Source organism: Mustela putorius, unplaced genomic scaffold (genome assembly GCF_011764305.1).
Source record: "Mustela putorius furo isolate JIRA1106 unplaced genomic scaffold, ASM1176430v1.1 tig00003859_pilon_pilon_pilon, whole genome shotgun sequence".
NCBI classification, from domain to species: Eukaryota; Metazoa; Chordata; class Mammalia; order Carnivora; family Mustelidae; genus Mustela; species Mustela putorius.
The window spans coordinates 34,783,376-35,071,733 of NW_025422011.1; the positions used below are offsets into that span (position 1 = coordinate 34,783,376).

The following is a 288,358-nucleotide window of genomic DNA, read 5'->3' on the forward strand; positions in this document are numbered from 1 at the left end:
TAAGGTTTCCTTGCACAGGAAATGAGCAAGAAAGGATACTTTTTACCACTTATCGGTACCAATGCTATCATTATGTCTACCATTCTAAGATGTATAAAATCTTTTTTTTTTTTTTTCCTGAAAGAGAGAGGGAGGGAGAGCGCAACTGGGGAGGGGCAAAAAAAGGAGAGAGAGAAACTCCATGACTGAGCCACCCAGGCATCCCACAAAAAATCTGATTTAAAAAACTGGGACTTCCATAAGCACGTTCTAGTGAAATGAAACCATATTAACAACTTATTAGATAGCCTTAAATGACCAGATTCTGCTATTTCACTTATATACCAGTTATTTAATCTCTCTGAGCCTCAGTTTCTCTACCTATAAAATGGAAGTAATATAGTACGCAACCTACAAAGTTGTTTTAAGTATTAAATGAAGCACTGAAAAAGCACTTTGCACATGACCTGTCTCCTAGGAAGCACTAAATACTTTAACCATGTGTTACAGGAGAGCTGCATTTCATACCCCCCAGGAATAAAGGTGAGTGCACCTCCTTTATTGTTTCGATTGCACACTTTGGCTCTTCCATTCATTCAACAAACATTTACTGAATGACTACTGTGGACTGGGCTTTGTTCTAGGAGCTCAGGATCCATATAAAACTCTTGCTCCCATAACACTTGCAGCCAAAGCCTAGAAGAGATATGTAAAGATAAATAAAGGAATAAATTCATAGCTGGCCACTCATTCAATTATTTATTCATCTGTTACCTCTCCTTCTCCAGTCCCCAAACTAGATCCTAAACTAATAGCTCACTTGGGTTAGAGAGATGACAGATAAACAGGTAGATAAAAATAACTCAGAAAATGTTAGGTGTTGGGAAAGGCTAACTTGAAAATATCCAAGTGATGGGAGTGGGGGGCTACCCTAACTTGGGTGTCCAAGCAAGGCCCCTCTGATGCTGTGGCATGGAAGCTAAGGAGTCAGAAGTACAATGCAGGCAAAGGTAATGGCTGGGGCCCGGGGCCCTGAGGTGGGAATAAACATCCCATTCCAGGAACAGAAAGTCCTGTGGCTGGGGTGCAGTGGGCAGAGGAAGAACAGTGAGGGATGAGGCTAGGGAGAGGATCAGGCCTTGGAGGGACCTGTGGGTCATTGTAGGGATATCTGCTTTTATTATGAGCAGGAATGGAAGCCCCTGGAGTGTTTTAGCAGGAGAAGGGCAAGATCGATTTATACTTTGAAAAGTTTGCTCTGGGGGCGCCTGGGTGGCTCAGTGGGTTAAGCCGCTGCCTCTGGCTCAGGTCATGAACTCCGAGTCCTCAGATCGAGCCCTGCCTCGCCTCGGGTTCTCTGCTCAGCAGGGAACCTGCTTCCTCCTCTCTCTCTGCCTGCCTCTCTGCCTGCTTGTGATCTCTCTCAATAAATCTCTCTCAAATAAATAAATAAAATCTTTAAAAAAAAAAAAGTTTGCTCTGTGCAGTGTGGGAATTCTACAGGGGCAGATGCGGAAACAGAGCTTAGAAGGCTAGTAAACCAGGAAAGCAATTGCCAGAGGCCCAAGCTAGTAGCACAGAAACATGGATTCATTTTGATTTGGGAGGTAGAATCATGAAGGATTACCGATGGATTAGAAACAGGGAAAGGAAAAACAGAATCTAAGATTTCTGGCAACGTTGAGAAAGGTGGTCTCCCCCTTGAAGCTGTCACCACGCCCAAATATGCAAGAGCACTAGAGGCTTGCTCATTTGAAGGAATCCACCTTGTTTCCAAAAATATATGAAGCAGGAACACCAGAAAGCACGTTCATCCCCTACCTCCCTAGCACCGGCTGCTGCCTCCCAGGACAGGAGCGCGGGTTTCATCACATCAGAGGACTGGTCTACAGCTGCAGCAACAGTCTCTACAAACAGAGCCTTCGCTGCCATAGCATGGCCTCGGCCTGGGATTCCAAGCCTGTAGCTTAGCACAAAAATACACGCCTAGCCTCTCCCCTCACAGTTCCACTGGGGTGGCCAAGCCTGCAGCCTTTGCCAACCTGGACCACATTTTGAAGCAAAGTTCCCAATGCCACTCAAGGCCTGAAGTGTTGCATGCTTGGCCGCAGCCTAGCCTCCCCCAGGCACTGCTCCTGGTCGGGGTCCTCTGCATCCTTTCCAGGCTGGGCCTCGTATTTACTATGTAGATGGACTCTAAGAGTGCTCCTATCATCAAATTCCTTATGCAACTTATCTCCTGAGCTCAGCATTTGCTTAGCTACATAAAGAGGGAAAATGCCCTTTTAAACCTAGTCCCATGGCAATGGGGGCCTAAATAAAGAACCCATCACATGTTTTGCTCACAATGAGGCAAATCTTCCCAATTGCTAGCTCCATCTGTAAAAAGAGAACTGCCATAAAGCCAAATTTTCTACCTCAGAAGTTACCTACTAATATAAATAATATTGAACTTATCTATCTCCCCTAAAAAATGTGACTGTGTATAAATGTATTCTGAAAAATAAAAGTGGGAGATGAGCCAGAGCAAATATAGAGACCAACAGTCCGGCAGGAACACAATTTCTCTTGGTGGCAGGCGGGGAGCATGCCATTTCAAGGTGAGACGAACAGACTCTCAAATTAATTGGAGCAGGCAATATCCATTCTGCATAGCAAGGAAGGGCCTTTTAGAGCTAGTGTGGTTCCTTCTACAAAAGCAAGCCAAGCTCAGAGATTGCCAAATGCTCTTTAGCACAATAATGATGAGGTTTATTGTTTCAAGGCCCAGAGTCATACAGATAACAAATTATTTCTCTCTTGGCATATATTAAACTGTGGTGAATGTAACAAAAATAATACTCACTTAAGATGTGTTTGTATGTTAGGCTAAGTAGTAAAAAAGCAGACAGATGAACAAATAAAAAACCCAACTGGTTTTCAGTTTTCTCTTTAGGAAAGGAAAGTTAAGCCTCACCTCACCTTGCCCAACCTAGCAGTGAATTGAGAAGGAAGCTGCAAGGAGCACAGTAGAGAAACTTGAGACATGCCTGCATCTGCAAAATGCAAAGGAAAAGTCTTCATCCTCAGTGTGGAGGGAGTATCTGAAAAATAAAAGTGGGAGATGTGTGCAGATGTGTGCAGCAGGAGGGCGAAGGAATGGTCCTGAAGGACTCAGCAAGAGAAGGGCAGGGGGACAGCAGGGAGCTGACACAGGCACAGAGAAGGAAGAGTCAATGGAAGAGAGTGCCCACTGGGGCACATCTATGCAGAGGATGAAGTTCGTCTTCCGGGATGCAAACTAGACTGATTTCTGAGTTTGTTCCTATGCTGAGATGGCCTTCTTCTTCCCTTCTGTTACGATAGCTCTGCCTGTTTTTCTGATGAAGAAGAGCCAGGCTCTGGTAGAGTGGCCAGAGGAAGACTTCCTTGTCCCTAGTCCCATCACAGGGTTCTGGCTGAGACATTCTTGAAGGGTGTTAGTCATGTGGATTATTCAGCCACAACTGGTTTTTAGCGGTGACCATCTCAACAAAGATCACCCCTCCAAATACGGGAGACTCAAAAGAAAGGACCCTGCCACACGCAGATGACAGTGTGGGGCCAAGGGCTCCACTCATGTGTGACCATGTGGAAGACAGGCAAATCTCTTTGCTCTCCATTCTTGGTTTATTGAACACAACATACGTTCTAGTAATATCAGTTGCACAGTTAATTTATATAAACTGGAGAAAAACTTCCCTTTTATTTCTTTTTTTATTCTTATTATGTTCAGGTAGCCAACATATACTACCTCATTAGTTTCTGATGCAGTGTTCAATGACTCATTAGTTGCATATAACACCCAGTGCTCATCACCACATGTGCCCTCCTTAATACCCATCACTCGGTTACCCCATCTCCCCCATACCTCTCTCTTCTGTAACCCTAAGTTTTGCTTCCAGAGTCCAGAGTCTCTCATGTTGACATTATAGGTCCAAAGGAAGAAGTTTTGAAAGAAGATTTTAGCAGACGAGTATAAAAGTTTTCTGTGTATCAAAAACTAATCCAACACCGAAAGACAAATGATAAACCAGAGGAAATGTTTGCAATATCCTAACAGATCAAGAACTAATTATTTAGAATAAACATTCAAATGAGAACGATGATGTGAATTTTTCACCTATCCCACTGAATATTTTAAAATGACAATGCTCAGTGTTGGCAAGGGTGTAGTATAATGATTTCTGGATAGCAATTTGGTAATAGGTTTCAAGACATTTAAATGTGTCATATACTCTGATCTATGAATTCTACTTCTAGAATAGATGCTAAGGAAACAATATAAAATGGGATCAAATATTTAAGCACACAGCTGTCCTTGGAAGCATTATTTATAAGAATAAGCCAGTTGTCCAATATTAGGGGAATGATTAGGCAAGTTAGGGTAAATCCATAGACTGACACATGGTACTAATACTAAAATTAAATGTGAAAGTTTTTTTAATTAATACAGGAATATTGTCATGAATGATTTTTTAAAATAAAAATGCAAGATATTAATTTATATACACAACGTGATTTCAACTATGTAGAATTTCATTGCCAAAGATCTGGGAAGGAGTAGATTAAAATGCTATCAGTAGCTCCTTTAAAATGGTAAGATTGTTTTTTCTGCCTCTTTACACTATTCCACTACTTCTCCCCTTTCTGCGATGAGAATATGCTTTTTTAAAGCATAAAGCATATAAAGGTTACTAAATATAAAACATGGATGCACCTTAAAAGGAACCAAGATTCTGGAGAAATGGCTGATTTCAAATGTGAGGTATGAGATGTATAAGATGAGCCCGGAGGATGTTGTTGATGCTCCTAAAACAAGGGAGCTCTTGAAGACTGCTGAAATGCATCCTGTCAAAAGTATATGAAGCCAACGTGAAGAGACTCCCTATAAGCCAAACATGAGACAACCTGAGCTCCAAGAAGAAAATAAATATCTGCCCATAATCAAGACACATTAAATACAGAAATCAGAAATCACACCTGAATTCATAATAGTATGAAAATAAAAATCACTGGTCCTTTGGAAGCTCCGAGGGAACCAAATTATTATTTAGAAAACTGGAAGATGAAGAGAAACAAGGAAGCACTTATTCTGTTGTTGTTGCTGTTGTGGTTTTCTACACAAACTATATCTTAAGGAAGTGCTTCTCAAAGTGTGGTCTCTGGGCCAACATCACCTGAAAACTTGTTCTCAGTGTCACACCCCAAGCCCCAGTTGAGACTGAATCATAGTTCTGGGATTGAGCCTAAAAGGGTTAAGAGTAGGCTCTCTGAGCATCACATCAAACTCTGATTCTTCTGTTTTTGTTCTATTCTTTTCTCACCAACGGCAAGGCTGTGCTGTGGCCTTTCCTTCTCAAAGAGACATAAAATCTCAGATTCTTGGGCTGGCTCTAGCAGACTAGGTGGGCCTTTCAGCCTGCTTTCTGTGAGGACATACAGATCAACCTGGCTGAGGTGAGAATTCTGGATCCATGTGCTACAGCCCCTCAGATGGGGATCATACTGGAGTGTGGGGCCAAAGGCCTGGCTCTATTTACACTTCTCTCAGTCTTTGTCTCAGTGCATATAATGTTCCCCCAACTAGTACTAAGACTATACAAGTCACAGATCAGTTCTTTCAAACCAATAGCAAATAATTCCAATCTCTTGTAAATTGTTCCACAGCTTAGAGAAGGGTTATGAAGCTGAATAATACTGATATCAAAAGTGGACAATGATGCCCTGAATAGGATCCTACCAACTAGTACTGTGTATGAATAATGATTCAAAAATCCTACATGGAGTGGGGTGTCTGGCTGCTCAGTCAGTAGAGCCTGCAGTCTTGAACTTGAGGTTTTAACTTCAAGACCCATGCTGGGTATACAGATTACTTAAAAATAAAATCTTAAGGGGTGCCTGGGTGGTTCAGTTGGTTAAGTGACTGCCTTCAGTTCAAGTCATGATCCTGGAGTCCTGGGATCAAGTCCCACATTGGGCTTCCTTCTCAGTGGGGAGTCTGCTTCTCCCCCTGACCCTCCTCCGCTCTCGTGCTCTCTCTCTCTCATTCTCTGTCTCTCAAATAAAATAAAATAAAATCTTAAAAAATTAAACAAAAACAAACAAACAAAACACCATTACATGAGGAAAATCAGGTAAAGTGCAAATGAAGAGTAGAGTTTAATTAATAGCAATTTACCAATTTTAGCTCCTCCATTGTGACAAGTGTGGCATAGTAATGTAAGATACTAATTATAGGGGAAAATGGGTAAGGAGTATATGGGAACTTACCGTAGTATCTTGGCAACATTCCTGTAAATTGAATATTCTTATAAAATTTAAAGTTTATTTAAAAATGTTTAAAACCTAATTAAAAGTCAATCATGCCATTTTTGCCTAGGGAGGGCCCAAGTTCATACTCAGATGCATGGGCAAGTGAAACATATTAAAAGGATCTTATGATAGTGGCTCTCACCATAGCCATCAGACCTATTCAGCTTCCTGCTGGACCACGGCTGAAACTGAGGGATATATACCCCTGCCTGACATTTCCTTCCTGGATTTCTAACTACCATTAGTGCCTTCTCATCCTCAAATTTTAAAATAAGTGCCAAAACCCAGTGTGGGTGATAACTGGTGACAGCATGTCACTTGGAGGGATGGAGCCACTTCCTCAAAGGACCACAAACCTCCTGACAGCAAGTTCTGACTACCTGGTCTCAGAACAACAGAGGCATATCAGAAAGCTTCCCCAAAGAGGTTCAAATTCTATCTTCCAGATAGTCAGACCTACCAAACAGAAGCCAGGTCCCACAAGCCCAAAAGCTGGAACAACAGATGTCATCCTACCTGATTTTCCCACCTAAGAAAAATTTCCCTGGCCTCATTTGGACTGAGGAGAAGATCAGGCAGGCACAAAAAACATGAGTCGGTCCTCTGTGGTGGGGTTGGGGAATGGGAAGGGTGGGCTCCTGCTCCAAGTGGCAGGTATGCCTTCCACATAGACACAGGGACTCTGCTACATCATCACTCCATGGACCACTTTAGATAATATAAGGATGTACTGTGGCTATAAATCTGGCCTGGTACCCTATAATTCAATTCTACTTAAGACATATATGCTTGAGTCAAAAAATAGACCTGAAAAACTGAGGGTTGCCTGGGGGAAGGGAGTAGGGAGAGGGTGGTGGGGTTATGGACATTGTAGAGGGTATGTGCTATGGGAAGTGCTGTGAAGTGTGTAAACCTGGCAATTCACAGACCTGTATGCCTGGGGCTAATAATACATTATATGTTAATTAAAAAAATTTTTTTAAGTAATTTAAAAGAAAAAGACCTGAAAGACACCAGAAAGTTCCTGAGACAAACACAGCCATTACATAATGGTCCTCACTACCAATCATAGGGTTGGGGAGGAGGGTATGGTTTCAACAGTTTCCTCTTCATTGATTACAGACATTAAAATCAATGTCTGAATTCTCTTTCACCATGGAATCTTCAGTGCTAGGTAAATTTCTTGATATATAATATGTGTTTAATAAATATTGTTAAAAGTATTTATTTAATTTCTGGACATAAAATGCATTGAGACCAATATTACAATAAACCTTGTTTCCTTTGGACCATACAACTTGTCTTGGGAAATGAATACTTTAACATACGGCTATTATCAGAGTTGAATAAGTTGGTCTTCCCCAAGACTTGACCTCCTTAAGTCTGATCACAGGGCTTAAAGTCCTTTCCAGCCAAGGGCTCCTCTTACAGACAGTTCTCAGGGATCTTGGCCTGAAGTTAATGAAATTCCAATCTGTCTCATCTTTTGTTTAAAATAAATGAGAACAAGTATAAACATCCCCACTCCCCTAATTCTTCAGATGATTAGTGACCCTGGGAAAATGTTGCTATGCAGGAACACTCAGAAAAAGATGAAACAAATTTTGGAGAGAGAAGTCTACGAATCATGAGATCCCTGAGACATCAAAGGAGTATGAAGTGGTTTAATTGGTTCCTCGAGAAGACAGCAGTTGGATCAGACATTGGTCCCCTAAACCACCCGCCATTGTGTTGGCTCACAGAGGCACCAATGATCAAAACAGGGGAACTTCCTTCAATCAGCCTCTGCAGTCAGTGTGAGAACCAGTCACCCCCATTGTTCTATCAGGCGCAGGCCACATTTATTCTGGGTTTGCTCTTTTAATCCTCTGTGAGCCATTCACATGGGTAAGGCCTCTGGTCTATTATCGGAGTGTAATCTTTTCACTTTTCAAAATAGATTCTCTCTGGAGCCAGAAAGCTTAAATAGGGCACCGGAGTGCTAAGCAGCTCCTGCTCGTGTGTGGGAATGGCAAGCCATCTGTGTAACAGCCAAAACAGAGCAGCAAAGCTGGATTCTCTTGGTCTGACCCAGGGACACAGTAATGCCACCCTCAGTTCCTGTGCCAAAGACACTTGTTTGGGTTCCAATCAGTATCCAAGGGGAGAAAGCAGTGGTAGGGCAGAGGAGATGCACTTCAACTGTAGACAAATAAACACGGTTTCTCTGTTGCCATTAGACTCCTGCTAGAATCAGAAGTTTCTGGGCTAAATTCATTACCATAACACGAAGGAAAAGCTTTCTTCTGAATCATCTTTTGACTTGATACAGAAACACAAGTCTACTTTCCTAGGATGTTTTCCTCCTTTAGTCAGAATTTATATGCCCATTTTCACTTTATGATCACCTAAACATTGATTCTTTAATTAAGAAAAAAAAGTTTAATTTTCATATATAGTTAATCCTGTTTTCATTAGATTGATAAACATTCCAAGCCACACCAGAAGCCACTTAATTCATTTTTTTTTTTGTTTTCATTTTTCAATTCAAGGGAAGAAAACACCTGTTTAATCCTCCTTCAGGAGTTGGGGCAAGTCTGGTAGGAGCACTTGGCTGGGGAGAGAGGATAGGGCCACAGTTGGGTGCTGGCATTCTCAATGAGGGTAGACAAGAGTTGGCCACCAAAGGGCCTAGAAGTGGGTAACAACAGAAGGTGGGAATGAGTCATATCTTAGAGACTAATAATGACCAGGGGTGCCTGGGTGGCTGAGTCAGTTACGTGTCTGCCTTTGGCTCAGGTCATGATCCCAGAGTCCCGGGATAGTCCTAGTTTGAGTCCTGTGTCTCTGCTCAGTGGGGGAGACTTCTTCTCCCTCTGACCACTTCCCTCTAGTGCTCACTCTCTCTCTCAAATAAATAAATAAAATCTTTTTAAAAATTTTAAAAAATAATGACCAAAGCCAGAAGTGTTCCATCTCCAATATTCCACATACCCAACATCCAATCCAACAGCAAACTCTTTTGGTTATATACTCAAAATATGTTGAGAATTCCATTACTTCTTCTTGTCTCTACCACTGCAACCTTGTCCAGGCCACCATCACTCTCTCCCACATAATTCTGATAGACCCCTAACTGCTCTCCCTTCTTCTGATTTTACCTCCCTCACCTGAGCCTATTCTCCATATGACAGTCCAAGTGACCCTTTCAAACCATGTCAGATGACGGCACTTCACTGCTTAAAATGTTCCAAGAGTAATTGTTTTAGGTTAAAGCCAAAGCTTGACCATAGCTTGAAAGGCCCAGCATTCTATGCTCCCTTTGTCCTCACTATTGCTATGACCTCACCTCTTATCAGTCTTCTTCCACCACTCTGTTCCAGCCTTTACACTAGGATTCCCCTCTACTCGGATGTTCTTCCCACTAGACAAAGCATGAGACTCACTCTAAATTCCTTCCAATTTCTGTTCAAGTATCATCTTATTTGAGAAGCCTTCCCTGATCACACTACATAATATAGTAAGTCCTAGTACTCATTGTCTCTCTCATGCTGATATATTTTATTTTTCTTCATAGATAGATAAGATAGCCATATATAACTATATAGATATTTTTAGATATACAGATATATATTTGTTTACATTTGTCTCCAGTCCCACAACCAGTATCAAAAGTTAAGTTCCATTAGGTCAGGGACTTTGTTTTAGTCACAGATGTATCCCTACCCCCTAGAACAGAGTCTGGCATATGATAGACATTCAATCAATATTTGTTAAATAGATAAACAAATGAATAAATGCCACTTTTGGCATTTTATTCAGCAAGAAAGGACAGAATTATAATCAAGAGACAAAGCTAAGGACCAGAAGCCAGGGGGGACATAGCAACAGAAGGACTAAGAGCCAGAGCAAAATCGAAGTGAGAAGGATCCATGTTTCGGAAACCTGAAAGTCACTTTTAATGCCAGATGCTTGATAATGGAGTATATCAACCTGATCTGAAGCCTGTGTCAGATGACTGGGAAACTGCTAGTTTGAGGATTTCATTTCATAATCTCATTGCGGAAATCAGAACATTTCCTTGATCTCTGGAAACTTTTCCATTCTCTGGAATTCCTCAGGCTCCAAGGAGACTGACTACTCTGCATTGTCTACATCTCTGTATTTTGAGTGTCTGGCCTACTGCCAGGCACAGGATGTCGGCTTCATAACGAATGTTGAATGACTGAACTGAGAGTATGTCAGGAATCCCCTTTGCAAACTCATGGAAGGTGGGATGAGTCCTGGATCTGGAGACAGGCTGGGCTCTCTGGTGTCCACCCCACTGTGTACTGTCCCCTCTCTCCAGAGTCCCTGTAACCCTTCTCATCCCAATATGATATTCTGGGAGACAAGATAGAACTAAATAAGGACCGAGACTCCTGCTTTTGAGTTTGGTCTTCAAGCAGGGTCTATTCCTTCTTAGAACAGCATCTGTTCTCTTCTGGACTATGGCAAAACATAAAGCCACCCTCCCTTTCTTTGCCCCATAGCATTTTTTACAATCCTAGCAAACTTGAATGTAATTTTTCAGGACACAATTCTCTCTGTCCTTCATTTCAATCTTATTCATATTAAGTTCCTCCTCTGTGAATAGTGCACACAAGGCAGTCTTCACTCCTCTTGGAAGCATACTTTCGTATCTGAGCTGATGAGACAGCTCCCTCTACAGTCTCCTTGGCTTGTGGACCTCTCCCTTCATCTTTGCTACTGCATTTTACATTTGTTTTAAGACAGAATTGTCCAATTCTCTTAAAGCCAACATTCCATTTAAATTCTTCCACACACAAAAAATAAAATTAAAAAAAAAATACAAAATCTCCCACTGCCGAACTACAATCTTCTTTTCTTCTTATCTTTGGAATAATCTACCACTTTCAAATCTAATACTACCCTTTCTCTTTTTCTCAATTTTTCCATCACCGACAAAGTTCTCCTTATTGGTTAGAATTGGGCCCTGTATTAGGATTCTCCAGAGAAACAGAATATAAATATCCTAATTATTTACTATTCTCTCTCTCTCTTTCTCTCTCTCTCTCTATATATATATATATACACACAGACATAAATATGTTTCTTTAAAAAAAAAAGAATATAATATTGCCCTCTAAGTTATATATACGATTATATAAATAATAAGTATTTTTGTTTCCTGAAATATATATATATATATATATATATATATATATATATATATATATATTTGATAGACAGGAAGAGATTGATTTATTATAAGAAATTGACTCACATGGTTATGGATACTGAGACGTTCCAAGATCAGCAGTCAGCAAGCTGGAGATCCAGGACAACTGATGGTGTAGCTCTAGCCCAAAAGCCAAGAAGAGCTGATGGTTCAGTTTGAGCCTAAAGAGAAAGAACATATATTCTAGCTCAAACAGTCAGCAGAAGGAATTCCTTTTTACTCAGGGGAAGGTCAGGGTTTTGGGTCTATTCAGGCCATCAACTGACTGGATGAGGCTCACCCACTTTAAGGAGGCCACCTGCTTTATTCAGTCTGGTGATTCGTGACTAAAATGTTAATCCCATCCAAAACAGCCTCACAGACACACCCAGAAAAATGCTGGATCAAATATCCTACAGAGCACGTCCTCTGGCCCAGAGAAGTTGATACATAAAATTAACCATCCCAGGCCCTTTGTTGCCAGGTTGGCTAGTTCTTTCTCTACTTTCAGAAAATTTAAATTTCAGAGAGGAATCAAGGTCTTTTCAGATTCTTTCAGCCAGAGCTTTCCTCCAGATAACTAGTGGATTCTTATTCCCTTTCATGACAATGTCCTGTCTCTGCCAGGTTCATGCTTTGCGGAAAGTATGTATCATTCAGTCACTTAACAAAAACATTTTGTCCTGATCACTCATTAGGCATCGAGTATTGTGCCAGGAATCACGTGCTCACTTCATCTTGCCCAGTGGCCTAGGGCTGTCCATGATAATTTGACTCTAGGTCCCCTTTCTCACTGGCGTGGTCTATGGAGAGGGTCCATGTTCAGTCTCCATGTTTTCTGTGGGCACATACCTTCTTCATATATAATTCACTTCATGTCAGATTATTTATCTATTTATTTATTTATTTATTACTTTGCACCTCTGTTATGTTTTACAATTCATAGACGAAGTTAGTGGCTGACTCACAGTAAGATAAATGGAGGGAAGAAACAAAGTCATAACCCGGCCATAGATTCATCCACCTGGAAAGGGACTAAGAGACCGTCCCGGCTCATAGCAGTTGTCAAGCCATGTCCACAATTAATGGTATCTGAGCAATACTGAACTCTGGGCAAGAAGACAGAATTGAAAGAGCAGCCAGGCCAGTGGAAGGTGGAGTGCAATGACGGAGAGTCTACAGTCTGCTGAAAGATGGCAGAGAGGCTGCCGGCAGCCAAGACAGTCATTCACTGCTGCACTGAAGTTCAGAGACAAAACTAAAGTGTATGGAAAGAGAGTTGGCAAGAACAAGGCCTGAACTTGGTGGTTTACAGCACAAACTTCAAAGCCAGAATATCTCATTTTATACCTACTTTGCAGTTGAGAAATCTTGGATAAGTTAATTAATCTCTTTACTTTGGTCCCTTCAGCTAGTAAGTAGAAAAGCTAACAGGACTACAGTGAACTTTATGTGAGTATATGTAAATGAGAATATGTAAACTGAGCATAAAGTAAGCATTTAGTTGTTATTTTATACATTGTCTAAACAGGAGCTAAGGCAGAAGCCAAATTACAGCAAGTAAATGTGGGTAAGAATTGAAAGTGCATTCAGGTTCGAAGATTTAGTAAAGAACGTTCAAATCAGAATAGGAGATTGCCATGGTTATAAATGTGGGAGTGAAAAAGCCGCCTTGCTACACTTGGCGCAGGCCTGGAAGGCCTTGTTGAGCTACCAGCTTGGCCTTCTAAATAAGCCCAACTTCATGAGCAAATGTCTCAGCATCTCTAGGCAGAGGGAATAGCCCCATCTTGGGGACTCACACAGGACAATCCTGAAATGTATTCAATCTTTTCTCTATCAATGATTTGGTTATTTTCATATATCATATACTAAAGAATATGTAGCATATATATATAAAATACTAAATAATAATAAATAATAATTATTATTATACTAAATAATAATACTAAATAATAATAATAAAAATAAATAATAATAATAATAATAAAACATGCACCTAGGCTACCAACCAGCATAAGATACAGAGCACTAAGAATCTTCAAACCCCTCTATGTAATCTTCCTTAATATTAACCCTGTCCCTTCCTCCATCTGTACCATGTATGTCTCAACATGTATGTCTCTGTCTTTCAGGGTTCTGAAGCGTATGCACATGGAAACAATTGCATGCCAGTACTCCTCTGTAATTTGCATGTTTTTCTTAGCATTGTCTTTGACATTGACCCATGTGGATGCATGTAACTAGAGATCTTTCACTTTCGTTGTGACTTACCACAATTTATTAATAAAATTTACAATGCACTGGGAAGACATAAAAAATTTAAATTGTAGGTACTTAATGACATAACTTTAAAACATATGAAGCAGAAGTAAACTACAAGGAAAAAAAACAAGTTCACAATCACAAGGGAGATTTTAATCCAACCCTATTAAGATAATAGATTAAGCAGGGGGAAAAATCAATAATTATAGAAGAGGCAGAAACAAGCATAAGTTTCATAAGTAATAAGGAGAAACAGGTGCACAGTTGAGTAAAGTATTATTAGAATAATGACATGGTTTAGGATATTCATCGGAATATCCTTTGTATCCATGCCTCTTGCTAGACTGGGAGTAGAACCCTAAAGACAATTATAAAATTTTCAAAAACTTTTCTCATGCTACTCCTGCTTTAAACTTAAGTGTTCCCTTTTTTAAATTAAATTTATTTATTTTCAGCATAACAGTATTCATTATTTTTTCACCACACCCAGTGCTCCATGCAATCCGTGCCCTCTATAATACCCACCACCTGGTACCCCAACCTCCCAGCCCCCACCACTTCAAACCTCTCAGATTGTTTTTCAGAGTCCATAGTCTCTCATGATTCACCTCCCCTTCCAATTTCTCCCAACTCCCTTCTCCTCTCTAACTCCCCATGTCCTCCATGCTATTTGTTATGCTCCACAAATAAGTGAAACCATATGATAATTGACTCTCTCTGCTTGACCTATTTCACTCAGCATGATCTCTTCCAGTCCCGTCCATGTTGCTACAAAAGGTGAGTATTCATCATTTCTGATGGAAGCATAATACTCCATAGTGTATATGGACCACATCTTCCTTATCCATTCGTCCGTTGAAGGGCATCTTGGTTCTTTCCATAGTTTGGCGACTGTGGCCATTGCTGCTATAAACATTGGGGTACAGATGGCCCTTCTTTTCACGACATCTGTATCTTTGAGGTAAATACCCAGGAGTGCTTAAGGAAGAACATGATTTTCATTAGTTGGGGCCACATTTAATAGTGATAAAGGGACACTATATGTTTAGAGAGTGCCCATATATTGGTTTTCTCTCTTCTCTTTTCTGCTACTTCAGCAGAACAGTAAGTGGCCTTAGGGCCACTCTGTTCTGGTACAGGGACAATTCTGAGGTTGAGACTTTGGGCTTTTAAGAAGGAGCATGAAACAGACACCCCTTAAACTGTGTCCTCCAGTGCTGTTTACAAAAACTCCCAATAGTAGGGCTTAGGGCACAAGCCTAGGAAGCAAGTCTATTCTGCTTCCTATTTTTTCATTCTTCCTGTAAGCAGATATTTCACAAGGATATGAAGTAATTGTCTGGTGCACAATTCAATGATTCCAAGGTCCCTTGAAAACAGTAATACTTATAGTTCACCAGATGTTACCATTTTTTTTTCTGACAAGGATACATTACTTATTCTGAGTTTTCTCCCCCAGAATCTGTCTTTCTTTTCATGGGGATCATCCTAATTGTGTATCTTCAGTTGTACATAGTTTGTCCTGCATCATTACCACCTTTAGGCCCCTATGTCCACTCTCTTAACTCATGATCAGGCTTTAATTCTTCCTCAGGTCATTAGAATCCTCTACTTTCAGATTTATTATTTGCGGTATCCATTCTCTCTAAGAACTCTTCCTCCTCCCCATAAATAAGAGAGTAGAGGTGCTTTTCTTAAAACCCCTTTGCTTCCATGAAACAGGGACCATTTTGATACTGATACATAAAAACTGGCCCTTACCTGAGGGAAAAACTCACCTGTTACCATTTGTGGGTAACCCAGTTGTAAGGAGAGTGTGTCTGCCACTTGCATGATCATGAAAGTGTTAATTAAACTTTGCAGCCTCCAATATAAATCCATGGGTCTGTAGACAGGGAGCTGGGTCAGAATCTCACCTGAAGTCATTCCTGGTGTCAATCATATGAGGAAGAAGTCCATTTTTTGAGGAAGTGGTGATGCAACATGGGGGCTTAAGTGGGTAGGAGAAGAATAAATAAATGAAACAGACTGAAAATCAGAATTGAAAAAGTAGACAACAGAGCCGCAAAGTCTCTCTTTTAGACTGCACTGAAAAGCGACAATATTTTTATGGGGTTCACCAGTGATGGGTGGGAAGAAGGTAGTCAAAATTAAAACTGATACAGAAAGGAAGGGACACAGATTTCATTGAAGTAGGGCCAAATAGAGAAATCTTAATGAAGAGATACAATGGGATTAGATCCCTGGGTTTTATTGAAGTGTTTTGACATTCTATCCTCTGCTGGTTATTTCCTGTGCTTTTCCTTCATATCTAACAAAGACTTTGGGATTTTCCATCTGTCTTAGAACTGCTAAAAGCAAAGCCCTGGTGATCCCCAGGCCCACTGTGGTAGGAAGTTGGATAAGAGTGCCTCCAAATAGTGGATGACACTCGGGGCACAGGGTCAATACTATCTTTAAGCAGCTCCTACATTCCTAGTAATTCTTCTTCCAGAGATAAGCCCTACTAAGTCTGGATTTTGTTCCATTTAATGAGGTTGAATTCTTTGAAATTTAGTTCAAACAGGAAGAAAAGAAAAGCATTACATGGATTTTGACATTTTCCCAGGTCTCTGGTGAAACTGAAGTCCTTCAGTTCCTGAGTTCCTGACCTGTGACCTGCCTCATCCTCCATTTCTTTTCTGGAACTGAGGCTCTGTCACAGTCTTGATAAGCTCAATACTGGGCTTACTTCCTTAAATGAATCCCTAGGCTGGGAACCTACCTCTGTGACTGGACCTTCCAATGTTGAAAACACATGCCAAGATTCCTCCAAATAGCATTTGCATTGTATTCTTCCCACTATACTTTGTCAGCATGTTAAGATGCACCACTTTCTTGGATTTGTCCCTGACTGCTCACATGAAATACACATTTTTGGGCTCAATATTGTAATAACTAAAACTTCAGACTTTAATTAACGGATTGAAACTTTTAAGCTATGACTGTTATTTATCAATATTCTACATGTGAAAAAGAGGCAGAAGCAGGAGTTTTTTTTATTCCAAGAACTGTGCTGTCTTTTTCTATACTCCAGGGTTTCTTATGATATAATCATCTATGGGAAGGAGTACCCTGTGGCCCAGGAAGATTGTGGACAGTTGCAGCATAAGAAATGTGAATGGAGCCTTCGTCTCTCGTCATACTCACTCTTTCTCTGCTAACCTTGGCAGAGACTGTTCTCTCCAGCCCCATTTGGTACAGCTTACTAGAGTTCTGTGTCACCAGATCGTTCCTAATCAGGACTTTCCTAGAGGTCTGTATGACACCAGACAAGAGAGGATCATTTGTTTGTAAGACTGGGATTCATAAAATAGCTGTAGTTGTTGGGAATTGGGGTGGAGGGTGAGGGGAAATGTTGGAGAGAACAGAGATAACCTGAAAACAGTGACCTCACTGGCAGGACTAGACAAAGAGTAAATGAAGGGGGTACAATGGTTTCAGAGACCTCTCAGGAAATAAGAGATAATAATAAGAGATCTTTGCAAAGTGTAGTGTTGTATAATGAATGAATGGAATAGAAGATTCCACACAGAGGACTTCTGGTACAAGATGGCAGACTGAGCATACTTTGCCTTTCCCAATTCCTAAATCCCACTAAAATAATAACAAAAACACTTTTCAAAAACACTTGTTTAAAAAACAGCAAAGACAAGAACAGAAGGTAGAGAGGTGTGAGGATGCAGTCCCAGCAAACAAAATATTTCAAAATATTTCTAGAAGCAGATTGAAGAAATGCTGACAAATGCAATAACCCAGAAGTAGTCATAGCCTAAAAAGAGTTGTAAGGTACTGTGAGGTAGAGGAAATCATACACCTGGAAAAACTCTATAATCAGAAGGTGAAGGGGTTTCTACTGAAGACAGCAGAGTAAGAAGATCCTAAACTCACCTTGTCCCACAGATAGAACTAGATAACACCCATATCAGTGTAAATAATCCAAAAAATGACCTGAGACTGTCAGAACAGACTCTCCAAAGCTAAATATAGAGAAAAGGGCACATCAAATAGGGTAGGAAGGGCAGAGACATGGTTGGGAGCTAAGCAGACATGTGGGATTGTCACAGGAGGGAAGGATGTCACAGGCACAGAGAGGGGAGAGGATCAGACCCCTACACCAGGCATCCAGACACAGTGAACCTGCATGGGGAAGACAAATCCCCATAACCTTTGGCTTTGAAAACCAGAGGGGCTGAATTTTGTGAGTTCTTAAAACCAGCAGTACTTAATTTTAAAAATTTAAAATTTAAAATCAGCAAGGTCATCTCCGAGAGAGCTGGGAAGGTGACAGGAAACTGAGTTGCCACCTTAGAGACTTTATATCAAACAATCCCACAGAAATACAGCATAGAAGCAGTACTTTGAAAAATGATTCAAGTATATGGGAAGATTTATCTTCTAATCTCAGAGTGTTTACTGGAGGAGTAGGGCTCTTCAGGGGACTTGTCCAGGGACAACTGAGATGGCAGGTACGATTTCCCTCTCCCGCCCCCCAATAGACACACAGCTCCCTGCAGGAACCAGCCCCCACTACACACATAATTTCCTGCAGGAACCAGTGCAGCAGCTAACATTCTCCTCTTAACTTCCAAACACCATGCCCCACCCCACTGTTCTCCTGTGGAGATACCCCTTCCAGCCAGGCTTTGGCCCCAGGTCCCCTCCCACAGAAGATCCAGGTAAACCTTTTTAATACCACATGCCTCAACCCCCTCATCCCTTCCTACACTCCTCTGCGCACCTGCCCCCTCCAATAAGCCCTTGAGTAGAGTCCATCCAAAGTCATGCCATAGCCTGACAGGGTGCAAGCAGCCCTGACAAGGGCCAGCACCACCCAAAATGACTCCCACCCTGGGAAAAGGAAAAGATAACCACATGTGCCAGTCCAACTGTAGCCCCAGTAGTGTGCTGGGGTCAGACATCTGGTTTACCTGCAGGCCCTGTCCATCAGCAAAACTTCTCTGGGGACAACACAGGGAAAGGACCTGCAGTTTGGTGATGAATCTCTGGCAAATGTCTGTTCTGACTCACATTAAACCCAAAGCAGTCCCAGACTGGCACTAATAACACAGGGACCAACCCCTGCCCACAACAGGCAAAGAGAGCTACTGCAGACACCTGGATTAAAGGCAAAAACAGCTCAGCTACAAGAGCAGGATATACATAACTCACATAGGAGACACTCTGGAAGTGCCAGGTTCTGGTGAATAGGGGACACCGCAATGCAGGGCAATACAGGACTTCTTCTGGTTTTGTTCTTGTTTTAGAAAGAGAGAGGGAGAGTGTGTGCATGCACACATGTAAAAGTTGGGAGAGGAGGCCAGAGAGAGAGAGACAAAAAGAGAAAGAGAATCTTAAGCAGGCTCCAGCATGGAGCCTAAAACAATAACTGAAATATACATTCAAAACATTTTTCACTAATATGAAAAATATATTAGATGGCATACCTAGTAGACTAGAGGAAGCAGAATAATGGATCAGCAACTTAGAAGACAAAATAATGGAGAACAATCAAGGTGAACAGGAGAGAGAAAAAAATAATAATGAGTGAAAATAGACTTAAGGAATTCAACAAGCATAACATTCACATCCTAGGGATCCCAGAAGGAGAAGAGAGTAAAGGGGGGCAGAAATTTTATTTGAATAAATAATAACTTAAAACATACCAAATCTGGGAAGGAAACAAATCCAGATCCAGGAGGCACAGGGAGCACCAATAAAATCAACCCGAGAAAGTCCATAAGAGGACATATAATAATTAAAATGGCAAAGAGAAGGAATGAAGAGAACATTTTAAAAGCAGCAAGAAAAAAAGAAAACAGTTACAAGGGAAACCCAATAAGGTTATACATTGATTTTTCAGCAAAAACTTTGTAGGCCAGAAGACAGGGGAATGATTTATTTAAAGTATGAAAAAAAAAAAAAACCCACCAAAACCTGCACCCAAGATTACTAGGTACTCTATCCAGCAAGGCTCTCGTTCAGAATATACCACAAAAAAAATCTCAACAAATTCAAAAACACTGAAGATATACCGTGCATCTTTTCTTTTTTTTTAATTAATTTATTTATTTTCAGTATAACAGTATTCATTATTTTTTCACCACACCCAGTGCTCCATGCAATCCGTGCCCTCTATAATACCCACCACTCGGTACCCCAACCTCGCACCCCCCTGCCACTTCAAATCCCTCAGATTGTTTTTCAGAGTCCATAGTCTCTCATGATTCACCTCCCCTTCCAATTTCTCCCAACTCCCTTCTCCTCTCTAACTCCCCATGTCCTCCATGCTATTTGTTATGCTCCACAAATAAGTGAAACCATATGATAATTGACTCTCTCTGCTTGACCTATTTCACTCAGCATGATCTCTTCCAGTCCCGTCCATGTTGCTACAAAAGGTGAGTATTCATCATTTCTGATGGAGGCATAATACTCCATAGTGTATATGGACCACATCTTCCTTATCCATTTGTCCATTGAAGGGCATCTTGGTTCTTTCCACAGTTTGGCGACTGTGGCCATTGCTGCTATAAACATTGGGGTACAGATGGCCCTTCTTTTCACGACATCTGTATCTTTGGGGTAAATACCCTGGAGTGCAATTGCAGGGTCATAGGGAAGTTCTATTTTTAATTTCTTGAGGAATCTCCACACTGTTCTCCAAAGAGGCTGCACCAACCTGCATTTCCACCAACAGTGTAAGAGGGTTCCCCTTTCTCCACATCCCCTCCAACACAAAACAGACACATAGACCAGTGGAACAGAGTAGAGAGCCCAGATATGGACCCTCAAATCTATAGTCAATTAATCTTCGACAAAACAGGAAAAAATATACAGTGGAAAAAAGACAGTCTCTTCAATAAATGGTGCTGGGAAAACTGGACAGCTATATGTAGAAGAATGAAACTCAACCATTCTCCTACACTGTACACAAAGATAAACTCAAAATGGATAAAAGACCTCAACGTGAGACAAGAATCCATCAGAATCCTAGAGGAGAACATAGGCAGTAATCTCTTCGATATCAGCCACAGCAACTTCTTTCAATATATGTCTCCAAAGGCAAAGGAAACAAAATCCAAAATAAACTTTTGGAACTTCATCAAAATCAAAAGCTTCTGCACAGCAAAGGAAACAAGTCAAAAAAAAAAAAAAAAACACAGAGGCAACCCATGGAATGGGAGAAAATATTTGCAAATGACAGTACAGACAAAAGGTTGATATCCAGGATCTATAATGAACTCCTCAAACTCAACACACACAAAACAGGCAATCATATAAAAAAATGGGCAAAAGATATGAACAGACACTTCTCCAATGAAGACATACAAATGGCTATCAGACACATGAAAAAATGTTCATCATCACTAGCCCTCAGGGAGATTCAAATTAAAACCACATTGAGATATCACCTTACACCAGTTAGAATGGCCAAAATTAACAAGACCGTGCATCTTTTCTGATCACAACACTATGAAACTAAAAATTAACTGCAAAAAAGCTCTGGGAAGAACAGTACACGGAGGTTAAATAACATATTACTAAACAATCAATGGGTCAACTAGGAAATTAAAGAAGAAATTTAAAAATATATGGGTAGAAAATAAAATGAAAACACAAAGGTCTAAAATCTTTGGGATGTAGCAAAAGCTGTTCTAAAAAGGAAGTTTACAGCAATACAGGCCTACCTCAAGAAGCAAGAAACCTGTCAAATAAACCAACTAATCTTATATTTTAAGGAGTCAGAAAAAGAACAAACAAAACCCAAACCCAGTAGAAGAAAGGATATAAAAAGATTAGAACAGAAATAAAATACAAACTAAAGAAACAATAAAACAGATCAATGAAATCAGGAACTGGTTTTTTTTTTTTTTAAGATCAATAATATTAATAAACCTAGGCAGACTCATCAGAGAAAGAGAGAGGAAAAGCACTCAAATAAATGAAATCAGAAATGAAAGAGGAGAGATAAGCAACCAATACAACAGAAATACAAAGGATTATGAAAGCATAATATGAAAAATTATATGCCAACAAACTGGAAAACCTAGAAGAAATGGATAAATTCCTAGGAGCATATAACCTACAAAAACTAAATTAGGAATAAATAGAAAATTCGAACAGATTGATTACCAGCAATGAAATTGAAAAAGTAATAGAAAAAAACTCCCAACAACATCGATAAAAACAAAATTCCCAACAAAAAAAAGGGTGGGAACAGATGACTTCATAGGTTTATTCTATCAGACATTTAAAGAAGAGTTATTACCTATTCTTTTCAAATTATCTCAAAAAACAGAAGAGGAAGGAAAGCTTCCAATTCATTCTATGAAGCCTGAATTACCCATTACCAAAATCAGATAAGGACATTACCGAAAAAGAGAACTGCAGGCCAATCTCTCTAATGAACATAGAGGCAAAAATCTTTAACAAAATATTAGCAAACTGAATCCAACAATACATTAAAAAATCGTTCACCACAATCAAGTATGATTTATTCCTGGGATGCATGGACAATTCAACATTTGCAAATCGATTAATATCCCATCAACAAGAGAAAAGATAAAAACACTATGATCATTTCAATAGATGCAGAAAAAGCTATTATTTATTCAGAATAAAATCTTCAATAAAGTAGGTTTAGAGAGAGCACACTTCAACATAATAAAGACCATTTATGAAAAACACACAGTGACCATCATACTCAACGGTGAAGAACTGACAACTTTTCTCTTAAGATCAGGAACAAGACAAGGATGTCCACTTTCATCCCTTTTATTCAACATATCACTGGAAGTCCTAACCACAGCAATGAGACAAGAAAAAGAAATAAAAGTCATCCAAATCAGAAAGGAAGAAATTAAACTCTATCTTCAGATGACATGATACTTTATACAGAAAAGTCCTAAAGACCCCACCAAAAAACTACTAGAACTGATAAATGAATTTAGTAAGGCTGCAGGATACATAATCAATATATAGAAAACCATTGTATTTCTATACACTAATAATGAAGTAGAAGAAAGGGAAATTAGGAAAACAATCCTATTTACAATTCTAGCAGAAGAAATAAAATACCTAGCAAAAGACTTAGCCAAAGAGGTGAAAAGACCTATACTCTGAAAACTATAAGACCCTGATGAAAGAATTTGAAGACAACACAAACAAATGGAAAAAGATTCCATGCTCATGGGTTGGAGGACAAATACTGTTTAACAGAATTGGAAGAACAATTACTGTTAAAATGTCCATACTACCCAAAGCAAACTATAGATTTAATGCAATTTCTATCAAAATACCAACAGCATTTTTCACAGAACTAGCACAAATAGTCCTAAAGTTTCTATGCAACCATAAAAGACCATGAAGAGTCAAAGCAATTTGGAAAAGAACAAAACTATGGGTGTCAAAATCCCAGATTTCAAGTTATATTAAAATTGTGGTAATCAAAACAATACAGACACATAGATTAATGTGACAGAATAGAGACCCTGGAAATAAACCTAAAAGTAATATGGTCAATTAATCTTCAACAAAGGAGGCAAGAATATACAATGGAAAAAAGACAGTCTCTTCAACAAGTGGTGTTGGGAAAACCGGATAGCTACACACAAAAGAATGAAACTGGACCACTTTCTTATACCATACACGAAAATAAAACACAAATGGATTAAGGACTTAAAATGTGAGAACTGAAACCATAAAAATTCTTAAAGACAGCACAGGCAGTAATTTCCCTAATATCATCATTTTTCTAGGTATGTTTTGTGAGGCAAAAAAATAAAGGTAAAAATAAAACTAATAGGACTACATTAAAATAAAGAGCCTTTGCACAGCAAAGAAAACAACCAACAAGAGTAAAAGACAACATACTGAATGGGAGAAGATATTTGCAAATGACCTATCTGGTAAAGGATTTGTATCCAAAATATATAAAGATCTAACATAACTCAACACCAAAAAACCATACCATTCTATTAAAATATGGGCAGAAGACATGAACAGACATTTCTCTAAAGAAGACATATAGTTGGCCCACAGACATATGAAAAGAGGCTCACCATCACTCATCATCAGGGAAAGCAGTGAAGCATTGTTGGTAAGCATTTGAAGAAAAAAGGAACCCTCATGTACTATTGAGGGGAATGCAAGCTGGTGCAGCCATGGGAAAAACACAATGGAGGTTCCTAAATAATTAAAAAGAGAATTACCATGGGTTCCCGTAATTCCACTACTGGGTATTTACTCGAAGAATACAAAAACACTAATTCAAAAAAATATATGTACCTCTATGTTTATTGCAACATTAATTACAATGGGCAAATTATGTAAAAAGCCCCAGTGTCCATCAACAGATGAATAGACAAAGAGTTGGTACATATATATAAAATGAAATATTATTCAGCCTTAATAAAGAATGGAAAGTGCCTGGGTGACTCAGCTGGTTAAGCATCTGACTCTTGATTTTGGCTCAGGTCATGATCTCAGGGTCATGAGATAGAGCCCTGTGTCAGGCTTCATACTCATGGGGAATCTGCTTGAGATTCTCTTTCCCTCTCCTGCTCCTCCCCCCACATTCTCTTTCTTTCTCTCTCTCAATTAAATAAATAATTTTTTTTAAATAAGAATGCAACAAATTAGTTGGATCTAGAGGGTATAATGCTAAGTGAAATAACCCAGCCAGAGAAAGACAAATACCAGATGATCTCACTTATATGTGGAATTTGCAAATAGAAACAACAAAAAAGAAGAGACAAACCAAAAAACAGACTCTTAACTATACAGAACAAATAGCTGGTTACCAAAGGGGCAGTGGGTGGGGGACGGGAAATAGGTAAAGAGAATTAAGAGTAGACTTAGCATGGTGAGCACGGAGTAATGTATAGAATTGTTTAATCACTATATTGTATACCTGAAACTAATATAACACTGTATGTTAACTATACTGGAATTAAAAATAAAAATAAATTAATTAATTAATTTAAAGAATAAGGTGAAGGTTAGAAGTGAGGTGGGAAACAAAAAGATCAGTCGAAGATCTATGTACAGGGCAGACTATTCCAGCCTTGGGAAGAGCTTAAGCAGCCCAGCATTTGTTACTGGAAAACACTCTACAAAGTTAATTGGAAAAAAAAAAAGAAGTTAATTGAACTACTAAGGGAGAGGTGGGGTGCCTAATGAGACTGCTGCCACACAGCAGATAGGCCTTATTTCTCACAAAGTTTTCTAAGAATTCATTTTAAGGAAAATAAGCCAACCCACATGAAGAGAACTCCTACTTGAGTCCTTCTACTCCTTCAGTTCTTAAACATCAATAGTTTTTATCTACTGCTGTGTTACAAGTTATTCCAGTACTTAGTACCTTAAAATAACTAATATTTTGCTTCACTTAGTTTCTGAGTGTCAGGAATTCATATGTGGCTTTGCTGGGTCATTCTGGCTCAGGGTCTCTCATGAGATTGCAGTCCAGATTTTGGCTGGGGCTATAGTTATCTGAAGGCTTGATGGAGACTCCAGGACCCACTCCCAAGCTCGCTGGTACAGCTGTTGTCAAGAGGCCTTGGTTTCTTGTTATGTGGACCTCTCCTTGTGTTATTGTAGTTAGCCTCCTCCAGAGGAAGTAATCCAAGAGAAAGGGCAAAACAGGATGTAGGAAGTCACAGCATTTTCCAAGCCCCAAACAGTGAGATTGTATACAACCATGTCAGCCATATTTTATGGGTCACACAGACCAATCTTGATGCAGGGGGAGAGGGAACAAGGACAAGAATATCAGAAGGTGACACCACAGGAGACTGTCTTGGAGGCTGGCTGCCCATGTAGGCAAAAAAGGATTATTGGAACGTAGTGATCCGAAGGGGCATATGCACCCAAATGTTTATAGCAGCAATGTCTACAATAGCCAAACTATGGAAAGAACCTAGATGTCCATCAACAGATGAATGGATAAAGAAGATGTGGTATATACACACAATGGAATACTATGCAGCCATCAAAAGAAATGAAATCTTGCCATTTGCGACGACGTGAATGGAACTAGAGCATATCATGCTTAGCAAAATAAGTCAATCGGAGAAAGGCAACTATCATATGATCTCCCTGATATGAGGAAGTGGAGATGCAACATGGGGGGTTAAGGGGGTAGGAGAAGAATAAATGAAACAAGATGGGATTGGGAGGGAGACAAACGATAAGTGACTCTTAATCTCACAAAACAAACTGAGGGTTGCTGGGGAGATTGGGATTGGGAGAAAGGGGGTGGGGTTATGGACATTGGGGAAGGTATGTGCTATGGTGAGTGCTGTGAAGTGTGTAAACCTGGCGATTCACAGACCTGTACCCCTGGGGATAAATATATTATATGTTTATAAAAAGTTTTTTAAAAAGGATTATTGGACATGTAGAAAAACCCTGTGGCATGAAAGAAAAGGTCCAGGGTAATCCAATGTAAAATATGACTCCAGATAAGCTCATGAGCTCTTAAAAACAGAGCAAAAGAAACAGGTTGTCAGATGGGCGCCTGGGTGGCTCAGTCGGTAAGCGTCTGCCTTTGGCTCAGGTCAAGATCCCGGGGTCCTGGGATTGAGCCCCGCATCAGGCTCCCTGCTCAGCAGGAGGCCTGCCTCTCCCTCTCCCACTCCCCCTGCTTGTGTTCCCTCTCTCACTGTGCCTCTGTCAAATAAATAAGAAAACTCTTAAAAAAAAAAGAAAAGAGGTCAAGATGGCGGAGAAGTAGCAAGCTGAGACTGCTTCAGCTAGCCGGAGATCAGCTAGATAGCTTATCTAAAGATTGCAAATACCTGAAAATCCATCGGCAGATCGAAGAGAAGAAGAACAGCAATTCTGGAAACAGAAAAACAACCACTTTCTGAAAGGTAGGACCGGCGGAGAAGTGAATCCAAAGCGACGGGAAGATAGACCCCGGGGGGAGGGGCCGGCTCCCGGCAAGCGGCGGAGCAACCGCGCACAAAATCAGGACTTTTAAAAGTCTGTTCCGCCGAGGGACATCGCGCCAGAGGCTAAACCGGGGCGAAGCCCACGCGGGGTCAGCGTGGCCTCAGGTCCCGCAGGGTCACAGAAGGATCGGGGGTGTCTGAGTGTCGCAGAGCTTGCGGGTATTGAAACGGGAAAGCCGGCTACAGAGACAGAGCCGACAGTAAGCTCGCAGCTCCGTGTTACCTTGAACCGGTCGCAGGCTCGGTGAGCTCGGAGCGCGGCCGGAGGTCAGGCAGACGGGAGTAACTGGGCGCTGTTCTCTGAGGGCGCACTGAGGAGTGGGGCCCTGGGCTCTCGGCTCCTCCGGGCCGGAGACCAGGAGGCCGCCATTTGTATTCCCGTCCTCTGGAACTCTACAGAAAGCGCTCAGGGAACAAAAGCTCCTGAAAGCAAACCCGAGCGGATTACTCACCCCGGCCCCGGGTAAGGGCGGTGTAATTCCGCCTGGGGCAAAGACACTTGAGAATCAATACAACAGGCCCCTCCCCCAGAAGATCAACAAGAAATCCAGCCGAGACCAAGTTCACCTACCAAGGAGTGCGGTTTCAATACCAAGGAGAGCAGCAGAATTCCAGAGGAGGAGAAAGCCAAGCACGGAACTCATGGCTTTTTTCCTGTGATTTTTTTTTAGTCTTGCAGTTAATTTAATTTTTTCTTTTTCATTTTTTTTTTTTCTCACCTTCGGGTAAAATTTTTTTTTTTAACTGTTACCTTTTTCTTTTTTAACGATTTTTTACTAGTTTATCTAATATATATATATATATTTTTTACATTTTTCTTAGGTGTTTTCTTTTTTTAAAAATTCTTTTCTTTTCTTTTCTTTTTTTTTTTTTTTTTTTTTCTTTTCTTTTTGTTTTTTTCTTTCTTTCTTCCTTTTTGAACCTCTTTTTATCCCCTTTCTCCCCACTCACGATTTTGGATCTCTTCTAATTTGGTTAAAGCATATTTTCCTGGGGTTGTTGCCACCCTTTTAGTATTTTACTTGCCCCTTCATTTACTCTTATCTGGACAAAATGACAAGACGTAAAAATTCAACAAAAAAAAAAGAACAAGAGGCAGTACCGAAGGCTAGGGACCTAATCAATACAGACATCGGTAATATGTCAGATCTAGAGTTCAGAATGACAATTCTCAAGGTTCTAGCCGGGCTCGAAAAAGGCATGGAAGATATTAGAGAAACCCTCTCGAGAGATATAAAAGCCCTTTCTGGAGAAAAAAAAGAACTAAAATCTAACCAAGGTGAAATCAAAAAAGCTATTAATGAGGGTGCAATCAAAAATGGAGGCTCTAACTGCTAGGATAAATGAGGCAGAAGAAAGAATTAGTGATATAGAAGACCAAATGACAGAGAATAAAGAAGCTGAGCAAAAGAGGGACAAACAGCTACTGGACCATGAGGGGAGAATTCGAGAGATAAGTGACACCATAAGACGAAACAACATTAGAATAATTGGGATTCCAGAAGAAGAAGAAAGTGAGAGGGGAGCAGAAGGTATACTAGAGAGAATTATTGGGGAGAATTTCCCCAATATGGCAAAGGGAACGAGTATCAAAATTCAGGAGGTTCAGAGAATGCCCCTCAAAATCAATAAGAATAGGCCCACACCCCGTCACCTAATAGTAAAATTTACAAGTCTCAATGACAAAGAGAAAATCCTGAAAGCAGCCCGGGAAAAGAAGTCTGTAACATACAATGGTAAAAATATTAGATTGGCAGCTGACTTATCCACAGAGACCTGGCAGGCCAGAAAGAGCTGGCATGATATTTTCAGAGCACTAAACGAGAAAAAACATGCAGCCAAGAATACTATATCCAGCTAGGCTATCATTGAAAATAGAAGGAGAGATTAAAAGCTTCCAGGACAAACAACAACTGAAAGAATTTGCAAATACCAAACCAGCTCTACAGGAAATATTGAAAGGGGTCCTCTAAGCTAAGAGAGAGCCTACAAGTGGTAGATCAGAAAGGAACAGAGACCATATACAGTAACAGTCACCTTACAGGCAATACAATGGCACTAAATTCATATCTCTCAATAGTTACCCTGAATGTGAATGGGCTAAATGCCCCTGTCAAAAGACACAGGGTATCAGAATGGATAAAAAAAAAAAACAAAACCCATCTATATGTTGCCTCCAAGAAACACATTTTAAGCCCGAAGACACCTCCAGATTTAAAGTGAGGGGGTGGAAAAAAGAATTTACCATGCTAATGGACATCAGAAGAAAGCAGGAGTGGCAATCCTTATATCAGATCAATTAGATTTTAAGCCAAAGACTATAATAAGAGATGAGGAAGGACACTATATCATACTCAAAGGGTCTGTCCAACAAGAAGATTTAACAATTTTAAAAATATCTATGCCCCCAATGTGGGAGCAGCCAACTATATAAACCAATTAATAACAAAATCAAAGAAACACATCAACAATAATACAATGATAGTAGGGGACTTTAACACTCCCCTCACTGAAATGGACAGGTCATCCAAGCAAAAGATCAGCAAGGAAATAAAGGCCTTAAATGACACACTGGACCAGATGGACATCACAGATATATTCAGAATATTTCATCCCAAAGCAACAGAATACACATTCTTCTCTAGTGCACATGGAACATTCTCCAGAATAGATCACATCCTCGGTCCTAAATCAGGACTCAACCGGTATCAAAAGATTGGGATCATTCCCTGCATATTTTCAGACCACAATGCTCTAAAGCTAGAACTCAACCACAAAAGGAAGTTTGGAAAGAACCCAAATACATGGAGACTAAACAGTATCCTTCTAAAGAATGAATGGGTCAACCGGGGGAAATTAAAGAAGAATTGAAAAAAATCATGGAAACAAATGATAATGAAAATACAACGGTTCAAAATCTGTGGGACACAACAAAGGCAGTCCTGAGGGGAAAATATATAGCGGTACAAGCCTTTCTCAAGAAACAAGAAAGGTCTCAGGTACACAACCTAACCCTACACCTAAAGGAGCTGGAGAAAGAACAAGAAAGAAACCCTAAGCCCAGCAGGAGAAGAGAAATCATAAAGATCAGAGCAGAAATCAATGAAATAGAAACCAAAAAAACAATAGAACAAATCAACGAAACTAGGAGCTGGTTCTTTGAAAGAATTAATAAAATTGATAAACCCCTGGCCCGACTTATCAAAAAGAAAAGAGAAAGGACCCAAATAAATAAAATCATGAATGAAAGAGGAGAGATCACAACTAACACCAAAGAAATACAAACTATTATAAGAACATACTATGAGCAACTCTACGGCAATAAATTTGACAATCTGGAAGAAATGGATGCATTCCTAGAAACATATAAACTACCACAACTGAACCAGGAAGAAATAGAAAGCCTGAACAGACCCATAACCAGTAAGGAGATTGAAACAGTCATTAAAAATCTCCAAACAAACAAAAGCCCAGGGCCAGACGGCTTCCCGGGGGAATTCTACCAAACATTTAAAGAAGAACTAATTCCTATTCTCCTGAAACTGTTCCAAAAAAATAGAAATGGAAGGAAAACTTCCCAACTCATTTTATGAGGCCAGCATCACCTTGATCCCAAAACCAGACAAGGATCCCACCAAAAAAGAGAGCTATAGACCGATATCCTTGATGAACACAGATGCGAAAATACTCAACAAAATACTAGCCAATAGGATTCAACAGTACATTAAAAAGATTATTCACCACGACCAAGTGGGATTTATTCCAGGGCTGCAAGGTTGGTTCAACATCCGCAAATCAGTCAATGTGATACAACACATCAATAAAAGAAAGAACAAGAACCATATGATACTCTCAATAGATGCTGAAAAAGCATTTGACAAAGTACAACATCCCTTCCTGATCAAAACTCTTCAAAGTGTAGGGATAGAGGGCACATACCTCAATATCATCAAAGCTATCTATGAAAAACCCACCGCAAATATCATTCTCAATGGAGAAAAACTGAAAGCTTTTCCGCTAAGGTCAGGAACACGGCAGGGATGTCCATTATCACCACTGCTATTCAACATCGTACTAGAGGTCCTAGCGTCAGCAATCAGACAACAAAAGGAAATTAAAGGCATCCAAATCGGCAAAGAAGAAGTCAAATTATCACTCTTTCGCAGATGATATGATACTATATGTGGAAAACCCAAAAGACTCCACTCCAAAACTGCTAGAACTTATACAGGAATTCAGTAAAGTGTCAGGATATAAAATCAATGCACAGAAATCAGTTGCATTTCTCTACACCAACAGCAAGACAGAAGAAAGAGATATTAAGGAGTCAATCCCATTTACAATTGCATCCAAAACCATAAGATACCTAGGAATAAACCTAACCAAAGAGACACAGAATCTATACTCAGAAAACTATAAAGTACTCATGAAAGAAATTGAGGAAGACACAAAGAAATGGAAAAATGTTCCATGCTCCTGGATTGGAAGAATAAATATTGTGAAAATGTCTATGCTACCTAAAGCAATCTACACATTTAATGCAATTCCTATCAAAGTACCATCCATCTTTTTCAAAGAAATGGAACAAATAATTCTAAAATTTATATGGAACCAGAAAAGACCTCGAATAGCCAAAGGGATATTGAAAAAGAAAAGCCAACGTTGGTGGCATCACAATTCCGGACTTCAAGCTCTATTACAAAGCTGTCATCATCAAGACAACATGGTACTGGCACAAAAACAGACACATAGATCAATGGAACAGAATAGAGAGCCCAGAAATAGACCCTCAAATCTATGGTCAACTAATCTTCGACAAAGCAGGAAAGAATGTCCAATGGAAAAAAGACAGCCTTTTCAATAAATGGTGCTGGGAAAATTGGACAGCCACATGCAGAAAAATGAAATTGGACCATTTCCCTTACACCACACACAAAAATAGACTCAAAATGGATGAAGGACCTCAATGTACGAAAGGAATCCATCAAAATCCTTGAGGAGAACACGGGCAGCAACCTCTTCGACCTCTGCCGCAGCAATATCTTCCTAGGAACAACGCAAAAGGCAAGGGAAGCAAGGGAAAAAAATGAACTACTGGGATTTCATCAAGATCAAAAGCTTTTGCACAGCAAAGGAAACAGTTAACAAAATCAAAAGACAACTGACAGAATGGGAGAAGATATTTGCAAACGACATATCAGATAAAGGACTAGTGTCCAGAATCTATAAAGAACTTAGCAAACTCAACACCCAAAGAACAAATAATCCAATCAAGAAATGGGCAGAAGACATGAACAGACATTTCTGCAAAGAAGACATCCAGATGGCGAACAGACACATGAAAAAGTGCTCCATATCACTCGGCATCAGGGAAATACAAATCAAAACCACAATGAGATATCACCTCACACCAGTCAGAATGGCTAAAATCAACAAGTCAGGAAATGACAGATGCTGGCGAGGATGCGGAGAAAGGGGAACCCTCCTACACTGTTGGTGGGAATGCAAGCTGGTGCAGCCACTCTGGAAAACAGCATGGAGGTTCCTCAAAATGTTGAAAATAGAACTGCCCTATGACCCAGCAATTGCACTATTGGGTATTTACCCTAAAGATACAAATGTAGTGATCCAAAAAGGGACACATGCACCCGAATGTTTATAGCAGCAATGTCCACAATAGCCAAACTATGGAAAGAACCTAGATGTCCATCAACAGATGAATGGATCAAGAAGATGTGGTATATATACACAATGGAATACTATGCAGCCATCAAAAGAAATGAAATCTTGCCATTTGCAACAACATGGATGGAACTAGAACGTATCATGCTTAGCGAAATAAGTCAAGCAGAGAAAGACAACTATCATATGATCTCCCTGATATGAGGAAGTGGTGATGCAACATGGAGGCTTAAGTGGGTAGAAGAAGAATAAATGAAACAAGATGGGATTGGGAGGGAGACAAACCATAAGTGACTCTTAATCTCACAAAACAAACTGAGGGTTGCCGGGGGGAGGGGGTTTGGGAGAAGGGGGTGGGATTATGGTCATTGGGGAGGGTATGTGCTTTGGTGAGTGCTGTGAAGTGTGTAAACCTGGTGATTCACAGACCTGTACCCCTGGGGATAAAAATATATGTTTATAAAAAATAAAAAATTAAAAAAAAAATAAATAAATAAAAGACAGGCAAGTCTAGTATTAAAAAAAAAAAAAAAAAAAAAAAAGAAAAGAAAAGAAAGAAACAAGTTTTTCAAAACATGGATCAGTATCCTTATATATGTTTCACAAGCAGTAAGAAGGGGTGATGGGCCAAAAGAAGACAGAGGATGGCACGAAAGAAAAGGATTTCAAAGATAGCATTGCATTAGATGAAGGTACATACAGGTGCTCTTTCTATTTCAAGGTGGCCTGGAGAGTGGGACACCACTGACCGAGCTCAAAAAATGGACTAGAGCTCTGAGCTTAACTGCTGGATGACAGTGTAAGAGAGGCTGGCTTTTTGTGTCTTAGAATTAGTGTTTATGTCTGAAGGTGATTGTTCTAAGCCTCTTCCTGGAGGTCCTAAAAAACTGCAATTAAAACAGGTTGTTCGTTTTGCTTTCATTGGATGTGGGTATTATCGGAGTACAAAACCATGTTTGCTTCCTTTCTGAACTTCTAAATATATATTACACAACCAAGAGTTAAACATTGAAGATATCTTACTGCTTTTCAGATTGAAGCTGCTATTCCTTTTTCTGAAAACCTATTAACATTTGAACTCCACTTCAAAGTCTCTCTATTTCTACTCTTTCTTTGTACAAATTCCAAAAGCTAATATGTACTAGGCGTGACACTAGGTGCTGCGGATAGAATCACAAGCAAAGACATGGAGCTTACAACATACAGAATAAGTACGCAATTTTCACTATTTTATTAAAAAGCCTTGTAGGTGGAAAGTACAAGAAGCTATAAATATATACAGGAAGAGCTCTTAGCCCAGACCTTGGGAATATGCAGTCAAGAAGGGTTTCCTAACTCCCACATTCCCCTCTATTTGACTTTGTTTCCTAAGTATCTCTAAGATCTATCCCAGCTTCATTCCTACCACACTGTGTGGCTATGCCAGACTACTATCATTGAAGGGTCCCAGGGAAACTGGCCCCAAAATGTTCCACGTGGCATACTGATCATTTTGAATTCAAGTTACTTGGGAAACAGCCAGTACAAGAACACTCAAACCCTCCTCTGTTTCCCTGAAAGTGAGAAACAAATCTCCCTGTACAAGAAGTATAAAGACATCCTTATCACCAAAGACAGGGGCTTTAAAGTGAATAAAGTTGTAGAAAGAAATCTTGTTATTTTTTTTTTTCTAATCTACTACCTCAGCCTAAATTCTGCTTAGAACTCCTCACTAACTAAAGCTCCCAAACACCTGTTTTCATTATCCTGTCAATTCCTTACAAATTTATTTTCTCTTCCTCTAAAATGTATAAAAACTGCCTGCTTGGGTAATATCTTTGGGTCTCAATTTCATTATTGGATCTTCTTGCAACAAATTGTTGTTTGTTTCTCCTATTAATCTGTCTCATACTAATTTAATTCTTAAGCCAGCTAGAAGAGCTCAGGGAAAGAAGTAAATTTTTCCCACCTCCCAACATCATCAATTATTTAAACTATTCAAGTAGTCTGATAAATATTGATAAAAAAAAAATGATCTTCCTGAATCTACCTTTGTCCCTTTGCCATCTGTTTCCCACACAGCAGCCAGGGTGTTATGGTGAAAACACACATTCTATCAGGCCACTTTACTATTTAAAATATGTCAGTGCTTTCCCATTGCTCTTTTCTTTAAACTTTAATTCTAATATAGTTAGCATACAGTGTTATATAAGTTTCAGGTGTACAATATAGTGATTTAACAATTCTATACATTTCTCAGTGTTACACATGGTAAGTGTCCTCTTGATCCCCTTCACTTACTTACCCCATCTTCCCACCCACCTCTCCTCTGGTGACCATCGGTTTGTTCTCTATAGTTAAGAGTCTGTTTGGAGAATAGTGTGGAGATTCCTCAAGAAATCAAAAATAGAGCTTCCCTATGACCCTGCCATTGCACTACTAGGTATTTACCCCAAAGATACAGATGTAGTGAAAAGAAGGGCCATCTGTACCCCAATGTTTATAGCAGCAATGGCCAAGGTCGCCAAACTGTGGAAAGAACCAAGATGCCCTTCAACAGACGAATGGATAAGGAAGATGTGGTCCATATACACTATGGAGTATTATGCCTCCATCAGAAAGGATGCTGAACTTTTGTAGCAACATGGACGGGACTGGAAGAGATTATGCTGAGTGAAAAGAGTCAAGCAGAGAGACAGTCAATTATCATATGGCTTCACTATTTGTGGAACATAACAAATAGCCTGGAGGACATGGGGAGTTAGAGAGAAGAAGGGAGTTGGGGGAAATTAGAAGGGGAGGTGAACCATGAGAGAATATGGACTCTGAAAAACAATCTGAGGGGTTTTAAGTGGCTGGGGGGTGGGAGGTTGGGGTAACCAGGTGGTGGGTATTAGGGCACGGATTGCATGGAGCACTGGGTGTGGTACAAAAATAATGAATACTGTTATGCTGAAAATAAATTTAAAAAAAGAATATATTTATCGTGATGAGCACTGAGTAATACATGGAAGGGCTGAATGATTATATTGTACCCCTAAAGTTAGCACATTAATTATACTTGAATACTGTATATTAATTATACTTGAGTAAAAATTGAATAAAAATTAATTTAAGTTTTAAAAACTCAAAAAAAAAAGAGTCTGTTTTGGGTTTGTCTTTCTTTTTCCCCTTTTGTTCATTCGTTTTGTTTCTTAAATCCCACACATAAGTGAGATTGTATGGTATTTGTCTTTCTCTGATTGACTTATTTCACTTAGCATAATACTCTCTAGCTCCATCCACGTCATTGTGAATGGCAAAATTTCATTCTTTTTATGAAATAAAAAGTAATATTCCATTGCATGACTGTGTATATACATATATATACATATATATATAGATTTTATTTACTTATTAAAGATAAATTCCTTAATATGACTCATCCCATACCTATCTTTCTAGTAACATCTGAACTGAAAATGCTCCTCCATCACTCACTCAACCCAAGCTGCACTGGTCTTTTGCCGACTACAGTCTGCATCCCAGCTGGCTACAGGTTTTTGAACATATCATTTCCTCCTGACTTCAATATTTTCCCTTCCCCTTTTTGCTTTTTTAACCCCACCTCTCTCCAAATCCCAACTCCATCATCATTTCCTCAGAGAAATCCTTCCTGACCTGCCTATGTCCTTGATAACATTAAAAAAAAAAAAAAATCTTACGTTTTATGTTCCTATAATAGCATTCTCTTCTCCCTTTTAACACTTGCTCCAGTTGTGGTATTTCTTCTATTTGAGTGATTGTTTGAATAATGTCTGTCATCTGCACTAAACACATGCTCCATAAGGTCAAGAACTCTATGAAGAGCAGAGGGAATTGGAAGAAATGAGGCTTGGAAGTTAAGCAAGGGCTATATCATAAGGACTTGTATATTAGGCTAGGGAATCTTAATTTGATCCCATGAGCACTCTCCTGTGAACAATGGAGTAACATATTTGATGTAATTTTAAAATTTTACTCAGTATTGCTTTTTTACAATAGAAACTGACTTATAGTTAACAGATTAATCACCAGCTCAACAAGTCATCATTCAACTTGTTATTGAACAACTGAACAAGTTATTATTAAACAGTAGAGAATTTGAATTTTCTCCCTAAACATGAACAAATTCAATTCTCTCATTAAATGGCTCCTAAATTGGAGCTAAGTTATGAGATAATAAGAAATCAATTTGCTGTATTCTAAATAAGCATGTTAACTATCTGACCAGAGAAACCAATTCACCCTGCACACACTAAAGGAAAACTTTCAGGTCTGGAAAAGGCAGTCCACCATTCTTCAAAGACAGCAGCTGCAGGTGAATGTCTGTATGGGGGCCAAGGTCATACCTCACAGCCTACCATTGTGTCCTCCACAGTTTTCTTCCAAAATCCCCCAAATTAGGCATACAGCACGGAACCAAACTTGCTCTGTACTACCTTCTGAGATCTCTGGTCTCTCTTTCTATTTCCTAAAGTTGACATACAGAGGAGACATACTCTTGCCAGCTCTTACTCCTTTAAGATAAAGCTTTTTTTGTGAAAAGAAAACTTGCACTTAGTCTTAGTCTTCATTGTCAAATTATGTTTCCAATGTTAGTAGGATTCACAAGGACACCAATAAGATTCCTTCAAGAGTCTAAAAAGAAGCTTCAGCTGGGGTTTTAAACAATGTTTTGAATGATGGTTTTCATTAGAGATAATGTAAAATAAACTAGAGATAATGTACTCAGAGACAGAATAAGTTGGCCAAGACTTGAACAAAACTATGTTAAATGTACTAACACAAATAATATGACAGTCTCTAAGAGATTTAGTCATCAAAGGAAGTTTAGAAAAAGGAAAGCCAAACATTGATATTATTTTATTTCTTAGAAGACAATGTTCAGTCCACTAGGATGACCAACTGGAGGTGTGGCAGGTTTGACCCTATGTGAGAAGTACACCTGGCAATTTTCAGGACTTCATGACACAGGCATTAAAATCTCCAACTGACTGCTCTTCTTCTAGTTGCAGCTTCACTAAGCAGCCTTCTAATAATAAAGCTTCCTGTTTTCATTTGTCCTCAGAGAAAACATTGATTTTTAAGCCTATATAATGGCAAAACTTCTTATTTTAAATTAATTGGTACTGTAGGATTTAGTCATTGGCCTCCATGAGTTTGTTTAATTTGTGTCCACTCTGAGAAACAGAACAACTTCTCATCATGTTGACAATCACATTCTCAAGTGGATGGCTTGAGAGCCATGCTCAGGCCTGTCATGAATTTGCCAAGGAAATGCCAAACTGAAGGATCTGTCTGGATGACCAGCCAAGTTCCAAAGAGGATGCCAGACTTCTCTCTAAGTGACTTTGCATAAAACTGCAATAATTTACATGGGGAGACTGGAACTCTACCCCCACTTGACTAAAATGATGCTTCTCTCCCTCCCTGCTGGAGAAGAGAGAGGAAAGAATTAGTAAACATGAAGAAAGAGCTACAGTAATTACCTAATTGTAACTACAAAGAAAAAAATAGATTAAAACAAAACAAAATCTAGAGTCCCAGGAAGAGAAAAGAAAGAGGGACTGAAAAAGAACTCAAAAAATAATGGATACGATCTTCCCAAATTTAGCAAAAGATATTAATCTAAAGGTTTAAGAGGCTGAGCAAATTTCAAATAGGATTAACTCAAAGAAATGCACCCAAACTTAAGTTAACTATGCTTCTGAAGTCTAAAGATAAAGGAAAATTCTTGAAAGCAGCCACTAAGGGAAAAATTACTTTAAATGACATATTTCTCTTCAGAAACCATTGAGGCCTATATATATATATATATATATATATATATATATATATATATATATATAAAATTGTTCAAGTGCTAAAAAAAACTGCCAACCCAGAATCCTAGGCCCAGTGAAAATACCCTTCAGGAATAAAGAGGAAATCAAGACATTCTCAAATGAAGGAAAATGAAGAATTTGTTGCCAACAAATCTACCCTAAAACAATGTCTAAAAGAAGATCTCTAAAAAGAAAGCAAATGATAAAAAAGGAACATTAGGAAAGAAGAAAGCAGATTATAAGCAAAAATGTGGATAAATATATTTATAAATATATTCCTTAATAGTTTATACACTAGAAAACAGGTAAAGTCTCAAATCAATAATCTAAGCTACCTTCTCAAAAACTTAAGAAAAGCAAAATAAAACCAAAGCAAGAAGAAATAATAAAAGAGAAATTAGTGAAAATGAAAACAGAAAAAGAATTAAAAAATGAAGGAAAAATGGAAAAATCAATAAAATCAACAAAAATTTAGCAATACTGAGAAATTAAAAAAAAGAAGACACAAATTAGTAATATCAAGAATAAGCAAGGGATATCAATCAGACCCTGCAGACATCAAAAGGTTAGTAGAGGAATACTATGATTAACTCTGTACCCATAAATTTATCAACTTAGATGAAATAAGTCATTCCTCAAAAAATATATAAACTACTATAACTCACCCAATATAAAAGATAATTTTAATAACTCTGTGACTATTAAGGAAATTGAATTCATAATTCTTAAAACTCACCCCAAAAAAGAAAATCTCCAGACTCAGATGGTTTAACCAGAGAATTCTACCAGATATTTAAAGAATAATTAGGATCAATTATACATAATCTCTTCCAGAAAACAGAAGATGAAGGAATCACTTCCCAATTTATTTTACGAAGCAATATTACCCCCATACCAAAACAAAATAGAGTATATTTTAATTATAAAACTAAAGATCTATATCCTTCAGGAATACAAATGAAAAAAATCCTTAATGAAATATTTACAAATACAATTAACAATCTATAAAAAGAATTATATATACTATGACCAAGTTAGGATTATTCCAGAGATGGAAGGCTGATTCAATATTCAAAAATCATCAATATGGGGCACCAGGATGGCTCAGTTGGTTAAGCCTCTGACTCTTAGTTTTGGCTCAGGTCATGATCTCAGAGTCATGAGACCAAGCCTTGCATTAGGCTCCATGCTCAATGCAGAGTCTGCTCAAGATTCTCTCTCCCTCTTATCCCCCCTCTCTCAAATAAATAAGTTAATTAATAAAATCTTTAAAAATCAATAGAATCACCATTTTAACAGATTAAAGGGAAAAAATCAAATGAACATAATAATCAATAAAGAAAGGGAATTGGCCAAAATTCATAATCAATTTATGGTAAAAATTTCAGAAAAACAGGAATAGAGGGGAGCTTCCTCAACTTGATAGAGCATCTACAAAGAACCCTACAACAACCTTACAGTTAATGGAAAAAAACCTAAACACTTTCCCCCAAACTGGGACAAAACATTCACCACTCGCATTGAATATAGTGCTGGAAGTTCCAGCCAGTGCAGTAAGGCAAGACAAAGAAATAAAAGACATATACACAGAAAAGGCAAATTTAAGACCCTATATGCAGATGACTTGATTGTCTAGGTAGAAAATACCACGGAATCTACAAAATTCTCCTAGAACTAGTAAATAGGTTCAGTGAGGTAACTGGCTACAGGATAAACACACAAATATTATTACACTAGCAATGATGACATGGAATTAAATTTAAAATATGACACCATATATGATCACTAGAAAAACGACACAGTAAAGTATAAATCTAACAAAACATATACAGGACTTAAATGCTAAAAATTATAGAATGCTGATGAAAGAAATCAGAGATCAAAATAAATTGAGAGACATATTGGTTGGGTTCGTGAATTCTAAGACTCAACACAGTGAAGATATCAGTTCTTCCCCACATTGATGTGTAGGTTTAATACAGCTTCTACGAAAGTCCCAGAAAGACTTCTGTAGATCCAGAGGAGACAAGACTATTTTACAATTTATATGGAAAGGCAAAGGAGCTAGAATAATTTTGAAAAACAAGAATGAGGAGCAAATAGTCTACTCAATTTTTTTTTACACTTTTTTTAAAATTAATTAATTTTTTATTTTTTATAAACATATATTTTTATCCCCAGGGGTACAGGTCTGTGAATCACCAGGTTTACACACTTCACAGCACTCACCAAAGCACATACCCTCCCCAATGTCCATAATCCCACTAGTCTACTCAATTTTAAGAACTATTACATGGCTATAGTAATCAAGACTGTGTAGTATTGGCAAATAGAGCAATGGAAAACAAGAGAGAACCCAGAAATGCCTGGGTTCCAAGGAACTGGAACCCAAAAATGTATGCCTCATAGATTGTGGACAAAAGTTCAAAGGTAATATAGGTAATTCAATAGAGGAAAGATAAACTTTTCAACAAATGATGCTGAAACAATTGGCCCATAATTAACTTAAATGGGTCATGGATTTAAATGTAAAATGTAGGGCGCCTGGGTGGCTCGGTGGGTTGGGGCTTCTGCCTTTGGCTAGGGTCATGGTCCCACGGTCCTGGGATGGAGCCCCTTGTCAGGCTCTCTGCTCGGTGGGGAGCCTACTTCCCTTCCTCTCTCTCTGCCTGTCTCTCTGCCTACTTGTGGTTTCTGTCTGTTAGGTAAATAGATAAAATTTTTTTAAAAAATGTAAAATGTAAAGTGAAGTATTTTATTAAAAACCCAGAAGAAAATCTTAGGGAATCATGGCAAGGCAAGAATTACTTAGACCTGTCACCATGATCCATAAAAGGAAAAACTGATGTTAGACCTTCATCAAAGTCAAATTCTTTTTCTCTATACAAGCTGTTAAGAGAATGAAAGTGTATGTTAGAGAAGAAGAAAATATTTGCAAACCACCTATTTGACAAAGTACTCATATCTAGAATATATAAAGAATTTTCAAAACTCACCAGTAATAAAACCAACAACCCAAATTTTTTAAAAATGGAAAAAGGGCATAAAAAGACATTTTACCAAAGAGGATAAGCAGATGGCAAATAAACACATGGAAAGATGTTCAACATCATTAGCCATTTTGGAAATGCAAATGAAAATAAAAGAGATGTCATCACACACCTATTAGAATGGCTAAAATTAAAAATAGACAACAAAGTTGCAAAGAAACCAAATCACTCATACATTGCTGTGAAAATGTAAAACAGTACAGCCCCTGTGGAAAACAATTTGGCAGTATTTTTAAAAACTAACATACAACTACCATATGATCTAGCAACTGCACTCCTGGGCATTTATCCCAGATTAACACAAAAGCCTGTGAGCAAATGTGTACAGGGCTTTATTCATAACAGCCAAAACAACCCTGAAATTCTTCAATGGGTGAACAGTTACTAACTGGGGTACACCCATATCTTGAAGTACTACTCAGAAACTACTAAGCAAAGTATTCAGTACCACTGAAGGAACGAAATATTGATACAAAAAAAAAAAATCTAGATGAATATCCACAAAATTACGATGTGTAAAAAAAAAAAAAAACCAATACCAAATTGTTGTAAACCGTATGATTCCATTTATATAACATTCCTAAAATTACCAAATCATAGTAGTGGAGAACTGTCTAGTGGTTACCAGAGGTCAAGGAAAGTGTACTCTAAATTGAGTAAACTGAGTCAAGATACTGTAAACTGGGATCTCGCTGTATTATTTCTTACAATGTCATATGAGTCTATACTTAGCTCAAAATAAGAAGTTAAAAAAATTAAAACAAGATTAGTTTCATCTTCAAAGACGAGTAGAAATTTTTCTTCCAAATTTTGTCTTGCTTTATGCTTCCTATCAGAATAGGAGCAATATTTACTGAACCTGTTTGTGACAAGCATTCTAATAGTACTTCATTTAATGCTCACATAACACTGTGAAGCAAGTAATATTATCTCCATTTTCTATTTGCAGAATCTCAGGCTTAGAGAAGTTAAATAACTTGCAAAGATCCCAGTGTTAGGTTATTATAGAGTCAGGATTCACCTGCAGACTTGTCTGGCTTTGACACTGGTGCTCTTCGCCACCGTGATACCCTTCAAAGACAATCTATGTTGAGTAGCACTCGGGCAGGACCTTATTTCGGACTGAGGGTTAGGAGCATGAGGTTTTAATTGTTTTTCCCTCATCCAGTCGTTTTTCTTTATTATCTCCTCTCCTACACTGCTCCTCTAAGCTTCAGTGCAGATACATTTCTTGTATTCCAGAAGCATCACAAGCAAGCTGAGCTTTTTCTGCCTCACTGACTGACCTGATAAAATCCAATATTTCTTAAAATAAGTTTCTAAATAGCTCATGGAAGCATTCTCAGGATTGCCTGCAGCACTGAGTTTGTTCTGTTCTTCTGACTCTCTCACTAAAAGTAGCTGCCTCATCCTTCTCTCCATCCTCCCTATTCTGTGATGATTCTGGACAGTGGTAGCAGTCCACTCCTAAGTTATATTAACAACAACAACAACAAAAAAAACACCCCACTCATGATAATCTCACAAGGGGGTGATTCCTCAGCCTGTGATACCAAAACAGATTGCATTTTCATGGCTTGAAGACATTGAATTATTTCATTATTGGGTGGATAGCACTATCAGTCACACAAGGGCTCTCTATGGACCCAGTAAACAAATGCCACACAAACCAGTTATGCTTCAACAGGAATCTCTCTCAACAAGTCCTTTGGGAAAAACGGAGTATACATTAATTTAGCTATTTACCACATGCTGTGCACTGTGCTAACTGTTTTAAATGTACCCATAAATCAATTTCTCTCTAAACCATCATGAAGCAAGCATTATTATCGTTCTCATTCTACTGATGAGAAAAGAGACATGGAGGGGTTAAGGGGCTCGTCTCAAAATTACACAGGGATGAGATTTGAACTCATGCAGTCTGATGAAGTGCCCAGAAGCTTAACCATCATGTTTAACTACTTCTTCACCTAACGAATTTACTTCTATAGTTTACTAATCTGTTTCCATGTGCACTGGGGCATTAGAAGGAAGCTGTGGTAAGGAAATAAAATGAAGTAAAGAAAGTGTCAGAGAAATAGTGATTTTTTTCCCAAAACTTTTTTTTAACTTTTCAGTAATTACCAAAGCTACAGAAAGTCTGCAAGAATAGCAAACAACAACAAAAACTCCTGTCAGCCTTCCCCCAAGTTTCCCGATTGTTAATATTTGACACCTTTTCTGCATCACTCCTTCCCTCTCTCTCTCACTTCCCACCCCGGCCACCACACATTCTTTTCCAAATTAGTGAAGTACAGATTGCAGGCATGATGACCCATTACTGCTGTTTCCTAGAGAAAAGGGAACTCTTTTACACAACTACAAAATTGAGAAAATTAATAGAGACCATATAATCCACAAACCCCATTCAAGTATCACAAATTGCCCCAATAATGTATTTCAGAGCAAAGAAAATTACAAGGAGCTTCTTCTTGTTCAAGATCCATTTGGGGATCAAGTGTGACATTTCACTGTTGTGTCTTTTTATTTTATTTTTTTCAGTCTGGAACAGCTACTCAGTCTTTCTTGGTTCCTGATCTTGACATTTTTGAACAGTAAAAAGTAGTTATTTTGTAGAGTTCCCCTCAATTTGATTTTACTCCTGTCTCTCCAATATTAGATTCGGGTTTTGTATTTTTGGCAGGGATGTCACAGAAGTGATGCTGTGTTCTTCTCAGGGCATCTTATCAAGGACACAATGTTGATTTGTAACACTCCCAGTGAGGGTAATTTTCATCATTGCATTAAGGTGGTACCTATCAAAATTCTTCTCTATAAAGCTACAGTTTTCCCTTTGTAATTAAGAAGCACTTTGAAATTACATTGTTATCTTATTTATCATCAAACTTTTATCCAACAGTTTTTTATACTTTACTGATGATCCTTGACTAAATAATTACTGTGATATTTGCTAATAATGACTTTGTAACTCTATCATTTATTTGTTAATACTGTAACATAAGAAAGAACCTTCCCTTTTCATATAATCATTTATTCATTCATTCATTTATAGACTCATTAATCCTTATATTAATCCATAGGTTGTAATCTGTTTCAGTCATTACTTATTTTGATTTATTATATATAAATATAAATATATTTATTAAATTGTCCCAGTTGTTCTTCATGTTGGCTAATGTGTCTTTTTGACAAGTCCTCTAAATTTTTATCAAATCTTTGCTAAAATCAAGATATTTTGGGCTCATCTTGTACTTTTCCTGCCCCAACCTCAGGCACACAGGAATGAGTTCATGTGGGTGACATTCACTGAGAATAAAGTATTTTTTTTTTAATTTAAAAAAAATTTGTTTTAAAAAGATGAATTCAGGGGGCCCCTAAGTGGCTCAGTCATTAAGCATCTGCCTTCAACTCAGGTCATGATCTCAGGGTCCTGGGATGGAGCCCCGCATCAGGCTCCTTGCTCAGCAAGACGTCTTCTTCTCCCTCCCCAACTCATCCTGCTTGTGTTCCCTCTCTCGCTGTGTCTCTATCAAATAAATAAAGTCTTTTTAAAAAAATTTTAAAAAGATGAATTCAAGTTGTGATCTGTTGCGTCTGTGTTGCCTACTGAAAATTCAGTAAAATACTGAGCAGTAGTCCTAGGGCTCTGAAGACTGAGCAAGACTGAAGATAAATCTGAGACACGATTTGTTGGTGGGAGTGGAATTCATAATAATAAATGATACAACCTATATCAGTTTGTTCTGTGAAGAAAGAGAAGAGATAGTCAATGACACAACCTGGAAATAAAAACATCCAAGAGATGCTCCTTTGCAAAAGCCCTTTGAAGGAATGGTTTGAGAATGAGGCTGTGTTTGGAGACAAAAATGTTTGGAAGCCAAGTGATGGGAATGACTGCCTGCCTAAAATCACCTCTGCATAACTCCCCATAATACAGCCCCCTTCCCCAACTAAATAACTCAACAAAAAGAGAACAAAAATGTACATTTAGCACCAAATGCTGAAAATTAAAACCAATACTTAATAATATCAGAATATTTTAGGAATCTCCAGCAATTTTAATCCTTAAAAACGTCCAGACTTTTCTCATATACTGATGCTCTGATAGAGTGGAGACTAAAATATAAATCACAGTCAGCTTAACCACTCACTTCTGTAAGATTTTTAGATCCTTATATGCATCTTCATCTCATCCATTAGGCTGCTCCCTTCAACTATACACCTGTGTGTTTCTCTTCTCACAGTGAGAAGGGGGGCTTGTGTCTTTGATGCTCCCTTCTCAAAGTCTAATGTGCATTCAAATCACTTGGGGATCTTGCTAAAGTGCCGATTCTATTTGTGGGTGGATCTGAGATGTTGCATTTCTAACAAGCTCTCAGGTGACATGCTGAAACTGATCTACTGATCAGAGGACCACATGTGAGTAGCAAGGGTGTAGAGTACTCTATGTCTTCTCCCCTATCTCCATCTGTATGTAAAACAACTCCCTATATACTTTCCTTAATCTCTATCCCTTTTGCTTCCCTATTGCCGCCTCTTTCAACCTCACTATGTTCTCTCTTCCTTTCATCTGAGCCACTATCCATTGTAACTTTTATGTTGGCATTCTATAATAATATTGTCTTCCTCACTTTATTCTTATCCCAACAAAATTTCTATTTTTTCCTTCATCTGGGCTCAACTTTCCATGAGGAAAGCAAGCTCATTAAATCAAACCATACAAGGATGTTAGTTTCTGCGAGACAATCTATGTCTCTCTGGGGTGTCTGTTCATCCAAACTCTCAAGAAAGAAGTTGAATGCAGTGAGGTTTTCCTTAAATCACACCAAATAGCATCACTGTGCAAGACCAGGCCTGTGGGCTGAAAGAAAGATACAAGACTATGGTCTTCCAACACCCCAGAACTTTCTCTGAAATACAGGGGTATTGGGGCACCTGGGTGGCTCAGTTGATTAACTGTCTGACTCTCAGGTCTTGAACTTAGGGCCATTAGTTCAAGCCCCACACTGGGCTCCATGCTGGGTGTAGAGTCTATTAAAAAAAAAAAAAAAAAAGGTAGGGGGATACCCAGTTGGTTCAGTTGTTAAACGTCTGCCTTCAGCTCAGGTCATGATCCCAGCGTCCTGATATCAAGCCCCACATTGGGCCCCCTGCTCTGCAGAAAGCCTGCTTCTCCCTCTCCTGCTTCCCTTGGTTGCATTTTCTCTCTCACTGTATCTCTCTCTGTCAAATAAATAAATAAAATCTTAAAAAAAATTAAAAAGGAAGGTGTTGCCCCTTTTTTTCAAACTTCCCCTTCTCTAAACACTTTCTGGGGATTGAGACTTAAAAATCCCAGTCATTCATAAAGAGGCAGTGAGGATTATGGGAAATATAGTTAACAGACTATACTCTGGGACACAGCCCCCCAAGTCTTTACAAATGGTACTTCATTAAATCTTCACACAGTCTATGTGGTACTACTTCTTACTACAACTTTATAGTTGAGAAAACAGAGGTACAGAAAGGTTTAGGAATTTATCCAAGGTCACACAGCTATTAAATTGTGGATCTGTTTTGAATTCAGGCAGTCTGACTCCAGAGCCTGCAGTTTTAAACCACTAGATTATTCTATTTCTGGCAAAGGATAATATGACATCCTTTTTGGACCTAATGCAAATGACCAGAGATTTTCAGCATAGTGAACATGACTATCTTGAGGGCAGAGCTTACATCTGATTTATCTCCCCCCATAACACCCCAGCTTTATGTTTTGGTAGTTGCTCAGTATAAGAAAAAGAGAACAAGAACTCTATAGTTAGTAAGTGGCAAGTACCTTTGAATGAAGAAAGGTGGACTTCAGTCACTAACAGAATCATTAAAAGGCAGAGAATTTTATTTAAGGGATAAATGGTAAAGACATTCAAATAAGTTCTTCTGTTCAACTCTTCCACTAAAAATTCATGATTCACCAATCTTAAAGTACAAATTCATGGTAAAACTGGAATTCAAACTAAGGAAGTCTATGATTTGCTCTAATTATTCCTTAAAAGCATATAGCCTATTATACTAAAATATTTGCTCTTGGCCTTATTCTGTCTTATAGAAAAAGATAGAAGATATGAAGGAATTGACACTTTCTTCTTACGTAGTTCTAAAAATATCCCAAGATAACATAATGTAAAAGCCACAAAGAAAGTCCTGTCATCAAATCCTGTCCTAGGCCTGCAGAGCCTGATGCATCTCAAAAACGATGCTGCATGGCACTGACATGGCAGTGTTTCTCACACGAATTAAATTTGTCATCATTCTGTCAGCAACCTGAGCACTCTGCGGTAGTGTGATGACATTTCTCTCATTCTGCAAATAGTGTGGAGAAAGAGTCAGAGGTGACCAATCTAACAACACAGTAGGATTTTGCAATGTGGATTACATTCTAGAATAGATATCGAATTCCCCATAAGCACAAACCAACAAGGATGCTAATTTCTGACCCTCTAGGACTTATGGCTTAAAAATAGTTATTCAACTTGTGGAGGAGATTAATATGTGTGATGTAGTTAAGTTTGTCTTCTGTTTTCAGAATTATCTCTGTTTTCCAAGGGATCGGTTTTCAGTATGTCCACCTCGGTTGTGTTCTAGGCATCCCTTAAATATGTGGTGATTCATAGTTGTCCATTTATATTGAATAATAAGGGAATAAGACTGACTGGAAGCTCTATACATTGGGTGGAAATTAGCAACTGGTAGGCTCCACATCTGTTCAGATGTATTAAATCATTGGTCTGTGAGCCAAATAAGGACTCACAAAATAATTCTGACTTTATAAATTAAATTGTAAATAATTAAAATTGGGAGATTTCACTTAAAAGTTGTATTTCTGCCTTCTTTTGAAAAATAGAGATAATCTAGCAACACTAGGCTCACATTCACAAATGCCAGTTGGCCAAGAGTCAGTGGCTATTCTTTTAAAGATATTGATCCCTTGCCCATTAGGGTCTACTATATTATTATTTACATGTTAGCCTTAATTTATCTGATCTTAAATCTATACATGTTTATGACGTAAGGCAATGATCTCATTCTATTTTCCTCAATAGAATGAGCCCATATCCAGCTAACATCTCCTGAACAGTCCTTCTTTTGCTCACTGCTACCCTTATTATATATGGAGTCATACATACACAAATCTATAACTAATTCTGGCCTTCCTATTCTGTTCCATTGTTCTTTGCCATTCTCACCTTACTTGACTACATAATGTCTTTAAATTCTGGTACGGTGAGTCTCCTCTTTTGTTCTTTTTCAAAAATTTCTTAGCTAATTGTGAATCTTTATTATCTCATTTATTTTATCATAAATTTTATACATATTCTATTTTCTAATAGAAAATATGTAGGAAAATATCTTATAACTTGGAACAGGAAAAATAATTATTTATTTATTTGAAGATTTTATTTATTTATTTGACAGAGATCACAAGTAGGCAGAGAGGCAGGCAGAGAGAGAGGAGGAAGCAGGCTCCCTGCTGAGCTGAGAGCCCAATGCGGGACTCCATCCCAGGACCCTGAGATCATGACCTGAGCCGAAGGCAGCGGCTTAACCCACTGAGCCACCCAGGTGCCCAGGAAAAATAATTTTTTAGATAAAAAAGGCATTTGATGGCTTTGTCAACATCAAAAATAACGAATTTTTTTTGGTGAAGATTGCCACAAGCAAAGACAATAGATGAACTATCATCTGGAAGAAGATATTTATATCTAAAATTTAGAAAATATTAATATATGTTATATAGGCATTATGTGTTGAGTTCCTCAAAAAAATCTATTAGAATATTTGTTCAAATCTTATTTTATTTATATATTAACATGTAAAGAATTTTAACCTCCACAGTGTTAAGTCAATTTGCCTTAAAGCATGGCATGTCAAGTTTTCTTTAGGTTCTTATATATCTTTTAATATTTTTCTACTTAAAGGGCTTGTGAGGACTTTGTTAGGCTTGTTTCCAGAAAATTTGTACTTCTTGCCATTATTCTAATGTTATCTCATTTTCTGTTTTCTAGAAATGGTAACTGTCCATGTAGAGGAATGGTACTTATTTTTGTAAGTTGATACCCAGTAATCTTGCTTACTTGCTTAATTGTTCTAATAATATATCTACTGAGTCTTTCCATTCTCTGTATGGAAATCATCATATTATCTGGAAGTAATACACAGACTTAGAGTAAAATAGTAGAATTCCATCAGGTCAACCTAACCCTAATATCTAAACTTTAAGAAAATAAAAACAAACATAAACACAGACTACAGACTAGACTCCATTATGAGTATAGTTAAAAAAATTATAAATCAATATTAGAAAATTGAATCCATCAGGGGATTAAAAAATGTGACATCATGTTATGTAGGGTTTATCCAAAGCTATTTCTACACTATCAGTTCAAAGAAAAACATATAACCTGATTGACAGATATCACATAAGAAGTTGTTAATGTTACACAACTATTCTTATTCTAAAACAAACAAACCAAAACCTCATTACTTGTAGCAAACTAGGAAAAAGAAAAAGTCCTTTAACAAAATCCACAGCAAATACCAGGCCTCACTTAAATACTAGAAGGAATACCACAAAATACAGTTAATGAGGATTCTCATTATCCCTGCTACTAATAAAAACTTCATTGAGAGTTGTACCCATTTCAGTAAGACAAGAAAAACACAGAGATATGAATATAAGAAAAAAGAGACAGAAAATGCCATTTCGCAAATTGCATCCTTAGACTATACAATAAAATCAACTACATAACTATCCACAGTTACAAGTATTAAGTTGGCACTGTATGAGAGAGTTCTATGAAGATCAACAGCCCCCTACAATAACCAGCAGTAATAATTAGAGCAGAGAAGGAAAAGCATTCGTTGTACAAAGAAAAATTGTTAAATACATTGCAATAAACCTAATGAAGTCTATATAACAAAGATGACAACTTTATCTAAGGTTCTGGAAAAATTCTATTAAATAGAAAAGCAAACTGTATTCTTAAATAAGGAAACTCAGTATTTTAGAAATACTAATTTATACAAAATTTATCTATAATTTATATGTATTCCCATTAAAATATAAAATAAAACTTTAAAGAGCTAAATAGTTTGATTTCCAATGTTCTCATTCAGGGAAGAACCCCTCAAGTCTGAGGATAAGGAAACAGAGAGACATGGCTGCGAAGGAAAGGAGAGTCATACGCTAACATCTAGAAAGGGTTCGGTGATCAAGAGAGTTTTTGAGAGGCTTGAGCACATTTAAAAGCCAGTAGAGAGGAAGAACCTGAAATTGAAAAAAAAAAAAAATGTTAGGGGCGCCTGGGTGGCTCAGTGGGTTAAGCCGCTGCCTTTGGCTCGGGTCATGATCCCAGAGTCCTGGGATCGAGCCCCACATCGGGCTCTCTGCTCAGCAGGGAACCTGCTTCCTCCTCTCTCTCTCTCTCTCTCTGCCTGCCTCTCTGCCTACTTGTGATTTCTCTCTCTGTCAAATAAATGAATAAAATCTTTAAAAAAAATGTTAACATAAGTTTCCTAAATAGCTGAGGGGTACAGTATATTCCCAAAAGTCATAACAAAATGAACATTTACACACTGAGTAGCACCATTTCAGAATGCACAAAACAGAATTCTTGCTCTGGGTGGCATCATGAACATATTAGCTAAAGTCCTACCTCCAATCCTTTCCAAATTTCACTGAAAGGACTAAAGGATATAATGAAAGGAAAAAAAAATCAATCAATGAAGGGGCTATGGAATGTTGAATTTTATGTCAGTTATGTTGAAAATATATTTAAAGATATAACAGATATAAGATAGGAAAAAGGAATACTAAAATATATTTTCCTGCAAGAGACTGAAAAGCTTGTCTGGGAATAAGTGGAAAGTAATGACAAATCAACTCCTAATTAATCAGAGTTAGTCTACCAGTCACCTTCCCTGAACCTTCACTTGGTGCTAAAAGAAGGGCGAACTTGAGCCCTTACAAGAGAGGAGCCTGATTTAATTCCTACTGGCACCTAAGTGAAAATGACATTGTCCAAAGAAAGAATCCAGCCCCATAGCACAGATTATCAGCTAATAAAGGTGAAGGCCCTGCTATGGTGATCTCTAAAACAGGCAATCATGTCAATTATTAAAGAAAAAGAGTATATAGACTGAAGGCTATGTAAACCAACCTGATCTTCTCTGGGGAGATAAAAAAAAAAAAAAAAAAAAACTTAAGAACTAAACTTTTGGACAAGGTATATAGAACAAAAATAAATCCTGAATGCATCAAAGATCTGCCTAAAGTAAAAAAAAAAAAAAAAAAAAAAAAAAAAAATTTATCAGTCCAAAATGTAAATGAAGAACCTTTTGCTAGGAGAACATTTGCCAAGTCCTTGGAACTTTAACAATAGTTTCCAAGGCTTGCTTTGGACTGGGAGACAAAAGGCCAAATCCAGGGTACATCGAGGAGAGGATTCCAGAAGGAGAGCCTCCCTCCCAAGAGCTGTACCCTAAAGATAAGGGCAAGACAAACATCAAGCCGATTCCCCTACCCTATATACCCAGAGGATTGTTTTCGTACTGAGCTGAGCTCCCATCACATGGACTGGTAAATGAATGTGTGTTGACATTATGAGCTGGAAAGAAGTAGGACAACAGGTATTCACAAAGATGACTAGATGAACTATATGTTGAGACCATGACACTGGAAAAACAACTTAACACTATTTAGTATATATTCTAGACACAGAGAGACACAAGGATGTTGGAGAGGCATTGTTCAAAATGGTCCCAAACTGGAAAAGATGCTGATATTTACAAACAAAAAATGGGCAAATAATTACGGTATACTCATACCATTTAATGAAATTCAACACAGCAATGAACATTAACAACTACTACTTCATTCAAGAACATGGATGCATCTCACAAATAAAATATTGAGTGAAAGAGGAAAGTCAAAAAGAAATAATACAGCATAATTAACTTTATAATTTTCCTCTAAACTATATGTGGAAATTCCCATTCTCTTCTGCACATATATTTTGCAATTAACATTAAAAAGGAAACCAGGACCAAAACAAACAAAACAAAGAGGAGGAGGATGGTAACAGATGTTCAGGAAGAAGAGGAGGAAAACCTGAAGGCACAGAACTCTCTAACTTGGGATTGTCACAACAAACATGAAACCTATCTTTTGAGAACGAAGACAATGCCTCTGGCTTTGGCCATGCCTAGCTCTACAGTTTTAATTTTCCTTATAGGTCTTTGCAACTTTACAATGGCAAAGTAAAACTTGTAAAATCTAGAATGCCTCCTTATATGTGCTGGTGCTTTAAGTATCTGAAAAGGACCAACAGGGTCTCTAAGGCTACCTTGCTTCCCCTCTGCTAAAAGACAGACACCCCTTAGCAGATAAAATGAAAAAGAACAAAGATAATTTGACTATGGAAACAGTCAGCAGTGTAAAAGAAGAACAAAGCTGACAAATCTAAGCATGTCCCAATCCCTGGCCACCCCAAGTAAACTGATTTCTTGCCCTAAAAAGAAAAAGCATTAGAAAATCTACAATTCACCCACTTAACAGGATTTGAGAGTACATTGTGATTTATGAAACTAGAATACAAAATTACAAGAAAAGCACAGTATGAGATTAGGAGATATTTTTCAGGGTTTGAAAAAGCATGATGGGTAAACTTTTTTTTTTTTTTAAGATTTTATTTATATTTTTTGTCAGAGAGAGAGGGAGGGAGAGAGAGAGCGTGCAGGCAGAGGCAGACAGAGAAGCAGGCTCCCCGCCGAGCAAGGAGCCCAATGTGAGACACTGGGATCATGACCTGAGCCGAAGGCAGCCACTTAACCAAATGAGCCACCCAGGTGTCTCAGATGGGTAAACTTTTTAAATGGAGATTTGCCATGAGAAAAAAAAAATGAGATAACAAAGTAAATACTCAAATGCTCAAGAAAAACTCTCTCTCTCTTTTTTAAAGGATTTTACTTATTTATTTGACAGAGAGATCACAAGTAGGCAGAGAGGCAGGCAGAGAGAGAGAGAGGAAGGGAAGCAGGCTCCCTGATGAGCAGAGAGCCCGATGGGGGGCTTGATCCCAGGACCCTGAGATCATGACCTGAGCTGAAGGCAGAGGCTTTAACCCACTGAGCCACCCAGGTGCCCCTCAAGAAAAACTCTTAAACCTCAAAACAAATGACCCTATATGGACAGAACTGACAGAAGAAAATACTAGAGACATGGAAGACAAAGCAAGCACATGAAATAAGTATAGAAGAAACATTCTTAAAAGTAAAATAGAAACGTGATCTATTTCTGGTTTACTAAGAGCTTGTATCAAAAGGATATTGAATTTTCATTAAGTAAATTGGGATCTATGGGTATGATCATGTAATCTTTTTTCTCCTGGTCTACTGATATAAAAGACTATATTAATAGATTTTAAAAACCACATTCCTATTTGTTCATGGCATATTATTCTTTAAATATGTTGTGTGGTTCAAAATCAGTTAAGTAAAAGAAGAACATGCCTTGAACTAAAGAACTGGCTGGATTTTTAGGTAGAAATGTCTCACTTCATTCACAGCGAATGTTATGGGGGTGGGGGTAAAACATCATAAAACCTATAATTCTAACGATGAAAAAACAAATTCAACCCAGCATTCAAGCAAAAAGAAAAGACAAACCACAAAGGAAAAATAGAGTCCTGTTGGCCCTAGATGTCTGCTCTATAATAGTAAATGCCAGAAAAGAGTTTAGCATTAACTACAGAACTTTGGAAACAACAGATACACCAACATTTTCTATGTGGTCTTGCAAGCATCCATTTGACCTATGGGGAAAACATTCCCAACCATAGAAAAGCTTAAAATCTAACAACCACAGTTCTTCCCTTAAAAGCTATTCCAGATTCTAATTTGCTGATTATAATATAAATTTTTTTAAAGATTTTATTTATTTATTTAACAGAGAGAGAGAGATCACAAGTAGGCAGAGAGAGAAGGGAAAGTAGACTCCCTGCTGAGCAGAGAGTCTTGATGTGTGGCTCGATCCCAGGACCCTGAGATCATGACCCAAGCCAAAGGCAGCCGCATAACCCACTGAGCCACCCAGGCACCCCTGTAATATAAATTTTTTAACTTAACAAAAAGGAAGATGGTATTAAAAAACTGGCAGTAAGTATTAAAAATAAACAAAACTTATACTACATAATTTAAAAATAAACTAAAGGAATTAAATACTTGTCATTAATTTTTTCCTTTTTAATTGAAATATAATTAACAGTTTCAGGTCACTAATTATTTTTGCCAGAGAAACTACATGAAATAATTAATATCTAAAATCCCAGTGATTCTAAACTCTGAAGGGCGATGGGAAGAAATTAGAGTGTAGAAACATTCTTCTCTTTTTGAAAAATTAACGGGGGTGGTGAAAAATATGGTTTCATTCTTGACATTGAAAACATAGCTCCTTCCTCACCTATAAGCAATTAAAGCAAATAATCATGTTATCAGCACATAATTGTATTTCACCTCCTCATTTAACTCCTTTTGCCTTTTTTTCATATGCTGACACTACAGAGCAATACTAAATAATTCTGATGGCAGTATCTCTGTCTTATTTCTTACTTCAATCAGATTCCTTCTGCTTTTAGGATTAAGAATGGTATCAGTTGAGGGACGTCTGGGTGGCTCAGTTGGTTAAGACTCCGACTCTTGATTTGGCTCTGGTCAGGATCTCAGGGGCTTGGATGGAGCCCTGAGTTTTAAACTAATTCATCAGCAAGGAGTCTGTTTCTCTTTCTCCCTCTACCCCTCCCTGTAAGCACTCATGCTCTAAAATAGATAAATCTTTAAATTAAAAAAATAATAATTTTGCGGTGCCTGGGTGGGTTAAGCCTCTGCCTTCGGCTCAGGTCACGATCTCAGGGTCCTGGGATCAAGTCCCACATCCGGCTCTCTGCTCAGCCAGGAGCCTGCTTTCTCTTCTCTCTCTGCCTGCCTCTCTGCCTACTTGTGATCTCTTTCAAATAAATAATAAAAAAATAAAATCTTTTAAAAAATTGTCAGTTGATACCTTAAAATTGATACATTTTATCATGTTATACTTTTGGTTTCCTGAGAGTCTGTATCAAAAATGGATATTGAATTTTTATTAATGCTTCATTGGGAACTACAGAGACAGTGGTGACTTTTTTTTTCTTTTGGTCTACTGTATAAAATATATTCGATTTTATAAAGCTACATTCCTATTTATTCATGGTATGTTATTCTAGAATTTCAATGTTATGTGACTCATTACTATTATATTATTGAGAATACGTTTTTATATTTACAGGTGAAAGGTGCCTATAAATTTCTTATTTTTATATTTTTGTCAGGTTTTTGTAGCAAGTTTATACTGGTTTGTAAAATGAACTTAGACACTAGCTTTTAAAATGTTCTTCAATAATTTATATAACATGGGAATTCTTTCTTTAAAATCTGAACAAGTGTGGTTTTAGAGAATTCTTTCACATTTTAGATTACTTCCATGATCATTACCCTATTTATATATTCCATGTATTCTTGGATCTATTTCTATAATTCGTATTTTCCTCTTAAATGCCCACTTTTACTGAGAGCAGGGAGGGAACCCCTGGCCTGAGTAAGAAGGCCTTAGTTGAAGAGCCAGGGACAGGAGCCCAGAGGGGAGCAAGGACTTCACCACACACAGACCCAAGGACCAGAGAGCCATGCGGCACAGAGACAGAACTCCAGACATTTGCAGAGGAGCCACTTGGGGCGTTAGCCGCTTCCTGATGGGTGCCTGTGTCTGAGGAAACAGTCTGAGGCTGAGAAAGCACCATCCAAAAGGATTAGGAAGGAACAGTACCCGGCACACACACCAGGCCAGGAATCGCGTCCCCCCCACCCCCAGGAGTGGATTAGCCCCAGCCTGAGTGCTATTCCACAGCTACCCCTAATTATGTAGTTGTCCCGGTCAGCCAGCAGTTACACCCTGAAGGAGCTAAGGCCTAGGTAATTTCGTCGCTCCTGGGCACCATTTGAGGCCTGTGAACATGGGGGTTTAGAAACGTGTATAAAATCAGATGAGGGGTTCAACAAAGTACATCCCTCCCCCATGGTTCATAAAGCTAGAGTTGTTGCTAATCCTTCCCAGAAAAAACGAAGCACAGAGGAGTTAATCCAAATATATTAGTTACATGTGGAGTCTTTACTCCACTGGAAATAATGAAAATAAATGAAGCAGTGTTATTATTGAGGTCATAAAATCCATTTGGTAAAAGCTAATCTTCTTATTTTGCTATTTTAGTATATCAAAATGTTCATAGTATTTATGGCTCCCTTATATCAGAGTAATGATGCATCCTCAAAGCTTCTAGAAAGCAATTTTTCAATTCACTTTGTTATGTAGTATTTTTGGAGTTTTATGTCAAAAATATTTCACTGGATATAAAAGAGGAAGCACACAATAGCTTTATCCAGACCCTGCTTCACTTCGGCCTTTTTTTTTTAAAGATTTTATTCATTTACTTGACAGACAGAGATCAGAAGTAGGCAGAGACACAGGCAGAGAGGAGGAAGCAGGCCCCCCGCCGAGCAGAGAGCCCGATGTGGGGCTCGATCCCAGGACCCTGAGATCATGACCTGAGCCGAAGGCAGAGGATTAACCCACTGAGCCACCCAGGCCCCCACTTCGGCCTTTTATTTAGCTTCATTTCTGGTCTTCAATTTTCCTTCTGTTCTAAAGCAAAAGTCTGTTTTCTGCTCCTGAGGTAAAATATTTTCATTTCTACTCTTACTATAGGAGTTGGGTTACAACTGCTAGTTTGCGTTTTTCTCCCCTCCAGAGATTGTCACTGGTGTCACTGTCTACACATCCACTTTTCAGAATCGTGCTCGGCCAGTCTTAAGTGTTGAATTAATCTTTACCAAATGAATGAATAGAAGGCTTAGGACAACTGCAAGCATGAAGAGGTTCCTCCCCCCCCCCCAAAGAGTTTATTTATTTGTCAGAGAGAGTGAGAGAGCACAGGCAGGGGGAACAGTAGGGTGAAAGAGAGGTAGAAGCAGACTCCCCACCAAGCAGGGAGCCCGATGTGTGGCCAATCCCAGGATCCTGGGATCATGACCTGAGTTGAACGCAGATAGGCCTAACCATCTGAGCCACCCAGGCACCCCAAGGAGACTCCTTTTCACATGCTCCATGCCCCTTTGTTCCTAACTTGCAGGCTGGACATTATCTTGGAAATCACTGAGCATCTGGAAAGTGGAACTACATGTCCAACCTGTCTAAATGCCCAGACTGATTACTACCCCAGGAACAGTTCCCCCATAATTAAATATACAAATGGTTCACCTTTCCTCTAATTTTGGTAGAAACACCCATCATAATATCAACTTTAGAAGGTTTAGAATCTCACCCAAAACCAGAATGGGGTCTGCAGGAAAAAGCTTGTAATAATTAAATCTCCAGGCTCTAAAGGAAGGCTAAACCCATACACTGCTACATGTGGACTCAATAATGAAATAAGAATGAAATAAGAATGTTGTAGTGATTGAGTTCTCTGGCACAAATTCAAGTCTGGAGACTGAATCTTATTATGTATCTTGATGTTATTGGAAAAATAAAAGGAAATGGCATCATAATATAATGGCAAAAGTAGGACATCTATGAGTTTGCAGTCTCAAACCAGACAAGAGTCAATGCTGCCTGTGAAGGATTCAGGTGAGGACACGATTGAACTTAGACAGGACAGGGAATCAAACACTGATAAGAAGTGATTTCAATTTACATCCAGACAACTGCCACAAAAGAGCAGTCGATTTGAAGGGAGCGGATGCCCCAAGATTCTGACAAAGCTGAGCTACTCTGGATGTGATACCAAAAATCACTATAGGATCTTTAAAAAACATACATTATCAATTATGATTCAAGATTCACTGTGAGATTTCTTAGCTCAAGACACGATGGAGGGATAAGATGCTAACTGTAAAAAAATTAATGATTAAAATAATTAAGACTAAGCAGTAGCCAGCAGAATGCCGCTGCAGCCACCCAAGGAGTCCTCCTGCTCTATTCTTATTAGCTTGTCCTTGGAGGAAGTGTGAAGTGTGAGTTATAAAAAGATACTAATAGGGGTGCCTGGGTGGCTCAGTGGATTAAGCCTCTGCCTTCAGCTCAGGTCATGATTTTAGGGTCCTGGGATCAAGTCCTGCTTCAGGCTCTCTGCTCAGCAGGGAGCCTTCTTCCTCCTCTCTTGCTCCCTCCTTTCTTGCTGCCTGCCTCTCTGCCTGCTTATGATCTCATTCTGTCAAATAAATAAATAAAATGTTTTTAAATTTTTCGGTAAAACTAGGAGTCAGTGGAGCTTTCTCTCTGTCAAGTAATCTATATGCTCATTTTTAATATATTTCTTCTCCTTAAATATTTTCTATAATTTTGAAAAATGAAGGCTTTTTAGGTAGGAAAAGAACATTCCCGGTGGACAAGATGGCAGGGAAGTAGAAGGAGGCGCCTTTTCAGCCTGTGCCCCAAAGTGAGCTGATTACCTACAAAAGAACTCCATTTGCCCATGAAATCAGCCTGAGATCAGAATTATACACGTCTGGATCTCTACCAGAGCAGAAGACGCCAGTGGGCAGGTAAAGCAGAGTGGGAACAGCGACTGATATCAGAAGGTAAACAAAAGGGGGAGGGAGCCACCAGAGGCGACCGGTTGGAAAGTAATACCCCAATACGAGTGAGAGTGCCCTGCGTCTGGGGACCAGCATTAACTTGGAGACTGGTTGAAAGCACTCCAAAAGAGCAAAGGATCGCGGAGGGAAATTGTGGGAATAGAGACGGCTAGGGACAGGGGCTTAAGTCCCCAGTCCCAGGACAGCCTCCCCTGGCGCTGAGGCAGAGAGAGTGCGGCAGAGAAACCAGCTCTTGGTCCCTAAGCCGCCAGCACGCCCGAGCCCGAGAACGAGTGGGGTCCATTTCCTGTGAGGGGTTGGGAGCCACGCCGCATGGCAGAACACCGAGCAGTGCTATAGAGCCTGAGATACTCCCCTGAGAGAGGTATAAAGGCCCAGCCGGTGCCCTTTGATACGCACCATTGTTTCAGAGCCTGCACCAACCCCCCCCCCCCAGAGGTGCACGAAGGCCCAGCCTGGTGCTCTCCGACCTGTGCCCCGTTCTCAGAGCCTGAGACCCGCGCGTGAACCTCAGCTTCCCCTGAAATTGGTGTGCACAAGCCAGGCGCTCTTAGACCCAAAAAGACCAGGCACTCCCAGCCCGGGCCAACAGGAAAATCTCAGTGTGCAATCCCTGCTTGGAACCTCTCTGGTGGTCTGGAGCTGCCTAGATAGCCACCACTGCCTTGGCTTTGGGTACAAGCAAAAGATCCTGTATCTCCAGGGACCACGACTTGGAACCTGCTCTGCCAGCGGCCAAGGGGGAATTTATTTAGGCTCTGCAGCCAGAATGAGGCTTCTCTCTGAGAGGGAGATCAGGGTGCGGTTTGTTTTCCTCTAAAACTACAAAAACCATCGAAAGCGGTCAAAGTGAGAAAAAAAAAAGTGAACAAACATAAAAACCGCCAGAGAACAAAAGCCTGAAAAAAAAAAAAAAAACCAGTTTCCTCAGAGCCCACCCCCTTAAGGCAGGCAGGAGGACTTAAGTCAGGGAGCATCACTGACTGAAAACCCATGTGGCAGGCCCCTCACCCAGAAAACAAACCAAGAAAGAAGAAAAAAAAAAAAAAGAGGAAAAAAAAAGGACTACAAGAGAACAACCACTACTTCATAAGAAAACTTATTTTTCATTCATTCCCATTATTCTGGTTCATTTTTTTTATATATAGGTAATTTTTTTAACCTAATAACCATCACAGCGAGCTGTCCAGTACATCAAATTCCATAATAACCTTCTAACCTGAACTTTTTGATACATAAACCTATGTTTTTCTTTTGCATTTCCATTTTTTGAATTCCTTCTTTTTTTTTTAATTTTAGTTTATTTTAGTCTAGTTTATTCCTTTTAATTTTTATCTTCTAATATTCATATAGAGTTAAACTTCAAAGTAATCCCCTTCCCCCAATCAATACTACCTCTATAGGTAAACTAATTTATAATCCCCCTTTATCTTAGGAAAGTTGAGTCCTTTAACAAAGATATCAAGATACATCCAGGAAGAATCAAAACAACCTTCCTCGCACACAATGAGAATTTATAACAACTCTCCCATCTTTTTCTTCCACAAGTGTTTCTGTGTTTTTGTGTTTGTCCTGATAGTATATAAATCTTACACTTGGGGTTCTTTTTGATGAGGTTCTGCCTTTATTTGCATATATATATATTTTTCTCTTGTCATATACTTTTATCAGTCTTTTTGTTTGTCTGTTTTTGTTTGTCTACTTCATAAATCTTACCTTGGGGCCCATTTGGGCTGAACCTTCTCTTTCATCTTCCCTTTCTTTCCTGTCTCTCTATCTCTTTTTTTTTTTTCTTTTTCTTTTTCTTTTCTTTTGTCTCTCATTTGGGTGGGGAATCCTGATTGCTCAGAAGTGTTCCAGGGTGCACCTTGACTGCACCACGGTTAATACATCCAGCTACATCTGTTCAGTCATCTCCCACCAAAGGAGGAGGAATGCCCAACAGAAGAAAAATACAGAGGATGGACCTGCTGCAACAGAGCTAACGGATATCAACATACACAATATGTTGGAAAGAGAATTGAGGCTAACAATTATCCAGGCAATAGCTGGTTGGAGAAAGCCATGGATGACCAAACAGAATTGATAAGGGCCTAGCTGAAAGCGACCAGACAGGATGCTCACAATGTTAGGGCGGAGCTTAAAGCTACCAGGGAGGAGGTTCACAATGCTCTCAATGAGTTCCAATCTAATCTAAACTCTCTCAAAGCTAGGGTAACTGAGACAGAAGATAGAATTAGTGATCTGGAGGACAAACAGATAGAGAGAAAGGATCAGGAGGAAGCCTGGAACAAACAGCTTAGAAACCACGAAAACAGAATCAGGGAAATAAATGATGCCATGAAACGTTCCAACATCAGAATTATTGGAATCCCTGAAGGGGAGGAGAAAGAAAGAAGTCTAGAAGATATAGTGGAACAAGTCCTTCATGAAAATTTTCCCAATCTCATGAATGGAACCAGCGTTCATGTACTAGAGGCTGAACGGTCTCCACCCAAGATTATACATTCCAAAAAAACATCACGACACCTGATAGTCAAATTGAGGAATTATAATTGTAGGTATAATCTCTTGAAAGCCGCTAGGGCAAAGAGGCTCCTTACTTACAGAGGAAAGCCCATCAGAATAACATCAGACCTGTCCACAGAGACCTGGCAAGCCAGAAAAGGCTGGCAAGATATATTCAGGGCACTAAATGAGAAGAACATGCAGCCAAGAATACTTTATCCAGCAAGACTGAGATTCAAAAGGGATGGATATATAAAGAGTTTCCAAGACCAGCAAGGCTTAAAAGACTATGCAACCACCAAGCCGACACTGCAGGAAATATTAAGGGGGGTTCTATAAAAGAGGAAAAATCTTAAGAATAGCAGTGAACAGAAATATAGAGACAATCTACAGAAAGAAAGACTTCAAAGGCAACTCAATGTCAATAAAAACGTATCTATCAATAATCACCCTCAATGTGAATGGCCTAAATGCACCCATAAAATGGCACAGGGTTGTGGATTGGATAAAACGACAGGACCCATCCATACGTTGTCTACAAGAGACCCATTTTGAACCTAAAGATACACCCAGACTGAAAGTGAAGGGATGGAGAAGCATTTTTCATGCCAATGTCCTCAAAAGAAGGCTGGGGTAGAGATTCTCATATCAGATAAATTTGATTTTAAACTAAAGACTGTTGTCAGAGATACACAAGGACACTACATAATCCTTAAAGGGACTATCCACCAAGATGATCTAACAATTTTAAATATCTATGCCCCCAATATGGGAGCAGCCAATTACATAAGAAAACTGTTAATCAAGATAAAGAGTCATATTGATATGAATACACTAATTATAGGAGATCTTAACATGCCTCTCTCAGAAATGGACATATCATCGAAGCAGAAAATCAATAAAGAAACAAGAGCATTGAATGCCACATTGGAACAGATGGACCTCATAGATATATACAGAACATTCCACCCGAAAACAACAGAATACTCATTCTTCTCAAGTGCACAGGGAACCTTCTCAAGAATAGACCACATACTGGGTCACAAATAAGGACTCAACCGATACCAAAAGACTGAGATTATTCCCTGCATATTCTCAGATCACAATGCTTTGAAACTGGAGCTCAATCACAAGGCAAAGTTCAGAAGGAACTCACACCTGGAAGCTAAAGGCCACCTTGCTTAAGAATGCTTGGATCAACCAGGAGATCAAAGAAGAACTGAAACAATTCATGGAAACCAATGAGAATGAAGACACTTCGGTCCAAAACCTATGGGATACAGCAAAGGCAGTCCTAAGGGGGAAATACATAGCCATCCAAGCCTCCCTCAAAAAAACAAAAACAAAAACAAAAAAAAAAAACGAAAAACCCAGAACACAGCAGCTTTCTCTACACCTTAAAGAACTGGAGAATCAACAACAAATTCCAACTCCACATATAAGAAGGGAAATCATCAAGATTAGAGCTGAGAGCTGAGATCAATGAGGTAGAAACCAAAGATACAGTAGAACGTATCAATGAAACTAGAAGTTGGTTTTTTGAAAGAATCAATAAGATCGATAAGCCACTGGCCACACTAATCCAAAAGAAAAGAGAGAAAGCCCAAATTCATAAAATTATGAATGAAAAGGGAGAGATCACAACTAACACCAAGGAAGTAGAAACAATCATCAGAAGTTATTATCAACAGTTATATGCCAATAAGCTTAGCAACCTTGATGAAATGGATGCATTCCTGGAAAACTATAAACTCCCAAAATTGAACCAGGAAGAAATCGACAACCTGAATAGACCAATATCTAGTAACGAGATTGAAGCAGTGATCAAAAACCTCCCCCAAAACAAGAGCCCAGGACCTGACGGATTCCCTGGGGAATTCTACCAAACTTTCAAAGAAGAAATAACACCTATTCTCCTGAAGCTCTTTCAAAAAATTGAAGCAGAAGGAAAACTTCCAGACTCTTTCTATGAAGCCAGAATTACCCTGATCCCCAAACCAAGCAAAGACCCTACCAAAAAGAAGAATTTCTGACCAATATCACTGATGAATATGGATGCTAAGATTCTCAACAAGATCTTAACCAACAGGATCCAACAGCACATTAAAAAGATTATCCACCATGACCAGGTGGGATTCATCACTGGGCTACAAGGATGGTTCAACAATCGTAAATCAATCAATGTGATACAACACATTAATATGAGAAGAGAGAAGAACCACATGGTCCTCTCAATTGATACAGAAAAAGCATTTGACAAAATCCAGCATCCGTTCCTGATTAAAATGCTTCAAAATATAGGGATAGAGGGAACATTCCTGAACTTCATCAAATCTATCTATGAAAGACCCACAGCAAATATCATCCTCAATGGGAAAAAGCTTGCAGCCTTCCCGTTGAGATCAGGAACAAGACAAGGATGCTCACTTTCACCACTCTTGTACAACATAGTATTAGAAGTCCTCGCAACAGCAATCAGACAACAAAGAGAAATAAAATGTATCCAAATTGGCAATGAAGACATCAAACTCTCTCTCTTCGCAGATGACATGATTTTTTTTTTTTTAGATTTTGTTTATTTAACAGAGAGAGATGACAAGTAGGCACAGAGAGACAGAAAGAGAGAGGAGAGAGAGAGAGAGAGAGAGAGAAGCAGGCTCCCTGCTGAGCAGAGAGCCCCATGCGGGACTTGATCCCAGAACTCTGAGATCATGACCTGAGCCGAAGGCAGAGGCTTAACCCACTGAGCCACCCAGGCGCCCAGATGACATGATTTTTGTATGGAAAACCCAAAAGACTCCACCCCCAAACTACTAGAACTCATACAGCAATTCAGCAACGTGGCAGGATACAAAGTCAATGTGCAGAAATCAGTGGCTTTCTTATACACTAACAATGAAAATACAGAAAGGGAAATTAGAGAATCGATTCCATTTACTATAGCACCAAGAACCATAAGATACCTGGGAATAAACCTAACCAAACAGGTAAAGGATCTGTACTCAAGGAACTGCAGAACTCTCATGAAAGAAATTGAAGAAGACACAAAAAGATGGAAGACCATTCCATGCTCTTGGATTGGAAGAATAAACATTGTTAAAATGTCTATACTGCCTAGAGCAATCTATACTTTTAATGCTATGCCGATCAAAATTCCACCGGTATTCTTCACCGAGCTGGAGCAAATAATCCAGAAATTTGTATGGAATCAGAAGAGACCCCGATTCACTAAGGAAATGTTGAAAAACGAAAATAAAACTGAGGGCATCACGTTACCTGATTTGAAGCTTTACTACAAAGCTGTGATCACCAAGACAGTATGGTACTGGCATCAAAACAGACACATAGACCAGTGGAACAGAGTAGAGAGCCCAGATATGGACCCTCAACTCTATGGTCAATTAATCTTCGATAAAACAGGAAAAAATATACAGTGGAAAAAAAGACAGTCTCTTCAATAAATGGTGCTGGGAAAACTGGACAGCTATATGTAGAAGAATGAAATTCAACTATTCTCTTATACCGTACACAAAGATAAACTCAAAATGGATAAAAGACCTCAACGTGAGACAGAAATCCATCAGACTCCTAGAGGAGATCATAGGCAGTAATCTCTTCGATATCAGCCACAGCAACTTCTTTCAAGATATGTCTCCAAAGGCAAAGGAAACAAAAGCAAAAATAAACTTTTGGGACTTCATCAAAATCAAAAGCTTCTGCACAGCAAAGGAAACAGTCCAGAAAACAAAGAGGCAACCCACAGAATGGGAGAAGATATTTGCAAATGACAGTACAGACAAAAGGTTGATATCCAGGATCTATAATGAACTCCTCACACTCAACACACACAAAACAGGCAATCATATAAAAAAATGGGCAGAAGATATGAACAGACACTTCTCCAATCAAGACATACAAATGGCTATCAGACACATGAAAAAATGTTCATCATCACTAGCCATCAGGGAGATTCAAATTAAAGCCACATTGAGATATCACCTTACACCAGTTAGAATGGCCAAAATTAGCAAGACAGGAAACATGTGTTGGAGGGGATGTGGAGAAAGGGGAACCCTCTTACACTGTTGGTGGGAATGCAGGTTGGTGCAGCCTATTTGGAGACCAGTGTGGAGATTCCTCAAGAAATTAAAAATAGAACTTCCCTATGAACCTGCCATTGCACTCCTGGGTATTTACCCCAAAGATACAGATGTAGTGAAAAGAAGGACCACCTGTACCCCAAAGTTTATAGCAGCAATGGCCACGGTCGCCAAACTGTGGGAAGAACCAAGATGCCCTTCAACGGATGAATGGATAAGGAAGATGTGGTCCATATACACTATGGAGTATTATGCCTCCATCAGAAAGAATGAATATCCAACTTTTGTAGCAAGATAGACGGGACTGGAAGAGATTATGCTGAGTGAAATAAGTCAAGCAGAGAGAGTCAATTATCATATGGTTTCACTTATTTGTGGAGCATAACAACATGGAGGACATGGGGAGTTAGAGAGGAGAAGGGAGTTGGGGGAAATTGGAAGAGGAGGTGAACCATGAGAGACTATGGACTCTGAAAAACAATCTGAGGGTTTTGAAGTTGGGGGGGGTGGGAGGTCGGGGTACCAGGTGGTGGGTATTATAGAGGGCACGGATTGCATGGAGCACTGGGTGTGGTGCAAAAATAATGAACACTGTTATGCTGAAAATAAATAAATTTAATTAAAAAAAAAAAGAACTTTCCCGACTTAGTAACTTTTTATAGAACTTCAAGCTGAAAAAGGAGTCACTTGGATTAACATCATAGAAACCTACCACCTTCTCTAGATCTTACTTTCCTTATCTGTAAAATGGGTATATAAAGGACTCTACTGGGACACCTGGGTGGCTCAATTGGTTAAGCGCCTGCCTTCGCCTCGGGTCATGATCCCAGGGTCCTGGGATTGAGCCCCACATCGGGCTCCCTGCTCAACATGGAGTCTGCTTCTCCCTCTCCCTTCCTCTTTCTCGTTCCCGTGCTTGTGCACACTCTCTTTCTCTCTCTCTCTTTCTGACAAATAAATAAATAAAATCTTTAAAAAAAAAAAAAGGTATCTACTTCCTAGGATCACTGTGAAGAGTGAGGTAAATTATTTCGGTGCCTATTCAGAGGAATCACTCAAAAATATTAGTTGTTTCTGTTATCATTAGAGTCAACAAGAAAACTAAGAGATAATATAGGTCAAAATTATCTTGACCTCTTTCCATTCCCTATTTTTGAATTTGAAGACTAAGGCTAAATGGACTAAATCACTATACATTCCATTAATATCTGATACTTATCCTAAGTACATAAACGTCTTTTCTTTAGTTTCTTTACAGCTATAAGCTCCAATATGAATTTAGACTTTAAATTTATTAAAACCCCTATTCTCATTTGATATTTTAGTATCTTCTTAAAACTCATCTTTCATGTTTCCTCCATGTGATAAGCATACATGGGGGGGCAACTCTGATGAGCTTACACTATATGACGTAGGAGATGGGATGTCACTCCTGTGATTATGGAGACACTACACAGATGTCATGTAAGACTAACGCTTTGTTCTGTTGTTATATATGAGAGTCTACATTAGTAGACTGGAGAGACTCTCTCTTGCAGGCTTTGAAGAAATACGCTGCTGTGTTCTGAAAAGGCCTGTGTGAGCATTCCGTGGCAAGGAATGGGGGGGCGGGGTAGCCTCTAAGAACGGAGAGCAGCACCTGACTAAAGCCAGCGAGAAAGAGGGACCTCAGTCTCACAGTCCTCTAACCATATAAAGATGCATTCTGTGAACAGAATAAATACACATGATAAATTCATAAATTTTGTGGCTTATCTATATGGAAACTAAATTTTAATTTTTATGCCGTCCAATGTATCAATATATAACTTTTGATATTTCTGCTGTTTGGGCTTTGAAAAATCTTCCCAAACTCAAGGCTATAGAAAACACACTTATATCTCCTACGCTTTTTGTAGCATCTGGTTTTAATACTTGAAAAGTGAATTTACCATTTTACAAGATGAAGAGAGTTCTGTGGCTGGGAGATGGTGATGCCAACACAGAGTGTGAGTGGACTTCATGCCCCTGAGCTGTACACTTAAAAATGGTTAAGATGGTAACTTGTCTGTGTATTTAACCACAATTAAAATGATCCCTGATATGAGGAAGTGGTGATGCAACATGGAGGCTTAAGTGGGTAGAAGAAGAATAAATGAAACAAGATGGGATTGGGAGGGAGACAAACCATAAGTGACTCTTAATCTCACAAAACAAACTGAGGGTTGCCGGGGGGAGGGGGTTTGGGAGAAGGGGGTGGGATTATGGACATTGGGGAGGGTATGTGATTTGGTGAGTGCTGTGAAGTGTGTAAACCTGGTGATTCACAGACCTGTACCCCTGGGGATAAAAATATATGTTTATAAAAAATAAAAAATTAAAAAAAAATAATTTGAAAAAAAAAAATTGGGAGGGAGACAAACCATAAGTGACTCTTAATCTCACAAAACAAACTGAGGGTTGCTGGGGGGAGGGGGGTTGGGAGAAGGGGGTGGGATTATGGACATTGGGGAGGGTATGTGCTTTGGTGAGTGCTGTGAAGTGTGTAAACCTGGTGATTCACAGACCTGTACCCCTGGGGATAAAAATATATGTTTATAAAAAATAAAAAATTAAAAAAAAAAAATGATTCTAGACCCTAGAGAAAGATATCAGAGTTGTGGTTACCAGAAGTGGGGGACGAGAGAAGGGGAAGATGGAAGGAAGGTAGTCAAATGTATAAATTTCCAGTCAGAGCGCAGCTAACACCACTGTATGACCATACAGGAGAGCTGCGGAGGGAGGACACCCTGAGAGTTCTCAAAACAAGGGAAAAAATGTTTTCTCTTTTTTGTTTTTTTAATTGTATCTATAGAAGATGAAGGATGCTAACTAAACTTATTTTGGCGAACATTCCACAACATGTAAGTCAAACCATTATTCTGCACACCTTGAATTTATATAGTGATATATATCAATTATACCTCAAGAAAACTGAAAATGGTTTTTTTAGTAAAAAAAACCTTACCTAAAATACAAGTTAATCCACCTGGAATTTATTTTGGAGTTTAAAATTGTATTTTTGGGGGGCACCTGGGTGGCTCAGGGGTTAAAGCCCCTGCCTTCGTCTCAGGTCATGATCCCACGGTCCTGGGATCGAGCCCTGCATCAGGCTCTCTGCTTAGCAGGGAGCCTGCTTCCACTTCTCTCTCTCCGCCTACTTGTGATCTCTGTCAAATAAATAAATAAAATCTTTAAAAAAAATTGTATTTCCCCCTCAAAGTACTTATCCAATAAATACTTACTGCATTTTTGTCTTTCCCTACCAGCTTGAATACTTGGATACACTTGGATGTATTTTTGGTCTTTCCAAATGTACCCAATTCTCAGTATCTGAGTCAGTGAAGATTTCCAGTTGTACCTATGTCATTTTCATCATACCTAGAAGGAAGATACAGGCACCACTCAGCCTCACAGAGGCTGGCCCTGAAATTCAAGTTCTAGGAGGCAAGTTCAAGGACCCATGAAGCCACAATCCTCAAGCTTTTGGTGCCATCTAGTGGGCTGTTTTCATGGGTCAAACTCTGTTCAGAGTCTGGAAACACTTTCCACCACTTAGTTTCTTAATCCACTAGGGCAATTTTAATATAAAAACTGTAAGCCTCATCATGTAAAAGCTGGCCCTCTGCTTCCAACCTTTCTCTGTGGTCCATCTTTGAGACGCCAGGGATACAATAGTCAAGTGAAGCTCAGATCACTACTTCTGTCTTCGGAAGTTTCAATGGCTTCCAATTGGCAATGAAATTAAGTAGATGTAAATTAGTAGAGATGGAAATAAAATCAACAAAGATGAGAACAATCCTAAAATTAAGTTCAAATAGAAAAAATGGGCCCAGCTGTCTCTAAAATGTAAAGTACACACACACTGAGGAAGATCAGGGCAAACCATGAAATTCACATCCTCTGGAAATCCTTTCCTCTCCTCAGAATTCCCTTCCTCCCTTAGCACACTGCCCACACCTATCTCACAGCACTTACTCTCTACTTTGCACTGAAGATAATTTGATGAAGAACAACCTGCCAACCACACTGGACTGTGATTGCAGTCCATTTAATGATAAGACATTAAATGGTAAGGATAAAGGCAGGATCTGATTCATCCCAGATTCAAACAGCCTTGACACTTTTAAGAAGAGTGACTTTCTGGGGTCCCTGGGTGGCTCTGTCAGTTAAGAATCCACTTTTGGCTCAAGTCATGATCCCTGGGTCTTGGTATCAAGACCTGAGTCTGGTTCCCTGCTCAGTGTAGAGTCTGCCTCTCCCTCTGACCCTCCCCCCTGCTCCTGCTCTGGCTCTCTCATGTTCTCTCTCTCAAATGAATAAATAAAAAATTTTAATAAAAAAAATTCAGGGGCACCTGGATGGCTTAGTTGGTAGGGTGTTTGTCTTTGGCTCAGGTTGACTCAAGACCTGATCCTCCTGGGCTCCAGCCCTGTGTTGGGCTCCATGCTCAGTGGGGACTCTGCATCTCCTTTTCCTACTGTCCCCCTCATGCTCTCTAATAAATAGGAAGAGGAGAAGGGGGGGAGGAGGAGGAGAGCAAGGATGGGGAGACTTTCTCCAGGAAGATGATAAGACATTAAATGGTAGTCACCACAAATGCAGTTCACCAGGGCATTAATCCCAATAGTCCATGCCTGTTTACCAGTTTCTACATTTTCCTGTTAATTTTGTATTATTAGTTTGACTTCAAACTGATCTCATACCTTCTGCCTCTGTTGATTCGAATCTTGGCATTCTTCTGTGCTCTCCTGGTAATCAACCTCAAGGTATGTCTTCTTAAATTAGTAAGTTAAGCATTTATCTGTGTTCCTTCACCCTTATCCATATAGCTTAAACTTCCAGCAAAAACTATCTCGAAGTCAAAAAAGAACAGCAATAAAAAAAACCAGGGGCTCATTTAAGGAGAGCTTCCTGTGTGTTACATGTTTTAACATATTGTCTCATTTAATTTTTCCAGCAATGTAGCTCTTATTCATCATTCACATCAGAATTCAATCATCACTTCCTTAAGGATGCATTCTCCAACATCTTGTGCTACATGAAACCTTTATTACTATAGTATCTCATAGCACTAGGCAGCTCTCTCATAATGCTTATCACAGTTAAAATGTTACATTTTTTTAACCAAAGTCTATCTCTTTTGAACATTAACCCCTTTAAGGATTAATGATGTCTACTTTTGTTCACACAGTGTCTCCACTGCTTAGTCAAGAGATAAGGATTAACTTGTCCAAAACTAATCCCAGCAGACTGGCCTCCCCAAAAGAGACTGGCCTTATGCAGGGTATCAATGGAAACTGGAAAGACCTAGTTTTCAAGGCAGTCAATCATGGTCAGCTATGGTGTTAGGAAAGGTAATCCTTTCACAATCATGAATGCTGATATAGCAAATCTTACTGCTAGTTAGCTATGTCACATGGCTTCAGTTGCAAGACTTTGGTCACATCACCTCAGCATCTCAGAACAGGTGTCATACAGAGTAATGCCTTCACAGCCATTATATTATAGTACCATTTATATTCCACTATCCCTGCCTTCTCCAGTTCCTGACATCTGGACTGGTCAAAAACCTTTATCACAAGTCTGAGTGCCCCATTTTGTAATCAGTCTGAAGGAGGCAGATAGGTTTTGTTACCAAGACCTTGACTCCTTCAAACCCCATCCACAAACAATGAGTGAGGGCGAGGTTAGAGCTAAAGTTCTGTCATGACACAAGGCCACTGTACCTTAATCCTGGATTATTCCATCTGGTACTTACTCTATTATGCAACTCAAAAGCCCCAGAACCCAAACGTAGAAGTTCTTCTCCCAAAGTTGATGTCTAATTGGAGGAACTGATATTGTTAAAATGCCCATACTACCCGGGGCACCTGGGTGGCTCAGTGGCTTAAGCTTCTGCCTTCGGCTCAGGTCATGATCTCAGAGTTCTGGGATCGAGCCCCACATTGGGCTCTCTGCTCAGCGGGGAGCCTGCTTCTCCCTCCCTGTCTACTTGCGATCTCTCTCTCTCTGTGTCAAATAAATAAATAAAATCTTTAAAAAAAATGCCCATACTACCCAAAGCAATCTATAGATTCAATGCAGTCCCTATCAAAATATCAAACACAAGGGCACATGGGTCACTCAGTCGTTGAGCATCTATCTTCAGCTCAGGTCATGATCCCAGGGTCCAGGGATGGACCCTGCATTGGGCTCCCTGCTCTCCTGGAAGCCTGCTTCTCTCTCTCCCACTCCCCATGCTTGTGTTCCCTCTCTTGCTGTCTCTCTCTGTCAATTAAATAAATAAAATCCTTAAAAAAAAATCAAAATACCAACTGCATTTTTCAGAAAACTAGAACAGACAATAAGTTTGTAGGGAACCAGAGAAGCCCCTGAATAGCCAAAGCATTCCTGAGAAAGAACAAAATGGTGGGTACCATAATCCCAGATTTCTAGATATATCACAAAGCTGTAGTAATCTAAACAGTATGGAACCGGCACAGGAACAGACACACAGATCAATGGAACAGCATAGAGACTCCAAAAATAAACCAACAATTTATGGTCAATTAATTTTTATACAATGGGGAAAAGACAGTCTCATAATAAATGGTGCTGGGAAAACTGGACAGCTATATGTAAAAGAATGAAAACTGGACCATTTTCTAACATCATACACAAAAATAAACTCAAAACAGACTAAAGAGCTATATGTGAGACCTGAAACCATAAAAATCCTAAAAGAGAGCATAGACAGTAATTTCTCTATCAACCATCACCACATTTTTCTAGATATGTTTCCCCAGACGAGAGAAACAAAAACAAAAATAAACTATCAGAACTACATTAAAATAAGAAGATTTTGCACATCAAAGGAAATCATTAACAAAACTAAAAGACAATGTACTGAATGGGAGAAGATACATGCAAATGATATATCCAGTAAGGTCTTTTTTTTTTCTTATTAAAGATTTTAATTTATTTATTTGACAGAGAGAGATCACAAGTAGGCACAGAGAGAGAGAGAAGGAAGCAGCTCCCTGCTGAGCAGAGAGCCTAATGCGGAACTCGATCCCAGGACCCTGAGATCATGACCTGAGCCGAAGGCAGAGGCTTAACCCACTGAGCCACCCAGGCACCCCCAGTAAGGTCTTAATATCTAAAATATATAAAGAACTTCTATGACTTGACCCAAAAAACCAATTTGAATAAAATATAGGCACAGGACTTGAACAGACATTTTTCCAAAGGAGACATCCAGATGACCAGCAAACACATGAAAAGATGCTCAATATCACTAATCCTCAGGGAAATGCAAATCAAAACCATAATGAGATATCACCTTATACCAGTTAGAATGGCTAAAATCAAAATAACAAGAAACAAATGTTGGTGAGGATGTGAGAAAAAAGAACATATATGAAATGTCAGTGAGAATGTAAATTGGTATAGCCACTATAGAAAAGAGTGTCAAGATTTCTGAAAATAGGCCACCTGTGTGGCTGAGTTGGCTAAGTGGCTGCCTTCAGCTAAGATCATGATCCTGGGGTCCTGGGATCCAGTCCCGCATGGGCTCCCTGCTCTGTAGGGAGTCTGCTTCTCCCTCTCTGATTGCACCTCCTCTTGCCTGTGCATTCTTTCTCTCTCTCTCAAATAAAATCTTAAAAATTTTTTTTCCTGAAAATATTTATACCATGTGATCTGAAAATTCCACTATCATTTACCCTGAGAAAATAAAAATAATAATTCAAAGAGATATACATACCCCTATGTTTATAGTGAAGACATGGAAGCAATCTAAGTATTCATCAACAGGCAAATGGATAAGGAATACACACACACACACACACACACACACACACACACACATGAGCACACAGGAACACCACACAGCCATAAAAAAGACTGTGCTATTTGAAACAACATGGATAGACCTAGAGAATATTATATTTACTGAAACAAGTTAGCCTGAGAAAGACAAATACCATATGATCCCACTCATAAGTGGAATCTAAAAAAAAAAAAAAAAACGAATAAACAAACAGAAAGCAGAATCAGACCTATAAATACAGAGAACAGATGGTTTGTTTCTAGAGGGAAGGGGGGTTGTTGGGCAAAATAAGTGAAGGGGAAGGGGAGATAAAGATTTCCAGTTATGGAATGAGTAAGTCACAGGAATAAAAGTCACAGCATAAAGAATATAGTCAATGAAGGGTGTCTGGGTGGCTCAGTGGGTTAAAGCCTCTGCCTTCAGCTCAGGTCATGATCCCAGGGTCCTGCGATGAGCTCTGCATTGAGTTCTCTGCTCAGCAAGGAGCCTGCTTCCTCCTCTCTCTGCTTGCCTCACTGCCTACTTGTGATCTCTGCCTGTCAAATAAATAAATAAAATCTTAAAAAAAAAAAAAAGGAATACAGTCAATGATATCTTAAGAGCATTGTATGGTGACAGATGGTGGCTACACTTGTAGTGAACACCACATAATGCATAAATCTGTCAAATCATTAAGTTGTACACCTAAAACTAATGTAACATTGTATGTCAACTACACTCAAAAAAAAAAAAAAAGCAGAAAAGTAAAAATAAAACTATATGGGAGGAACCTGATGTCTAATCCTGTTAGCTCCCTGTGCACTCCCCTAGCACGCATGTGGGCAACCACCAACAGCTGATGTTCTATGATTCTTCCTTGATGAACATGAATTCATCAGCCAAGTATTTGTGCCACTGTGGTGTCCACCTTGTTCCCATATTAACACGCTGCTTGACCTACAGTGGATACTACATAAGTATCTGTTCATCACTGGATTTTAATGAGTAAACAGATAAACCACCTCATGAGGTAAGCTCTTGCCTCTGTTTCTTAGGTACAGGAAGCAGAGCAGAGAAAGAGGAAGTAGCCTGACCAAGATCACACGGTTAGTAAGTGGTGGATACAGGATCTGCATTCAGGTCTACCAGATTCTGCAATACTTATCATTACACTGTATGGCAACTCGGGGACTTCCTGAGGCACACTGGGCCCTGGGTCAACCGTAGGTAATAACAACAGCCATGCCTTTTAAAATACAGGCACAGTATTAGCTGTTTTATTTACGAGGTAAAGAGAAATCTAAGTGAAATCTAATACCAGAGAGTAAGAATTCCAAACCCTACTAAATTTGAAGGAAAAAAAGGTCATGATAACATCCATCCCTTCAGACTGGTTAGGAATGAGACACAGTCTGCCATTAGTTGTTTTTGGTCACCCTAGCTATCAAGAAGTACAGAAGGCAGAGGCAGAGTGAGAACAGCAAAGAGTCAAAGATGTTCCCAAGATTTCAAGCTGGGTGAGTACACCTGGAACATAAATACAATAAAACTCTCAACTTTCTGAACTTTCTGAAGACTTTTTGTAAATTAGCTGTTTAACTTGTCAATGGAATGATAAATTGTAAAGGAAAGTGTCTGCTACAGCTCTGTGCAGAGCTCCGTGGCACTACTCTGTAATGAGACACCCCCCCCCACCGCAAGTCCACTCACTGTGCTGTTTGCTTAACAGGCATGATCTTATTTTAAACTATCAAAATAATTCTATCATCATTGTTTGCACATGAAAAAAACTAAAGGTCAAAATTTTTTTTTTAAAGATTTTTTTTTTATTTATCTGACAGAGATCACAAGTAGGCAGAGAGGCAAGCAGAGAGAGAGGAGGAAGCAGGCTCCCTGCAGAGCAGAGAGCCCGATGTGGGGCTCGATCCCAGGACCCTGGGATCATGACCTGAGCCGAAGGCAGAGGCTTAACCCACTGAGCCACCCAGGTGCCCCTAAAGGTCAAAATTTTTAAGAGAATGGCCCAGGGTGCCTGGGTGGCTCAGTCGTTTTAGCATCTGACTTCAGTCTCACTGCAGTTCAGGTTATGATCTTGGGACCCCGGGATTGAAGCCCATGTGGGGAATCCACACTCAGCAGGGAGTTTGCTTGTTCCTCCCTATCTCCTGCTCCCCCTCAGTTTGTGCTGTCTCTCTCTCAGGTAAATAAAATCTTAAAAAAAGAAAAGAAGAAGAAGAAGAAGAAGAAGGAGAAAGAGAAGGAGAAGAAGAAGAAGAAGAAAGTTGCCCAAGTCACCTAAACAACAGAATGAAGACTCATACACAAGACCAAGATTACCTTTTTACTATAACAAGCAGCCTCCATACATAACAAGAAAGCTTCACTATGTTTTCCTAATGCTCTCCCTAAGAATTTCAAAATACATCCTCAGATATTTTTCTTACTCCTTGAGCATTTTAGTAAATATAATAGTGGAATGCATTCCAGAATCATCACTGCTTTGTGGTTGCTACAGTTTATTTTTTGCGCTTGATACCCATTTTAAATGTCACCCTCAAAATATTTATACTCAGAACAATTTTTAAAGAGTTTTTAGATGTCCCATACTGTAAGAGAAATTAGCATCAGAAACAACATCACCACAAACAGAATATCTGAATTCTGAAAAGAAATCCCACTATCACTGGATCCTATATGTTCAGAGCAAAAGCAACACAATCCGATTCTGCTTGGTGAGTTCTTAACTCCGCTCAAGTCAAGAACAGAGTGACTGAGGTTGCCTGGGTAGCTCAATGGGTTAAAGCGTCTGCCTTTGGCTCAGGTCATGGTCCCAGGTTCCTGGGACAGAGCCCTGCATGGGTCTCTCTGCTCCGTGGGGAACCTTCTTCCCTTCCTCTCTCTCTCTCTCTGCCTGCCTCTCCGCCTGCTTGTGATCTCTGTCTGTCAAATAAATAAATGAAATCTTTAAAAAAAAAAAAAAAGAAAGAAAGAAAGAAAGAGTAACTGTCTCCAAAAAGGAAATTTCTGTGAAGAAGAAAAGAGAAATCCCATCACCTTTTTTAAGGTAGAGACTAAAAAGGTGGCAGCATGAACCCCAATAATCTAAAGGCTGGAATATTAGGGGTCCCAGATGGAAGGAATATACGCAGAAAATTCTTCCCCATCTTACCAGGCCTGAGGCAAAGGAAAAAGGGGAGCCACTGCCGTAGCAGTCTACATCCAGCACTCTAGGAGCCCTAGGACCCACAACAGGATTCAGGCTGCCATCAAAGATGGAAGATGTTCAGGCCTCACCTGGTGGGGAAACACTCAGGAATGCTGTCAGCTACCACATGGATACTTTCGATGATCCTGGAACCCTGTTTTGGACAGAAGGAATGTGGAGATAGGGTCTCAGGAATTGACTGAGCTCAAGATAGAGAACACAAAGGTTTTGGTTATGAGATGCACATTCTTTAAATTAGACCCAGTGGGTAAGTCCTGCAAAATACCAGGTATGCTTTTTCTCTCATTATTATGAAAGCAATTATGAGAGTTCTCAATTGCTCTCTTACATATTTTCCTACAAGAATAGCTTTATACATTAATTTCCAGTAAAGAAGCATTGAGACTGCTCTACTGTATATGTACATGAGAAATCTATAGCCTTTGAATGCTATGACGTCTTGAACTCATCTAAGCTCTGCAGGAGACTTTATTTCCAAATGTTTACACTACACTTTTTAAAAAGTTATTAATATTCAATATTCAATATTCAGGATATTACTCCTCAGAAATTGGCATTTTGTTAAAGGGAAAAAGGTTTTCATCACCATTATGCTTCAGAAAGAATATCAAAGGGAAAAACTACACTTTCCTCTAAGATTTGGTTCTCAGATATGCAAGTTCCACCCTGAAGGTTATGGTGACCTAGCTGTGAGCACAGTCTAGGACAGGAGGTTCTATATGCAGTCAAATAGAATAAAGTATCACCCATAAACATAGCCAAGAGAGACAGTCATTGTTAAGAGTGAACTGAAAGACAATTTCAGTGTAATAGTTAACATTTTTGAATAGCCATTATATGATGGTGCTGTGCTAAGCTCTGTTTTTCATGTTAAAGTTTATAGTATGATGTGTATCAAAATTATGGAATACCAAAGAGATGCTAATGTATAGACACAGAAATTTAAGTTATTAACATTGCCATTTTTGCTCAAAATTCATCTGTTAAAGAAACAATACTGCAGGTTCAGCTAAAGCCCATTCCTCATCCACCTTCCTTATCTCACAGTAAACTTTCCAATTTCTCGTTTATCTCTGATCACATATTTTTAGTACACCTGTATTTATGCAATTTGCCTTTTTCACCCAACAAATATTGAGATATTTACCTATGTTGTTACATGTGGATCTGGTTGATTGACGGTGGCTTCTACATTGAACTTCATTGTAAGAATAAACCTCACCACTGATCCACTCCAGGCAGACTGGTTCTACTTTAACATTCAAAGAGTGCAGTAAGGTCCAATCTCAAGCAAACCTCCTGTTTACATGTGCAAGTTTCTCTAGGTCCTCTACTTGAAGTGAAATTTCTGGGTCATAAGGTACGTACCCCCTTCAACTTTACTAGGCATTGCCAAAATTATTTCCAGTGATTATGTCAATTTATACCTCTATCAAAAAGGTATCTGTCCTTTTGCTCCCCTCTTTTTTTCTTGGTGTTTTTCTTTCTAACTGGTTCCTAAGCATTCTTTTGGAACTTATTTCAATGCAAATAAATTCTTCCAATCTATGGTTTACTATTTCACTGTTAAGTATCCTATCATAAAAAATATCTTAATAAGGTGGAAAATTCTATCAACATTTTCCTTCTAGGATTGTGTTTTATGTCTTAAAAAGTTCTCTACCCCAGTGTGATACATTTCTTCTTTATTTTCTTCTAAGTTTTAAGAAAATTTCCTCTTCAGAATTAAATCTTCAAATCATCTAGAATGTATTTTTGTGTATGCTGGGTTAGGGATTCTCATTTTATATTTTTGCAAAGAGACAGCCATCAAAAACAACAACAAAAAAGTCCATCCTTTCATCAGTGACTTTCAAAGCTACCTGTCATATATCATGTTTTCATATGCAAGTGGGCCAGTTTCTAGGCTCACTGTTTGGCTCTGTTGGTCTGGCTATCCATGTCTGTTGATATCACGCAGCTTAAATTACTCTAACTTTGTAACAAGTTAGTTTTTGGTATCTGGTAAGGCAAGTCTTTTCTAATTGTTTTTTTCAGAATTGCTTTGGCTCTTCTTGCTCTTTATTCCACCATATAACTTTTAGAATTGTTAGCTAAATCTCCCAATAGTGTCTTTTTCTTACCTGTTTCTTAATCATTTGTTTGTAGTGAATTGAAGTTTTTTTTTTTTTTTCATTTTGTGGCCAGTTGACCAAATATTTTATTCAGTATTCCATCGTTGATCACACCAACAAATAGGTATTATCGAGAAAGAGAAGAGAGCTGTGTGGAAAAGTCATGTTGTAACTTCCTTTGAAGTTGTATTGATTTTCCAAATTAATTTGGTGAGATTGAGAAGAGTTACAATAAAAAACTGTTCCCAACCACGACATGATATAAACCTCCCATTTATTTAGTCTTCTTTCAGGTCCTTTAATAAACATTAACAACTTTTCCTTAAAGCTGTTACACATTTTTGCCAGATTGATTTCTGGACTTTATTTTTAAGCTATTTCCTGCATTTGATCTTCTGGGCCACTAATGCAGCCTTTGCTGTAATTCACCTACTTTATTATTTTGTCAAAAACCATATTTTTAGAGTTGTGTATGAGTGTGGTACATTCAGATCTCTTTAAGTACTTTGTTGTTCAAATTCCCATCTATTTCCTCCAGCAATTATTACGCAGAACATGAATCCTACTATTTTAACCTGGTCCTTTTTCTCTGGCGGCTACCGGAACTCCTTGACTGTGCAATTACCTCTCTCTCAAATAAATGGGAAATTCCACAGGTGCTGACTGGAAAAGGTGTTTCTTGCCCTGAGCTTGGGGTGGAAAGAGGAGGTTGTTACATCCCTCCTGAGGCACTCTGGAGGAAGCCTCTCTGATTTCTGTCTGCTCAAGCCCTTCTGCCCACCTTAACAGTACACTCAACCCATCCCTTTGCCTTTTGGGAACAGGCAGACCCAAGTCCCTCATACCAGGATGAAATCCTCAGATGTTGAAATACCAAGCTCTCTTAGAACTCTCTGAGCTTCTGAGCTCTGATGTTGCTTGCATTTGATTCCTCCACCCCTGGGGGCAGAATCCTATTTCTCTCCACAGGAGCCAGCAGCTGGCTCTAGAGCCAAGAGCAAGTAGCTTGGAGTTAGAAATGGAAGCCATATGATCCCCAAATCCACTAGTGGTGTATTTTCTACTTATTTCTTAGTAATTTGTTGGTGGTGAAAATAAATGCTATTAATTGATGTTTTTCTGGGATTTTCGCATCCCTGTGGTTGGCTGGCCAAATCTTTAATTTGGTATTCCATTCTTGTTCAACACATATGAACAGTATTTTGGGGACAAAGGGATCAGGAATTCCTGCAGACTCCCAATGTAAAGGCAAAAAACCCCAAAATATGGCCAGTATTGTCCACTTGCTTTTTTTTTTTTTTAAGACTTACAGAGTGTATAGAACTTCCTTTAAATAAACATTTAAGTAATTTTTGTTGTTGTTGCTGGTCATTTTTCTTTCAAAATATTGGGAACACTGAGCCTGGGTTTGAAAGATACACCCTGAAATCTTAAAGAGTAGCATACACTAATTCCCTCCCACTCTTCCCCCAAAAATCTAGTTGGTTTGAATGAACAGAATGATCCGTTTTTCCATTTTTTGAGACGTTTGTAAAAGATCTTAGAACTGTTTGTCTCATTTTTAGAAAATTTAGAAGGGAGGAAGCCTTTAGAAGAAATTTTACTTGAAAATATAAGAAGACTAGTACGCAGGTTCAAGTCTTACACTTTTAACATGAGCTTGTTGAAAGAAACGTTAACAATTCCAAAACGCAATTAAACGAGTTTTAACTTTTTCCTCCCAAAAGCACAAAAATCATGGAGAGGAGGTTAACAGAAAATTCTTAAAAGGTAAAAACAACTCTTCCTTGGGTAGTTGACCAGGGCACAGACTCTTCTTTTCGTTAGTTTCTGTGAAAACGGCATTTTGGTCCCAAGTCTGTTGGTACTTAGTATCTGCTGCGGCCTCCCCCTCTCTCGGGGCGACTTCCCAGGCGGCCTCCGCCCCTGGGGATCCTGCGGCCAGAGCGGCTGTAAGAATCGCGCGGGGGAGGGCACCCTCTTTCCAAGGACGGGGAGAGCCCGCGGTCGGCTCTGCCTACCCGGTCGCGGCCCCTCGAGTAGCGGTCGCTGCGGCCGCCGCCGTAACCGTTGCGGCCGCCGCCGTAGACGTCAGGTGAGCAGCCGCGGTAGTCGTCGTAGCGGCCTCCTCCGCCGTAAGAAGGCGGGGGCCCCCGCGCTGTGGCGGCACTGCGCGGGTCTCCGTAGCTCTCGAAGGGGTCTCGGTAGGAGCCTCCACTCGGGTGGTCCGCGTAGTCACGGTCGCGCCCCCCATAGCCGTCTCGGTCGCCGTAGCCTCTCGACGGGCAGTCGTCCCGGGCACTGGCGTGGCCGTAATCGCGGTAGGTGTACTCTCGGGGCGAGGGAGCAAACTCGCGGGGGTAGTCTCGGCTCGAGTAGCCGTCTCTGGGCGAGTAGCCCTCCTCCCGGGGGCCTAGGTAGGGGTCGCGGCGCAGAGGCGGCGGGTCCCGGCGCGGCGGGCCCGCATAGCCGTCTCGCCCCCGCGCGGCCGTAGCCCGCCCGCGCATGCCGCCGCCGCCACCGCCGCCGCCGCCGCTGCGAGCCGGGCCCGACGGTGCGGCCCTCTTGGGGGGCGGCCCGGCCCTGCGCGGTGGCGGCCCGCGCTTCATGGGCAGCGGGGCCCTAGAGGGCCGCGGATCGAAATCCCCCGCGTAGCTGCCGTCGTCCGCCGGCCCGCCCCGGGACGGGGGTCGCCGCGGGCCTCCGCCGCCCCCGCGGCTCCCGCGCAGGCCCCTCGGGCGACCGCGGCTGCGGGACGGCGGCGGCGCGCCCCGCCGCCCGCTCTCAAACGCCGGCTTGGTGGCCTGGGCCACCTTGATGGCCTTACCATCCAGGGACTTGCCGTTCATGTCTCTGGCGGCGGCCTTGGCGTCCGCGGGGCTTTCGAAGGTGACAAACGCGAAGCCCCTGGACTTGCTGGTTTCTCGATCTTTCATCAAGAGAACCTCGCTGATGCGGCCATACTTGCCAAACGCGGCCTCTAGGCCTTTTTCATCGGTTTCGGGGTTGAGCCCCCCAATGAAAAGCTTCCCGGGGCGATCTGCCTCAACCATGTCCGCCGGTTGAGGGATCGGTGGCGGGGGTGGGGGGAGGCGAGGGGACGGCACCCGGCGTGGCCTGGACGGCACCCGTCGCTCGTCGACGGCGGCTCCTACCGGTCAGGCAGCGCGTCGTCGCGGAGCCCCGGAACCGCGGTGTGCGGCCCCGCTGCGCAAGCGGAACGCTGGGGTGTGTGCCTTTGGGTCTGGGAGCGCAACCTGGCGGGGCTCTTTCTAATCCTGATTGGCTGGTGGTCCCGGGGGGCCACCTTCCGGGAAAGTCTTTCAACTTGGGCTTCTTGACCTGTCCCTGGCTTACTGTCTTTTAATTCACTCCTGAAAGGTCAGTTGCGAAATGAAAAGCTGTTAGTTTAAAAAAAAAAAAAATTTAGAAAAAAAATTCATTAGTCTTAATGAGGAAAATTATTGTGCATTCTGATTCAAGTAACCTAAACAATTTTCAAACAGGAAAAAAAAAATCCACTGAAAAATGAAATAACAATTTTAAAGTTTAAAAACGCGGTTTATACCTAAAATGTATTCAGAATTTTGTACTTATCAGTGGGGAAGAGAAGACCTGGTTGGGGCGGGGGGGTGGGGGGAGTCGGTTAGCGGACTAGGAAAAAGAGGGAGTCGTTCTTTGGATGCACCATTTTCCTGTTCTGCGCCATTTTCTTCAGTCGGCCAGCCTTCAAAGGCCTCATAGTTTTATGTAGTACTGCCCTTTAATATAAAGACACTGCACGGAAAGTCACCTTTAGGGAAAATAAGGGGACAGAGCTCTGGGACATTCCTCACCCCTGAGCAAGCAGACCAAGCTAAAGCCCTTGCCTCTTCCTCTCTGAAGAGGAGGTACATCTCAGGGAAACAGAACATTTTGAGTTCACACAAATTACACAATTCAGATTTGCTCCTTACAGTATTCTCTGAATGTGTGAAGAGTAACTGGGTGAACATAGCTTTGCCTGAGATTCTGACATCTAAAACTACTTTCTAAAAAAACCTGTAGTGTATTTGGGGGCTTTTTAAAATAACAATTTAGCTTTTCAAAGGCTGCTATGTGAAAAGTTAACTGAATAGTCATGAGAAGTATTTGTGTATGTAATATGTGTACATATACATGTGCATATGTGTTCCATTGGTTTACTTCAACAGCTACATAATGTTTAAAGAGGTGGTGAAAACAGGAATTTTTATGATATTTCCGACTTTAATGCATATATTTGGAAGGTTTTAAGATTATTTTAATGTGTATAAATATAAGTTAAATGCATCACATCAATTCATGAAATGAGTTGCACTAACAGATTTTATTCTCATTATACTTCTGAGGTAAGCCTACCTGGTCAGAATGTATTTATTTTTAAATAAATTTATTTTTGTTTGCTCACACTTAGAAATTTTACAGTTCTCAGCATAAAAGGCATTGGTTTAAAATCTTCATTCCCTTATTGAGCTGGGAAGATTTTTGCCTAAGTTTTTTCTAGTTTTGAATCTATTCAGATTTTTAAAAATCTTGTTCGTGACTTGGTTTTTGTAGGATACACTTTTCTAAGTTACTAATTTTTCTTTAATTTGAAATTTTATTTTATGGATAGCGGTGTTCTGTTTTGCTTTCTGTTTTGTAATCAGTCTCACCAGAGGTTTTCTATCTTTTCTAAGAAGCAGCCTTTTTTCTTCATTGATACTCTGTCTTGATTTTATTTGCTACTATTGTCTTTCTTTTCTGCTTTCCACATTCTTTGGATTTACAGTTTGTATTTTTTTGTTCTAAATTTTTAGATAAGACAGTGCTTTAAGAGTTTTTAAAAATGTTTCTTCTAATTACTGTATCTAAGTTTAAAATTTGTTCTCTATGTACTAGTTAACACCTTGTCCTGAGCTGTGATACATGGTGTGTTTTCACTGTTGTTCAGGTCCCAACATTGTCTCACTTTCATTTCTTCCTTTCTTGACTCATAAATTATAAAGAAGTATGTTTTCAAATTTTCAAACATACAGATTTTTTTTTCATAGATTTTATTTATTTATTTGACAGAGGTCACAGGTAGGCAGAGAGGAAGGCAGAGAGAGAGGAAGCAGGCTCCCCACTGAGCAGAGAGCCCGACGAGGGGCTCTATCCCAGGACCCTGGGATCATGACCTGAGCCGAAGGCAGAGGCTTTAACCCACTGAGCCAGCCAGGTGTCCCTGGAGGTTATTTCTTAAAATGCTTTGTATGATCTCCATTCTTTGGGTTTACTGAGATTTGCTTTGTGACCTGTGTGTGTGCACGTGTGTGTGCGCGTGCGCGTAATGTTCCATTTATGCTTGAGAGGAAAATATATTCTCTAAATACTGGGGGTAGAATTCTTTCCCTAGATGTTTAAATCTAGCTTGTCCTATTTATATCTGATAGAATTATCTATCACTGAGAATGGTTTCTTAAATTTCCCATAATTGTGGATTTGGCAATCTCCCTTTATCTTTATGCACATTTTTAGCTTCATGTAATTTAAGATTACATTGGATATATAAATTGAGAACTTCTATGTATTTCTGATAAACATGTTTATTATGTAATGATCCTCATTATCTATAAAATTTTTATCTTACTGTTTTATCTAATACTTATTTAGCTCAATATTTTTCAGATTTCTTTCTGCCAGCTTATTGTGTCTTGTTAACCACACCTTTCTTGCCTCTTTTTTCCCAATTTTCTTGCATTCTCTTGTATCAAATGATTTGTCTTTATTCCTTTCTTTTTTCTCTACTAACATGGAAGTTTTGACTTCAATTTCTATTCTTTGAATGCTTACCTTGAATGTTTTTATTTAGGGCTAACCTATAAATGCTGAGTTTATAAGTTTATCTATACAATCATACATTTGGTGCCTGATTAAATTTCACATATGGGCAGGAGTGGAGAAGAGTAGTTTCTGGGACTCCTAGACAAGGGAACCTTGTGCACTGCGGTATCAAAACCCACTGGTGCATCCCTAACAGGAGCTGTAATCAGATCGAGAGAATACAGAAATGTTAAATGTTGATAGGATTAAAGTAGAGATTTGGGTGAATACTAGAATGTTTACATGAAGTGACTGGGTCTGTATTTCTCTTTTACCTGAGTGTATTAGGTGGGTGGATATTGCATATGGCAAAGTTTCCCCTAACTAGTTTTGTGAAACTCCAGGCATGTAAATCCACCCTTCAAGCAGTATTAGTTGGACATGCTAAATGGCAACAAGTAAGACTGCCCAAGCCCACACAATATAAAATAAAAACTGGAGTGCTGGTATGGCGAATTTTCTATACCAGAGACCCATGTGGAATGTAAACTGGAGCTTATGGCAAACTCTGTGAATGCCCCGCAGTAATGACTACTGGGACTTTGGACTAGAGAGTTTCATTTGAGGGGCAGTTACTAGCTTGCTCTTAGACATTGATTGAAACTGCCGCTGTGACTGAAGTATATAAGTACTCATATAACCTCACACCCATTAGGATGCTTACTATCTAAGAACCAAAACAAACAAACGCCCAGAAAAGAACAGATGTTGCCAAAAACATGGGGAAATTGGAACACTTGTATACTGCTGGTAGTAATGTAAAATGGTGCAGCCACTAGGGAAGCAGTATGGTGGTTCTTCAGGGGAAAAAAAAAAAAGAATTATCATATGATCTCCAATCTACTTCTGGGTATATATCCAAAAGAATTGAAAGTGGGGTCTCTGATATTTGTACACCCATGTTCGTAGCAACATTCACAAAATAGCCAAGAGGTAGAAGCAACTCAACTATCCATGCACAGATGAGTGGATAAACAAAATGTAGTATATACGTACATGTAATATTAGCCTGAAAAAGGAAGGAAATTCTGACACTACCTACAACATGGATGAAGCCTGAGGACATTATGCTATGTGAAACACACCAGTCACAAAAGAGATAAGTACTGAGTAATGATTCCACTTATGCGAGGTATCTAGAATGGTCAAGTTCATAGGAAGAGAAAGTAGAGCAATGGTTGCTAGGGACTGGAGGGAGGGGAAAATGAGTTGTTGTTTAATTGGTACAGAGCTTCAATTTTGCAAGATGAAAAAATTCCAGGGATTGGTTGCACAATTATACTTAACACTACTGAACGGTACACTTAAAAATGGTTAAGATGGTAGACTTCACATTAAGTGCATTTAACCATAATTTTAAATTTTTTAAATGAAAAATAATCTTTCAACCAGAAATAACACTGATAATAGGGTGAGGTCACAGAAACACACTAATAGGGAGGGGCAGTGCCCAGAAGACTTATATAACAAAATGGAAATGGTTTGTAGAGGAATATGCCATCAGAGGAATGCAGCAAGTTACCCAGTAGATTCACAAGCAAGACAAGCAGACTTTTCCCCCTGGGACTGATTTTGGGACCACATGAGGAGCTGCAAGATTCTCTTCTATTAACAGTGCCCTGTAAACAGTTCTCAACTGACCAAAAAGGAGCTGCTTGGTTTTTGGATGGCAGTTCCAAGGTAAATGGGCAGCATCCTCTTTAGAAGGCTAAAAATTGTTTTTGAGGAGGGTAAAAACAAATCAGTGTGGTTGGCTGAATTACATGCTGCTTTTTCAGCGGTGATTGAAGAACTGAACAATGATACTGACTCATGGATGGTGTCCATTGGCCTGGCCATATGGTCAGGTGAAAAAGCAATGGAAGATTTACCAAGGGTATCTAGCACCTGGTTGGCTCAGTAGGTAGAGCATGTAACTCTTGATCTTGGAGTCATGAGTTTGAACTCCATGTTGGGGTAGAGATTACCTAATAAATAAAAAAAAATTGTAAAATAAGAGAGATGCCCTTATGAGGCATGGCCCTATTGAAACGACTGAGAATTTGAGGGATGCATTACCGTAGAACATGTTGATGCCCATCGGAAGAACCAATTTGCAGGTTCACAAGGTGCTTGGAATTCACTAATGGGTAGTCCTGTGTACTTGTTTGATGAGGCTACCTGCATGTATGAAATACACGGACACTGGAGCTCTGCAGATATGCCCTGAATCTAGACATACTCCTCTTGCAGCTCTGGAATACAAAATGCCATGAACAACCATTCTTTCTGCCAACAAAAGATTACAGATGATATATGGCAAATTCCCTGGGAGAACACAGTTGGCAAGTGAAAATGATTCTGGTAGCCAAGGTCTTTATTTATTTATTTTTTTAAGATTTTCTTATTTATTTGACAGAGATCATGAGTAGGCAGAGAGGCAGGCAGAGAGAGGGAGAGGCAGGCCTCCCGCCGAGCAGAGAGCCCGATGTGATGTGGGCTCAACCCTGGGACCCTGGAACCACAACCCGAACCAAAGGCAGAGGCTTTAACCCACTGAGCCACCCAGGCGCCCCCCCCACACACTTTTTTTTAAAGATTTTATTTAGTAAAGAAGGAGAGTGGCAGGCAGAGGGAGAGAGAGAAGCAGGCTCTCTGCTGAGCAGGGATCCCAATGTGAGGCTTTATCCCACGACCCAGGAGTCATGACCAGAGCCGAAGGCAGCTGCATAACCAACTGAGCCACCCAGGCGCCCCGCCAATGGGTCTTAATAAGAATAGATATTGACTTTGAAATAGACTTTGCTTACCCAGTGGAAGATAGAAATATTCAAAGTACAATAAAATAACCATGACAGAAGAAACTGCACCGGTTTGGATCACCAAGTCATATTTCTTCAGAACAAGGAACATGCTTTATAGCACATAAACAAGTAGGGAAGTATCTTCCTCATACTAATAGTCTGATAGAGAATTGGAATGGGCATTAAACATTGTTCATCTGAAACGGGGAGAGATAAAGATGTGAAGGCTGGCTTACACACCTTCATGAGTACGTGCTCATACTCAACATAAGGAAGACAAGGTATTGTCCTCACTAAACAGACTACCCCCCCACCCCGGTGGATCTGGGGAAGAGTACTGGAAGAGTATGATGGCATGATTATTCCTCTTCCCATGGGAAGATGACTAATGACTATAATTTTTCTTTCTTTCCCTTATCACCTCAATTTTCTTTTTCTTACCTAATGGTCACAGGACCAAGGCTGCAGCTATAAGCTCCAGAAGCAGGGATGATTCCTAAATAAGAAACTGTATTTAAATCCTTATGTCAGAATTCCTAAGGACCTGATGGAGTATACCTTTACCCTATTTGTGAAAACCGTGATTAACAGTGAATGTAGCTATGTGTAATAGTAAAAATAGCCCACTCGTTCTGTACCTGTATAACCCTACTCTAGGGAGTAGACTGAGGGGAGTACCTGCTAGACTAATAAATAAATAAACAAATAAGTTATATAATGAGGGAATCTCGAATTCATTAACACTTAGAAAGAGGCTCAAAACAGGAGATGATACTATCTCTTAGCTCAGTTATACCAGATGCCTGAAAGAGTGAAGCTGTGTAGTGCTATGGTGCTGAAGCCACACCTGCTTTTGGAAACTGCAGAGATCAAATGGAAGCCTATGAACATGAGTGGCCTCATCCTGGGATATATTTCCATACAATATGATGGCCTGGACTGAATGGAACTCTAGTAATAGGCTGATATCTTTTGACTTTTATTTTTCAGATTATGTTTATCATAATGAAATATGGTCTTATATCTACATTGTTGGTAAAATTATAATACTGATATTGATGGTCAAATGTATTGGGAAATTGTGTTAGAAACCTCTTATCTCTACCCACATTGACTCTTCCAAATGCTGCTGTTATCTCTTAATGTTCAGACAGATATGATCTTTTTGCTATAAGGGATCCATGAGATCAAAGACTAGGGGGTGGCCTGGGGTACAATAAAAAACATACTTAATCTTTGTCTAAAACCCTTGGAATTTCCTAAGCAATAGAAATATCTTTTGTTACTCATAAACCCTTTCCACCATATCTGAGTTTATGCTAATGGGGTAAATCCTAGAGGGGCCCCTAAATAGTTTCAGGATGGTGGCTGGTCACTAAATGAAAGAGCCATGTGGTTAGAGAGTTAGAACGTGACTCTGGAGAGGGGAAAAGGGCCTGAAGATTGGGTTCAATCACCATGGCCAATGATTTAATTAACCATGCCCCTGCAGTGAAAGCTCATATGAAAACATTTAACAACAGAGTTCAGGGAACTTCCTGTTTGGTGAACACGTGGATGTGCTGGGACAGTCACTTGCCTGGAGGGGGTAAGGAAGCCGCAGACCTACTCCCTGAATATGCCTTATGTACCCCTTCATTTGGTTGTTTATTTGCATCCTTCATAATAAAGAATCATAAGTAAAGCACTTTACTGAGTTCTGTAGGTCTTTCTACTGAATTATGGAAACTGAGGGGGTTGTGGGAATTCCTAAATTTGTAGTTGGCTAGGAGGCTATTGTAGTAATCAAGGGGAGATGGTGTGTCATTTTCTAACACGAGTTCTCAATTCTTTCACACGAATGGGATATCCTACGACTTGACTTAACTTCTGACACTAATTGCCCAGTTAGCACAAACCCCATAGCTTAAGGGCTCAGTCGCAACAAAACTGCTGGTTGCACGTGGGATCCCCAGGCCACCTGAATTTCTGCCCTGATAAATTACAATGAAGAGGTCTAACATACATGGTTGTTTTAAGTTCTGACACTCATGGTCTGGGCTACTTATTTTGAATTTTTTTTTTTTAAGTAGGTTCCACGCCCACTGTGTAGCATAACCCTGAGATCAAGACCTAAGCTGAGATCAAGAGTTGGATGCTCAACAGACTGAGCTACCCAGGTACCCCTCATTTTGAAATATTTTAAAGTAATAATTATTTTATTTGAAATTGCAAAATGGTAATGGTTGAGTATTTTATGTTTATAGCTGTCCCCCAGGTGTCAATGAAAAAGAATGCTAATACTATTTTTCACTCCTTTACAACCTACTGGCAGCAAACTATAGCAGATCTTAATAATTAATGAAGATGTGAATACTGCTGGACAGGGATGGGTACATCAAAGTAAGGAGAGCCAAGCAAGGGGGTGCAGAGGCATTCCTTATGGAATATCGCACAGGCTGCAGTATGGGATTTAGTAGGTAGAGAAGCTTTAAGATGAACAAAAAAAAAAAAAAAAAAGAAAGAAATCTATCTACTATCAGGGAATGAAGATGAAATTTCTAGGAAAAGAAAAGCACTCTTCTCTAGTAACAATAATAATCTCTGCAAAGGAAGAGTTGGAGAACAGAAAGGAACTGCCATGAATGTCCCCATTTTCTCCGGGTAGAAAGGAGAGTCAACTGAATGAGATCCCCATCCTTCCTAATGGGAAGGTCGGGGGACTAGCTCTAGAAGCAGCACCAATGCCTGTGGAATAGGACCCTGAATCTGTTTCCAGTCTCTCCAGGGACTGACTTCTGGGCCAGCCATCCAGACACATAGAGTGATCCTGTGGCTCTATACTATGCCACAAGCTCCTTGACAGTGAGGAGGGAGCTTCCCAGTCACTCTGCAGCTTGGGCACCAGTTTTTTTTTCCCCTTGGTAATTTTTAATGTTGTGGTAAAAACACATAAAATTTGCCACATTTTTAGGTATATAGTTGAGTAGTTGTGATATTGTGGTTTATTCTATATTTTGGTGTTGGTCCAAGATTTCTCTTTCATAGCTCTTAAAATCCTTGGCATTTCCAGGAGAGTAAGAACAATGGGAGCATCTTTTAAAATTTGGTCTTTTGTCATGGATTCCTGAAATAGCTCCAGGACCTCAACGGTGAAAGGAGTGTCCTCCCCATACAACCCCACCTAAGTTTATGTTAATGTGCAACTTTTGGAAAGCACCCGAGGATGGTAGCTGGTTGCCAAGGGAACCAACCTCTTGCTTAGAGGGTTGGAACTTCCAGCCCCACCCACCCCCACCTCTCTGGAGAGGATAGAGATTGGAGATTGAGTTCAATCACCAAGGCTAGTGATTTAATCAATCACACATATATAATGAAGCCTCCACAAAAATCCTGGGTTTGGAGAGCCTCCAGGCTGGTGAATGAGGGGTGCTAGGGAGAGTGGCAATCTTACTCAGGAAGAGCATGTAAGCTCTGCCCCCTTTCCGCATTCCTTTGCCCTCAGCATGTCTTCCATCTGGTTGTTTCTGAGTTACATCATTTTGTAACAAACTGGTACTCTAATATGTAAAATGTTTTCCTCAGTTTTGTGAGCCATTCTAACATGTTAATCACACCTGAAAAGAGGGTCTGGGGAACCTCCGTTTCATAGCTGGTGGATCAGAAGCACAATCTGGTGGGGTGGGGAGCAGTGGTACAGGACTGAGCTTTCAACCTGTGGGATCTGAGGCTCTCTCCAGGTGGACAGTGTCAGAACGGAGTTGAATTGTAGGACACCCAATGGTGTTGGAGAATTGCTGGATGCGTACCCATGTGGTGACCAGAAGTGTCAGAAGTAGTGTAGTATTCAGAATATTGCATTTGAAGTAAATGAAAATAAGAGTTTCTCTTGGGGTGCCCAGTGGCTCAGTGGGTTAAAGCCTCTGCCTTTGGCTCAGCTCATGATCCCAGGGTTCTGGGGTCAAGCCCCACATCGGGCTCTCTGCTTAGTGGGGAGCCTGCTTCCCCCCCCCCACCCTTCTGGGTGTCTGCCTACTTGTGATCTCTGTCTGCCCAAGAAATAAATAAAAACCTTAAAAGAGTTTCTCTTTACAGTAGCATTGAGTATATTCACATTGTGAAACCAATCTTAGAATTATTTTCATCTTAGCAAAACTGAGACACTGTACCCATTAACTCCACATTCCCTCCAGCCCCTGGCTACCACCTTTGTACTTTTCATATCTATTAGTATCCCCTGATTTATTCAAATAATATGACCAAAAGACTGTTTTTTTTATGTTCCTCTTGTTTCAAAGAAATTTATATTATTTCGGTGAATAACAGGTGTCCATTTTTGGGAAATCCATTTCTGCCCAACTTTAGGATAGTGGCCCCACAGATTGGGATCTCAGCTTTATTATGAGTGGCAAAATTGCCCCAGTGGAAAAGATCCAAAGTAACGCAAGCCCTGCCTTTGTGGATTCTAAGCGCTGTCCAGGGTCCTGTTTTCTTGGTCTTTGGAGGCCAAGGTTGGGGTCCTTCCTTTCCAAGAACATCCATGCTGTGAACTGCGCACCCCAAGCCAGGTTCTGAGGGTGTCTGTCTCAGCGATACAAGCTCCAGGAGTGGACTACACAGGCTGCAAGTCCTGCCCCCTGCAAGCCTGATCAGGACGGCCCCCGCGCCCTGAACCACCAAAAGCTACGCCCTCCAACAGTACCAGGCCCCTGTCTCATCTGTGCACTCTGCTCTGCCTTCCCTACCCTGCTGAGCTCGCCTTCTCCCCTCTCCACCACAACAGCAGACACTCCGCAGGAATCTCCTGGGCCTTCCAGGCTTTGTCCCAGGACCTGAGGGCAGATTCACTGCACTTAGTGATTCACAAAAGCCAACTGGAAATAAGTGCCCTCCTCCCTACCAGAGTTGGAATTCAGGGGCTGCAAATCCAGGAGTTTCCAAAAAGCTGGGCATTCCCAAACTGTGGGAGTCACAATTTCACTGAGTTGCTAGTAAGTTGGCAAGTAATACAGCTGCCTTCAGGAGTAGTGGGATATTTTTGCTTTCATTCATTCATTCGTTTGTTCGTTCAGAGCCCACACTGGGTGACACTGTGCTGTGGGCTGGAAATACAACAGTTAAGGAAAGAGTCATAGTTCCTGCTCTTGCTGAACTTACACTGTGTTAATGAAAACAAACAATAAGAAAATCTTTGAGAAGCTGTAGGAAAAAAAACACCTATGCTGTTAGTAAAAGGGGGCAGGCAGTGATATTTCAGATAACAGTACTTAACCAAATCCTTGACAAGGGATATTTAAACTGCAGTGCAAAGATCCTTGAGTCAGTTCTGTGGAAGAGCCGAGGGGACAGAGCAGATCACCAGTGCAAAGGACTGGTGGTGAAAAACTTGCGACATTCAGGGAATTGAGAAGAAATCACTTTGTTGTTTGGTGAGAAGGGAGAATGACATATTGGAAAGTGGAACAAAAACACTGTTTTTTGTTATTGTTAAAAATTTATTTTGGAGGGCACCTGGGTGGCTCAGTGGGTTACGCCACTGCCTTCAGCTCAGGTCATGATCTCAGGGTCCTGGGATCGAGTCCTGCATCGGGCTCTCTGCTTGGCAGGGAGCCTGCTTCCCTTCCTCTCTCTCTGCCTGCCTCTCTGCTTACTTGTGATCTCTGTCAAATAAATACATAAAATCTTTTAAAAAAATTTATTTTGGAGAGAGTGCATGAGTGTGTGAGTGGCGGGGAGAGGCAGAGAGAAGGAATCTTCAAGCTGAGAACCCAGTGCAGGGCTCAATTCTAGGACCCCTGAAATCATGACTTGAGCCAAAACCAAGAATCAGACATTTAACTGACTGAGCCACCCAAGCGCCCAAATTATGCTGCCTTTTCAATAAGGATAATTTGATCCAGCCCTCACATGATTCACATACCCTTTCATTTATTCAACAAATACTTATTGGGCTCTTCTGATAGGGCAGGCACTGTCCTAGGTATCGAAGATTCTGCGGTGAAGACAAATAGGAAAGAAGGCTGTTTAATTAAACAATTACATCTGAAAGACAAAAATATTGACAATATATGAGTTCTTCCTTCTATTGGTATAATGGAACCGGCTAGTTTCCTCCTCTTAATCTATTCTTAGAACTTATCTTCTGGTAAAGGACCTATGATTTAAAAAATGAAGGAGTGAAGACAAAAATATTAGCGGGAATGATATGTGCAAAAGGCAGTGGGGACAAAATCATAAGCTGAACACAGTATTCTGTTTGAAATAACATTGTCAATGGTTTACACTATTTGGGGGTCAAGAGCTGAAACTGAATGTAAAGTAGTAGAGGTGGAAGGAGAGGGAAAAGAGACTTGAGAATAGTTTTCTGTTTTGTTTTTAAAGAAAGCTACTTTGGGGGCACCTGGGCGGCTCAGTGGGTTAAAGCCTCTGCCTTCGGCTCGGGTCATGATCCCGGGGTCCTGGGATGGAGCTCCACATCGGGCTCTCTGCTCAGCAGTGAGCCTGCTTCCTCCTCTCTCTCTGCCTGCCTCTCTGCCTCCTTGTGATCTCTGTCTGTCAAATAAATAAATAAAATCTTTAAAAAAAAAAAAAAAAAAAAGAAAGCTACTTTGGTGTAGAAGACAGAGTAGAATGCAATAAGGGAGAAGCCAAGAGACTAGACAGGAAATGACATATACTAATTAGCCTGGAAAGAACATATCTTTTCAATCTAGTTTTCCCTTTCTTTCACTCCTAAAGAAGTATACTGGGGTGTCTGGGTGGCTTAGTCATTAAGCATCTGTCTTCGGCTCAGGTCATGATCCCGGAAAGGGTTCTGGAATCAAGCCCTGCATCAGGATCCCTGCTCAGCGGGAAGCCTGCTTCTCCCTCTCCCACTCCTTCTGCTTGTGTTCCCTCTCTTGCCATCTCTATCAAATAAATAAAATATAAAGGAAAAAAAAGTATATTGACCATGTAAGGTACCATGTGTTTTTCCCACGCCACTTATTAATTCTCCTGAGACATTGACTGAATATCCTATAAATTCACTCAATTTGGACACTACCTACCTAGAAATAGCATCACATTCCACAGGTTAATAAGAACTGAGTCCCACAAGACTGCCCCCATATCAGATGCCAATTCGAAGTCCAGGTTGTTAATCTACACTTCGAACATAAATTAGTCTGTTAGCGACCCCTCTTCCTCAACTACAGACCCCAACAATTATTTCTTATTGCACTTTCTGAGGTACTGACAATAACTGGAACATTCCAATGGCCAGACCAGAAAACCCCTGATAGTAATAGCATGCCTAGAGGATCACATGCCACACGTCCCCTTCACTGCCCAAGATCATGGGCTGAACATATACTGACCCCCACCCCTGATCATGTGCTCTCTGCCTGCTCTCTTTCAGGTACGCCCCAACCCCAAAAGTGTCTGCAAAACTCTAGGTGTCTATCTTACTGTTGGAGAGGTAGTTGTTACAGCTTAAGCCTGTCACCTCCCTCAGGTGCTGCCACCCAAAATAAATTTCTCCCTTTCTCTTCTTAACCCTTGTTTCTTGAGTTACTGACTTATCTTAGGACAAGTTTATCAGAGTTTGTTCAGCAACAGTGTTGGCAAACCCAGCCAGGAACCATGCTTTCGATGTGTGCAGCCAGCTTGAGATTCCCTGTAAGGGACCAGCTGGGTGTAGCAGCAGGCCGAGTCTCACTCATTCCTTTTCTGGGTTAGTGCCTGTGATAGTTTGGTAACATCAAATACTATTTGGTAACACCCCCTCCTTGGGTTCGATTAACTTGCTAGAGTGGTTCACAGACTCAGGAAATTAATATACTTATGGATATGAAATGCTGGGGTTCGGGACTGAAGAGTCAAGAAAGAATTCTTGACACATCTTTGGTGCAAAAAGGGTGTTTTTATTAAATCCCAAAGACAGGAACTGTGGGCAGAAAGAGCAGCAATGGGTTGTGAGGAATGGCTGATTATATACTTTCAAGTAAGGAGGTGATTGGTGATAACAAGGTTTCTGGGACCTTGGAGGGCTAGCTGTTGTTAGGAAAAGGTCATTTATTACTATTTAGTAAAACTAATCATGAGACCCTTCAGAAGTTTACCAGTGGGCCATATGCTTGAAGGATGACTGCTAACATATCTTGGGAGTGAGGGGACAAGGTAGAGATAAAGGAAGTTTCCAAAGGGATTTTTATGGGATCCTGGAGGTCAAGCTAATGTCAAGCATCAAGCTATGGTTGCCTTTTGCCTCTACAAAGTATTAACATTGAGGCAGCTAAGCAATGAGGAAGATCACTCTGCCTGTACCAATTACTTGTCAATGGGCTGTAAGTTGTAATGAAGTTTAATTTTTCTACCTTTGTTCTTGACATCACTATTACTGGATTATTACAATACAACAGAAGTATATGAATAGCCAGATGAAGAGATATGTAGGGCAAGGTCCCTAAAAGCAGGAGCTTCTATCCCATGGAGTTTGGGGACTAGCGGGTTCAAATGTGCTGGTTCACCATCCTGGAAGTTCTACAAACACTCTTGGGTTTTTATGGAGGCTCCGTTACATAGGCATGATTGATTAAATCACTGGCTATTGGGGGGATTCAACCTACAACAGGCCCCCCCACTCCACCAGCACCACCCCCATCAGGTGCTGTGACTGAAAATTCTAACCTTCAAATTAAGGTTGGCTCCCCAGGCAGCCTGGCCCTCATCCTCTGGGGATTTCCAAAGGTCACCTCATTAACATAAACTTGTCATTGGAAGAGGCTCGTTATGAATAACAAGACACCCATTTCATTTTTATAGCTCTGAGGCAATTTCAGGAACTGAGAACAGAAGACCAAATAGTATGACAAAAGATAAGCCCATTGATCTTCCCGCTTAGAAAATTCCAAAGGTTTTCTTAGGAAATGTCTAGAGCTGTGAGACAGGAAGCTTGAAGACTGAAATATATTATAAACAACAGTAGTATGGTTGGGTGAAGACTGTTGTCCTTTTTCTACACCTCCCTTCCTAAAGTTCATTAGCTCCTAGACCAAGATTCAGAGGTGATAGAGAGACATAAATATCTTTTAGCCTCCATGTCAAAGGTTACTCAAGTATGAAAATCATAATGCTTCTGATATCATAGCAGCCTACTATAGCAAGCAAGATGCCATCACTCATATTGAGCAGTGGTTTGTGTTAAGCAGTGACACAAGCACCTAGGGCATTTCAGCAGGGACCAGATACCACCAAGACCAGCACCAGTTGATGACACACTCAACTTATAACCCACAGAAAAGTGGGGGTCCAAGACTGTCTTTGTTAATCCTTTAACAAAGTGGGATTTTTTGCAGCAAACTGTTAAGACTCTCCAAGCAATGACTGCTTTATGCCTGATTACTTCTCAAAGGCAGCAACTACAGAAGGCTCTGCCTGATTGATCTTTGCAAAGAACAGGGATCCTTCACCTTTGAACATAAGCACTGAGTCCTGAGAACCCACTTACATGGGGCCAAGGACTTAACAATGTGATGATTTCACATTTGGTTTGTTAACCTCCTACCCCCTGTCCTGTTTAGTTTGTTGTAGGACTTGTCTTGTGCATTACTTTGTGTGCCTTATAGGAGGCCCGTTAATCACATGGTGAAATGTCACTGAGTTTGGAATCCTGAACCTGCTTTATAATTATGTTAACTTTAAGACTGTGGAAAGACTCCTGTGTGCGCCTTCATAACATGTTCATGACAATATCCAAGCAAATCAAAACATAAATCTGTAAGTGTCTCAAGGTTGAATTAAAACCTAAGGACAACCAATCACAAATAGCCAACTGGCCTTTTCCAAGAAAGCTTATAATGCTTAAGTTATTGCCGTTCAAATAATATTTTTGCTTTCACATCTTTATTAAAAGACTTCCTCCTGTTTTTGGGTGGAGCCCTTCCAGCCACTTTGTTTGATGCTACATAGTTCAAATTAATTTCCCCCTCAAATAAGCTCTTAAAAAGATAAACTGAGGCATATTAAAAAATTTAACAGTTGATTCTTGATTTGGTATTTGATCAGGAGATTCACAACGAAGGGTATAGAGATTATTTTGTAGAAAACTGATAGCAATGTAAATGATTCTTGTGAGCTAGCAGTGCAAATATTCCGTATGATTAAAAGATAATCCCAAAGGGGGAGGGGAAGGAGAAGCAGGCCTCCTGCTGATCAGGGAACCCACTGTGATGCTGGGCTAGATCCCAGAACCCCAGGACCCCAGGATCATGACCCGAGCAGAAAGCAGACACTTAAATGAGCCACCCAGGCACCCCAACAAAGATAACTTTAAAAACCCTTAAAGTCTGGAAATTACAAATACTTCTATTTGACATATGGATCACAGAAAAAAAATCCCACTGTAAGAAAACATTTGGACATGAAGGCTACTGAAATTAACTCCGTATTCAAGCATAGGAATTCAGCTAAAATATAAATAAAGGGAAATTTATACTTTAATAGTTATAATAAAAAGGCTAGAAATCAGTAAGAATCTAACTTAAGGAGTTAGCATACTGTGAGAATAAATTCAAATAATAACAAATAAGAATTTATGAAATAAACTTACTTAAAAAAGAAAATGTAAAGAATAAAAAAAAAATCCAACAAAGCCAAAGTTTATTTTGATCACCCTATTTCAATCTTTGACTATCCTTTTTGACCCTGTAACTACACTATTTGAAATTGCAAACTCTATTCTCCAGGGCTGGATTTAGGATGAGGGGGGTAACTTGGGGGATGCACAACTTTAAGGAGATAGGGAAAGACACAAGAATCAAGATAAACATTTTAGTGGAATATCTTTTAAGTCAACATTAATGCAAAATATCCATAAATGACTATAAATACTTTAAAGACAGTGTCTGACCTTGCACTTGCACAAGGTTGGCCCCAGCCCCATCTGCCTTCACTCCCCAATCCTGGCCCATGGATTATCTGATAGCAGTGACACCAGGTGTGTTTCCAAAATTCAGATGACTGTGGTTCTAGTATACTGTTAGTAGTACATGGTAAAAATCCCTTATGTTTTGAAATAAGTACCTGACCAAAAAACAGTTTTGTTAAATGCCTTATCAACATATGCTGAAGTGATTATTTAACCTTCCTCCATCAATCAATAACATAAATTACAACATTCCTAATATTTGTCTTTTTGTACTTCTGTTGTAAGTCATATTATATTTACAGTGTATATTTAAAATGTTATATTTAAGTTATCTCTACACCCAACATGGGGTTCAGACTCACAACCTGGAGATCAAGAGTGACATGCTGTATCAGTTGAGCCAGGAAGGCCCCCCTAATTCATGATATATTTAAATTCAATTTTTGAATTTTCAAATATTCATATTTATGCATATATATTCATAAATAATATGACTGTGAATTTCCTTGCAGTGCTATCTTCTACTATTAAAGTTTTATAGCCTTATAAGAGAAAATAGTAAAATCACCTTCCTCGGTGATGCTCTGAAAAGGTTTAAACAGTCTTTCACAGAAAATGTTACTGTGTCAGATTTCACATTTGGGATTGTCAAATGTGAAATGGAGGAATAGGTCTAATCCCAATAATCCTATATCTACTTATATCTTCACAACAGGCTACAGATAATGTTCACTGAGGAAGTAGACTCCCATTTCAATTGAGAAACCAGCCATTCTCAAATAGTAATGTACCTAAAAGCTGCCTGGGAAATAATTTAAAATGCCAGTTCCTAGGACCTTCATCCAGGTATTTTGATTCAGTAAGTCTGATGTGGGGCCCAAGAATCTGGATTCTAAGAAACACCCAAGTGATTTAGACCCAGTGGTTCCAGGAACACAAAACTTGCCAGTAAAACATGCCAGAGATGGTGAGGCTGTGAAGGAAGCCATCTGGGCAAGGGAGAGAGAGGAAATCAGATGCTCTGACATAATCTACCCTGGCCTGGTGCTCCAGTCTCATTTCTAGGCTTCTCACATCTGAAATCTTAAGCTCTACATTCAATTAAAAACATGTTATACCTTTCACAGAGCTTATGTTTTTCATTTTATTTTAGCCTCTCAAACCCCATGTGAAGTAAAACAGATACTTTACAGAGAAATGACTCACCTACATCTAACAGACATCAAACACCAACTGGGCACAAAGCATCTAAAGCTAAGAGCCCCCAAACCTTGTCACTCTGAGGCCTTTATTTCACTTTTTAAAAGAACATTAGGTTCTTTAAATCAGGTACAGCGCCACCAGGAACCATCTTCGTCATTGTGATCAGTATAGTCATGCTTAATGATAAGGTGTGGGTTGCTAACTTGCACAGCTTCCAGAAGTTTCCGGGCTTCCTCATCAAACGCCTCTTTGCACACCCTGAGAAAACAAGGGAATATCTCTTCTTGTACTCAGTTTTCCCACAGTCCTGTAATTTCTCTGAAGAATTTGTTTTTCAGAGAAAGACTGGGGAATGGGGCAAGGAATATACATAGGTATATCACCTGTGAGTGATATACCAAGGGAACATAGCAGGCGAACGAAAATGGAATATAGAGCAGAAATAGAAATAGGTTAAAATTTAAGAGAATCCTCCCAAGAGCTTTTTTCTACTCAAGCAAAACAGTACTACTAATGAGGACAATAGCTAACATATAACACTGTTAGGTGTTATATGCACAGTTCTCAATATAGACACCATACCTCTGCTTTTGCAAAGGTCATGGCTATACCATATCACCTTTATGAGAGAGCTACATTAGCACCTGTTTTTGATAACTGAAGGAAGTTAAAAGATTTTTGCTTTAAACACACACACACATAGGTAAAAAGCAAAAATAGCATTTGGCATTTGGGCTGCAGCAAGCCATTACAGAGGCAGCAGGAACCCAAGCAGCAATAGCAGCCTCTCCAGTCTCCTTCCCTGGGACCTACAGTGCACCTCAGCACCAAGCCATCATAGCTTTGAACTGTGCCTGTGGGTATCTGTGCTTCATATCAATTTATTTTGTGCATATGTCCTAAGGTATCAGAAAAGCCTAGAAGAGGTTATTTTTTTGGGGTCCAGGAATGCTCAAAAATTTTTCCATATAAATTAATGGTAACTGCATCAGATTTATACCATTTTGGCTTGTGAAAGGTTTCATAGGAACACTCTACCTTCAGATAGTAGGGGGACACCTCTACTGCCTTACTGACTTGGCTGATCGATCCTCACAATAAACCATGGGTAGATATTATTATTTCACCCATTTTTATAGATAAGGAAACCAAAACACAGATTGGAAACTAGTATAAGTTCAAGTATCTATTAAGTTTCAGCTAGATTTCAAACTCAGGTAGTCTGGCTTTACAGTTCTCGGCTATTACTACTTTGCTATAGTATGTCTCAAAATTGAATGTCCTATAGGAGAAAAACAAGTAAGGGCCTCCAAAATACATAGGGATCCACGATCAGGTTGATCCTTAGGCCTGCAATAAATAAGTAGCTTCCCCAATCCCTGGTTACAAGAAACTTTTGCCCTGAGAAGCCAGTGAAGACTTACCCTAGAACTTTCAGTTTACATTCAGGAGACCTCAAGACTTCACATAACTTCATCACTCCTTCGTGCCCTAAAGTATTCTGTCTCAGGTTTATTTTTATCAGGTTTTGGTTGCTTCTAAGAACAGAGGAGAGATCCTGACAACACAGGGAGGTCAAACCACAATATTCCAACCTGAAGGGAAGAGAGACTAAAGATAAAATTAATTTTACTCCAGACAGCAAGCACATAAGACGTCTGTGAGCTGGGAGTGTAGGACGACTTCAGAAGCTTAAAAAAAAAAAAAAAAAAAAAAAAAAAGAGGGGGCACAATTAGACAAATGATTCAAAGACTGTTAAATACTTACAATATTCATTATTACTAGATATTTATAGACTGAATATATTCCTTCCTAAATCATAAATTACAAGTTCATAATTATAGTCCAGGGAATAAATAGGGAAGCAGACTAAGAAAAGCTGAAACAGTTGAATCTTTTATCATCATTAAAAATATAGATACACTGGGGCACCTGAGTGGCTCAGGTGGACTTCTGCCCAGGTCATGATCTCAGGGTCTTGGGATCAGCCCTCCATCAGCCTTTCTGCTCAGCGGGGAGCCTGCTTCCCCATCTCTGTGCCTGCTGCTCTGCCTACTTGTGATTGCTCTCCCTCTGTCAAATAAATAAATAAAATTTAAAAACATATAGATATATAAGTGGACTTTTAAAATATGATATTGAGTATTTCAAAAGCAGGGTATATAATGAGGTCTCTTAGCACCACACCATTTATGCAAGTAAAAATGAATACACCAAAAAACATTACATCTTTTACAAAGATACTCACAATTCTATGGCATATTTCAAACACAGTAGACCAGCTGCCTGTACATGGGAAGGAGACTAGTTTAAAGAAGATAAATTAACCAACTAGCCAACCAGTAGTCATTGGAGGATCCTTGCATAAACCATGAACTGAGGAAGTATGTTAAATTCAAACTTTTACACATGATGATGTCCCTAACCAACTAAATTTAATTTTCACCTGTGTTTATTGAGCCATTCAACAACTGAGTGCCTATATAGGTGCAGAGTATTAAAAAAAATTAAATTACTGCCTAGATAGAACTGGCATTAATGTGGTAGAGCAACACTCCCACTATTTATGACGTAAGATAAATATCACTCAAAATAAACCATAGGGTAAAAAGCACTATGAGACATAAAAGATTTCAAGAATTCATCAGGAAACAATCATTCTATATTTGCAGTCACTTATAATGTTCTCAAAATATAGAAAACTAAAACTAACAGAATGACAAACTGAAAGACAACTCTACAGTTATAAAAAATCACTAAAAATATAGATGATTTAAATAGCAGAATTAGCAATCTTAACTCATACAATACAGCAACCAACAACTCTTCATATTAAGTGTGTTATGGTACATGTCTAAAAAATGGACTATATACTGGGTTGTGAAGCAAATAACAATTTTTAAAAAACTGTAATCATGCAAAATATGTTCTTAGAACACAATCCTAGAGATTAAATATGAAAAGATGACAAGAAACCCCTTTCATGTTTGAAAATTAAGGAATACACTTTAAAATAACCAATGGATTGAAGAAAAAAAATCATGAGGGAAGTTACATATTTAAGACTCAAAAATAACAAATGCTACATTTAATATCAATTACAGGATGGAGTTAATGCAGTGATTTAAAGGAAAAGTCATACCTTTGTGTTGGAAAAGGAGGAAATATTTATGAGCTAAGCATCCAGCTCAAGAATTTAAGAACAGTAAAATAGGGATGCTTGGGTGGCTCAGTTGGTTAAGCATCTTTGGCTAGGGTCACAGCCCCAGGGTCCTAAGATCAAGTCCTACACCTGGTTCCTTGCTCAGCAGAGGGCCTGCTTCTTCCTCTGCCTGCCATTTCTCCTGCTTGTGCTCTCCAGGGTGCACATGCATGCAAGTGCACTCTCTCTGGTAAATACGTAAAAAAAATTTTTTTAAAGGTAAAATAAAATTAAAAGGAGAAATAAGATCAAATAATTAAGGAAAAAATATATATATAGAGAAAATCAATGTTGTATTCTTTGAAAAGTAAAATGAGAAAAAGCTGAAACTGCCAATATCAGGAAAAGAGATATCAGCATATGTCTAAATCACTGGAGATGATCAGAAGTCGAGCAGACAATAAAATATCAGACACTTGCCAAGAGATTAAAAAATTTAGCTGAAATGGATAAAATCATAGGAATGATTTTACCAAAAATTACTCAGTAAGAGGAAACTTACATAAATGTGTGATCATTTTAAAAATTGAATCACAAGTCAAATCTCCACACAAAGGAAATTCCAGATCATATAGCTTCATCAGAAATTTCTACAAAGTTCAAGGAAGAAATGATTCTAATCTTACACAAACCCTCCTCAGAAAAAGAAAGAAGGATTACTCACAAACTCATTTTTTGAAAATACTGTAATCTAGATACCAAAACTTGATGGGAACTGCATAAGAAAATTATAACTTAATCTCCATTATAAACACAGATGTTAAAATAGTCCTCTATCAACAAAATGAAGTGCACGAAGTATATGAGATACCATGACCAAGTTGGTTTGGAGCCTCCCACCCCCATTCTAATATATATAATAAACATCAGTGTGATTTACCACAATTGACACATTTCATAAATCTCAACATGTATTCATAATTCAGAAAGAAAATAAAAAATTCTTAGCAAACTAAAGATAGGAACCTTCTTAAATTAATAAAAGAGAAGCATTGAAATTTTGACAAATTTTGCTTTTGACACTGAAAATAACACAGGGAAGCCCAGTATCTCCAGACATTCTATCATGTCTTACAAGATACTAAGGCAGTAAGAAGGAAAAAGGAAAAGAATAGAAAAGGGGGAAAAAAAACCCCAAAACCCTGTTATTCTCAAAAGAGAGGACTCTACCTAGAAGATCCAAACAAATACGAATAAGCAATTATAATTAACTGCAGGATGTGATAAGTTACTGGATGTGAAATTAATATACAAAAACCCAACTGTGTTTCTATCTGTAAGGAATAAATAAAATGAAAAAATAACAAAAATACCCATTTCTGGGGAACCTGGGTGGCTCAGTGGGTTAAGCATCTGCCGTTGCCTCAGGTCATAATCACAGGGTCCTGGGATGGAGCCCTGCATAGGGCTCCTTGCTCAGTGGGGAGACTGCTTCTCCCTCTGCCTCTGCCTGCCACTCCTCCTGTTTGTGCTCTCTGTCAAATAATTAAACTGTTAAAAAAAAAAAATACCCTTTTCTAAATACTATTGCAATATAACAAGTACTTAGAAATAAAGTTAAACAGCAAAATAGAGGGCCACTACAGGAAAAATTACTAAGCTTTATTGATATAGCTAAGTAAATAAGGATCTATCATAATTGATAGGTTCAATACAATTCCAATCAAAATGCCACCTTTATGTGTAGGCATGGATACATGGGGAGGCTCACATGCACGTGTGTGTAACTTGGTAAGCCAATATTTAAACTTTTGTTTGGAAATGCGAAGGGAGAACCCAGCAACAGACCCATGCACCAATGTACTGATTTATAACAAAGGTGGCCCTGCCAAACAGTGAGGAAAGAAAGAGAGTCATTAAATTTTTCCAGAAAAGATGTATCCACATAGAAAAAATATTAAACCAGACTGACCTCCAACCATATTTTAAAATCTCAAATGCTGGGGCGCCCGGGTAGCTCAGTGGGTTAGGCCTCTGCCCTCGGCTCAGGTCATGATCTCGGGGTCCTGGGATTGAGCCCCGCATCGGGCTCTCTGCTCCACAAGCAAGGTGCCTGCTTCTCCATCTCTCTCTGCCTGCCTCTCTGCCTACTGATCTCTATCAAATAAATAAATAAAATCTTAAAAAAAAAAACTCAAATGCTTCATAAGTTGCCTTTTACATTTAGAAAATAGAAGAAGGTCTTCAGAATCCTGAATTCAAATTTAGAATTTCCCAGTGTCAGAAAAATGTCCTGAACAATTACAAAAAGCACTAACAATAAAAGAATAATCTGATGTTAACAATTAAGTTCTTCAGTTCCATAAAAGACACCATACAGCGTAGAAAGAAAAGCCCAAGTTATTGTCACATATGTAAGTGACAAGGGCTCATAACCAGAGTATACTGGAGGGGAAAAAAAAACCCCTACAAATCAGTAAGGCCAAAAATGCCTCACCAAATAGAAGAATGAACAAAACACATGGAAAAATAACTTGACAAAAGAGGAAATACAAATGGCTTTTAAGCATCTGAAAAAGTATCAAACCTCTAACCAGACACATATTGAAACCAAAGATGCTAAAACACACACCTAATTACCTAAACTTTAAAAATAAAATCAGACAAAATGGCAAGAACAGAGAACAGGAACTATCACACACCACCGGGGCAGAATAAATTAGTACAGTCTTTTTGATAATATCTGGTAAATTTAAAGATCTTTTCCCCATTATATAATAAATCTATCCCTATTTACCCTAGATAAATGTATACATATGTGCCTTAGAATTCATTACTGAAATATTCATCAACAGCACTGGGGTACAAACATAATCAGTACAACTTTGTTTCAGTCTGACTGGTACAAGTTCATAAGCTTCACCTGATGCCAGTACAGCTCTGAGTTATGCCATGTATGGCTAACAAGGCATCTGTAACTACTTAGTGACACTGCCTACCTATCTGACATAACCAAACCACTGTAATGGTGACCCAAATCAATAGAAGAATAGATTCCACACTGGAGTGAGCTGTGTTTCTTCAGGTTATATATTTTTTTAATTTATTTTATTTTCAGCATAACAGTATTCATTTTTTTTGCACCACACCCAGTGCTCCATGCAATCCGTGCCCTCTATAATACCCACCACCTGGTACCCCGACCTCCCACCCCCCCCAACTTCAAAACCCTCAGATTGTTTTTCAGAGTCCATAGTCTCTCATGGTTCACCTCCTCTTCCAATTTCCCCCAACTCCCTTCTCCTCTCTAACTCCCCATGTCCTCCATGCTATTTGTTATAATACACAAATAAGTAAACCATATGATAATTGACTCTCTCTGCTTGACTTATTTCACTCAGCATAATCTCTTCCAGTCCCATCCATGTTGCTACAAAAGGTGGGTATTCATCCTTTCTGATGGAGGCATAATACTCCATAGTGTATATGGACATCTTCCTTATCCATTCATCCGTTGAAGGGCATCTTGGTTCTTCCACAGTTTGGCGACCGTGGCCATTGCTGCTATAAACATTGGGGTACAGATGGCCCTTCTTTTCACTAAATCTGTATCTTTGGGGTAAATACCCAGTAGTGCAATGACAAGGTCATAGGGAAGTTCTATTTTTAATTTCTTGAGAAATCTCCACACTGTTCTCCAAAGAGGCTGCACCAACTTGCATTCCCACCAACAGTGTAAGAGGGTTCCCCTTTCTCCACATCCCCTCCAACACATGTTGTTTCCTGTCTTGCTAATTTTGGCCATTCTAACTGGTGTAAGGTGATATCTCAATGTAATTTTAATTTGAATCTCCCTGATGGCTAGTGATGATGAACATTTTTTCATGTGTCTGATAGCCATTTGTATATCTTCATTGGAGAAGTGTCTGTCCATATCTTCTGCCCATTTTGTGATATGATTGTCTGTTTTGTGTGTGTTGAGTTTGAGGAGTTCATTATAGATCCTGGATATCAACCTTTTGTATGTACTGTCATTTGCAAATATCTTCTCCCATTCCGTGGGTTGCCTCTTTGTTTTCCGGACTGCTTCCTTGGCTGTGCAGAAGCTTTTGATTTTGATGAAGTCCCAAAAGTTTATTTTTGCTTTTGTTTCCTTTGCCTTTGGAGACATATCTTGAAAGAAGTTGCTGTGGCTGATATCGAAGAGATTACTGCCTATGTTCTCCTCTAGGAGTCTGATGGATTCCTGTCTCACGTTGAGGTCTTTTATCCATTTTGAGTTTATCTTTGTGTATGGTGTAAGAGAATGGTTGAATTTCATTCTTCTACATATAGCTGTCCAGTTTTCCCAGCACCATTTATTGAAGAGACTGTCTTTTTCCCACGGTATATTTTTTCCTGTTTTGTCGAAGATTAATTGACCATAGAGTTGAGGGTCCATATCTGGGCTCTCTACTCTGTTCCACTGGTCTATGTGTCTATTTTAATGCCAGTACCATGCTGTCTTGGTGATCACAGCTTTGTAGTAAAGCTTGAAATCAGGTAACATGATGCCACCAGTTTTATTTTTGTTTTTCAACATTTCCTTAGCGATTCGGAGTCTCTTCTAATTCCATACAAATTTTAGGATTATTTGCTCCAGCTATATGTTTGTTTTATGTGAAGATATGGACCACTGAATTCTCTTTTTTGGGGATGGGACTGGTTTGGGCCAATTTTTGCTCCCCTCTTTATTACAATGATATCAAGATCAGCAGGTCAACCCAAACCCCCTTTCATGAGTTGTAATAGATAACAAGGCCAATTGGTCCTCTCTCAGTCTCATTTAGTTGGCTGAGTACAGAATGCTGAGGGTATAGCTGAAATAAACACTGCAATTTGACCTCATTGTATGCTTGGAGTGCTAATGATAGTGGCCCTAATCAAACTATGTAGGAGACAAATTAATCAGATTTGGCCCCAGCTTCTGTTGGTCAGATTGAGAGTGGCCAGTGGAATGGCATATCCATGTGAAAGTTAACCAAGACTATACTGTGCAGAAAAAGGAGAGATGAATATTTCAGGTCTTTTGAAAGACCCTGACAACTCTTCATATGGGTCATTTCTAGAGTGTGTATGCTGTGAGCAGCGTTGAAGGATGAGGTAATGTCTCCCTCCAGGACAAAGAGCAGGCTTGCTTAGTGCCTGCTATAAAATGATGGGTCTCCCAAGTTCCATGTTTCTCTCCTAGGATGCAACCCACTACCATGTGCAGGTGTCCATCCATGCTGTCCACATCCACCCAGTGGGATTTGGGTAGCAAAAGAAATGGACATAGAAACACTAGTGCTTATGCTGCCATGCAAGGAGTAATAAAGTCCTCAGTCTCTGATGGGATTCTGTGTTTCCTGCCAGTATCCAGGAAATACGGATAGGCTAGTTTACTAGGTTTATAAGCAGATAAAACTAAATTCCAGACCCAGGGGCACCTGGGTGGCTCAGTGGGTTAAAGCCTCTGCTTTCAGCTCAGGTCATGATCCCAGAATCCTGGGATGGAGCCCTGCATCAGGCTTTCTGCTCAGCAGGGAGCCAGCTTCCTCCTCTTTTTCTGCCTGTCTTTCTGCCTAGTTGTGGTCTCTGTCTGTCAAATAAATAAATAAAATCTTTAAAAAAATAAAAATAAATTCCAGACCCAACAGCTACAGTATCATCATTGTTGAGATCAAAATATATAAGCAGTCAATGGACACATAGGTAAAGTAAAGTAGCATTTTCTTGTAAGAATCAGGGATACATAGAATATTTGGGTTTCCCACATATGGAGCAAAATTCTTGACCCAGAGATCAATAAATCACACTATTTAAGTAAAAATATACTAGACAATATCCATTCAAGATTTTAAAAACATCTAAACAATATATGATTAAACATAAAAAGTACTCAAAACATAGGATAAGGTTTTATTAGACCACAGGCTTCTTAAGAGCATAAATAGTGGAGTATCTATGTGACTCAGTTAAGTATCGAACTCTTGATTTCAGCTCAGGTCATGATCTTAGGGTTGTGAGCTCAAGCCCTGTGTCAGGCTCAATGCCTGGAGTCTGCTTGGGATTCTCCCCCACTTCTCCCTCTCTCTCACATCTGCCCCTCTCCTGCTCATGCTCTCCCTCTAAGATAAATAAAATCTTAAAAACAAAACAAACAAACCAGCAAAGATAGCATTTCTCCAGATTAAAAACCATGAGCAAATTCTTTTTTTTCGAGAAAGAGTGCACGTGTGAGATCTAGCACAAGCTGGGGTGGGAAGTGAGGGCAAGGGAAGGGAAGAGGGAGAGATAGAGAGAATCTTAAGCAGGCTCATGCATACACCCTGAGTGGAGCCTTATGTGGGCTTGGTGTCAAGACCCTGAGATCATGACCTGAGCAGAAATCAAGAGTCAGGCTATTAAGCAACTGAGCTACCCAGGTACCCCCAAATCTTCATTTTAATTAGAAAATTCAAAGAGAGATGGAATATCTGAAGGATGATAGAACATGGAAGACCTTAAAGCAGGTACCATTTACTTAATACATACTAATACATACTCTGTCCAGGGCACTAAGGAGGACACAATGAATTGTGAATTATGGCTGCAATACTAACAGCACATAATACACAGTGATCCACATATTTGAAATTCAGATTCTCATTTCTGAGAGTAACTTACCTTCTGTCCCATTTATCATCCTTTCTCATGTACTAAATTTCTTCTAGCCATGCAGGCCACCAAATAGGTATCATTTTCTAATGGAAAACTGAACTTACCCAAGTCTCTCAATATTGCAGTTTGGATGTCTCAAAGCCTCAGACAGAACTTTTACTCCATAATCCTGCAGGTCATTGTGTCCAAGGTCCAGGCTCCGCAGGTGTGTGTTGTTCAGAATAGCAGAAGCCAGATCCAGACAACACGTACTAGTAAGAGCACAGCCCAACAATCTGCAAGAAATACAAAACAGGTGAGACTGTCAGTTGTGAAGCTTAATTAAATTATTCCTAGGAGAGAAGCTGAGGTATCTAAGCCTTTTTCCTGACCCTTTTCTCCCCACAATCCAGGACACATAGAGGAATGTCTAACGTTACCAGCAGAAACACATGGGATTTCTTAACGAGCTGAAAACAAAACAGTGGGTAAAGCTGCTTTCTCCCACAAATAACTTATACAGACCAAGTTTCCAAATAAAGGGTATAAACACTTTTTTCTCTCAAAACAAACAAACAAACAAAATAGATAGAAGTTTACCCAAGGAACCCACAGATCTCTGTGCTTTTAGTTTCTAATATATTTTTGAATAAAAATACTTTCCAAGAATCTATCTTAAAGTGCTGTTTTCTAAGAAGCAGCAGACTACATAGAAGTTATTTCTTTCAATAGGGCATTCGAGAGCATGCAGAATCTGCCCTCAAGTGTTCACTTTCCATATTTCATCCCCATCCTACTCATCAAGCATACCCATCTTTTTTTTTTTTTTTTCCTTCCAAATCTGCCACACCTATCTTCAGGTCCCTGCTCTCTTCCTACCTTCTGCCAAGGGTATCTGCACACCACAAAATCCTCTTCATCTTTTAAGGCTTAGGTAACTCAGTAGCCTCTGTCCCGCTCCTTGCTCCTTGAGACTTTTGTCTTATAAGAATACGTGGAATACGTTGTAACTGGCTTTGTCCAATAAGTTAACAGCATATAAGTATTTAAATATTTCTGAAATACTATTCTATGAAAAGGAAACCTCCAAGTCCTATCTATACAGTAATAACAATTACATATACACATACCACACATGTAAATACCCACCCACAGAATAAGAGAACATAGTAATAAAAACAGTTGCTTAATGAGTGGCTTGTTGAACATTTTTAGAAATTCCCTTCCTAGTGGGCACCTAGGTGGCTCAGTCCATTAAGCATCCGACTCTTGATTTTGGCTCAGGTTACCATCTCAGGGTCCTGAGATCAAGCCCCATGTATGGCTCTGCTTGTGGCATGGAGTCTGCTTGAGATTCTTTACCTCTGCCTCTGTCCTAGCCTCCCCACTCATGCATACATACTCTTTCCAAAAAGAAAAAAATTCCCTTCCTGTTTTTTTTAAAATTGACCTAGTTATAAACCTGAAAGAAAAATTAGTAGGGCACAGTTTCTGCCTCATGGATGTAAGGTAGAGGACACACAGTAGACTCACTGGGGTACAACCAAAAAAATATATAAAATGGCTGTTCAGTCTGTTGTCTCTGGTCCTCCTTCCCTGAGGGAGGTTGAATTAATGTATTAACTGTTTAAGAAAAATCTGATGAACATACTTCCCCACTTGTCTCAAGCAGGGTGAGAGAGAAGGAATCAGGTGTTTATTCTTCTCTCTGACACACACTCAGCTCATCCTTCTTTCCTCATCTCCCCTACCCTCACAGTAGTCAAAGCACCCAAAGAAAGGTCACAAAAGACCTACGCCACCTCCTGAAGGTGACAGCTTGGATGCTGAAAGGCATCACACAGAAGCTTTACTCCATCATCCTGTAGCCAGTTTGACCCCAGATCCAAGTGTGTCAGGCTCCTGTTGCACAGGAGAGCGGATGAGAGATGTTCACCACTAAGCGAAGTGAAGTGGCAACGCCTCAGCCTGTAGGAAGGACAGTGTGAGTGAAGATGGAATCACTGCTACTGCCCAGAGGTTCTTATCTTTGGGAAGATTTCATGTTCTGGTCCCTTATATCTATTTGCCAACACTCATCTCATCAAATACCCTCCACCCTTGTTTTTCAGAATGTTTCTTACTATAAATGAAATGTTAGCCTCTTTACACTGGGCACAAATATAGGGCCCAATTGCAGAAGTAGCTACATGGAGCAAAAGAGCAGGCATTTGGAACAGAATGGGAGTAAGCACAGAAAAGTATTTTTGTACATAATAAAAGTGGCATTTCCAATCAGAAGGGAAAAGATCTATTATACCATAAATAACTTGGGAAGGCAGACCTGACATATAGGGGAAATAAGTTTAAGCCTTATAACGAATTAGGAATAATTTAACATTTCAAAAATTAAACCATAAAGTGTGTGACAGTTTTTTTTTTTTTTTGAAAAAAGGTATTTCCAATTATGACAAAACTGAGAGGTCATGAGGAGGATTTTGACTTCAAAAAATTTTAAACTTCTGTATTCTAAAAATGACCATAAGAAAGTTAGGAATTGATGTACCATGCTAGGTAAATTATTTGCAACATATAAAAAATAATGACTATAAGGTCTATGTGCTTATTAATAACCATATTATATAACATACATAACAGAAAACATCTAGAGGAAAATTAAATCCATGAAGAGATAATTCCTAGAATAATAAAGGCCAAAAACATCTGAAAAGATACTCAACAAATTATTTTTAGTTATCTTCAATTATCTAAGTAATATTGGATAAGGGGCTCCTGGGTGGCTCAGTCAGTTAAATATCTGCCATCCATTCAAATAATGGTCCTGGGCCATCCCCACATTGGGCTCCTTGCTAAGCAGAGAGTCTGCTTCTCCTCCCTCCACCTGCCGCTTCCCCTGGCTTGTGCGCTCTAAGACATAAAATCTTTAAAATAATATTGGTAAAAAAAAAAGTAGATACCCAGTGAAGATCTTAAAATGTAGGCCTCTAGACTGCTGAGGAAATATGAATAATCTGGAGAAAATTTAACCGTATCTAACAAAATAAGAATTTTGGCTCATCAGTTCCATGTCTAAAATTGTCTAAGAGCCATGAAGAAAATAATCACACTGTGATCCAGCCATACCATGGGATGCTGCATTTCTCTTTAATGGTGCTCATATACATATGTATAGATCTCTCTTCTAAGTCCAGAATATGGAGCTGGACAGGCAGACTTTAGTCCTGAATCCATCATCTTCTTGTGAGCATTAGGCAAGCTACATAATCTTTCTAAGCCTCCTATTTCCTACTGTCCAGTAAGGCACTTAGAACTCAGGTGGCCAATTTGACACCATCAGGTATTTTTGTACAGATTAAACCAATTTAGCACAGGACCCAGCACAGAGTAAGGACAGAATAAATGGCAGTTATTGAAACTATCATCCTTGTCATCTTATCATTATGGATAACAGATGGGAAAAAGCAAGGGACAGAATATGTTCATAACATTCTCCCTTTTAAAATATATTTCAGCTTTTTCTTCCTTTTTGCTACCATCCTGGTGTGTGGTTGACTATTCCTCGCCATGTCTTCTCACAAGACTTTCAGAATCAAGCGATTCCTGGCCAAGAAACAAAAGCAGAATCGTCCCATTCCCCAGTGGATTCAGATGAAAACTGGTAATAAAATCAGGTACAACTCCAAGAGGCGTCACTGGAGAAGAACCAAGCTGGGTCTGTAAGGCATCACACTTCATGAGATGGCACACATATTGAAGCTGCATGAAGCTCACATGTTCCTCCCCCCCCACATGTTCCTATCCTATCACTCTGTTAACGTGAGCATGAAGCTCACATGTTCCTCCCCCCACCACATGTTCCTATCCTATCACTCTGTTAACTTCCCTCCTACCTGGCCAATAGACATGTTTTATCAGGGAAATGATTTTTCTCTGTTACTATGCCTTTACCTCACTAAGTTGGTTTAGTAATAAATGTGAGACCTTTCAGTTGAACTGCTATTGTGTTCTTGATTTGTGAAGTACTGAATTCCTCATTTGTCAGATCTCACATAGCACTGTTCAATAGAATTTTCTGCAGTGATAGAAATGTCCCATGACAACCAAGTGGCTAGGAGGTGCCTGGGTGGCTCAGTCAGTGAAGTGTCTGCCTTCTACTTAGGGCATGATATTGGGGTCCTGGGATTGGAGCTCTGCATCAGGCTTCCCGCTAAGTGGGGAGTCTGTCCCTTGCCCTCTGCCCCTCCCCCAATCGTGTTTTATAATAAAATCTTTTAAAAAATAAAATATATTTCAAAATGTAATATACATGGAAGAATGAACACTAGTAGATTCTTACACGAGGCTCTGGAGATTGCACTGTGGGTTTTTCAAAGCATCAGTCACAAATTTTATTCCATCATCTCCCAAGATATTGTCCGCCAAGCACAAATGTGTCAACCTTTTGTTGTTGATGACAGCCAAAGAAAGATCCTCACAACCAGCTACTGTGAGGCCACAGCTTTCTAGGCTGAAGGAGAAACACAGGAAGGGAGCAGTCAAATCACAAAGTTCCTGTTTCTCCTCTCCTTTGTAGGGACACTAGCTGGTATTTACACCCCCTATACTTCTACCATAGAATCAAAATGCCACTGCAGCTATGTACAGAGAAGAAAAGGAGGAAAACAGTAAAAATAAGCAGTCATGAAGAAAAGTAGCATTTAAAAGCCAAATAGAGTTCATCCAGGCTTGACAAATGAGCCAAGTGGTGTCAAGGCCCATGCGGTTTGCCCTATCAGCTCTTCACTAAGCCACACCAGGACCACGCAAAGGAACCCAGGAAAACAAATTAGCAAAACTCACGACAGTCTCTCTAGGTGACACTTGGGATGTCCTAAGGCCTCACACAACAGCTTGATTCCATCATCCAATAGGTGATTGGTCGACAAATTCAGAAATCTCAGGCTCTGGCTTCTGAGGAGAGCCTTAGAGATATTTAGACAGCAAACTGTAGTTAGGTTGCAGGATTCCAAGCTGGAAAACAGTGCAGAAGAGCAGAGGACCCTCCTCAGAGAAGAGCTATGACCACCACTCACCAGCTAGAGGGTGTTGTCTCCCAGGCTTTGTGACCCATTCTGAAGACCAGCTTCCCTCTGGAGTGAGTTCTTTAACTAGGACATGGCTCTGATAATCAGGAAGTGGAGGGGTAGGAGGCTTGTCTCTTCTATCCCCACCTCCCCTATTCCCTATGAAAATATGTATTTATTATTTGTGAGTGAGCAAAAGCATGCATATAGGGGAGGAAAAAGAGAAAAATTCTTAAGACCCCCTGCTGAAGGGCTTGATCCTACCACCCTGAGATCATGACCTGAGGAAAATCAATAGTCGAATACTTAACTGACCAAGCCACCCAGGTGCCCCCCTAAAAAATATTTTTAAATGATAATCTTTTTTTAAACTAGGAGACATTTCCTCCAACTACATACAACATGGAAGGTGGACTGAAGGGCATTGTGTCCTACCACTCTGACTTCTGAAACAAATGGGCAGAAGTCAGGAGCACAAGTTGTGATTCCCACAGTAGCAGACCACTTACTTATACATGGGAGTCAGTTCATGTTTTATGAGGAACCCAGTCCTTGAGAGTAAAAACAAGAAGTGAATCAAAAATAATAGTTTCAAAAATAAAGTAGGGAGGGGCGCCTAGGTGGCTCAGTTGTTAAGCATCTGCCTTCAGCTCAGATCATGATCCCAGCGTCCTGGGATCCAGCCGGCATCCCACTCCCTGCTTAGCAGGAAGCCTGCTTCTCCCTCTCCTGCTGTGTCCCTCTCTGTCAAATAAATAAATACAAACTTAAAAAAAAAATAAGTAAAGGAGGGGAGAAGAAGAAAGGAAGAAGTGCATGTAGAGTCCACACTTTTAGAGACTCCTATATTTAGAGACCACTTGTCCTGGGAGAAGGTAGGGCCTGATACCAGCTCTTAGTAAGAGGAGGCAGGGGGCAGCAGGTTCTAGGAACTTGGGAGTTGCTCTAGTTACTTCTTTGAATCAAGCACTTACCAACTTAGTTCCTCGGGAATTGGTTCTCTTCATCAAAATAAGGGTGTACATAGGTAGGAAAGAGAAGCTCCCTCCTCAGTCCCGAATTAGACCTCAGTGGATGACTTAGGATACAGCCTAAGGCTGAAAACCCCAACTTGCCCTGAAAAAGTGTTACGGACCGAACTGTGTTCCCCAAAATTCATGTTGAAGGCTGAACTCCCAATGTGACTGTATTTGGAGACAAGGCCTTTAAGGAGATAATTAAGGTTAAATGAGGTCATAAGTGGGGACTCCTGATTCAACAGGACTGGTGTCCTTACAAGAGAGGAACCAGGAATGGGCACACACACACAAAAGGCACGTGAAGGCACTGTGAGAAAGGGGCTATCTACAAGCCTAAGAGAGAAGTCTCACCAGAAATGCATCCTGCCTGCACCTTGATCTTCAACTTCCAGGCTCCAAACCAAGGAATAAATTTTTCTGCTTAAGCCACCCAGTCCGTGGTATAGAGTGATAAAAAGGGGTGGGGGGAGGGCAGGGGAAACACCTGGGTGGCTCAGTTGGTTAAATGCATGCCTTTGTCTTGGGTCATGATCCCGGGGTCCTGGGATCCCATGGAGCTTCCTGCTCCACAGGGAGCCTGCTTCTGCCTCTGCCTCCCTCTCTGTCTTGCATGAATTAAATTTAAAAAAAAAGTTAGACTGAGTCTGCTTATCACTGCCCCCACCCCTTACCATTAGTGCATTCTTTCCTGAAAGCATTCAAAGATGCAATGAATACACATATGGCTGCACTTAAATATGAAAAATTTTAAATCCTTATAAATTCTAGGTTTTTTAAATTTAGGAAATGGAGAGATGGAACTGTACAATGCGGGGAGAGGGGCAGTCTTCAGTATGGGGATGGGACCAGTTAAAAGTCCAATCAGGAGGAAATCACCCTGAATCTACTGATTTCTGCTATTCCATATTGTGAAAATAAATTGAAGCTGGCCTGATGAACAGCAAATCAGGGCTGTAAATGTCTATTTGGATGGATAAAAGTCTCAATTACAACAAAAATAACTCACAACTTACCTCAGATTCTGTAGTTTACACTCTGGGTGTTTCAAGGCTTCGCATAATGACTTTACTCCATTGTCCCCTATATCACTCCCTTTCAGGTCAAGGTGCATCAGATTCTGGTTGTCAATCAAAGAATTAGCAATATCCTGACAACCACCAGGGAAAGAAAGAAATCTCAACCTTCAGAGGAAAAATATGCAGGAGGAATTACAAAATTATCTCTGTCCTATTTACAGTATTCCCTTGATCTTCAAATCCAACTCTTTGATATCTAAATAGTCCTGTTATTTCTTATCTTACTTGGAGTTTCTCTTATTTCACGGATGGTTATAAAGTTTCTTAGTAAAACAGCTGGGTTACAACTTAGATGTCCATTACATCCTGACAACTAATATTCTCAACTTATTTTGACCTTGGAGAAAAAGAAGGTGGTAACATCAGGAAAAGCAGAAGGGTAGTTTCTGATCTCAATTTCAATAGAAACTACTGGAATAATGGGGGGATATTCCAAATATTTCAATTACAGCATTAGTTCACAATATTTATTTTAAAGATTTTATTTATTTGACAGATGGAGATCACAAGTAGGCAGAGAAACAGGCAGAGAGAGAGGAAGAAGCAGGCTCCCCGCTGAGCAGAGAGCCCGATGTGGGGCTCCATCCCAGGACCCTAAGACCATGACCTGAGCCGAAGGCAGAGGTTTTAAACCACTGAGCCACCCAGTCACCCCAGTGCACAATATTTAATCCTTTAAATAACCCAAGGTGAGTTCATAGTTAATATCAAGTGTTTGATGTGCATCATTAGCAAAACATATTATTGCAAAATATGCTGTCATCTCATGGACTCTGTTAGATGTACAGAGATAGCCCAAAGCTAAATTAAATACACCCATCTTTCTTCCTAGTTATCTGCTACTCAGGCACTGTTAGCTATATCTGATCTTTTTTAAGTGCCTCTGCTAGCCCACAATGCCCAGTATGTTCACACTGCTAACTGTTCAAAACATCCCTTTGTAATATCACCTCTCCCCCCTTTTGTCTACCACCTACCCCTCACCCTCACCCTCCTTCAGGCCAGGCATAAGAAAACAAAACTTTCACCTATTTACAGCACTAGCCATCATCATCTGATAAAAATGCCTAATGTAGGGGCACCTGGGTGGCTCAGTGGGTTAAAGCCGCTGCCTTCAGCTCAGGTCATGACTCCCAGAGTTCTGGGATCGAGCCCCATATCGGGTTCTTTGCTTGGCAGGGAGACTGCTTCCTTCTGTCTCTCTGCCTACTTGTGATCTCTGTCAAATAAATAAATAAATAAAATATTTTAAAAAATGCCTAATGTACTTATTAAATGCAAACTGAAAATGCAATTTCATGTGTTAAGGAAAAGGGACTTGAGAAAGGAAGGCCACTCTATGGTGGGAAAGACTAAGCTGCCTTCATGGTGTCGTCCCCCATGGAGCCCTCACATTCTAGAAGAGGAATCCATTTAGCCCAAAAGAAAGCAATAGCTCTTATTAGGGGTTTAGACTGGTGACATTCATGGAAAGGGAAATGTAGGGGAGATGTCTGGGGGCAAAGGAAGAGGATTTCCTGGAACCCCTTAATCAGGACTTCTGCACAGTCACCTACATATCCACATGCAAAACCAGGCCAAATCTGATTACTTGGAACCTAAGGACAATCTCACTAAAAACATGGAGGTTCCAAGGAAAATACTTAGGGGGAAGCCTGCCCACCTCAAAAAAGAACATCAATTTCCAGTACTAATGATTTGTTCAGCACTCAGTACATATTCCTGAGCACTGATTACGCAAAAGTTATGAGCACTAATGGATGGCCACTGAGTACAGGCATAAGTAGGATCAGTTCCAGCTCCCAGTAGTCAGTGGACAAGGTTGAAAGATGTGTAAACCAGCCCATGTAAATAAGTGACAGGGTCTGTAGAATCAAATTAAGGCATAATAACGACTGAAATAGCAAATGTTGGCAAGGATGAGGAGCAGCAGGGACTTTCCTATACTGCTGGTAAACCTGAAAAATAGTATAACCACTCTCAAGAGCTAGTTGGCAATTTCCCAACAAGTTAACACCCATCTGTGAACTAACAATTCCATTCTGAAATACTAGCCCAAGAGATGAAAACCTGTGTCACACAGAAAAAAATGTGTCCGAATATAGTCCTAACAGCCTTATTTCATAATGGCACCAAACTGGAAACAGCCCAGGTGTCTATTCAAAAGAGAATGCTGGAGTCGGTCTATCATACAATGGCAGGTGTATCAATAATGAACTACTGAAGCATACAACTACCTACATGGGTAAATTTTTTTAAGTATCATGTTGAGCAAAAGAATACTGACACAACAAGTACATACTGGCCATATGAAACAATCTCAATCATTTACAGGAACAGAACAAGCTAACCTATAGCAATAAAAGGTTAGAAAGGGGTTGCTCCTGAGACTGGATAGGGTAAGAAAACTGAACAGAAGTGAGTAGAAGGAAATTTCAGGTGATATGTTTTCTGTCTTATTTTGAATACTGCTCACTAGGTGTACACAATCATCAAAAAAAAAAAAAAACCCAGAAAACAAAATAAAACAAAAATGAGATACATCTGTGTATTTTATTAAAAGTAAACTACTCAATAGAAAAATAAAACAGTATGCTCCAGAACTCACCTTTGAAATTGCTGTTGAACTGCCTAGAATGCCTTATCTCTTTGTTGTTCTTCATCTAGGAAATTCCTTATCAAGCCTCAAAACCCAGATGTCGACAGCTGCTACACTCCATGCAATCTTTCCCAGAAGAAGCTAGTTATGCCCCCACATCCCCAGAGATTTCCACTGTGGTGTTCTTAGAGTATTCTACACAGAGGATTTTAAGTATTTATTACTGGATCTACCTAATAAGTAGCAGCAAGAGGTGGGCCAAAGAAAGAAGTTGAAATAACTCCACAAAGTGTTCTCATGCCGAACTTACAATAGTTTTTGTAGTTTACAGTTTGGATGCCTCAGTTCTTGATAAAAAGTCTTCATGGCTAATTCACCGAGGTTGCTATGACACAGTTCCAGTTCTCTCAAGTGCTCATTTGTATGAAGCACAGAACAGAGATCTTGCCAACAATGAGTAAAGTGACCATCATCCCTTTGCCTAAACAATCAAGGAAAAAAAAAAAAAAGACAGGTGTAGCTCTTTCAGCCCATGCAAATCTCAGAAGATGGTATCAGGTGGAAGTAAGCTATTCTGGAAATGGCGAGTGCACCATTGCCAGCCTGGCATGGGCACAGTCCCCCAACAGTCTTCCTCTTGGCACTCCAAGAGGCTTTGTTTGCTCAAAAACTCCCTCACCCCTTCAACACACAAAGTTACACTAGAGAGACTTTGTTTTGGAGGATGAGACTTAGGAAGGATGACAGAGGTCTTCAAATGTCCAAAAAGCCAGTATCAAGAAGAAAAATAATCTAAGACCACAGAGTGAGTATAGGAGTAGTGGGTAGAGATCCAGACACAGGGGTGGAGGTTAAGAACCACAGTTTACGAGCTGCAGTTCTCCAGTGTACTAGATACCTGACTTTAGGTAAATCACATCAGTGCTATGAACTTTGAGCTTTCTTCATCTGTGAAATGGAAATTCTGTCTCCCTTCATGGGATTGTGAGGATCTAATAGTCAAGTTAAGTGCACACACAAAAGCACTCTAGATTTGTAAGTATTAGGCATACTTTCAATAAGCTTGTTATAAACAAAGGTTAATAAGGAGCAAAACAGATCGCCTTATAAGCGTAAGCTCTGGAACAAAACAGTCCTGAGCCCCAACTCTGCCATTCGCTAACATGGGTGATTCTGGCAGTGCTACTAATGTTATACTACTTATGTTAGTATGTCTCCACTGCTGCTCTTTGAACAATGAAGATAATGGTATCTATTTCTTAGGATTACTGTGAAGATTCAGTAGGACAATCTATAGAAAACGCTTGGCAAATGTTTTCCGCTGTAAATGCTTACAACTGATAGCTGCCCTTATTCATATTAAAATATATAAAAATCTAGCATGTTGCTTTATACAAACAGCTCCTGTAGGAGAGGGAAGAAGTATCTTTTTCCTTGTGCCCTCCTACCTTCTAGAGGGGCCCTGTAAATTGGACTGACAAATGACAGATTAATAAGAGAACAGCATCCCAGTTATATTAGCATGTGCATTGTGGATACACATGGGTGAAATTTGTGAGGAGTAACTTAAAGGGTTAGGTAGAATTTGGAGTTTATATAGTTAATTTAGCAGGAAAAAAGCAGGGGGAGAAAAGTCACTTGTAGAAAAACAAATGACTTGTTGGAAAGATAAATGTACCCTAAAGAAAAAAGATGAGACATGATAGTTTATGACAGTGTCTGTCTGGTTATGGGGTCAACTTCTGTCTCTAAGAAGAAAGTAGAGAAATTGCTTCCAGGGAGGGGATTTAAGACAGTTGAGTTCTTTTTGGAGGCTCTGCTTCTAGGCAGGTGAGGCATTTCAGGAACTCATATGCCTTCAGCTCAAAATACTTATGGGAATGCCTAAGTGGCTCATTTGGTTAAGCCACTGCCTTTGGCTCAGGTCATGATCCCAGGGTCCTGGAATCAAGTCCCACATCAGGCTCCTTGCTCAGTGGGGAGCCTGCTTCTCTCTCTGCCTCTGTCTGCCACTCTGCCTGCTTGTGCACTCTCTCTCTCTGACAAATAAATAAATAACTTCTTTAAAAAATACTTCTTATGGAAAAGTGGCATATTTAGGGGTGGCATATCCTGATCTCCATCACTACTCAATAAATACTGACTCTCCCATATCTTACTTACCTTGGATTGGATAACATTGCAGGGTTCTGTCTCTATATCACCTGAAGTCTTAAATTTGACAAAACTAGGTAATAAATCATTCAAACATTTAAGTGCTTACTATGTAGAAATGCCATAGGATATAATGGTGAACAGGAGAGATGCTGTTAAATTTACAACATTGTTATATTATAGAAGACACTAACCCACCTGTAATGTGCCTCTTAAAGCACTGGGTTCTCAGACTTAATTTAGCAACAATGCCAGCTCTAATATTAGGTTACACTAGGACACAGGTGAGGGGAAGGCAGCATGAGGACTAGCAATATAATAGCCAGAATGCCTTCCTAATATTATTAGGCATAAAATACACTCTAATGCACTGGGTTCAAATCACAGCTCTGATCAGAACCACTAAGTCAGAATTGAGAAAACAGACAAGATTATTTACAATACCCCAAGGACAGTAAAGATCACAGCATCCCAGCCTATGATTCTACTCCCACAGCAGAAAAGAAATATGTAGGTCCTTATAAGAGACATGGTTCTGCAACTGTACGTAATGGTAGTGAGGCAACGTGGGTCAAGTTAGAAAACCAAGGACTTAACAATCAGTTTGACCTCTAGTCAAGTTGATATCTTCTTGATACCTCAGGGTTTTTACTAGTAAAATGGAAATAACAGCATCTTCCTGGGATTGTTGAGATGCATTGAGTTGAGACTCAGAACACTGTTGGGTATGTGTCAAGCAGAAGCTAGCTACTGTCTGATGTGTGCTTGAATCAATAATGGTACACTTACTTTATAGGTGAACTACTGTGAATCGCAGTTTTGTAATCCCAAAAATAGAGATATGCTTTTGACCAGCATCAAATAGGATAATTGGTTAAATATCCCATGTGCTATATAACTATATGTCACATAGTAAGCCCTCAATTTCAGTTAAATCTAGAGATAATCCCATAATTCAATTCTTCCCTTAGACATAGACGGATAGAGTCAGAAAAGGAACTCATGGAAGGGAAGAAGGTAAAATAGGCTTCAAATGCTAATGATTCATTTATTCTTTCAAAATATTCATTCAACTCCTACTATTTCTTATCCAAATCAGACTCTCCTGTTACATGTTAAAGGGCTGAGACCTTTCATGAACTACAAAGCAAAGGATGACCTCTGTCTAGGCAATGGGGAAGGTGAGCTAGGTTGGTAGCTTACAGAGGAACAGAGCCCAGACAGATGCCCTGTGTCAACTAGCTTCAGCAAGAAATTCCTGGTCTCTAGTCCTTCTAGAGTGCATTCTTTTAAAAGTTAAATATATGTTCCACAGTGGATCCAACTTTGTGCTAGGTCACATGCCTCCCTGAGGACTAAAGATTATTTCTAGTTGTTAAGATTAAGAGGGTTGCCAGGTAATTGCTGTCAGCCACGCCCCTTTTTTGAGATTGCCCTCAGACCAAGACAGTCATTTCAGGCAAGTTTTTGTCCTTTTCCCATCAGTAGCCACAACTGGTCAATATGGGTTTTGGTGTTTGGCCTCCTTGCCTCAAGGTGGGGCAACTCTGAAGGTAATCCTGGCTCTGGGACCTCAGCTAAACAAGTCCCCTCCCCTCTCTCTGGTGAAATTTCCTTCCATCACTCCCAGGACAGGGCACTTACCAAAGTGCAGCTGGGCGGCTTGAGTTTAACATTGTCTCACATGACACAGTTACAGACAGTTTAACGGCCCGTAAGTATTGGCAGTGCTTAAGGCAGAATGAAGACACAAGCAAGTGGACTTTCTCACAAACATCAATAACAGCCTTTTGGAAAGGTTTCATTGCCTGGCTTATAAATGCTTCATCTTGAGTCTCATACAGACAGAGAAACAACTCCAGAAATTCTAACTGTGTTGGAAAATGTTCACTCTTCCCCAGGATCTCCAGCCACTGAAGGATCTTCCCTTTTATCTCCAGTGACATTGTACAGTTCAAAGTTGTCTCCAGTTGTTTCACTAGATCTTCATTCAAAAGGCCAAACAAAAAGCATTTCATCTGTGTCAAATGGGGATCTTGGCCACTGTTGGCTTCAAGCAATAGCTTCACATCTTCAAATGACTGAAGGGAACGGTCCCTGGTCTCCCAGTTGTCTTTCAATACATAGAACATAGCTGCAAGAAACTCCTGAACATGCAGGTGGGTAAACACATAGCAATTTTCATACTCCGTGTCCTTTTGAAGGATATTCCTGTCCAGGAAAATCGACACATCCGATTTAGTTAACCCATGCTTTCTGAGATCTTCCCTGTAGAACACAGATGTCAGAGTCCACACTCCTCTGGCAGCCAAGTGGCACAGGCTCCTCAGTTGGGATTGGTTGGGTAGACTAGTACAGCTTCCATCTACTGGTGCGAAGAAGCTAGAGATATAGCAGGTGAACAGAGTGGTGGTTGTTTTGCAGGTTAATGAGACATCACCACCCATCTCCATCTGCTGATCCAGATAGGTGCAGATGGCGCAGCACACCAGGGGGACTTTGCACATGCTGAAAAGCTTCTCATTGCTTCTTAGTGAGTTGAATACCTGGAAGGCCCTCTTCTTGTCTTCAAAAAACTGATAAATATACTCCTTTCTTGCACTCTCGGACATACCCAGCAGCTCTACAGAACGCTGGTTCTTCAACAAAGGCTTTAGTTTCTTACAAGCTGTAGGTCTCGTTGTCACCAATAAAGATGACTCAGGGAGCATCACTTTCCTCAGCAGACTACTCATAAGGAAGGACACTGGGTGTACCTGGGTCCAGTCTTCACATAGCACAAATTCAGGTTCCTCAAAGGCAAAGTTCAGTTCATCAAAACTATCAATAATAAAAAGGAGACTACTTGGCTCAGACATTATCCTTTCAATAGGACCTTCCCTGCTGGGCCAGTCCTTTGATATCATTTGAACAAAGCTTTGTTCTCTCAACTGGTTGATTTCTCTTGCATTGAAATAAAAAACATAGCTAAACCTCTGCTGATAGAGATTGCCCTGGGCCCAATCTACTATTGCTTTTCTCACCAAGGTTGTTTTCCCAACTCCAGCAGCCCCCTGGAGCACGACAGTCTGGGGCTGCTCACCGGTTTTCACATCCACGTTGAATAGATGTTCCAACAGTTCTTGATGTTCCTGAGCAACTCCAAGATGGAAATCTTCAGGTTCTCCAAACAAAGACTTCTTATCCCACATGATACAAAATTTTTCCTTTATTTGGATTCTGTATTCTGTTCCATCACCTAAGTCAGAATATAGCAGGGAAAAACAAAACAAAACAAGAACCCAAAGATATATATGATCAAGGCAAATTCTATGAATTACAAAATTACAGTGTTAAGAATACTCTACTCGGCTCAAATCAAAGTGCAGCTGGTTTATTTAATATTTTTATAAAATTTTTAATTTATTTGACAGAGAGAGAGGGAAATACACGGAGAGAGCAAGCACAAGCAGGGGAGAATGGCAGGCAGGGGAGAAGTGGGCTTCCTGCTCAGAAAGGAGCCGGATGTGGGCCTTGGTCCCAAGACCAGGGGTCATGACCCGAGCCGAAGGCAGTTGTTCAACTGACTAAACCACTTAGGCACCCCAAGTGCAGCTGGTTTAGATAAGAATGTAAGTAAAACAAACAGAAAACCTGCATAAGAAACTGAAAAAACAAAACTGAACATGCAGAAGGATGACTTTGGAGTAGAAAGTAAAAATTAGATTCACTCTACAAATATGTTCTCTTAATACAAATACCATATGATTTCACTCATATGTGAAATTTAAAAAACAAAACAGGGGCACCTGGGTGGCTCAGTGGGTTAAAGCCTCTGCCTTCGGCTCAGGTCATGATCTCAGGGTCCTGGAATCGAGCCCCGCATTGGGCTCTCTGTTCAGCGGGGAACCTGCTTCCCCCTCTCTCTCTGTCTGCCTCTCTGCCTACTTGTGATCTCTCTGTCAAATAAATAAAAAATCTAAAAAGAAAACAAACAGGTGAACACAGGGGAAGGGAAAGAAAAATATGAAAACTGAGAGGAAGACAAACTGTAAGAGATGCTGGACTCTAGGAAACAAACTGAGAGTTGCTAGAGGGGAGGTGGATGTGAGATGATGGGATAATTGGGTGAAGGACATTAAGGAGGGCACTTGATGTAATGAGTACTGGGGTTATATGCAACTGATAAATCACTAATTTCTCCCCCTGAAACTAATAGTACACTGTATATTAACTAACTTGAAATTAAATAAAACAAAAAAAGAAATTTTTCTTTGTACTTTTCCTCTACAGAAAAAAAAGAGGACTATATGGAGGACCTGAAGATACATATGAATCCACAGATCAAAATAATCCGCTTTATAGTAAAACATTAATAGAAATGAACATTGAAGCATAGCCTGAAGAATATTAAAAAGAAAAGAAAAGAAAAGAAAAGTATTCCCTTTCCTAGATATGTCTCCTCAGGCTTGGGAAACAAAAAGCAAAAATAAACTACTGAGACTGCAAGAATATAAAAATCTTCTGCAGAGCAAAGGAAACAAATCAATAAAACTAACACACAACTTATTGAATGGGAGAAGATATTTGCAAAGGATGTACCTGACAAAGGTACAAACTATATAGAGAACTTCTACAATTCAGGGCACCTGGCTTACTCAGTCTGTGGAGCATGTGACTGACTCTTGGTTGTAAGTTCAAGCCCCATGTTGGGTGTAGAGATTACTTAACATTAAAAAAAAAAAAAAAAAAAAAGACACCTACAACTCGATATTGAAAAAATAATCTGGTTAAAAATGGGAAGACAAAGGGGCGCCTGGGTGGCTCAGTAGGTTAAAGCCTTTGCCTTTGGCTCAGGTCATGATCTCAAGGTCTTGGGATCGAGTCCCACATCAGGCTCTCTGCTCAGCAGGAAGCCTGCTTCCTCCTCTCTCTCTGCGTGCCTCTCTGCCTACTTGTGATCTCTATCTGTCAAATAAATAAATAAAATCTTTAAAAAATGGGAAGACATGTACATGAAAAAGTGCTCCACATCACTCAGCATCAGGGAAATACAAATCAAAACCACAATTAGATACTACCTCACGCCAGTGAGAATGGCTAAAATCAACAGGTCAGGAAATGACAGATGCTGGCAAGAACATGGAGAGAGGGGAACCCTCCTATGCTGTTGGTGGGAATGCAAGCTGGTGCAGCCACTCTGGAAAACAGCGTGGAGGTTCCTCAAAAAGTTGAAAATAGAGCTACCCTATGACCCAGGAATTGCACTACTGGGTATTTACCCTAAAGATACCGATGTAGTGATCTGAAGAGGCACATGCACCCCAATGTTTATAGCAACAATGTCCACAATAGCCAAATTATGGAAAGAATCTAGATGTCCATCAACAGATGAATGGATAAAGATGTGGTGTATACACACACACACACACACACACGAATACTATGCAGCCATCAAAAGAAATGAAATCTTGCCATTTGCAACAACATGGATGGAACTAGAGGGTATTAAGCTGAGTGAAATAAGTCAATCAGAGAAAGACAATTATCACATGATCTCCCTGATATGAGGAATTTGAGAAGCAAAGTCAGGGGTTGTGGGGAGTAGGGATGGAAAAAATGAAAAAAGATGGGATCGGAAGGGAGAAAAATCATAAGACTCTTAATCTCACAAAACAAATTGAGCGTTGCTGGAGGGTGGGGGGCAGGGATAGGGTGGCTAGGTTATGGACATTGGGGAGGTTATGCTATGGTGAGTACTGTGAAATGTTTAAACCTGACGATTCATAGACCTGTACCCCTGGGGCAAATAATACATTATATGTTAATAATAAAATTTGGGGGGCGCCTGGGTGGCTCTGTGGGTGAAGCCTCTGCCTTTGGCTCAGGTCCTGGTCTCAGGGTCCTGGGGTAGAGCCCTCTATCGGGATCTCTGCTCAGTGGGGAGCCTGCTTCCCCCCCTCTCTCTATGCCTACCTCTCTGCCTACTTGTGATCTCTCTCTGTCAAATAAATAAATAAAATCTTTAAAAACAACTTTTTAAAAAAATGGAATCTCCAAAGAACACCTACAGATGGCCAACAGATACAAGAAAAGATGCTCAATATCACTCAACATCAGGGAAATGCAAATCAAAACTATACTGAGTTATCACTTCACACCAGTCAGAATGGCTCAAATTAACAACACAGGAAACAACAGATATTGCTGAAGATACGGAGAAAAAGAAACCTTCATGCACTGTTGGTGGGAATGCAAACTGGTGCAGCCACAATGGAAAACAGCATGCAGGTTCCTCCAAAAATTAAAAATAGAATTAACATATGATCTAGTAATTCCACCACTGGGTATTTGCCACAGAATAGAAAACACTAATTCAAAAAGATATGTGCATCCCTATGTTTATTTTAACAGTACTTACAATTGCCAGACATAGAAGCTCCCAAATGTTTATTGATAGATGAATGGATAAATAAGTGGTGTATGTACTATGGAATATTACTCAGCCGTAAGAAGAATGAAAATTGGTCATCTGCAACAACATGGATGGATCTAGAGAATATAATGCTAAGTGAAATAAGTCAGAGAGACAAATACCACATGGTTTCACTCCTATGTGGAATTTAAGAAACAAAATAAATGGAAAAAGAAAAAAAAGGAAAACCAAGAAACAGACTCTTAACTATAGAGAACAAAATTATGGTTACCAGGGGGGATGGGTGGAATAGGTGACGGAGATTCAGAGTATACTTATTTCCAAATCTGAAAACAGAGGACACATCTACTCACCCTGCACTGTCTCCTGACCATCTTGTTCCTCTTGTGTCCTGGCATCATCTGGTCCCATGGTCTGGGCTGTCCCTGTGACAGGTTCCAACAGGATCATGAGATTTACCAAAAGACAAGGGGGGCTTTAGTGACAGCTAGAACAGGGGCTAGAATGGTCCTCGCTGGTCCAATTCTATGACATCTGGGCTTAAGAAATAGGAACCAAGAGAGCTTCAGACTCCACAGCTTAGCTAAGGGAAAAGTGATGTGGTATGAGCACCACTGGAGCAGGACCTCTTGCCAGGCCCTCCCACCATCCTGTCACTCTAGTCTAAGTCTGTCTCCTGTCTACCTGGACCTTCCAGGAATATGGTGAGGCTTCTGGGAAATAATGAATACAACTTTGTAGGTGTAAGGCCTTGTAAAGAATATAAGAAAGAAATTTTTGAGGTCTGTAATATTTCATACTTAGGAATGCAAAAAAAAAATCAACATGGCTTATGCCCCTTGATATTTTACCCATTCCTCATACTTTAGCAAAGATTTTAAGTCCTATTCTAAGTTATTTAAAATTTAATGCAGCCTTTGACTATTTGCAGTTCAGGCAAAGGAACACTAGATGGGACAATTCTTATTATTCAATTGCTTTAATCATTCTAACTGGTACAAGATGGATGAATTACCCCCAGCTAAAGGAGTCAGACTGAGTAATAGTACTCAGAACCCTCCAGTCTCCTCAGGGTTTCTCAAATGATCCAACAATGGTGTAATCCCCAAGTCCCTTTTATAGAACCTTGTTGATGGGCCTCAGGAAGCACATCCTTCCCCCAGCCCCAGATCAGTCCCCAGCATCATTCAGAGTTGATCTCTGCTGTTGCTCTCTCACACAGATCCTTCAGGTTCATCTTGCCAAAGATTTTGAGAGCCACATTCCAGGCTCGCTCCCCTGGATAATATTTTTTCATCAAACTAGCCAGGTCCTTTCGCTTGGCCTTCTTCACCTCAGCCTAGGGTATCTGGCAGCCCCTGGGCTCCACGGTCTCATTCTTTAAAAGTAACTTGAACTTATTCAATTCCTCTTTGTTTAGCTCCTCCAAATACAACAGCAGTCCAAAATCGTGAAAGAAGGAAGATGACGACCCATCTGTCATCTTGCTATGGATCAATATTCAGGCTTCAGTGAGAAAAAAACAGTCAGAAGAATATGAGTGGAACACCTGAGTGGTACAGTCAGTTGAGGGTCTGACTCTTGGTTTCTGCTCAGGTAATTATCTCAGGTTTGGGAGATGGAGCCCCATGTAGGGCTCCACGCTCAGTGTAGAGTCTGCTTAAGGCTCTGTTCCTCTCCCTCTGCTCCCCCACCCCTGCACACTAAAATAAAAAATAAATCCTTAAAGAAAAAGCATAAGAGACTCAAACTCAGGAAACAGAGGGTTGCTGTGGGGGGCGGGGATGGAGTGGCTGGATGGACATTGGGGAGGGTAGGTGTTGTGGTCAGCACTGGGTGTTGTGTGAGACTGATAAATCATAGACCTGTACTCCTGAAATAATACATGTATGTTAATAAAAAAGAGCTAAAGGTAATTAAAAAATAAAGAGCAAGTTCATTAAAAATATGAGTAACAGGACTGATAGAAAAAATTAGAAAATGAAATGCCTTTAAAAATATAGATGAATTCTGCAAACACACGGTGAAATCCCCAGTGTTAGGCTCAGTACATACTGGCCCCTGTACTACTGTCGTAAAAACATTACTCTAATACAGATCAGTGTAGCTTTCTTCCACTTTCCCAAAGTTACCCCCAGTCCCACCACTTATGAGCCATAAGAAATGAAGGCAATTCATCTCTCTGAGCCTCAGCTGACTCTCCTGAAGAGAGGAGATCAGAATCACCCCCAGAGAACTGCGGTATGGATGAAACAAGGTAGAGTTAATCTATCACCCAGCACAGACTGGCAGCCCTCCCATGCCTTCTCTCCCCAAACTCACCCATACCTCAACCCATAAAACATTGTTATACCTCCCCCCCCACCAACAAACACACCATTACTTTTGAAGCACAACTGGAATATGCCACCATCTACCTCTTTCTGTCCTGTCATCGCTAGTCACAAATCCATACACAGCCACTGAGGGTCGGCATTCCCAGGTCACAAGCTCCTTTCACACTCACTCACCAGTACTACACGTTCTGGATGTGTTCTGCGTTAAAGCTCACCCAAAACTGCATTCTCTCACATCACTGACATTCTCTCACAGCAGCTCCTGTGACCATGTTCCACTCCAACTTTTCATTCTGATGCTCTCACTCCTGACTATATCAGCAAGGACTACTCAGACTTAACCCGCAGACACCTTTAACATATTCTCTCCTAATACCTTCCAGATAACAATTTCTTGCCCTCCCTCCTACTGCGACAGTTCTTCAAATACAATCAAATCCTCTTATTTTGAGGCCTGTTTTCCTCTTATTTATCAGCCGCTTAAGAGCCTTACTCAGTTTCTTATTCAGCACAGGCACTTTCAGTTAATCACTTACATGGTTTAAGTGGTGTCCTCAAGTGTCTCATCTCTTGAGCAACTGGCTAGAGAGAGCTAGTAAGTGGTACAGACAGAACTCTAGAGATCTTTCTGTCCTCCAAAATCCTTCCTCTAATCTTGCTAATGGGCCTGGAGAAGGAAGAGGAAGGAAATAAAAATGTACAGAAGGGGGATTTTACTTCTTAAGCAATAAGTGAATTGTCTCAAAATTACATAGTAAATCAGGACTTTATCCTACAGTAATTAGGGAGCAATCAGCTATTTTAGGATCTTGGTTTTGTGCGTGTGTGTGTGTGTTTGTGTGTTTTAACTATATTGCAGAAATATTCTAGATTCTAGATTAGGATGTGACCAAAACAGCTTCCATAGTAAGATTTTTAAAAGAAACAAAAAGGAATACATTTGAGGAATCTTCAAAGGACCTCAACTGTAATTTCTCAAGGACCAAAAGGCTTCTCCCTAACCACTCAGTCCTTCTCACTGACATATAAACATGTGCAAATCTAGTCTTACATAAATGTTCTTTACTCCACATCTGCTGCTTCATGCTCAAACTTCTTCAGAGTCTTCTATACATAACCTATTAATCCTCCACAGTCCACCGCAATCTCACTTTTGCAACCAGAATTCCATGGAGATAACTGATACCAATTACCACCCTGTTGCAAAACCCAGCAGGTATTTATTTTGGGACTCAACTGTCATATGTATAAGAAAACAGTCCCTACTTCTGCAAAGATTAGAAGTTAATGTACACACTTAACTTACAGGGTGTCATACTACACTAACTGTTGTTTTCACAATGTTTTACTTCTTGATGTTCTCTTTCCCCTTTGCTTTCATAAACCCACACTTTCTTCAAATTCCCTCTTGCCTTTCTGGGTGTCTCTGTAAGCCAAGATCTGTAAGGTTTTGAATCCTATTGGGTTTCTACTACTCCAGGAGGTCTACAATTCTGACAGAAAGTACCATATACTCTGGCCTCCTTCCCAAAGGTTTTATGCTATTCTGGAAGGAACTATTCTTTTTGTTCTATGGTCTTCCTTTGTTTATATTTTTGGGAAGAGGAAAACAGATGCTGTCTGTCTGGTGTTGCTCTTCTTCTGTGAAGGCATTCCTAAATTCCAACATGTTCTGAACTAAAATGGGAATCCATGGTCTAAGAGAATTTATTTCTTTTTTAATGTTTGTTTGTTTTTAATTTTATTTATTTATTTGACAGAGATCACAAGTAGGCAGAGAGGCAGGCAGAGAGAGAGGAGGAAGCAGGCTCCCTGCTGAGCAGAAAGCCCAATGAGGGGCTCGATCCCAGGACCCTGAGATCATGACCTGAGCCGAAGGCAGAGGCTTTAACCCACTGAGCCACCCAGGCGCCCTGAGAATTTATTTCAATTTGTAAATTTATTGATGTAAATGTTTGCCCCTTATAATTAAAGCACATTTGTTCAAAATATTCATTCAGCACATGTTAATGATGACCACATTTGATAAGGATCCACAGTGTATATAGGTTCTTTATGAACATTTTCTGTAGTCTTAAAATAGTCCTGAAACTTGCCCAGGTTACGGATTTGTCAAGTAGCCAATCAAACTACAAAGCTCATTCATTCTCTTTCTATTAGGTACCACTGCTTTTTAATTTCACTTTATTTTTCTAGGCACAAGGAATTTAGGGTTAAATGCAATCTGTGTGACCATGTTCTGATACTGAACTCTGCACTGAACAGTGGGCTTTGGGAAGAGGAGGATCTCTAAATATGTAATGGAAATCTTCTGAGCACTAGCAGGACTCTAAAACACAAAGGAAGGAGGGTTTCTTTTCTAGAAAGGATAGAAAAAAGGTCTGAGATGAAGTGACATTTTAATATAAAAAAACGGGATATTCCCACCCTTTTCATACACTATTGCCTGATTTTCTTTCTTGGTAGCTCTGATGGAATCTTCTGTAACAGTTTTTCAAACTTAGGACTACTAAAATTGTAGGCCAGATAATTCTTTGACGGGCACTTTTACGCACTGCAGAATGTTTAGCAGCAGCATTGCTGGCACCTACCCACTAGATGCCATTAGAACTTTCGATCTCCTACATCTGTGGGAAAGTGTCTTCAGAAATTGCCAGATGTCTCCAGGGCAGCAAACTGTCCCAGGCTGAAACCACTTCCAAAGCCTTACCCTCTATTGCTGAATATGTAACTGAATTAGTCCCTCTCTAGGATGCTACCATAACAAACAAGCAAATTAGCAGGATAGATAACTCAGGAAAAGACAATCTAATAAGATTTTATGTATGACAGAAGGAATACTGTAATTGAAAAGGGAAATATTTCAGTGCAGATTATTAGGATAACTAGTAAGTCATTCAGAAAAAAATTAGTGTCCTTATAGAGTAAAGCTCAGAGTAAATCAGTAAGCCATTGATACTTCAAACCAAATGGGGAAAAATAGTGAATATTCATTTACACCTTAGGAGTGGAGGGATTTTCCAGCTTGGGCACAATAAGGAAAATGAGAATCTGGACAGCTGTTAGGAGATAGTGTTATCTCCTAATGTTGAAATTAAAACATTTTGTCCATAAGAAATCAAAAACCAGTGGGAAATCAAAAGAAAAATAGCAAAAAATTTTATAGGAAATTTGGCAAATAGAGTTGGAATATAAATCAGTAAAAACCACTTCAGAACTGTTGACATTTAATAAAACTGTAGATATCCAATCTGACTCAGGTATTTGTTCTAATACTCTTCTACAAGAAGAGGAATCAGGGCTTATTGGAGAAACTGCAGATGCTAGGGCTGGAGCTGAGAATACATCAGATAAGCTAGAACTTATACTGCCAGAAAGGAAAAAGGACAGGGTGGGTCAAAAAGACATGGGCAAGTGGAAGAGTTCCCACTGGCCAAAATAACATACTGTTTTATCATAACCCAAAGCAGAAAGCAAATATTCATGGGACATAGATAAATTCATAAATTCATAAATTCATAGGACATAGGACATTCATAGGACATAGATAAATAACTGAATGAATAAATGGGGGGAAAGGGAAAACTCTCTCTTACAGAAGAATTCCAAATATGTTATATAGATTTTCCCTCTTTCAGGAAGTAGATCTTAATCTTATTCCACTCCTCCTCAGGAGTGTGGACTGTGCTTAGCAATCTGTTAAGTGGGGAGACCTAATAAATATGGTCTCTGCCTGGCGATCAGGACACGATCACGGTTATCAGTCACACATCATTGTTAATTGTATGTACCAATGATAATGATGTGATGAGAATGGTATGTCCCCACTGTCCTAGTCCTCCCCTGAACCCCAATCCCAATCTATACATAAAGAAGACATCAAGACACACCCAAAAAGACATACTACAAAATACCTGACCCATACTTCTCAAAATTGTTAGGATTATCTAACAACAACAACAACAACAACAAAAAGCAGGAGGCAGCACAAAGAGAAATCAAGGAATCAATCCTATTTACAATTGCACCAAAACTGGTAAGATATCTAGGAACCAAACTAACCAAAGAGGTAAAGAATCTGTATTCTGGGGGCGCCTGGGTGGCTCAGTGGGTTAAGCCGCTGCCTTCGGCTCAGGTCATGATCTCAGGGTCCTGGGATCGAGTCCCACATCAGGCTCTCTGCTCGGCAGGGAGCCTGCTTCCCTCTCTCTCTCTCTCTCTCTCTGCCTGCCTCTCTGCCTACTTGTGATTTCTCTCTGTCAAATAAATAAATAAAATCTTTAAAAAAAATCTGTATTCTGAAAACTATAGAACACTTATGAAAGAAATTGAGGAAGACACAACGAAACGGAAAATCATTTGACACTCATGGTTTGGAAGAATATTGTTAAAATATTTATACTACCCAAAGCAGTCTATACATTCAATGCAATCCCTATCAAAATACCACCAGCATTTTCCATAGAGCTGCAACAAACAATCCTAAAATTTGATGGAACCAGAAAGGACCCCAAACAGCCAAAAGAATGTTGAGCAAAAACAACAACAACACAAAACCAAACAAGACCTGGATATCACAATTCCAGACTTTAACAAAGCTGTAATCATCAAGATAGTATGGTGCTAGAACAAAAACAGACACAAAGATCAATGGAACAGAATAGAGAACCCAGAAATGGACCCCCAACTATATGGTTACCTAATCTTCGACAAAGTAGGAAAAAACATCCAATGGAGAAAAGACAGTTTCTTCAACAAATGGTGTTGGAAAAATTGGACAGCCACATGCAGAAGGATGAAACCACTTATGCCATACACAAAAATAAACTCAAAATGGACTAAAGACCTAAATGTGAGACAAGAATCCATCAAAATCCTAGAAGAGAACAGAGGCAGCAACCTTTATAACCTTGGACATGGCAACTTTTGGCTAGACAGGTCTCCAAAGGCAAAAATAAACTACTGGGACTGCATTAAGATAAAAAGCTTCTGCATAGCAAAGGAAACAACAAAACTAAAAGACAACCGACAGAATGGGAGAAGGTATTTGCAATGACATATCAGATAAAGGACTAATATCCAAAATCTATAAAGAACTTATAAAACTCAACACCCAAAAAACCCCAAAAAACCCAGTCAAGAAATGGGCAGAAGACATGAACAGACACTTTTCCAAAGCAGCATACAAAAGGCTAACAGAGGAGTACTTGGGTGGCTCCATCAGTTAAGCCTCAGACTCTCAATTTTGGTTCAGGTCATAAAATCAGGGTCCTGAGATTGAGCTCCAGGCTGGGCTCCACCCTCAGCCAAGAGGCTCCTTCAGATTCTCTCTCCCTTTCCCTCTCCCTCTGCCCCTGTCCTTGCTCACTCACATGTGGAGCACACACATGTTTGCATGCTCTCTCTAAAAATAAATTTTTAAAAAATGTCCAACAGACACACAAAAAAATGCTCAATATCACTCATCAGGGAAATACAAATCAAAACCACAATGAGCTACAACTACACACCTGTCAAAATGGCTAAAATTAACAACTCAGGAAAAAACAGATGTTGGTGAGGATGCAGAGAAAGGGGAACTCTCTTACACTGTGGGTAGGAATGCAAACTGGTTTAACCACTCTGGAAAACAGTATGGAGGGTCCTCAAAAAATTAAAATAGAACTACCCTATGTCCCAGCAAATTGCATTATTTATCCAAAGGACAAAAAATAGTGATTTAAAGGGGTACATGCACCCCCATGTTTATAGAAGCAATGTTCACAACAGCCAAAATATGGAAAGAGCCTAAATGTTCATTGATGGATGAATGGGTAAAGAAGATGTGATGTGATGTGATGTGATGTGATGTGATGTGTGTGTGTGTGTGTGTCTGCAGACACACATACAATAGAATATTATTCAGCCATCAAAAAGAATGAAATCCTGCCATTTGCAAGGATGTGGATAGAACTAAAGGACCCAGAGTGTATTATGCTAAGTGCAGTCAGAGAAAGACAAATACCATATGATTTCACTCATGTGAAACTTAAAACAGATGAACATAGGGAGGGAAAGAAAAATAGAATATAGAGAGGGAGGTAAACTATAAGAGACTCAAGTATAGGGAATAAACAGGGCTGCTGGAGGGGAAGTGGGTGGGCGATGGGGTAACTTGGTAATAGGCATTAAGAAAGGCAAGTGATGTAATGAAAACTGGGTGTTATATGCTCCTGATGAATCACTAAATTCTCCCTCTGAAACTAATACTAAATAAAAACATAAAAATATATGTTAACTTGAATTCAAATAAAATCTTAAAAGAAAAAAAAAATGGCAGGAGGGAGTGGGAGGGCTGAGAAACTGTCACAGACCAGAGGAGACAAGATGACCAAATGTAATAGATATTCTGGAAAAGATCCAAGAACAGAAAAAGAACTTGGAAACACTAGTGAAATGTGAATTAAGGGTGACTTAGCTGATTTTCTTAATTGCCTTAGTGGTTTTAAATCTACTACAGTAAGACAAGATGTTAAACTAGGAGAAATTGGGTAAGGAGTACATAAGAACTCTTTCTGCAAATCTAGAACTATTTTATAATAAAATGCTTATTTTTTAGACAGCTGGGTGGCTCAGTCATTAAGCGTCTGCCTTTAGATCAGGTCATGATCCCAGGGTCCTGGGATCAAGCTCCACGTCAGGCTCCCTGCTCTGCAGGGAGTCTGCTTCTCCCTTTCCCACTTCCCCTGCTTGTGTTCACTCTCTTGCTGTGTCTCTCTCTGTATCAAATAAATAAACAAAATCTTTTTTAAAATGCTTATTTTAATTGGAGATACACATCCCTTACAGCCTAACAATGACAGTCCTCAGAATACACCCAACAGAAATGTGTGCACAAATACTAAGAGACATCTAAGAAAAGCCATAGCAGCATTGTTTGTAATTCCCAAGTACTTGAAAAGACCTAAGAGCCCACCTATGATAGAACCAGTAAGTAAATTGTGGTAAATTCATACAATGAAATCCTACACAGCAATGAAAAGAGAGGATATGAAGCTACCTGCTAGGATGAATCTCACAAACATTATCAGTGAAAGAAGCCAAGAAAGAAACCCAAGAAAATTATATACCATAGAATTCCATTTACAAAAAGATCAAAATTAGGGGTACCTGGCTGGCTCAGTTGAAAGAGCATGCAACTCTTGATCTTATGAGTCTGAGCCCCATGTTGGGTGTAGAGGTGACTTAATAAACTTTATAAAGAGATCAAAACTGAAAAAAGAAAGCCAAACTATACTCTTTATGGATGCATGTATAAGTGATAAAGCCATACTTTTTAAATGGGCTAGTACGGAGGTAACTACCTATAAAAGTAACAGCACCTCTGTAGGGAGGGAGGTATTCATGATCAGGGAGATGCCCCTGGGGTGCATGGGCACTGGCAATGTTCTTTTCCTTGACTTTGTATTGGTTTATATGGATGATCATTTGGTAATCACTCACTAAGCTGCACATTTCTTTAATGCAGACTTCTATATCAATTATAGTTCACACTAAAAAATGATTTTAAAAAGGTTCATATTTTCAGAAAGACATAATACAAATAGATTAGAAAAGCAATAAAAGCAAGTTATTGCTAAAAGCCTATTCATACAGAGAAGGAAAGAGGTAAATGGCTATCAAGTATTTCAGAAAATGTTCAATCTGGTGAGATCAAAACTAATACAAACCAGATGATATCACTTCACAATTATCAAAATGGCAAAAGTATTTAGCTGTAAAAAAACAATACAACATGATGATGAGAGTGGAGTGGAGCAGATACTGACACTCTTGGAAAGCTGCGTGTCCACCTACAAAGAACTTTACAAACATGCATGACTTTTTGATCAGTATTCTCCCTCTGGGAAACTATCCAATGGAAATAATCCCAAATATAGAACAAAGTTTTCTGGGTGCCTGGGTGGCTCAGTGGGTTAAACCGCTGCCTTTGGCTCAGGTCATGATCTCAGAGTCCTGGGATCGAGTCCCATATCAGGCTCTCTGCTCAGCAGGGAGCCTGCTTCCCTCTCTCTCTCTCTGCCTGCCTCTCTGTCTGCTTGTGATCTCTGTCAAATCAACAAATAAAATCTTTAGAAAAAAGAATAAAGTTTTCTGCATAAAGCTATTTTTTAAAATAGTAAATAACTGTCAAATTAAAATTCAACTTTGATTAATGAAACAGATGCATTAAAAATATGGCACATGCTAGGGCACCTGGGTGGCTCAGTCAGTTAAGTGACCATCTCTTGATCTCAGCTCAGGTCTCCATCTTAGGATAGAGAGTTCAGGCCTCACGTTTGGCTCCAGGCTGTGTGTGGAGCCTACTTAAAAGATTTTTTTAAAAAATATGGCACACACTTGATTAAAACTAGTTTAACAAAAAAAAAAAAACTCTACATAAAAGCAGACAAAGAAAAGATACCAAAATACTAACCTTGGTTGTATTTTGGGTTTATGACAATTTGTGACAATTTTAGAATATACTCCTTAAGTGGAAAACCAAAAAGAAAAAAAAGGCGGCATTATCAATGTGTCAAATCCCAAAAAGATTAAGAAATGAATGCCTGTTGACCGTACTTGAATTCTGCAGGTGGGAGCTCACTGGGAACAACTGTATCGGGGGCAAGTTTAGGTCGCTGCTTAGGGACAGGACTGGGAGTTATTTTAAAGCCTCACTACCGTGGGTAGAAGTGACATGAAGTACATGAAGCAAGCATGAGCAATTCTTTCTCGAACTTTGCTAGTTCAGAGAGAAACTGGCAGCGTGGAGCACAGGGTCTATAAAGTTTTTGGCTGTTTGTCTTCTAGGAAGAGTCGCTGAGAGAAGGCACAGAGTGGAGGAACGACGGCTGAGCCCAGGTGGGGAGAACATTCTCAGACTGAAGACTAAACACCTGGTGCCAGGCAGGAAGGTGAGACGTGTGCCTGAATTTCAGCGGTTTGGTAAAAGTGAGGATAATCCTACCACCTGCCTTCAGGGCGGGTATGCACGCGAGTTATGGACCACCCTAAGTCGCAACCCAAAGTGGTCTCTCTACCCACGTTCGCACGTGTCCACCAGCCCCAGCATGCCCGCAGCGTTTTCCATCCAGAGTCCTCACAACTCCTCTTCTTGGACCTCTGGTCAGGGTCTCCATTCCCTTCCTCGTCCTCCGTAAGGATGTGGACGCTGGGGAGAACGTCACCGGACCTAATCTAATTTAGAGCAAGCAAAACACCCCCAGAGAAGAAGAGGGTCATTCCATACCGTGGATCACAGAGGGCGTCCGAGGACAAAAGTTAAATCCCAGCACTGAAAGCCACGAGCCAAAAAGGAAGGGAAAGAAACGCCTCAACAAGTACCTGCTGCTTGAGGCGAAACGCGACCTCACCTTGGTCTTACGCCCAAGCTCCCAACTCCGCAGCGCCAGGAGTAAATACGCCGAGCACCGCGCCAGACTCGCTGGCTAAGGGACCCTCTTTGAGCCGGCCCGGAGCCGCTCTTCCCATTGGCTGGAGCGGGGCTTCGGGTTCTCGGGCACGCCCTGCACTCAGCTCTCGGAGCTCCGCGCACCTGTGGGCGAACAGCTTTCTTGCTTTCCCCCTAATGGAGAACACGTGCGAAGGTGAGGGTCTGGGAGCTGGACCTGGCTGCGTAGGACCTTTCCCAGACAGGCTGATTCCCAATAAGCGGCATCGCCTTACTCATCCATGCAGTAAACCATGTAATTACTGAGCATCTACTTCGGGCCTGGCAGTCTTCAAGGCCCTCTCTAGCTGGAAATAAAACATCCGAAATTCACAAGTGCATACATCTTAATAGAAACAATGAGTATTAAAGGTTTGCATTCCAAAACCATTTCTAACATGCTTATAAACCATGAAAGAACATATTCATTCTATGAAAAATAGAGGAGACTGTAGTGTAAACAGTTTGAGAAGCTGAGGGTCCCTAACTGTGGCTTAATAAAGTGAATTAGACCCCCGCCTTTTCATTTAATTTACATATCCTGGCATATTTAATTTTATATAAACGCTTACGTATTATACAACTTAGTGCCATCTTTTTTTGTTTCTTTTCCCTTTTGGTTTACCACAGAAAGCAACCTCTGGGAGGAAGAGCATCGCTTGCCCTTTTCTGCATTATCACTAAAGAAAGTTCACCTTTGTTGTTTCCCTATTTTGCTAAAATTTAATTTTTCAGTGCTTCTTTGTCTTAAAACGCTCAATAATAAGTGGAAAATGCAAGTCTATTTAACAAGTGCTAGCAAGAAAGCATCTTAGAAAAAAAAAAACTTAAAGATGTCTCCTCATGCCATTGCCGCTGGAAGGAGAGACACCATTCTTCATAAAACTAAACTGAGAGGGTGGGGAGATAATAAAGGCAATTGAAAGCACATATATTATATGTGGATGAGGATGGCAAAGCTCCTAATTCATTTTTGTTAATTTCCTACGGACACAAAAATATGTTCTCTATACTAAGGATATAAGTTTCTATATAACTCTTAAATCAAGATTTTTATACTATTCAATTTCTGTAGGACCTTATCTTTTGTCTCCTAGATGTAATTCCAACACAAATGTATTGAATTTTCCCCACAGGACTGTATTTAACAATTTCTCAGATTTGTACATTTTTGCCCTATGTATTTAGCAGATTTGATGCTATGATACTTGTTCCTAAATTTGGCCTTGTTTCTACGCATAAAATCGATAGCCAGTTCTGAACTTTGAATTAGTTTTTTGCAATTTCTGCTTTTTGTTTCCTTGGAAGCTTACTGATCAACCTCACAGGTGTTTCTTATAATCAGCACATGTCTGGATTTGTTGCTTGACCCAGTACATCTCTGTTTTATATAAGAAAATTCAGTCCATTCACCTTTAGCACATGTACTGAAAATTTATTGCATTCTTTATATTACTTTGGGTTCATCATTAAATTTACATCATGGATTTCTCTGTTTCCTTTCCCATAATTTTTCTGACTTATCTCTGTCTTTAGTTTATTTGTTATTTGTTTAGAACCCTTTCTTGAACTGTTTCTTCAGATGGAAGAGACCTGGATGATACAGACTCTGAATTCTTGCAAATCCTCAAATATTTATTTCATGAGGACAGGTGAGTATCTTTTAGCTGATGGACTGCAGTCCCTTTATTTTACCAGTCAATAGCTGCTGCTTTCTAGCTTCCAACATTACAAATGAGGAGTCTAATATTTTTTCTTTTCAGATAACTGGACTTTCTGCCTGAAAGCTTATGAATTTTCTTTTTTTTCTTAGCATGTAGGAATGACATCTGTATATGCTTAGTATGAGTCTTTACTCATTAATCCAGACGGAAATATACTGAGTTTTTTAGATCTACAGACTCAAACCTTTAAATTTTTTTTAGTCCAGAAACTTTTTCTATTATTTTGTTATTCATTCATTTTTTCAGTTCTATCCATTCTTTTTTTTTTTCCTCCTGGGACTTCTGTGTCTGCATATTAGGTCTCATAGATCTATCCTTTAAACCTATTAACATTTTAAAAAAATTATTTCTATCTCTTTCTTTTCCTCTATGCTTTGGGGTATGTAAGTTATCTAGGCTACTTCTTGGGTCTCAAAAATGACCATTTCAATTCACTTGCTAAATTGATGAATTAGGAATATATAAGTAAATAGATTCAGATTTAGACATTTTTAATTTTAAATTTCTATTTTTAAAAGTATATATATAAATAAATAAGAAATAAATAAATTAATTAAATCTTTATATATATAGATTTTATTTATTTTAAAGATTTTATTTATTTATTTGACACACACACAGAGATCACAAGTAGGCAGAGAGGCAGGCAGAGAGAGAGAGTGGAGGAAGCAGGCTCCTTACTGAGCAGAGAGCCCGATTTAGGGCTCAATCCCAGGACCCTGGGATCATGACCTGAGCCAAAGGCAGAGGCCTTAACCCACTGAGCCACCCAGGTGCCCCTGAAAATATATTTATACACACACGTATTGTATATTTGTTTTGTCATTTCATTGAGGTTCAAGTCTGGTTAATGGACTACTTTAAGTGGTAGTACTCCCATAGACAGGGGAAGACAAAGAGGCAAGGCAACCTTTAAGGCAGCTGGCTATTGAGTAAGAAGCATGAATCCTGCCATTTTCCTACTGAGGCACCTGGATAAAACCCTCTTGCTTTCTAGTCTACTTACAATCTCTCAGACTCAGCACAGGAGACAGTCAGCTTCAGCTTTTTCTTGGCCTCCTGGGAGTCAAAGAACCCCAGTAAATTTATACAGATCTCCTAAGAGTTCCATAGAACTAGAGTCTAGGCTCTTTTCAAGAAACTCCACTTTCAAGGCTGCACACCTAGACTCTGATGTTGTTTTCCACATTCTTATCTAGCCCATGAAGAAGGGGATGAGAGAGATCCAACATCAGGTTTCTAAACCAGTGCTCTGAACTTCTTTCCGTAAGTCTCAGTTCTCTGGTTTAGGAGAAGCAGACATCAGAAATCATAGGGAATAGAAGAGCTCATTACAATTCTCCCCCATGATCCACATCTAACTTTAGTAGAGAGTTTTAATTTTTATTTTATTTTTTATTGCACTTTTCTGTGAATGACCTTATAAAATGGGAGACCCATTCACTATCTTTTATATGAAAAAGCTCTGATTTTCCCCCAGTATTTGCCAACCTTAACATGATGAAGACATTTGTTTTGGATGAAAGGCCTTAAAGATTCCAGTTGTTTGAAACAAAACTCTGGTTCCACTTTCTTCTCAGAGTAAGTTCAAAAAAAGCTTAAAATCCAGGGGACCTGGTCACATCTCTGAGATCCTCTGATATACAACAGTTTAGTCTGTTAGTCTCAAAGTACATTTTAGAAATAAGACTATAGGGACGTCTGGGTGGTGAAGTGGGTTAAGCAAACATCTGACTCTTGGTTTGACTCAGATCATGATCTCAGGGTCATGAGATCTAGCCCCATGAAGAGTCCCACCTCAAACCCTACATCAGGCTCTGTGTTCAGTGCAGAGTCTGCTTGAGATTCTCTCTCCATCTCCCTCTGCCCCTCCTGCTCATGCTCTCTCTGTAAAATGTGTGCATTCAGGATCTTAACTAGAGCAATTTAACCATACTAAAATCTTCATCTTACAGATGAGAAAACTGTGGGGGTAAAAGATTAAATAACTTGCCCCAAATCACCTAATGGGTAACACAACCATTTTTTTTTTAAGAGTTTATTTATTTGACAGAGAGAGAGATCACAAGTAGGCAGAGAAGCAAACAGAGAGAGAGAAGGAGGAAGGCTCCCCGCTGAGCAGAGAGCCAGATGCGAGGCTTGATCCCAGGACCCTGAGATCATGACCTGAGCCGAAGGCAGACGCTTAATGCACTGAGCCACCCAGGCGCCCCAACACAACCATTTTTTTTTTAAGATTTTATTTATTTATTTGACAGGCAGAGATCATAAGTAGGCTGAGAGGCAGGCAGAGAGAGAGGAGGAAGCAGGCTCCCTGCTGAGCAGAGACCCTGATTCGGGGCTCAATTCCAGGACCATGGGATCATGACCTGAGCTGAAGGCAGAGGCTTTAACCCACTGAGCCACGCAGGCGCCCCCTAACACAACCATTTTTAAAGTCAGTTCTGTTAGACAGCAAAACCTCTTTTTTTTTTTTTTTTTTTTTTTTTTTTTTTTTTTTAAGCAAAACCTCTCTTTAAACACTGTCCATATATAGACTCTGAATGTGTAAGCCAGGGAGGGGTCCGCACAGTTATTTCCAAAATGTGATCTTGGGAGTCATACAAATTCAGGTGTTCATTTCCTGGTGGAAGCCAGAGGGGTAGGCTCTGGACCACCTACTTCTGCCAAACATTGAACTATAAACACAGTTAATATATATAACTTCCTATGTGCCAGGGACCGGTTTAAACATTTCGAGGACATTAACTCAGTTAATTCTAACAACAAACTTGTAAAATAGTTACTATTATTGTGCCTATTTTAAAGATTACACCAAAAGGCTGTCATGCAGACAAGATCACATCATAAGTGGGTGGTATTGTCAGAATAGAATCCAAGGAGTCCCTTGCTTTTAAAGACTACTCTAAAAAAGTGTTCCCTACCTATGAGTCGAATACTACTGATCCAGCCTAAGTTTGAGAAAAAGTGCTTTAAGGTAATGGAAAACATTTTCCTAAGAGAACACTGAACAAGATAATAGAAGAGCAAGTGGTTGGATCTCTTTCTGGGGCTCTTTCCTATGGTGCCGCCTGGATCCCACCTTGTCTTTCTCCTCTCGGCCTGCAGTCTCCAGAGAAGTCCAGTACTTGGCAAGAAAAGGGCTAGGAGGAAAGCGCGACCCTGCCACCGAGTCAGCAGGAGCCAAGAGGGTCCCGGGAAACAGCAACCTGGAATTTGAAAGGTCCTCTTACCGGCGGCGCGACTCCAACCTCGAGTTTAGGGACATTGCTAGGACCAGAGCTAGTAGGGGGACTATTCGGCCAAAGGCGTGGGAAAGCGGGCTCAAACATCCCTCGCCCGCAAAGGCGAAGTGACAGCAATGGTTTCCCCTAGGTTTCCTGTGCGTGGGGGGGGGGGGTCCCCACTCGCGGGTTCTGCGGGTCCCATAATTCTCCGAGACCGGCCAGAATCCCCAGCCCTGTCCCTTTCCCAGGGGGACCTAAAAGCTTCGTTAGCATTGGGGTGGCTGCACCCCAGCCTCTTCTCAGATAGCGGAGGGTACAGGTCTTCAGGCAGGCAAGCTGGCGGCTGAGAGCCGGACTGCGCCCGGAGGCTTCCGGCCAATCAGGAGCCACGTTCTCCGGCGCTCTCCTTTCCGCCCCGCCCCTCTCGTCTCCATGGAAACGGTCCGAGTGTGTGTGCTGAGACCCGGGGCTTCCATTTCGATCTAGCGGGGCTGCGGCCATTGTTTGTATAGACGGTCAATTTTGGCCGGTCCCATCCCTCTCAGAGGCTCCATAAGTGACGCGGACTCTCGGGAGCACCACGCCAGAAGCGGACAAGGGCGGGGAGAGCTGTGGCTGAAGAAAGAGTGGCAGAAAAGGGAGGGTGAGGGGCCGAGAAGCGGCTCTGGCTTAGAAATCCCGAAGACACCAGTGTAGGTGGGTCCTTCACGGCCGCACTCCTCAAGTTAAAACCGAATATGGGGAAGGGGAGAGGAGGACAGAGGTAGTTTGGACCTCGGCGCCGGGGTGCTCAGGGTTGGAAAGTGTTGGGGCGGAGCTCGGGTCGGGGGTCTGGAAGTGGGACGGAGGCCGCGCGCGTCTTCGCCGCGGAAGCGGAGGCCGCGCAGACCCGTGGCCCTGGCGCGGGCAGATGGGCAGATCCCGCTCCTAGAGCACGGTTTGTGTGTCTGAATGCAAAAACACTCGGGCAGCCCGCCTTGGGGGAGCCCAAACCTGTGCTGCTCTTGAAACGTCCATGAATCGTTTTTTGTTTTTGTTTTTGTTTTGTTTTTTCTCTCTAGAGAAAGAGGGCTCTTAACTGTTTATCATTTTCCCCAGGGACCTGTGATCACCAAGGCAGAACCGGGGTAGCAAAGGCTCATGCCCCCATTTTACAGGTGAGGAAAGTGAGGCCCTAGGAGGTCTAGAAGAAACCATTTTCCAGGTTCTACAAGTGGTTAGTAATAGACTTGAGACTGATCAGGTCCTTGGAATGCTGGATCTGGGACCTTTCTTTAAGGTTCTAATACTCTTGATAGTAAATCCAGTATTTCTATTGTAATTAGTACAGGAAAGCAATGGAACTATCTTTCTACTTAACAATGATGATTGAACAAAACAAGAAAAATACTTTTAGAAAGAAACTAAGTGTCGCATTTCTATTATTTTATATACTTGTTAATAATTAACTATGAAAGCCTTGGGACTCGGGTTAAATTACACGCAGAGCATCTGCATCCCTGGAGGGATCTTGGTAAGATCAAATTCTGTTTTCATGCCCAAACTAAAATTGTACCTTTGAAGTTTTTAAAGGTTCAGAAATAAAGTCCTTGGTGCCAGTTCTCGTAACTCTCCTATCTAGCCCTTGAAACAGAACGGTATATGGGGATTGTAGGGAGTTTGGGGACTGCAGGATATGCCCAGACTTTATCCTTTCTTTTCTCTCAGCTCAGACTCCTCAAAACTCCACCCTTCCCCAAAAGAGGAACATGAAAGAGGAAGGATTGTTCACTACTTTCCTCATAGTCTGATCCCAGGTGAGTAGGATTGCCTTTTCTCATTTATAAAATGCCCCCTGAATTCTCCATGGGTGGTGGGAGTTAAGAGGGAGCAGCAGTGGGGATGGATGGACCAGACAGAATAGAAAATATTCCTCACTTGCCTGAGAAGCTTCCAAGCCTCGTACACAGCATTTCCCCGACTCCCACCCAGTCTCTTTTTCCAACATTTACTCGTTTATTCAGCAGGTCATCCAGGTCTGTTGTATAATATGTACTGTTCTTGATGCTCTGAGATAGAGAAATATATAAGAATGTCTTTTCTTAACATTGGGGAGGTAAGCCATATGAGGTTAATAATAATTTCTCAAGTTATCATACACTAAACAGTGTCACAGTGAATGGCATTTAAAAGAAACAGAAACTCAGGTTTGAAAAATCATGAATAGGAAGATATTCTAGACAGGAAGATGATCATTTAGTCTCAGGCAGGAATTGAGGGGAAAATAAGAAAACTGAGCTTGTAACTAATTGTAGAACATTTAAATATGCATGTATAAGGTCAGGCCACATTGTGGAAGGCTCTTGATGTTTGATTGGTTACTTATTGTTGTGCACCACTCAGTCTTCTGCACTTCAAAAGAGGGAGCCATTACCAACATTTGGATCTATTTACTTACAGTCTTTTATCTAATATTTGATATACATACATAATCTGTATAGACACATATACATACATATATGTACACATACAAATATAGACACATAGGTAATCTAACATATATGCATGTAGAGAGATTATATATTAAAAAAAATTGAACATGATAAATAAGCTCCATGAGGGCAGAGAACATTTCCAGTTCATAGAACTATGCCTAGCATATAGTAAGCCCTCATTGAATATTCGTTGAATGTATGGATAGCTTTTATATGTATAATTTTTTCATTGTTAAATATATATTATGTATAAATATAATTAACAGTTTTTCCACATATTTTTTGGTAGCCTGAATTTTTTTTTTTTAAAGATTTTATTTATTTATTTGACAAAGAAAGAGATCACAGGTAGGCAGAGCAGCACCCAGAGAGGTGGGGGAAGCAGGCTCCCCATCAAGCAGAGAGCCAGATGCGGGGCTCGATCCCAGGACCCTGAGATCATGACCTGAGCCGAAGGCAGAGGCTTAACTCACTGAGCCACCCAGGTGCCCCAGTAGCCCAATTTTTTTTTTTTTAAGATTTTATTTATATCACAGACAGAAATCACAAGTAGGCAGAGAGGCAGGCAGAGAGAGGAGGAAGCAGGCTCTTTGCTGAGCAGAGAGCCTGATGCCGGGCTCCATCCCAGGACCCTGGGATCATGACCTGAGGTTTTAACCCACTGAGCCACCCAGGTGCCCCAGTAGCCCAAGTTTTAATGACTATTTAGTATTCCATTCAAATTATGTATCATTCCATTCCAGATATATGGGCTTTATTCCAGCCATATGTACTTTATATTAATCTTCTTTTTGGGGGGAAAAACTTAAGTAATTCTCAATATTTTGCTGTCATAAAGTTTTCTATTAAATATTTTTAGGGCGCCTGGATGGCTTAGTTAAGTCAGTTAAGCATCTGCATTCAGCTCAGGTCATGATCCCAGGGTCATGGGATTGAGTCTCTTACTGGGCTCCTAGCTCAGCAGGGAGCCTACTTCTCCCTCTCTCTCTGCCTGCCATTCCCCCTGCTTATGCTCTCTCTCTGTCAAATAAATAATCTTTAAAATTTTTAAAAAATATTCTTATATATAATTTATTTAGTGTATCTCTTTATATCCTCAAGGTATGCTCTGAGAAACAGGATAACAGAGTTAAGGAATATAAACATGTTTTAGACTTTTGAAAAACTTAAGTTTTTTTTTTTAGAAATACTACATGAACTTTTATAACCATTTGAGGAAAGATACTATCTTTCAGAACCTTTACCACCTTTGAGTATTATCTTTAAGATTTTGCCTTGAATTGCATCCCTTTAATCTTTAGTAAGGTTGACCATTTTTTACATACATTTACTGGTCATTTGCATTCCTTCTTTGACATAAGTATTGTATGTCTCTTGATATGCATTACTTTTTTTCCTACTAAATTTTTTGTTTCTATTTGATAAAAGATTCTCCTTGTATATAAAAGATATAAACCATTTATTAAAGGCTGTATTTCTCTAGTTGCTTGACTTTTGCTTTTAAGGACTTCTTTGTTTATATGAGTTTCACATTTGTATAAAGCGAAATCTTATTTCTTTTTATTTATATAGTATTATGCTTTGGGAGCTCTTCTTCACCCCCAAACATATTACATAATGACTTTCATTTTCTCAGCTGTTTTTTACAGTTACAAATATTTTAAAAGTTTAACTCTGAAACCTTTCATATATTTATTTTGGTGTGAGAAATGACAGAAGTGAAACATTTTTCCTCCCACTTATTTTTCTAGTAGCATTTACTTTCTCCATTGATTGTGGTGCTACATATTTATATATCAAATTACTAAATTTTTTAACATACCCACACACATACACAAATGTATATACAGATCACTTTTGGGGCTGTCCTGTTTCGTGAACCCATCTCTCAATTCTCTCTCTCTCTTTTTTTTTTTTTTTTTTAACTTATTTGACAGAGAGTTAGAGAGCACAAGTAGGCAGAGCAGCAGGCAGAGGGCCATCTCTCAATTCTTATACTGCTATCCAAGTATATTTAATTTTGTTCCTTTATATGTAGTATGCTTAATGGGCAATGCAGAGGAATTTAGCCTTTCCTTTTCCACATTTAGGAATAAAGAAAAGGAAGATGGCTCATTGTGGGAAGAAAAAAAAATTAAAAGTTTCTTATAAGTTTTAGATTATATTAACTGAATATAACTGAATATTAACTGAACCGAATATATTAACTTTTCAGTATTTTTTTTAGTCTAGCTTAATAGTCAAAATACAGGCTCTGGACCCATTATCTAACCTTGTTTTATTGCTTCTACACTTCTGAGTTATGTGAACTAGACTGCATTACATAACCAGTTTCTCAATTCTGAAGTGGGGAAATAGAACTTTCTAGGGTTGAGATGCAAACATGTAAAAACCAGCACAGTGCCTGACAAACAGAATCACTAACAATGGTTGCTATTATGTTAGTTATTGTTAAAATATAATGTATATCTGATATAACTCTCTCTAGTCAACTAAGACATAAGAATTGAGGCAGGGAATCTAGCCTTTTTTTTTTCTTTTTTTTTTTGGACGATGGCTAGTCAGATGTTCCAGCATCATTAATTATATAAGCTATCTTATCCTCGCAAATTTACTATTACCTTTACCATGTTTAGAATTCACTGCTATATTTAGGTCCACTTTCAGATTTCTATTCCTTTATATTGATCTTCTCTATTTCTCTATTTCATGTGTCAGCCACATGGTGTTATAATTAGAGCTACAGAGTTCTTTTTTTTAAGAGCTACAGAGTTTTAATATACCATTGGGTTAGTCTCCTCGCGTTATTTCTTTTTAACACTTTTCCTTTTTCTCACAAAAGTACTTGAAAATATCCTCCCCCAAACCTGTTGTATCTTTGAAAATGTAAGTAAGTTTAGTGATAACAAAATTATGTTTATTTTTCCTACCAAAGATTGAGGAGTATTTTCTAAATTCAAAAGCTACATTTATCTGTGTTCTAAGTGTTTTTGTTAAGTAGGTAGGAATCTCTCTCTCTCTATATATATATACACACACATATATTTAAAGATTTAAAGATTTAAAAATAGATTTAAAAATTTAAAAATATTTAAAAGATTTAAAAATAGATTTAAAGATTTATTCATTTATTTGAGAAAAAGGCAGAGAGGTACAAGGAGGAGGAGAGGCAGAGGGGGAGGGAGAAACAGATACCCCACTGAGCTGGGAGCCTAATGTGAGGCTCAATCCCAGGACCTCGAGATCATGACCTGAGCTGAAGGCAGACTTGCAACCATCTGAGCCACCCAGGCACCCCAGAATATATATTTTTTAGTTGCTATTGTAAATGTTATTTTAAAAGTTTATTTATTTTTATTTATTTGAGAGAGCGAGCAAGCATGGGTGGGGGGCAAGAGAAAAGCAGACTCCCCGCTAAGCAGGGAGCCTGATGCAGGGCTCTATCCCAGGACCCTGAGATCGTGACCCGAGCCAAAGGCAGACGTTTAACCCTGACTGAGCCACATGGGCACCCCTGTACATGTCATTTTAAAAATACCTTTTAGGGTGCCTGGGTGGCTCAGTGGGTTAAGCCGCTGCCTTCGGCTCGGGTCATGATCTCAGGGTCCTGGGATCGGGTCCCGCATCGGGCTCTCTGCTCAGCAGCGAGCCTGCTTCCCTCTCTCTCTGCCTGCCTCTCCAACTACTTGTGATTTCTCTCTGTCAAATAAATAAATAAAATCTTTAAAAAAAAAAATAAAAAAGAAATACCTTTTAAAAGTGGCTCCTGGGTGGTTCAGTCAGTTAAAATACCTTTTAATGAGTATATGCCTGAATTTTCTAAATTACGTTAATTGTATTTTACATGCTCAGTTAATTTGAACTTGTGATACATTACATGCATGCAAAAGAATATACTAAAATATTATGCATAATTTAAAATAACATGAGCACCTACCCTCTAGACCACCAAATATTTTGAAAAGCACCCTCCTGCTGACCTCACAATTTCATTCCCTCCTTTTCCTAAAGAGGCAACTGCTATCTTAAATGTTTATTATTCCTTAGTTTTATATAAATGGAATCACTGTGATTGGCTTCTTGATTTGTAGCTATACAAATGTAGCTATAGCTTTTTTGTATGTACCTATAGCTTTTTTCACAGCTATGTACTGTTTCACAGAATGACAAACAACTTATTTATCCATCCTGTTGTTGGGCCTCTTGTATTGCTTCTAGTGTTTCGTTATTTTTTTTTTTAAGATTTTATTTATTTATTTGACAGACAGAGATCACAAGTAGGCAGAGAGGCAGGTAGAGGGTGGGGGGAAGCAGGCTCCCTGCCTACCAGAGAGCCCGATTCGGTGCTCGATCCCAGGACCCTGGGATCATGACCCGAGCCGAAGGCAGAGGCTTAACCCACTGAGCCACCCAGGCGCTCCTAGTGTTTCGTTATTACAGCAGTTATGCTGAAAATGTTATTGTACATATCTTCTGGTATACATGTGTAAGTTTCTCTAGGGTACAAATCTAGTATTAAAATTTCTGGGACATTGGATGCCTGGGTGGCTCAATGGTTTAAAACCTCTGCCTTCAGCTCAGGTCATGATCTCAGGGTCCTGGGATCGAGGCCCGCATCAGGCTCGCTGCTCAGTAGGGAGCCTGCTTCCCGCTCCCTCTCTATCTGCCTCTCTGGCCTACTTGTGATTTCTGTCTGTCAAATAAATAAATAAAATCTTTTAAAAAAAATTTCTGGGACATTGACTTTGCTTATAATTACTAATGATTTTCAGTTGGTTTTCTTGGGTTTCCTATGTACAACCATACCCTTTATAATTGTCTACTTGTATTGTCAAGTGCTTTTATTAGTGGTTTAAAAATAGTGAATTTGCAGTATCTTTGTTGAGTTTCCAGTCTTAACGGGAATGCTTTTAATGTCTTACTTTTGGATTTGAGATATGGTTGCATGGTCTTTGTTTTGCTAACTTGCTTTGTTTGTAGTTTTAAATGAAGGACCCATGTTGCATTTTAAGAAGTACTTTTTTGGCAGTGATTAAAATATATAGCTTTTCTTATTTGACATTATTATGATAGTTTATAGCTAATGGATTTCTTCATTTGTATCTTTCTTTACTTTTTGGAATAAACCACCACTCCATCATGCTATAATATGCTTTGGTGTATTATGGCAGATTGCATTTGCATTTTCCAAAGATGGCCATACCTATAACATATCTGACTCTTAATGCTTGTCTTACAAAGTGACTTAATCTTCCCACCAAAAAGTAGGATCTATGTCCCCACTTCTCAAATCTGACTGGGGTTTGTGATCACCTCAACCAGTGGAGTACAGTGTAAGTGATGCTATGTGACTTCCAAAGCTAAGTCATAGAAAGGATACAGCTTTTGCTTGCCTTCATGTTGAGAGGTAGCCCTGGCCACATAACCAAGTGCAAAGAAATGGATAACTTCCATCAACAGTCACAACCAGCCTACCAGCCATGTAAATGAGCCACCCTGGAAGTGAATCCTCCAGCCCACTCAAGCCACTACTCAACAATCTCATGAGGGATCTGAGTTAGAACTGCCCAGGCCATTCCTGAATTTCTGACCCTGAGAAGTTGTGAAAAATAATTATTTTTGTGTGAAGCCACCACATTTTGGAGTAATTAGTTCTGTGACAGTATAAATATAGGTGTTGCTGGATTTTATTAGCTTTATATTTTTCTTTATTTGCTCTTGAAGTTTGTGCCAATATTCAATAATATAGTTATAGATATATAGTTTTCTGACTTTTACTGTCTCAGTGTTTTCCTGAATGTTTTAAAGATTTTGATAGTTTTTCTATATGTTTGGAACAATTTAATAACTCCAAGTCTGTTCCTTGAAAATTTGAAAGAATTTATGTAAGAAAATCTTTGGGTTGGTTATTTTTGAAGGTTATAGTTCTTTGATAATTTCTTTCATAAAACTGACCAGTTCAGGTTTTTTCTCTTTATGACATATTGAGTGGTTTTCTAGGGAAAAAAAACCTTCCTATTAAGATTTATTTTTAAAGAGCTGTGGAAAGTGCCCACGTAACATTCAGTTGAATTTTTACCTGTTGCCATTTCCCTAATGTCAGTTCTAACTTTTTTTCTACTTATGCTCACTCCTTTTTTCCCCATTAGTTAGCTAGCTGGTAATATATCTATTTTTCTTCCAACAAACTGGCACCTGGATTCATTTCAGAATGGTAAATGTTTTACAGCTCCATGTTCTTTTGTTTACTCTATACCTTTCCCTTTTAAAAATAGTATTTTATTTATTTGGGAAACAGCACAATCAGGGGGAGCAGTAGGCAGAGGGAGAGGGAGAGGGAGAAGCAGGCTCCCTGCTGAGCAGGGATCCTGATGTGGGGCTCTACCCCAGGACTCCAGGATCATGACCTGAGCTGAAGGCAGATGCCTAACCAACTGAGCCACCCAGGTTCCCCCCACTTTAAGTGTTTAATCCATTTAGTGTCGTACAATGTATAGGATACTAAGTTGGAATCCACTTTTATTTTTTCTCATATAGTTACTCAAGTTTTCACAACACCATTTAGTAAATAATCCATTCTTAACTTTTATTTTTAATGCCATCTTCATTATTAATGTGTCGTATATAAATAAGCACAGTCTGAATCTTCCATGCTGTTCTACTGGTTTATTTGTCAGTTCTGATTTTACTGTTGTAGTTTGGCAGTGTGTCACTGGCAGCGCAAGTCTTCCTGCTTGGTTTACTTAAGTCTCTATATTATATTCTTCTTTTCTTTCCCTGTAAATTTTAGGGGAAAAGTATATTACGTTCCTCAAAAAAATCCAGTTGGAATTTGATGGGGGGTATACTGAATTTAATTCAACCCATCCAAGAACATGGAAGTACGCCTTTCCTTTTATTTAAGTCTTCTTTCTGCGTACTTGAATTTAAATATTATCTTCCAAGAGTTCTGTATATTCTTGGTTAAGATAGTGGTTTTTTTTTGGTTTTTGTTTTGCTTTTGGTGAATGGTGTCCCCCATTTTCTAGTGGTTGTTATGCTTTATTGTATCTGGTAATTTTACTGAGCTCTAAGGTTTATCTATGTACTCTTGGTTTTTCTAGGTAGATTGCCATAGTATATGCAAATAGTTACATTTTTTTATTTACTTCTAATCCTTATGCCTCATTTCATTTTCTTACAGTGTTTATCAGACCTTTGATACTATGTTGAAAGCAGTGGTGACTGGAATCACTCTTAACTTGTTTACCATAATAAAAGAAACACAAAGTTTGTCCATTCAGTTTAATGTTTGATATAGGTTCCTAATATGTAACCTTTACCAATTAAGAGGGTTTTTTATTCCTACTTTGCTAAAAGTTTTTAAAGACCATATAAAGGGGGGCACCTGGGTGGTTTAGTTGTTTAAGTGACTGCCTTCAGCTCACGTCATGAGTCCCGCATCAGGCTCCCAGCTCCTTGTTTCTCCCTCTGGCCTTCTCCCCTCTCATGCTCTCTCTCTCTCTCTCTCTCAAATAAATAAAGATAAATAAAATCATTAAAAAGAAAAGACCATATAAAGGTGTTGAACATTATGAACTTTATCACTTGATTTCTCTTATGGTTTTCTTCTGTAGTCTATTAATAAATAATATTGATAGATTTTCTCTTATTGAACTGTCCTTCCTTCCTATAATGATGCTTGACCATGATGCATATTTTAAAGTACTTCTAAATTCAATTATCTAATATTTTATTTAGGATTATTATAGATTTATAAAATTCACAAATGGGATTATATTCTAACTTTTTTGTATTGTCTTTATCTGGTCTTGGAGTCAAGATTACACTAGCCATATAGCTAGCAGCTTTCACTTTCTGTTTTCTAAAACAATTTGTAATAGTAATTAAACTCTAATAGAATGTTTGCTAGAACAATATTTATTGCATAGTAAGTTACATTTAGTTTAATAAAATAACACAAATTTATTATGTCACTCATAATAATATCTCATTATCTCCCAGGAAGCTGGGAGCAGTGTAGCTGTGTGGTTCTAGCTCAGGGTCTCTCATGAGGCAAGCTGTCAGCCGGACTGCAGATACTGGCAGGCTTCAGGGGGCTGGAGAATCCTCTGCTAAGATGCTTCACTCATGTGGCTGTTGGCAGGATGCTTCATTTCTCAGAGGACAGAAGGCCTCAGTTCCTTGCCACATGGTGTCTTCACAGGACTCCTAAGTATTCTTACCACATGGAAGGCAGTTTCTCCAAAAGAGAGTGATCTAAGAAAATGGGCGTGGTGGAAGCTGCAGTGCCTTTAAGAGCTAGTTTTGAAAGTTGCACAGCATTACTTCTTCCCCTTCTGTTTTTTATATAAAATTCCTTAGAAGTGAGTCCTTAAGTCTAGCCCATGCTTGAAGGGTGGGGAACTGGCTACACCTCTTGAAGGGAAGGGAATCAAATATTTGTGGATGTATTTTAAAACCACCACAAATAAAATAGACATATGTACTGAAATGTGAAGTTGTACATTATGTATTATGTGAAAAAATGCAAACCAGAATTATCATGTCTTAGTTAAGAAAAAAATGTCAGTGGGGTATGTATGTTTGTGGGTATGCATGAAAAATAGAAAGGACAGTAAAAACTATCCTGGTTACTTCTCAAGTTATTTGGGGAGGGTAGGCTTTCAGTTTTTACTTATATTACTTCAGAATTATTTTAAAATTTTATGAATTTATTTTTGGGAGAGCAACTGGACTCAATCTCTAGTATATATTTTAAGATTTATTTATTTGAGAGAGAGAGAACACACACAAGCAAGGGGACAGGTAGAGGGAAAGAGAGAGGGAAAGGGTTAGAGGAGAGAATCCTCAAGCTGGCTCCTCACTGAGCATGTAAGCCTGAGGTAAGGATTCATCCCAGGACCCAGGGGTCATGACTTGAGCTAAAATTAAGAGTTAGCCACTTAACTGACTGAACCAAAGACTTTACATCCTGGAATGCTCCACGGGGGAATAAGCACAAGAAGGATTTGATTAACCCTTTGAACTTCAGAGAAGCTGAAGATGCATCCATACCATTGGAGGCAGAGAGCCAGTCAAAAGAGGACCCTAAAATATTTACAGAGAGCAAAGAAAAAGTTGCTCAGAAAGGAATGAGAATTAAAGAAAAAAAGGTCTTAGAAACAACAATGAAGGCATATAAACAGTGAGGCAATTCTGAGAAAAATTCTTTTCACTCTTGAATTTGATACCCAGCCACTTGTGAGTGATGATAAGGACACTAAGCAAGCTTGGACATTCTCCTTTAAACCAAATGTGTGTCCTGAAGAAAACTTTAGCTTGTTTCTCACCTTTTTTTTTTCAGTGGCCATGGAATTAGCATTCATCAGCTTGACAACTCATTTGGGCATATACCTTCAAATTAATGGAGTAAATCACAAAAGGGAAAAAGAAGTATATGATCTTGAAAATGGAGCACTAAAGAACAGCCAGCCCAGATTGGAGCAGGAAGATGAACATTTCTAGAATAAAAAGGGTTGGGGGATCAATTGACTTAATCTTTTTCAACCATTACTTACTCATTTTTTAAAAATCGGGATAATAATAGTATCTATAAGAGAGAGTTGCTGTGAGGATTATGAAATATATGTGAAGTCCTTAGCCCAGTGGTTAGCAGGCAGATGCTATTATATGTTTCTTATGACTGTGATGGGCTTCAGTGACTTGATACATTATTTAGCCATCCCTATTATTAAGTCTCCTCTTACTTATTTTTCTTCATTACTGAAGTTCTTTCTTTTTTTATTTCATTTGTCATTTATGTTACCTACTGAATGGCTGTTTCCTTGTACGTCTTTTCCCTTAGGTCTTTTCTTGGAAAACCTGATCTTTGACCAGATGGCAGTAACACTTGAAGATGTGACTGTTATTTTTACTTGGGAGGAATGGAAATTCCTGGATTCTTCTCAAAAAAAGCTCTATAGAGAGGTCATGTGGGAGAACTACACAAATGTCATGTCAGTAGGTAAAGTTATCCCAGCTCTTAGCTATCAGAATTAGTATCTTCTGGAACCAGTTTTGTTGAGTATTTTGGTTCTTTATCTAGGTATTGTATTGTATAGAAGGAATATGACCCTCAAAAATGGGTCATAAATCAGATGACAGAAGATAGAGCAAGACATCTCCCAAGACACCTAGACTATGTAATTAATAGGTATTTGTGATTTTTATTCTTATTTTCTGGATTACACTTAAAATGCAGACCTCTACACATCAATTTTGTGTGGTCCTAAATTTGTGCTCTCTTCATACTATTTATACAAGTTAGCTTTTGCTATATAACAAACTCTACCCCAAACTTAGTGACTCAAACATTATTTTTCATGATTCTAATTGTTAGATGGATCTTCTATCACAGAGTGATCTGATTGGGGCTGGATGGTGTGTGATGAGGCTGGACAGTCAGACTTAGATGTCTGGGAGTTGGTTGGTAGCAGTGGGGATAATGGGAATGTGTTGACCATATGTCACTCTTCAAGCAGGTTAGCCCAGGCTTGTTTTCATGGTGGTGGTCATAGAATTTTCAAAACTAGCAAAAAGAGGGCAAGTTCTAAGTACGCAAACACTTTCAAGTCTCTGTTTGTATCACTTTTGCTATTGTCCCATTAAAACAAATTGTATAGCCTAGCTAAAGTCAGCATGAAAGGGGAACACCCAGAGGTACAGAGTTAATGCAGCCATTTTTTCACACAACTGGTCACACTCTGCTAAAATAAAAATATAGAAAGAATATTTTATTTCTTAAAATAATGTTCCAAACAGAGTAATCTAATTAAATCTGTTTTTAAGATGATTTCCATGAAACAGCAGCCTTACTTGTTTATTTCTAACAGTACTTGATAAGTAGCAGATGCTCAAGATACATCGACAGCATGTCTGAATAAGTGAATGAATGAATATATATATATGAATGAACAAACGCATAATTTCAGACGAAATATGGAGCAGCCTAAGCATAATCCTTTCCCATTCCCACCCACACATTTATTCCTGTAATTCTGGAAGGCAATGCTTGAGATACTTGGAAATTTTTAAAAGCCACATTTATCTCACCAATGGATTATCTGCTTATTCTAGGAAACTGGAAAGAGAGCTACAAACCCCAAGAAGAAAGATTCAGATACTTAAAACATGAAAATCTTCCCTGCTGGCAAGGCTGGAGGAATGCCAGCACTCAGATATATGAGAATAGAAACTATGTGGAAACCGTCCAAGGAATAGATTTGAAAGACCTAAAGCAACAAGATCTTTCCCACCATCAGGAATGGTTAATACTCTCCACCCAAGTACCATGGAATGGGAACTGTGAATTAACTTTTGAAGGCAACAGTCCCAGGAACTTAAAATATACAAAGTTTATACCTTGGCAGTCCTTAGAAACAAAACATACCCATGAAGACTATGCTAGAGAAATCTATATGAATGATTTACATGGCTTTCAAAAAAGCAGATGGCATCTTGGCATATCTAGGAAAAATCTCTCTGTGGAAAAAGAACAAAAGCTCATAGTTCAGCATTCTTATGTCCCAACAGTAGAAGCCCTTCCAGAGTACACTGAGGAACTATGTCAACATGACCTACTGAAAAACTCTGTGGAAGAGGAAAACTGTGGATGTAATAAATGTAAAGAAATTTATTATTGGAACTCACAGTGTGTTCTCCACAAGAGAAATCAATGTGGAGAAAAGTTCTTTCAGTGCTCTGTCAGCACAGCATGCTTCTCTCAAAGATCAGACCTATACAGACATCCAAGAATTCACATAGCTAAGAAGCTGTATGGATGTGATGAAGTTGACAGTAACTTCAGGCAAAGCTTAGGTATTCACTTTCATCAGAGGGCCTACACAGGGGAGGTCTCTTACATATGCCACGTGTGTGGTAAGAGCTTCAGTCAGATCTCTAGTCTTCACAGTCATCAAAGAGTCCACACAGAAGAGAAACTTTATAAATTTGAGTGTAATAAGGACCTTAGTAGAAATTCATTACTTCAGATTCACCAGAGACTTCACATAGGAGAGAAGCCTTTTAAGTGCGATCAGTGTGGTAAGACTTTTAGTCGGAGTTCAGTACTTCATGTTCATCAGAGAGTCCACACAGGAGAGAAACCATATAAGTGTGATGAGTGTGGCAAGGGCTTCAGTCAGAGCTCAAATCTTCGGATTCATCAGTTAGTCCACACGGGAGAGAAGTCCTATAAATGTGATAACTGTGGTAAGGGATTTACCCAGCGCTCAAATCTCCAAATTCATCAGAGAGTACATACAGGAGAGAAGCCTTATAAATGTGACAACTGTGGCAAGGACTTTAGTCATAGCTCTGATCTTCGTATTCATCAGAGGGTCCATACTGGGGAGAAACCCTATACTTGTCATGAATGTGGGAAGGGCTTCAGCAAGAGTTCGAAGCTTCATACTCATCAAAGAGTACATACTGGAGAGAAACCCTATAAATGTGAACAGTGTGGTAAGGGATTCAGTCAGCGTTCCCACCTTCTCATTCACCAGCGAGTCCACACAGGAGAAAAACCCTATAAATGTGATGATTGTGGAAAAGGCTTTAGTCACAGCTCTAATCTTCACATTCATCAGAGAGTCCACACAGGAGAGAAGCCTTATCAATGCACTAAGTGCGGCAAGGGTTTCAGTCATAGCTCAGCTCTTCGAATTCATCAAAGAGTCCACATAGGAGAGAAACCTCATAAATGCCATGAGTATTATAAGGGATTTGATAAAAGTTCTCATCTCCACAATAATCACACATGAGAAACCTTATAATTACGTTTACTTAGTTAACAACTTTAATCAAAGCTTAATATTCAGCCCAATAAATGCTGCGGGGAAGAAAAGTCTATAAATAAACCCAAATAATCCCAAGCAACATTTCTAGTTTCCCCCAACTCCCACTAAGAATCATTTGGTTCAAGAAGAAATCCTTAGGAGGATGCCTATATATTTAAAATGAAAGTGTATTTACTTTTTCTATTATATCATACATATCCATTATAAAATATATGAAAGATTCAAGAATAAAACTCTTCATCCTGTTTTGTTCTAGCCTTTTTTTGTGTGCATTTTCATGTGAATGAAATCACACTGTATATTCAACTCTATCTTTTCACTGACTTTGAGACATTTACTTTTTTTTTTTAATGCAAATTGGCTAGCTAGCTCTGAAACAGCATTCTGACTCCTCTGTAAAGTCCCTAGGAAGCCACAAGAAGAACACACACAAAACATCAAACTCAAACTGGTAGATAACCTATTGCTTAAATGTGGAAGAATTAAATTACAAGGCAGGACAATTTGATTGCTTATGACAAAAGACAGGAAAGTACTTCATGATCCTTCACCTGAGACAGGATGTTGTAGAGATGTTATCTCTGTCAGCCAGAAAAGTCAGGAACTATCTTTTGCAGGGGTGCTGCACTTTCAGGTTATCATAGCACACTCTCATATCCTTCCCAGGATTCCACATTGATTCATACTTCAGACACCATGTAACAAGAAATACAATATTTAATGTCTCTAAGTAGGGTGTGAAAGATGTCAGTAAAAGCTAATAGAAGTGAATTGTCAGGAAACTGAAGATAACTCCATCTGTTCATAATTAGAGATTTAAGCAGTAGACTGATTTATTCTTAGAAGAGAGAGGTAATAGAGAAATAGCTGCTGAAAGCAGAAGTAAACTCAAAGCTATGTGCAAAACTGAACTAAAACCTAATTATGGAAGAAGAGAGAATCTGGCCATTGTAAAAATGGAGTGGAGTCAGCAGGAATATACAAGTCCTAACTATTGATAATATAAATATGTTTAGACATTGTTGCCCAAGAGATAAGAAATTAAGTGGACTTGTTCAGGGAAATAACAGGGAATTGCAGTACCAAAGAAAGAACACTACCATGAAGAGTTAAAACCTGACAGCCCTGAAAATTAGCTATTTCAGTCTCCTGAAGAAATTAAAAAAAAAAAAAACAAAAACAGGTGTCTTGAGTAGCATTACGAAAAAAAAAATGAAGTCAGTAAAACTAGAGCAGAAATCAGTAAGTAGAGAAGAACCTCTAAAACAAAAACAATGAAGGACTACAAGGAAATTTAAAACGGATCAAAGTTAAAGGCAACAGAAGCAGAAATGGCACTGCAGAATATCAAATACTGTAATGAATGAACTTGAGATATCTTCAGCATATACAAAAAGGATAATGAGAGGGAAATAAGGAGAAAAGACAGGAAGTACAAATAATGGAGATCTAATGTAGGAATAAAGGTGTTTCTAAGAAAGTTAAAAGAATATGGAATAGAATCAATGATCAAAGAAATTAAGATATTTTACCTGAACTAAAAATATATATGTTCACTAGATTTTAGAAAAAAAAAAAACAATATAAAAACCATCTTAGAAACAGCTTAGGGAAAAGAACAACCTAAAGCATGCAGAAAGAAAAATTCTGGCTTATCTGCAAAGCCAGTGAAGAGAGAATGGATAAAGAACTCCAAAAGTAAATGTCAAAGCAGAGTGGAACATCAGCTTCAGAAATGTGAGATTAAAAACCTGTTATCACCTATGGTATTATTTTTAATCAACTAAATTTTCATTATTGTCTAAAATATGCAGGTAACAGATTAGATAAGACAGGAAACATCATACATTTTTTTTTTTAATGTTCAGTGAGCCACCATATAGTACATCATTAGTTTTTGATGTAGTGTTCAATGATTCATTAGTTGCGTATAACACCCGGCGCTCATCACATGTTCCTTTCTTAAAGAGAGCTCAAGAATTTGGAAATTCTGGTCTAAAACTGGCAATGAGAACTAACATCATTTACACAGTCAAGTGTCCAAAATAAGTAGCTGTGTAAAAAAAATATTTAACACACAAATGCTGAGTATAAAAGCAGATGATATATAAATGCCTGAGAGGGAGACTGTGGGTGTTTGTTAGAATACATAAGGTGAGTAAAAATATAAAAACCAGTAGTTTCCTAAATTCTTGCTATAATCAGAAAATATGGGTAGGAAAAAAGTATGGTTTATAATAACACAAATTTATTTTCTAAAGAAGAACAAGTAAAAATGTAGAATGAAAACAATGAAAAAAATCTGAGGAAAATAAAAGAGGACTTGCATAGAGAAGTCTTAAAATTTTTTTAAAGGAAATGTTCCTAAGTTAATCTATAGATTTCAAATTTCATCAAAACCCCAATGAGATTTGAAATTTAAAAAAAAAATCCAAAGTCTTTTAAGAAAAACAGACACTGGAGAAGAGCAAAGATAATTTAAAAGATCAATGACATTGCCCTAAAATAAAAAGCAAATGGTAAAAAAAAATAAATGATATATTGAAATTAATGGAGAAACTGATTATACATTTGAAAAAAATGTTCAGGATGCTCAAGTCAGTAAATTGCTTAGAAACAGACCAGTATATGGATAACATATGTAATATAATATATTTAGTATATATGCATATATACTTTACATGTTAAAAATACCTATGAATAGGAAAATGATTATTCAGTAAATGGTGCTAAGGAAATGATTTAACTCTGGTAAAAAACTAAATTGGGCTTTCATGCCCTACATCATATATATATTGTTCTAATATGTATTAATTAAAGCACAGGTTTTCAGGTCTATTTCTGTGAATCTCCATGTGGTTTCATGAAGTATGGTACATCAGAAATGAACTAAAAATTTAACCTCATTTTTATCTAATTCATATTCAAGATTAGCATAAAATTTCTTTCTAAAGAGGGTTGTGCTACTTTAGCATGAATGTTTGAATTCACCAAAGTGGGTTTTTATATAGATGAAAACACACACATAAGCTTTTTTAAAGAATAAAAAAGGAAGATAACAGCAATGTCCACAATAGCCAAACTATGGAAAGAACCTAGATGTCCAACAACAGATGAATGGATCAAGAAGATGTGGTATATATACACAATGGAATACTATGCAGCCATCAAAAGAAATGAAATCTTGCCATTCGTGACAACATGGATGGAACTAGAGCCTATCATGCTTAGCGAAATAAGTCAAGCAGAGAAAGACAACTATCATATGATCTCCCTGATATGAGGAAGTGGTGATGCAACATGGGGGCTTAAGTGGGTACGAGAAGAATCAATGAAACAAGATGGGATTGGGAGGGAGACAAACCATAAGTGACTCTTAATCTCACAAAACAAACTGAGGGTTGCTGGGGGGAGGGGGTTTGGGAGAAGGGGGTGGGATTATGGACATTGGGGAGGGTATGTGCTTTGGTGAGTGCTGTGAAGTGTGTAAACCTGGTGATTCACAGACCTGTACCCCTGGGGATAAAAATATATGTTTATAAAAAATAAAAAATTAAAAGTAAAAATAAAAAACTCACCACACACACACACAAAAGATAAAAAGGAAGAACTCAGAAAAAATACCTAGAAATTTGACCACATAAAATTTTCTAAACTGTAGGTAAAAATCATGGAAATTAGATAATAGGAAAAATATTTGTCATGACTCTGACAGTTAAGAAATTTACTAATAAATTAGTAATATGGGCATCTACTAAATATTGGCAAAGGACATCCACAGATTAAAGCAATAAAACACCATTTCTATTAACAATTCTAATAGCTATTTTCAGTGAGAGTACAGAGTGATTGATACTTACACACTATTTTCAATGAGGGTAAATTGATAGACTCTGGAAAGCTATTTGGCTAATCATAAGCCTTAAAATTGTTGATATTTCTTCCAACAGCTATTTCATTTCTAGGCATATATCTTTTGGGGATAGGTTACACATTATTAGAGTGATTCTATTTCCAAAGAACAGAGACCCGCTTAAGTTATCTAACTCAAAGATAGAGCTCTATAACATTCATGTTTTGAAATCTCACAGAAAAAATAGAAGGACAAAAGCTTTTATATAGGAACTTTGGAGGAAGCAAGCTCCTTTATGAGCAGAGAGCCCGATGTGAGGCTAGATCCCAGGACCCTGGGATTATGACCTGAGCCGAAGGCGGAGGCTTTAACCCACTGAGCCACCCAGGCACCCCCAGGCTTCTCATTTTTATATCATGAATTTAACTGCCATAGATGTCATCGTGTATGAAGTTTCCGATTACTTCTGTCAACTTTTACAATTTTCTATATTCAATTACTGGTTTGGAATATACGTTGCAGAAGTGTAATTTGTGCAAAGAAATGAAATCATGAAAACAGATGATGTAAATGGCTGGCTACAAGTAGCCTGACACTGATGGCATAGCAAGTGTGAAATTGGAAGGAGAAGTTAGAGGATGGCCAGATCATGAAGGACTTTCTGTGTCAAGCTAAAAAGTTTTTGTTAGTCATGAAGAAACATTAAGGAATCTTAAAGGAGGGTGTGATACTATCATTTTGGAAAGATGACTTTAACAACAGTGTGGAGACTGGATATGTTATAGAGTGAGGGAAAGAGAATGAGCAAGAATGGAGGCCACAGGCCATTTAGTACACAACTGTGTGGTGTCAGTGAATTTTAACAGTGGGAGATAGCTTCCTTTTTTAATTGTTCATTTTATTTTTCCCTTGTGTGCTCATGAGCATAAATTGGGAAAACATACTAAAAAAAATGAACTCTACTTCTGAAACTAATAATACCCTATATGTTGATTAACACTTTGAATAAAAAAGTAAGGTTAAAGATAGAATGAAAAACCATTGAAAGGTTTTAAGGGGTATGATTTAAATTTTGACAGGGTCACTCTAAGGCTATGAAGAATTTACCAAAGGTAGGGGCTAGAGGCAAAGCAAGTGTTCCATTTAGGAGGTATTGCAATAATGTCTACAAGAGATAAGGTATTAACCTAGTATTAACAGGGGAGGTGAGAAAAATCCAACTTTTTATAGATTTCGAGTAAGATGAGTGTATCAGAAGGTAGTTTTAAAATTGGGCTTTGGATAGCATTTTAATATGTAAAAAGAAGACTAAAATCATTTACAGACAGGAGGAACTGCATGCAAAAACTTGTGGTTGAGCACATATGGTTTTAGGAAGAGTGAAATCATTCTGTCTAGATTAATGATTTCATTTTGGAGTTTGAGCTATTTCTACAGATATAGGGTTTTTTCATCTGGATAATAAGTTCAAATTGTGCCAAAGGATTAGTCCAGCGCAACCTTGGGTAGGAGTTAGGGTATGATTCCAATCTTAGTCCGAATAAATAACCTGAGGGGAGGGCAGGGGAAAGGAGTAGGTTATTTCAAGGAGACTGAGCAAAACATGTAGTCTTAGGAATAAGTATAGCCTGGTGGTTAAGAGCTAGGTTGCCCAAGCTCACATCAGTTACTATGAAAAAAAAGGTATACTTCCGCCTAATGTCAAATTTATAACCATTGGGTCAGTGTGAACGAGGAGTTATGCAGAACGTCATCAGGCCAAACCTACTGAGTACTGCACTAGGCTTACGCAATCCACTCCAAAAGGTAGTTTACTTTACCACTAGCAAGTGCTTTTGTTCGTCTTCCCATGTTCATGTTCTGGAACTTATAATACAGACCACTATGAGTCATGTGTACAGGTGTCTTCCACTAAACATTAAAGTTAACTGTCAAATAAATTCGAACTTTAACATTTTTTTTTTTTTAAGTTTCCTGGTGAACAGTGAAAAGCACAGTGGCTGAAAGATGTGGACTCTCAAGTTTAACCTAGGGTCTTTTATCAATGGCATGGTATTGGGACAATCATTTGACTTCTCTGAGTTTAAATAACCTTAGATGTAAATTATAAAGGTTGAATTAACGAGTCTTAAAGTCCCCTAATGAATTCTATAACAGTGCAAACCATGTAATATTAATTTTCACAGCACATTTTGCTAAATCAAAACAGTTTAATGTCATTTTAATTTCACCACTTCAAGAAAGGTCCTAGAAAGAGCACGCTATCTCAAGAGAAATCGTGACTTGAAAAGGTTCGCGAACCTCTACCCAAGTAGAAAGGCCCAGCCAGCCAGAAACCACAAAGTCTGCAGACACCAAATGGCAAAGTCTTTCATGGCACTGGGGACCAGAGGTCATGGTATACTTCCAATGACAAGTCCAAGAGAAGAGAAGTCCAAAAGTCAGTACTGTTACCCGGTTTTCATGGGAATGCTTGTGAATTCCAGAACCACAGAGCAGACACGAAGCTACGGGTGGAAAACAGACTCAGTCAGTTGAACCCCATCGCACTTGCGCAGGGCGACGGACAAAGATACCTACTACCACCCAGGCTCCGCACTGTTCCACTTTCGACTTCCCTGCCCCGCCCAGGCCTTACGGGGCAGTGGTTTCCAGCCGGGATAAATCCATAAGGCTACCTTGGGTTGAGAGTTCTTAGGAATGGAGTTGGGCACTATTGCTAGTTGTGGTGGGCTGAGTATCCAAACCTTCCAGCCTGCTCTGCCCTGTCACACTAGAGGCACTTCCAGGGCAAGCAGAGGTTTAGGCTTGATTTGTTTTTATTGATAGGCTGAAGCTAGGAATTGTAGATGCATTTACTGGAAATCTCACAGGTCTCAAACGGAACCTCTTGGAGCTCTTGGTACTGCCTACAGTGAGGTCACAAAACTAGGGGCTGAGCCAGGAAGATTTTATTCTGGAAATGACGGGAGGGGCTTGGAATCAAATTCCTTAAGGATGTGGGAGCTTGGATCACTTTATAGTCTCTCCTATAGAAGTTTTTGTTTTTGCAAAAACAAAAAACAAAAACAAAACAAAACAGAAAAACCCCACAAAACTGTCTTTACTGGACCCTTCTTACACATTTTCATCCAGAAAGTCAAACCCACTGAGATGCTAGCATTTTGCCTCAATGAAGATGTAAAGGGAAATTCTGTAACTAATATGATTTTCCTCACTTGCTGGACTGGTACATAGTTTAATGTCTATGACAACTGTGGATCTTTAAAAAAAAAAATAACGTATTTCAGCCATTACAAAATCAAAATGAAGTAATGGCGGCAAGACTAAACAACTTGGGTATCAAGGAGTACTTGGAGAAGATTGGTAGAACAGAACTGGTATTGGTAAATTTCTAAATTCCAAGCTCAACATCTATGAAGATGATAGCAAAACAGAGCCCAATCAGGGCCACTAAACATAATTCAATCCTAATTCAGTGTGAACAACATATTTTATTCAAAGGAATACACAAATTTGAAAAAAAAAGTATTAATGTTATAGTAGTGGGATCATCAGTATTCATTTAAAAATGTCTTTGGAGAGGGGCACCTGGTTGGCTCAGTCTGTTAAGCATGAAATTATTTTTTTTCTTTGTTAAATTTTTTATTTCTTTTCAGCATAACAGTATTCATTGTTTTTGCACCACACCCAGTGCTCCATGCAATCCGTGCCCTCTCTAATACCCACCACCTGGTTCCCCAACCTCCCACCCCCCATCCCTTCAAAACCCTCAGATTGTTTTTCAGAGTCCATAGTCTCTCATGATTCACCTCCTCTTCCAATTTTCCTCAACTCCCTTCTCCTCTCCATCTCCCCTTGTCCTCCATGCTATTTGTTATGCTCCACAAATAAGTGAAACCATATGATAATTGACTCTCTCTGCTTGACTTATTTCACTCAGCATAATCTCTTCCAGTCCCATCCATGTTGCTACAAATGTTGGGTATTCATCCTTTCTGACGGAGGCATAATACTCCATAGTGTATATGGACCACATCTTCTTATCCATTCATCCGTTGAAGGGCATCTTGGTTCTTTCCACAGTTTGGCGACCGTGGCCATTGCTGCTATGAACATCGAGGTACAGATGGCCCTTCTTTTCACTACATCTGTATCTTTGGGGTAAATATCCAGTAGTGCAATGGCAGGGTCATAGGGAAGCTCTAATTTAATTTCTTGAGGAATCTCCACACTGTTTTCCAAAGTGGCTGCACCAACTTGCATTCCCACCAATAGTGTAAGAGGGTTCCCCATTCTCCACATCCTCTCCAACACATGTTTCCTGTCTTGCTAATTTTGTCCATTTTAACTGGTATAAGGTGGTTTCTCAATGTGGTTTTAATTTGAATCTCCCTGATGGCTAGTGATGATGAACATTTTTTCATGTGTCTGATAGCCATTTGTATGTCTTCATTGGAGAAGTGTCTGTTCATATCTTCTGCCCATTTTTTGACACGATTATCTGTTTTGTGTGTGTTGAGTTTGAGGAGTTCATTATAGATCCTGGATATCAACCTTTTTTCTGTACTGTCATTTGCAAGTATCTTCTCCCATTCCGTGGGTTGCCCCTTTGTTTTGTTGACTGTTTGTTTGTGCAGAAACTTTTGATCTTGAAGTCCCAAAAGTTCATCTTCACTTTTGTTTCCTTTGACTTTGGAGACATATCTTGAAAGAAGTTGCTGTGGCTGATATCAAAGAGGTTACTGCCTATATTCTCCTCTAGGATTCCGATGGATTCCTGTCTCATGTTGAGGTCTTTTATCCATTTTGAGTTTATCTTTATGTATGGTGTAAGAGAATGATTGAGTTTCATTCTTCTACATATAGCTGTCCAGTTTTCCCAGCACCATTTATTGAAGAGACTGTCTTTTTTCCACTGTATATTTTTTCCTGTTTTGTCAATTATTTATTCATAGAGTTGAGGGTCCATATCTGGACTCTCTACTCTGTTCCACTGGTCTATGTGTCTGTTTTGATGCCAGTACCATGCTGTCTTGGTGATCACAGCTTTGTAGTAAAGCTTGAAATCAGTTAATGTGATGCTGCCAGGTTTTTTTTGTTTTGTTTTATTTTACAACATTTCCTTAGCAATTCGGGGTCTCTTCTGATTCCATACAAATTTTAGGATTATTTGCTCCAGCTCTTTGAAAAATACCGGTGGAATTTTGATCAGAATGGCATTAAAAGTATAGATTGCTCTAGGTAGTATAGACATTTTAACAATGTTTATTCTTCTGATCCAAGAGCATGGAACGGTCTTCCATCTTTTTGTATCTTCTTCAATTTTTTTCATGAGTGTTCTGTAGTTCCTTGAGTACAGTTCCTTTACCTCTTTGGTAAGGTCTATTCCCAGGTATCTTATGGTTCTTGGTGCTATCATAAATGGAATCAATTCTCTAATTTCCCTTTCTATATTTTCATTGTTAGTGTATAATAAAGCCACTGATTTCTGTACATTGACTTTGTATTCTGCCACGTTGCTGAATTGCTGTATGAGTTCTAGTAGTTTGGGGGTGGAGTCTTTTGGGTTTTCCATATAAAGAATCATGTCATCTGTGAAGAGAGAGAGTTTGACTTCTTCATTGCCTATTTGGATACCTTTTATTTCTCTTTGTTGTCTGATAGCATGAGATTCTTAATTTTGGCTCAGGTCATGATCTCAGGGTTGTGAGATCAAGTCCCTCCTAGGTCTCCATGCTCTGTGCAATAGGCTTGGGATACTCTCTCACCCTTTGCGCCTTACCCTTGCTCATGCACACTCTCTCAAAATATATATTTAATATGTCTTTGGTTACATTGTTTTTCAATGAGGTGTAAAAAACAAGTGGTCAGGTCTATTTCCTACTCACATTCAATACCATTTGTTGCCAGCATACAGTATGCTACTTTTTACAGACTACTTGTCCCCCCAAACATACTAAGTAGTTAGAGGATACGGTCCAGTAAATAATTCCTGTAAGTGTTGTAAACGTCTAAGTATGTGGAATTTAGTACATAGATTTTCTCAGTCTTGTCAGAGGTGGCTTTCTAGAGAAAGAACTCTTTCTACTTGAAGGAGTGAAAATTAGCTAGATGAAGGGAAAGAGGTCTCCATGAATAGGAAATATCATATGGATATGAGCTAAGCACACATGGTAGATGGATAGATGGGAACCTGGAAGCTGCTGCATGGCTGACATGGAATTCAAAGGTTGCAGTGCAAGAGAACATTAGAACTTTCATGCAAGACAAGCTGTTTCAGAGTTTAGATTTCACTTAAAAGTTTATGGGGAGTCTTTGAAAGTTTAAAGCATTTGTGTGCAATAATCAAAATTTGTATTTCAAAAAGATCCTCTGCCTGCATTTTACAGAATTTCAAGGCAGAGAGACTAGGTGAAGTAATGTAAGAGAGAAGACAGTAACCAGAAACATAAATATAGTACCAGTAGGCATATATGCAGATAGATACAAGGAAGAGTCTGAAAGGTTTTGTTTGTTTGTTTGTTTGAGTCTGAAAGATTTGGTGAGCATTTTAACTAAGGCACAGGCCAACCTGCGGTACAAAAGAAACAAAACAACAAAACAAGGAGCTTCTACATGACTGAAGTTTATTTCTCTCTAACTGGAGGTAGATGGGTGGCCCAGGATTCCACTCCTAATACTGGATTCCACTTGTAGTCCACTGCCGTCACTACAGTTTTCACGGTTCTCCAACCAGCAGAGAGAGGAAAACCTGTCAGGAGAATAGAATGATGCCTAGCTGCTTGACGGGCAAGACTTGGAAGTGACAAACATCATTTCTGTTCACATCCCATTGATGAGTACTTATTAACAGAAATTTACAGTTGGGTGGCTATGTGTCTAGCTAAACTTCTATAACAATGAGAATGAATAAATATAATGGATAACAACTAGTAGAATCCCTTAGTAAGTCATGGGATATGGCATATGGGCACAGAGAGAGGGGGCAGGTTTTTGAGATTCCCTGCATTGAGGCTGAATGGCAAAGATCTTCCCATTTATTTGTGTCTTCAATTTCTTTCATCAATGTCTGATAGTTTTCAATGTACAGATCTTTCATCTCCTTGGTTAAATTTATCCATAGATATTTTATTCTTTTCATGCAGTTGTTAATGGGATCCTATTTACAACCCCATGAAACAATAAAATATCTATGGGTAAATTTGAGAAGGCAAAAATAAATGGGAAGATCTTCCATGCTCATGGCTTAGAAGAATTAATACTGTTAAAATGTCCATATCACCCAAAGAAACTACAGATTCAGTGCAACCAACCCCTATCAAAATCCCAGTGGCATTTTTCACAGAAACAGAAAAAAAAAATTCTAAAATTTGTATGGAACCACAAGAGACTCTGAACAGTAAAAGTAATCTTGAGAAAGAAGAGCAAAGCTGTAGGTATTACATTTCCTGACTTCAAGCTATATTACAAAGCTATAGTAACCAAAACAGTATGGTATTAGCATAAACACAGACATAAATATCAATGGAAGAGAACAAGTGCCCAGAAATAAGCCCTCATATATATATGGTCAGTTAATTTGCTACAAAGGAGCCAAGAATATACAATGGTGAAAGGATAGTCTCCTCAATCAACAATGCTAGGAAAACTGGACAGTCATATGGAAAAAAGGATGAAAATGGACCACCCTTATACCATACACAAAAGTTAAATAAAAAGTGGATTAAAGACCTGAAACCTTAGAACAAATGAACAGAGAATAATTTTGCACATTAACTCATCGTTAAGTGTTCATACTCCAGTATACCTTTTCTATTTTTGAATAAGATACGAGCTTTTACAAAATACTACCACCATCATTCTTTGGGAATCTCTCCAATATGAATATTTTGGGGCATATTAATGATAAGTTTCTTGGCTCAAGATCCTAAAGGTAACTTACAGAAATAACTTACAGCAGAACAAGGAAACTAGTGAACAGAGTACTATGACACTTTATTGACCTCTTAGTATTTGGAATAAATGACAGACCCAAGAATATGGATGTCCCTCCAGCCTACATTCCAAAGAGTACTTTTAAAAATGAAGATGTGACAACCATATACAGAATCCACTTGCCATTGCAGTTGATAATCCTCTTCCAATTCTAGTCCCCACTCAGCATCAAGAGAGCCAAGATATATCATGGAGTAATTTGTCATTCCTGTGGTCTCTAACATTAATTCAGAGAGTTCAGTCTTTAGAAGTATTCCTATATTCCCGTGAGCTCCTGGTTTCTCATGACCTTCTCGTAAGGACTAAAAGTTTGAGTTTTATTAAATATCAATTCCAAGGATATTGATTGCTTGGCTCCTCCCTAATATCTACTTCAATAAGTCATGTGAATATAAGGATGCCACAGGTTCCATTTATGAACTAGGAATGATGATGGCAAATGGATTATCAGAATAATGACAGGCAAAGACTTGTATGGTGATACATTTTACTCTAAACCCTTGTGGCTTCATTTGGGAATAGATTCCTACGCAATAACAGATTTCTCTCCAATATTAATTCTGCCATATGAGTTATGAATCCCTATTATGAGGAAGGGATATGAGGAAGAATCCCTGACAAATGTTTTCTTGCATTTACTCTATTCACAGGATTCCCTCTAGTATAAATTCATTGATGTTAAATTCATTGTTGTCTGTGTGTCTTCCTTTTACAGGATTTTTCTTGAGTATGAAGTTTTTGGTGTTTTTTAAGGTTTGAACTCCTGTTGAAGGTTTTCTCACATACCTTACATTTGAAAGGTTTCTCTCCTGTATGAATCATTTGATGTCGAATAAGGGAGGAGCTCCGGCTGAAGGATTTTCCACAGTTAACACATTCATAGGGATTATCTCCAGAATGAATTCTTGAATTTTTATTACTGTCTTCACTCTCACTGAAAGCTTTCCTACATTTACTGCCTTCACAGACCTTTGCATCAGTATGAATTTTTTGATGCTTAGTAAGGTTTGTACGTCTGTTGAAGAATCTCCCACATTCACTGCATTTATAGGGTTTCTCTCCTGTGTGAATGATCTGATGTCGAATGAGGGATGAACTCCGGCTGAAGGCTCTCCCACATTGATAGCATTCATAGGAATTCACTGAGGTATGACTTTCTGGGTCTTGAATATCTATACTCAGGCTCAAGGCATTCCCACATTCATTATATTCTGCATATTGCTTACCTGAGTCTAAGTTAAATTTGAAGTTAGTTTTAAACTTACCATAGTCTGAGGACCCCTTTCTCATAGGATTTCCTTGTTGTATACCCAAAATTGAATTAACTGACTTAACATCTAAACTTTTCTTATTCTCACTAACTTCAAAGTTTCCCACCTCAGTGTAGACTGTTTTATGAACAAAAGCTTCTTCTGGCAAATTTATGTCCCAGTGTTCCTGGTTCCTATATAACCAATCATCACTCATCCAAGCATCTAAAGAAGGGGATCTACTTTTGGTCAGTCTTGTCATATTCACTCCAGGAGAGGATTTTTTCCCATTAATTCTCTGCTTTGGAATTGAATCTTGGTTTTCTGAAATTCTCTCTCTGTCTAAAAAGAAATTAAAAATTCCATGAATTAGAAGAAGGGAAATTGTTTAATTAGGAAAGGGATGCTAAAACACATAAGGGATATGCATATTTTATAGGCCTTCAATACACAATGGAAATGTAAGATGAGATTAGAAAAAGAACTATAGAAGAAATAAAAGGGATAAAAGTATTAAAAGGGAGGTTAGGAGATCATAAAATTGAGGAGAGCTATTCAGGAATATTACAGAGAATACACAGGGCTTGGGAAAATATCAAGCATATGAAACATCATAGTTCAAATTATTTTATTATTACTGGTTCATAACTAGTCTGTGTGGGTTATATCTAGCCTTCCTTTCTCTAGCATCTTGCTTTTGCCTCTCTTAACTTACACTGTTCATCAATAATAAATACATCCTTCTAAAATAGAAATTTAATCATATCTTTAAAAACATGTCTACGTTTATAGGCACCACATCTTAGCCAGCTACAACAAACTTGTAATCAGTGCTTCTATTTTCCATACAAGCTGCAATTATCCCCATATTTAACAAAGGCAGGAAAAAAAAAAAAACTATAATCAAAAGTAGCAGAGAAACCATCCTTTTTCTTGGACCAAACCAATCTTGAAAAAGAAAAACAAAACTGGTGGTATCAAAACATACTGTGCAAAGTTGCAGTAATCAAAACAGAATGGTACTCAACGGAACAAAATAGCCAGAAATAAACCCATACCTTTATGATCAATTGATCTATGATAAAGTTAGTAAGAATATAAATTGGGAAAAAGACAGTGTCTTCAACAAATGGTGTTGGGAAAACTAAACAGCTACATGCAAAAGAATGACACCGGACCCTTTTCTTATACTACATACACAATAAACCCAAAATGGATTAAAGATCTAAATGTGAGACCTGAAACCATAAAATTCCTAACAGAAAACATAGGCAGAAATTTCTCTGACATCAGCCATAACAATATTTTTCTTGATATGTCTCCTTTGGCAAGGAAAATAAAAGCAGAAATAAACAATTGGGACTACAGCAAGGTAAAAATCTTTTGCACAGTGAAGGAAGCCATCAACAAAATTAAGAGCAACCTACTGAATGGGAAAGATATTTTCAAATGACATATTCAATAAAGGGTTAGAATCCAAAATATATAGGAACTTAAAACAACATGACAAAAACTAACAACAATCCAATTAATAATTGCACAGAGGACTTGAATAGACATTCTTCCAAAAAAGACAATAGATGGCCAACAGACACATGGAAAGATGTTCAGCATCACTCATGATCAGAGAAATGTAAATCAAAACCACAATGAGATATCATCTCACACTGGTCAGAATGGTTAATCAGAAACACAAAAAATAACAGTGCTGGCAAAGATGTAGAGAAAAAGGAACTCTTGTGCACTGCTGGGGGAATGCCAGCTGGTATAGCCACTATAGAAAATGGTATGGAGGTTCCTCAAAAACTTAAAAATAGAAATTCTACATGATCCAGTAATTCCACTAGTGGGTTTTTAGCCAAAGAAAATGAAAACACTAATTCAAAAAGATATATGCAGAATTATTATGTTTACTACACAATTATTTGCAAAAGCCAAGATAATAGAGGCAACCAAAATAACATTTAAAAGAGGAATGGATAAAGAAGATATTTATAGGTGTGTGTGTGTGTGTGTGTGTGTATGTATGCACAAAAAACAAGAGTCTTAAATATAATGAACAAACCGGTGCTTGCCAAAGGGGAGGTGTGGGGGGGAAATGGGTGAGGAGGGAGACAAACCATAAGTGACTCTTAATTTCACAAAACAAACTGAGGGTTGCTGGGGGGGAGGGGGTTTGGGAGAAGGGGGTGGGATTATGGACATTGGGGAGGGTATGTGCTTTGGTGAGTGCTGTGAAGTGTGTAAACCTGGTGAGTCACAGACCTGTACCCCTGGGGATAAAAATATATGTTTATAAAAAATAAAAAATTAAAAAAAAAAACGAGTACACTTGTCATGATGAGCACTGAGTAATATGCAGAATTGTTGAATCATTATATTGTACAGCTGAAAATATAACACCATGTATTAATTATGCTTGAGTAATAAGAAATACATGCACATCTTCCTTATCCATTCATCTTTTGAAGGGCATCTTGGTTCTTTCCACAGTTTGGCGACCGTGGCCATTGCTGCTATAAACATTGGGGTACAGATGGCCCTTCTTTTCACTACATCTGTATCTTTGGGGTAAATACCCAGGAATGCAATGGCAGGGTCATAGGGAAGTTCTATTTTTAATTTCTTGAGGAATCTCCACACTGTTCTCCAAAGAGGCTGCACCAACTTGCATTCCCACCAACAGTGTAAGAGGGTTCCCCTTTCTCCACATCCTCTCCAACACATGTTGTGGTCCATATACACTATGGAGTATTATGCCTCCATCAGAAAGGATGAATACCCAACTTTTGTAGCAACATGGACGGGACTGGAAGAGATTATGCTGAGTGAAATAAGTCAAGCAGAGAGAGCCAATTATCATATAGTTTCACTTATTTGTGGAGCATAACAAAAAGCATGGAAAACATGGGGAGTTAGAAGGGGGTTGGGGTAAATTGGAAGGGAGGTGAATAATGAGAGACTATGGACTCTGAAAAACAATCTGAGGGGTTTGAAGTGGCGGGGGGTGGGAGGTCAGGGTACCAGGTGGTGGGTATTATAGAGGGCACGGATTGCATGGAGCACTGGGTGGGGTGAAAAAATAATGATACTGTTATGCTGAAAATAAATAAATGAAAAAAAAATACATGCAGATTCTTTGACACCCTCCCATAGAGAAGTGGAGTTTATTTTTCTTCCCCTTGAGAATGGGCTACTCCTGTGACTGCTTAGCCAACAGAATATGGTAGAAGTGATACCACGCCACTTCTGGGCTTGGCCTTTGGGGAGACTGACAATTTTCAGTTCCTCTCAGGAAATACCCAAAACTTGGCTGGCATGCTATGAGAAACCCATGCCTCAAGGAGAGGCCACATGGAGGTGCTCTGGTCCACAGGGCTGAAGTTCCCAGTGACAGCCAGCATCAACTTCTACCCATGTGATGAGCCATCTTGACCATTCCATCCCAGCACAACACTGTATCCTCAGCCAACATCATGTGGATCCTGAGAACTCCTAAGTCAACTCACAAAACTGTGAGACTTAATAAAATGATTGCTATTTCCCATCAGTAAATTTTGGGGCAATTTGTTAGAAAAAACAGGTAACTGAAACAGAAGCTATTCTGGCAGTATTTACTGAATGGCAAAATTCCTAAATGTATTTCTCTAAGCAAATCTTTGATGTTCTCATACTTCTATAGCACATAACTTCATTACTCCTATTTTAAAAATCACCTTCATATATTTTTTATTTTCAAATCACTTAGTTCTAACATATAGGAAAGCTACCAATATTTTTATTTTATATCTGGCCACCTTACAAAACTCTTAACAGATGTAATAGTTTTCACAATGAGTTTCTTGGATTTTCTAAGTAGAAAGTTACCATTTACAAATAATAGCCCCTTTCCCTCTTTTCTACTAATTAAATTTCTCATTTAAAAAAAATTCATTAGTTATGTCTTTCAGGTCGACATAAAATAATTATAGCAACACCCTCATCTATTGATTTTAGAGGAAACACTACTGTTTATCTTTACACCCATGATTTGTTTGCCTTTTGTGCTTAATAGATTTTGAGTAAATGTCTTATTCCTATTAATCCCAAAATCACAAACTATGCTTTACCTATAAGACTTTGTTCTTGTCTCTAATCTGAAACAAAAATGAACACTTTAAACCTTAGCCTATCATCCCAATCCTGGGTATCTGGAGACCAGCCCATGCCAAACCACCTCTGCCTTTCTTTGACCTATCTCAGTGTTTCCCCCAAATTCTCAAATCATTCCAATGACTTTTTTACAGATTAAAATCCACAGGATTCTCTTTTTAAGGTTCTGACTACTTAATTAAGCTGTCCAAAATTTGGTTTTATATTCTTTATCCAAATTTACCTTAAACTGTTTATAATTAAACTTGGATCATTAGCACTTAAATCTAGATGTGCCTCTGATCATCTGATGAGCCTTTAAGTGTGTGTGCACGTATGTACATTCCACGTGGCTATGCTGGGCTTCTCACAAAGAGCAATGTCAAGCTAGCTGAAGTAGTGGGTGCTAACTTCCAAGAGAAAGAGGTGGCAGCTACAAATCCTATTACAGGCTAGACTTGGAACCAGCAGTGTCCCCTCTGCTGCACTGTACTGATTAAACAAAATTTAATTCAAAGGGTGGGGAAACAAAATCTGTATCCTTTTTTTCCCCTCTAACTGAAGTATAGTTGACACACAATATGACATTAGTTTCAGGAATACAAAGGTTGCATCTTGATGGAAAGAGTGACAAAGATTCTAGAGCCATCTTTAATTCACTGTAGTCCATTAACTGTTTTGGAAAATAAACTACATTTACCAAGGTAAATTCCAGATTGATTGAAGTATTATATTTAAAGGATGAAATAGATGAAATCAGAATAAAATCAGGAAATATATTTCTAATTTGGGGATGGAAAAATTCTTATGCCTAAAAATAAGAGATATAAAGCACAGAGGGGTAGGGGGAATATATGTGATAACATAAATTTAAAAATATGTTTGGCAGACACCATAAAAAAATAATAAAAAAACTCAGCAATATTTCATTTGCCATAACTGTGATCAACAGTGGGTATTTCCATGAGATCTTACCTAAAAACCTCCAAAGTCTTAATAGATAGAGGACAAAAAGCCATTCACTGAAAATGACCAAAATAAATAAACTAATTTTACCTTTCTCATAATCATACCAGTTTTTCCCTTTAGTTCCTACAGATATAAAGGTAGGGCAAAAAGACACATGTCTCCGGTGCCTGGGTGGCTCAGTTGGTTGAGCGACTGCCTTCGGCTCGGGTCATGATCCCGGACTTCCAGGACTGAGTCCCGCATTGGGCTCTCAGCTCCTTGGGCAGTTTGTTTCTCCCTCTGACCTTCTCCTCTCTCATGTTCTCTCTTACTCATTCTCTCTCAAATAAATAAAATCTTTAAAAAAAAAAAAAGAGAGATAGAGAGAGACATGGTCTCTACCTTCAGGGAACATAAAGCCTAATGTGGGAGACAAAGACCTATATAGATAAAAGTAAAATATAATTGTGACAAATGCTAAAAAGAGATGATTATGGTCTTATAGGAGTATATAACAGAAAAAAAACGAACCAAGACAGGCTTCCCTGAGGAAATGTGTATCTGAGATCTGAAGAAAGACAAGGAGTCAACTAGGCAAACAACAGAAAGAGCATTTTATGTAAGGACACTGCATGAACAGAAACCCTGAGATGGAGGGCAAGCCCCACTTGAGGGACATCTGGAATGTATGTCCTGTGGAATTCTTTTCTCTGCAGTCCTCCAACAACTATCAGAGTGCTGAGGACACAGTAGATGCTAACATATATTTGATGCTGACTGAAAGCAGAGCAGTATGGTCTGGGTGCAAAGAGTGAGGGGAGGATGCAGGGTGAGGCGTAGCTGGAGAAACAGGTGGGGACTACTGTGTTCTGAAGCAGGCAAAACTGCAGTCAGCACAGTGATTTAAGCAAGCATATGACAGAACTTGATCTCTCTGACTGCAATGTGGCTCAAACACTGGAGTTGGGGGAAAAGAGCAAAGAGGCATGGCAAGATCTTCCTGTATGATGAATTGAGAGACTGCAAGGATAGTTGAGATGAGAGATGGTGATGGTACAAGGACTAGGGTTGTGGCACTACAGATGAAGAGAAGTGGAGACATTCAAAGGATATTTAGAGAGATAAAACCAAGTATTAGAGAGGTGAGGAGATAAAGTTGTGTGAAGGATAATCACTATACTTGTGTAACTGGATGGATGGCAGTGCCATTTGCTCAGGGAACAATGGAAGAAGACTGGAAACAGTCTTGACTGGAAAAGTTATGACTTTGGTTTTATAGAACTGGAGTCATCTTTAAGATATCCAAGAGAGGGCACCTGGGTGGCTCAGTGCGTTAGGCCTCTGCCTTCGGCTCAGGTCATGATCTCAGGGTCCTGGGATCAAGCCCTGCATCAGACTCTCTGCTCAATGGTGAGCCTGCTTCCTCCTCTCTCTTTCTCTGCCTGCCTCTCTGCGATCTCTCTCTCTGTCAAATAAATAAATAAAATCTTTAAAAAAAAGAAGATATCCAAGAGAAATGTCATGTGTCTGCAGATTTTTCAATTCAGAAAGGAAGCCTGGGCTGGGGACACAAATTTGTAAGTCGCCTCCATGTGTGTGGTAAGTGAAGCTGCAGTTGTGAATGTGATAATCTAGAGAAGAAAACACAGACTAAGAAAAGATGACAAAATGAGACCATATGTCGAGAAACTCTGAAATTAGAGTTAGATAAAGAGAAGTCTCCACCAGACAGAGAAAGAAAGGCCAGAAAGAGAGGAGGAAAATCAGAAGCATTGTAAGAACCTACGAGTGTTTTTAAGAGCGAGGAGCAGGTAATGTAAGATAAGGAATAAAAAAATATCACTGGAGTTAGCTATAAGAAAGTCTTCTATGACCTTTAGTAAGGACTGTTTCAGACGGAGATGTAGAATAAGCACTAAACTTGAATGGGGTGAGGAACAGAGGGTGAGGAAATGAGAAAAGTACAAAATATTTTGAGAAGACTGGCTATAAAGAGGTGAGAAATAGAGTAACAGGTTGAGAGAAAAAATTTTCAAATCAGTAATGATTTAAAAATGTTGAAAAGCTAATGTGAGGATGAAGTCGAAATAGTAAAAATGTAAGTGAAAGAAGGCAGCAAGAAATGGGGTCCAAAAGAAAAGGGGGGGCAGGGAAATTTACCTTAGAAAGGAAGAAACTGAATAATTTGCCTTTCAAATCAATAAAGATTTTAGGTTAACAAGAGGGTGCTAGGGTAATAATAATAAATAGATAATACATTATTAGTGACAGTACAGATTGGTATAACCTTTCTACAGACAATACAGCACAATGTAACAGGACTTAAATAAATTCATGCCCCTTGATGCTGGAGTTTCTTTTGTAATATGTATATCCTAAGAGACTTATCAGATGTGCCCCAAAACTTGGCAACCATCTGAATGTCCAACAGCTAGGGGGAATAGTTAAATATATTATAATACATGTATATGATAGAACATTACATGTGAATTAGAAACCATGCTTTCACAGACTATTTAGTGACACAGGTAATTCCCCATGGTATCATATTAGGTGAGAAGAGCAGAATATAAAGTCACATATCCCTGATGATCCCAATGCAAAAAACCAAACTTCACAACCCACAGAGACACATCATCACAAAGTAAAAAGTCTAAGAAAATAAATCAAAATGTTAATACTGCACAGCTCTGGGGAGTGAGGTAATGGGGTGAGCTCTACTCCTCTTTAAACTTTTCTACATGTACTAAAATTTACATTAAGCATACAAAAATCAACAATCTCCCACAAACAAAAAGTAAGAATTAAGAGATTACATGAAGGTAGAAATTTAGGGCACAAGAAGTTCTATAGTAAATGAAGGAAAAATGGAAGATTACTAAAGTCACTCTAGTATAAAGCAGAACATTCTGTTTTCTTTAAAAGAAAGAATATGATTTCCTGTAGGGTTAGCTAATGTTTGTTTACATAGCACTTACCACGTGCTAGGCACTGTTCTAATTGTGCTACCCATAAGACTCACTTAAGCCTCACAGGAACGTGGAGGTAAGTACTGTAATTAACTGCACGTTACAGATGAGGAGACTGGCAGGTAGGTTGCTCTGGACCACACAGCTTTAAATGCGTGTGTGTTCCTCACCTGTGTTCCTCACCTGCAACATTCTTTTTTGCCTATCCACCAAAGGAAAAGAATCTGTGAATTAAAGGCAATGGTGACTTCTCCCCTTCAAAGCCTGGGCGGTTTTGTTGTCATCTCCCTGACTCTTACTCTAAGGCTGTTAACAGTACACTGTGTATTTGACAAACAGAAGCTTCTTACAGCTGCCTTGTATCTGCCTGGTTCTTACCCAAAACAGATGTGCTTGGGATTTTGTGCTCCACTGTCCATCTTCTTTCCTTACTCTCCAACTTGGAGATCTCAACTGGCTTGGAAAATAGATGTTCTGTTCATGGGGAAAATGAAAAAAACAACAAAACAGACACTTCAGCCATTTTTAAAGGGAAGAGATTCCATTCCTCTGTAGTCTAAGAGCCTCTGAAAGGCTAGCAGTCACCACAGATTTGTGAATGTCTAGCTTTCCATTAGGAAGGACTTCCACTCAGATACACAACAGGAAAACGTGTTATTATGCCCAAAGGATATTAGGAAACCTAAACCCAAACCCAAGTACCCTTAACCACTGCAGTCGTCCTCTGGTTTTTAGCAGCAGATAAAGAAACTACTGACAGGCAGAGGAGGTAAATACACAGAAACCACCTTGATACAACGAATTCAGGTTCCTATAGTTCTCCAGCATCACATCCCTGTGCAGAGTCTTTATAGCAGGGTCCAGTTGTCCCCACTCTTCCTCGTTGAATTCCACAATCACATCTTTGAATGTTACTGGTTCCTAAAACATTAAATTCCTTTGTAACCAAAGGTCACTCCCAAAAATATTACCAGAGGAGAAATGAATTAGGAAAGAATAGGGTAGATCATCAGAATATGTAAGAAACTGACAAATATTTGGGGTTCTAAGTGATGAAAATCAAGTTCAATTTGGTATTCTGTGAGGGCTACAGAAGGAAATCAAGTGCAGTCCTAACCCTCAATTAACTTTTATTTTGGTTGAGAAAAAAAAAAGTTGCAAAAATCTGGAACAAAATATTATTATCGAGTAAAAATACCTGCCATAGAAGGAGTTCAGAACAAAAAGAGTTTCGGATAGATATGAGGGGAATTTGTAATGAAGATGGAGACTCTGCTAGCAGAAGAGGTAGGGCATTTTCTCTAACTGAGAAAGGCAGCCTGCTAACTCCTTCCCAGGCCGGTCAGCCTGTCCTTTCCAGATACCCAAGATGAAGGAGCCACCCTCCTCATCAGTCTCTACTGCACTGTTTCTTTTCTTTGTAATAATTATTACTATCTGCAATTATCTTACTTCCCTGGGTGTGCCTGTCTGCCTCGACTCATTTCCACAAAGGATTTCCTTTCATTTACCATCATATTCCTGGCCCTTAGCAGTGGTATATCAGACCCTGCATAGGTATTTCTCATGAGGGCCTTCACACCATCACCTGTTGCACTTCCCTCTCTAGCATTCCCGAGCTTGTCATAACGGGCACCTTCAGTCACAGTGAAATACACAAATCTCTTCCCTCCCTATGCCTCAGAGCCAGATGACTCCACAACATCAGATGATGTGAGAAAATAATCTACATTAGTTTGCCCACTTCCTCACCTTCTTCCCTCAACCTCACTTCTATTAGTATCTTCATGATAGTAAGGGAATAAGTACCACTCAGGCTGGATTTTCCTGATTTTTTTAAAGGTTTTATCCTTGCAAAATTCTCCTCCTTGGCTTTCAGTGATATCGTATCTTCCTGGTTTTCCTCTACCACTTTGATGCTTTTATTTTAGTATCCTTTGGGATTTCTCCTACTCCTGCCTATTCAATGACATTACTCAGGACTCTGCCCTTGGCTCCCCTCACATTTAATTCTAAACATTCTCTGGTGGGTTCTATTTCTATGGCTTTGATTATTGTCTATTAAGCTAGAGGGAACAGATGCACAGAAAAATACAAGGATTAAATATTTTCCAGAGTGTATCATTAACTAAAATAAAACAGATCCAATGTCCTATGGGAGAAATAACAGTCTTACATCCTTAGATGGACTACATTTAGCAAAAGCTCAAAAGCTGAAAAGGAAAAAGATCATTTCAGTAAAGAGTAGGATATGAATTCACCTGGGAATCGCCAGTTAGTGAGTCATATTCCATTTTCTCCTTGATGCTCCCCTTCTGGAGGACAGAATCCTTGCAGGATAGCTCTGAGAAAGATGAAAGAAAACAGGGAGACAAGATTTGTCCTGGAGAAACATTTAATGATTATAGTAGTAGTAGTTCTAACATGCTCTTCATAGGAATCATCTTCAGAGCTTTGGAAAAATAACGATGTCAGGCCCTACCAGCAATCAGAATCTCCAACAGTGGGGCTCAGATATTACAGTTTTTTTAAAAACTCTAAAAATGATTCTGATACTCTACCAGAGGTTGAGAAATATTGGATCAGGGTGAAGAAGGCCAAACTAATATTTTGAGGCTTCATCTGTGGTTGTAGCAGATTCCAAAAAATAACTTGAATTCTGTCCTAACTAAAGTCTACAGCTTTGCAGTAAGTTTTGACATTGAAAGTATGCATCCTTAACTTTTATTCTTTGTCAAGGCTGTTGTGAGTATTTGGAGTCCTTTGTATTTTCATATGAACTTTAGGAGCAGCTTGTCTGTTTCTACAAAAAAAGGTAACTGGAGTTTTGCTATGAATTGCATTCGAACCTGCAGAGTGCTTTATGGAGTATTATCATCTTTTTTTTTTTTTAAAAGATTTTATTTATTTATTTGACAGACAGAGAGAGGCAGGCAGAAAGAAAGCGGGAAGCAGGCTCCCCGCTGAGCAAAGAGCCTGACATGGGGCTCGATCCCAGGACCCTGGGATCATGACCTGAGCCAAAGGAAGATGCTCTAACCCACTAAGCCACCCAGGCGCCCCTGGAGTATTATCATCTTAACAACATTAAGTCACCCAATACATGAACACAGTTTAATAGACAATATTATTTATTAGAGAGAGTACATGTGTTTAATAGACAAGTTTAATAGACAATAATCAAAGCCATAGAAATAGAGCCCACCAGAGAATGTTTAGAATTAAATGTGAGGGGAGCCAGGCTGTCTTTTTAAAATTATTATTTTTAAATTATTTTTTAATGAATAAAAAAACAGATAGGTAACCCAGTTTCAGGGATATCAAGGGCTGCTGATGGGCTCTGCAGGTTTCTTTGGGTACTAAAACGGCAGTAGGTGTGAACTCTGAACCAGTCGTCTTCCTTTCGACCTGTGGATACTGGGATAGGCAGTTGTAAATAAATGCCTTATGGCTTTTGCTATGAAATCTTAAAAAAAAAAAATCAGGGGTGCCTGGGTGGCTCAGTGGGTTAAGCCGCTGCCTTCGGCTCAGGTCATGATCTCAGAGTCCTGGGATCGAGTCCCGCATCGGGCTCTCTGCTCAGCAGAGAGCCTGCTTCCCTCTCTCTCTCTGCCTGCCTCTCCATCTACTTGTGATTTCTCTCTGTCAAATAAATAAATAAAATCTTTAAAAAAAAAATCATATAAAAGTGACCTAGGCATTTTAAACCCATGTTGTTCAGGGATAAACTGCCTAAGAACAGATCACATGACAGTAAAGATAGCTTTACTTCTTCCTTTCCAATTAGGATATTTTTTAGTTGTACTAGCTAGTACCTCCAGTATAATGTTGAACAGAAGTGGCCAGAGTGGGCATCCTTGTCTTGCTCCTTATTCTAAGGGCAAAGCTTTCAGTCTTTAACCATTAGGTAAGATGCTTCCTATAGATTTTTCATAGATGCCCTTTATCCGGTAAAAGCAATTTCCTTCTAATCCTAGTATGTAAGTGCTTTTATCATGAAAGGGCATTGGATTCTGTCAAATGCTTTTTCTGTATCAAGAGGACCTTGTGGGTACCTGGGTGACTCAGTATGTTAAGTGTCTACCTTCAGCCCAGGTCATGATCTCGGGGTCCTGGGACTGAGTCCCACAACAGGCTCCTTGCTTAGCGGGGAGTCTGCTTCTCCCTCAGCCTCTCCCTCTGCCCCTCTCCCCAACTTGGGCACGCATGCACTCTCTCTAATAAATAAAATCTTATTTAAAAAAAATAAAAAAGAGGACCTTGTGATTTTCCCCGATTAGAATGTATAATATTTATTTTCATATGTTGAACCATCCTGTATTCCTGGGAAAAATCCCATTTGGTCATGGTGTATTATCCTCTTAATATGCTGCTGGATGTCGCTTGCTGGTTTTCTTTTCTTGTGAGGTCTTCGCCTGGCTTTGGCATTAGGTTAAAACTCATCATCAATAAGTTAGGAAGTCTTTTTTTTTTCTTTGGTCGGTGTAGTTAAGTCTTTGTCAATTTTATTTTTTCAAATGACCCACTTTGTTTCATTGATCCTGTTGTTTTTCTATCCTCTATTTCATTTATCTCTGCCTAATCTTTTTTAAAATTTCTACATATTGGTCCCGGACTGTGCCCGCGGCCGCGCAGGGAGGAGTCAAGATGGCGGAGAAGTAGCAAGCTGAGACTGCTTCAGCTAGCCGGAGATCAGCTAGATAGCTTATCTAAAGATTGCAAACACCTGAAAATCCATCGGCAGATCGAAGAGAAGAAGAACAGCAATTCTGGAAACAGAAAAACAACCACTTTCTGAAAGGTGTTTTCTTTTTTAAAAAATTCTTTTCTTTTCTTTTTTTTTTTTTTTTTTTTTTTTTTTTTTTTTTTTTTTTTTTTTTTTTTTCTTTCTTCCTTTTTGAACCTCTTTTTATCCCCTTTCTCCCCACTCACGATTTTGGATCTCCTCTAATTTGGTTTAAAGCATATTTTCCTGGGGTTGTTGCCCACCCTTTTAGTATTTTACTTGCCCCTTCATTTACTCTTATCTGGACAAAATGACAAGACGTAAAAAATTCAACACAAAAAAAAGAACAAGAGGCAGTACCGAAGGCTAGGGACCTAATCAATACAGACATCGGTAATATGTCAGATCTAGAGTTCAGAATGACAATTCTCAAGCTTCTAGCCGGGCTCGAAAAAGGCATGGAAGATATTAGAGAAACCCTCTCGAGAGATATAAAAGCCCTTTCTGGAGAAATAAAAGAACTAAAATCTAACCAAGGTGAAATCAAAAAAGCTATTAATGAGGTGCAATCAAAAATGGAGGCTCTAACTGCTAGGATAAGTGAGGCAGAAGAAAGAATCAGTGATATAGAAGACCAAATGACAGAGAATAAAGAAGCTGAGCAAAAGAGGGACAAACAGCTACTGGACCACGAGGGGAGAATTCGAGAGATAAGTGACACCATAAGACGAAACAACATTAGAATAATTGGGATTCCAGAAGAAGAAGAAAGTGAGAGGGGAGCAGAAGGTATACTGGAGAGAATTATTGGGGAGAATTTCCCCAATATGGCAAAGGGAACGAGCATCAAAATTCAGGAGGTTCAGAGAATGCCCCTCAAAATCAATAAGAATAGGACCACACCCCGTCACCTAATAGTAAAATTTACAAGTCTCAATGACAAAGAGAAAATCCTGAAAGCAGCCCGGGGAAAAGAAGTCTGTAACATACAATGGTAAAAATATTAGATTGGCAGCTGACTTATCCACAGAGACCTGGCAGGCCAGAAAGAGCTGGCATGATATTTTCAGAGCACTAAACGAGAAAAACATGCAGCCAAGAATACTATATCCAGCTAGGCTATCATTGAAAATAGAAGGAGAGATTAAAAGCTTCCAGGACAAAACAACAACTGAAAGAATTTGCAAATACCAAACCAGCTCTACAGGAAATATTGAAAGGGGTCCTCTAAGCAAAGAGAGAGCCTACAAGTGGTAGATCAGAAAGGAACAGAGACCATATACAGTAACAGTCACCTTACAGGCAATACAATGGCACTAAATTCATATCTCTCAATAGTTACCCTGAATGTGAATGGGCTAAATGCCCCTGTCAAAAGACACAGGGTATCAGAATGGATAAAAAAACAAAACCCATCTATATGTTGCCTCCAAGAAACACATTTTAAGCCCGAAGACACCTCCAGATTTAAAGTGAGGGGGTGGAAAAGAATTTACCATGCTAATGGACATCAGAAGAAAGCAGGAGTGGCAATCCTTATATCAGATCAATTAGATTTTAAGCCAAAGACTATAATAAGAGATGAGGAAGGACACTATATCATACTCAAAGGGTCTGTCCAACAAGAAGATTTAACAATTTTAAATATCTATGCCCCCAATGTGGGAGCAGCCAACTATATAAACCAATTAATAACAAAATCAAAGAAACACATCAACAATAATACAATGATAGTAGGGGACTTTAACACTCCCCTCACTGAAATGGACAGGTCATCCAAGCAAAAGATCAGCAAGGAAATAAAGGCCTTAAATGACACACTGGACCAGATGGACATCACAGATATATTCAGAATATTTCATCCCAAAGCAACAGAATACACATTCTTCTCTAGTGCACATGGAACATTCTCCAGAATAGATCACATCCTCGGTCCTAAATCAGGACTCAACCGGTATCAAAAGATTGGGATCATTCCCTGCATATTTTCAGACCACAATGCTCTAAAGCTAGAACTCAACCACAAAAGGAAGTTTGGAAAGAACCCAAATACATGGAGACTAAACAGTATCCTTCTAAAGAATGAATGGGTCAACCGGGAAATTAAAGAAGAATTGAAAAAAATCATGGAAACAAATGATAATGAAAATACAACGGTTCAAAATCTGTGGGACACAACAAAGGCAGTCCTGAGAGGAAAATATATAGCGGTACAAGCCTTTCTCAAGAAACAAGAAAGGTCTCAGGTACACAACCTAACCCTACACCTAAAGGAGCTGGAGAAAGAACAAGAAAGAAACCCTAAGCCCAGCAGGAGAAGAGAAATCATAAAGATCAGAGCAGAAATCAATGAAATAGAAACCAAAAAAAAACAATAGAACAAATCAACGAAACTAGGAGCTGGTTCTTTGAAAGAATTAATAAGATTGATAAACCCCTGGCCCGACTTATCAAAAAGAAAAGAGAAAGGACCCAAATAAATAAAATCATGAATGAAAGAGGAGAGATCACAACTAACACCAAAGAAATACAAACTATTATAAGAACATACTATGAGCAACTCTACGGCAATAAATTTGACAATCTGGAAGAAATGGATGCATTCCTAGAAACATATAAACTACCGCAACTGAACCAGAAAGAAATAGAAAGCCTGAACAGACCCATAACCAGTAAGGAGATAGAAACAGTCATTAAAAATCTCCAAACAAACAAAAGCCCAGGGCCAGACGGCTTCCCGGGGGAATTCTACCAAACATTTAAAGAAGAACTAATTCCTATTCTCCTGAAACTGTTCCAAAAAATAGAAATGGAAGGAAAAACTTCCAAACTCATTTTATGAGGCCAGCATCACCTTGATCCCAAAACCAGACAAGGATCCCACCCAAAAAAGAGAGCTATAGACCGATATCCTTGATGAACACAGATGCGAAAATACTCAACAAAATACTAGCCAATAGGATTCAACAGTACATTAAAAAGATTATTCACCACGACCAAGTGGGATTTATTCCAGGGCTGCAAGGTTGGTTCAACATCCGCAAATCAGTCAATGTGATACAACACATCAATAAAAGAAAGAACAAGAACCATATGATACTCTCAATAGATGCTGAAAAAGCATTTGACAAAGTACAACATCCCTTCCTGATCAAAACTCTTCAAAGTGTAGGGATAGAGGGCACATACCTCAATATCATCAAAGCCATCTATGAAAAAACCCACCGCAAATATCATTCTCAATGGAGAAAAACTGAAAGCTTTTCCGCTAAGGTCAGGAACACGGCAGGGATGTCCATTATCACCACTGCTATTCAACATAGTACTAGAGGTCCTAGCCTCAGCAATCAGACAACAAAAGGAAATTAAAGGCATCCAAATCGGCAAAGAAGAAGTCAAATTATCACTCTTCGCAGATGATATGATACTATATGTGGAAAACCCAAAAGACTCCACTCCAAAACTGCTAGAACTTATACAGGAATTCAGTAAAGTGTCAGGATATAAAATCAATGCACAGAAATCAGTTGCATTTCTCTACACCAACAGCAAGACAGAAGAAAGAGATATTAAGGAGTCAATCCCATTTACAATTGCATCCAAAACCATAAGATACCTAGGAATAAACCTAACCAAAGAGACACAGAATCTATACTCAGAAAACTATAAAGTACTCATGAAAGAAATTGAGGAAGACACAAAGAAATGGAAAAATGTTCCATGCTCCTGGATTGGAAGAATAAATATTGTGAAAATGTCTATGCTACCTAAAGCAATCTACACATTTAATGCAATTCCTATCAAAGTACCATCCATCTTTTTCAAAGAAATGGAACAAATAATGCTAAAATTTATATGGAACCAGAAAAGACCTCGAATAGCCAAATGGATATTGAAAAAGAAAGCCAACGTTGGTGGCATCACAATTCCGGACTTCAAGCTCTATTACAAAGCTGTCATCATCAAGACAGCATGGTACTGGCACAAAAACAGACACATAGATCAATGGAACAGAATAGAGAGCCCAGAAATAGACCCTCAAATCTATGGTCAACTAATCTTCGACAAAGCAGGAAAGAATGTCCAATGGAAAAAAGACAGCCTTTTCAATAAATGGTGCTGGGAAAATTGGACAGCCACATGCAGGAAAATGAAATTGGACCATTTCCTTACACCACACACAAAAATAGACTCAAAATGGATGAAGGACCTCAATGTACGAAAGGAATCCATCAAAATCCTTGAGGAGAACACGGGCAGCAACCTCTTCGACCTCTGCCGCAGCAACATCTTCCTAGGAACAACGCAAAAGGCAAGGGAAGCAAGGGAAAAAATGAACTACTGGGATTTCATCAAGATCAAAAGCTTTTGCACAGCAAAGGAAACAGTTAACAAAATCAAAAGACAACTGACAGAATGGGAGAAGATATTTGCAAACGACATATCAGATAAAGGACTAGTGTCCAGAATCTATAAAGAACTTAGCAAACTCAATACCCAAAGAACAAATAATCCAATCAAGAAATGGGCAGAAGACATGAACAGACATTTCTGCAAAGAAGACATCCAGATGGCGAACAGACACATGAAAAAGTGCTCCATATCACTCGGCATCAGGGAAATACAAATCAAAACCACAATGAGATATCACCTCACACCAGTCAGAATGGCTAAAATCAACAAGTCAGGAAATGACAGATGCTGGCGAGGATGCGGAGAAAGGGGAACCCTCCTACACTGTTGGTGGGAATGCAAGCTGGTGCAGCCACTCTGGAAAACAGCATGGAGGTTCCTCAAAATGTTGAAAATAGAACTGCCCTATGATCCAGCAATTGCACTATTGGGTATTTACCCTAAAGATACAAATGTAGTGATCCAAAGGGACACATGCACCCGAATGTTTATAGCAGCAATGTCCACAATAGCCAAACTATGGAAAGAACCTAGATGTCCATCAACAGATGAATGGATCAAGAAGATGTGGTATATATACACAATGGAATACTATGCAGCCATCAAAAGAAATGAAATCTTGCCATTTGCAACAACATGGATGGAACTAGAGCGTATCATGCTTAGCGAAATAAGTCAAGCAGAGAAAGACAACTATCATATGATCTCCCTGATATGAGGAAGTGGTGATGCAACATGGAGGCTTAAGTGGGTAGAAGAATAAATGAAACAAGATGGGATTGGGAGGGAGACAAACCATAAGTGACTCTTAATCTCACAAAACAAACTGAGGGTTGCCGGGGGGAGGGGGTTTGGGAGAAGGGGGTGGGATTATGGACATTGGGGAGGGTATGTGATTTGGTGAGTGCTGTGAAGTGTGTAAACCTGGTGATTCACAGACCTGTACCCCTGGGGATAAAAATATATGTTTATAAAAAATAAAAAATTAAAAAAAAAAAAAAAAAAAAAATTTCTACATATTTATGAATTTTCCAGATTTCCTTCTTTTAAAAAAAAATACTTTATTTATTTGACAGAGATAGAGTGCAAGAGTCCACAAGCAGGGGGAGAAGCAGAAGCAGAGGGAGAAGCAGGCTCCCCACTGAACAGGGAGCCCAATGTGAAGCTCCATTCTAGGACCCTGGGATCATGACCTGAGCCAAAGGCAGACCCTTAACCAACTGAGCCACTCAGGCGTCCCTTTAGAGTTCCTTCTATTATTGATTTCTAATTTCATTCTCTTGTGGTCAAAAAAGATACTTTGTATGATTTAAATGTTTAAATTAATTGTCACTTTTTTGCCTAACATTTGGTCTACCCTGGAAAATATTCCATGTGCATTTGAAAAGAATATACATTCTACTGTTGTTGGGTAGAGTGCTTATATATTTGTTAGGTCTAACTTGGTTATAGAGTAGTTAAAGTCTTCTGTTTCCTTTTTCGTCTCTCTTCCTGTTCTATCCACTAATGAAAGTGGGGTGCTTAAGTCTCCAGATTATTCTTGATCTATTTCTCCCTCATTTTTGTCAATTTCTGTGGGCCTGACTGTTTTAATTCTTGTTCATCACTGACTTACTTTTTTTAACTGATTTGTAACATCTATATTCTTGGTTGTGTGTACCCACTTAAGTCTGTTCCCTTAGCTTAGTGGTCAGCTACCTGGAATCAAAACAGAACAGAACAAAACAAAACAACCACAAACAAAAGTCATTTCCTAGTCTTTGCAGATGGGCTGCAGGTGTTGAGACTTGCCTTCAACACTTAGCCAGATAATTTTTCAACATTATCTTAGTCTTTAGTTTCTGTTTACGCAAAGCTTGAAGGTCAGCCAGAGGTGAGAGTTAAGTAAGGCCTTATCAGGTCCTTCTAAACATGTACCCTGCCTTCTACATCTCTAGGAGTATGTAAGAACTTTTCAAAAACCTTATTCCCCAAAGCATCTCATACCTCTCAGCCTTTCCTCCCAATCTTTTTGTGTTCACTATCTTAGGTGGGAGAGGCTAATACATTTCCCATTAAATGCTTTGACAAATGCTGCCCAGGTGGCCACTTCTGCCCTGGGAGAGTTCTGACTCAGATAAAACAAGGGAAAGCCCTTTGGGTGGGTTCTTTAGAGAGCCAAGACAGGTAAAACAAATTAAAAACCTTCTTCACTCCTCTATTACCTGGCAACCTCTCCTTTCCTTCTCAACCAGACTTCAAGAATAGTCTATAATCATTATCACATTCACACCTTCGCATCCATCTCTTTTTGGTGGTGGTGGTGGTGGGGAGTATGTATGTGATAGGGAGAATAAAAGACCCCAGAGATACACACCCCTAATCCTTGGATACACTGGCAAAAGGGATTCAGCAGATATGATTAAAGTTAAGGACCTTGAGAGATGAGGAATCACCCTTTATTATTTGGGTGATCACAATCTAATCACATGAATCCTAAAAAACAGGTTTCCCAGCTTTGGTCAGGGTAAGTGAGAGAGGGAGAGAAAGCAACCATGCTCTACTGAGCAAGTGCATGTACTGTGACAACAGAATGGAGAGTAAGAGGAAGCACTGTGGAAAGCACATGGCTCACCATTGCAAGCTTTGAAGAGGGGTGAAAGGAATCATGAGGTCCAAAAAGGAATGCAGTCCTATTGATGCCTTGATCTTTGTTCAGGGAGAGCCATTCTGGACTACTGATCTACAGACCTGTAGAATAATACATTCACTAACTTTGTGGTCATTTGTTATGGCAGCAATAGAAAACTAATATAACTAACTACCAAGCACCACCTCAACTCCTTCTCTAAAACTGTTCTAAAGCTTAACAATTACTTCATAATCAACAATTTCATTAAATTGCTTTCAATACTCATCTTTTTAAAGCTTTTTTAGAAAATATTTTATTTATTTATTTGAGAGAGAAAGAGAGAGAGAGAGCATGAGAAGAGGGAGGGTCAGAGGGAGGAGACTACCTGCCCAGCAGGGAGCATGTTGTGGGACTTGATACTGGGATTCCAGGATCATGAACTGAGCTCAACGCAGTCACTTAACCAACTGAGCCACCCAGGCACCCTCAAAACTCATCGTAATAGGGGAACCTTTTTGTCATACCAGTGCTGACACTCCCTTCTTGAATACTTCTCTTTTCCTAGCTCAAGATGCTAACATTTCCTGGTTCTCTAATGTCCCAGATTATGTTTTCTAGCCTGCTTACCTGGTTTTTCTTCTTCTGTTTAATCTTTTATTTCTTTTTCAAATAAGGACTAAATAAAGCAATAATATCATCACTCTCCTCAGCCAATAATTCCTTGTCAAATATCCAATCAACTGCCTCATGACTTATAAGGTTCACACACTCTCTTGATTTGTTACACATCTTTTACATTTAATTTCTAAATCTCTTGTCCGTATCACAACTTCCCCTTAAAATTATTTTGTTGTAGAGAGGTGCCTGGGTGGCTCATCTGGTTAAACGTACAACCTTTGGTTCCGGCTCAGGTCATGACCCCAGGCTCATGTTGGGCTCATGAGATGGAGCCCCATGTTGGGCTCCTGCTCAGTATGGACTCTGCTGGAGATTCTCTCTTCCTTTCTGCCTGCTTGCACATGTGTGCTCTCTCTAAATAAGCAAAATCTTTAAAAAAATAAAATTAGGGGCGCCTGGGTGGCTCAGTCATTTAAGCGTCTGCCTTCGGCTCAGGTCATGATCCCAGGGTTCTGGGATCGAGCCCCACATCAGGCTCCCTGCTTGGCACGCAGCCTGCTTCTCCCTCTCCCATGCCCCCTGCTTCTGTTCCCTCTCTTACCGTGTCTCTCTCTGTCAGATAAATAAATCTTTAAAAAAATAAATAAATCAAATCATTGTTTTAGAAACTAGATTATCTTACAGTTTCCCAGAGTTTAGATTTTACTAATGGCATTCCCATGATATGATTTAACATGTTCCTCCATCCTCTGTATTTCCTGTAATGGGCAGTTAGATCTATGACAGACCTTAAATACTGATGCTCCCTAACGATATGTATTTTTCCTACTTCTATTCATACCTGTAAATTTCCAAACCTATAGAGATCTCAAATTCAACATGCCACATAACTACTGTATAAATCCCCTCCCATAACATCTGCTACTTGTGCCCTATTCATGTGTGGCAGAACATGCACATTTACATCAAATCTTACCCCTACTCACATCTTATATGCAGCCCATAATTCCTTCAGGTTCAAATTCCTGTTTTCCCAATACTCCCACATTCTTTAACACCTCATCTATCTCAACTCATTTTCCTGTTTTCAGGGTCATCAGGTCTATCCCTTAAACAAGACACTGATAATTTCACAATTTCTGTGAAGATCCAGATAGCAACTATTCTGGGTTTTGCAGGCAATATAGTCTCTGCTATAGCCAATCAACTCTGCTCATGGCATGAAATCAACTGTAGACTAAAAGTAAATCAGTGGGCATGGCTGATTTTTATTGAAAAACACCCATGTATAACTGGACCCACACAGTTTAAAACCATGTTGTTCATGGGTCAACTCTATTAGCTTCAGGTGAACAACATAATGATTTAATATTTAATGTATATTACAAAATGATCACCAAAGTAACTCTGTTAACATCTGTCACCACATATAGTTACAAAAATTATTTTTTTGTAATGAGTGCTCTTAAGATCTAATGTTTGTTTTTGTTTTTTTTTTTTTTTAAGATTTTGTTTATTTGGGGCGCCTGGGTGGCTCAGTGGGCTAAAGCCTCTGCCTTCGGCTCAGGTCGTGATCCCAGGGCTCTGGGATGGAGCCCCGCATCGGGCTCTCTGCTCAGCGGGAAGCCTGCTTCCCCCCTCTCTCTCTGCTTGCCTCTCTGCCTACTTGTGATCTCTGTCTGTCAAATAAATAGACAAAATCTTAAAAAAAAAAATTTGTTTACTTATTTGACAGACAGGGATCACAAGTAGGCAGAGAGGCTGGCAGAGAGAGAAGGAAGCAGGCTCCCCTCGGAGCAGAGAGCCTGATGCGGGGCTCGATCCCAGGGCCCTGGAATCATGATCTGAGCTGAAGGCAGAGGCTTTAACCCACTGAGCCACCCAGGTGCCCCTTAAGATCTAATGTCTTAACAAATTTCAAATATGCAATACAGTATTATTGACTATAGTCACTATCCTGTACATTACATCCCCATGACTTATTTATTTTATACCTGGAAGTTTCTATACTTGTGACCCTCCACCCATTTTGCCCATCCTTCACCTCCGGCAACCAATCTGTTCTCTGTATGTACAAGCTAATTTTTCCTTTTTTTTTTTTTATTTCACATAAGGGTCAATAATAGTAATAATTCTATTGCCAATTTTCTACATTCTCACCTTCATCTTTAAGCATTTCAATCACTTCCTCTATGAGGGACACCACTTCTTTGCTGTTCTTTGGATGCTGTAAATTCACCCAAGTCCTGAGGTCTTCAGGGAGAATTGTCAGAAACTGTTCTAGCACCAACAGCTCTAGGATCTGCTGCTTTGTATGAACGTCTGGTCTCAGCCACTGAAGACAGAACTCCCAGAGTTGACTCAGGGCTTCATGAGGCCCAGACACTGCCAAATACTGGAAATGTCTGAACTTTTGACGAGAGGCCTCAGAGTTGTATGTTTCCATGACTGGAATGGATTCCTGCTGCCAGGACACTTCTGCTTTCAGGACTTCACTTTGTTCACGTTGAATCAGGTTTTGAGGTTTTGAGATAGCCATCAACTTGTTCAGAGGCTGCATCTTCCTAGACAGAACTCCCACTGTAGTTTGAATTTGTCTAACTGGAGGATTCTAGTAATTTTTGGGCTTGGGCTAAGCATTTGTGTACAATATATGTGCAATGTGATTTCAGCCAAGTTCTATCTCAATATGAGAAAAATTCCAGGAGCTTCAGCCAATAATCAGGTACCTGAGAGAATGAAAAAAGACACCAATATGACCTATATTTAATGAACACATATTAGCATAGTGTTAAAAGATATTATAATACAAATAATATTCTTAAAAATATAGGCCTCTCTGCCTACTTATGATTTCTGTCTGTCAAATAAATAAATAAATAAATCTAAAAAACAAAACAAAACAAAACAAAAAAGAAATGGTTAGAGAGCCAGGAAAAAACTCCATACCTATATGGTTAATTAATCTATGATAAGTGAGGCAAGCATGGGGAAAGGACAGCCTCTGCAATAAATGGTGCTGGAAAACTGGACAGCTACATGCAAAAGAATGAAACTGGACCACTTTCTTACACCATATACAAAAATAATCTCAAAATGATAAAATAAATAAAATAAGAGACCAGAAACCATAAAACTCATAACAGAAATAAAGGCAGTAGTTTCTCGGACATTAGCAACATGTCCGAGACCTTAGCAACACATTTATGTTGCTAAGAAAAACAAACACAAAAATAAACTATTGAGACTACATCAAAATAAAAAATTTTGCATGGTAAAGGAAACCATCAACAAAACAAAAAGGCAACCTACTGAATGGGAGAATATATTTGAAAATCACATATCTGATAGGCAGTTAATATCCAAAATATATAAAGAATATATACAACTTGAAACACACACACACAAATTCAATAAAAAAAATGGGCAGAGGACCTGAATAGACATTTTCCCAAAGAAGATATATGAATGGCTGATAGCTACATGAAAAGATGCTCAACATCACCAATCATCAGGAAATGCAAATCAAAACCACAATGAGCTATCATTTCAGACCTGTCATAAAATGTATCAAAAAGACAAGAAATAATAAGTGTTGGTAAGAATGTGGAGAAAAAGGAATCTTGTATACTGCTGGTGGGAATGTCAACTGGTGCAACCACTGTGGAAAACAATACAGAGGTTTGTCAAAAAATTAAAAACAGAAATAGGACATGATCCAGTAATTTCACCACTGGGTATTTCACTGAACAAAATGAAGACGGTAATTTAAAAAGATATACGTACCCCTATGTTTATTGAATTATTTACAATAGCTAAGATATGAAAGCAACCCAACATGAATGGATAAAGAAGAGGTAGTATACATATACAATGGGATATCACTCAGCCATAAAAAAAAGGATGAGATCTTGCTGTGTGCAACAACATGGATGGATCTAGAGGATATTACGCTAAGTGAAATAAGAGAGAAAAATAAATACCATACAATTTCACTTACATGTGGAATCTAAAAACCAAAACAAATGAACGAACAAACAAACCAAAAAGACTCTTAAATATGGTGGTTGCCAGAGTGGAGGTGAGTGGGGGGATATGAAAAATAAAGGGAATTAAGAAGTATAAATTTCAGTTACAAAATTAGTCACAGTGATGAGAAATACAGCATAAAGAATATATGTAGTAAACTGTAATAACCTATGATGACAGATGGTAACAACACTTATAGTGGTGAGCATTTTAAGCACTGTACAGAACTGCAGAATATGTTGTATACCTGAAACTAATATTGTATGCTAATTTTACTTCAATTAAAAAAAAGTACATTCCAAGATTATAATGATTAGGAGTTTTCATTTGTTAGGACTCACTATGGGAGAGTCTGCAATGTTCACTAAGGAAGTTATAGGCTCAACTGAACATTTAGGCTCAGAAGACTACACGGGCCATATTTGGTACTAATTCATTCAGAAGGCCACTGAAGAGAAAATACAACTTGCTAGCAGAGTAACTGGCATTGTTCTTCAGTGGGAGTCCTTATAGGGTATAGCCAAGTCAAGAGATCAACAGAGGTTGTGCAAAAAGCATATGGACTGAAAAGCCTTCCCAAAAGAGCCAGTATCTTTTTTTTTTTTAAAGATTTTATTCATTTATTTGACAGAGATCACAAGTAGGCAAAGAGGCAGGCAGAGAGAGAGGAGGAAACCCGATGTGGGACTCGATCCCAGGACCTTGGGATCATGACCTGAGCCGAAGGTAGAGGCTTTAACCCACTGAGCCACCCAGGTGCCGCTGAGCATCTCTTTTAACAACTCTGAACAGAACACTCATTGTTCCCCAAAGAGCTTGTCAAATTACAACAGTCATTACGCTAAGGGAAGTTCAGATACAGCTTTTCACCCAATTTACAATTCTCCAAGTATGGATGCAATTCAATTTTCAGCGTTCATTTTATCATGCTTCTCTAAGCCAGGGGTTTTCATGAGCAATTTGATACCAAGGAAATCTGACAATGTCTGGAGACAGTTTTAGCTGTCACAACTGGGGGCTCTTATAGGCATCCACTGAGAGAAGCCCAGGGAGCCTGCTAAACATCTTACAATGCACAAGACAGTGCTCTACAATGGAGAATTATCCAGCCCAAAGTGTCAGTAATTCCAAAGTAAAGAAACCCTGCTATAGAGGATACACAGTGACTAAGAGTACATACTTGGGAGTCATACTGACATGACGTTAAACACCAGCTGTACTAATTTAAGCAAATTATCTAACCAAACCTGAGTTTTCTCAACTGTAACATGGATATAAAAATACCTGTCTGATTGAATTATAGGGATTAAAAGAACACTCATCCACTTCTTGGCAGATAATATGCAATCAATATCCATGTTTTTTTTAAAGATTTATTTATTTATTTGACAGAGACAGATTACAAGTAGGCAGAGAGGCAGGCAGAGAGAGAGAGAGGAGGAAGTAGGCTCCCTGCTGAGCAGAGAGCCCGATGCAGGACTCGATCCCAGGACCCTGAGATCATGACCTGAGCCGAAGGCAGCGGCTTAACCCACTGACCCACCCAGGCACCCTATCAATATCCATTTTATTGAGTTTCTTAAAATCATAAATGGATGTTGAATTTTGTCAAATCATTTTTCTGCATCTATTGAAATTATGTGATTTTATTTTTCGTTTTCTTAATGTTGTGTATCGCATTGACTGATTTGCCGATATATTTGCATATCATATCTGGTAAGAGATTAATATCCAAAATATATAAAGAACTCCTACAACTTAATAACAAAAAAGAAACCTGATTTAAAAATAGGCAGAAGATTTTAATATTTTTCCAAAGACATTTGAACATTTTTCCAAAGAAAACATACAGATGGCCAACAGATACATAAAATATGCTCAACATCACTGATCATCAGGCAAAACCAAATCAAAACCACAATAAGGCATCACCCCACACCTGCAAGAATGATTATTATGAAAAAGACAAGACATAACAAGTGTTGCTGAGGATACAGAGAAAAAGGAACCCTTGTACACTGTTGATGGCGGTGTCAATTGGTACAACCACTCTGGAATAGTGTGGAGGTTCCTTAAAACAGTAAAATAGAACTACCCTATATCCAGCAACTCCACTTCTGGGTATTTTTCCAAAGAAAATGAAAACACTACGTGGGAAAGATATACACACCCTCATGTTCACTGCAGCACTGTTTACAATAGCCAAGATACGAAAACAACCTAAATGTCCATTGATAGATGAATGGATAAAGGAATTTATTTACACACACACACACACACACACACACACGAATATTATTCAGCTATAAAAAGAATAAAATCTTACCATTTGCAACAACATGATGTACTTTAAGGGAATTATGATGTGGAACAAAGTCAGAGAAAGAAAAATACTGTATGATTTTTCTTATATGTATAATCTTAAACAAAAATAAAAGTTCAGAGAACAGGGGCACCTGGGTGGCTCAGTGGGTTAAAGCCTCTGCCTTCAGCTCAGGTCATGATCCCAGGGTTGTGGGATCAAGCCCCGCATCGGGCTCTCTGCTCAGCAGGGAGCCTGCTTCCTCCTCTCTCTCTGCCTGCCTCTCTGCCTACTTGTGATCACTCTCTGTCAAATAAATAAATAAAATCTTAAAAAAAAAAAAAAGTTCAGAGAACAACCTGGTGGTTGCTAGAGAAGAGTGGTAGGTGGGAGGAATGGGTAAAGGGGGTCAAGGGTCTCCCAGATCTCAGATTTTAATACCATTCTTCAATACAAGGAACCATGGCTCCATGGAGAAACGACTTATTCTAGAACTGGAGCAAGAAATATACAAGATGAGGGTGCCTTGGTGGTTCAGTTGGTTAGGTGTCTGCATTTGGCTCAGGTCATGATCTCACACCAGGTTCCTGACTTGGCAGGAGGGGGGGTCCTTCTCCCTCTGCCTCTCCCTCTGTCCCTCTCCCCGACTTGTGCCGTCTCATTCTCTCAAAAAAAAAAAAAAAAAAATACACACACACACACACATATGGTGGGCTTGGAGCATCTTGAAGTGCTTGAATATAGATAAGAGCTCAAAAACCACTTACTGGGGAATGTACAAGGTAAAGAGGAGCCAAAGGAAAGAGCCATCAATGGCCAAAGCTGAAACAATATGAGCAATAACTGAAACTATAAAAATTAATACCCATAAGCTACACTAATATACATGACTGACTCAACCAATAAATAAATGGGGGGAAAAAAAGACCAATCTCTCATGCAGAATTCCAAATAATTTGTGTAGATACTCAGCCTTCCAGGAGGAAGAGCATAACTCTCCATCCCTTGAGATTGGGCTCTGCATAGTGAATCCCTTCCAGAGTAAATATGGGAAGAAGGAAAAAGAATAAATTTATAGTGGAGAAACTTAAAAAATATACTTCAGCCACGTGATCAGAGTTAAAATCAATAATGACAGGTCATGTTACAGTGTGTCCCTCTGAGATGATGTGGTAGAAAGATTTGCCTTCCCAAAACCCATAACCCCAGTCTAATCATGAGAAATTCTAACAAATTCTAATAGATGGGTTTCCTACAGTATACCTGACCAGTACTCCTCAAAACTATAAAGGTCATTAAAAACAAGTCTCAGAAACTGTCACAGCAAAGTCGACCCTAAGGAGATATGACAACTAAATGTAATATGACATCCTGGATGGGATGCTGAATCAGAAAAAGGACATTAGGCAAAAATCAAAGAAGTATGATTTAAGTATGGACTTCAGTTATCTAATTCAGTATGTTAATTAGATCTGTTAATTATATCTAATTAACATACTGATTTGCTACTAATCGGGGAAATGGGTATGTGGTATATGCAAACACTTTGTACTATATTCTCGATTTTTCTTTAAGTCTGAAATTGTTGTAAAATAAAATTTTTATTAAAAAAATTAAAAGACACTTGCCTGATGTATAGAGATTCAAAAGGATGTGTGGTAAATTTATGAAACAATTAGGGAGCCATTTAGTAAAACAGGATGAGATTAAGGTAAATTCTAAAATGGTTTAAGAGACAGGCAATCTTGGGGCACCTGGGTGGCTCAGTGGGTTAAGCCTCTGCCTTCAGCTCGGGTCATGATCTCAGGGTTCTGGGATCAAGCCCCACACCGGGCTCTCTGCTTGGCGGGGAGCCTACTTCCCCCTCTCTCTGCCTACTTGTGATCTTTCTCTCTCTCTCTATCAAGTAAATAAATCTTAAAAAAAAAAAAGAGAGAGACAGGCAATCTTGATTGGAAGGAGTAAAGAACAAAAAGGGATACTTCATTGAACTAGTGATATGATAGACAAATCTAAAAGTCTCTTCCAAAATGCTGAGATAAGGGAGAACAAAATCTTATGGTGAAAAGCAAATTAAAATTGTTTTCTACAGTTTCTTAAAAACTGTTTCTCTCCATTCGCCATCTTGTACAGATGTATTGGCACCATTTATACACTCATTAGTACCCCCATTATATCTCCACCAGACACAGAACTAAGTGTATCAAGTGAAGGAAGATTTTGAGATCCAACACAAACCTTCTCTAAGCTTATGGAAAGCATAGTTCATTAAAAAAGAAAAAAGAAAAAAAGTTTCAAAGTGCTACAGAGGTATCATGGGGTCCCACCAAAGAATAAACTATATGCCCACTTTTTAAATTACTATCAAGGGAGAAAGAAGGAAAAAAAGATCACAGGCAAATGATAAAAATAAAATGAAACACCAAGGAAGCACAGAAACTTAAAAAATTAAAGGTAGAAATAGTAACAATGATATCCACTGTAATAGTAAATGTACTGGATAAATAATTTCACTGTATAAACACTCAAAAGACATCCAAAACAAAAGAACTGGAAAGAGGAAAATAAAGGGATGATTTAAAACATAATAAACAGGGGTGCCTGGGTGGCTCAGTGGGTTAAAGCCTCTGCCTTCAGCACAGGTCAAGATTCCCTGTCCTGCCATGGTATGGAGCCCCATATCTGGCTCTCTGCTCGGCAGGGAGCCTGCTTCCCCTTCTCTCTCTGCCTGCCTCTCCGCCTACTTGTGATCTCTCTCTCTATCACATAAATAAATAAAATCTTAAAAAAATAATAAACAATTATGCAGGCATATAAATACATGAAAGTAGATGAAAAGGAAACTTTAAATGACTGAAGGTACAACTTATAATCAAATAGGACTTGTTAAATGTACCAATAACATAATTGGAATGTATTTATTGCAAAATCCTCAGAAAACAAAAGATGAAATCAACACTCTCCCCCACCCCCAGGAAATGGGACAGACTAAGGCAACTTTCTAAATCCTAAACACATAAACTAAAATTAAGTAATAATATGGTATACATGAAATGTGCTTAGTGATATGTAAAACACGACAATGCAGTTTCTATTTCAGCAGCTATGAAAATATTTGCAAAAGTTACTATATCACTTACAAAAAACCTCAAATACAAAGTATCTACCAGTGCTACGAACCACACTTACTATCAGAATGAAACCTAGAATTTAACACAAGCAAAAAACATTCTCAACTAATTTGAAACTTAAACTTTGCATCAAAGTACAACTCAAATGAAAACCAATAAAAACATTGGACATCAAAATCCATAGAGCACAGCTTAAGTTCCACCGTTAGGCAACGTCAAAGACTTACAACCATATTTAAACAAGAATGAAATGAATTAAACATTCTACTCAAAGTGAGAAAAAGCAAGAAAATATACTGGGAATTTATATCTTAAAATATAAATTAATACCTCACTCGGTATCAGTAATTATAGTACTAGGAGGACAGAGATGTTCAGGAGGACATCTCTGAGGAGGATTTCCAAAAGGGACAGTCTGGATAATAGAAGGTCCAAGGAATGGCTGTGACTGCGAGAAGCTTCAGCGGTCTGTGAGCGACGCACCCTGGAATAAACGTCAAGAACGCTTCGCGTTTAGACTCTGAAGTACTGAGGACGCCCTTCAGGACGATGGTGGCAGTCCGAAAACGAAGAGCTGAGAGTGGGAGCTAGGACCGCGGGACGGGAGGGCTCAGAGGGCGCCCGTGACAGGAATCCGGAGCGTTAACCACCCACGTGACACAGGTTCCAGCGCTTCAGAGCGCTGAGGAAACTGCACACGTGCCAGCTGTGCGCCGGCAGTATCTGTGGGCAAACAGGGTCGTTCACACCAAACCGCGGAGAGGCAGCTTGTGGTAAAAAGAACCGGTCGAAACCGGCGCTGTTAAGGGGCGCAGAAAACAGTCTGCTAAGGAAGCGTCTGAAAGTAAGACAGATGCCGCGAAGTTTCACTGTTTCGAGGACTGGTAGGAACGGTAAGGAAAGAAAGCAAGCTGGAAGGTCGTCTTCTCCAGTTTCTTTTCCAGCTGATCGATCCAGCCTTCTTCTGTCCGAGACGGATCAATACCAGTTATTCCCTAACCCACTGACGAAGCCACTGGGCCCAGGTCGAGCGCCTGGAGGCTGAAGCCCCGTCACCGAATGCAAGAGGGGCCGGCTAAACGCTGCCGATCGCCGCTCTGCCGAGCCCTGACTTCCTTCCGCAGCCCGCGCCCGCCCCGCTCCCGAGCCCCCCGCCAGGTGGGCCCCCAGAGACTGCGGAGCGCCGCGCCAGCTGCGAGCCAGCCGACGCCACCCGGCGGGATTTCCCTTTCCCCACACCCGCGTCCTCACCGCCCGCTGACCCGGTGATACCTGCGGGCACCGCTCGCAGCAGGGGGAGGCTCCGTTCAGTCACAGCCGGGCTCGTTTCCGCCAGGACCCGCGGGGGCCGCGGGCGTCGCGGGCGGAGGAAGCCGGCGTGGGTAGTCGCACCACAGCCAGAAAGTCGTAGCCACACCCGGCCCTTACACGCCGCCAGCCGACTGGCGTCTCAGAAAAAGCCAAGGCGCCGCCCCGACGCACGCACGCGCACGGGCCTTGGAAGGAGCCCCCATCAGCCCCCGCGGCTCCAGTCCGCGGTCCTGGCTGGGGGCTTCTTCCAGTCCCGCCCCCTACTCCAGACCCCGCCCACCCCGGAGACTGGCGTCCACCCCTAGTGCCAGGAACGGGTGGTTGGGGGCCTTGGTCAGGGTAGAGGTGAGGGTGAGGGGCAGGGAGAATGGACTATCAAACAGGCTTAGCTTCCCCCATCCCATCAGGGAGAACGGGCCAACATCTTCCCCACCTTCTCCGTGCCACCACCACCCCATTTGCATGGAACCAAAAAACATGGCAGAACTTTGAAATGATACCAGTTTGTAGAAAACATGGTTTTCACTGATTGATGCACTCATTCATTGCTTCTGTTTTGCAGCCAAGTAAAACGTCTCGCGGAAGGCCATGGGTTCAGTTTTGGCTTGTTGAGGATGAAATACTTTGTGCCGTCCAAGAAGCATTATCAAGTAGACATATAGAGAGAGGTGTCTGGAGCCTCGAGGTGTCTCGGGCCAGCGGTATAAAATTTGTGTTAATTCTGGGTGACAGTTGAGGTTATGGGTGAGGACAACGTTGCAGAAGGAAAGAGAAAAAGAGAAAATACTAAAAGGAAAGAGTCCAGAGGAAGCCCCAGAGGAAGAGCTCAGTCTAGTAAATCAGGAAGAGCCTCCCTGGAACAGAGCTTTAAATCTAGAGGACGAGTTAAACAGCTAAAACAATAAGGGGAGTAGATGTTTTTTTACTGACCTCCTCTTCTTATGCTTCAATAATCAGAGGGCCATTAGTAAGTTATTACAGAATTATGGATGATATTTTCCAAGACTGGGGATAGGGTGTGTGCTATGAATTGTATGTGATGAGGATGACCTTTATACGAGTCATACTAAAGTTGCCAGACAAAATCAAAACTTTAACTTGTAAGGTTGCCAGTAAATTAGTCTCAAACATGTTCTACAGCCAATTAAAGAGCAGAGAAATGGAAAAGGCACAAAGTAGGAAGGAAGATGAGCAGATGGAAAAGGCACAAAGTAGGAAGGAAGATGAGCAGCCTTTCTCTCACACCTTATAGATTCAATGTTTCTGACCATATGCCTTCACAGGTGCACTGAAGCACTGACTGCTGTGTAACCGAACAGGGTAATTGTCAAGTTGCAGTCGCTTCACCAACGCTCCAGATATTTTTTTAACAGAACAACTTGTAAGGTTTCTCTCAATGTATAACTTTCACTGAAAAGATAAAGGACTCTGAAGCTTTCTGGGACTTGATCCTTGAGATGCACGAGATCGTTTGCTACAACTCCATTTCCATGTAGCATCATGACATCCAGATATTCTGAATTAAAAGCTATCTGTATTTCTTTAAGAAAAAATACAGAGAAAACTTACTTGAGCCAATGTTTCCTAGACCACATATTACTGATGTGGCAAATTTTTGTTGATGAGCTAATATGGGGCAGACACTGCAGTAGCAGTGGGGAATACGTTAGTAACACAATCAGATGAGAATATCCTAATGCCCAACAGAAGCATTCCCTGTGCGATGCTATTGTACCTCTCCACTCAACATTCTGTGTCCTACACATCCTCAGAATATTGTGTTACGTTGATTATGAGTTACACTGGTCAGTCTGAATCTGTAGGTAGTCAGGACATTAGTGGGGGTGGTTTGGTGTCATAGGCCATGTGTAGTGAACATTTGTCAATTTTTGGCTTCTGATCATTTGAGTACCCTTTCCATATGTATAGTCATCTGGGAGTCTTGGACTAGTTAGAACCTGTATCCTCCATACAAGCTGAATCCATTTAAAATTCACTTTCTTTGTCTTCACTGCAGTTAAGGTGTAGCATGTAACTTGGACTCCATCAATTAGATACTCTCAGTCTAGTGTTTGAATTGGGAAGTAGTGAGATGAAAAAGCAAGGAGAGCAAACAGTTTCTTTTCTTTTTTAGAAATAGACTTTATTTTGTAGATTTGTTGTAGACTTACAGAGAAACTGAGAAGTACCCTGAGTCCTCATATACCCACTTTTCCCTTTATTAACACCTTATATTATAATTACGGTATTTGTTACAAAAAGAAAATCAACTTGATCCCCTATTATTTTTAACGATTTTATTTATTTATTTGTGTGTGAGAGAGAGATAAAGAGAGTGAGAGACAATGAGCATGAGCAGGGGGCGGGAGGAGCAGAGGATGAGGGAGAGAGATTATTGGAAACTGACTCCATGCTGAACAATGGATTCCTACATAGGGCTGGATTCTACAACCTGAAGGCCATAACCTGAGCCAAAACCACAAGTCAGATGTTCAAGAAACTGAGCCACCCAGGTTCCTCATTGATTCCTCATTATTAACTAGAATACATACCTTATTTAGATTTCCTTTGCTGTTTTTTTCTTTTCTTTTGTTCTCTTTTCCCTTATATCTTTTCTGTCCGAGGATCCCATCCAGGAAGCCACAGTACATTTAGCTGTTATGTATCTTTAGGTTCCTCTTGGCTATGAGTTTCTCTGTCTCTGTTAACTTGCACCTAAGAATCCTAACCTATACATTATCTTCAAATTCTTTTTTCTCTTTTTTAAAGATTTTTATTTATTTATTTGACAGGTAGGGAGATATTGCAAGAGAGAGAGAGCACAAGCAAGGGGAGTGGCAGGCAGAGGGATAGGCAAGAACAGACTCCCCACTGAGCAGAGAGCCTGGTGTGGGACTGGATCCCAGAAGCCTGGAATCATGACTTCAGTCAAAGGCAGCTGCTTAACTGACTGAGCCACCCAGCTGCTCCGAAATTTTTTCTTTAGAAGCTTTCTGGCCATTTATTCCCTCTCTCCCTCCATAGCAGGAGAGATTGCATGTTTTGGGGTTTTGTTTTGTTTTGAGATAGAGAGAGCAACTTTTGTTAGTGAGAAAAGTCACATTAGCATCTATTTTGGTGGAATGAATAGGACTCAAATCCATGGAGACTATAGAATGGTTATTGTCCATGGATGCCTGGGTGGCTCTTTTGGTTAAGGGTCTGCCTTTGGCTTGGTTCATGGTCCTGGGACCCTGGAATAGAGCCCTCTACCTGGCTCTCTGCTCAGCAGGAAGCTTGCTTCCCCCTCCCTACTTGTGTTCCCTCTCTTGCTGTGTCTCGCTCTCTCTCAAATAAACAAAATCTTTAAAAAGAATAAAGAATGGTTATCGTGGAATCCCCTCCAAACATGTGAATGAGTAAAGGTTTGGGTAAAACAGGCAAGTGGCTGTTAGCCAGATTGTTTGGACTAAGGATTTATGAAACCTGAAGTGGAGCCCAGAATCGACTATTCTGGTGACATTGAGCCACACTGAGAGTGGTCACAGGCCTCTAAGCCTATGGAGAGGTCAGCCTCAGACTGGTGAACTCCAATTTTAAAATCTTAATTTCTTTTTTGGTTTTGGAAGAGGTATTCACTGGGTGAAGTGGGCTCCTGCAAAGGAGGATGGCCAGAATGAATACAGGGAGCCAAAGCATGTTCGATGAGGGAACTTTAATGAAACAAGTGGCTGGTTGGCTGTGAGAACTGAATTAGGGCATATACAGAAACTGACTTCAGTGAGTCATGGTATAGGATACTGAAAATTGTTCTAGGACTAAAACTAGAGAAAGTGGGTTGAAGATACAGGAAAACTGATTTTGACTGATCATAAGGAAGATCTCTGTAACAGCAAAGACCTATCTATAGTTGACCTTTGAACATTGCAGGTTTGGACTGAATGGGTCCACTTGTGGATTTTTTTTTTAACACAAATGTGAATGCATTTTCTCTTACAATCTTCTTAAGAACATTTCCTTTTCTCTAGCTTACCATACTGTAAGAATACAGTATATAATACATATGGCATACAAATTAGGTGTTAATCGACTATGTATTGGGAAGGATTCCAATCAACAGGAGGTTATTAGATGTTGAGATTTGGGGGAGTCGAAAGTTGTATCAGGATATTCCAATATGTGGGAGTTCACACATGTTGTGGCAGGGATCAACTTATAAATGAAAGGGAATGATGTAAGAGAGTAAGGAGCTATCTATTCTTGTTTAGGCCAATGCTGTTTGGCTTGTTTGGCCAATGTTAGGCTCAATAGAAATATTATGATTTAAGCCTTGGACCTATATTTGGATTAATTGGCCATTAATTCCCCTTTTGACCAATAGTCTATGTTTCTATGAAATGTGGGATGATGAAATACTCATTTCTTTGAAGCTTTCAGGAAAGAACATTATTTTGCTTTTGTACTATTTTACAAGCTGAAATGCTCCGAGCCATTAATGAGCCATTAATCCCAGGATTAAGGACTCTTCCAGATATATTGGTTGTTTCTATCAGTGCCTATTCCTAGGTTTGTATGACTGGGACATCTACACTTGGTATTAGAATCATATATGCGATTCATATTAGATGTTATTTCAAGATAATCCATTTAAACCTCTTCAGTTGTAATCACGCTTAAAACATAACCATATTAACTGAATTAATCACAAACTTCAAAACAGTATTTGATGTGTTGATACTCAAGAAAACCTAACCTTTTAACCTTTTATTTCTCCTCTGTGTTCTATCTTAGTGTGGAGTATTCATGGTTTTTAGAATGCGTCCTTCATGTTTATGCTTCCTGAGCTAATCCATAACTGTCTAGCAAGATACTGTTTCTCTTTTAAGAATGTCAGCATTGTTCTAAAAGTCAGACCCAGAGGGGTATCTGGGTGGCTCAGTGAGTTGAGCGTCTGATTCTTGATCAGCTCAGGTTATGATCTCAGGGTTGCTGAGATGGAGCCCTGAGTCAGCTCTGCCATGGCATGGAACCTGTTTAAGATTCTCTCTCCCTCTTCCTCTACTCTCCCTCATGTGCATGCACTCTTTTGCTAACTCACTCTCTCTCTAAAAATCTAAAACTAAACTAAACTAGGAGTCAGACCCAGATATCACCGCCTTGAGAAAAGAACTTTCTTTCAGCTAGTTTTCTGAGAGCCCCTTTGACATCCTTATTTCTCAGGCTATAAATAATGGGGTTCAACATTGGAGTCACCACTGTATAGAACACAGATATCATCTTATCCTGCTCTTTTGTGGTCTTGGAGTTTGGCCGCATGTAGGTGAATATTCCAGAGCCATAGAAGAGGACAACAACAATGAGATGGGAACCACAGGTAGAGAAAGCCTTGAGCCTCCCCTCCCCAGACTGCATCTGGATCACAGTGGAGATAATATTCCAGTAGGACACAAGGATCAGGCAGACAGGAGCTAAGAGGATGACCACGCCCATGGCAAAGATGGCCATTTCTGTGCTGTAAGTGTCTGCTGAAGCCAGCTTCAGGAGGGCAGGAGGTTCACAAAAGTAGTGATTAATAATGTTCTGTCCTTGATAGGGTAGTTGGAAAGTAAAGATGGTATCCACCAGAGACACTAGTGCCCCACTGGCCCAGGATCCTATGGTCAACTGGAGACACACTTTTTGGGTCATGATGGTGGAGTAGTGCAGGGGCTTGCAGACAGCCACATACCGGTCATAGGACATCACCGCCAGCAGTGCACACTCTGTACACCCCACCAGAAGAAAGACAATTATCTGTGTCACACACCCAAAAAAAGAAATAGTTTTCCTCTTCACAAGGAAGTGGACCAACACTTGAGGGACAATGCTAGTAGAGAAGCAGAGATCTGCGAAAGAGAGGTTTCTAAGAAAAAAGTACATGGGAGTGTGAAGTCGAGAATCCATGAAGATGAGAAGGATGATGAGCAGGTTTCCAAGCACAGTCAAAAGATAAATGATGAGAAAAAGAATAAATAGCAGGATCTGGGTCTGCAAGTCCTGGGAAAGGCCAAGGAAAATAAACTCAGTCACAAAGGTTTGGTTTTCCTCTCCCATTGAGATTTATGCCTCTTTGCCTGTTTGCACAAATAAAAAGAACAAACTTTGGGATGGTGACATCATGTCCCATAGAAGAATATCATTTAAAGCCCAGTTTAAAACCAAATTGGATATTTCTATCTTGTTGCTATTCGTATCATTCTAAGTAATACAAAATAGGATGTTTTATTTCTTATTAGTTGGTTGTAATGTTAGTTCACTTCATTGTTTCCCAAATCTTTTTTTCCCATTTCCACTTATTTATAGAGTATGATGTTGTTAAAGCCTTCTTGGCTAGTTCTGATATGAGGATATTAGACTATGTGTATTTTACTAAATGACTATATGCACATTGTTACAAAGTGATGTGTATATTGTTAGCACTGTTACCATGTATAAAACTGCACAAATAACTGCTCAAAATATTACATATTTAATCATAATACATATGCTTGAAAAACGAGAAATAGCTTTCCGGCATCAAACTTAATTTGACCTCTTAAAAAAACCACAAATGTTTTCTTGCTATGTTAAGGAGGACATACGATATGATGAGTACTGCTGGGTGTTACAGGCAAGTAATGAATCATCGAACACTACATCAAAAACTAATGATGTACTTTAGTGTACAGGAGCTAACCGAACATAAAAGAAAACACATAGTGTCAGGTTACTATAAACAATTATATACTAACAAATGAGATAACTTAGAAAAAATATAAATATTAATATGTAATATGCATTTGATTCTTAAACTGAAGTATAGTTGACATACAATGCTATATTAGTTTCAAGTGTACAACATAGTGGGATTTAACAATTCTTTACACAATGCTCAACACAATAAATGTAGTTACCACCTGTCACCATAAAGCATTATCACAATATTAGTTACCATATTATTTATGCTGTACTTTTCATCTCTGTGATTTATTTTGTTTATTGTTTTATTTTATAATGAATTTTGTACCTTATATATAGTCACCTCTTATAAAATACATAAAATTATATTCTACAGCTTTAAAAAACATAATGGCCCAAGAATTATTTACTAAGAATAAATGCAAATAACTATTAAATTTAAGAAAAATACTTGATGTAATTATAAGTACTTATAAATAAATAGAACACAAGAATGAGAGATACATTTTTTACCTGCGTAATTAGCTAAAATTTTAACAAACTACATCACAAAATAGTAATTAGTATTTTATTGAAAATTTAACCCAAGACAGGCATCAAGAGTTTTATATAATCACATTGTCCAATAACATTATAAGGTAGACAATATTAATCTTACTTTGCTGATGAGAAAACTGAGGCACAAAAAAAGTTCATCCACCTTCCCCAAATCACACATTTAATAAATGGCAGAATTCTGTAAAACGAGGGTGCAGAAAAACCACATTTCCGTGCAATGCAAGTGAGTAGGAAAATCAGTCCAATCCTTTTGGAAAATAATTATGTCAAATATATTTAAATATTTAAATAGTCATACTTTGGCCCAGTTCTCAATAATATGGGGGAGGGAGAGATTCTGTTTTTGCCAGTCTTTTCTTCCCTGTGAGGAAGAATCTGATTTGTGACATTCTAGGATGTTGCATGGTCCATATAGCTGCTCGCTAGAGTTACTGCGATTTAAAAGGTCATGCACAGGGGTGACTGGGTGGCTCAGGGGGTTAAGCCTCTGCCTTCAGCTCAGGTCATGGTATCAGGGTCCTGGGATCGAGCTCTGCATTGGGCTCCTTGCACACCGGGGAGCCTGCTTCTTTCTCTCCCACCATCTGCCTCTCTATTTACTTGTAATCTCTCTCTCTGTCAAATAAATAAATAACATCTTTAAAAAAATGGTCATGAATGTTCTACTTCCCCAGTTCTTCATCGAACTGGACTGATAAATTGGGTAAAATTCCAGTCAAGCTCTAAGGGAGGTTGAAGATTTTGAAAGACTTTAGACTAGAGCAAGTACTCCAACTCAGGCTTATCAGAGTTCTGAACTTGTGTGACTAACAGGTCATCTCCCGACCCATGCATTTTGTAGGATTTCAGTTCTAGCAGCAGCAGGAGCAGGTCTCATTACACAAGCAGACAGGGCACACCTTATTAAAATGTGCCCCACTTGTCTGGGGACCAAAAAGTGCACACAATATGCAAAGAGAGCCTCTGCAGACTACTGGACTGAAGGAAAAAGTGGCCAGAACTCAACAGCAAGGCATGTGCAACAAACATAGAAGGCACTTCCTGAAGCACCAAGTCCTGAAGAATAGGAGACACTGTACTGCAGGACATACAGGACCTCTTTTTCTTTCTTTCTTTCTTTTTTTTTTTTGTTTTTTAAAGATTTTATTTATTTATTTGACAGAGAGAGATCACAAGCAGGCAGAGAGGCAGGCAGAGAGAGAGGAGGAAGCAGGCACCCTGCTGAGCAGAGAGCCTGATGTGGGGCTCGATCCCAGGTCCCTGAGATCATGACCTGAGCCGAAGGCAGCGGCCCAACCACTGAGCCACCCAGGCACCCCAGGACCTCTTTTTCATAAAGCCATTACTTTTAAGAGCAGGAGATATAGCTGGCATTCCTAATGCACACACACACACAGAAAGTAAGACAAAATGAAGAGACAGAAGAATGTGTCCCAAATGAAAGAACAGGACAAACCAGAGCAAGGGACCTAAGCAAAACAGATATTAATTATCTGATAGAGATAGAGAATTTAAAGTAATGATCATATAAATACTCACTGGACTTGAGAAAAGAGTGGAGGACATCAGTGAGACCCTTGAGAAAGAGGTAGAAAAGAACCCATCACAGAGGAAGATCACAATAAATGAAGTAAAAAATACAGTTGATGGGAGTGCCTGGATGGCTCAGTGGGTTAAGCCTCTGTCTTTGGCTCAAGTTATGATCCCAGGGTCCTGGGATTGAGCCCTGCATTGGGCTCTCTGCTCAGCAGGGAGCCTGCTTCCCTCACCCCTGCCTTTCTGCCTGGTTGTGATCTCTGTCTGTCAAACAAATAAATAAAATCTTTAAAAAAAATACACTTTATGGAATAAATAGCAAGCTGGAGGAATGGAATGGTTTAATGACCCATAAGACACAGTAATGGAAAGTAATCAAGCTGAGCAAATGAGAGAAAAAAGAATTATACAAAAAGAGAGTAGGCATAGGGAACTCAGTGACTCCAAGTCTAATAACATTTATACTGTGAGGATTCCAGAAGGAGAAAAGACAGAAAAGGGGGCAGAGTATTTATTGAAGAAGTAATATCTGAAAACTTCCTATATCTGGGAATGAAACAGAAATCCAGATACAGGAGGCACAGAGATCCCCCAATAAAATCAACCAAAGCATGTCCACAACAAGACACATAGTAATTAAAATGACAAAAGTAGTAGTAAAGAAAAAAAAAAAACTTAAACAGCAAGAGAAAAAAAAGACAGTTACATATAAGGGAAACCCATAAGGCCAGCAGCAGATCAGCAGAAAATTTGCAGGCCCAGAAAGGAGCCGGTGATACAGTCAAAGTGCTGAAAGTGAAAAATACACAGCCAAGAATACTTAATCAGCAAGTTCATCATTCAGAATAGAAGGAGAGATAAAAACTTTCTCAGACAAACAAAACCTATGAGTTCATGACTGCTGAACCATTCTTGCAAAAAAAAACATTAAGAGACTCTAAGTGTTAAGGAAAGACCATAGTGAGAATTCAGTAGGAAACACAAAACTAGTCAAAATAAATATATCTGTAAAATTAGTCAAGAGATTCACAAAATAAAAGGATGTAAAATATAACACCATATACCTAAAACGTGTGTGAATGTGGGGGGAGGGTGTGGAGATAGGAGTAAAGAATGGGTTCAATCTTTTTTTTTTTTTTTTGAAAGATTTTATTTATTTATTTGTCAGAGAGAGAGCGAGCGCAGGCAGACAGAGTGGAAGGCAGAGTCAGAGGGAGAAGCAGGCTCCCTGCGGAGCAAGGAGCCCGATGTGGGACCCGATCCCAGGACGCCGGGATCATGACCTGAGCCGAAGGCAGCTGCTTAACCAACTGAGCCACCCAGGTGTCCAAGAATGGGTTCAATCTTAAACAATCATCAACTTCATATAGACTGCTGTAAGCAGAAGGTATATTATATAGACAGAATGGTAACCATAAATCAAAAACTAGTAATAGATATGCAAAGAATAAAGAGAAAGGAATCTGAGTATATCACTAAAGAAAAGCAAAAAGCCATGAAAGTGAGCAAGAGAAGGATCAAAGAAAAACTACAAAAACAACCACAAAACCAGTAATAAAATGGCAAAACACATATATATCAATATCTACTTTGAATGTAAATGGACTAAACGCTTTGATCAAAGGACACAGGGTGACAGAACGGATAAAGAAAAATACTCATCTATATGCTGACTACAAGGGACTCAGTTTAGACCTAAAGATATATGCAGATTGAAAGTGTATAAATAGGGATGCCTGGGTGGCTCCAGTCGGTTAAAGTCTGCCTTTGGCTCAGGTTATGATCCCAGGTTCCTGGGATCAAGCCCCGCATTGGGCTCCCTGATCAGCAGGAGCTGGTGTCTTCCTCTACCCTGCCCCTCCTCCCCGCAACTTGTGCTCTCTTGCACACATGCTTTCTCCTTCTTTCTTAAACAAATAAAATCTTAAAAAAAAACAAAGGTGAATAGATAGAAAAACACTTATATGCAAATAGAAGTGCAAAGAAACCTGGGGTAGCAATACTTCCATTAGACAAAATAGACTTAAAAACAAAGACTGTAAGAAGAGATCAAAAAAGGATAGATCATTGGAAAGATCATCCAAACATAAACTCAACTAGGATACAGTGGCCTTGATTGACACATTGGTCCAGACGGATCTAACTAATATAGCCAGAAACATCCATCCTAAAACAAAAGACTACACAGTCTTTTCAAGTCATATAAAACAGTCTCCAGAATAAATCCAGTATTGGGCCACAAAATAAGTCTTAACAAATTAAAAAACATTGAAGTCATACCATGAATCCTTCCAACCACAATACTATGAAACTAGAAATCAAACAAAAGAAAATATCTAGAAAGAGCACAAATCCATGGAAGCTAAAGAACATGCTACTAAACAATGAATGGGTCAATCAAGAAATGAAAGAGGAATGTGGGGCACCTGGGTGGGTCAGTTGGTTTAGCATCTGACTCTTGATTTTGCTTAAGATTCTCTTCCTCTCTCTCTGCCCCTCTCCTCAAGCCCATGCACTTTCTCTCCAAAAATATGAAAGAAAGAGAGAAAAAAAGAAAGAAAGAAAGTATGAAAGAAAGAAAGGAAGAAAAAGAAAGAAAGAAAGAAAGGGAGGGAGGGAGGGGGAGTGGGTAAGGAAGGAAGAAAAAAAGGGCGGAGGGAGGAAGGAAGAAAGGAAGAAAGAAAGAAAGCTATCGAAGAGGAAATAAAAAATACATGGAGACAAATGAAAATGAACACACAAAGGTCAAAAATCCTTGGGATGCAAGAAAAGCTTTTCTAAGAGGGAAGTCTACTGCAATATAGGCCTACCTCAAGAAGCCAGAGAAATATCAAATAAACAACCGAACCTGACCCCTATAAGAAGCTAGAAAAAGAACACCAAACAAGGCTTAAAACCAGCTGAAGAAGGGAAATAATAAGGATTAATGTGGAAATAAATGATAATGAAACAAACAAAAAAATAGAACAGATCAATGAAATGAGGAGCTGGTTCTTTGAAAAAAATAATAAAATTAATAAACTCCTCGATGGGCTTATCAAAAGAAAAGAGAAAGGACCCAAATACATAAAATTACAAATGAGAGAAGAGCAATTACAAACAACACCACAGAAATACAAACAATTATAAAAGAATATTATATGCCAATGAGTTACACAACCTAGAAGAAATGGAAAAATTCCTAGAAACATATCAGCTCCCAAACCTGAATCAGGAATAAATAGAAAATTTGAACAGACTGATTACCAGTCATGAAACTGAATCAGTAATCAAAAACTCCCAGCAAACAGAAGTCCAGGACCAGAAGGATTCACAGGTGAATGCTGCCAAACATTTAAAGGAGAGTTAATACCTATTCTTCTCAAACTATTCCAAAAAACAGAAGAGGAAGGAAAGCTTTCAAATTCTTTGTATGAGGCCAGCATTACTGAGATACAAAAACCAGATAAAGACACTACAAAAAGAGAGAGAGAACTAAAGGCCAGTATCTCTGATGAATATAAATGCACAAATCCTCAATAAATTGAAGCCAACAATGCATTAAAAAATTAAAAAAATCTTTCACTATGATCAATCAACATGATACAGGAAATATCACATCAACAAGAGAAAGAATAAAAAGCACATTATTGTTTCAATCGATGCAGAAAAAGCATTTGAGAAAATATAACAATGATTCATGATTAAAAACTTTCCACAAAGTAGGTGCAGAGGGAATATACCTCAACCTAATAAAGCCCTCCATAAAAAACTCACAGCTAACATCACACCCAATGGTGAAAAACTAAAAGTTTTCCCCTAAGATCAGGAGCAAGATGGGGATGGTCACTCTCACCACATTTATTCCCCTTAGGCCTAGCCAGCAACAGTCAGATAAGAAAAAGAAATAAAGACATCCAAATTAGTAACAAAGTAGTAAAACTTTGACTATCTGCAGATGGCATGATACTATGTATAGAAAATCCCAAAGACTTCACCAAAAAAACTGTTAGAATCTGACCAGTGAATTCTGTAAGACAAATGAAAATGAACACACAAAAATCAATATGGAGAAACATGTTGCATATCTATACACTAATAACTGAAGCAGCAGAAAGGGAAATTAAGGAACAATCCCATTTATGACTGCACCAACAAGAACAGGATAGCTAGGCGTTACCTTAACCAAGGAGGTGAAAGCCTTCTACTGTGAATACTGCAAAACACTGATGAAAGAAATCAAAGACGACACAAATGCTCATGGGTTGGAAGAAAAAGATACTGTTAAAATATCCATAGTGCCCAAAGCACTCTACAGATTCAATGCAATCCTTATCAAAACACCAACATCATTTATTACAGGACTAATTCAAACAACCCTAAAATTTTTTTTAATTAAATTTATTTATTTTCAGAAAAACAGTATTCATTATTTTTTCACCACACCCAGTGCTCCATGCAATCCATGCCCTCTCTAATACCCACCACCTGGTACCTCAACCTCCCTAACCCCCGCCACTTCAAACCCCTCAGATTGTTTTTCAGAGTCCATAGTCTCTCATGATTCACCTCCCCTTCCAATTTACCCCAGCTCCCTTCTCCTCTCTAACAATCCTAAAATTTGTATGGAACCAACCACAAAAGAAACTGAAGAGCCAAAGCAATCCTGAGAAAGAACAAAAACTGTTGCAGATACCACAGTCACAGATTTCCAGATATACTGCAAAACTGTCATAATCAAAGCAATATAGTACTGGCACAACAAAAGATGCACAGAGATATAGATTGGAACAGAGAGCCCAGAAATAAACCCATCATTATATGGTGGATTAATCTTTAACAGAGGAGACAAACATATGCAATAGGAAACAGACAGTCTTTTCACAGACGGTGTTGGGAAAATTGGACAGCTGCATGCAAAAGAATGAAACCAGACCACTTTCTTACACCATATGCAAAAGTAAACTCAAAATGTGTTAAGGGTCTCAATATGAGACCTAAAACCATGAAAATACTAGAAGAGAGCACAGGCAGGAATGTCTCTCTTGTTGGCCATAGGAACATCTTTCTAGATATATCTCCAGAGGCAAGGGAAACAGAAGCAAAAATAAACTATTGGGACTACTTCAAAATAAAAGCCTTCTGCACAGCAAAGGAAACAACAACACTAAAGACTACCTACCGAATGGGAGAAGATATTTACAAATGACATAGCCAATAAAAGGTAAGTATCTAAATATATGACAAATGTATACAACTCAACACTGTAAACCCAATGTATCCAATAAAAAAAATGGGTGGAAAACCTGAACAGACAGTTCTCCAAAGAAGACAGATGGCCAACAGACACATAAAAAGATGCTCAATATGACTAATCAACAGGAATTTACAAATCAAACCACAAGAACAGATACACTTAAATATATAAACAACAAATAGAAAACTAGGACATCAAAGAGCATTTAAAAAGAGTAAAAAGAATACCAGTGAAAATGATGCAAAGAGGACATTATATAGGCAATTCAGAGAAGAAATGCAAATGCCCAAAACCTATGTTAAGAATATTTGCACTCACTTAGAGAAACAGAAAATAAAATAGTAGGTAATGTTCCTTTTCCATTAGATTAGCAAAGTTGAAATAGATTGAAATGTCCAACTGTATTTTTGAGAATGGGGCAAACAGATATGAAAAATGTAGGCATGTAACATTTATAAAATCTCCCTGGAACGTGATAAAAAATATAAAGTTACAAAATGGGTTTGCTTTTTTTTCCTGAATAAAGCTATTTTTAGGACTTTACTTTTGGAAATAATTACGGGTAGCCATAAAACTTGGTTTCAAAGGATATTCACATATAGGATTGTTTCCAAAATAAAACAGTTTATAGCCTAACAATCGGTGATGTGTTAAACACATTGTTTTCCAATATAATATAATCTATACCACATAGAGAAAAGGGTAAGAGTAGAGATGTGTGAATCATACAGCATGGATTGAATCCTTTCTTCTTATTTCTTAGCTCTGTGGCCTTTGCCTATGATTCAGTTCCTTTATGCCTCAGTTTCCTTGTGTGAAATGGATATAAACCACAAATTCATAGTATGGATGTAAAGATTAAATTAAGAACTGAACGGAAAGTAGTTTGCACAATGTTGACAGCTCCATTTCAAGAAATGGCTGCTGTGATCATGATGCACTAACCTTAAGCCATTAAATGGAAGTAGATCCATATTTTCTGTGGAAAGATGTTGCTCACACTGTTGAGTTTCAAAAGAGGGTTGCGAAATAACATGAATGGGTATGATTCATACAGATCGTGTGTGTGTGTATGCATTGTTGTGTATCTTTCTCTCTAGAGATGAGTCCATTAAATAATAGCCTTATCTCTTGTCTGTACTGTCATTTGCAAATATCTTCTCCCATTCCGTGGGTTGCCTCTTTGTTTTCTTGACTATCCAGGATCTATAATGAACTCCTTAAACTCAACACACACAAAACAGACAATCATATCAAAAAATGGGCAGAAGATATGGACAGACACTCCTCCAATAAAGACATACAAATGGCTATCAGACACATGAAAAAATGTTCATCATCACTAGCCCTCAGGGAGATTCAAATTAAAACTACATTGAGATATCACCTTACACCAGTTAGAATGGCCAAAATTAGCAAGACAGGAAACAACATGTGTTGGAGAGGATGTGGAGAAAGGGGAACCCTCTTACACTGTTGGTGGTAATGCAAGTTGGTGTAGACTCTTTGGAGAACAGTGTGGAGATTCCTCAAGAAATTAAAAATAGAACTTCCCTATGACCCTGCCATTGCACTCCTGGGTATTTACCCCAAAGATACAGATGTAGTGAAAAGAAGGGCCATCTGTACCCCAATGTTTATAGCAGCAATGGCTACGGTCACCAAACTGTGGAAAGAACCAAGATGCCCTTCAACGGATGAATGGATAAGGAAGATGTGGTCCAAATACACTATGGAGTATTATGCCTCCATCAGAAAGGACAAATACCCAACTTTTGTAGCAACATGGATGGGACTGGAAGAGATTATGCTGAGTGAAATCAGTCAAGCAGAGAGAGTCAATTATCATATGGTTTTACTTATTTGTGGAGCATAACAAAAAGCACGGAGGACATGGGGAGTTAGAGAGAAGGGGGTTGGGGGAAATTGGAAGGGGAGGTGAATCATGAGAGACTATGGACTCTGAAAAACAATCTGAGGGGTTTGAAGTGGTGGGGGAGTGGGCGGTCGGGGTACCAGGTGGTGGGTATTATAGAGGGAACGGATTGCATGGAGCACTGGGTGTGGTGAAAAAATAATGATACTGTTATGCTGAAAATAAATAAATGAAAAAAAAATTAAAAAATACCCTTATCTTATTGATAAAGTCTTCTTTTCAAATTATTTTATTTTTTCAATGTTTCAAGATTCACTGTTTATGCACCACACCCAGTGCTCCATGCAATACGTGCCCTCCTTAATACCCACCACCAGGCTCACCTAATCCCCAGGCCCACCCCTCCAAAACCTTCAGTTTGTTTCTCAGAGTCCACAGTCATTGATAAACTTTTTTTAAAATTACTTATTTATTTGACAGAGAGAGAAAGTGAGAGATCATAAGTAGGCAGAGAGGCAGGCAGAGAGAGAGGGGGAAGCAGGCTCCCTGCCGAGCAGAGAGCCCAATACAGATGCTGATCTTGGTCCCAAGACCTGGAGATCATGTCCTGAGCCAAAGACAGAGGCTTAACCCACTGAGCCACCCCGGTACCCTCACTGATAAACTCTTAATGCACAATAAAAACTTAATATCCAGGGAGAGACTGCACATTATATTTAAAAAATGACTATCTCTCTATTCCTTAAATGTAGGATTTGTACATTTACATATGTATGTGTATATGTTGACTGGGAAGACTGCCAAACAGGAGAATAATAAAAATCCGTGAAAAAGGAGGTAAATAAGATGAAATATGGTATCATTTGTCTTCCAAAGAAGGTCAGGGATAAAAGTTCTTCCATGTTCTAAAGATTTCATATGATTCTGTCAAGTTTACTAATTAATCAAGCAATGACGTGTCTTTGTCTAATTCAGAGAAAAAATGAGGAAGAAAAATCAGAGTGGGAAAATACAATAAAGAGAGTAGAAATTAGAAGAAATCAGGGAATGGAAACTGAAGTTGGAGGGAATCTAGAGATATGGAGAAAAAGTAGAAGAAGGAAGAAAGACATGAAGAGATCTGTAAGTCTGGCTGTCCCCAAAGCAAAGGGACAGGCAATGCATCTTTTATTCTCGAGGCCCTAATAACTTTGTAACTACTATGGACTTTCCTCGTTACCATGTCTCACACACACACAATTGCATGCATGGTGTTATTCTTTGTTATAGACACATGCCACATGCTGCATATACCTACTCGCTCTCAGCTTCATAGTATCTTATATAAGCACACAGAAATCCACATACCACAGATATACTCACTGGAGTATTCCATATTCTCATACATGTACCCTCATGACCACCAAATCTTTCACAATAACAAAAGATGTCACACAGTATCTACTGAGCCAATTGGATACTGACCAAGGCTGGGTGTTTTGGGAACCCACCATGCCTGAGTTGGATGTGAAGGATATGAGGTGTGTGTGTGTGGGCACAAGCAGTGGGGGCTAGTATCTTCTTTGGGACTAGAAGGCCAACATTGATTGTAATGGGACCCACACTCTGCTGTCTGTTGTAACTCACCAGGGGGTTGGGTAGCAGAGCCAGGCTTCCTAGAACAGCGTACCATGCAGTCCTGATTCCTTCACATCTCCCAGAACCAGAGAACACTCAAAAGCAAGGAGTTCTTCATGGGGTTCCACAAAGCAAGAGTCCTGTTTTCCCTCCAGCCCTTGTCTGTTCAATGGGTCATGGTAGAACACATATAAGCGGAAAGAAACAATGAAGACTGAAGGGCTAAAACAGGAAGGAAAGGGAAAATCAGGCAGTTGCTTTTCAATAGCAAGAGGCACAGCCTCTGTGATCTCTCTGGAAGGAGCCCTATCCCTGATGATGAAAAGCATTTTGGAGCTGGGATTCTGGAGAAGAGTGGGAATACAATTGTTGTCTCTGGGAGTCTAGCAAGGAACAACATTGATGTGCAAGAAGTAAATGACCAAATTTACCTTTCCCAATGCCATGATCACCTCCCACCCCCCAATGGTACTGAAGATTCCAGACTGAGACCCATCAACAACTTGTCCACTCTCACCTGAGGACAGAGAGGAGGCAGGAACTGAGCTGCAGGGTCACTGGTGAAGGAATGGAGGATCAAGTGAGGGAGGCAATGATTTCTGCAGCCTGCAGATCAGTCTCTAAAGACAGCACCCATTGTGGGTTGGCTCCTAAGTAATGGCTCCCAGGGCCTGCACAAGAGTCATCCCTAGGAGTCTGACTCCACCCCCAGCCTTTATTCTTTCAAGGTACAAACGCCAATTCTCCTAGGTCCCAGTTCTGAACAGAGCATTTTTCCTTCAAGGATATATTTAGAGGTGAGGTCCTGAGAGTATGTAAACAGGGCATTCCCTGGAGCTTGAAAAGCCCTCAGCTTTATTACCTTTGCATCCTCTGAGACATCCTAGGGCACTCGGTGCTGTACATGAGGTCACAGACTAAAGTTTTCAATCCACACTAACATCCCTGTTCCAAACCTTATGCCCATGTCATTCCAAACAGCTCAGCAGTTATCTTCTCAGGGGTTTACTAGTTATCAAACATGTGTTTTCATTTATATAGTAATGAAATAGAGGTGAAAGTAAGCAGATATTGGATTATCTGGATGCCAACTTTCTAACAGTACTATAGCTGCATTCCAGGCCTTGTACCTTCATTTTGGTTTGTGATTATTTTGGTGCTATATGATCACCTGAAGTGGTGGAGCTGAACTTGGTTGGCATGGTCTTAATATCAGCATGATAGCAGGGGTTCTGGGTAGCCTCTTACATTAAAGTTGTTAATTTACTGGACATAAAGTCCAAACTTTTCTTTTGTGGGAATAATTCACGAAGGACAGTCTTATAGAAGGAGACTTTTAACCTATTAATTTTTAAGGTATTAAGACTTTGGTTTGGCCACATGAAAATGGAACTTCTCCTACAGCTCTCTCAAGCTAGTGAAAACATGTTTTCAAAGATAAATTTTAGATCCAAATGGTGCATTCATATGAGCTAAAGTTCGAAGAATGTAAGCAAAAGCAGGTGGAAGAACAGGCTGTCATATGATAGTGTAGCCATGTGGGATTCAAGAAAATGCCCTGAAGTTGTCAATTTCCCAATCATATTTCAGGTGGTAATTTAGTTTCTGCAAAATGTCATTTATCACCGTAAGGATATGCTAGTAGTTTGAATTTTATTGTTTTACTTTTTTTTGTGGTTCTACCTGCACATTATTTATAGTTTAGTTTTGATTTCATAGCACCTATAAATATAACTCATTAAAAATAAATGATTATGTTCCAAGGAATAAATATGCTGTAATTTACTTACCCATATCCATATTAATGGACATAAGGATTTTTTCTATTCTTTAGACATTGAAACAGTGCCACAGTGAACTTCTTGGAACATATAGTCCTTGTCAAATATATTTGAAGGATAACTTTCTGAGCCTTAATTGCAGGATCTAAAATTACATCCCTTTAGATAAATGTCAATAGATATTGCCAACTGTCTTATTGAAAAGTTGCATTTAATTAACAAAAATTTCCTATTTAGTTACACAATTACTAACATTTGGTATTTTGAAACTCTTCAATTTTGTTAATGCATTAGGTTAAAAATGGTATCTCTGTTAATTTATTATAGGATATTTTAATTATGCTTGAGGATGAGCATAATTTTATATGTTTATTGATCATTTTCATTTCCTTTTTCTGTGACATGACTATATCCTTTGCATAGGCAAAAGGTGGCCCAATGATACCAGGTTTCTTCCCAGACTGGCTGCATCTCTCTACATTTTCCCAAATGTAGGTGTGTGTTCCTCTCTTTTCTATATCTGCCAATATTTTACAATATCTGACTTTCTAATTTCTGCATGCCTAATAGGGATAAACAGATATCTCTTTGTTGTTTTAGTTTGTATACCTTTCAGTAGTAATGAATTTGAGTATTGCTTTCTGTTTTTGCAACCCTTAGAAGTTAATTTCTGTGAATTCCCTTGTATATCCTCTTTTTGTTTTTTTGTTTTGTTTTGTTTTTCTTATTGGGGGTTTCTTCCTTTTCTTCTTGATCTTTAGAATTTATTATAAATTCCTGATATTAAGTTCTTATTCTATTTGTTTTACATAGCACAAATATCTCATCCATTTTCTCATCAACATTTTTTGGTATTTTTTAAAATTTCTTTTCCAGCATAACAGTATTCATTGTTTTTGCACCACACCCAGTGCTCCATGCAATCTGTGCCCTCTCTAATACCCACCACCTGATTCCCCCAACCTCCCACCCCCCGCCCCTTCAAAACCCTCAGATTGTTTTTCAGAAATTGGAAGGGGAGGTGAACCATAGTCTCTCATGGTTCACCTCCCCTTCCAATTTCCCTCAACTCCCTTTTCCTTTCCATCTCCCCTTGTCCTCCATGCTATTTGTTATGCTCCACAAATAAGTGAAACCATGTGATAATTGACTCTCTCTGTTTGACTTACTTCACTCAGCATAATCTCTTCCAGTCCCGTCCATGTTGCTACAAAAGTTGGGTATTCGTCCTTTCTGATGGAGGCATAATAGTGTATATGGAGTCTTCCTTATCCATTCGTCTGTTGAAGGTCATCTTGGTTCTTTCCACAGTTTGGCAACTGTGGCCATGGCTGCTATAAACATTGGGGTACAGATGGCCCTTCTTTTCACTACATCTGTATCTTTGTATAATATCCAATAGTGCAATGGCAGGGTCATAGGGAAGTTCTATTTTTAATTTCTTGGGGAATATCCACACTGTTTTCCAAAGAGTCTACACCAACTTGCATTCCCACCAACAGTGGAAGAGGGTTCCCCTTTCTCCACATCCCCTCCAACATATGTTGTTTCCTGTCTTGCTAATTTTGGCCATTCTAACTGGTGTAAGGTGATATTTCAATGTGGTTTTAATTTGAATCTCCCTGAGGGCTAGTGATGATGAACATTTTTCCATGTGTCTGATAGCCATTTGTATGTCTTCATTGGAGAAGTGTCTGTTCATATTTTCTGCCCATTTTTTGATATGATTGTCTGTTTTTTGTGTGTTGAGTTTCAGGAGTTTTTTATAGATCCTGAATATCAGCCTTTTATCTGTACTGTCATTTGCAAATATCTTCTCCCATTCCGTGGTTTTTTTTAAAAAAATTTTTTAAATTTTTTTATAAACATATAATGTATTTTTAGGCCCAGGAGTACAGGTCTGTGATCTCATCAACATTTTAACTTTTTTTTTTTTAATTTTTTATTTTTGATAAACATATATTTTTATCCCCAGGGGTACAGGTCTGTGAATCACCAGGTTTACACACTTCACAGCACTCACCAAATCACATACCCTCCCCAATGTCCATAATCCCACCCCCTTCTCCCAAACCCCCTCCCCCCGGCAACCCTCAGTTTGTTTTGTGAGATTAAGAGTCACTTATGGTTTGTCTCCCTCCCAATCCCATCTTGTTTCATTGATTCCTCTCCTACCCACTTAAGCCCCCATGTTGCATCACCACTTCCTCATATCAGGGAGATCATATGATACACAATGGAATACTATGCAGCCATCAAAAGAAATGAAATCTTGCCATTTGCAACAACGTGGATGGAACTAGAGCGTATCATGCTTAGCGAAATAAGTCAAGCAGAGAAAGACAACTATCATATGATCTCCCTGATATGAGGAAGTGGTGATACAACATGGAGGCTTAAGTGGGTAGAAGAAGAATAAATCAACATTTTAACTTTACTAATCATGTTCTTCATTGAAGACAAATTCCAGATTTTGAGGAAATCAAATTCATCAAGTTTTTCATTATGCTCTGTGTTTTGAAGGGTCTTTCCTGTAGGTCAAAAGATATTCTGTTATGTTTTCTCCTATAACGTCATTGTTCTATTTGAACTCTTAGTTATTTAGCCCATTTAGAGTCTACCTTCTTGTGTCATGTTAGGGAGAAATCCTCTTTTATTTTCTCTCAGTATCAAAGTAGTATTTATCAATACTTTTTACTGCACTATTTGTTACCTTCCGAATGCTTTTTGTTATAACCCTGTTGTACCTTCAATTTTACATATGTCTATCTAGGAGCTCTCAATTCTTTTTTTAAATATAAGTACAATTAGCCAGCATACAGAACATCACTAGTTTCTAATGCAAGGTTCAATAATTCATCAGCTGCCTATAACACCCAGTATATGAGCTCTCAATTCTGTTTCACTTTGTATTCCTTCCCCCCCGCCCCACAGTGTAATCCGGCTTTTATTTTTGTGGCTTGACAATATTACCAGTGGAAAAGGAAAAGGTTCTATTTCTTTTTTTTTTTTTTTTGTAAAAAGTTTTTTATTTTAAAGTTAAGTTTTATTACTTAACATTGTTTCACTGTTATAATTATTGTGCATAAGACTCTTTCTAAAGCTCACTTCACAGAGTGATTGCAAAATGGCCTGAAATTTTAGCAGCAACCATTTTATGCAAAATTTCTTTTACCACAGAATTAGACACATCAGAAAAATCATTTCAGCTAAAAATTTTCATGAGGTGTTAGAAATATCCTTTTATAAAATGCTATATTAGAATAGTACTTGAGAAAGCAAGATTCCTTAAGTTCCAGGATTTAACAAACTTAATGATTAGCTCTGTAGCATAAGGGGAAAATAGGGACTCTCAAGTTTTTAAGCTTTTAAATATGGTCCTATGGATGAACTCAGCAATACACAGCTCTGCAGAGAATTAAAGATGAACTGAGATAGTGTGACTGGTGGGAAGGTGAAGGGAGACCACCTCTAACAGTCCTCAAACTTCTCCAGCTGTTCCTGTTACATACCATCCGCCAAGCTGGCCCAGTCCCCTTCACTCAGGGTGTCACCGAAGGCAATTTCAAGGCTCGATGGCAAAAGATCACCTACAACCTCTTAACCTTCTACTACCTCTTTCTGCTGCCACTGACTGCCATGACTGTCTGCTATAGCCACATTGTCCTCGGTATGTCTAGTCCTCGGACAAGGAAGAGGAACCATGGTGAGACTCCAATCCCTGGACCCTACTAATCCATACCTTAAGGCTATTGCCTCTAGCCTCATTTACTGATCTGAGAGCTTTCTATTAAACCAAAAGTGACATCATATCCATTCCTCTAGCCCCTGATGTTGCAAGTATTTTCTAAATGCCTTCACTTCTTCTTCTTTTTTTTAAATGCCTTTATTTCTAACCAACCTCTAGCCAACCTCCATTGTTGAGTTAGCTGGGCAAGGATTAAGGAGAAAGGTGATCAGTGTTCTCCTTTAGTCTTGGACACCATCAAGTCTCCAACTAGTCTTAGTAGCTTCATAACACCATACGTCAATCAAAAGCTTTCCTCCAGCATGTGGAGGGCAAACTCACCATCGGGGGCTCGGAATTTAGAAAACATACTCAAATTCAGAAGCACTCGCTTCTGAATTGAGTATAGGATGAATGGGCAGAGATGGTGAACTAGAGTTCTCCTGATACAAGGAAGAGAATGTGGCAAATAGGAGGTAATGCTGCAAATCCTCTTCCCTTCCCAAACTGGGACTATATGCTTGCCCCTCTCCCTCAGGGATTATGACAGACATCTAGAGAGGTTCCATTTCTTCTTCTTCTTCTTCTTCTTTTTTTTAAGATTTTATTTATTTATTTGATAGACAGAGATCACAAGTAGGCAGAGAGGCAGGCAGAGAGAGAGAGAAAGGGAAGCAGGCTCCCTGCGGAGCAGAGAGCCCGATGTGGGGCTCGATTCCAGGATGCCGAGATCATGACCTGAGCCAAAGGCAGCGGCTTAACCCACTGAGCCACCCAGGTGCCCCGAGAGCTTCCATTTCTAACTGTGGTTTTAATTTGCAATTCCCAAATGCCTGCCTAGGGATGTGCAGCATCCTTTCATGTTTTTGTCAGTCATTTCTATATCTTCTTTGGAGATATTCCTTTTCAAGTTCTTTATCCATTTTTAAATTGTGTTGTTCATCTGTTTTGATTTTGAGTTGCATGAGTTCCTTAAATATTCTGCATACTAGACCCTCCTCAGATATTTGATTTGCAATTATATTTTCCTATTCTGTGAGATGTCATTTCACTTTCATGGTTGGACTAAGTTAAACAACACAAACATGGTTTTAGTTGTCTTTTTCCTGATTAAACATTCAATTGAGTGCTGTAAACTTCTATTTTCTAGAAGCTGATAAAGTGTGCTCTGACAGCATTTGGGATATTTTTTGTATTTCTTTAGAGGGAGGGCCACTTGAGTTCCCTACTTTACTATTTTCGCTCTAACAAATAATTTTTGACTTTAGGCTATCTTAGTAATCAGTGTAAAGAAAAATTTGGGATTTTGTTAATTTTATATTTATATTTTGTTTTCTATTTCACTGATTTCTTCTTTTCTATTATTTACTTGTTTGTGCCTTTGGATTTGCTTCCCTACTTCACACCCCTGTGAAAGACCCAGAAGTTTGAATTAAATGCTTAACTTCATCTTTTTCCTCTTTTCTCTCTCTTTCTATTTTTTAAAAAGATTTTATTTATTTACTTGTCAGAGAGAGAGAGAACACAAGAGGGGAACTGCAGGCAGAAGTAGAGGAACAAGCAGGCTCCCCTCTGAGCAAGGAGCTGGATGTGGGACTCCATCTCAGGTCCCTGGGATCATGACCTGAGCTGAAGGCAGACACTTAACCAACTGAGCTACCCAGGAGTCTCTCTCCTTCTCTTTATTTTTTTTTATTTTTGTTTTTTTAAGATTTTATTTATTTATTTGATAAAGAAAGAGATCACAAGTAGGCAAAGAGACAGAGAGAGAGGGGGAACAGGATCCCTGCTGAGCAGAGAGCCTGATGCAGTGCTCGATCCCAGTACCCTGAGATCATGACCTGAGTCGAAGGCAGAGGCTTAACCCACTGAGCCACCCAGGCACCCTGCCCTCTCCTTCTCTTTAAATGAGGTATTACTTGCATACAGAATGTACACCAATCTTCAGTACAGCTCAACAAGTCTTATGTATGTATATGTCTGTGTAACTATTATATAGATCAGAAAGCAGAACCCTCACAACCACCAAAATTCTCCCAGTCAACTCCAAATCACAGTCTCTCAAAGGTAACCATTATTTGGAATTTTAAAAATATAAATTAGTCTTGCTTGTTCTTGAGCTTCAAAGAAATGGAATCCTATAGAATATACTTATTATATGTCTAGCTTTTTTTACTAGACATCTTTCTGTCTCTGTGTTTGCAAGTAGCAGTAGTTCATTCTTTTAAAAATAAACAATAGTATCCCACTTCATTCAATTTATCTTTTATCTTGTCCATCTGAATTTATATTGTTGCCATTTCTGATTATTTTGAGTATGGCTGTTTAACGAAAATACTTGTATGTACGTGTGGTGGAAGTAAACACTCATTTCCATAAGGCCTGTATACCACGAGAGGTGAAACAAATGGACTGTAGGAGAGTAGGCATATATTTAAGGTTAGTTTTCAAAGTTGCTTCCAAATGGACTTCTTATATTGATTGTACCAAACTATGCTCCTGTGAGCAGTGAATATTGCTCCACATCTTCAGTTGTTTTAATCCATTTTTACAAAGCTTAGTGGTATTTCATTGTGGTTTTATTTTTAAATTTTTTTTTTTTTATTTAAGAGAGAGAGAGAGAGGGAGAGAAAACAAGCACAGGGAGGAGGAGAAAGAAAGGGACAAGCAGACTCCGCCCTGAACATGAAGCCCTACATGGGGCTTGATCCCATAAACCTGAGATGATGACCTGAGCCAAAATCAAGTCAGACATCTACCCAGCTGAGCCACCAAGGTGCCCCTCACTGTGATTTTAATTTACGTATTCTGGTGGCTAATTATGTAATATACTTTTTATATTCTTATTAACTATTTGTATTTCCTATGCTCTAAGTCCATGTTCTAGTCTTCGCCCATTTTAAAAATTGGATATTACTGACTTCCCTTATTTGTAGGAGCCCCTTATATGTTCTGGGCATTAAGGCTACAACTTAGCATTAAGTTATTAAAATAACTATGCATGTAAATAAAGACATGAAAATATTGTTAAAATGTTAATAACTGAAGTATATCCTCATCTGGAGCACATCATATTCACCTTTTACAAATGATGAAATTCTTGAAAACATACACAGAGTATGTAATATAATGGGGCTGCAACCTAGAGTCTAGAAACCAAATACTTAATTGCAACAATACCTCACTTCCCAAGAAAGAAGACAGGTGAGAAGAACTGGTCAGGGGACCCATAAGTGGAGAGGTGAGTGCTAACTGCATGTTATTTTCTGTTCTCTTTATAACCATTTGGGAACCTCTGAGAGAAAACGCAGCTCAAGATCCACCCTAATGATTCAGAATTCTCCTGAGCACTTCAGCCACTCCAGAGACTGCTCCTTGTATCCTTCTGGTGTCCTCATTTAAATGGAACTACTGTGGCTTAGTATGTCCTGATGTCAATAAGACCTTTGGATGGAGCATGAGGACAATGCAGTGCTGGGGGTTCCCTTCTCTGTCTTGTCCTTGACGTTGGCCTCAGAGATTTTACTGAGCTCTTGGACTCGAATGACTTATGACAAGAGGACCTCAGTCTTGCAGTCTCCACTCTGCCCACTCCTGCAGCCAATACACCCGTGGCAGATTCCCCCTCAACACTGAGATGTTTTTACTGGCTTTGACATGCTAATTTTATCTGTTTTCCTTCACCAGATGAGAAAATGTTGTAAGACTATTAAAGGGATGGAAAGAGAAGGCACAAGGTGGACAAAGGTAATAACTGGGTGTATATTGGCAGTGAATTGGTTTCTATTTCTTCATAAATTTTGCTTTTAAAATTCAACTGATTTTGTCCAAACAGTCGGATTCTCAGAGCTAAATCTTCTGTAATAGATCTAGTCAAGGTTTTTTCCACAGTGGATCTATCTTATCAAACTGTAACTACAATGTCGAATTCCCTGTGAAGGAGACCATGGTCCTCGCCTAGAGGAGACATAAGCAGAACTTCCATGGAGTTCTTTGAGAGGGGATTTTGAGAGGGGATTTTTATGCCTCTATTGAGCTGGGCTTGGAAGACAGGAAGTGGGTATGGAGGGTAGGGAATGGGTGATTTTGAGCACCAAAGATCTTGGAATCAGAACTGAAATTCAGTCTTTTTTCTTGGTTCTTATGGATTCCCTCAAAATCTTCTTCCTACAAGAAATGTCAGATTAGAAAATGCATGGCTTCCTAATCCTATCCTCTTGTTGAATCATAATATATGCCATTTTTAGGGAAATGAACTGAAAAGTTGATGTTAAATCTAGGGAAAAGGCAGAATAATAGGAGAGAAAGCTTGACAGTACACATGCTTTCCTTTCAGAAGCTTCCTGACCCTGGGGGCAGATTCACAGTCATCTTGGGGAACCTTTACTCTTCCACATTCTCATTAGAGAATAATATGCTTTTAAAAACAAATCAGGAGAGGTCAGGGGTGTAGCCTTCTACTATTGTGCCAGGGTTAGTGAGAGCGCCTATCCTCTGACAGATCACAAGTCACACTCTGACTCACATTGACTGTCTCTCAGTGTTTTGGCTCAAGTCCAATCAGCTCAGAAAGCATGTGTTGTACACTTAGTCTGTACCAACTTATTCTATTTGCTGTGAATGAAGAGCAGTCAGATGAGGTCCCTGCCCTTGAACATCTCAGTGTAGCAGAGAAAGAAGCTAATTTCAATGTATAATCTTTTTAGCCTTGATGGATGTACATGATACATGTACATCTACATAGTTCATGGTACTGACGGTACACCAATTCATCTAGTTTCTAGATGTTTGTGAGTGTTTTTATTTCCTAATGTTTGTATGTGTTGGGAGTGAAATGGGAGTGGGGAATGGGAAACGTTTGTGTATCAGAATGGAAGGTGTTGGGGCGCCTGGGTGGCTCAGTGGGTTAAAACCTCTGCCTTCAGCTCAGGTCATGATCCCAGGGTCCTGGGATCGAGCCCCGCATTGGGCTCTCTGCTCAGCAGGGAGCCTGCTTCCTCCTTTCTCTCTGCCTGCCTCTCAGCCTACTTGTAATCTCTGCCTGTCAAATAAATAAATAAAATCTAAAAAAAAGAGAATGGAAGGTGTTTCTGGATAATACTTTTCCTAAATGGAGTCTTTAAAAACCTGTAGTTATTAGCCAGATGAAGGTATAGAATCAGCAATATCCTGTAGCTGCCCTTCCATTAAGTTTACCACTGATATAGACATCACTTAAAACTCTTGAGAAGTGTTCAGTTGTATGCCCTCACTCTCTCTTTTCATCAAAACTGAGCATACTTGCTTACCATCTAGTTTTCCCTGAGATTAGAGACATGCATTAATTCCTACTCTGGGAATGCTGTGAACTGTGATGGAGAGAGAAGCAAAGTCTAAAGGACCTGGGGAGACTCCAAGAACTAAGTAATACCTTCCACTAGATGGTTGGAAATTCTGAAGGTACCTAAAAAATAGCGTGTCTTCTCAAAAAAAATTTTTTTTATGTACACTATTGTAGCGATAGACTACATTTTTTTAAGAAGCAATTCTTTATTAGTTAGATTTAAATAACTGTTAGGTCATAAAGACTCAATTGGTCCAATACATTCATTCATTAAACTATTATTTGCTGTGAATCTATGATGTTCCCAGGAATATACTGACATTGAGGATAAAACATGACCATTGTTAGGTTCCTCTGAGATTCTTTGGCCTCAGGAGTTGGGTCTTTTTTCTTTATCCCTAGTGCCAAGCAGGTGCTTGGACATTTGCTCTACAAATAAGGTGACCGAGTATTCATATGAATGTTGGACGAAAGTGATGCGAACTCTAGTAGTGGGTATATGTCTGAATTAAGGGATTGTGCCCAGGAAAGATCAGTGGTGTATAAAAAACCAGTGTGTCCTAGCTATGTGGCAGGGAAAATGGCTGGAAAGGTGGCCTGTGGTCTGATAAGGGAACCATAAGGGATCATCAAGCAGAGATGTGATTGTTCACAGTAATTTGTTATATTCATGTATTCTTTCAGTGATGAATTGGAGCCTTTCATCACTTTGACATGCAGATCTATCCAGACACCTAAGACTCCATTGTCCCGTTACATAGAATTTGATTGCTTCTTTTTTTTTTTAATTTTTTATTTTATCAACCATAAGTGACTCTTGATTGCTTCTTTTTGAGAAAACTAGGCATTCTTTCAGCCTGCCGGTCTTCACTTGAGGTGTGAATGCTACTTCTTTACTTCTACTTTAACTGAATGCAAAATCTCTGTCTTGTTTTAATGTTGGTAACTAAGTCAAAGAAGAAGAAGAATCATTAACAGCTATATATGACTTTATCACCAACAGAAATCACAAGTATTTTTATATCGTATTGCAGTTGTTGGAGATACCTTGAAATCTCCTTTAAGCTCATTATTTTGAAATTAAGGTGGTTATCAGCCACCTTTTGAAATTTAATGTGTTACTAGAGAAGCACATGTATTATTATGTCACATATTTTCTTTCTAAAATTATTTTGAAAAATTATACTTTGATATGGTTGGTTTCCTTAGCAACATTACACATTCTAAGGGATACTTTTAAAACATTATTTTGAGGCACTTTCCCAAAGAGATAAAGGGTTGAAAGCCTAAACTCTGCATAGAAGACTCAAACTTTAGACTTCAAATTTCTCTCCCTTCTTTTTGAAGAGTTCAGTGAAATTTTATTATTGCTCCCAAACTCTTGAAAATCTCTCTGGGATAATGATACTCATCCCCCTCCCCAACCCCCGAGTTTTACTGAGAAATAATTGACATTCATCACTGTATAAGTTTAAGGAATATAGCATGAGACCTGATTTTCATATATTGTGAATTGATAACTGCAAGTAGTTTCAGGGAACATCAATCTTTTCCTATAGAGAAAATTTAAAAAGAAAAAAAAAAGGAAAAATTCTCATTGTGATAGGAATTCTTAGAATGTACTCACTGTTTCAGATATACTATAAAACAGTTTTAGCTATAGTCATCATGTTGTCTATTCTATGCCTCAGATTTATCTTGGTACCAGATTTTTGTATCTTATGGTCACCTTCTTCCAAATCGTCCGCCTCTCATCCTCCACCTCTATAACAAGTCTGATCTCTTTCTATTATTTGTTTTTTTTTCATTTGTATGGTTTATATTCCTCCTAAAAATGAGATAATACAGTATTGGTCATTTTCTGACTAAATGTCACTTAGCATAATTCCTTCAAGGTCCTTCCATAGTATTGCAAATGGTATGATTCCCTAGTTTCTCATATGGAATAATTTTCCATTGTTTTTCATATAGAATAATTCCCTAGTTTTTCATGTGGAGTAACATTCCATTCTATATATATATCACTATTTTTTTTACTCATTTATCCATCGATGGACACTTAGCCTGTTTCCAATTCGTGGCTATTGTGAATAATGCTATGAACACAGGGGTGTAGTTACTCTTGCAAATTATGGTTTTCATTTTCTTTGGATATATTCCCAAAGGGGAACTGCTGGATAATGTAGTAGTTATATTTTATTTTTCTGAGGCTTCTTCATACTCTTTTTCATAGTGGCTATTCCAGCTTACAATCCCACCAATAGAGCATAAAGGTTCTCTTTTCTCCTGTCCATGTCAGCATTTTTTCTCTTTTTTATGATGTCCATTCTAACAGGCATGTGGTGATACATGTCCCTGTGGTTTTCCTATGTCTAATGAGTTGTGTAAGTTCTTCATATATTATGTAACAAACCCCTTGATGGATATATGCTTTTGCAAATATTCGTTCCCATTCTGTAAGTTGGTTTTCTCTTTGCTGGTGGTTTCTTTTGCTGTGCAGAAGCTTTTTAGTCTGATATATTCTCACAGAAGCTTTTCAGTTTGTTATAGTCTCATTTATTCTCTATTTTACTGCTTATGTTTTAGATGTCATATTAAAAAATTCATTACCAACACCTAGGTCAAGGAGCCTATGTTTTCTACTAGGGGTTTCCTTGTTTCAGGACTTACATTCAAGTCTAATTCATTTGAAGTTAATTTTTGTGAGTCTAGTTTCATTCTATCACATGTGAATATCCAATTAGCCCAATACCATTGACCGAAGAGACTGTCTTTTCTTCCTTTAGCAATTTTTGTTCCCTTGTCCAACATTAGATGTCTGTGTTTGGGTTTATTACTGGGTCCTCAGTTCTGTTTCACTGGTTAATTTGTCTGTATTTATGCCAGTACCATACTGTTTTGATGACTATAGCTTTATCATATAGCTTGAAATCAAGAAGTGTGATGCCTCTTGCTTTGTTCTTCTTCCTCAGGATTTCTTTGGCGATTTGGGATCTTTTGTGGTTCCATATGAATGTTAGCAGTATTTTATCTACTTCTGTAAAAATGCCATTGCACTCTTGATAAGGATTGCATTGAATTTACACATAGCTTTTGGTAGTATTGACATTTTACAGTATTAATTCTTCCAAGCATGAACATGGGACAGCTTTCCATTCATATGTGTCTCTGATTTCTTTCATCAATGTCTTATAGTTTTCTTAGTAGACATCTTTCACCTCCTCAAATTTATTCCTAAGTATTTTGTTTTTGATGCTATTGTAAATGGGAATGATTTTTCAGAAATTTGTTGATAGCATATAGAAGTGCTACTGATTTTGTATGTTAATTTTGTATCCTGCAACTTCATGGAATTCACTGATTAGATAACACAGATTTTTTTTTTTTGAGTTTTGGGATTTTCTGTATACAAAATATTAGCTGCAAATACAAACACCTCTGCTTCTTCTTTTCCAATTGTGATAACTGTTATTCATTTTTTTTTTTTTGCCTGATTATCCTAGCTAGGACTTCTAGTACTATGTTGAATAGAATTGGTGAGAGTGGGTACTATTGTCTTGCTCCTGATCATAGAGGAAAAACTTTCAACTGTTCAACATTAAGTATGAATGTTAACTCTGAGCTTGTGACACATGGCCTGTATTATACTGAGATAAGTTCCTTCTATGTGTAATATGTTAAGAGTTTTTATCACAAATGAATGTTGAATTTTGTCAAATGCTTCTGTGTCTGTTGAGATGATCATATGATTCTTTTCTTTCATTCTGTTAACGTGATGAAGATTTGCTACTTGCTGAGAATAGACTGGTAGGACTGCTGTCTTAGTTCCCTACCTAAGTGGGGCTGTAGGAAGTGTTCTGTGGTTGTCTGGATTCTCTAATCAGGCTTACCAGATGATCAGGACTGCAGCAGAGCCACTGGCTTTGCTCTGGAACCTCTCAGCCCTGTGCACCACCTCTTTGCACATTGTCCCTGGGCTGCATTGCTTCTAAGAGTTTTCACCAGTCCTCCCAGGCAGGTGGGGTCAGAAGACACTCTTGACAATGGGTGGGGCTAGGTACTAGGTTCTTTGCCTGAGTGGAAGGGAGTAGGTCACTCCAGGCTACTCTCAATTCTCAGGAAGGCTCTCCAGTTGGAACGGGCTGAGATTTACCCTCAGCCTAGACTATGCATTAACTCCCTTGCCAGCGTGTAGCACAGGAATATTCCACTGATACTGGTTTTGCTCTGGGTGCAATCAACTCCCCCCACACATCTCTCAGCTTGAGTGCTGCTGGGCTATACTGCTTCCAGGATTTGCCATAAGCCCTTCTGGTCAGAAGGGGCAAGAAAACACTCTTCACTGCAGGTAGGATTGTGATTTAGCTCCCTTGCTGGGCATGGGCAAACCAGGCTCTAAGGTCAGCAAAACTCCTTTATGGATCTGAATCAGGCAGATCTGTACCTCACCCTGTTATCTGATCAGAGTTCCCCCATGACTTGATCCTGCAGATGAGTAAAACCTCTGGTTAGGATTAGTCCTTGGACACTGCAGGTATAAATTTGGTCTGCCAAAATCTGTATGCTGATTGTTGCAAGCCCCTCCCCACTTCTCTATCACAATCAGATACCTGGTGGTTGAGCCCCATTGATTCCCCTGCAGTCCCTTTGGTGTGAGATCAGAGCACATGCTCCCGCAAAGCAACTGAGAATGTTAGGGTGCTGCAGATTGTCTACCTGGGCTTTCTTTTCCTACTAGAGTAATAGGAGGCTCAGGAGAGACTTCCCTACATGGTTCTGAACAGATGTGGGGGAAGGACAATGCAGTCACTGTGTAGCTGCATCTCTTACCTTTCTATTTTTATTATGTTCAGTTAGCCAACATATAGTATGTCACTTGTTTGTGATGTAGTGTTCAATGATTCTGTAGTGGCAATATAACACCTAGTGCTCATCACAACACGTGCCCACCTTAATATTCTCTTACCTTTCTAATGCCATCTGTCTTGGTGTCTGTGGTGCAGGGGTTTCTTCAGCCCTGAAGAACCCAGAAGCCCCATGATCTAGGCATCTCTCAGTGGTGTCTTATTCTTCAATATTGTTGGTTGTTCTTCCTGTGTGTGGGGACCAAGTCAGCAAGAACCTATATTGACTTCTCAGTGAGATCAGAATGTGGTAGGCTTTTTAAAGAACTCTACTAAACAATATGATCAAATTATTTTCATTAACTTTAATTAGTGATGATCAATCATATAAGCCCCTATGCCATATCTTAAAAAACAAGGCACAAAAATGAAGAAGATATAGGGGCTCCTGGGTGGTTCAATAAGTTAAGTGTCTGCCTTTGGCTCAGGTCATGATCTTGGGGTCCTGGGATTGAGCCCCGTATCAGACTCCCTGTTCAGTGGGGAACCTGGTCTTCCCTCTTCCTCTGGTGCTCCCCCTACTTGTGCTCTCACTCACTCTTTATCAAATAAATAAAATCTTTAAATAAAATGAAAAATGTACAGTTTTCAAGGAACTTTTTAAACTCTGGGATGAATAGACTGATAATGTAAGGCAGTGCGTGATAAGGAGCTAGAGGTGGTTGATTAGTGCTCTTTAGTCTGAATGCAGAAAACTAGTCAAATTCGTGGCTTCAAATGGAAACGTCGTGATTGTATGTCTATTATTTTAGAAATTAAGTGATGGCTAAGATTTCCAGCCTAAGATGTGGATGGGATTACCAGAGATTATGGCATACTATCCAGTTATTCCTGAGTGTCTGAGCTTTTTCAAAGCAGGTTGTTTTCTCAAAAAAAAAAAAAAATGTCAGTTTTGCAAGGCACAATGCTTCTTTTTTATTTCTTATTCCTTAGTGACATCTTTTCAGGGAAGAAGCAACAGTTGTATGCCCAAGGCATCAAAACAAAGCAAACAAACAAACAAACAAACACCATCTTAAGACAGGGGACATGTGGCGATAGCAGCATAAGATTCAAGGGTTTTAGCTAATAATAAAGTGAAATTAAATGCCATGCTTTATAGATTAATTCAATCTTTTTTATTATTAGAATTATCATATTCAGAATAAAAAAGACAATTCTTTTGATCTACTCTACATTTGCAGATGACACTAAAAATAAAAGCACCAACCTAAGGGTATTAAGTTTTACAACACCGAAAATTCCGACTAAAGCAACCTGATCCTCTTCTATATAAAGGGGATTCTTGGAATGGCTGGTAATGACTCAGAGCAATCCCAAAGTCTTCCAAATCTGATTGATATATTTTATAGGTTATATGGACCTATGTTTGGCATGAGGTGACTTCTTACTGAAAAAAATACAAACTATGAGACAATCAAATCAGACACAGGTGACCGAATTCCTCCTTCTGGGACTCTCTGATGACCCCCACACGCAGAAGCTGCTATTCATTGTATTCCTGGGTGTCTACCTGGTCACCGTGCTTGCAAATCTGCTTCTCATGTGCCTTGTACAGGCTGACTCACGGCTTCACACACCCATGTATTTTTTCCTCTGCAACTTATCTCTGGCTGACCTCTGTTTTTCTACCAACATCATTCCTCAGGCCCTAGTCCACCTGCTATCCAGGAAGAAGGTCATTTCATTCACACGTTGTGCAGCTCAGCTTATACTCTTCCTCATTTTTGGATGCACACAGTGTGCCTTTCTGGCAGTGATGTCCTATGATCGGTATGTGGCCATCTGCAACCCTCTGCATTACTCTAGCGTCATGACTTGGAGGTTGTGTGTCCAGCTGGCTGCAGGATCATGGACCAGTGGCATTCTGGTGTCTGTGGTGGATACCACTTTTGTATTAAGGCTACCCTATCGAGGCAGCAATAGTATTGCTCATTTCTTCTGTGAGGCTCCTGCACTGTTGATCCTGGCATCCACAGACACCCGCACTTCAGAGATGGCCATTTTCCTCATGGGTGTCGTGATTCTCCTCATACCTGTTTCCCTAATTCTGGTGTCCTATAGCCACATAATAGTGACTGTGGTGAGGATGAAGTCAGCTGTGAGGAGGCTCAAGGCATTCTCTACCTGTGGCTCCCACCTCCTGGTGGTCATCCTTTTTTATGGGTCAGGAATTGTGACCTACATGACACCAAAGTCTTCCAAAGAACAGAAAAAACTGGTGTCTGTGTTCTATGCAATGGTGACACCCATGCTTAATCCCCTCATCTATAGCCTAAGGAACAAGGATGTGAAGGGAGCTCTGAAGAAAGTAGCAACAAGGAATTTCCCATGTAGGCTTCATATCCGCCAATGACTGTAGAAATCTCTTAGCTTCCTACCTCTATGATTTGTTGAGTAGTTCCTAAGGAAGTTCGTAATATGTTAAGATACTCATCCTTGGACCTTGTTGCGGACCTACCCTCCATCTTACATTAATTCATGGACTAATAAAACTAGGGTCTCCTTCCTTCTTAAGTCAGAGTTAACACATAAGAGTTAGGAAATCCTGGGATGCCTGGGTGACTCAGTTGGCTAAGCCACTGTCTTCAGCTCAGGTCATGATCCCGGAGATCCGGGACTGAGTCCCACATTGGGTTCCCAGCTCCGTGGGGAGTCTGCTTCTCCCTCTGACTTTGTCCCCTCTCCTGCTCTCTCTCTCTCTCTTAAATAAATAAATAAATAAAGTTTTTTTTTTTTGTTAGAAGTTTTTTTTTTATAATTTTTTATTTCTTATAAACATATATTTTTTTAATATAATTTTTTATTTTTTATAAACATATATTTTTATCCCCAGGGGTACAGGTCTGTGAATCACCAGGTTTACACACTTCACAGCACTCACCATAGCACATACCTTCCCCAATGTCCATAACTCAACCACCCGCTCCCTACCCTCCTCTCCGCGGCAACCCTCAGTTTGTTTTGTGAGATTAAAGAGTCTTTTATGGTTTGTCTCCCTCCTGATCCCATCTTGTTTCATTTATTTCCTTCCTACTCCCCAAACTTCCCACGTTGCCTCTCAACTTCCTCATATCAGGGAGATCATATGATAATTGTCTTTCTCTGATTGGCTTATTTCACTAAGCATAATACCCTCTAGTTCCATTCATGTCATTGCAAATGGCAAGATTTCACTTCTTTTGATGGCTTCATAGTATTCCGTTGTATACATATGCCACATTTTTATCCATTCATCTGTTGATGGACATCTAGATTCTTTCCATAGTTTGGCTATTGTGGACTTTGCTGCTATAAACATTCAGGTGCATGTGCCCCTTTGGGTAACTACATTTGTATCTTTAGGGTAAATACTTAGTATTTATCCTAATACTGGGTCATAGGGTAGCTCTGTTTTCAACTTTTTGAGGAACCTCCATGCTGTTTTCCAGAGTGGTTGCACCAGCTTGCATTCCCACCAAGAATGTAGGAGGGTTCCCCTTTCTGAAGCCAGTGGATGTTTTTGAGTATTCTTTTATTATTTTCTTTCTCACCAGAATATAAATTCCCCAAGGTAAGAAATTTGTCTATTTTCTTCAACGCTGTGTCTTCAGGGCCTAAAAAGGTTCTGACACATACTGAATGTTGATTAAAAATGAGTAAAATAAGTCAAGCAGAGAGAGTCAATTATCATATGGTTTCACTAATTTGTGGAGCATAACAAATAGTATGGAGGTCATGGGGAGTTAGAGAGGAGAAGGGAGTTGGGGGAAATTGGAAGGGGAGGTGAATCATGAGAGACTATGGACTCTGAAAAACAATCTGAGGGGTTTAAAGTGGTGGGGGGTGGAAGGTTGGGGTACCAAGTGGTGGGTATTATAGAGGGCACGGATTGCATGGAGCACTGGGTGTGGTGAAAAAATAATGAATACTGTTATGCTGAAAATTAAAAAAAAATTTGAAGGAATATATAAGCAAATGTAAAAAAAATGTACTGAAACTGTGAGTTAAAAAAAATGAGTCAGAGAATGAAACAAAAGTCTACCACTTATTATTACCATTGTCATAAGTTTACCTTGTAAGCAGAAAGATCCTTAAAAGTTTCAGGTAGAGTTTGAAAAAATAGGTAATGTAAAGCAGGAAGTTATAAAAAGACATGGTTGAGGAAGTTCAAGAAAAGTTAAAACAAGTACAGAATGCAAACTGTAGTGTTGTCACTACAACTGTCAACCTTCAGATCAGCTCCCAATTTGTGTCAATTAGCAGTATCCTCAGATATGTTGTCCCCCAGTTTTATGGACCCAGGCCTATAGAAGTTCTCCTTCATTGCTCATGTTGTTTCATTCAGAAACAGATCCTAGTAAAGTCCAAAATTCTAGTGGATATATCATGGCTTTTAGAATGAGCAGGCACCAAAACCCATTGAGGAATTCTTTTTTCTTTCCTTTCTCCTTGCATTTCACTCCTTTGGTCAGTCATAGTTTCTGAGGGCCCAAGATCCTGTTGATGGCTCGTTTTAGTGCAGTCTTCACTTCACTATTCCTTAAACTATAGATGAGGTTCAACATGGGAGTCACCACTGTGTAGGCAAGTGATAGCGTTTCCTTGCTCTCAGGAGAGGTGCTGGATTGGGTTGGAAGTACTGTAGGATGGCAGTGCTGTAGAAGAGGGAGACAACCAGAAGGTTGAGCACGTGGAGAAGGCCTTGTGTTTCCCCTCAGCTGAGGACATCCTGAAGACAGGGGAGAGGATTTGGACAGAGGACCCCAGGATCAGCAAGAAAGGGGAGAGAATAAATAAGACAGTGGCTGTCAGAGCCTCCAGTTTAAACAGAAAGGAATCAGCACACACCAGTGCAATGACAGGGCGGCTGTCACAGAAAAAGTGGTTCACTCTGTGGGGCCACAAAAGGGGAAGCTGAAAATCCACGTGGTGGAGCCACCCAGCTGCCCCATGTCCCCATTACTGTCTTAAGCAAATTATAAATATCTTTTCACTCATCTGCACAAAACACTGTAAGATAGAGATTATCATCCCCCAATTTTTGGAAATGAAAATCTGACAAAGCTGAGCCCCAAGTTCAGATGACTTCTTATTTGTACCACTGCTGTTCACTTAATGCTTCAATATTCAGAGGGCCATTAGTAAGTTATTTCAGAATTATGGATGATATTTTCCACGATTGGGGATAGGGTATGTGCTATGAATTGTTTGTGATGAGGCTGACCTTTATACAAGTTATATTAAAGTTGCTAGGCGAAATAAAAATTTTGACTTGTAAGTATTGCCAGTAAATTAGTCTCAAATTAGTCTCTGTTCTACAGCCAATTAAAGAGCAGAGAAATGGAAAAGGCACAGAGTAGGAAGGAGAAGGACCAGACTTTCTCTCACATCTTATTGATATGATATTTCTAACTATTTGCCTTCAGAGATCCACTGAAGCACTGACTCTGCTGTGTAACCGAGCAAGGTAATTTTCAGGTTGCAGTCACTTTACTAAAGGTCCAGATATTTCTTAAGGAACAACCTTGTAAGGTTTCTCTCAATATGTGACTTTCACTAAAAAGGTAAAGGATTCTGAAGCTTTCTGGGACTTGATCCTTGAGATGCTTTGCTACAACTCTTTGCTACAACATCTCCTTGAGATGTTTGCTACAACTCCATTTCCATGTAGCATCATGACATCCAGATTTTTTCTTTAAAAAAAAAAAAGAGAAAACTTACTAGAGCCAATATGTTTCCTAGACCACATATTACTCAGCAAATTTTTATTGATGATCTAATATGTGGCAGATACTGTACTAGCAGTAGGGAATACATTAGTAATACAATCAGATGAGGATATCTTAATGCCCAACTGAAACATTCCCTGTGCGATGCTATTGTATCTCTTCACTCCACATTCTGGGTCCTACACGTCCTCAGAATATTGTATTACGTTGATCATGAGTTACACTGGTCAGTCTGAATCTGTACATAGTCAAGACATTAGTGGAGGTGATCTGGTGTCATAGGCCATTTGTCAATTTTTGGTTTCTGATCATTTGAGTACCCTTTCCATATGTATAGTCGTCTGGGAGTCTTGGGCTAGTTGGAGCCTCTATCCTCCATAGACACCAAATCCACTTCAGATTCAATGTCTTTGTCTTCACTGCAGCTAGCATGTAACTTGGACTCAATCAATCAGATACTCCCAGTCTAGACTCTGTAATAGGAGCTAGTGACATGAAAAAGCAAGGACAGCAAACTGTTTCTATTTTCAAAATAGACTTTATTTTGTAGATCAGTTTTAGACATATAGAAAAACTGAGAAGTACCCTGAGTTCTTATATACCCACTTCACCCTATTATTGACATCTTACATTATAATTATGATATTTGTTACCACAAAAAGAAAATCAACGTTGACACACTATTACTTTTTTGAAGATTTTATTCATTTATTTGAGAGCATGAATGTGCTAGAGGGAGAGAAAGAGAGTGATAGAGAGGAAGAGAGTGCAGGGGGAGGAGCAGATGGGGAGGGAGAGAGAATCCCAAGCCAACACCATGCTGCATGTGGATATTCACATGGGGCTGGATCTCAGCACCCTGAGAACATGACCTGAGCTGAAACCAAGAGTCAGATGTCCAACCAACTGAGCCACCCAGGCACCCCCTGATCCTTTATTATTAACCTAAGTTCATACTTTATTTGAATTTACTTTGTTGTTTTTTCTTTTCTTCTCTTATATCCCTTCTCTGATCCAGGATCCCACCCAGGATGCCACATTGTATTTATTTGTCATGTCTCCTTAGGCTCCTCTTGGCTGTGACAGTTTCTCAGACCTGGTTTTTTTTTTTCATTTTTTATTTTTTATAAACATATATTTTTATCCCCAGGGATACAGGTCTGTGAATCACCAGGTTTACACACTTCACAGCACTCACCAAAGCACATACCCTCCCCAATGTCCATAACCCCACCCCCTTCTTCCAACCCCCCTCCCCCCAGCAACCCTCAGTTTGTTTTGTGAGATTAAGAGTCACTTATGGTTTGTCTCCCTCCCAATCCCATCTTGTTTCATTGATTCTTCTCCTACCCACTTAAGCCCCCATGTTGCATCACCACTTCCTCATATCAGGGAGATCATATGATAGTTGTCTTTCTCTGCTTGACTTATTTTGCTAAGCATGATACGCTCTAGTTCCATCCATGTTGTCGCAAATGGCAAGATTTCATTTCTTTTGATGGCTGCATAGTATTCCATTGTGTATATATATACCACATCTTCTTGATCCATTCATCTGTTGATGGACATCTAGGTTCTTTCCATAGTTTGGCTATTGTGGACATTGCTGCTATAAACTTTTGATGACAGTTGCAGTTAAGAAGTACTGGTCATATATTTTATAGGAAGCCCACATATTAGAATTTGTCTGATGTTTTTCTCATGATTAGCCTGAGGTTATGGGTGTGTGTGTGAGGGGAGGATCACAAAGATAAAGTGCTATTTCCATCATGTCCTCTCAAGGGTACATACTATCAATATGACTTATCACTATTGCTGTTAACCCTGATCGCCTGACTGATGTAGTGTTTTTCAGCACACAATTTCTTTCTTTGTTTTTCTTTCAGTGGCAGCAGAAGCACGGAATCCAGATTTCCAGCCTCAGCGAATCAAGCTCCAGCTGCAGGACCTGGGCTGATAGCGTTGGCAGAGTAAGGTGCGCCATCTAGTGCTGAGTGGCGGTGATGTTCTCATCACACCCAGTCCATAGGATTTTGGCCTCTGGTGCTGGCTGCAGGACCAGAATGACCATTATTTCAAGATTTTTCCTTTTAGCTTAAATCACACATAGTCGGCCTCTGTTACTTGCAACGAAGAACCATAATCCTTACATTATATTCATTATTATTTTGGGGTGTATGCTTGAAATTTTTTCTTTAGATGCTTTCTGGCTGTTCATTCCCTTTCTCCTTCCATAGCGTAAGAGAGCATGTCTGGGGCTTTTGCTTTGTTTTCTTTTCTTTTGTTTTGAGAGAGAAAGCAGCTTTTATTAGTAGTGTGAAAAAGACCCACAGGCATCTTTTTCGATGGAAGGAATGGAAGAATAATTCTCTTAACATTTCAGTTATCCATTGCTATATAACAAACCATCTCAAAACTCAGTGCCTTAAAACAGTAAACATTTTATATTTCTGAGGATTCAGTGGTTTTAGAATTTGGAGTGGGGATGGCAGTTATTGGTAATGGGAATATTAAAGAAATGACGGTGGTGCAGATGGCTGAAATCATTGGAGAAATGAAGATCAAGGAATTCTGAGAATGCAGAGTAGTTGAATATTTCATTTTATGTGAAAATTAGAATATTTAAGATCGCTAACAGGAGTAGTGCGTTGGGGAAAGTTTCACTGATCCAGGGATTACAGTCTTCAAGGAAATGGGAGAAGTGACCGAGGAATCTAATTAAAAAAAAAAAAAAAAAAAAAAAAAGCTCACAACCCCATTTTCTCATCCCTATCTCTTTCTTCTTTTCCCTCGTGGTGAAACTTCTCTAAATTAGTCTCCAAATCTTCTGTTTACATTTCCTTACTTTTTCTCCTGTTACTGAACTAGATAGATGTCATTTAGATCACCATGGCAGTCAAGTCACCAACTTCACCTACTAGTATTTTGTCCTGGTTTGTATCACTTCAACTAGCACATGCTGTTTGTATGAGATTGTTCTCTGATCATCACACCCCAGATTCGAATTGTCTATTGTAGTGCAGCTCCAGTAATTTTAAAAGGGTAGTAACAGGGGCACCTAGGTGGATCAGTTGGTTAAGTGTCTGTGTTCAGCTCATGTCATGGTCCCAGAGTCCTGAGATCAATCCCTAGTCAGGCTCTCTACTGAGTGGGAAATCTGCTTCTCCCTTTCCCTCTCCCTCTTACCCTTGCTCATTCTCTCTCTTTCACTTTCATTCATAAATAAATACACACATACATGCAATCTTTTAAAAGAAAGGATCACAACAATGTAAAAATCTGTTTTGAAACACAGTATATGTCAGTCATTGTTCTGGGTATTTTGGATACACTAGAGTCAGTAAGATACAATGAAATAAGAGCCCAGAGAAATGGGCTTAAAATGAATGCATGGATGCATGAATTAAAGAAATAAGAAATTTAGCTGCTCCATCTTACTACATTGGGGCGCTCTTCTACTGTAGAATCAGTAGTTCCTGACTACTGAGGTCTGTTGTTCTTGGCCTCATATCTATGGCAACTACAGGATGGTTATCATAAAATCCCCTCTAAACATGTGACTGAATAAAAGTTTTTGTAAAATAGGCAAGTGGCTGTCAGCTAGAATGTTTGGACTAAGGGTTTATGAAACCTGAAGTGGAGCCCAGAATCTACCATTCTAGAGACATTGAGCCACACTGAGATGTGGTCACAGGCCTCTAAGCCTATGGAGGGGTCAGCCTCAGACTGGTGAACTCCAATTTTAAAATCTTAATTTCTTTTTTGGTTTTGGAAGAGGTATTCACTGGGTGAAGTGGGCTCCTGCAAAGGAGGATGGCCAGAATGAATACAGGGAGCCAAAGCATGTTCGATGAGGGAACTTTAATGAAACAAGTGGCTGGTTGGCTGTGAGAACTGAATTAGGGCATATACAGAAACTGACTTCAGTGAGTCATGGTATAGGATACTGAAAATTGTTCTAGGACTAAAATTAGAGAGAGTGGGTTGAAGATACAGGAAAACTGATTTTGCCTGATCATAAGGAAGATCTTTGTAATAGCAAAGACCTATCTATAGTTGACCCTTGAACAATGCAGGTGTGGACTGCATGGGGCAACTTATATGTGGATTTTTTTGGATACAGTACAGTGCTGTGAATGCATTTTCTCTTACATTCTTCTTACGAACATTTCCTTTTCTCTAGCTTACTTTATTGTAAGAATACAGTATACAATACACATAACATACAAATTGTGCGTTAATCGACTGTTTATGTTATTGGAAAGACTTCCAGTCAACAACAGGCTATTAGAAGTTAAGTTTTGGGAAGTCAAAAGTTGTTTGAGGATTTTTCAATATGTGGGGGTTGGCACATGTTGTTCAAGGATCAACTTATAAGTGAAAGGGAATGATCTAAGAGAGTAGGGAGCTATCTATTCCTGGTTAGGCCAATGCTGGGTAATTACTCAATAGAAGTATTGTGGAGTGGTTTAAATGTTTGGACCTATGTTTGAGTTAAATGACAGTTAACTTCCCCTTTAACCCTCATAGTCTATGTTTCTATGAAATGTGGGATGATAAGATAAAATACTCATTTTTTTTGAAGCTTTCAGGAGAGAACATTATGTACTAGAAAGTATTTTGCTTTTGTATCATTTTACAAGCTGAAATGCTCTGAACCATGTATGATCCCAGTTTTAAAGATTCTTAGATTTATTGATTGTTTTTGTCAGAGCTGAGTCCTAGGACATCTATGTATGACTGGGACAGCTAAACCTGAAATGTCTTTGATGTTGGAATCATGTATGCAACTCATATTAGATGTTATTTCAAAATAATCTAGTTTAAATCTCTTAGATTCAGTTACGATCATGTTTAAAACATATCCATGTTAGCTGACATAAATACAAACTCCAGTATAACACTTTATGTGTTTTATAATCAGGAAGACCTGGGGCACCTGGGTGGCTTAGTTGGTTAAGCAACTGCCTTTGGTTCAGTTCATGATCCCAGGATTCTGGGATCCAGCACTGCATTAGGCTCCTTGCTCATTGGGGGTTCTGCTTCTCCCTCTCTCTCTGCCTCCTGTTTTCCTTGCTTGTGCTCTCTGCAATCCTCTCTCTGTCAAATAAATAAATAAAATCCTTAAAAATGAAAAGAAAACCTAACTTTTTATCCTATTATTTCTCCTCTGTGGTCTAGCTTACTATGAAATATTCAAGGTTTTTAGAACATGTCCTTCACTTTTATGCTTCTTAAACTAATTCATAATTGTCTACCAAAATTGTATAGCTCTTTTAAGCATGATACCATATTTCTAAAAGTCAGACTCATAGGGTTTCCTGGGTGGTTCATTTGGTTGAGTGTCTGTCTCTTGATTTTGGCTCAGGTCATGATCTCAGAGTCCTGAGCTTGAGCCCTAATCAGCTCTGGGCTGAGCATGGAGCCAGCTTAAGATTCTCTCTGTCTCTCCCTCTACCCCTCACACCACCTACTCACAAGAGCAGGTGTGTACTCTGACTCTGAAAGTAAGTAAGTAAGTAAATAAATAAATAAAAAATAAACGGGCTCCTGGGAGGCTCAGTGGTTTAAGTCTCTGACTTCAGATCAGGTCATGATCTCAGGGTCCTGGGAATGAACCCCGCCTTGGGCTAACCACTCAGTGGGAGTTGGCTTGTCCCTTTCCCCCTCCCATATTTCTCCCCTGGCTAGTGCTCTCTATCTCTCTCAAATAAACAAATAAAATATTTAAAAATAAATAAAATCAAATAAAAGTCAGATCTAAAAAAATAGTCAGATCTAGATATCACTGCCTCTGAGAAAAGAACTTTCTTTCAGCTAGTTTTCTGAGAGCCCCTTTGACATCCTTGTTTCTCAGGCTATAAATTATGGGGTTCAACATTGGAGTCACCACTGTATAGAACACAGATATCATTTTATCCTTCCCTTTTGTGGTCTTGGAGTTTGGCCGCATGTAGGCAAATATTGCTGATCCATAGAAGAGGACAACAACAATGAGATGGGAACCACAAGTAGAGAAAGCCTTGAGCCTCCCCTCCCCAGACTGCATCTGGATCACAGTGGAGATAATATTCCAGTAGGACACAAGGATCAGGCAGACAGGAGCTAAGAGGATGACCACACCCATAGCAAAGATGGCCATTTCTGTACTGTAAGTGTTTGCTGAAGCCAGCTTCAGGAGGGCAGGAGGTTCACAAAAGTAGTGATTAATAATGTTCTGTCCTTGATAGGGTAGTTGGAAAGTAAAGGTGGTATCCACCAGAGACACTAGTGCCCCACTGGCCCAGGATCCTATGGCCAACTGGAGACACACCTTTTGGGTCATGATGGTGGAGTAGTGCAGGGGCTTGCAGACAGCCACATACCGGTCATAGGACATCACCACCAGCAGTGCACACTCTGTACACCCAGTCAGAAGGAAGACAATTATCTGTGTCACACACCCAAAAAAAGAAATAGTTTTCCTCTTCACAAGGAAGTGGACCAACACTTGAGGGACAATACTAGTAGAGAAGCAGAGATCTGCGAAAGAGAGGTTTCTAAGAAAAAAGTACATGGGAGTGTGAAGTCGAGAATCCATGAAGATGAGAAGGATGATGAGCAGGTTTCCAAGCACAGTCAAAAGATAAATGACGAGAAAAAGAATAAATAGCAGGATCTGGGTCTGCAAGTCCTGGGAAAGGCCAAGGAAAATAAACTCAGTCACAAAGGTTTGGTTTTCCTCTCCCATTGAGATTTATGCCTCTTTACCTGTTTGCACAAATAAAAAGAACAAACTTTGGGATGGTGACGTCAAGTCCCATAGAAGAGTATCACTTAAAACCCAGTTTAAAACCAAATTGGATATTTCTAGCTTGTTGCTATGCATGTTATTCTAATTAATACTAAATAGAATATTTTAATTTTATTTAGTTGTTTGTAATGTAAATCCACTTTATTGTTTCCCAAATATCCTCTTCCCAGAGGAAGGACTTTTTTATAGAGTATGACATTATTAAAGCCTTCTTGGCTAGTTCTGACATGAGGATATTAGACTTTATATGGATTTTACATAATGGCTATACACATATTGTTACAAAATGATGTGTATATTGTTAGCACTGTTACCATGTATAAAACTACACCACTAACTGTTCAAAATACTACATATATAATTATAACATATGCTTGAAAAATGTGAAATAACTTTCAGGAATCAAACTTAATTTGATCTCCTAAAGATCAGTACATTCTTTTTGCTTTATAAATAAAACCTTAGAATTTAGTTCACTAAGTATTTAGATTAAAGTAAAACAATAAAAAAACAGCAAAAATAAGTTAAAATTCCTGTGATTCCTGGATAAGATCAAATGACACATAATCTAAGAATCCATGAAAGAAAACATATAGAACTTATGACATAAATTGAAAGGGGTCTGTGAGATAATAATATCATGAATTAAATTAAAGGATAAACTACAAACAGGAAAATATTTGAAAGAAATATTGGATAAGAGTTGATGTCTTACATTCAGATTACATGTAAAACACTATGAAAATTGTTGAGGCTCAGAAATAATTTGCCAAGGATTATTTAGAAAGTAGAAATGAAAATAGCTCTTAAATATAGGAAAAATACCCATTGTTATAACTAAATAAGTACAACAGAACAATGAGAGTTACATTTTTCACCTGGGAAACTATTTAAGATTTTTACCAAGCAACCACATCACAAAATAGTAACTAGTATTTTATTGAAAAATTTATTGACAGGCATGAAGGGTTCTATATAATTACACTGTCCCAGTAACATTATAAGGTAGATATTATTAATTGTACTTTGCAGATAAGAAACTGAGGCATAGAAAAGTTCAGCTACATTCCTGAAATCACACAATTAATAAATGACAGAATTCATTAAAATGTAATGAATATAAAATGTTAAATGAAGGTGTGGAAAAAAGACATTTTTGTGCAATGCAAGTGGGTAGAAAATTAGTTCAATCTTCCTGGAAAATAATTTTGTCAAATATATTTAAAAATTTAAAGCAGAAGATCAACAAAGAAACAGGAGCTTTGAAAGACACGTTGGACCAGATGGACTTCATAGATATATAGAGTACTCCACCCCAAAACAACAGAAGACTCATTCTTCTTGAAGACATGTAGAACTTTCTCCAGAACAGACCACATACTGGGTCACAAATCAAATCTTAGTTTATACCAAAAGATTGAGATTATTCTCTGCATATTTTCAGACGACAATGCTTTGAAATTGGAACTCAATCACAACAAAAAATTTGGAAGGAATTCAAACACTTGGAAGCTAAAGACCATCCTGCTAGGGGCATCTGGGTGGCTCAGTGGGTTAAGCCTCTGCCTTTGTCTCAGGTCATGATCCCAAGTTCCTGGGATCAAGCCCCACATTGAGCAGAGAGCCTGCATCACCCCCCCCACACCCCCTGCCTCTTTGCTTACTTGTGACCTCTGCCTGTCAAATAAATAAATAAATAAATAAATAAATAAATAAAATCTTTAAAAAAGAAATTATTATCAGCAACCATATGCTAATAAATTAAGTAACATGGAAGAAATGGATGACTTCCTGGAAACCTATAACCTTCCAAAACTGAAACAGGAAGAAACTGACAATCCGAATAGACCAATAACCAGTAATGAAATTGAAGCAGTGATCAAAACCTCCCAAAAAATAAGACTCCAGGGCCTGATGGATTCCCAGGGGAATTCTACCAAATATTTAAAGAAGAAATAATACCTATTCTCCTGAAGCTGTTTCAAAAAATAGAAATGGAAGGAAAACTTCCAGATTCATTCTATGAGGCCAGCATTACCTTGATCCCCAAACCAGGCAAAGACCCCATCAAAAAGATGAATTACAGTTGTCTTTTGATTTTGTTAACTGTTTCCTTTGCTGTGCAAAAGCTTTTGATCTTGATGAAATCCCAATAGTTCATTTTTGCCCTTGCTTCCCTTGCCTTTGGCGTTGTTCCTAGGAGACTCTTAATCTCACAAAACAAACTGAGGGTTGCTGGGGGGAAGGGGGTTGGGAGAAGGGGGTGGGGTTATGGACATTGGGGAGGGTATGTGCTTTGGTGAGTGCTGTGAAGTGTGTAAACCTGGTGATTCACAGACCTGTAACCCTAGGGATAAAAATATATGTTTATAAAAAATAAAAAATTAAAAAAAAGATGAATTACAGATCAATATCCCTGATGAATATGGGTGGCAAAATTCTCAACACTATCCTTGCCAATATGATCCAACAGTACATTAAAAGAATTATCCATCACAATCAGGTGGGATTTATTCCTGGGATGCAAGAATGGTTCAGCATTTGCAAATCTCTTAGTGTGATAGAACACATTAATAAAAGAAAAGAGAAGAACCACATGATCCTCTCAATTGATGCAGAAAAAGCATTTGACAAAATATAACATTCTTACCTGATTAAAATTCTTCAGAGTGTAGGGATAGAGGGAAGATTCCTCAATTTCATAAAAACCATTTATGAAAAGCCTACAGCAAATATCATTCTCAATGGCAAAAAGCTGAGAGCTTTTTCCTTAAGTTCAGGAACATGACAAGGATGCCTGCTCTTGCCACTGTTGTTCAACATAGTGCTAGAAGTCCTAGCCTCAGCAGTCAGACAACAAAAAGAAATAAAAGGTATTCAAATTGGCAAAAAAGAAACCAAATGCTCTCTCTTCACAGATGACATGATACTTTATGTGTAGAACTCAAAAGACCCCATCCCCAAATTACTAGAATTCATACAGCAATTAATTAATGGGGCAGGATACAAAATGCACAGAAATCAGTTGCTTTTCTATGCACTATCAATGTAACAGTAGAAAGAGAAATTAGGGAATCAATTGCATTTACAATAGCATAAAAAATGATAAGATACCTAGGAATAAACCTAACCAAAGAGGTAAATTACCTATACTCTAGATACTACAGAACACTTATGAAAGAAATTGAAGAAGGCACAAAAAGATGGACAAATATTCAATGCTCACAAATTGGAAGAATAAACATTTTTAAAATGTCTATGCTACCCAGTGCAATCTATACTTTCAATGCCATCGTGATCAAAATATCAATGGCATTTTTCAAAGAGCTAGAACAAACAATCCTAAAATTTGTATGGAACCAGAAAAGACCTCGAATCACAAAGGAAATGTTGAAAAAGGAAAACAAACATGGGAGCATCACGTTGCCTGATTTCAAGCTATATTACAAAGCTGTGATCACCAAGACAGCATGGTACTCGCACAAAAAATAGACACATAGATCAATGGAATAGAATAGAGACCCCAGATATGGACCCTCAACTCTATGGTCAACTAATCTTCGACAAATCAGGAAAAAATACCAAAAAGAAAAAAAGAGAATCTCTTCAATAAACGGTGCTGGGAAAATTGGACAGCTATATACAGAAGAATGAAACCTGACCATTCTCTTACACCACACAAAAAGATAAACTCAAAAGGATGAAAGACCCCAATGTGAGACAGGAATCCAATAAAATCCTAGAGGAGAGCATAGTCAGTAACCTCCTCAACACTGGCCACAGCAAACTTTTTCAAGACACGTCTCTAAAGGCAAAGAAAACAAAAGCAAAAATGAACTTTTGGAACTTCATCAAGAGAAAAATCTTCTGCAAAGCAAAGGAAACAGTCAACAAAACTAAGAGACAACCCATGGAATGGGAGAAGATATTTACTGCGGCTGAGGTCGAAGAGGTTGCTGCCTGTGTTCTCCTCAAGGATTTTGATGGATTCCTTTCACACATTGAGGTCACAAATGACATTACAGAAAAAGATCTGGTATACAATATCTATAAAGAATTTCTCAAACTCAACACCCCAAAAACAAAGAATCAAGTCAAAAAATGGGCAGAAGACATGAACAGACTCTTCTCCAGAAATGATATATGCATAGCTAACAGACACATGAAAAAATACTCAACATCACTAGCCATCAGGGAAATACAAATCAAAACCACATTGGGATATCACCTTGCACCAGTTAGAATAACAAACATTAACAAGGCAGGAAACAACAAATGTTGGAGAGGATATGGAGAAAGGAGAACCTTCTTACACTGTTGGTGGGAATGCAAGTTGGTACAGCACTTTGAAAATAGTATTGAGGTTCCTAAAAAGTTAAAAATAGAGCTACCCTATGACCCAGCAATTACACTGGGTATTTTTCCCAATGATACAGATGTAGTGAAAAGAAGGGGCACATGCACCCCGATCTTCATAGTAGCCATGTCCACAATAGCCAAACTGTGGAAAGAGAGACCCTTCAACAGATGAATGGATAATGAAGATATAGTTCATATATACAATGGAATATTACTCAGCCATCAGAAAGGATGAATACCCATCATTTGCATTGACATTGATGGAACTGGAGGGGATTATGCTAAGTGAAATAAGTCAAGCAGAGAAAGACAATTATCAAATGGTTTCACGTATATGTGGAACATAAGGAATAGCATGGAGGACATTAAGAAAAGGAAGGGAACTGTTTCCTTTGCTGGAACTGAAGAGGGAGACCTCAGAAGGGGAAATGAGCCATGAGAAACTATGGACTCTGAGAAATAAACTCAGTGTTTCAGAAGGGATGGGCATGGGGGGATGGGTTAGCCCAGTGATGGGTATTAAGGAGGGCATGTATTGCAAGGAGCATTGGGTATTATACGCAAATAAAGAATCATGGAACAGTTCATCAAAAACTAAAGAAATACTGTATGGTGACTAACATAAAATAATAAAAAAATATAAAAAATAAAAATTTAAATGCTTATATACCTTGGCCCAGTTCTGAATAATATGGTGGAGTAAGAAATTTCCTTTTTACTAGCCCTTTCTTCCCCATGAGGAGGAGTCTGATTTGTGACATTTTCAGATGCTGCTTGGTCCATATTTTCTACTGGCTAGGGTTACTGTGTTTTAAAAGGTCACACATACTTTATTTCATCACTTCTTCATGGAACTGGACTGACAAATTTGGCAAAGTTCCACTTAAGCTGTAAGGGAGATTGAAGATTTTGAAAGACTTTAGACTAAACCAAGTACTCCAACCCAAGCTTATCAGAGTTCTGAACTTGAGTGACACTAGGGACTAGTGCAATTTAAAAAAAAAAAAAAAGCAGTGTTTTGGGGCGCCTGGGTAGCTCAGTGGATTTAAGCCTCTGCCTTTGGCTCAGGTCATGATCCCAGGGTCCTGGTATGGAACTCCACATCGGGGTGGGTGGGGTCTCTGCTTAGCAGGGGGCCTGTTTCCTACTTTCTCTATGCCTGCCTCTCTGCCTACTTGTGATCTCTGTCTGCCAAATAAATAAATAAACAAAAATTTTAAAAAAGCAGTGTCTTATTTTTCATTACTTTGTTTCTTTTGTAGAAATCTAAGAAGAATAACTACCAGAACTAGAATAATATTAGGAGTTCCAGAGTCCCTAGGCCTCATATTATATTATGATATAATATATCATAATATCAATATCATTCCAATTTCTACATCCAATTCTAGGAAACTATTCTAAATAAATACTCTAAATTGAAGAAAAATATTCACAAGAAAATTTATCACACTATATAATAATGGTTAAAAATAGACATATAGAGAAATGGATATAATAAAGAACCTTGAAATAAATCCACACATATACAGTCAACTGATCTTTGACAAGGGTGCCAAGAATACACAATGAGGATATGACAGTATCTCCAATAAATGTGTTGGGAAAACTGGATAACCACAAGCAAAGCAATGAAATTGGACTCTTATCTCATATCATACACAAAAATCAACCCAAAATGGATTAAAGACTTAACATGAGATCTGAAACTATAAAAGTCCATGAAGAAAACATAGGGTAAACTTTCAGACATTAGACTTGGCAATGATTTTAGATTTGACAGACGACAAAAGCGAAAAACAGACAAATGAGATTTTTTTTTTAAAAAAAAGCTAGCTAAAAACTTTTGCACAGCAAAGGAAATGATCAACAAAATGAAAAGGCAACCAGTGAAATGATAGGAAATATTTGCAAACCATGTATCTGATAAAGGGTTAATATTTGAAATATATAAGGAACTTATACAACTCAATGGCAAAACAACAACAACAACAACAACAACAAATAATCCAGTTTTCTTAAATGGGCAAGAAAACCAAATAAACATTTCTCCAGAGAAGACATACACATGGCCAACAGGTACATGAAAATTGGGCATCATCACTAATCACCATGGAAGTGTACATTAAAACCACATTACCCCTGTTATGATGGTTGTTATAAAAAAAGTAAAACAAAACAAAATAAAACCAAAAAACCCCCAAAAGGTAACTAGTGTTGGCAAAGATATGGAGAAAAGGAAACCCTTGTACATTGTTGGAGGGAATACAAATTGGTGCAGCCAATATGGAAAATAGTTTGGATGTTTCTCAAAAATAAGGAATAGAACTCATATGATCCAGCAATCTCACTTCTGGGTATATATCTGAAGGAACTGAAATCAAGATCTCAAAGAAATATCTGACTTCCCAGGTTCATTGCAGCATTATTCATAACATTCAAGACATAGAAGCAATTTAAATTTCCATTGACAAATGCATAAAGAATGTTGAATATACACAAAATAGAATATTATTCACCCTTAAGAAAAAGAGAGAATTCTGCAATTTGTGACAGCATGGATGAACCTGAAGGACATGAGCTAAGTGAAGTAAGCTAGGTACAAAAAAATAAAATAGGCAAATACTACATGATATCACTTATGTAAAATAGTCAAACTAGTAGAAGCAGAGAGTGGTATAGTCATTGCCGGGGCTTGCAGAAGAAGGCAGTTATTAGTCAAATTAGATATTAGTCAAAGGTTACTAAGTTTCAGTTATATAAAATGAGTAAGCCTTAGAGAAGTACTGTACTGCATAGTGTCTATAGTTATTCAAAGAACCACTTCCTCTCCCAGAACTATTTCTGAAATTCTACAGGTAATAATTGTTCTCAGCACCATCAGAAATGTAATATTTGTCACTTTCTTTTTCTTCTTACTTTATTGTCTAGCAGTTATCTGAGGGTTTCTCTTTTTTCTGTATCTGACAGAAAATGATAATATTCCCTAATATTAATAATAATAGCAATCATCTTCCACTGGTACTTACCAAAAGTGGTTTTGCTAATGCCTTAGGGACCAATGTTAATATAGGTTTTCAAAATGCACAGAAAGCACTGAAAGAAAAAATAAATCTCCAAAATGTTGGGAATGACTTACTCTGGGTATTGGAATTATGGATGGGTCATTTTTTCTTTTTTAATGTTTTTGTTCTTTAATGTTGTTCTTTAGTAGGTGGTTGTCTATTGCCAATATAGGAAAAATATAAAAATGGGAAAATCTAAACAGCATTTAGTTGAGGATATTCTAAACTAAAGTCATGTTATTGCATTTGCTTTCAGTCTTTTTTAAAAAAAGATTTTGCTTATTTATTTGACAGGGAAAGAGAGAGATCACAAGTAGGCAGAGAGGCAGACAGAGAGAGGGGGAAGCAGCCTCCCCACTGAGCAGAGCCTGAAGCAGGGCTTGATCCCAGGACCCCAAGATCATGACCTAAGCCAAAGTCAGAGGCTTAACTCACTGATCCACCCAGGTACCCTGCTTTCAGTCTTAATAAAGTAACTGCTATAGGACCAGTCATCTTGCTAGAAGCAAATATAAAATGAAATATTTAACTATTATATTCAGACATTGGACAGCAGCCAGCTCAGAAAGTAATCTTGTATAGCAAGGAAACCGACAAGGTGAGTTCCATGGTCCCACTAACTTTATGCCAAGAGGCACTCTCAGAACACTCGTTCATGGAGGTGGCACCTAAGTAGAGCGTGATGGCCTCACTGAAGTGCAGAGACAGAGATCCATAGCTGATAGTGCCAAAGCACTGGAAATGATGAAAGAGAGATTCAGAAAGTTAGTTATTGCACAGTAAAGGGGCTTTAGGAACCTGAACAAGTTTTGGCTAAATAGTAAGCAAGGCAGACATGGGATAAGACTGAACAAGCTTCCCCAAAAGCAACTATTAGGGAGATCAGGAAAAGCAGCAAGATTTTGGAATTCCAGCCATTGAGAATTGAGGAGCTTCACTGAAAACTGGCAATGAGTTGCTACCTCTCAGAGGACAGGTCTTAGGAATAAAACTGTGATGAATACTGTAAACTTCAATATATAAAACAATAGGTATAGCAATCAATGAAGTGGGATGTATAAAATGGAATGAGAAAAAAATACTCAAACAGAAGGCAAAAAAGATGAAAAGAACAAGGAATACACTGGAAAAATAGAAAGCAAATAAGATGGTAGACTTAAACACAATTGTATTCAGAATTCTATTAAGAGTAAATGTGTTGGACAGAACGTGGTGAAAGGGGAACCTTATTACATTGTTGGTGGGAATGCAAGTTGGTGCAGCCACTTTGGAAAACAGTGTGGAGATTCCTTAAGAAATGAAAAATAGAGCTTCCCCTATGACCCTGAAATTGCACTACTGAGTATTTACCCCAAAGATACAACCTAATAAGGGCCCTCCATGAAAAATTCACAGCTAGCATCATACTCAATGGTGAAAAATTGACAGCTTTCCCCCTGAGATCAGGAGCAAGACAAGGATGTCTACTCTCACCAGTTTTATTCACCATAGACTGGAAGTCCTAGACACAGCAATCAGATAAGAAAAAGAAATAAAAGGCATCTGAATTGGTAAGATAGCATTGTAACTACTATGGCCTTTCCAGATATCTTCCCTTAGTGACTGCGTCTCACACACAACTGCATACATGGCGTTATTCCTTGTCATAGACACATGCCACATGCTGCATATACCTACTCACTCTCAGCTTCACAATATCTTATGTAAACACACAGACATTCACACACCACAGATATACTCACTGAAGTATTTTATGTTCTCATAAATGTACCCTCATGGCCACCAAATGTTTCACAATAACAAAAGACATCACAGAGTAGGTACTGAGCCAACTGGATCCTGACCAAAGCTGGGTGTTTTGGGAACCCACCATGCCTGACTTGTACATGAAGAATACCAATGTATGGGGTGTGTGTGTGTGTGAGGGCACCAGCAGTGGGGGCTAGTATCCTCTTTGGGACTAGAAGACCAACACTGATTGTAATGGGATCTGTACTCTACTATCTATCCTAACTCACCATGGGGTTGACCAGCAGTGCTGACCTTCCTAGAACAGTGTACCTTGCAGTCCTATTCCTTCACATCTCGACCCAGAGAATACTCAAGAGCAAGGAGCTCTTGATGGAGTTCCTCAAAGCAAGATTCCTATTTTCCTCACAGCCACTTGCCTGTTCAATGGGACATGGTAGGACAAATGCAAGCTGAGAGAAACAATGAAGGCTGAAGAGCTGACAGAGGAGGGAAAGGGAAAATCAGGCCGTTGCTTTTCAATAGCAAGAGGCACAGCCTCTGTAATCTTTCTGGAAATAATCATCCCTGATGAAGAAAGTCTGGAAAAGGACTTTTAGACTGGCATTCTGAAGAAGAGTGGGAATATAATTGTTGTCTCTGGGAGTCTAGCAAGGAACATCTTGATGTGCAAGAAAGTAAATGACCAAATTTACATTTCCAATGCCATGCCTACCTCCCAACCCCCAACGGATACTGAAGATTCCTACAGACTGAGACCCATCAACAACTTGTCCACTCTCACCTGAGGATGGAAAGGAGGGAGAAACTGTGCTGTAGGTCACTGGTGAAGGAATGGAGGATCAAGTGGGGGAGGCAATGATTTCTGCAGCCTGCAGATCCAGTCTCTAAGGACAGCACCTGTTGTGGGTTGGCAAAGTAATGCCTCCCAGGGCCTGCACAAGAGTCATCCCTAGGACTCTGACTCCACCTCCAGCCTTTCTGCCTTTCTTCTTTCAAGGTACAAACGACAATTCTCCTAGGTCTCAGTTCTGAACAGAGCATTTTTCCTTCAAGGATACATTTAGAGGTGAGGTCCTGAGAGTATGTAAACAGGGCATTCCCTGGAGCTTGAAAATCCCTCAGTTTTATTACCTTTGCATCCTCTGAGACATCCTAGGGCACTCGGTGCTGTACATGAGGTCACAGACTAAAGTTTCCAATCCACACTAACATCCCTGTTCCAAACCTTATGCCCATGTCATTCCAAACAGCTCAGCAGTTATCTTCTCAGGGGCTTACTAGTTATCAAATGCATGTCTTCATTTATACGGTAATTAAATAGAAGCAAATATAAGCAGATATTGGATTTTCTGGGTGCCGATTTTCTGAGTACTGCTGTGTTCTAGGCCTCGTGCTTTCATTTTGGTTTGTGGTTGTTTTGGTGCCATATGATCACCTTAAGTGGTGGATTGAATTTGGTTAGCATAGCCTTAATATCAGCATGATAGCAGGGGTTTTGGGTGGGCTCTTATATTAAAGTTGTTAATTTACTGGACATAAAGTCCAAGCTTTTCTTTTGTGGAAATAATTCACCAAGGACAGTCTTATAGAAAGAGACTTTAAAACTATTAAATTAAGACTTTGGATTGGCCACATGAAAATGCAACTACTGGGGTGCCTGGGTGGTTCAGTGGGTTAAGCCGCTGCCTTCGGCTCAGGTCATGATCTCAGGGTCCTGGGATCGAGTCCCGCATCGGGCTCTCTGCTCAGCAGGGAGCCTGCTTCCTTCTCTCTCTCTCTCTGCCTGCCTCTCAGTGTACTTGTAATTTCTCTCTGTCAAATAAATAAATAAAATCTTAAAAAAAAAAAAAGAAAATGCAACTACTCCTACAGCTCTCTCAAGCTAGTGAAAACATGTTTTCAAAGATAAATTTTAGATCCAAATGATACATTCATAGCATCTGAAGGTCAAAGAATGTAAGAGAAAGTAGGTGGAAGAATAGGCTATCAAATGGTAGTATAGCCATGTGGGATTCAAAGAAATGCCCTGAAGTGCAATTTAGTGCACTTAGTGCAATTTAGTTACCATGCCCACCTTAAGGAAATGCTAGTAGCTTGAATTTTATTATTTTTGTGGTTTGACTTGTACATTTTTTATAGCTTAGTTTTGATTTCACAGTACCTATAAATCTAACTCATTAAAAATAAATGATTATGTTCCATGGTATAAGTATGCTGTAATTTACTTAACCATATCCATATTAATGGACATACTGATTTTTTTCTAATCTTTAAACATTAAAACAGTGCCACAGTGAACTTTTTGTGTCCTGGTGTCCTTGTCAAATATATTTGATGATAACTTTCTGAGGTTTAACTGCAGGATCTAAAGGTACATTCCTTCAAAATGTCAATAGATACCATCAATTGCCCTATAAAAATGTTGCATTAATTTACAGCAATTAAAATTGCATAAAAGTTTCTATTTAGTTACACATTTACTAACATTTGGTATTGTGAAACTCTTCAACTTTGTTAATTTGTTAGGTCAAAAAATGGTATCTCACTCTTAATTTATTATAGGATACTTTAATTATACTTGAGGATGAGCATAATTTTAAATGTTAATCAATCATTTTCATTTCCTGCTAGTTTTCTTCTATTGGGCTGTTCAATTTTCTTTTGCTGTTGTGTAGAACCCTGGAGTATTATCAAGAATGGGCTCTTTGATTTTGCATTAAAAATAAGTCTTTTTTTACTTTGCCAGTTGACCTCATAGATTCTTGTATCACACACTTGTAATTTAATCAGTCTTTTCCCTTATGACTGCTTTTGTGTTAATATTTGAAAGGTCTCTGTTGTTAAAGAGGTATGCTTTTAAAAAATCATAAAAGGTATGTTTTTTCTTCTAAGATTTTCATAGCTTTGCATACACATGTGACTTCATTTACATCTTGGTACATCCAGAATTAATTCTAATGTAAGGAATGATGTACAGATCCCAGTTTTTTCTTCATGGTGATCACTTAGCTCCATTTATGAGGAAATTCTGATCAATTTTAAGTGTCTTTTATATGAGATTTAAACTCTTGCTAAATTTGGTCTATTTTACACTCTGTAGTCTGTTCCTTTACTGACTTTGTATTTCTGTATAGTACCATGCAATCTTAATTTCTCCTATTGTTTGTTTGTTCTCAGTCTTGAAGAATTGAGTTATATTTCTCAATATGTGATATAGAGTATAATTAGTGATTTCAAAGACCCTCTCTTGATTATTTATGCATTTATTTTATTCTTTGCTTAATATACATCCATACCTCACTCACATTGACCTAATGACCATTCTAATGTATGCAATGCTTTTAGTTTGTCCTCAAAAATGATTTGTTTGTGCATATATTTTTATTTTACATAAATGATATTGTGTTATATACCTCTTTATCTTTTTCACTTGACTGAGTCTTTAATATCATTTACAATGCCACATGTTCATCTAATCTTTCTCCCTACTGTTGTGCAATATCCTTGGTGCATATATCTTGCATTTCCATTTATGTCTTCTCCTAGTGAAGGATATCTAAATTACACACACTTGCCAGTACAAAAAACAGAACCACAAATATTATAGTATTATACCATATAACACCATTCTCTGTATGAGAAATTTTAGAGGTCTATATTTAGCAATAATTATTATATCACAGAATGTGCATAGACATAAGGTGACCTAGTAATTCCAGGTTCCTTTCCAGAATGGCTGTATCTCTCTACATTTTCCCAAATGAAAATGAGTGTTCCTCTCTCTTCTACTTTTTGCCAACACTTAACAGTATCTGACTTTCTAATTTCTGCATGCCTAATAGGGGTAAATAGATATCTCTTTGTTGTTTTAATTTGCATATCTTATAATACTAATGAATTTCAGTATTGTTTTCTATTCTTGTAGCCCTTTGAAGTTAATTTTTGTGAATTTTTTAATATATCCTCTGCTATTTTTCTATTGGGGTTTACTTCCTTTCATCTTTTTTTTTTTTTTTAACAATTTCATTATTTATTTGACAGACAGAGATCACAAGTAGGCAGAGAGGCAAGCAGCGGGGGAAGGACAGGGGAAGCAGGCTTTCTGCTGAGCAGAGAGCCTGATGCAGGGCTCAATCCCAGGATCCTGAGATCATGACCTGAGCTGAAGGCAGAGGTTTAACTCATTGAGCCACTTAGGCACTCCTCTTTTATCTTGATTTTTAGAATTTATTATGGATTCCTGACATTAAGTTCTTATTTATTTCTTATTTGTTCTACACAGTGCAAATATCTCATCCATTTTCTCATCTACCCTTTTAACTTTGTTCATAATGTTCTTTGAAGACAAATCTTATATTTTGAGGAAATCAAATTCATCAAGTTTTTCATTGAAGACAAATCTTAGATTTTGAGGAAATCAACTTCATCAAGTTTCTCATTTGTTTAAAGGTTCCTTGCTGTAGGTCAAAATATGTTCTCTTATGTTTTCTTCTATAACGTCATTGTTCTATTTTAACTTTTAGTTATTTGATCCATTTAGAGTCTACCTTCTTGTGTCACATTAGGTAGAAATCCATTTTTTTCCCTCTAGGTAGTAAAATAGTATTTATAATATATATGATTTAGTAGTAAAGTTATATTTATCAGTACTTTTTACTATGCTATTTGTCTTTTTCATAATGATTTTTGGAATTAACTTGATGTACATTAAATTTCACATATGTCTATGAGCTCTTAATTCTGTTCCACTTAACAGTCCTTTTTTTTTTTTTTTCCCACCAGCACCACATGGCTTTTATTTTTGAAGCTTGGTAATATTGCCAATAGAAAAGGAAGAGGTTCTATTTCTAACTGTGGTTTTATTTATTTTTTTGAATTTTATTTATTTATTTTTTTCTTTTCAGTGTTCCAGAATTCATTGTTTATGCATCACACTCCGTGCTCCATGCAATATGTGCCCTCCATAATACCCACCACCAGGCTCACCCAACCTCCCATGCCCCTCCCCTCCAAAACCCTCAGTTTGTTTCTCAGAGTCCATAGTTTCTCATGGTTCATCTCCCCCTCCAATTTCCCCCAACTCACTTCTCTCCATCTCCCCATGTCTTCTGTATTATTGCTTATGCTCCACAAATAAGCAAAACCATATGATAATTGACTCTCTCTGCTTGACTTATTTCACTCAGCATAATCTCTTCCAGTCCTGTCCCTGTTGCTACAAAAGTTGGGTATTCATCCTTTCTGATGGAGGTATAATACTCCATAGTGTATATGGACCAAGATATAGTCTAACTGGTTTTAATTTGCGATTTCCAAATGCCTGCCTAAGAATGTGCAGAATCCTTTCATGTTCTTGTCAGCCATTTGTGTATCTTCTTTGGAGATATACCTTTTCAAGTCCATTGTCCATTTAAAAATTGTGTTGCTTATCTTTTTTTGGTTTTGAAAAAAAAGGAATTAAAAAATTCTTTATATATTCTGCGTAGTAGATTGCCTGAAGACATTTGGTTTGCAAATATTTTCTTTGATTCTGTGAAATATTATTTCACTTTCATAGTGAGAGTAACTAAGGCAACACAAACATAGTTTGAGTTGTCTTTTACCTGATTAAAAATCCATGTGATTGCTATAAATCTTTATTTTCCAGAATCCAGATAAAGTTTTCTCTGACAGTATTTGTCATGTTTTTTCTATTTCTTTGGAGGGAGGGCCACTTAAGTTCCCTGGCTTATTACTATTTTCTTTCTAACAAATAATTGTTGAAACAGTTTTGGCTATCTTAGTAATCACTGTAAAGAAAAATTTCAGATTTTGTTAATCTTATCATATTTATATTTTGTTTTCTATTTCATCGATTTCTTCTTTTCTCTTTATTATTTACTTGTTTGTGCCTTTTGTTTGCTCCACTATTTGCTCTGTGAAACACCCAGCAGTTTTTTTTAAAGATTTTATTTATTTATTTGACAGACAGAGATCACAAGTAGGCAGAGAGACAGGCAGAGAGAGAAGAAGGGAAGCAGGCTCCCCACTCAGCAGAGAGCCCAAGGTGGGGCTCAATGCCATGACCCTGGGATCATGACCTGAGCCGAAGGTAGAGGCTTTAACCCACTGAGCCACCCAGGCGCCTCCAACCCAACAGTTTGAATTAAATGCTTAACTTCATTTTTTTTCTTTTCTCTCTCCCTCTCTTTAAATGAGATATTGTTTACATAAAGAATGTGCACCAATCTTCTCTATAGTTCAAGAAAGTCTTATGTATGTATATGTCAGTATAACTTTTATATAGATGAGAATGTAGAATCCTCACAGCCACCACAAAGCTCCCAGTCAACTCCAAATCAACAGTCTCTCAAAGGTAACCATTATTTGTGTAAGGGCCTGGTTAGCCAGAGGAACTTAGTTGCAAACCCCAGATATAGGGGAGGGCCAGGCTGGATGGAGACATCCAATCAGTGGGGCGTGCATATATTTACTGTGGTGAGTTGAAATCCCATTGGCCACTTGTGTGTGGGCTGGGCTCAACCACCTCTATAAATGTTAGTTTGTGAGGCTGGGGTGGGGGGAGTAGAAGGAGGATTCAAAATAGCCTTGGAATAGTAGGAGGAGTTAGAATAGCTGTTAGGATAGCCATTAGAATAGCTGTTAGAATAGCCGTTAGAATAGCTGTTGGAATAGCCGTTAGGGTAGTCTTCGGGAGAGTTGGAGCGTCGTGGTCGTCCTGGTCATCGTAGTCCTAGGCAGTGGCACCACGGAGAATGGCCTAGCCGCCAGCAGCCTCACCACCAGCAGCCTCGCCACCACCGAGCCACGGCCCTGCCATGAGGGGCATTGCTGCCCTGGGCCTCGGCCCTGCTGTGAGCAGCCTCACCGCCCCGGGCCCCAGCCGGCGCTGCCGCAAGCCGCCTTGCTGGAGCAGCCCCTGTCCGGGGAGCGGCCCTGTCTGGAGAGTGGCCTCCTCCTGGGAGCAGCCTCGTCCAGAGTGGCCTCTTCTTGGGAGTGGCCTGTATAGGGAGCGGCCTCGCTGGAGCAGCCCCTGTCCGGGGAGCAGACCTGTCTGGGGAGCAACCGCATCAGCAGCGGCCTCGTCCTAGGAGCGGCCATGTCCAGAGTGGCCTCTTCTTGGGAGCGGCTCCAACTGGGGAGCAGCCTCCTCCAGAGCGGCCTCCTCCAGAGCAGCCTTATCCAGAGCGGCCCTCTTGGGAGTGACCATGTCGTGGTCATCATCGTTGTCTCTTCATAAGAGATGGCCCTTACCAGTCAGTTTGATTTTTGATGCTTGGCGTGAAATAAAGCTTTGTTTGATTTTTGCTTTTTGTCAGTCTCCTTCCTTTGGTCACGGACCCTAACAATTTGGAATCCTAAAAATATGAATTAGTTTTGCCTATTCTTGAGGTTCAAAGAAATGGAATCCTATAGAATATACTTCCTATATGTCTGGCTTCTTTTATTAAACATCTTTCTGCCTACCTGGTTGTATATAGTAGTAGTTCATTCTTTTAAAAATAATCAATAGTATCCCACTTCATGTATCACAATTTATCCTTTTTCATATCCATGCAAATTAATATTGTTGCCATTTCCCGTTATTTGAGTAAGGCTGTTATAAAAATACATGCACATACTTGTGTAGAGGTAAACCCTAATCTCCATAAGGCGTGTATACCACAGAGGGCGTGAAACAACTGGATTGTAGGAGAGAAGGTGTATATTTAAGGTTAGTTTTCAAAGAAGCTTCCAAATGGACTTTTTGAATTGATTGTACCAAATAATGCTCCCATGAGCAATGAAAATTGCTCCACATCCTCAGTCATTTTAATCCACTTTTATGAAGCTTGGTATTTCACTGTGTTTTTTTTTTTAAGATTTTATTTCTTTATGAGAGAGAGAGAGAGAGAATGAGTGGGGGGTAGATGAAGAGGGAGAGGGACAAGCGGACTCCTCCCTGAACATGAAACCCCACATGGGGCTTGATCCCACAAATCTGAGATGATGACCTGATCGAAAGTCAAGAGTCAGACACCTACCCAACTGAGCCACCAAGGCACCCCTCACTGTGATTTTAATTTATGTATTCTGGTGGCTAATTATGTTGTGTACCTTTTCATATGCTTATTAGCTGTATTTCCTATGTTGCAAGTACATGTTCTAGTCTTTGCCCATTTTAAAAATTGGATTTTTCTGACTTTTCTTATTTGTAGGAGCCCTTTGTATGTTCTGAGCATTAAGGCTACAACTTAGCGTCAAGTTATTAAAATAACTATGTGTGTAAATTGTTGGGTCTGTTATCAAAGGAACAAGACTGAGACAAAGTGAAAGTTCTGCAAAGCCTTATTCTATGCCAAGCATTAGAAGTTAGACTGACTGGCCAGGGGAACGAGACTGAGACAAAAGTGAAAGTTATATAAAGCTTTATTCTATGCCAAGCATTAAAAGTCAGACTGACTGACCAGGGCCACCTCCGAAGAGAGTGATGCCCCTTGATCTTACAGGCTAGTTTTTATAGGGCACAACTGCAGACCTCTATGTATGTGGCTTTGGCTGATTGGATGTTTTTTACCTGTCTGGCCTTATTTTAGGTGTGTGTTTTAGCAACGGTTACCCAGAACCAATATTAGTAACTGCTGAGGCATATATTAAACAACAAAATGGCTACCTAGGCAACATGGCAATAAAAAAATGGCTACCTAGGCAACAAAATGGATACCTAAGCAACATGGAGTCACTCTGGCTAAGCAGGCCCAGGCAGACCCTAGGGGTTTAACAGGTTTTATCATGGAATCAGCCCTAACATAAATAAAGACATGAAAATATTGTTAAAATGTTAATAACTGAAGTATATCATCATCTGGGGCACATTATATTCACCTTCTACAAATGATGAAATTCTTGAAAACATACACAGAGTATGTAATATAATGGGGCTGCAACCTAGAGTCTACAAACCAAATACTTAATTGCAACAATACCTCACTTCCCAAGAAAGAAGACAGGTGAGAAGAACTGTTCAGGGGACCCATAAGTGGAGATGTGAGTGCTAACTGCATGTTATTTTCTGTTCTCCTTATAACCATTTGGGAACCTCTGAGAGAAAACACAGCTCAAGATCCACCCTAATGATTCAGAATTCTCCTGAGCACTTCAGCCACTCCAGAGACTGCTCCTAGTATCCTTCTGGTGTCCTCATTTAAATGGAACTATTGTGGCTTAGTATGTCCTGATGTCAATAAGACCTTTGGATGGAGCATGAGGACAATGCAGTGCTGGGGGTTCCCTTCTCTGTCTTGTCCTTGACGTTGGCCTCAGAGATTTTACTGAGCTCTTGGACTCGAATGACTTATGACAAGAGGACCTCAGTCTTGCAGTCTCCACTCTGCCCACTCCTGCAGCCAATACAACCGTGGCAGATTCCCCCTCAACACTGAGATTTTTTTTACTGGCTTTGACATGCTAATTTGATCTGTTTTCCTTCACCAGATGAGAAAATGTTGTAAGACTATTAAAGGGATGGAAAGAGAAGGCACAAGGTGGACAAAGTTATTAACTGGGTGTATATTGGCAGTGAATTGGTTTCTATCTCTTCATAAATTTTGCTTTTAAAATTCAACTGATTTTGTCCAAACTGTCGGATCCTCAGAGCTAAATCTTCTGTAATAGATCTAGTCAAGGTTTTTTCCACAGTGGATCTACTTTATCAAACTGCAACTACAATGTCGAATTCCCTGTGAAGGAGACCATGGTCCTCGCCTAGAGGAGACATAAGCAGAACTTCCATGGAGTCAGTATTAATCCTTTGAGAGGGGATTTTTATGCCTCTATTGAGCTGGGCTTGGAAGACAGGAAGTGGGTATGGAGGGTAGGGAATGGGTGATTTTGAGCACCAAAGATCTTGGAATCAGAACTGAAATTCAGTCTTCTTTCTTGGTTCTTATGGATTCCCTCAAAATCTTCTTCCTACAAGATTAGAAAATGTCAGATTAGAAAATGCATGGCTTCCTGATCTATCCTCTTGCTTGAATCATAATATATGCCATTTTTAGGGAAATGAACTGAAAAGTTGATGTTAAATCTAGGGAAAAGGCAGAATAATAGGAGAGAAAGCTTGACAGTACACATGCTTTCCTTTCAGAAGCTTCCTGACCCTGGGGGCAGATTCACAGTCACCTGGGGGAACATTTTCTCTTCCACATTCTCATTAGAGAATAATATGCTTTTAAAAACAAATCAGGAGAGGTCAGGGGTGTAGCCTTCTACTATTGTGCCAGGGTCAGTGAGAGCTCCTATCCTCTGACAGATCACAAGTCACACTCTGACTCATATTGACTGTTTCTCAGTGTTTTGCCTCACGTCCAATCAGCTCAGAAACCACGTGTTGTACACTTAGTCTGTACCAACTTATTCTATTTGCTGTGAATGAAGAGCAGTCAGATGAGGTCCCTACCCTTGAACATCTCAGTGTAGCAGAGAAAGAAGCTAATTTCAATGTAATCTTTTTAGCCACGATGGATGTAAGTACATGATGCGGAAGGTACACTAATGCATCTAATTTCTAGATGTTTGTGAATGTGTATATTTCCTAATGTGTGTATGTGTTGAGGGTGAGTGGGATTGGGAAATGGGAAACGTGTGGGTCAGAAAGGAGGGTTTTCTGGATAACACTTTTACTAAATGGAATTTTTTTTTATAATTTTTTATTTTTTATAAATGGAATATTTAAAAACCTGTAGTTGTTAGCCAGATGAAGGTATAGAATCAGCAATATCCTGTAGCTGCCCTTCCATTAAGTTAACCACTAATATAGGCATCACTTAAAACTCTGTGAGAAGGGGTGCCTGGGTGGCTCAGTGGGTTAAAGCCTCTGCTTTCGGTTCAGGTCATGATCCCAGGGTCCTGTGATCGAGCCGCGCATAGGGCTCTCTGCTCAGCGGGGAGCCTTTCCTCCTCTCTCTCTGTCTCTCTGCCTGCTTCTCTGCCTACTTGTGATCTCTGTCTGTCAAATGAATAAATAAAAAATCTTAAAAAAAAAAAAAAAACTCTGTGAGAAGTGTTCAGTTGTATGCCCTCACTCTCTCTTTTCATTAAAACGGAGTATACTCACTTACCATCTAGTTTTCCCTGAGATTAGAGACATGCATTAATTTCTAGTCTAGGAAGGGTGTGCAATGGAGAGAGAAGCAAAGTCTAAAGGACCTAAGGAGACTCCAAGAACTAACCAGGTAATACCTTCCACTTAGATGGATGGTAATTCTGAAGTACCTAATAAAATAGCATGTGGTCTCAAAATTTATTTTATACCAGCTATTTCAGCCATAGACTACATTTTTCTTTAGAAGCAATTCTTTATTAGTTAGATTTGGCTCCTCCTAGCTAAGATTCTTTGGCCTCAGGAGCTGGGTCTTTTTCCAAGCGTAAGCTTGGCCAATGACATTTGATCCACAGTGTGATGAATGTTCAAGGGAAATTAATGCTAACTCTAGTCGTGAGCATATGTCTGAATAAAGGTATTATATCCAGCAAAAATATGTCAGAGAGAGAGAGAGAGAGAGAGAGCGCACACACACAAGCAGGGGGAGGGGCAGGCAGAGGGAGAAGCAGACTCTCCACCAAGCAAGGGACCCAAAGATGAAGGCCTCAATCCCAGAACCCTGGAATCATGACCTGAGCCAAAGGCAGATGCTTAACCAACTGAGCCACCCAAGCATCCCTATGATGGCCATTTTAACAAGCATGCAGTGATATGTATGTCTCTGTGGTTTCCCTAATTACTAATGAGTTGTGTAAGTTCTTCATATATTCTGTATACTAATCCCTTATCAGGTATATGGTTTGCAAATATTTGGTTTTCACTTTGTTCATGGTTTGTTCTGCTCTTCAGAAGCTTCTTAGTTTGATGTATTCTCACAGAATCTTTTTAGTTTGTTGTATTCTCATGCATTCTTTATTTTGTCATTTATGTTTTAGGTGTCCTATCCAAAGATTGATTACCAAAATGGATGTCAAGGAGCTTTACTCCTATGTTTTCTTAGGGGTTTCCTTGTTTCAGGACTTAAATTTTAAGTCTAATTCATATGAAGTTAATTTTTGTGAGTCTGATTTCATTCTATCCCATGTGAGTATCCAATTATCTCAATACCATTGATTGAAGAGACTGTCTTTCCTTCCTTGAGCATTCTTTGTTCCCTTGTCCAATATTAGTTGTCTGTGTATTTTGGGGTTTATTTCTGGGTTCTCAATTCTGTTTCATTGGTTTATCTGTCTGTATTTATGCCAGTACCTTACTGTTCCGATGACTATAGCTTGATAAGACAGCTTGAAATGAGGATGTGTGACATCTCCCACTTTGTTCTTATTCCTCAGACTTTCTTTGGCTATTTGGGTTCTTTTGTGTTTCCATATGAATTTTAGGAGTGTTTTATCTACTTCTGTAAAAATGCCTTTGGACTCTCAAAAAGGATTGCACTGAATCTGTAGATAACTTTTAGTAGTACTGAGATACTAATAGTGTTAATTCTTCCAATCATGAGTATGGGATAGCTTTCCATTTATTTGTGTCTTTGATCTCTTTCATCAATATCTTATAGTTTTTATAGTAGAAAACTTTCACATTTTCAGTTAAATTTATTTCTAAATATTTTATTGTTTTTGATGCTATTGTAATTGGGATTTTTTTCAGAAAATTTGTTGATAGCATATAGAAATGCTACTGTTTTGTACATGAATTTTGTATCCTGCCACTTTAATGAATTCATTGGTTAGCTATAACAGGTTTTTTTCTTTTGATTTGGTCTTTAGAATTTTCTATGTATATAAAATCATATTACCTGCAAATACAGTTTTACTTCTTCCTTTCCAATTGTGATACCTTTTATTTTCTTGCCTGATTCTTCTTGTAAAGACTTCTAGTACCATGTTGAATAGGAGTGCTGAGAATGGGCACCTTTGTTTTGTTCCTGATCTTAGACAAAATCTTTCAACTGTTCACCATTAAGTACAATGCTAACTGTGGACTTGTCACACGTGGCCTCTTATACTGAGATATGATACTTCTATCCATAACAGGTTAAGAATTTTTTTTTATCACAAATGGATGTTGAATTTTGTCACATCCTTTTTCTTGTATCTATTGAGATGGTCATATGATTCTCTTCTTTCATTCTTAATGTCATGGAGGTATGCCATCGGCTGAGAACAATTGAGTAGGACTGCTGTCTTAGTTCCCTGCCTAAGTGAGGCTGTAGGATGGGTTCTGTGGTTGCCTGGATTCTTTGGTTAGTCCTACTAGAAGAACAGGACTAGGTACTATATTCAATAATAGTATATGAAATAGCTTTCTTGGCAGGGAAACAGGACAGAACCCAAAGCCTGGACAACTCATTGTTTAAGGACTCCAGTCAAGCCAGAGTGTGCCTTGAATTCTCTGGTCAAGTGAGGTCACCAGTTTTGCTCTGTAGTTGAGGGAAGCCACAGATGTTCTCTCTCCTATAGTGCCATTCTGTGTAGGTCTGGTGGATGGGCTGTGCAGCTTCCAATATGCTCTGGTTAGGTTCTTTGGCTGGACAAGCTGAAGGCTGTATTCAGTGATGAGTGGGGCTACAAATTAGATTTTTTGACTGAGCACAGTGGGAGAGCAGCTCCTAAAGCTGGCTAAGTTCTTTGTCATCTTTTTTTTTCTTTTAATGTTCAGTTTGCCAACATCATTAGATTCTGATGTAGTGTTAAATGATTCATTTGTTGCTTATAACAAATGTTATAAGCGAATGTTATAATGTTGTTGCTTAAAACAGTGCTCATTACAACACAAGCCTCAAAACATTAAAAATAGAGTTACCCTACGACCCAGCAATTGCACTACTAGGTATTTATCCTTGTTGCCTTTACACACCACAAATTTTCTGATGGAGCAGAACCACTGGCTTTGCCCTGCAAACTCTCAGTTCTGTGCACCTGCCTCTTAGCTTGAGTGTCCCTAGGCTGCACTGCTTCCAGGAGTTGTCCCCAGCCCTTCCAGTAAGAAGGGGCCAGAAGACATTCTTGACAATAGGTGGGGCTATGTCCTAGGTTTCTTGCCACATTGAGAGGGGGTCAAGCCACTCCAGGCTACTCTCAATTTCTCAGGAAGGCTCTCCAGTTGGGAGGGGTTACTACCTTCAGCATAGGCTATGAATTAATGCCTCTGCCTGTGTGGGGCACAGGAATATTCCACAGGGACTGGTTTTGCTCTGGGTGCTATCAGGTATTCCCACCCATATCTCATTTTGAGCACTGCTAGGCTGGTACTGCTTCCAGGAATTGTCCTCAGCTCTTCTGGTCAGATGTGGTCAGAAGACGCTCTTTGCAGCAGGTAGGGTTGTAATTCAGCTCCTTTCCTGGGCATGGACAAACAAGGCTCTAGAATTAGCAAAACTCCTTTGAGATCTGAACCCCACATTGTTCTCTGTGATCAGAGTGCATCTCTGAGTTGGTGAGATGATGAGCAAAACTGCTGGTTGGGATTAGTCCCTGAGCACTGCAAATATGAATTTCATCTGCAAAGATCTGTGTGCTGATCGTTGCAAGTCCCTCCCGTCTTCTCTATCACAATCAGATTCCTGGTGGTTGAGTCCCATTGATTCCCCTGCAGTCCTTATGGTGTGAGATCAGTGCAAGAGCTCCTGTAGCAAAGCAATCCACAGTGTTGGGGCAGTGCAGATTGTCTCCCTTGGGGTTTCTCTTACTACTAGGGGAATAGGAAGCTCAGGAGAGATCTGTCCACATGATGTTGCACTGGTTTGGGGAAGAACAATGCAGTCAATGTGTAGCTGCTTCTCTTACCTTTCTAATGCCATACCTCAGTCTCTGTGGTGCAGAGGTTGCTTCTCAGTGGTATCTTATTCTTGAATAGTTAGTTGTTGGTTGTTCTTCTTGTGATGAGGAAAGGTCAGGAACAACCTATGTTGCCTTCTTAGTGACATCAGAATGTGGTAGACTTGTTAAAGAACTCTACTAAACCATATGATCAAATTATTTTTATTTACCTTACTTAATTAATGCTAATTGATCAAATAAATCACTACCCCATGTCTATAAAGGGGCACAAAACTGAGAAAGATAGTTTTCCATCTCTGGGAGGAGTAGGCTGATGATGCAAGGCAGTAAGGGATGATGGGTTAGAGATGGTGGATTAGTGTTGTTTAAACACAGAAAACTTGTCAATCTGGTAACTTCAGATGAGAATATTGTGATGGTGTGTCTGCTATTTTAGAAGTTTGCTGATGGTTAAGATTGATATTTGGGAGTTCCAGCCATAGCTTGGGATAGGATTGCCAAAGAGGTGATGGCATACTACCCAATTATTCCTTGATTTCCCAGCTCTGTCCGGAACAGGTTATTTTCTCCAAACAAAATGTCAGTTCTTCAAGGTACTTTGGCTTTTTAAAAAATTTCCTATACTTTAGTGTCTGTCTTTTGAAGGAAGAAAGAACAGTCATATGCCCAAAGAATTAAAAAAAAAAAACAAAACTATACCATCATAAAACAGGGAATAGCAGCACAAGACTTAAGGGTTTTAGGTGATAATAAAATGGAATTAAATGCCAATACTTTATAGATTAATTGATTATAGTGCCAATATTTTATAGATTAATTGAATCTTTTTATTATTAGATATTTCATATTCAGCATAAAGAAGATGATTCTTTTGATCTACTTTACATTTGCAGATGATACTGAAAATAAATGCACTTTCCTTAAAGTATTAAGTTTTGCAACACAGAAAATGTTCCAACTAAAGCAGCATGATCCTCTCTACATAAAGGGGATTGTTGGAATGGCTGGTGGCGATTGAAGGAAATTCTAAAGCCCTCTGAATCTGATTTGTATAAACTTTTAGGCTTTATGGACTTATGTTTGGCATGTGGTGACTTCTTACTGAAAAAAGAGACAAACTATGAGACAATCAAATCAGACACAGGTGACCGAATTCCTCCTTCTGGGACTCTCTGATGACCCCCACACGCAGAAGCTGCTATTCATTGTATTCCTGGGTGTCTACCTGGTCACCGTGCTTGCAAATCTGCTTCTCATGTGCCTTGTGCAGGCTGACTCGCGGCTTCACACACCCATGTATTTTTTCCTCTGCAACTTATCTCTGGCTGACCTCTGTTTTTCTACCAACATCATTCCTCAGGCCCTAGTCCACCTGCTATCCAGGAAGAAGGTCATTTCATTCACACGTTGTGCAGCTCAGCTTATACTCTTCCTCATTTTTGGATGCACACAGTGTGCCTTTCTGGCAGTGATGTCCTATGATCGGTATGTGGCCATCTGCAACCCTCTGCATTACTCTAGCGTCATGACTTGGAGGTTGTGTGTCCAGCTGGCTGCAGGATCATGGACCAGTGGCATTCTGGTGTCTGTGGTGGATACCACTTTTGTATTAAGGCTACCCTATCGAGGCAGCAATAGTATTGCTCATTTCTTCTGTGAGGCTCCTGCACTGTTGATCCTGGCATCCACAGACACCCGCACTTCAGAGATGGCCATTTTCCTCATGGGTGTCGTGATTCTCCTCATACCTGTTTCCCTAATTCTGGTGTCCTATAGCCACATAATAGTGACTGTGGTGAGGATGAAGTCAGCTGTGAGGAGGCTCAAGGCATTCTCTACCTGTGGCTCCCACCTCCTGGTGGTCATCCTTTTTTATGGATCAGCAATTGTCACTTACATGACACCAAAGACTTTCACTTTCAAAGAACAGGAAAAACTGGTGTCTGTGTTCTATGCAATGGTGACACCCATGCTTAATCCCCTCATCTATAGCCTGAGGAACAAGGATGTGAAGGGAGCTCTGAAGAAAGTAGCAACAAGGAAATTTCTCATGCAGGCTTGAAATCTGTTACTGACTGTGAGGACGTCTTTGTTCTCCCTACTTAGAAGACTTGCTGAGTAGTTGCCTCAGCAAGATTGGAATACGGTAAGATTCTTATCTTTGGGCTTTGTCGTGGACCTACCCTTCATCCTTCATGAAGCACTTTCTTTGTAAAAGAAGAAAGAGAATTACTCATGGACCAGTAGAAGGAGTGTCTCCTTCCTTCTTGGTGGTTTTAGCTCATAAGAGTTAGGAAATCCTGAAAGAAAAATTCATATTTTATAAACCCTGGAACCTATAAAATCCATCTTTTTTTTTATCATGTTCAATATTACTATCAATCTATCCCAGATCCTATTCCAACTTTTTACCTTTTGGTATTTCTGAATCTCTTTGCATTATCACACAATCAATACATTAGCAAGCATTAACCACTTACTATGAGCTAGATGCTAGATGTATGTGGGGCATCATATGCATCTATGTATGTTTGAAGTGGGTATTGAAGAGCATGGGTACAATGAAGAGAATATATGAGTTCTGCTGTCTTCTCATACTCTTATTAGGGACAAGGATATTTTATCTATCAGAATAACATAAAGACAGGATTCTGAAAGTAACCAGAAATAGTGACATCCCAGGGCTAGCAAGAGTGAGAAAGAAGCTTGTACTAATCCTGGGCCTGAAGGACAACTTAGGACTTGGAGAGGGTAGCTCCACAGAGAAAACCTTGAGACAGGGGTTGTGGACATAAGTGTATGGAGGCAGGAAAGCCACAGGAATAAATATTTCAGTCTCATTCTCTACCTACCTTCTAATTTCTTGTTATGGTATTCCAAAGAAAATCTAGGATAACAACCCCATCTGAAGTTACTTATTTTAATTCTGTCTACACAATCCTTATTCTGGTTAGGTAACATGTTTATAAGTCCTGGGGTTTAGTATATGGACATCTTTGGGGGACCATTATTCTGCCTACCATAAAAGAACAAGTAAAATACATGTGAAGGAGTAATGAAATTTTGGCTAAAATTGGAGATTATAAATGTATAATGGTGTCAATCTGCATTGTTGTGTGACTGCTATCATCCAAACAGAACCCCAATATCTACATTTCCATTTACAAATTCTTGTAGTGATAATTCAGAATGTGCTGCTTTTGTAGAGCCCTTGATACATGAGAAGTGAAGGGTACCCTGTGTGGGAGATTGAACTGGTCCTGGTACTTCCATGGCACACAGAGTTAGAGTTATTTATAGAGTTTGTGGAGAGGACATGCCTATGCAGTAAATGCTATTTTATTCTGTTAAATATCAATAAATTGTTATGAATAATTCACACCTATATATGGTATCAACACCCCAAGTCTGCCATTTTTAAGGAATCCAGAGTTGGCCTATATTCAATGGACAAAATCAGGAAAAGGGGCTGCTAGAGTGATAGGCAAGTTTAAGAAGGACAGCTGGTTTCATCTAATCCCAATATGACTGCATAACATCTAGTAAACAAAGAATCTCTGGGTTATTCACAGCAGTTTCCTAGAATGTTGTCCACTTAGCTTGGTATTCCTCACACCCTTTCTGTCAAACAATTCTCATATCCAAGGTAAATAATTTGAGATTGAGGTGGTGTCTGTGTGGAGTAGTCTTTCGCCAGATGAGGCACAGACTAATCACGGTAGCAGAGGAAGAAGTCCTTATTTGCTAGCCTAGTAGTACATGGGTACTTTATAAGCCAGGGGAATTTTTTAAGTATGACTTTATTTTCTTTCTCATTAGAATATAAATTCCACAAGGTAATAAAATTGTCTATTTTCTTCAGCACTGTGTCTTCAGGTCCTAAACAGGGTATGACACATGCTAAATGTTGAATAAAAATGTATTAAAATTGAGTGAGAGACTATGGACTCTGAAAAACAACCTGAAGATCTTGAAGGGGCGGGAGGTGGGAGGTTGGGGGAACAAGGTGGTGGGTATTAGGGAGGGCACATATTGCATGGAGCACTCACTGGGTGTGGTGCAAAAACAATGAATACTGTTACACTGAAAAGAAATTTAAAAAATAATTAAAAAAAAGAAATTGAGTTCCAAAAATGAGTGAAAGAATGACACAAAACTCTACCGCTTATTATTACCATTGTCATAAGTTTATCTTGTAAGCAAAAAGATCCTTGAAAGTTTCAGGGGGAGTTTGGAAACATAGATAATGTAAAGCAGGAAGTTCTAAAAAGACATGGTTGAAGAAGTTCAAGAAAAGTTAAAACAAGTACAGAATGCAAATTGTAGTGTTCTCACTACAACTGTCAACCTTCAGATCAGCTCCCAATTTGTGTCAATTAGCAGTATCCTCAGATATGTTGGTCCCCCAGTCCTATGGACCCAGGCCTATAGAAGTTCTCCTTCATTGCTCATGTTCTTTCATTCAGAAACAGATCCTAGTAAAGTCCAAAATTCTAGTGGATATATCATAGCTCTTAGAATGAGGAGGCACTAAAACATACTTGAGGAGTCCTTTCCTATCTCCTTGCATTCCACTCGTTTGGTTTGCATCACAGTCAGTCATAGTTTCTGAGGGCCCAGGGTCCTGTGGATGACTCGCTTCAGTGCAGCCTTAACTTCACTATTCCTTAAGCTGTAGATGATGGGGTTCAACATTGGAGTCACAACTGTGTAGGACAGTGATAGCAGTTTCTTGCCCTCGGGAGAGGTGCTGGATCGTGGTCGGAAGTATGTAAGGATGGCAGTACTGTAGAAGAGGGAGACAACCAGAAGGTGGGAGGAGCAGGTGGAGAAGGCCTTGCGTTTCCCCTCAGCTGATGGCATCCTGAAGATAGTGGAGAGGATTCGGACATAGGACCCCAGGATTAGCAAGAAAGGGAAGAGAATGAATAAGACAGTTGCTGTCAAAGCCTCCAGTTCAAACAGAGAGGTATCAGCACACACCAGTGCAATGACAGGGGGGCTATCACAGAAAAAATGGTTCACTCTATTGGGGCCACAAAAAGGGAAGCTGAAAATCCATGTGGTTTGCACGGTGGCCACTGGAAAACCTGAGAACCAGGAGGCAGCTGCTAGCTGGGCACAGGCTCTGCGGCTCATAATGATTGGGTAGCGCAAAGGGTCACAGATGGCTACATAGCGGTCATATGCCATTGTGGCCAGGAGGCAGCACTCAGCAGCCCCAAAGAAGAAGAAGAAATACATCTGAGTGGCACAGCCAAGGAAGGAGATGGTTGTGTCTTGGATGATCAGAGTTCCCAGCATCTTGGGCACAATGACCAAGTTGAAGCCTATCTCCAGGAAGGACAAGTTCCTGAGGAAGAAGTACATAGGATTTTGTAGAGCTGAGTCAGCTGTAGTGACTAAGATGATGAGAACATTGCCCATTAGGGTAACCAGGTAAATAGTTAAAAAAAGGAGAAACAGTAGAGCTTGTAGCTCAGAAGACAAGGTTGAAAAGCTCACAAGAACAAACTCACTGACAATTGTCCAGTTTTCCCACGTCATTCTTCTGCCTAGGATTTCATTGACATTCATTCTCCAGGAAGGTAGAGGTCTCCATATGTTATTTAGACCTCTATTATACCCTTAGAAAGAAAATGTATGGCCTCATTCTCTACCTTTCTTGTTATAGTGATTGGCAATCAAAAGCTATACCTTCAAAAAAAAAAAAAAAAAGATTCTCCTTTGGAGTCACAATATTTTGGAAGAATCCTAACCTGTTTTAGACTGAACTGAGGCACATCATATATATCTACACATTCCTTGACTTTTCTTAGCTCTGTAGAGAATGTTCAAAATCATAGGTTCCCTTTGGGACTCCTACCCTTTCTTCAATAATCAGTGGTACTAAAATAGAAGTCAGGCTAAGCATTTCTGAAGAGAGGGGTCTTAATGCACAATGAAAGGTGGTGAGGTCAGCCAGGATATATTTTCTGCAAAATGAGAGTAGGAAAGAGAAAGTCAAGGAAAGTGAACCAGTAGTTACTAATGATCCCTTAGGCGAGACCTGAATGTACCCTAATCTCAAGCAGCCCACATTCACAATGGTTTCAGTATACCAGAGGAATCTTCAATATATTAGAGTATTTCTTCATTTCCCATCTCAGAATATGTCAGTTTAAAGGAGATGGGGAATATAGAGACTGTGGTTTATTCTGATTTTAGGTTAAATATTACTGATAAGTTGTATATGATGAGAAAAGGGAACACAGACTCAAGACAGTGTCAGACCAAAGAAGGAATCCAGATGTATTACACATAAACCCTTTGATCAGCTTTTGTTGGTTGACTTGTGTCTTGACTTTCAAGAAATATGAGCTCAAGTGTATCATGTTAATAAAGACTCACTAAAATAGGCAGACTAATAATATTAAATCCTGTGAGAAAGAAGCAGAAGGTTTAATCAGTACATCAATAACTAAACTTCAAAATTGGGACCCTGAAATTCTGATGACTATAAACTTACATGATGTAATACATCTAAGGCACTTGCATGATGACTGATACATAACACATGCTAACCATAAATGCTAACCATTATAGTTATTATGATATAATGCAGATCTATCCTTCAAAGTCTACTTCTTGTCTAACTTACTTCCCAAACTCACTGTAGTCCTTATTTTTCAATTCCTAAAAGAGAAGCATAATTTATTCATTAATATTATCTTCTGTGTACCAGACACTCTTCTAAGTACTGAAGATAATACATCTATAAATAAAACAAACAAAATTCTCTGCCCTAAAGGACCCCTCCCAAGATCATTGAGAATTGACCAAGGCCCTAACATATAATAGTACAACTCACAAATCTTAGATCCAAGAAAACAATCCTGAAAGTGGCTAGGTGGAAGAGATTTCTTATGTACAGTGGGAGGCACATCAGAATAATTTCAGACTTGTCCACAGAGACCTGGCAAGCCAGAAAGGGCTGGCAAAACATATTCAAGGTACTAAATGAGAATAACAGACAGCCAAGGGTTCTTTATCCAGCAAGGCTGTCATTCAGAATGGATGGAGAGACAAGGAGCTTCCAAGACTGGCAGAAACTAAAGGAATATGTGACCACCAAGCCAGCCCTGCAAGAAATATTAAGGGGGAGGATTCTACAAAAGGAAGACCCATCCATATGCTGTCTACAAGAGACTCATTTTGAACCTAAAGATACATTCAGACTGAAAGTGAAGGGATGGAAAACAATTTTTCATGCCAATGTATCTCAAAAGAAAGCTTGGGTAGCAATTCTCACATCAAACAAATTAGATTTTAAGCTAAAGACTGTAGTAAGAGATACAGAGGGACACTATATCATTCTTAAAGGGTCTATCCAATAAGAAGATCTAACAATTGTAAATATCTATGCCCCTAACATGGGAACAGCCAAATACATAAGCCAACTGCTCACCAAAATAAAGAAACATATCATCAATAGTACTTTAATAGTAGGAGACCTCAAAACTCCACTTTCAGCAATAGAAAGATCATATCTGCAGAAGACCAACAACAACAACACACAAAAAAGAGCTTTGACACATTGGACCAGATGGACTTCATAGATATATACAAAACATTCCAACCTAAAACAATAGAATTCTCACTCTTCTCAAACACACACAGAACTTTCTCCATAATAAACCACATACTGGGTCACAAATCAAATCTCAATTGATACCAAAAGACTGAGATTATTCCTTGCATGTTTTTAGGCCATGATGCTTTGAAACTGGAACTCAATCACCGGAAAAAAAAAATTAAAAACAATTCAAACACGTGAAAGCTAAAGACCATCCTGCTAAAAAATGTTTGGGTCAAATGGGAAATTGCATGCAAGTGTTGAATCACCACAATGTATACCTAAAACTACTATTATGCTGTACATTAACTAACTGGAATTAAAATAAAATCTTAAAAAAAGAGAAGGAGAAGAACTTAATTCATGGAAACTAACAAGAACAAAAATACATCAGTCCAAAACCTATGGGATACTTCAAAGGTGGTTCTAAGAGGGAAATAGATTCCCATCTAAACCTCACTCAAATAGGAGGAAACTCCTGAATATACCTAAAAGAACTGGAGAAAGAACAAAAAATAAAACCAAAATCAAGTAGGAGAAGAGAACTAATAAAGATTAGAGCAGCTATCAATGAGTAAGAAACCAGAAATACAGTAGAGCAGATCAATGAAACTAGAAACTCATTATTTGAAAGAATTTATAAGATCGGTAAACTTCTAGCCAGACTTATCCAAAATAAGAGAGAAAGAACCCAAAATTATAAAATTATGAATGAAAGGGAAGGGATCACGACTAACATCAAGGAAATAGAAACAATTATTAGAAATTATTATTGACTGCTATAGCCAATAAATTAAGCAACCTGGAAGAAATGGATGCCTTCCTGGAAACCTATAAACTACCAAGATTGAAATAGGAAGAAACAGACAATCTGAATAGACCAATAACCAGTAACAAAATTGAAGCAGTGATCAAAAATGTCCCCAAAAACAAGAGTCCAGGGCCTAATGGATTCCCAGGGGAATTTTACCAAACATTTAAAGAAGAAATAAAACCTATTCTCCTGAAGCTGTTTCAAAAAATAGAAATGGAAGGAAAACTTCCAAACTCATTCTATGAGGTCAGCATTACCCTTATCCTAAAACCAGGCAAAGACCCCATCAAAAAGGAGAATTACAGAATCCTTGATGAATATGGATGCCAAATATCTCAACAAGATCCTAGCCAATAGGATCCAACAGTACAATAAAAGGACTGTCCATCATGACCAGGTGGGATTTATTCTTGGAGTGCAAGGTGGTTCAATATTTGCAAATCAATCAGTGTGACAGAACACATTAACAAAAGAAGAGACAAGAATCATATAATCCTTTCATTTGATGGAGAAAAAGCATTTGACAAAATACAGCATTCTTTCCTGATTAAAACTCTTCAGAGTGTAGGGATAGAAGGAACATTCTTCAATTTCATAAAAACCATCTATGAAAAGCCCATGGCAAATTATCATTCTCAATGGGGAAAAGCTGAGAGCTTTTCCCTTAAGCTCAGGAACACGACAAGGATGCCTGCTCTTGCCACTGTTGTTCAACTTAGAGCTAGAAGTCCTAGTCTCAGCAGTCAGACAACAAAAAAGAAATAAAAGGTATTCAAATTGGCAAAGAAGAAGTCACACTCTCTCTTTCCAGATGACATGATACTTTATGTGTAGAACCTAAAAGACCCCACCCCGAAATTACTAGAACTCATACAGCAATTCATTAATGTGACAAGATACAAACCCAATTCACCAAAATCAGTTGCTTTTCTATACATTAACAGTGTAACTCTAGGAAGAGAAAATAGGGAATTGATTGCATTTATATTAGCACCAAAAATGATAAAATACCTAGGAATAAACCTAACCAAAGAGGTAAAGGATCTGTACTTGAGGAATTATAGAACACTTACGAAAGAAATTGAAGAAGACACAAAAAGATGGACAAACATTCCATGCTCACAAATTGGAAGAATAAACAATGTTAAAATGTCTGTGCTGCCTAAAGCCATCTGTACTTTCAATGCCATCTGATCAAAGTACCAATGGTATTTTTCAAAGAGCTAGAACAAACAATCCTAAAATTAGTATGGAACCAGAAAACCCCCAAATCACCAAGGAAATGTTGAAAAAGAAAAACAAATATGGGGGCATCACGTTGCCTGATTTCAAGCTATATTACAAAGCTGTGATCACTAAGACAGCATGATACTGGGACAAAACAGACACATAGATCAATGGAACAGAATAAAGAGCCCAGATATGGACCCTCAACTCTATGGTCAACTAATCTTCAACAAATCAGGAAAAAATACCCAAAGGGAAAAAAGAGAGTCTCTTCAATAAACGGTGCTGGGAAAATTGGACAGCTATATACAGAAGAATGAAACCTGACCATTCTCTTATACCACACAAAAAGATAAACTCAAAAGGATGAAAGACCCCAATGTGAGACAGGAATCCAATAAAATCCTAAAGGAGAGCATAGGCAGTAGCCTCTTCGACACTGGCCACAGCATTTTTTTAAAATCTATTTTTTATTTATTTTCAGCATAACAGTATTCATTTTTTTTTGTACCACACCCAGTGCTCCATGCAATCCATGCCCTCTCTAATACCCACCACTTGGTTCCTCCAACCTCCCACCCCCCAACCACTTAAAACCCCTCAGATTGTTTTTCAGAGTCCATAGTATCTCATGGTTCACTTCCCCTTCCAATTTCCCCCAACTCCCTTCTCCTAACTCCCCATGTCCACCATGCTATTTGTTATGCTCCGCAAATAAATGAAACCATAGGATAATTGACTCTCTCTGCTTGACTGATTTCACTCAGCATAATCTCTTCCAGTCCTGTCCATGTTGCTACAAAAGTTGGGTATTCATCCTTTCTGATGGAGGCATAATACTCCATAGTGTATATGGACCACATTTTCCTTATCCATTCGTCCGTTGAAGGGCTTCTTGGTTCTTTCCACAGTTTGGCAACCGTGGCCATTGCTTCTATAAACATTGGGGGTACAGATGGCCCTTCTTTTCACTACATCTGTATCTTTGGGGTAAATACCCAGTAGTGCAATTGCAGGGTCATAGGGAAGTTCTATTTTTAATTTCTTGAGGAATCTCCACACTCTTCTCCAAAGAGATCACAGCAATTTTTTTTTTTTTAAAAAGAGAAAAATCTTCTGCAAAGCAAAGGAAACAGTCAACAAAACTAAGAGATAACCCACAGAATGGGAGAAGATATTTACTAATGAAATTACAGAAAAAGAGCTGCTATCCAATATCTTATCTATAAAGAACTTATCAAACTCAACACCCAAAAAACCAAATAAGTAAAAAAATGAGCAGAAGACATAACAGACACATCTCCAAAGAAGACATACAAATGGCTAACAGATACATGAAAAAAAAAATGTTTATCATCATCAGAAATCAGGGAAATTCAAATTAAAACCACATTGAAATACCATCTTACACTAGTTCTAATGCCAGAAATTAACAAGACAGGAAACAACAAATCCTCCACAGAGGATGTGGAGAAAGGAGAACCTTCTTACACTGTTGCAGGAAATGCAAGTTGGTACAGCCACCTTGGAAAACAGTATGGAGGTTCCTCAAAAAGTTAAAAATAGAGCTATCCCATGACCCTGCAATTGCACTACTGGGTATTTATCCCAAAGATACAGATGTAGTGAAAAGAAGGGGTATGTGCATCTCAGTGTTCATAGCAGCAATGACCACAATAGCCAAACTGTGGAAGGAGCCAAGATGCCCTTCAACACACAAATGGATAAAGAAGATGTGAATCATATATACAATGGAATATTACTCATCCATCAGAAAGGATGAGTACCCACCATTTGCACTGACATGGATGGAATTGGAGGGGATTATGCTGAGTGAAATAAGTCAAGCAGAGAAAGACAATTATCGTATGGTTTCATTTATATGTGGAACGTAAGGAATAGCATGGAGGACATTAGGAGAAGGAAGGGAAAATTGAAGGGGGGAAGTCAAGAGGGGGAGACAAATCATGAGAGACTATGGACTCTGGAAAACAAACTGAGGGTTTCAGGGGAGAGGAGGCTGTGGGGATGGGTTAGCCTAGTGATGGGTATTAAGGAGGGCATGTATTGCAATGAGCACTGTGTGTTTATACACAAATAATGTATCATGAAACACTACATCACTAGTACTACTAGTGAAGTACTGTATGGTGATTAAAAGAACATTAATAAGAAAAATTTAAAAAAATCCCTGCCCTCATCTTCTAACAGAGAAAACAGATTATATGCAAATTATATAATAGGATGTACAATATGTTAGGTGGTGTTAAGAACAATGGAGAAGAATAAAAGAGTGGAGAAGGAGATAGGCATTCGGGGTGTGGGGAATGAAGGGAAGCCCTCCCTGAGCAGAAGCTATTTGAGTAAAGTGCTCAGCAGGTTCAGGATGTGTAGTCAGGGTGGTAAGGGAAGGAGGAAGGTAAAGAGGGAAAACAGTGAGAAAATGCTATTTTATAATTTTTTCTGATTCCTTTTTTTTTTTAAAGATTTTATTTATTTACCTGACAGAGAGAGAGAGAGAGATCACAAGTAGGCAAGAGAGGCAGGCAGAGAGATGGGGAAGCAGGCTCCCTGCTGAGCAGAGAGTCCGATGTGGGGCTTGATCCCAGGACCCTGAGATGACCTGAGCTGAAGGCAGAGGCTTAACCCACTGAGCCACCCAGGCACTCCTACTGATTCCTATTCATTTAAGAAAAACTCAACCTGGACATTGCTTTTTTAAATAAATACTTTGACACTTTGTCAATTTTCAAGTAAGTGTTAACATTTAATGAGCACCAGATAAGTGCCAGGCACTATTCTAAGTGTTCTGCATTACATGAAGTCTCACAACAAACTGAAGATATAGGGATTGTTATGAGGCCTACTTTACAGCTGAGGAGGCACAGAAAAGTTGAACAATTTCTCCAAGATTAGACAGCCAGCAAGTCTTGGTATCAAGATATGCTTCCTGGGCAGTGCGACTCTGCTTCATGGCTTTACCCATCAGACGACTCACCCACTCTGAGAACAGAAGAAAGTCTGAGCTCACAGGTGAGAGCAAGCAGGAGTTCTGGGCACAGGATGGTAGTAACAGAGCAAAAATCAAGACAATTTCTAGAGAAGATCAGAAAGGTATTAGCAACACTGGAGAGCTAGAATACCACTTTCATAGTCCTAGTACTAAAATAATCATTAATTTATATCTCCATCTCCATACTCTGATGGCATACTACTTGACAGTAGAAACTGTTTGCAACTTTTCATTGCAATTCCTAACAAGTAGATACCCAGTAAATTGTTATTGAATAAATGAATGAACAACAAACACAATGTGGAAAATGATCATGGAAATATCTGTATAGACAGAATGTAGGCACAGTGAACCCCATTCAGAAGGAACTTAGATACAAAGACTACATACTCAATGATACGGCCTCATACAACTTACACAGATTTAAAGAGTAATAAGGGTTATAAATTACACTCATCATCTTCCCCTTTCCCAAGCTGCCTCCTGAGGGAGCGCCTGGTTGGGTTAAGCCAAGCTGCCTCCTTTTATCTGCCTCATTTCAGGAAATGACAAACCTGGCTGCATGACTCAGGAATTGGGAAAAAATCCTTTAATTCATCCCCCAATTGTTTAATTAATTGTTTAATTCATCCCCCAATTCATCCCTTAATTGTTTTTCCTCCTAAACACCAATTCAGTGTCATCATCTACATCCCCACCACAACTGCCTGTAGATTCTGGCTTTTATTGTCTCTGGCCTGTTAATATTGCAGAATTCTGGTTTTCTTCAAACCATCCTTGACTTGTGTGTGATGTGATAGCAACTCCAATTAAGTTACTCACCTGCTTAATGTCTTTCAATCACTGCCTACTGTCCCTGGTCTTTTTCTCTGGTTTCTGCTTTATTTTTCCAGTTTCAGTAGCGTGTTTCCCTACACAGCTGATGCTCTGGTTACACAAAAGTACCTTCTGTTGTGTACATATATCATGTCTCTCACTCCTTCTTATCCTTGTGTATGTGGCTCTCCGCTTTTGCAAACCTCTTCCTGCAATTATGTATAATTTCTTCTCATCTTACAAGTCTCAACTGAAGCATCATTTTCTTGTGAAGTTTCCCTGTGCTCCCTTGGTGTAATCAAGGGATTATTCTTAGGGTGCCTGGGTGGATCAGTCAGTTGAGTGTCCGACTCTTGATTTTGGCTCAGGCCATGATCTCAGGATTGTGAGATCTAGCCTTGAGTTGGGCTCCATGTAGAGAGTGGAGACTGCTTGGGATTCTTTCTCTCCCTCTTCCTCTGCCTCCTGCCACGACACCCTACCCCACTACACTCTCACTCTCTCTGTCAAAAAAATAAAAAATAAAGGATTATTCTACCCTCTTATAACACTTTGGGTAGAACTTTATTAGAGTACTACACAGTTTTGTATGTGTGCATATATTTATATTATCTAATTATTAATGCCAGGAATAAAAATCTATTCAGTCATCATTGTATCTTTTGTACATAACAGAGTCCTTAATAAGTGCTTGCTAATTAATGTAGCCTATGATTTAATTATTTTTTAGAGCAGTTTAATGATGCTATAACATCTCAAGTTGAACTTACAATTAAGTATAAGGCCTCTGACAGTGTGTGTGTGTGTGTGTGTGTGTGTTACAGATGGTACATTCAGTTTTGTCTTTCAATATATATTTATTTTTAATGTTTTGCTCTGTTCTGAGAACTTATTTTAAAAGCTTTATTATAAGAGCTTTGCATCACTCACTGTGCCACAGATGTCCACTCCCATCAAATATTTAATCAAAACTTTTCCTAGGACAGAGCCATGACTCTGGAGCATATCACTTAAACTATATCCCAAAATGAGTTGGCACCAATTTTCTAAACTCCACTTTTTGGGCTATTTAGCAAAGCTATCTTTTTTTTTTTTTTTTCCT

General features: G+C 39.2%; 9 protein-coding genes across 15 annotated transcripts; 4 read left to right on the plus strand and 5 right to left on the minus strand.

Annotated features, from left to right (window-relative positions):
* Positions 1–80,441: 80,441 nt before the first annotated feature.
* Positions 80,442–82,173, minus strand: RBMXL2 (RBMX like 2). The gene has a single exon (XM_045065868.1). It carries the CDS (start codon positions 81,859–81,861, stop codon positions 80,677–80,679), a length of 1,185 nt encoding a protein of 394 aa, XP_044921803.1. The 5' UTR covers positions 81,862–82,173; the 3' UTR covers positions 80,442–80,676.
* A 7,400-nt stretch (positions 82,174–89,573) lies between these two features.
* LOC106004460 (60S ribosomal protein L39-like) lies at positions 89,574–113,332 on the plus strand. Of its 3 annotated transcripts, none has more exons than XM_045065873.1 (2): positions 89,574–89,615; positions 112,863–113,332. In XM_045065873.1, the coding sequence occupies exon 2, from the start codon at positions 112,915–112,917 to the stop codon at positions 113,068–113,070; it is 156 nt and encodes a 51-aa protein (XP_044921808.1). In that variant the 5' UTR covers positions 89,574–89,615; positions 112,863–112,914; the 3' UTR covers positions 113,071–113,332. The 3 variants fall into 3 exon arrangements, with proteins under 3 accessions (XP_044921808.1, XP_044921809.1, XP_044921807.1); XM_045065874.1 differs by lacking the exon at positions 89,574–89,615 and adding an exon at positions 109,123–109,136; XM_045065872.1 differs by lacking the exon at positions 89,574–89,615 and adding an exon at positions 109,577–109,666 and having other exon boundaries at positions 112,863–113,323.
* LOC101680281 (zinc finger protein 215) lies at positions 99,383–204,256 on the minus strand. Of its 4 annotated transcripts, XM_045065871.1 has the most exons (15): positions 203,997–204,256; positions 195,423–195,991; positions 183,156–183,238; positions 181,683–181,815; positions 181,273–181,368; positions 128,030–128,101; positions 122,906–124,499; positions 119,418–119,582; positions 116,446–116,613; positions 114,190–114,360; positions 113,687–113,857; positions 111,148–111,318; positions 109,476–109,646; positions 100,972–101,142; positions 99,383–99,805 (listed from the first exon to the last, which is right to left on the minus strand). In XM_045065871.1, the coding sequence occupies exons 2-15, from the start codon at positions 195,820–195,822 to the stop codon at positions 99,670–99,672; spliced, it is 3,702 nt and encodes a 1,233-aa protein (XP_044921806.1). In that variant the 5' UTR covers positions 195,823–195,991; positions 203,997–204,256; the 3' UTR covers positions 99,383–99,669. The 4 variants fall into 4 exon arrangements, with proteins under 4 accessions (XP_044921806.1, XP_004780235.1, XP_044921804.1 ...); XM_004780178.3 differs by lacking the exons at positions 99,383–99,805; positions 100,972–101,142; positions 109,476–109,646; ... (5 more) ...; positions 122,906–124,499; positions 128,030–128,101 and adding an exon at positions 171,573–173,188 and having other exon boundaries at positions 203,997–204,222; XM_045065869.1 differs by lacking the exons at positions 99,383–99,805; positions 100,972–101,142; positions 109,476–109,646; ... (8 more) ...; positions 195,423–195,991; positions 203,997–204,256 and adding an exon at positions 171,573–173,184.
* ZNF214 (zinc finger protein 214) lies at positions 144,864–159,990 on the plus strand. 2 transcript variants are annotated; one of them, XM_004780176.3, is made up of 5 exons: positions 144,864–145,128; positions 145,531–145,589; positions 146,140–146,228; positions 156,754–156,912; positions 158,025–159,990. In XM_004780176.3, exons 2-5 carry the CDS (start codon positions 145,573–145,575, stop codon positions 159,707–159,709), a joined length of 1,950 nt encoding a protein of 649 aa, XP_004780233.1. In that variant the 5' UTR covers positions 144,864–145,128; positions 145,531–145,572; the 3' UTR covers positions 159,710–159,990. The 2 variants fall into 2 exon arrangements, with proteins under 2 accessions (XP_004780233.1, XP_004780234.1); XM_004780177.3 differs by lacking the exon at positions 145,531–145,589.
* Positions 204,257–209,235: 4,979 nt separating the features above from the next.
* Positions 209,236–210,107, minus strand: LOC101683278 (olfactory receptor 2D3-like). Its single transcript, XM_004780185.3, is given in 2 exon segments — positions 209,236–209,286; positions 209,289–210,107. Coding segments are annotated over 2 exon segments (870 nt in total).
* A 28,590-nt stretch (positions 210,108–238,697) lies between these two features.
* Positions 238,698–239,645, plus strand: LOC101683574 (olfactory receptor 2D2). Its single transcript, XM_004780186.1, has one exon. It carries the CDS (start codon positions 238,698–238,700, stop codon positions 239,643–239,645), a length of 948 nt encoding a protein of 315 aa, XP_004780243.1.
* Positions 239,646–248,785: 9,140 nt separating this feature from the next.
* LOC101681529 (olfactory receptor 2D3) lies at positions 248,786–249,751 on the minus strand. The gene has a single exon (XM_004780179.3). The coding sequence runs from the start codon at positions 249,728–249,730 to the stop codon at positions 248,786–248,788; it is 945 nt and encodes a 314-aa protein (XP_004780236.1). The 5' UTR covers positions 249,731–249,751.
* Positions 249,752–274,787: 25,036 nt separating this feature from the next.
* LOC101683867 (olfactory receptor 2D2-like) lies at positions 274,788–275,939 on the plus strand. Its single transcript, XM_004780187.2, has one exon. The coding sequence runs from the start codon at positions 274,892–274,894 to the stop codon at positions 275,831–275,833; it is 942 nt and encodes a 313-aa protein (XP_004780244.1). The 5' UTR covers positions 274,788–274,891; the 3' UTR covers positions 275,834–275,939.
* Positions 275,940–278,370: 2,431 nt separating this feature from the next.
* Positions 278,371–279,318, minus strand: LOC101681824 (olfactory receptor 10A4). Its single transcript, XM_004780180.2, has one exon. The coding sequence runs from the start codon at positions 279,316–279,318 to the stop codon at positions 278,371–278,373; it is 948 nt and encodes a 315-aa protein (XP_004780237.1).
* Between the last annotated feature and the right edge of the window lie 9,040 nt (positions 279,319–288,358).

What these genes read in the sequence shown, in the direction of transcription:
- RBMXL2 (XM_045065868.1), bottom strand. Translation starts at nt 81,861, where the DNA reads ATGGTTGAGGCAGATCGCCCCGGGAAGCTTTTCATTGGGGGGCTCAAC.
- LOC106004460 (XM_045065873.1), top strand. Translation starts at nt 112,915, where the DNA reads ATGTCTTCTCACAAGACTTTCAGAATCAAGCGATTCCTGGCCAAGAAA.
- ZNF214 (XM_004780176.3), top strand. An exon ending in TCCTCATAGTCTGATCCCAG is followed by an intron (nt 146,229 to 156,753) that starts GTGAGTAGGATT and finishes CTTTTCCCTTAG; the next exon opens with GTCTTTTCTTGGAAAACCTG. An exon ending in CACAAATGTCATGTCAGTAG is followed by an intron (nt 156,913 to 158,024) that starts GTAAAGTTATCC and finishes TGCTTATTCTAG; the next exon opens with GAAACTGGAAAGAGAGCTAC.
- LOC101680281 (XM_045065871.1), bottom strand. Translation starts at nt 195,822, where the DNA reads ATGCAGCCTCTGAACAAGTTGATGGCTATCTCAAAACCTCAAAACCTG. An exon ending in TGTAAACTACAGAATCTGAG is followed by an intron (nt 114,361 to 116,445) that starts GTAAGTTGTGAG and finishes ACTGTTTTCCAG; the next exon opens with CTTGGAATCCTGCAACCTAA. An exon ending in TGCAATCTCCAGAGCCTCGT is followed by an intron (nt 111,319 to 113,686) that starts GTAAGAATCTAC and finishes TCCTTCCTACAG; the next exon opens with GCTGAGGCGTTGCCACTTCA.
- LOC101683574 (XM_004780186.1), top strand. Translation starts at nt 238,698, where the DNA reads ATGAGACAATCAAATCAGACACAGGTGACCGAATTCCTCCTTCTGGGA.
- LOC101681529 (XM_004780179.3), bottom strand. Translation starts at nt 249,730, where the DNA reads ATGGGAGAGGAAAACCAAACCTTTGTGACTGAGTTTATTTTCCTTGGC.
- LOC101683867 (XM_004780187.2), top strand. Translation starts at nt 274,892, where the DNA reads ATGAGACAATCAAATCAGACACAGGTGACCGAATTCCTCCTTCTGGGA.
- LOC101681824 (XM_004780180.2), bottom strand. Translation starts at nt 279,318, where the DNA reads ATGACGTGGGAAAACTGGACAATTGTCAGTGAGTTTGTTCTTGTGAGC.